We start from the raw sequence: 258,906 nt of genomic DNA on the forward strand, positions 1-258,906 counted from the left end.
CACGCAGGAGTGCTGCACTTGAAGGCGCGACGTACGGCCACAGGAAAGACTTGGAGAGTGAAGCAGTTCTGCATGTTTTCGCAAGGACAGAAATATTTCGTAGTGCCGACTTGTGCACTTGTGAGATTTCTATGGCTTATGCAGTGAAGACGTATAACGCGTTTAGAATTGAATATCTCGTGAACTATGTTTTTGTTCTTAACTAATTACGTTAAGTAGGAATCTATTGTTTACCTGTTATTCAACTTATATTTTATTTAATTGCTGGACTATAGATGTCTTACAGTAATAAAGGGCATTCTTAAAGGTACTTCAGGTACTTCTGCTGTCGTACCCATCATATAGTCATTAAAATAGTACCTGCAGAACCTACTTAATTGCGATCTTTCTTTTATAAGTTTCTACATAACATTCAAAATTCGCAATTGCCGAGTAATAGGAACCTTCGACCATTCGATTCATGTGTATATTCATATTGTATACTGTAGACATAGCAGTATTTGGCTTGTAATGCGGCAACTACGTATCCCAGACACTACGCAACGCAACCAGCCAAAACGTTTAATATTTCATCTTTGAGTCTGAGGGTACGTAGTTGAGGGCAACCACACTATTTCATTTCTATTTGAAAGCCCGCAAGCCTCTCGACCTATGTTCCCCATTCTTTTAACTTCCTGCGTGCAGTCATTATGCTGGCTGGACTGCTGTAACACTCTGGAATTCACGAGCGCTTCCTTCTGATGATTTCATGTGATTTTTCAGCTACCCTCCGCAATGCTCAACGGTCACTGTCCTTGAGTACGTGAGGTCTGGGAGATCTCGCTTTAGCTGCGTTTGTTCCTTCGCGTTTCCACTTCACATCCAATTAAAAGTCCACGTTCGAAGTCTCTGAGCTCTGCTGACCGCCCCATTCTGCTGTTGCTGCTTCTCTACTGACAACACAGTGCTCCCTGCCTGCTTTTATACTGGCTGGCCCGCCGTTCGTGGTATCCAGTGGCTGATTCCCCGTTACATAGGTTTGCCCAAATACTTTTGATCACCTAGTGTATTACAATCAGTTAGATCAGTATGACGTAACTAGTATACCAGAAACTCACACAGTGCATTCCTAGGAGTTTTCGGTTCGGAAGACCTTCAAGAATCATAGCGTATCGCTATGCTAACGTAGCGCACGCACTCAGAAAACAAGCCGTTCATAATACATTTGCATTACTTATTCCGTTCAGTATTGCAGCAATATCTGTTAAATGTTTCAGATGGTTCAAATGGCTCTGACTACTATGGGCCTTAACGTGTGAGATCATCAGTCGCCAAGAACTTAGAACTACTTAAACCTAACTAACCTAAGGACATCACACACATCCATGTCCGAGGCAGGATTCGAACTGGCGACCGTATCGGTCGCGCGGTTCCAGACTGAAGCGCCCAGAACCGCTCGGCCACATCGGCCGGGCATTATCTGTTAAATATCTATTATGTTGTCATCTGTGTCATTGTATGTGTACCGACTCATGTAAACACTCTACATGGAGTGGAGGTACATGGGTGAGAATTTTAGCATACGTTGTATTTTCTGGTTTCTTAGATTTACTCATTCTCCCAAATTGATTTCACCCTATTTTAGTAAACTCGTCAACAATCTTTCTGTTACATATACAAAGAGACACAGGTACAATCACGCTGGCATGCACACGAACAGAATGTATTTCTCTGCCCTGTACTGTCTCTTTGTGTCATCTGTTCCGTTATTAAATTCGTTGTGAGCTGGTGACTTTCATTTCTCAGTTGGAAATCTTTCTCCAGTTCATATTTTACCTGAAAGTTTTGTAATATTATTGTAATCAGAAATTACAACGAAATATGGTACAATATCGCATTTCTGTGACGTAGTATGACAAGTTAAAACTTCCAAAAACTCATTATTTCAACGTATGTGCACTGTAATAAAGTTATTCTGTTACTTTTTTTTTGAATGAATAAAATTTGTATTTTCATTTTCAGGTTTTATTATTTGAAGTTACTCTTCACAGTATGGCTATAAAACCAAACAACAAACGATCAGTAATGCGTTTCCATATGCATAAATGTACTGCAACCATTTTAAGAAGAGTAGTCTCAATTTAGAATTGACAATGTGAATGAACACTGATTTGAATTTAATATCACGTAAATTTAGTGGTTAAGAGTTCCTTCGTAGTTATCTTATTTTACTGTTCAGCCACGGTCACCTTCAACATACCATCTACAGATAAAAATAGATTTGAAATCAAAGATCTCCCGTAACATCTTTTTACAATTTAACCTCGTACTTCTACATTTCAATATTTCTTTACATATGGCAGCACTATCTGATGGAGAAATTTGGGAGTTTGACACAGGCACTTTAGTACAGATAGTTAGTGCTGCAGATTTACATTTGAATTCGGGCCAAAATATCAGTTCGCTGGAAAGAAAGTCAAATTTCTGGACCAGATACGTTCAATCACACATCTTCGTTCTCTTAATGTCTTCGTCCTGGTATATCGAATCTTGTAAATCAGTAGTTTTATAACCATATACATTCATTGGCATTACATATAACAAAATTGCCGTAGAACAGTAATGTCTATACAGTAAGAGTAATGATGAGTAGAGAATTATACAGTACTTTAATACTTATTTTTCATTCTATAATAGGTACAAAGGCTTGTGCATCTGTAAATATGTGTGTCGTTTACTTCTACTACCAGCGTAGGACACTGCCGAGTAACTGGTGTTGCAGCTATCCGGAGGCGTAGTTTTATATCCATATACATTCATTGGCATTACATACGAGGTTTGTCCGGAAAATACGTATCAAAGTTGAATAATGTCTTAATGTTACAAGTTGCAGTCACCGCCAGGTGGGACTGCTGCTGTAATCAATCCCATCAACGCTCAGTTCGAGTCAGAGCACTCTGCTTGAAGGTGGGAGTGTGCGGCAGCTTGTTGACAGTTACCCTCTTTCACCTGCCGTCGGCATGCAACTCTCTCTGATTGAGGAACAGCGAGTCAACATCAAGTTTCTTGCAAAGCTAGGCAAGAATGGACGTGAGATTTTTGAGTGTTTGAAACAGGTTTACGGAGACAATTCTCTGAAGGAACCAACCGTGAACAAGTGGTTAAAAACGTTCCGGGATGGCCGAGAAGAAGTGAACGATGACCCTCGCTTAGGACACCCGTCGACATCGAGTTCCGATGCAAATGTTGAACGAATTCTGGCTTGTGTTCTTAAAGACCGTAGATTGACAGTCAGAATGATTGCTGACGAGCTGTCAATCACCAAAACAATCGTTCACGAAATCCTGACACAAAAACTTGAAATGAAGAAAATGTGTGCAAAAATCGTACCGAAGCTCTTGACGCCAGAACAGAAAGCAAAGAGGGTTCAGTGCCGTGAGGATTGGTTGGAAGCAGAGGAACGAGGGGACTTTCTCAACGGAGTCATCACTGGAGACAAGTCCTGGTTTTACGAATTCGATGTGGAGCTCAAATCTCAAAGCAAGGAATGGAAACTAGCAGGAGAACCGAGAACAAAAAAGTCGCGAAAATCAAGGTCCAATGTGAAGACTATGTTGATTGTTGTCTTTGATTCTAGGGGCATTGTTCACAAGGAATTTGTCCCTCCCGGCCAGAGAATGAACGGAAATTTTTACGTTGAAGTTCTGACACGTCTCAGAGCTCGTGTGGCCCGAGTTGGACCGGAGTTGGCAAAAGGGGGCAGGTGGATCCTTCATCACGACAATGCGCTCGCTCACACGTCGCTCGTTGTGCGCGAGTTTTTGGCCCGAAGCTCAATCACCGTGACCGACCACCTGCCTTATTCACCCGATTTAGCCCCGTGTAACTTCTTCATGTTCCAGAAATGCAAAATGGTGCTTCGGAGGCGGCGCTTGGGAGTTGTGGAATCCATCAAGGCGGAAACGACACGGCAACTGAACATCACAACTGAAGACTTTCAGCAATATTATCAACAGTGGAAACGACGTTGTCAGAAGTGTATCGCGTCTCAGGGCGAGTACTTTGAAGGAGACCATATTGTAATACCTGAATAATTGTAAAATAAAGTTATTATTCAACTTTTATACGTATTTTCCGGACAAACCTCGTATAACGAAATTTCCGTGGAACAGTAATGTCGATACAGTAAGAGTAATGATGAACAGAGAATTATACAGTACTTTAATACTTATTTTTCATTCTATAATAGGTACAAATGCTTGTGCATCTGCAAATATGTGTGGAGGGTTACTTCCACTACCAGCGTAGGACACTGCCGAGAAACTGGTGTTGCTGTTATCCGGAGGCGTTGACGCACCAGTAGACGAGGCAGAACAGGGAGAAGGCCAGAGGGAAGAGCACGCGCGATGCGGCGTCGGCTCGCTGCGAGCCCGTGGGGAAGCTGGCCATCCAGGCGCGCCACCACTGACGCGGCGAACACTTTCCGCCCTGGGCCGCCGCCTCCTTCTCAGCCGTGGGGCTGTTGGACTGCTCCTCCAACAGCTTCTGCAACAAGCGCCGCAGCCCATCACTTCCAACCACAGCAGTCGCTCGTGTCATTCAGTACCATATTCAGCTGCCCCTGTGAGTTTTACGCAACACGCAACGACTTCAAAAGCCATGCGGGAGACTTTCATATTCTCTCGCGCAAACTGTTAGTGCCACAGAAAAAATAAACAGGACATTTTAACCTTGGCCTCCAGCGAACACATATCCCACTACAAAATAAAATAAAGTTTAATTTCCTACAAAAAGGTCCTGTTCATTTTTCCTGTAGGACGAATTGTTTCCGCATAACGAGCGAGAGTATATGAAGCTTACACACTTGGTTTTTGGAAGTGTTGCAGGTTGCATAAAACCAATTGGTAGGGACAGCGGAATCACACTGTATAACATAAAAAATGAAATTATAAACCGAGATCTCGTCTAGGGGTTTAGCTGTATAGAGTAAAGTTGAAATTAGAGTTGACTGTAGTCAGCTGATATGAACTTAGTATTTCGAATTATGCTTGATACATTATGATACATCCTCTGGGCATCATGTGTGCTAGTGGTAGTGACTATGCAGTTAGACATGTATGAACACAATATTATTACCTAGTATTTGCTTAAAATAAATTAAACTTATTGAAAAACTGTTGTTCCAGAGAATCCGCAATGCTCACAAGAATGTCTGAAATTATATAATCTATCTTGAACCATGCTGTAACGTTGTTAATTCACCTGTATGACTGCAGCAAAGTCTCAGGTTTGAACAGGATTGGTTAGTTAGTTTCAAAATCTCTTGCATTGTTTATGTCGCTGCAGCTGCTACAAATAAATTGTAAGAACCGACGAAATTTTTGTGAGAATATCACTCATATAGAGCCAAAACCTAGTAGTGACAGAGATATGAAGGCTGGTGTTTTTCGATTACTTATATTGGATGTGGCTTATGCCGTCAAAATGTAAACAAATTGAAACCTTTTCACTCGATAAACCAGAGAGTACTTTGATGTAGTACTCCAAACCACCAAAACTGGAAACATGTGTAGTATTTGTGAGTTCAGATTGACATCAGGCCGTAAAAGAGAATAGCGCTGCCCAGGATCAGACGGTGACTTTGGATTTGGCCCTAGTATTGTTGTCTCGCTAGTGTTACTACGCACCGTGCCGGCAGTACAAATTAGCGTACATGAGTTGCTGCTCCATTAGACAGACAGCCGACTACAACCCGTCTCCAAATATTAACCTTAAAGATGGAAGACGGCGATAAATTTAGAAACTTAACATGGTGTATTGCAGCAAATTTAAAAATTAAAGATGGCCTATGACCAGAAATTTAAAAAGTATGCAGGATGGTGGTGGACAGGAGATTTAATAATCCAAGGCAGTATAAACGTTAAAAAATATGTAACACGGCGGGAAATATTTTTGAGCCAACCACAGTGCAAAGCGATAGTATTCGGTTACCTATCAAAATAATTGTCGTAATCACACACCAGTTTCCTGCAGTGCTAAAACTATATAACCACACACACACACACACACACACACACACACACACACACACACACACACACATACACATGATACTTTACAAAATTCTCAAAGCTATTAGAACAGTGAGAACTTTTTCTGTACTTTGTAGTTAGAACTATTCATCCAAAATATTACGTAAAGGGTTAAAACTGGGGTGTTTTAAAGTGCGGTGTACAGTGCTCAAAGGTATCGAAAGGATCTGAATATATTTAGCACCACATTCGAAAGTATTTATCAGAAAGTTAGGTAAAGTATGTACCTTGCAGTATTTCGAAGTACTTTACAAAGTGCTCAGAAGTGTCTCAGTGCCCTGAATTTTTTGTTTCATATTCGAATGTATTAACATAAAGCAGCACTTGCATACATACGTAGTTCGATTTCCCGTTCAAGGCACAACAATTATTTCGCACATCAAAATTGTTCAGTGATGCTTATCAAGTGGCACAAAGTGTGTAGGCTGGCATCACTAGGCCAAACTGACTCACTGAGCGTTTTGCCTATTCCGACAAGTCTTTTCTTGCTGACAGTGCAATACATTGGACTCTCAGCTCGGTGTAACTTCACACTACGCCGCATTGCGAAACACACATGAGCACTACTGCTGATCTAACTTCTCTGCTGATGAAACGTAGCTTCTGCTGTTTAACCGTAGAAGGAGAAGACCTGTCGGAACACGCAAAACGCTCAGTGAGCGAGTTAGGTCACTTGTGACACTTAATAAGCATCATTGAACAATTTAGATGTGGGAAATAATTAATTGAGGTTATGTTGTGCCTTAAACGGGAAATCTGACTAAGGGCGTGTTCAAGTGCTACTTTACGTTAATACTTTCGAATATGACACAAGAAATTAAGGGCTTTCAGCTACTTCTGAGCACTTTGTAAAGTACTTCGAAATACTGCAAGTTACACATTCTACCTAACTTTTCGCTAAATACTTTCGAGTATGGTGCAAAAAAATATTCTTAGTGTTTGGATATTTTCATCACTGTGTAAAATATTTTGAAATACCACAAATGTAATTAAATTACATACTGCTCTAGAAACATAAATGTAAAAAAATTAAATGTTTGCTTATTTGGTATACCATTAACAAGAGCGTTTTTAAATTTCTTAAACTTCGGTATACTTTTACCTGTGTTTCTACAGCTCACCTTAACGTCAAAAATGATTCTGAGCTTGATTTCATATATCTAATGTTTGCAAGGTAAGTACGAGAGACATTTTTCGAAAATGATTACAGTCACTGTAATAAAGTCACGATTGAACATTGTTGCATCAAAAACTAATGCAATAATACAGGACCGAAAACTCCATTATCCGAGACTTTAGTAGTCAACATTGCTTGTTCTTTTCAGTAGTAAGCTAAATGAGCGGAATATGTGTAAAATTACGAGTATTGCTGAATAGTGAGAGACGAGTTTTGACGTGAGAATAACATTGTTTACTTTGTTAACACTAGTCAACAAGTGCAATTCAAGCTGTAAGTTGGATCAGTAATAGTGCTTATATGTGTTTTGCAATGCTGCATGGTCGTCATATTACACCGAGCTGAGAGTCAAATGCATTCTATGTCGGCAAGACTAGACTGTCGGGACAAGCAAAATGTTCAGTGTTGCCAACGCCTGCCTTCTTGCCTTGTGAAGCTTGGCAGGCTTCATAGAACAATTTAGGCGTGGAAAACACTTGATTTGACGCCTTATGACAGAAATCGAGTTATGAACGTACACTAGTGCTACTTTACGTAACTTTAGGTAAATACTTTTGAATAGACACAAAAAATTCAGAGTATTCGGATACTTTCAAGCACTCTGTAAATTACTTTGGCAAAGTACAATATACACACTTCAGCAATTTCTTTACATTTACTGCCATCTACCATCTTGCATTTTTATATTTCCTATCCTTCACCATCTTAATATATTTTTTTAATTTCCCCACATTCACCTTCTAATTTTTTAATTTCCCACCATTTTTCATTTCTGAACTTCCCATCATCCTCCATCTTGATGACGTCATTGAAAACGAGTACCTACATACACTTTCCTTTGGCATATTTTATTTTGCTCGTTACTTCTCCCTTCATAGATCGCGACTGAGATGCAATGCAATTTATGAAAGAGAAACTTTTTTATTTTGCAATTCAGGGTCAAAGAAAAATTCTGCATTGCCCATAGACAAAAGCATGTGCATTTATGAAAATGCTTACAGTCAATGAATCAATGAAATGCAGTTGTTGTGCTTTTTCGCAGTTTGTAATAAAAAAAGATGCGTATGACAGGGCAGAAAGACGATAGGAACAGCATCCCAAGAGCTGTTCTTTCCACGTTTTGCAAATCTGTGTTCTCTGAACGTTTGTGGAAGGCTTTCATCTTCTTTCAGTCGCTGCATTGTGTAGAATTTATCGTATGCACTTTGTTAAGCACACCGTTATGACTACTGTTTTAGACCCTGATAAAATCATCAACTAAAATTGTTAGCACTTTCAGAGAAGAGATTAGGATATATTCCGTAAACAGCGTTTTGGAATTCCTACTTGTCATCTCTACGTTCACAGATCTGCAATTTTGACTATGCAAGCGATATATACCTAGTTGGTCCTCGGTATTAGGTTTTGATGTTACTGGTTGAAAGTGTGAGGGGAGTGTATTTCTTTTTCTGAATGCTTCGAGTGAATCTCTTTTTTTCAATATGTTTACTGTTCTATGAGTTTATATGTGTGTGAATATTATCGTGCTGAATTTACTTTAACTACCGTTGTTGTCAATGTTTCTTATCCTCTGTGCTTAAGGTATGCAGTAGTGTCTGTATTATTTATATTTGGTCGTGGTAATATTACCTTTAAGTTTTTTGCTGTAATTGCGTCTTGATTCCATTAATAAGTCTCTGTACTACTTGGGTCTTATATAAATTGTTTTAACTGTAAGTTATACTGTTTCTGTCTCTTTTTCACAGTTTTATCTATTAAGCGGAAATTTATTGGCTCTATTCAAGCGCTTGAACTGCATGTCACATCGGAAGGTTCCCCACATTTTATCAACCGTGTGTACTTCCTTATATGACCCCCTGCAGCCAATGAGATTTAGTCTGCCTTCGGGCGCCTTGCTGAGGATAGCGCTGGATTGCAACAGCAGCGACGTGGTGGTACTTCAGTGGGGACGCGGTTTAATTCATGGTCATCCGCAGTGAAACCTTGTAAGACTTGGCAATATGGACGGTATATTGCCCTTTTCTGCCACCATATACAAGCAAAACTTATCTCCTCCATGCTTTCCTATCGCTTTCGCTTTATGTCTTTGTGCAGAGCCACCTTCAGACCTGACGCGCCCAAAAGTCAATGCTCTTGTAGGTGGTTAGAAGTGTGCTAATATGATTTAACTGAACCTGTTTCACTGTAAATATCGAATTTGTGATTAGCGTTATCTCAGTACTGTTTGAGCCTTTGTCGACGTAATAATTGTTTCATTGGTTCACAGCCGTCGTGTCGGATAATGTTGAATAAGCTCCCCGTTATCTTCAGATGCTTACTGAGGTGTCGCTGCAGTGGCCAGTATATACCCTGAACTCGGTGAAAAAGAGCAGGCGCCAAGGGGTTGGGCTGTAACGTCATCGGAGACGAATCATCGAGCACGGCGACATCCAGTGCCCCAGCCGGAAGAAACAGGCCATGGTCTTCGCATGCGCGACGTGGGAAATACGCTGCCGCTGAAGCGTTTTTTCCTCAAAGTCTTCCGTGAAAAGGTTAGCTACTATGGGAGAGAAAGGGCAGACTCTTGGCGTCCAATTTAAATGTGCGGACTCCGATTCTCCGTCTGTGTTGACTCGAATTTTTTCATCTGCGTTCGATGATGCCTTAATATCGCCAGTGCTGGTTTCAGTGCCTTGCTGAGTTGAAATCCTGTATCTCTATAAACCAGGACATTACTTATACGTATTACGAATGCTTCTTCCAGTACCTGGAAGTGTACGAAAGGATATTTGTGTGTCGGTAATTCGTGCTGTGTTCCGTCTCAAGACAGTGTTCAAGAACAGCAGACTTTTCTGGCTGACCCAATCTGGTGTGACGTCTCTGTTCAGCTCACCTATCCTTAACAGTGCGACCCGTCCGGCCAGTATACGATTTCCCAAACTGGCACGGGGTTTTATATATCCCTGGTCTCCTTAGACCTAGGTTGTCTTTAACGGAACCCAGCATAGCTTGCAATCGCGCTGGAGGCCGGAAGACGCATTTTATTTGATGTTTCTTGAACAGGCTACCAATCTTAAAGGACACGCCACCAACAGAGGATATAAAAACCATCCTCGTCGAGTTCTGCGTTTCTTCTAGCTGTTCTTTAGATTTAGTGCATGTAGGTTGAAAAGCAATACGGATCTGTTTATCAGGGTAACCGTTTTGTACAAAAACAGACCAAATATGGCTACGCTCTGCTGATAAGCTCGCTGCATCTGAGATAACTCTAGCCCTATGAACGAGAGTCCGTCATACGCCACTGCGTTGAGATGGGTGATGGCAGCTCGTAGCTCGTAGATATAGGTCAGTGTGGTTTACGAAACACACTGTGATCCAAGGAATCGTCTTCTTTTCCGCGGACTAAGACACATAAGAACTGGAGGTTTCCCTTTATTTCTACTTCCATTTATTTCTACTTCCATATTGAAGCAAATGCTCGGATGGAAGGAGTTAAGGTGTTCCAGAAATGCAGGAAACGTTGTTGCTCTGTGTGGCCAAACTACAAAGGTGAAGTCAACGTATCTCGAGAAACATTTAGGTTTCTACGCCGCTGAGGTGTTTTTTCCTTTAAGTCTTCCGTAAAAAGGTTAGCTACTATGGGAGACAAAGGGCTACTCATAGCAATCCATAGTAAGCATCTGAAGATGACAAGCAGCTGTCTCCGCTAGAGAAACAAACTGTTGCGCGCTCTCGCATTTTTGCTCACATGTCTAGACCGGCAAACTATACAGACATTTCTCATTATATAGCCTCTGCGTCGACCAAGAGGATGAAACAACAAGCCACCATGGCATAGGTGAGGGAAAACATCCGTTATACTATGCGAGTATTAGACAGTGTCTCCAGGAGCTTGCTTTCATTGCATCTGGATATCTCTTCGCGTCTGTCAGCGGGTTCCTGGGAACGGGTAGACAGTGCTACGTGTTCACTTTCACGATGCCCGTGAGCAAATGTAGTAAGAATTTTTTTGTTTTGTCCACGAATATTTTCAGTGTGTGTGAGCGTGTGTGTGAGAGCGGGCACGTGTGTGTGTGTGTATGTGTGTGTGTGTGTGTGTGTGTGTGTGTGTGTTTGTGTGTGTGTGTGTGTGTGTGTGTGTGTGTGTGTATGTGTTTGTGTGTGCACGCGTGGTGTGTTATCTTTTTCTCTGCTACTTAATGGCTCAAATGGCTCTGAGCACTATGGGACTCAACTTCTAAGGTCATCAGTCCCCTAGAACTTAGAACTACTTAAACCTAACTAACCTAAGGACACCACACACAGCCATGCCCGAGGCAGGATTCGAACCTGCGCCCGTAGCGGTCGCGCGGTTCCAGACTGTAGCGCCTTTAACCGCTTGGCCACCACGGCCGGCTGCTACTTAATGTATCAGGCAAATAATATCGACCACATATCTGTATCTAAGAATATACTGAGGTGATAAGTCATTGGAATACTTGGTAATATCGAGGCGGACCTCCTATTGCTCGGTGTAGTGCAATAGCTCGGCGTGTCATGCACTGAACAAGCCGCTGAAAGTCCCCTGCAGAACTATTGAGAAATGTTGCCTCTGTCGCCGTTCATAAATTGCGAAAGTGTTGCTGCTTCAGGACGTTTTGCACGAACTGATGTTTCGATTATGTCATATAAATATATGATGGAATTCATGTCCGGAGATATGGGTGGCCAAATCATTTGCTCAAATTGTCCAGAATGTTCTTCAAAACAATCGCGAACAGCTGTGTTTGGGAACGCGAAGTCAATGAGTGGCTGCAGATGGTCTCCAAGATGTCGGACATAAGCATTTCTAGTGAACGAACGCTACCATCAGCTCTTACCAACTGAAATCTGGACTCGTCTGACCAGGCCACATCCAACCAATATGGTCGCGAGGCACTGCAGACTATGACGTGGTGTTAGCAGAGGCACTCGGGTCGGTCGTCTGCTGCCATAGGCTATTAACGCCAAATTTTGTCACACTGTCCTAACGGATCCGTTCATCGTACGTTCGACATTGATTCCTGCACTTATTCTAGGCAATGTTGCTTGCCTGTTAGCACTGGCACTGAGGTAATGTCAGAAATTTGGTATTTCCGGCACACTCTTCACGCTGTTTATCTCGTAATACTGAATTCCCTAACGATTTCCGAAATGGAATGTCCCATGCGTCTAGCTCCAACTACCATTCCACGTTCAGAGTCTGTTCATTCCCATCGTGTGGCTATAATCACGTCGGAAACAATTTCACACGAATTGCCTGAGAACAAATGACAGGTCCGCCAATGCACTGCCTTTTATACCTAGTGCACGCGACACTACCGCCATCTGTATACGTGCACGACAATATCACTTGTCTTCTGCGACCTCGGTGTAATTTTGGAGCGTTTCTTTGTCAGAAGCTGTCAGGCAGCGCGCTTACCATGGCGAAGGCCGCGCTGCCGTCCTCGACGAGAGCCTCGCTGATCTCCTCCAGCTGTGCGGAGTGCTCCGGGCCGACGAGGCGGCTGTGCCGCTCGGCGGCGCCTCGGCGCGCCTCGCTGCGGGCCAGGTAGTTGACGAGCGCGAGCTGCAGCAGTGCGCCGAACACGAACGCGACGCACATCCCGAGCCACACCTCGACGGCCATGACGTAGTTGACGACGGGCAGCGACGCTCTGACGCCCGAGGTCTGGATGGTGATGGTGAGCACCGTGGTGACCACCAGGCACGTCCGTGCCGTGATGGCCCTCTGATCCAGCCAGAAAGATAGCCACGACACTATCACCAGCATGAAAGTCGGAATGTAGATGTGCACCATGTAGTAGCGGAACTCGCGTTTAAACACCAGTTCCACTTTAAGGCAGCTGTACTCGCCTGCAACATGGAGAGAGACGATCAGTTCATCCACATTTCCACCCACGTTCTGTAAATTACTGCAAAGTGTACACTGCCGGCCCAAAAAGGTCCGAGACTGATTTTATACATGCCGTATATGCAGCTTCAACGCTGAGTGACAGCTTCAACTAAAATCTGCAAACAACTGATTCCACCAGTCAGTGAAGTAATGTGTCAGCATGCTAGTGTCACAACTTGGAGTGGAGCAACATCTCTAAATGAAGAGTTCAATTAATTCTGCATAATACACTGAAGCGCCATAGAAACTGGCATTGGAATGCGTATTCAAATACAGAGATACGTAAACAGGCACAATACAGCGCTGCGATAGGAAACGCGTTTATAAAACAACAAGTGCCTGACGCAGTTGTTATATCGGTTACTGCTGCTACAGTGGCAGATTATCAACATTTAAATGAGTCTGAAAGTTTTCTTTTAGTCGGCGCACGAGCGATGGGAAACAGCACCTCCGACGTAGCGATGAAGTGGGGACTTTCCCGTACGACCAATTCACGAGCGTGCCGTGAATATCAGGAATCTGGTAAAATATCAAATGTCCGACGTCGCTGGGGCCGGAAAAAGATCCTGCAAGAACGGGACCAACGACGACTGAAGAGAATCGTTCAACGTGACATAAGTGCAACCCTTCCTGCAGATTTCAGTGCTGGGCCATGAACAAGAGTCAGCGTATGAACCATTCAACGAAACGTCGTCGAAATGGGCTTACGGAGCCGAAGGTCCACTAGTGTATCCTTGATGACTACACGATACAAAGCTTTACGTCTCGCGTGGGACCGTCAACACGGTCACTGGACAGTTGATGAGTGGAAACATATTTGCTGCTCGGACGGGGCTTGTCTCATATTGTATCGAGTGGATGGACGTGTACGGGCATGAAGACAACCTCATGAATCCATGGACTTTGCATGTCAGCAGAGCTGGTGCAGGCTCTGTGTGGTGTTGGACATGTACAGGTGGAGTGATATGGGACCTCTGATACGTCTAGGTACGACTTTGACGAGTGATACGTACATAAGCATCCTGTCTGATCAGTTGCATCCATTCACGTCCATTGGGGTTTTCGACGGACCTGCGCAATTCCAGCAGCACAATGCGACCCCCCACACGTCCAGTATTGCTACAGAATGGCTCTAGGAACACTCTTCTGGGTTTAAACACTTCCGCTGGCCACCAAACTTCCCAGACATGAACATTATTGAGCATATCTGGGATGCGCTGCAACGTGCTGTTCAGAAGAGGTCTCCAACCCCACGTACTCTTACGGATTTATGGACAGCCTTGCAGGATTCATGGTGTCTGTTCCATCCAGCACTACTTCAGACATTAATCGAGTCCATCCCACGTCGTGTTCCGGCACTTCTTCGTGATCGCGGGGGCCCTATCGATATTAGACAGATGTACTAGTTACTTTGGCTCTTCAATGTATTTTGAAGATGGAAAAAGTATTTGCAAAGAAAATTTGGCACAGCTTCACTCCCGAAAAAAAACGACGCATGGACGCCTTCTGCGACTTGTTCGAAATCCAAAACGAGGACAATTCTGAGTGACGAGACTTGGTGTTGTCGATACTAACGTACCGAAAAACGACAAACTGCAGAAATTGACATGAAGGGTAAACACTTTCGTGATCGAACCGACATTCGAGGCAATGAGTAGTATGAAAAAAAAAATTGGCCAGGTGCGAGTAGGACTCGTGCACAGGGACTTCTATATAAATTTGAAAATTTGTGGTAAGGTATTGTGGAACCAAACTGCTGAGGTCATCAGCCCCTAAGCTTACACACTACATAATCTAACTGGAAATAACTTACGCTAAGGACAGCACACACTTCCACGCCCAAGGGTGGACTCAAACCTCCGACGGGGGGAGCCGTGCAAACCGTGGCAAGGCCCCTCGACCGCTCGGCTACCCCGTGCAGCGGGAGTTCTATATCAACCTAATTATGTATACATGCAGTTCATGCATTCTGATATCGACGATCTCGACTGTTTTTTCCTGTTATCGACATTTATACCGGCAAGATATCGGTCCCAAGAATTCCCAGACTTACGAGAACGTTTTAATTTCAATAAAACAAATGCCAAAAGAAATGTTTTTTTTGTAAGATATAATTACAGATTAACAATTTTCTGATTTTTCCTTATCTGTACAGTGAAACATTTCTTATGCCGAGTTTCAGTATTTATACGTCAAAAGCAAGTACCTTATATGTTTTGACAATTGAGTTTGCGAGTATCAAATTATGTGACATAATGGCCATATCTCTAGGCTGCATTGACTTACAAGGTTCACATTTTTCGTCACCAAGTGACAGCAGCCCTTAAAATGTTACATGGATGTGTGTGATGTTCTTAGGTTAGTTAGGTTTAAGTAGTTCTAAGTTCTCTGGGACTGATGACCTCAGAAGTTAAGTCCCATAGTGCTCAGAGCCATTTCAACCTTATTATGTTACGTAAATTTAAATCTGATATGTCAAAACTTTCCTGAGAAAAAGGGTTTTGAACAGTCGAACGGATGGACAATGAAGCGATCCGATAAGGTTTCCGTTTTTACCTGTTGAGATATGGAACCCCCCCAAAAAACAACATCTTCTGGAGAAGATTCCCAGATCAAAAGAACATTCTTTGACAATGTTCTCAGCATATTCTCTATTTCTAACTACCTCCCATTTTTCTTGAGAAGGTTCTCGGTATGTGTTGTCTGCCATGTACGGCACAGAACACACGCGTAATCTTACATTTCATCCCGCTCGCTAAATATACAAATTATTCAGTGTACAAATATATAACTGGCATCAATGTGTTCTGTAAGAGTTGTTTTATGTTTATATTTTAGTTTTATGTGCTTCAACAAATTATTACGACTTATTAATTAGACAATTTAGAAAATGCATTTTCTGAAGATGCTACAGAATTTTAAATATACGGGAATCTTTTCTGCTATTGAAGACAGGTGAACACAGTATGCGAATGAAACCGTAAGCATATATCACATTTCCTTCTACTCCAAACCGGAACTCGATCAGAGTTTTCTAACACGAGATAATTTTGGTTAAAGCTTACACGTAGTGGTCCGCACACATGTCAAGTACTGAAGCAGTCGTCCGTGCGGTTTCAATACGAGAAACATATCGCTAGGTTTGCAATCAACTAGTTCCTCATTTTTCTGATCCACATACTTATTCTGAACTTAACAAAATATAAGACTGAAGCTTTGGGAAAAAATGATGCTGAAAAGCTGAAAACGTTATTGACACAGTTGTCTGGTACATACCAGTCTTCTCCCACACCAATCAGAAAACCTGGGTCTGCTGAATAGCACGAAAATGTTTTCATTTCAGCTTCTTTGAAAGATCACCCGCGATTCTTTAATGATTTTCGGGAAGAAAGTTCACTAGCCAAATAGTATTTCTGTTGCTAAACCTGTATAAACTTCTACAGTAACTATTTTCTGTATTTCTTTGAGCTGTGTATATATGATTTTATTTCTTCGAGCAACATAAATTCTGCCAGTTTCACGAGCAAAAGCTCGATAAAACTGAACCACAACGGAACTTACTCAGCTAGAAGTGTACTACAGAGCTCATTTCAAAAAACGAAGAATGCTCTCCGTTTGTAAGAAACTTCTCTGCTTCTACTGATATGATATCGGAGAATGTTTTCCGCGATGAGCAACTTCCCTCACTCTTTTACTCAAGCTAACAAGATTCTGAAGTGAGTATATTCTCCGTCTCGCTTTACTCATGCGAACCTCAGCATGTTCTCCGAAATTCCGAAAACAAAGTACATTCTCCGTTTTATTCATACGACCCCATGTGACACTCAAGCTAAATAATTTCCCAACGGAGGAGTTTCCTGTCACTTTCACAATTTCACGTAGTTATATGAACATTCTGTCCGGTGTACTCAAGTGGGAGGGGGGAACTTACATAGAACACCCGAACCATTAAAACCACCATGCTAATCTTTCTCTATTGTTTTATGAATTCAATCTCGAAACTTTTTCGACTCACGGGGTATGGCAGAGCAACTTCCCATTGTGCCACTTATTAAGAGTCCTTCTCGTTCGAAGCGAGGAAGGAATAGCCGATTAAATGCCTCTGCGCCCGCTGTGAGTAGCCTGGTCTTCACGGTCCATATGGGAGAGGTACGTAGGAGGCTGCAGTACATTCTGTGATACCTCCTGTAATATTAGCAGTTGGAACTTTTATAAGTAGGCTGCGTTTACGTTTGTCTTTAAGCATCTGCCGCTTGATATTTATTCAGAGTTTTCTTGGCGCTTTCTAGTGATTCAAACATACTTGTGACCACTCATGTTGCCCTGCTTTGTTTTCGCTCAATATCCTTTGTTAATCCCATTTGGTATGAGTTGCGCTTTTCTCCTTGCTCAGTGCATTTTCTCAGCCTCTTTCCTATGTACCAAAGTTTGCCACCTCCTTTACCTAGCCGATTATTGTTTCCTTTATACCTGTAAATTGTTACAGCCAGGAACGTGGATAAGCTGACTCACTTATCTTGTTATTTATTGGTATTGTAGTAGAACGATAATACTTTTCTTCGTTTTTCGAAGGACGCAATTTCACATTTCTAAATTTGTAACGCAAGTTACTAATCTTTGCCTACATTTTGAATATCTGAGCACCGTGTTTCGCATAGTAATTGATTACAGACAACGCCATCATCTGAGAAATTTACGAGTTAACTATTAATATTCTCTGTTGTTTCATTAAGGTGGCAAATGAACAACAAGGGTCACAACGAACTTCCTTGGGCTACGTCTGAAGTCGCTCCTACTTCAACAATGGACCATGGCCAACGAGACTGTTTAAGATCCATGGGAAGAAATGCTTTCTTTAGAGATGAATGTGGCTGATTCGAAGTTAGGAGACCCTCTTCGCTTTTCAGTCGTATTCTCTATGTCTTCATGCTTCGCCTTCTCAATGAATATATTATATTTAGTGCAGCATCCCAAGGTAACCTAAAGGCTTCCAAACAGATAAGGCGTCATCAGAGCAAAAATTTTTATTTACTCGGATTCCCTAAGCACCTTATAATACCCAAATAGCATTACTGCAGATGTATCCACCTGGAAAATGATTCAGTCATTATAAGATACATTTTATCTTCTTGAAGAGCATGGGAAATATGTACCACTTTGTTGGGTACGACGACATATGGTAGTTTGGGGAAACGAGAAATCAGACCAAGCAAACTTGGCGTCTTGCAAGCAGCGTTGCTGACTCGATGTTCCATTTTTTAATGTCACAATCTCTTCACGCCATTGTACCTTCTATTATTAACAAGCGAGGACTTCAGCGCACACCGTCATGCATGGTGATGTGAAATGGACGATGCACATAGAACCCAAATATTAGGAGCCACAGCTGGCAATCTAAAACTACTGAGTAATTATTCAGCGACAACAACTACTTCGTCACTAAGAAGATCAATTATCAATGTTACACTTTTCCCCACTTTTCTTCTGCCTGACAACAACTGAGACTTTATAACTTATATGGTAGGCTCATGTCGCTTTCAAAATCAGTCTGAATATTTACTGGGCAAATACAGAAACAAACAAAAATAGAATTAAAAGAAATGCATTGTGGTGAGTACAGTTCAACCATGAAATACGTATTACGTAGCTTAGAGGGACTGTGGAATGCTCAACAGCTATAGCTCGACGTCTCCTGTATTAATGTGGTATAGGAATCATCAGAAGTTAGATAATTACTAGAAATACGGAAGTATTAACGCCGAAGTGAAGAAGATTTTGGAAAAAGGAAATAGGACGTCATGGACGGCACACTGCACCACGCTTAGAAATAGATGCGGCACGAACATATCGACGAAATTGAAAGTTTCCCTGTAAATAACTGAGTTCAACTACAAAAGCTGTTAATTTGGCATATTTTGGTAAAAACTTTGTAGATAAAATTGCGCCATCAGCTATGCCAGATAAAGCATAGTTACTATCAGACAATAATACGTAAAGAACCATTTTCAATTCTTTCTACGGAAAAGGAAATACAGAAAGCAATTCATTCATTGAACTCCAGTACGACTCCTGTCTTTGACAATATACGCTACCCAATGTTCAGCTATTTACCTTAGAAAGCCGTCATTTTCTTATTGCAAATAGTGAATAAAGTATCGTCCAGGAAAACCAGATAAAAAGTTGAACCACACATGTTATTATTCCTGTACTGAAGCCCAACAAATCCTTCAACTGTTGAATCTTATTGACCAACAGCACTATCATCCTATATAGTGAAAACGCTGAATATAATGATAAAGAAAAAGCTTTAACGGTGATTGGAGTCAAGAAAACATCTGCCAAGGTCTCAAATTAACTTCAGGAGAGAAAAGCAAAAATAGATAATTTATTACCATACTTAAAGGTTGTGAACGAAAAGAAACATTAATTGATGAGTTTTGGATATACGTGAGGTATATGACAAAGAGCAAATAAATATTTCTCAGAATTAGGAAAGGCTTAGCAAACAATAGAGTTCATACAGGGGATCTGAAATTTCACAACAGAAAGAAAACAGCTACTTAGCTCGATAGAGAAAATCATTGGTCTGAGGTTAGCAAATATTCTCCTATCAAGCTCGTACAGAAGATGTTGAATACGAATATATCGGTTAAAAGAAGACACCTCCGTTTATATTTCAGAATCAGACACTATTCTCAAATGAGTTCTTTTCGCAGAACAAAGGCAACCGTACAGGTCGACTTCCCACAAAATAAATAAAATCCCAACAATGGTTTAACTAATAATGTTTTATTGTTTACCATAGGTTTCGGAATAAAGTAATTCTATCTTCTGGTATATACTGTTACGATGGAAACAGTATGTTACAATTATGGATATGCAGTAATTCAAAGCTGAGTTCTACCCCATGAACCATGGATCTTTCCGTTGGTATGGTGTCTTGCGCGCCTCAGCGATACGGATAGCCGATACGGATAGCGATACGGATAGCCGGTGCAACCGCAGCGGGAGGGTATCTGTTGAGAGACCAGACAAGTGTGTGGCTCCTGAAGAGGGCAGCAGCCTCTTCAGTAGTTGCAGGGGCAATAGTCTAGATTGTTGACTGATATGACATTTTAGCATCAACCAAAACGGCCTCGTTGTGTTGGAACTGCGAACGCCTGAAAGCAAGGGAAAAGCACAGCCGTAATTTTTCCCGATGGCGTGCAGCTCTACTATATGGGTAGTAGTAGGCGAGTTTTGTTAACTGGGCAGCAAAATAACTGATTATGACTGAAGTAGAGAGGATATTAAATGAAGACTCAGAATGGCAATAGAGGTGTTTCTGAAGAAGAGAAAATTGTTAATATCGAATATAAATTCAAGTGTAAGAAAGTCTCTTCTGAAAGTATTGAAAGTATTTGTATAAACTGTAGCCGTGTATGGAAGTGAAACGTGAACGATAACCATTTCAGACAAGAAGAGATTGGAAGCCACTGAAATGTGTTGCTACAGAAGAACGCTGATGAGTAAGTGGGTAGATCACGTAACTAATGAGGAGGTACTAAACAGAACTGGGGAGAAAAGAAACTTGTGGCACAACCTAACTAGAAGGAGGGATCAGTTGGTAGGACACATTTTGAGCCATTAAGGATCATCAGTTACTATTGAATGGAAGTGTGGAAGGTAGAATTTGTAGAGAGAGATCAAGAGATGAATGTTGTTTTGAAATGATAATTAAATCAAGACCCAACGCTGTCGACAGGCGTTGATACACATTAAGGAGGACAGTTGAAAATGTGTGCCCCTATCGGAACTCGAACCCGGGATCCCCTGCTTATATGGCAGACGCTCTAACCATCCGAGGCCACAGAGGATAGTGCGGCTACAGGGACTCATCCCTTGCACGCTCCCCGTGAGACCCACATTCCCAACTTAATGTCCACACACTACATTCGTAGTGCCCCTGCCCATTACACTCGTTACTCGTGGCAGACAATCTGACCGAGACCCATAAGAGTTCGGGCAATACGTGTGCATCCGCGCAGAAGAAGATCAATGGCCGGTTAGCCTTAACTGTATGAAGATGGTATGTTGTTTTTGTGATTCGATGCAGCTATCCATGCTACTCTACCCCATGCAAGTCTCTTCACCGCCGAATAACTACAGCAACCTACATCCTTCTGGATCTGCTTTCTGCATGCATTCATATCTTGCTCTTCCTCTACGATTTTTACGCCCCACGATTTCCTCCAGTACTAAATTGGTGGTCCCTTGATGCCTCAGAATGTGTCCTACCGACCGATTCCTTCTTCTATTCAGATTGTGCCACAAATTTCTCATCTCCCCACCTTCACTCAGTACCTACTCATTGTTTACGTGATCTACCCACCTAATCCTCAGTATTCTTCTGTAGAGCCACAATTCAAAAGCTTCTATTTTCTTCTTGTCTAAATTGTTTGTCGCCCTCGTTTTACTTCCATACACTCCATACGAATACTTTCCAAAAGGGATCCTGACACTTAAATCTATACCCGATGTTACAAATTTTTCTTCGTCAGAAACACTCTTCTTACCATTGACAGTCTACATTTCACATCTTCCCTACTTTTACCAACGTGCATCCCAAGTATTAAAACTCATCTACTATTTCAAGTGTCGCGTTTCCTAATCTAATTCTCTCAGCATTATCTTATTTAATTCGACTATATTCCATTATCCTCGATTTGCATTTGTTGATGTTCATCTTATATCCTCCTTTCAAGACACTGTCCATTCCGTTAAGCTGCTGTTACAAGCCTTTTGCTGTATCTGACAGAATTACAATGTCGTCGGAAAACCTCCAAGTTTTTATTTCTTCTCCATGGATTTTAATTCCCACTCCAAATTTTTCTTTTGTTTCCTTTACTGCTTGCTCAATATACAGATTCAACAACACCCGGGATAGGCCACAACCCTGCCTCACTCTCTTCTCAACCACTGCTTCCCTTTCATGCCCCTCGGATTTTATAACTGTCGTCTGTTTTTTTTTCATCAGTCTACTGACTGGTTTGATGCGGCCCGCCACGAATTCCTTTCCTGTGCTAACCTCTTCATCTCAGAGTAGCACTTGCAACCTACGTCCTCAATTATTTGCTTGACTTATTCCAATCTCTGTCTTCCTCTACAGTTTTTGCCCTCTACCGCTCCCTCTAGTACCATGGAAGTCATTCCCTCATGTCTTAGCAGATGTCCTATCATCCTGTCCCTTCTCCTTATCAGTGTTTTCCACATATTCCTTTCCTCTCCGATTCTGTGTAGAGCCTCCTCATTCCTTACCTTATCAGTCCACCTAATTTTCAACATTCGTCTATAGCACCACATTTCAAATGCTTCGATTCTCTTCTGTTCCGGTTTTCCCACAGTCCATGTTTCACTACCATACAATGCTGTACTCCTGACGTACATCCTCAGAAATTTCTTCCTCAAATTAAGGCCGGTATTTGATATTAGTAGACTTCTCTTGGCCAGAAATGCCTTTTTTGCTATAGCGAGTCTGCTTTTGATGTCCTCTTTGCTCCGTCCGTCATTGGTTATTTTACTGCCTAGGTAGCAGAATTGCTTAACTTCATTGACTTCGTGACCATCAATCCTGATGTTAAGTTTCTCGCTGTTCTCATTTCTACTACTTCTCGTTACCTTCGTCTTTCTCCGATTTCCTCTCAAACCATACTGTGTACTCATTAGACTGTTCATTCCGTTCAGAAGATCATTTAATTCTTCTTCACTTTCACTCAGGATAGCAATGTCATCAGCGAATCGTATCATTGATATCCTTTCACCTTGTATTTTAATTCCACTCTTGTACCTTTCTTTTATTTCCATCATTGCTTCCTCGATGTACAGATTTAAGAGTAGGGGCGAAAGGCTACAGCCTTGTCTTACACCCTTCTTAATACGAGCACTTCGTTCTTGATCGTCCACTCTTATTATTCCCTCTTGGTTGTTGTACATATTGTATATGACCCGTCTCTCCCTATAGCTTACCCCTACTTTTTTCAGAATCTCGAACAGCTTTCACCATTTTATATTGTCGAACGCTTTTTCCAGGTCGACAAATCCTATGAAAGTGTCTTGATTTTTCTTTAGCCTTGCTTCCATTATTAGCCGTAACGTCAGAATTGCCTCTCTCGTCCCTTTACTTTTCCTAAAGCCAAACTGATCGTCACCTAGCGCATTCGCAATTTTCTTTTCCATTCTTCTGTATATTATTCTTGTAAGCAGCTTCGATGCATGAGCTGTTAAGCTGATTGTGCGATAATTCTCGCACTTGTCAGCTCTTGCCGTCTTCGGAATTGTGTGGATGATGCTTTTCCGAAAGTCAGATGGTATATCGCCAGACTCATATATTCTACACACCAACATGAATAGTCGTTTTGTTGCCACTTCCCCCAACGATTTTAGAAATTCTGATGGAATGTTATCTATCCCTTCTGCCTTATTTGACCGTAAGTCCTCCAAAGCTCTTTTAAATTCCGATTCTAATACTGGATCCCCTATCTCTTCTAAATCGACTCCTGTTTCTTCTTCTATCACATCAGACAAATCTTCACCCTCATAGAGGCTTTCAATGTATTCTTTCCACCTACCTGCTCTCTCCTCTGCATTTAACAGTGGAATTCCCGTTGCACTCTTAAGGTTACCACCGTTGCTTTTAATGTCACCAAAGGTTGTTTTGACTTTCTTGTATGCTGAGTCTGTCCCTCCGACAATCATATCTTTTTCGATGTCTTCACATTTCTTCCCCTACAATTGCATTCCAGTCGCCCATAACTATTAGATTTTCGTCCCCCTTTACATACTGCATTACCCTTTCAATATCCTCATACACTTTCTCTATCTGTTCATCTTCAGCTTGCGACGTCGGCATGTATACCTGAACTATTGTTGTCGGTGTTGGACTGCTGTCGATTCTGATTAGAACAACCCGGTCACTGAACTGTTCACAGTAACACACCCTCTGCCCTACCTTCCTATTCATAACGAATCCTACACCTGTTATACCATTTTCTGCTGCTGTTGATATTACCCGATACTCATCTGACCAGAAATCCTTGTCTTCCTTCCACTTCACTTCACTGACCCCTACCTCGTATATCTAGATTGAGCCTTTGCATTTCCATTTCAGATTTTCTAGTTTCCCTACCACGTTCAAGCTTCTGACATTCCACGCCCCGACTCGTAGAACGTTATCCTTTCGTTGATTATTCAATCTTTTTTTCATGGTAACCTCCCACTTGGCAGTCCCCTCCCGGAGATCCGAATGGGGGACTATTCCGGAATCTTTTGCCAATATCATGACACTTCTTCAATTACGTGCCACATGTCCTGTGGATACACGTTACGTGTCTTTAATGCAGTGGTTTCCATTGCCTTCTGCATCCTCATGTCGTTGATCATTGCTGATTCTTCCGCCTTTAGGGGCAATTTCCCACCCCTAGGACAAGAGAGTGCCCTGAACCTCTATCCGCTCCTCCGCCCTCTTTGACAAGGCCATTGGCAGACTGACGCTGACTTCTTATGCCGGAAGTCTTCGGCCGCCAATGCTGATTATTTATCAAAATTTAGGCAGTGGCGGGGATCGAACCCGGGACCGAAGACGTTTTGATTATGAATCAAAGACGCTATCCCTAGACCACGGGTTCCTGTACAAATTGTAAATAGCCTTTCGTTCCCTGTATTTTACCCCTGCCACCTTTAGAATTTGAAAGAGAGAATTCCAGTCAACACTACCAAAAACTTTCTCTAAGTCTACAAATGCTGTAAACGAAGATTTGCCTTTCCTTAACCTATCTTCTATGAGAAGTCGTAGGGTCAGTATTGCCTCCTGTGTTTCTACATTTCCCCTGAATCCAAACTGATCTTCCTCCAGGTCGGCGTCTATCAGTTCTTCCATACTTCTGTAAAGGATTCGTGTTATTATATTGCAACCGTGACTTATCAAGCTGATAGTTCAGAAATTTTCACGCTTGTCACCACCTGCTTTCTTTGGAATTGGAATCATTATATTCTTCTTGAAGTCTGAGGATATTTAGCCTGTCTCATACATCTTGCTCACCAGATGTCTGACTCTCCCAAGACTATTAGCAGCTCTAACGAAATGTTGTCTACTCCCGGGGCCTTGTTTCGACGCAAGTCTTTCCGTACTTTGCCAAATTCTTCACGCAGTATCGTATCTCCCTTCTCATCTTCATGTACTTCCGCTTCCAGTTCCATAATATTGCCCTCAAGTACATCTCCCTGTGTAGATCCTCTATACAAACCTTCCAACTTTCTGCTTTCCCTTCTTTGCATAGGACTGATATTCCATCTGAGCTCTTGTTATTCATACAGGTGGTTCTCTCTTCTCCAAAGATCTCTTTAATTTTTCTGCAGGCAGCCTCTATCTTACCCTTACTGATATATGCTTCTACATCCGTACATTTCTCCTCTAGCCATTCCTGCAAATCCATTTTTCACTTCCTGTCGATCTCATTTTTTAGACGTTTATATTCCCTTTCGTCTGCTTCATTTAGTGAATTTTTATATTTTCACCTTTTCTACTTGTTACCCAAGGATTTCTACTAGCCCTACTTGATCCTCTGCTGCCTCCACTACTTCATTTGTTAAAGCTACCCATTTTTCCTCTACTGTATTCCTTTCGCCTGTTCCTGTAAATAGTTTCCTAAAGCTCCGTCTAAAACTCTATACAACACCTAGTTCTTTCAGTTTATCCAGGTCCCATCTCCTTAAATTCCCACCTTTTTACATTTATTCACTTTTAATCTGCATAACCAATAAATTGTGGTCAGAGTCCACATCTTCCCCTGGAAATATCTTACAATTTACAACCTGGTTTCGATATCTCTGTCTTACCATTATAATTCAATGTGAAACCTTCCGGCGTCTCCAGGTCTCTTCCACGTATACCACCTTCTTTCACGATTCTTAAACTAAATGTTAGCTGTGATTAAATTATGCTCTGTGCAAAATAGTACCAGGCAAGTTCGTCTTTCATTCGTTTCCCCAGTCTGTATTCACCTACTAATTTTCCTTCTCTTTCTTTTCCTATTGTCGAATTCCAGTCCCCCATGATTATTAAATTTTCGTCTCCCTTAACTATCTATATAATTTCTTTAACTCATCATACATTTCCTCAATCTGCTCCTCATTTGCGGAGCTAGTTCGCATGTGAATTGGACTTCTGTGGGGGCTTCATGTCTATCTTGGCTATAATAATACGTTCACTATGCTGTTCATAGAAGCTTATCCGTCTTCCTATTTTTTTATTGATTATTAAACCTACTATTGCATTACCCCTATTTGATATTGTAACTCTGTATTCAACTGACAAGAAGTCCTTTTCCTCCTGCCATCGAATTTCACTAATTCCCACTATATCTACCTTTAACCTATCCATTTCCCTTTTAAAATTTTCCAACGTACCTGCCCGATTAAGTGATTTGACATTCCACACTCCGATCCATAGAACGCCAGTTTTGTTTCTCCTGACAACGACGTCCTCCTGAGTGATGAATACAATGAGCATATTCAGAAGGATGTGGGTTGCAGTAATTATTCGAAGACGAAGAAGCTTGCACAAGATAGAGTAGCATGGATAGCTGCATCAAACCAGTCTTCGGACTGAAGACCATATAAACAACAACAAACTGATGACCGTCCATTACTCACATAAAGCGAAAAAGTAATTAGGTTATCTTCAACCCCAAGCTGTCTGTTAAATAATGTTCCGTAGCTCAGTTTGTAAATAGCAAAATAAGATGTTATCCAAATAAGAAAATCCGTTACAAAACCATTATCCAATTACACTGAAGAGCCAAAGAAACTGGTGCACCTCCGTAATATCGTGTAGGGACCCCGCGTGCAAGCAGGAGTGCCGCAACACGACGTGGCATCGACTCGACTAATGTCTGATGTAGTGCTGGATGGAACTGACACCATGAATCTTGCAAGGCTGTCCATAAATCCTTAACAGTGCTAGGGGGTGGAGTTCTCTTTTGAACAGCACGTTGCAAGGCATCCTAGATACGCTCAATAATATTCAAGTCTGGCTTGTTCGGTGGTCAGTGGAAGTGTTTAAACTCAAAAGAGTGTTCCTGGAGCTATACTCTGTAGCAATTCTGGATTTTTGGGGGGTCGCATTGTCCTGTTTGAATTGTCCAAGTCCTTTGGAAAGGAAAATGGACATGAATGGACGCAAGTGATCAGACAGGATGCTTACATACGTGTCACCTGTCAGAGTCGTATCCAGACGTATCATGGATCCAGTGTCACTCCAACTGCACACGCCCCACATCATTACAGAACCTCCACCAACTTGAAGAGTCCCCTGCTGACATGCAGGGTCCATAGATTCATGAGGTTGTCTCCATACACGTACACGTCCATCCGCTCGACACAATTTGAAACGAGACTTGTCCGACCAGGCCACATGTTTCCAGCCATCAACAGTCCAATGTCGGTGTTGACGGGCCCAGGCGAGGCGTAAAGCTTTGTGTCGTGCAGTCATCAGGGGTACACGAGTAGGCCTTCGGCTCCGAAATCCCCTATCAATGATGTTTCGTTGAATTGTTCTCACGCTGACAGTTGTTGAGGGTTCCCAGCATTGAAATCTGCTGCAATTTGCGGAAGCGTTCATCTTCTGTCACGCTGAACGATTCTGTTCAGTCGTCGATGGTCCCGTTCTTGCAGGATCTCTTTCTGGCTGCAGTGATGTCGAAGATACGATGTTTTACAGGATTCCTGATATTCACGGTACACTCGTCAAATGATCGTACGGGAAAATCTCCACTTCATCGCTACCTCGGAGATATTGTGTCCCATCACTCGTGCGCCGACTATAACACCACGTTCAAACTCAAATAAATCTTGATATCCTGCCATTGTAGCAGCAGTAACAGATCTGACAACTGCGCCAGACACTTGTTGTCTTATAAATGCGTTGCAGACCGCAGCGCCGTATTATGCCTGTTTACATATCTCTTTATTTATATACATATGCCAATAGCAGTTTTTCTGCCGCTTCAGTCTATATCTAGATGTTCAGGTTCACTTCCTCCCTAGTGTATAGAGTATCCATACTGTTTGATTTGGTTTTCCGTCTCGCGGATTTAAACCTTTCACCAACCATAGCTACATGCAACAACGTCATTTGCGTTATGTGTGGCGTCTCTCCCCTTAGCTCTCTACTTTTTTCCTGTTGGTACGACCTGAAGAGCAAGACGATGGTTGCTGTCAGGATCCTATGTGTCTTTCGCTTATTGTTTGGTCCTTTTCCTCTTTTCAATATTTCTTAGGTGTTTCGTGATTCTGCAGACATTGATTTTCTAATGGATTGTTTCATTTTCGGAGTAAGCAAAATTATATGGGATACACTCAAAAATAAAATTATCCTACACAGAATTTCATAGCATCATAAAACGTCACACTAATTTCTTTTGGCCTTAAGACTGGAATTAAAAGGCAGTCACTACGTAGCGGATATGAGATACCATCGAAACCTTGGTTCCAAAAAACCAACAACAGCAGAAGAAGCATCTCCAGTTTAATAAGGATGAGGCTAAACTACTGGAATTTTCCAAGCCATTTTACCCCCTTCTTCCGCCTGAAACACATTTTTAATATGAGTGTGGAAAGAAGCAACTGTCAGTGTCAAACACTTTGCTATTTACTTGCCGTCTACAAAGAATTCCGCAGGTAAACACAATGAAGAATCTGATAACGGAAGATGTACCTTTCCTTGTATCCATCAGCACTTTCTTTCGATTAGGAGTTGTTGCCATCTTTGATCTAGTGAAAAAATATCTGAACAAAACGAATTTATACATACAGTGCACGTTCAAAATAATAACACTAACGATATACATAGATAGAAAATATTGTAACATCAGTTAATGAAAGGTTATGATTGCAGTGTTTACAGTGTAATGTGATACTTTAGCAACAATTATTCTGTTGCTATAGAGAAATTTGTTTTTAAATGCACTTTGCCATTACGTAACCTGTGTCTTAATTAATATAGTTAATCTCAACGTGTGTTTTGTGTAATGTGTACACACAAGATGGTTGTCAAGAGGTCGAAACTAATAAAGAACCAAACAAATCAATATCAAAATTAAATTCCACCGTTGTCCGTCAATGGGGTCTTGAATAGGATCACATTTCACTCTAAATCAGGCGGTAGTGAACATGTCCCATCCATTTCAACTAACTCCAACGATAGTGGCAGGGGAGGTGGAGGGAATAACGTATTGCAAGAGAAATACAAAATATATGAATACATAATCGAGAGGATAGTGGACTACTGTTGATGGAGGGCCTAGCTACACTGAGGTGACAAAATTCATGGGATACCTCCCAGCATCGTGTCGGACCTTCTTTTGCCTGGAGTAGTGCAGCAACTCGACGTGCAAAGGGCTCAGCAAGTCGTTAGAAGACCCCTGCAGAAATATTGAGCCATGCTCCCTGTATAGCGTTGTTCGTGGTGAGAGGCAATGCCTGAAATTCTGTATCTTCAGCACACTCTTCACACTATGGATCTCGGATTATTGAATTCCTTATCGACTTCCGAAATGGAATGCCCTTCCGTCTAGTTCTAGCTACCCTTCCGTGTTCAGAGTCTGACGTCGGAAATCTTTTCACAAGGATCACCTGAGTGCAGTGACAGCTCCGCCAGTCCACTGCCCTTTTATAACCTGTGTACGTGATACTACTGTCATCTGTATATATGCATATCGCTGTCCTATGTCTTTGGCACCTCGGTGTATCAGTTTATATGCTCGACCAGATTTAATTAGAATTCATAAGCGTTTATGGGAACTAGAGACCTCAAATATAACAGAAAAATGGAGGAAACAAAAAATGGAAATATTTACTTTATTCGTAACTAATGAGCATTGTCTTAAGGAATGGAAATTGGAAATTTCTGGTAATTCTTATGGGACCAAACTGCTGAGGCGTTCAGTCCCTAGGCTTACACACTACTTAATCTAACTTACACTGACTTACGCTAAGGACAACACACACACTCATGCCACAAGGAGGGCTCCAACCTCCGACGGGGGCAGCCGCGCGAACCGTGACAAGGCGCCCGAGACCACGCGGCTCTAAAGGAATAAAAACTCCACTCTTTCCTACAACTGTCTGTATTTCTCTTGTTCGAACTGTATATACAAAGGGAGACTAAACATCTGGAAGGATAACTTATAATAGAAGTTGGCAAACAAGGAATCCAGAGAAAAAGAACTGTCAGACGAGGGGATCAAGTAAAGCGGATGAGAATGATGTGAATAAGAACTCTGTTTATAAAAGACAGAACAGTGCAATTAGCTTAAAATAGTGAGAACAAATTTCTTTGTGAGATCCATAAACGGAAAATGTGACTTATGATAAGATTTCGAGAAGCATTAATGCTAAATATTTCTCTGAAGTCGGTCCATATTTTTCAGTACTTAGAAGGCAAAGAATACGGTGATACCTGTGTTTGTCCGGGCGTGGCAGTAATCAGTAACGAACTTCTCTAGCGTGAAGCGTGGAAGGCGCAGATTCTTGACCACCTGCACCGGGTCGCCGTCTTTCCACATGAACACCAGGTCATCAGTCGTCCAACCATCTGCAAACCGCACAATCTACAGCAGCTCTCTCCTAATGTATGCTCAAAATTTTCAGCATTATAATAACCAAACAGAAAAATATATCACTAAGTAGCATAAGCAACTTTGTTTTTCTTTTATAACAAGTAAATGTATAACTATATTACGAATGTCCTTCTCGGTGCATTACGTATTGTTAAGGTTGAAGCCATTTGTTGACACTGCGTATTACAATTTTTGAGCCTCCAAAACCACTCTCATCAGCGTGAGGTTGTAAAATACTTCATTAAAACATTTTTCTTTACAAACAAACTTGGGATATTGGACTCGCTATTTTCATAACCATCTCTATACGGGCTAACTTATGGATAATGTGCCAGAACTGGTTACTGCAACAGCTGTTTTTCTTTGGCATTTATTTTAACATCAGGTCTTGCAGCTACAGATGATGACTGTTCAAGTGTTAATGCCCAGATAATACTGTGGAAATCCGTCAGAGCACAGTTGTACTAGGTTGTTGGTAAGAATAGTATAGTACGGTAAGAATAGTATAGTACCGTCAACTGTGGAGACTACAATGCGTCCATCAACACCGAATGAATATGGAGAGGGTACCCACCTACTAATCTTGCCCCATCGTGTAGTGTCACAATAGCTCAATAGCAATGAAACCGAGGCCTAGTCACTCGATCAAGGAAGCTCTTTATCACTATACTACTTGACAAAAAAAGTGAATCGCTCAGATGGGGAGGTGGAAAGGAAATGAAACTTCATGGGTTGAATGTGTATGTGATGTTATTTCAGTGATTACAAAATCAAATCAAGTTTACAAAGAACTTGGCAGTATGGGCCCACTTATCATTATGACGTTGCACCTCTTATGGCCTGGATATGTGCACTGATTCTGTTGGGAAGGGTGTGACAGTGGCTTTTTATTCTCTCCTGAGGCCAGCTGGCGCACGACTAGAGACACACGCCACTTGTGGACGAGTGCTGTTCCGTTGAAAGACGGTACGACGATACTGTCGCATGAGCGCTAACACATGAAGACACAGGCTGCCCTTGGCATACCGTTGTGTCGTCATAGTTCCTCAATGACCACCGGCCGTGACCTGGGGTCATACTCGATGCTGTTGAGCATTGTAATAATGGGACGTCACCCTAGGTCGTCGCCATACTAGCCGACGATAGTCATCCGGAGTAGTGCAGAACCGCGATTCATCGCTGAACACAGTGCGACGCCATTAATTAACAATCCATGCACCCCGCCTCAAGGCACTATACACCGCCAAATGCGGTGATGTTTGTTGTGTTGCTAATGGTATCCTAAGCACTAATGGTGCGATATGACACAGAAGTTGCGGAGAGTCCATTACTTGTTCTCGACTACAAGCGAAGGTGTGAACTGGGTTGCAATGTGCTTGGTGCACATTAAGACGATCCTCCCTTCTGGTGGTCAGACTTAGCCGACCGGAACATTCACGACGAGTCAGGCTGCTCTCACGTTTCCACGCACTCCCACTTGTCACATACCCCACAAATCTGGATATTACACGTTCCCACAAGCAGGTGCCTGTCGAACTCTGTCAGGTGCTGATAACTGTGTTTCACAAGATTACGTGGCATCTCCGTGTCTTTCACATGGAAACTCAATATCTGACACTGCCCATAACCCTTATATATCATACCAGGTCTTGTAACAACACGTACCAAGACATAACTAACGCACTCTTTTGGCTGTTCTGCCTTCAGGGAGTATTTCAACTCTTTGCACTTAGGGCCTACATAAATACCAATGGTTGGTTGGTTGGTTGGTTTGGGGAAGGAGACCAGACAGCGTGGTCATCGGTCTCATCGGATTAGGGAAGGAAGTCGGCCGTGCCCTTTCAGAGGAACCATCCCGGCATTTGCCTGGAGTGATTTAGGGAAATCACGGAAAAGCTAAATCAGGATGGCCGGACGCGGGATTGAACCGTCGTCCTCCCGAATGCGAGTCCAGTGTCTAACCACTGGGCCACCCCGCTCGGTAAATACCAATGGTACCCACATGAAAGAAATCATGATGCTATCCGACCGTACCTTCCACATGTGTTTCACTTTTTTTTGTCAGGCAGTGTAAATGTGTTATCTCGCAAAATGCGAGTCATTTGCTGAAAAGCACTGTAATAATAGTTGCAAGGACTCCTCAAGCAGGAAATACATCGGAGGTCATTCATTTTTCTGAGAGATATGGTTCACCTACTACTGTGTAATTAAATAAAAGAGCTCCACTATATATATTCTCAGGGACTTGAAATTGCTTCGTTTGATAGCATTAATGAGGAAATAAGCAATTATCACATCCCTCTCCTGGAGATTAATGTATGCTTTAGAAACCAGTATCGTTCCTGCTCCTTTAAGAAATACCTCAATCTACTTCATGGGGTTGAATGAGTCCAGTTAATATCATTACTTAGAATACAAATTGAACGTTCCATAGACCAATTAGGCATGCTAACTCCACAACTACATCACTGCACTTCACTGTTTTGCAAATTGTTCGCTCTTTTCACTTTTTCCGCCATTTGGGAAATCCTGCTGAACACTCGAAGTGCATTAATAAAATCTTCTCTGGTTCAAATGGTTCTGAACACTATGGGACGTAACATCTGAGGTCATCAGTCCCTTAGAACTTAGAACTACTTAAACCTATCTAACCTAAGGACATTGTACACATCCATACCCGACGCAGGATTCGAACCTGCGACCGTAGCGGTCGCACAGTTCCAGACTGAAGCGCCTAGAACAGCTCGGTCACAGCGGCCCGCAATATTCTCTGGTTTCCGAGTAACTGGATAGACCACCATGAGCTTTCGCTCGTATACTCCTTGCGCATTACCAAGTGGTAACAAGACGTCACTGGTGCTCAATTATTTGCCAAATAACGCAATAGTTACATCCCGCAGCCACCGCGCCCACTTGTAATTCGGCTGATCCTGTACGTCGTTATTGCGGTCGCCTCAAATGTAAATTACTTCTTCTATTATGCTACCTCAGAAACAGTTCGTTCCTGTAATGGCAGATGTATCGTCAAATGTAATTCGGCGTCCATTTAATTATATTTGTTCTCCTACGGGTGATTTTTCGGAATACCGTACACGTAAATTCCTTTAGTTTTCTGTCCGGCGTTCCTCCACAATTCGCACTATTTGCCCGATGTAACTGTAGCGACACTTGCATTATACTTTGTTTACGTCGAGTATTTTGATTTGTTTAACGTGCTTCATAGGCATCACGAGTTGCCCTATTTTTGCTGGTGGCCTGATGCCAATAAACACCTGACAGCAGCTTAGGTCAACTGAGCAAATATTTCCTGGAAATCAAAGCAGTTGGTGCAACTCAAAGCTAAAGGAGATTTTATTAATTCGTATCATTGCGAAATCATTTATTCGTTTACTCTGAGTAACATGAAAGAGCCAGCCGCTTGGATAAAGTCCCGTTCAATTCTTTTTAAAATAATGGCAAATCTTCATTTTGCAGTTATTCTCGAATGTTTGTTATTCACTGGTAGAATAGTTTCGTTCTTCTATACTACAAGCTACCAAAATCTTTCACACAGAACACCAACGGTCACGTTGTAAGCTACATATCGTGTATATCGAGAGTCGCTTTAGCACCGTTAGTGTTGCATTTGTTACGTCACATAAGCTGCAGTGGTTGGCGCGTAAAGGGAGAGTTGGGACTCAGTGTGAAAGATTAACAGTAGCTTAATCATTCGTCGGAACCATAGAGTGAGATGCGCCTCCAGTATGTTGATTCAAGTATTAGACAGTAGTCAGTAATGATACGCGTACACGTGTGTGCCGCGATATAGTGCCAACGGTACGTTTAATGCAAAAGTTAAGCTGAATTGTGCGTGATATAAGCTCACATTTGTGCCACGCCGCATGGACTGATCTAGTAAGATCGTAATTATGCTCACCAATTGACGATCAGTAGTCTTGAGTGGTCCGACTGTGAAAAAGACTACGAATCACAAGCGTGAGTACAGTGCAGTTCTGGAAAAGAATCGATTCAGTATTTAGTGATATTTCATCACAACTGCGTACCTTAGTTGGTATTATAGTGCCCACCCATTCCCCCAGCGTTGAACTGTGTATCGCATGAGATTTTTTCGTAAGTAATATTAGTATCAAGAACGTCCAGAATAGCTTCATCGTAATTATTGGTCTATATTTCACGACAGATCTGTTTCGGCTTTTATCATCATATCAGCAACATGAGCATGCAATGTTGGTGCGATTATTTTCATACCATACATAATACGTCTTGCACATGTGGTTGATTATGTATTGGTATCGACGTGTAGGTGAACTTGACGTTTATATTACGTCGATAGTAAACTGTCACGTAACTGTCAGCGTTCACTTGTCCCTAAAATTACCTAATTGTAATATTTGTTATATATTTCATATGTTTATCCACTAATTTGACAGTTCTGTTCTCTGATGTTGTATGTTTACAAAGTATAAGAAAATAGACAGTGATGATGTATTTCCCACTGTCTGAGTTTCGACGTAGGCTATCTTTTATCCCATTCTGTGTTCCAGTATTTCAACACCGCTTTTCAGGTAGAATTTGTGTTTAAAACCTGCATGTTCGTATAATTTTTCTTGTGGGTAGTTTCTCATGTGTATATCAATTTTGAGTTCCTCAAAAACGATCATACTGGATCTTTTGGGTATGCTATGCACTATTACAAATTTGTATACGCGTGAGAAGCTATCCACAAGAAGTATTAAACGAACGTACAGATTTTAAACACAAATTCTACGCAAGATATTTTATTGAAATAAGGGAACACGAAAAGAGATAAAAATTTAAAAACAAATAACACATAATAACTGAAGATAGCCTACGTCGAAATCCAGCCAGAGGAATGTAGCATCATACCTCTCTATCTGCTTCTCCTTTCTAAACATAGAACGTCATAGTAAGAGAACTGTAAAATTACTGTCAAAACATATTTAACGTAAAACAAATATTACAGTTACGTAATTTTACGAACAACTGAGCTCCTACTGTAACGTGACACGATAGTGCACTGCCTACGTCATTAAGAAAAAGGATACAATGTTCCTTCGGACATGCATGTAAGTCCTAAGGAACATTGCACTGTTCTTCTTAACGACGTAAGCCCTGTACTATCGTATGTATCTGCCGATACCAGGCAGCGACATTCAATTAAAATGGCCTCCCCTGTACGGGAACTGTAGATTGTGACACAGGACCGACGACATTTGAAAGTTTGGGTCCGGACGTGAGTCCTGTACGGATAACCACAGCGGTTAAGGTGACCGCTCGAGTAAGGCGGAAATCCGCGTTCGAGTCCCGACTCGGCACAATTTTTCGCTGCTGTCATTCCCTTATGCAGCTGATAGCTGTTCGTATTCGCAACTGCGAATAGATTTTACGTACACTGAAAAGCCAGAGAAACTGGTACACCTGCCTAATATCGTGTAGGGCCCCGGGAGCACGCAGAACTGCCGCTACACGACGTGGCATCGACTCGACTAATGTCTGAAGTAGTGCTGGATGGAACTGACACCATGAATCCTGCAAGGCTGTCCATAAATCCGTAAGAGTACTAAGAGTACTAGGGGTGGAGTTCTCTTTTGCAGGAGTGCTGCAACACGACGTGGCATGGACTCGACTAATGTCTGAACTAGTGCTGGGGGGAATTGACACCATGAAGCCTGAAGGGCTGTCCATAAATCCGCAAGAGTACGAGGGGGTGGAGATCTCTTCTGAACAGCACGCTGCAACGCCTTCCAGATATGCTCAATAATGCCGGCCGGAGTGGCCGTGTGGTTCTAGGCGCTGCAATCAGGAACCGAGCAACCGCTACGGTCGCAGGTTCCAGTTCTGCCTCGGGCATGGATGTGTGTGATGTCCTTAGGTTAGTTATGTTTAATTAGTTCTAAGTTCTAGGCGACTGATGACCTCAGAAGTTAAGTCGCATAGTGCTCAGAGCCATTTGAACCATTTTGCTCAATAATGTTCATGCCTGGCGAGTTTTGGTGGCCAGCGGAAGTGTTTAAACTCGAGAGTGTTCCTGGAGCCACTCTGTAGCAATTCTGGATGTGTGGGGGGTCGCATTGTCCTACTGGAATTATCCAAGTCCTTCGGAATGCACAATGGACATAAATGGGTGCAGGTGATCGGACAAGATATTTACGTACGTGTCACCTGTCACAGTCGTATCTAGATTTATCCGGGGTCCCATATCATTCCAACGCCTCACGCCATTACAGGGCCTCCACCAACTTGAACGGTCCTCTGTTGACATGAAAGGTTCATGGACTCAAGAGATTGTCTCCATACCCGTATAAGTCAATCCGCTCGATACAATCTGAAACGAGACTTGTCCGACCAGGCAACATGTTTCCAGTCATCAACAGTCCAAAGTCGGTGTCGACGGGCCCAGGCGCGGCGTAAAGCTTTCTGTCGCGCAAAAAATGGTTCCAATGGCTCTGAGCACTATGGGACTTAACTTCTGAGGTCATCCGTCCCGTAGAACTTAGAACTACTTAAACCTAACTAACCTAAGGACATCACACACATCCATGCCCGAGGCAAGATTCGAACCTGCGACCGTAGCGGCCGCGCGGTTCCAGACTGTAGCGCCTAGAGCCACTCGGCCACCCCGGCCGGCTGTGTCGTGCAGTCATCAAGGTTCCACGAATTGGCCTTCAGCTCCGAAAGCCCATATCAATGATGTTTTGGTGAGTAGTTCGCACGCTGACACTTGCTGACGGCACAGCATTGAAATCTGCATTAATTTGCGGAAGGGTTGCACTTAAGTCACGTTGAACGATGTTCTTCAGTCGTCGTTGGTCCCGTTCTTGCAGGATCTTTTTCCAGCCGCAGCGCTGTCGGAGATTTGATGTTTTACCGGATTTGTGATATTCATGCTAAACTCGTGAAACTGTCGTACTGAAAAATCCCTACTTCCTCGCTTTCTCGGAGATGCTGTGTCCCATCGCTCGTGCGCAGACTAAAACACCACGATCAAACTCACTTAAATCTTGATATCCTGCCATTGTAGCAGCAGTAAGTGCTCTAACAACTGCGCCAGACACATGTCTTATATAGTCGTTTCCGAAGTCAGCGCCGTATTCTGGCTATTTACATATCTGTGTATTTGAATACCAATTCCTAAATCAGTTTCTTTGGCCCTTCAGTGTATATGTTACGTGACAATTTAATATCTATGTTATACTGTCATCAAGTTTGCCTAGACGTAGGTACCAGTATGTAATCTATCCAGTATGGCAGGTATGTTACTTATGTGAATGATCTCATCATCACTGTATTCGCAGGTTACTCGAAAAACGCAATGAGAGCCGAAATAGATCTATCGCGAAATGAAGATGATAATTACGTTCCATCTGTTCTGGATCTTCTTTATAATAATATCATTATCTAAGATATACTACGCAGCAGGCTCAAATGAAAAAATACACTCCTGGAAATTGAAATAAGAACACCGTGAATTCATTGTCCCAGGAAGGGGAAACTTTATTGACACATTCCTGGGGTCAGATACATCACATGATCACACTGACAGAACCACAGGCACATAGACACAGGCAACAGAGCATGCACAATGTCGGCACTAGTACAGTGTATATCCACCTTTCGCAGCAATGCAGGCTGCTATTCTCCCATGGAGACGATCGTAGAGATGCTGGATGTAGTCCTGTGGAACGGCTTTCCATGCCATTTCCACCTGGCGCCTCAGTTGGACCAGCGTTCGTGCTGGACGTGCAGACCGCATGAGACGACGCTTCATCCAGTCCCAAACATGCTCAATGAGGGACAGATCCGGAGATCTTGCTGGCCAGGGTAGTTGATTTACACCTTCTAGAGCACGTTGGGTGGCACGGGATACATGCGGACGTGCATTGTCCTGTTGGAACAGCAAGTTCCCTTGCCGGTCTAGGAATGGTAGAACGATGGGTTCGATGACGGTTTGGATGTACCGTGCACTATTCAGTGTCCCCTCGACGATCACCAGTGGTGTACGGCCAGTGTAGGAGATCGCTCCCCACACCATGATGCCGGGTGTTGGCCCTGTGTGCCTCGGTCGTATGCAGTCCTGATTGTGGCGCTCACCTGCACGGCGCCAAACACGCATACGACCATCATTGGCACCAAGGCAGAAGCGACTCTCATCGCTGAAGACGACACGTCTCCATTCGTCCCTCCATTCACTCCTGTCGCGACACCACTGGAGGCGGGCAGCACGATGTTGGGGCGTGAGCGGAAGACGGCCTAACGGTGTGCGGGACCGTAGCCCAGCTTCATGGAGACGGTTGCGAATGGTCCTCGCCGATACCCCAGGAGCAACAGTGTCCCTAATTTGCTGGGAAGTGGCGGTGCGGTCCCCTACGGCACTGCGTAGGATCCTACGGTCTTGGCGTGCATCCGTGCGTCGCTGCGGTCCGGTCCCAGGTCGACGGGCACGTGCACCTTCCGCCGACCACTGGCGACAACATCGATGTACTGTGGAGACCTCACGCCCCACGTGTTGAGCAATTCGGCGGTACGTCCACCCGGCCTCCCGCATGCCTACTATACGCCCTCGCTCAAAGTTCGTCAACTGCACATACGGTTCACGTCCACGCTGTCGCGGCATGCTACCAGTGTTAAAGACTGCGATGGAGCTCCGTATGCCACGGCAAACTGGCTGACACTGATGGCGGCGGTGCACAAATGCTGCGCAGCTAGCGCCATTCGACGGCCAACACCGCGGGTCCTGGTGTGTCCGCTGTGCCGTGCGTGTGATCATTGCTTGTACAGCCCTCTCGCAGTGTCCGGAGCAAGTATGGTGGGTCTGACACACCGGTGTCAATGTGTTCTTTTTTCCATTTCCAGGAGTGTATTTTGAGTACAACTGCAGTAACAATGACACGCCGGAAGGCGCAGCCATTGTAGGAGCTGTTGATAGGTGGGATAGCCGAGGTTAGTTTTCAGTCATTTTGGTGCAAGCAGAACCATTATTTATTGATTATACAGGGTGAACATTAATAAATCCGACAAACTGTGGGGACGGGTTCCTGGCTGGAAATGGAGGAAAAAACTTCCTATGAACGTGTGTACGGGAATGTATCGCTGCCACGGTAGATGGCGCTGACGAATGACAGTTCCTCTGATCATGTACCATTTGTTCCTTGTGTGTTGCAGGCTGTGTGATTGACGCAGCGCAGTGTAAGCAGCAGAATTGCCCGGTATTCATGTCGGGAACAAGCCGAGATGGTGTTTGTGTACGGCCAAGTAGATGGGAACGGCCGAGAGGCAGCACGGCTATACCAAAACAAGTACCCTCACCGACACCAACCACGTCACCTACATTTCAAGACCTTTTTGGGTGTTTGTGTGACCACGTAATTGTACTTTGGGTTGCAACATGTTGGTGGGCTACTTGCCTGGAGCTTGTACTAGGGTTCGTCTCAGTATTCCATAGAACCTGGTTCTCAAAATCTAGTGTACGGACGGTCCGCCACCTCCATGCACGTTCGTCTATCTAAAGGACCCATGATCACACAAACGCCCAAAAAGAGCTTGAAATGTGTGGTGTGGTTTGTGTCTGTGAAAGTAGTTGTTTTGGCGTAGCCGTGCTGTCTCTCGACTGTTTCCATCTGTTTCGCCGTACACAAACACGATCTCGACTTGTTTCCGACGTGGATACTGGACCTTTCTACTGCTTACAGCACGCTGCGTCAATCACACAGCCTGCAATACACAAGGAACAGCCGGCACGTGGTCAGAGGAGCTGTCATTCTTCAGCGCCATCTGCCGTGCCAACGATGCATTTTCGGACACATGTTCATGGGGCCTTTTTTTCCTCAGTTTCCAGTCAGGAATCCGTCCCTTGCAGTTTGTCGGTTTTATTAATGTTCGCCCTGTATATCCTGTCAGCTGCAGCGAACAAATTAGTAACAAATGTATCACAGTGGCGACAAATATTAGATGAGGATACCAAGTGCTACCGTATTAACAGCAGTGCTGTGTACTGAATGTAGACTCGATACTCACAGCTGGCCATCCTGATGGAGCACACCTGTCGATCGTGTGGGTACAGCCTCAGGTCCATGGGACACGAGAGTGTCATTGAGATTCTGCAACAAACAAGGAAATTATGTTATAATCGTAGATCATTTACAAAAAAATGCATTGTGTAACTGTGACTGTAAGATAAGAACCCAGTGAATGAATTTATGAAACTGTAAGTTATCATTCCAGTAGTCCAAAAACAAGTGCGCGCGTAAAATTGTTTGTGCAAGCGTGGAAGTCTCTTCTTTCTTTTATATTTCATTAGCGTTCCTTTGTTAACCACAACCTCGTTTACTTTTTGGAGATCCTAGAAACCGGTCACTCAGTGCAGCATAGTATGTATAAAAACCGCTGATAGCCTCGCCATTGAGCACCTATAAACCACACACTCACCTTCATATAAATACGAGCATTTTCCTGAGTGGTTTCTTCAACGCTATAGGGAATTATGAATATTATGCCACTGTTATCCCACATTTCACACCTGATTTTAAGTTCACCAAGACATATTCAGCTAGCAACTGATTGTCGGCGATGTTGATAAAATGGGTACAACAGTCAGCGTAGGTTCAAAAAGGATATTAGGGTATAGCCGTGCGGTTCGTATCACATACCCAATAAAATGCGTCTTTCAGTCAAACGCTAACCTAAATGTAACAAATTAAGTACTCGCTTTATATATACATATTGGTTACCATTGGTCTAGGGGCAGTTCCGTCATATGCGCCGAGCTTTTATCTTCATGTAAATTTATATGTACACGATGTATGAAGTAATTTGTTTATTTTGCTGTATAATCAATTGCGTATATTATGTAAATATCGCTGAGTAATCGCTGAGGGAATGTTAGGGAAACGTTAGGTTTTTGTCAGCGAAGAAGTGTCGTTGGAGTAGCGGTATCTCTGGACGCGGGAGGATGTTACGTCAGAGCGCGCGCTACACAGAGAGAGAACTCTGGTGTGACACTTGGTGAAGTGCGGACGCATGGATGGCGTGCACTGTACTGGAGGAGTGATTGTTTAGCTGCACGTGGCAAGTGATGAGCGTGGGCGGTGGAAATATTGGCTGGAGCAACATCAAGAACCCGCCACGCCAATATCATTGCCAATAACTCCCGTGCTCGCTAATTATCATGGAAAGGAGCCAGCAGCAGTATCGTCGTCAGCTACTGCGTCACGGCGAGAATGGACTGAAGTAAAATTGCTGCACCACAGCTTATTGTCAACTAGTTCTGTAACGGCGTTACTCAGCTTTGTGGTGTGAATAATTACCATTGTTTAATCAAAACTGTTTACCCGTGATACTCCTAAAATCATTCACCAAGTAGGTTCCTGTTCAAATGGCTCTGAGCACTATGGGACTTAACATCTGAGGTCTTCAGTCCCCTAGAACTTAGAACTACTTAAACTTAACTAATCTAAGGACATCACACACATCCATGCCCGAGGCAGGATTCGAACCTGCGACCGTAGCGGTCACGCGGTTCCAAACTGAAGCGCCTAGAACCGCACGGCCACTCCGGCCGGCTTAGGTTCCTGTCCTGTCCTATTGTGACAATAATCCGAGTACCGTTTATGAAAAATGAAAATAGCAGAGCCAGTTAATTTTGCTTATGAACTAAATGATTCAGTTAGATTAAAGATTTGAACTTAAAGCATTCAGTAATTTCAGTCTCACTAACTTTAAATTTGAACTTTAACCTGAGGCGATCTAATTGTTGCAAATAGTAAATCAACTAATAAAATTAAAATAATTCCTGGCACTATAAACAAAAGCACTAACTAGAATTAATGAGTGAGTGCAAATATCAGTGATTATTGTAATTTGTTGTTAGTAAAGTTCTGGTTCACATTTTGACTTGCAGTCGCGCTAAAGTATAATGATTACCTTTTGATACAGTAATGATCAATTTCTACTTCCCTGTTCAGAAGTCAATAGAGTTTCTTTTAATTATTTTTTGCCATTTTCCAAAATTCATATGAAAATAGTGGACGTTATTGTGAGGTAGCGCCATTGTCCATTTTCACTTACAACAGTAAGTAACCATCAATCTAAGTGTTATCTTGTATGTTTTCAAAATTTCTGCTCTATTAGTTAATGATATTTCGACTGCAAATTATTTTCTTTCTCGCTTTATTACGTAAATGTTTCAGTTGTTTTTGCTAACGTGCGTGCAGCCCTCTGTTGCCGCGCGTGTTCGAGTAATTCTTGACATTGACTGTTCGGCTCATTAATTCGCCTACCGAACAGAAATTCTGGCCAGTTGGGCTGGCGACCGTATTTCTTTTAGCTACAATTATTTCAGTAACTCTTCTTATTCTGTTCCGATCCACGTGGTACCCCTTGTCGTTGGCACAGTACGTGAATGATAGCACAAACCTTTCGAACAACCATACTAAATTTTACAGTAATTAAGTAGGCGGAATAAGTTGCCCTAGAAGGCATCTTGTTGTTAACCTCCCCCTCATTTATCGACTTTATATTGAATCTTCGGAACGATAACCTTTTCAAAATTTTATTCCAATTGTTTACACGGTCATATATTTCTAACATTGTCGATAGAAGGGAAGGAGGACGTTACAACCTGCAGCCCGGATCTTTAGAAATACGTGAGTGGTTAGCAGGTACTTTTCGTGTTTCAACACTGGGTTTAATGTGTTCTTCGTGAAATTCTTGAATCCCTTTCAAAAAGTTGCGGCATGGTAATCAGGTTCCTTTCCGGTATAGAGATAACTCGATCAGAATGCGCGAATGCCGGCACTGAATATAACAATGTTCCAATACGGAGGCAGAGGATCTTTATCTTAAGGAAGTTTTGCCCACTATTGAGCGTGAGAAGCATTTACCGTGAACGTTACCCAAGTCAGTTCAAGATATAATGATATAATGATACTGCGGCCTACGTTTGGTGGAAATGCAAATGAAAAAGAATATTCCGCCTCGTTTACAATTTTGTGGGTCTCGCATTCATGTTACCCACAGCGGACAGGTGGGGACCTGTTTCCTGTGCAGAGTGGAGAGTTTTGTTCTACGGTCTTCCTTGGAACAGCGCCATAAGTTAACGGTTGTTGACCTTGTCTCCCCCCCCCCCCCCCCTCCTCCCTCTGGTAACGAAATTGGGGCTGTATCTTCCCACGTTTTTGGCGATCATCTGACAATTGACACTATCACTGAGGGTGATTTTCCGCCGCTGCAAAGCATCACCTCGTTTCCACTATTGCTTGGACGGCGGCGCGCGCGGTTCATAAGCGACGCCTCACTGAAGATGATGAAGAATTAGTTGTGCCTTTCCCTCTCCCACCTTCCTCCCGTGCCGTGTTTGTCTGTCACTCTTACCAGCAGTGTGGTACCACGTAGGCCTGATGAGATGGGGACCGAGGAGGCAGCGTCTGGTATTCCTGCTGCTGCAGGGGCACCTCGTATGGAGCCGTCCCTGAACGAGCGTGTGTCGCACTCGTGTCGTTCGCAGCTTCCGTCACAATTCCAGTCGCTAACAAAGCAATTCCCTCCTGTTCCTCTGTCTGTTCTCGGCGATGGGGATCGCGATTTGCCGCTTATTGTTACCTCAGAGCCGTCTCCCGCTGTTTCTTGGATTCACTCTAACTGCTCTCCTTTAGGGAGTCGGTGTCCCTTGCAGAAACACCCTTTTGTTGGACAAGCTTGTGACCCTGGGAAGTCACAGATTAATGTGAAAGTATACAAGCCCCGCCCACGATGCTTACTGCAAAGGCTATCATGCCTCGCAGCCAGGTTAAACACCGTGTACAGCCGCAACGCCCAGCAACGCGCAAAACAACCAAGGGTAAGATTCAGCTGGGCCGGAACTAGCCTCCCGCTCTCGGATTCCTTATAGGAAAAAATTGTTCAAATGGCTCTGAGCACTATGGGACTTAACATCTACGGTCATCAGTCCCCTAGAACTTAGAACTACTTAAACCTAACTAACCTAAGGACACTCACACAACACCCAGTCATCACGTTCCTTGTAGGACTTCGCGGTGGACTGTAATGGGCGTTTGATAGAATAGTGATGCTGCTCTGTTGTTCTTTCTGTGTTTCTTTTTTTGATTAATGGCTCCAGCATATATATTTGTCACACTAAATGTTAACCGAGTGGTATCAGAGCAGCGTCTAGCTTCGCTGCATCAGTTTATCTATGACTCCTGTGCGGATGTAGTGTTCCTGCAAGAATTCTTATTAATCAGTTTCCGTCTCCCTGGACTTTGAACTATTCTTAATGTAGCGCCAGAATTTTCGATGGGAACTCCCTTGCTCTTTCGAGAACGCATTCCCTTTGCTGAGGTAGAGGTTCTCGATTCTGGTAGAGTTGTTCTATATGCACCGTCTGTTTCTCGTCATACAGTGGAACCTTCGCGTTTTTATAGAAGATATTGTTTATCTTCTACGTAGGAGTCCTTGGGGTCTATTGTTGGTTGGTTATTTTAACTGTATGCTGCATGCTTTTGACCAGTCTCCCCGTTTTTATTATTGGCGAGATTTAAACTAGCTGATTAGCTCGATGCACTTGAAAGTTGTTTACGAGTAAATATTCAACGTTGTTTGAATTCTACTGCGACTTACACTAGGAAAATTAACCGATTTTACTTATCGGATTGGATGCGGGATTCGTATTCTTGCAGTCGACGTTGTCCCTGCTAGCTATTCTGATCACTGTGCGACGGTCGCCAATCATTCCGTTCCCCGTGGGTGTTAAATGTCGCTCACTTGGCAGGTCCTTCTCTCGATGATGTAATCCACAGTGTGTGGGAGCATAGTCTTCGATCCGCTATGAAGTACTCTACCACTCTGGAATAGTGGATTGCCCTAGCTAAACCTAACCTTCGTCAAACTTCGTTCACCTATTGTGCTTGTAGGGCGACGGATTTCCGGATAACTCATAAATTTTATTCTGCAGATCACAGATGTACGATGTGTTGAAGCAAAGTTGTTGCAGTTGAAGAAGCGACAGATGGAAGGGTTGTGGGTGCGATCGAAACCATGATCACTAGTGGCGACGGAATGGACTTCCTTATACTATCTGTTTCGACATAAAGCTCGGCATCGCCGCTGTTGCATAACTACTTTTACAGGAGCTGACGGCCGTCAGCTGACTGCGCAAGCGAACATACTTCACGCCTTACATGAGTACTATGAGGATCTCTACGACGTGGACACACCTAGCTACTTTCTCTTCGATCCGGCAATTGATTCTCCAGGCAGGTCACTCACCCGTGAACCGAACACCGAATTCTTGGATGCCCTTGCCCCTCTTGGGCGCTACGTGTACGTGCATGTTGGACGAGGTACTAAATGGGGTGGTTTTCCCCTCTCCATTCAAGATGGTGAAAATTGTGTTGATACCTAAATATCCTGGTCGTTATACTGTTGATAATTTTCGTCCTCTTACGTCACTGAATTTGCATTATAAGACAGTGGTGAAGGTGGTAAATTGCAGGATGTCTGCCTTGCTGGCGACTGTCGTCGTTGAGTATCTAACAAGGGAACCTCCCCATCGCACCCCCCTCAGATTTAGTTGTAAGTTGGCACAGTGGATAGGCCTTGAAAAACTGAACACAGATCAATCGAGAAAACAGGAAGAAGTTGTGTGGAACTATGAAAAAAATAATCAAAATATACAAACTGAGTAGTCCATGCGCAAGATGGGCAAAATCAAGGATAGTGTGAGTATACGAGCGCCGTGGTCCCGTGGTTAGCGTAAGCAGATGCGGAGCGAGGGGTCCTTGGTTCAAGTATTCCGTCGAGTAAAAATTTTATTTTCGCAAAGTTATGATCTATCCGTTCGTTCATTGACGTCTCTGTTCACTGTAATAAGTTTAGTGTTTGTGGTTTGCGACCGCGCCGCAAAACCGTGCGATTAGTAGACGAAAGGACGTGCCTCTCCAATGGGAATCGAAAACATTTGATCGCAATGTCATAGGTCAACCGATTCCTCCACAGGAAAACACGTCTGATATATATTCTATACGACACTGGTGACGGCATGTGCGTCACATGACAGGAATATGTTGTCGACCCACCTAACTTGTACACTTGGCGAATGGGTAAAAAGATTCTTCTACCTTGCCAGATTTAGGTTTTCTTGTGGATGTGATAATCACTCCCAAAAAAGTGATGAAAACATAAGACTTTGTCACATAAACTGAAAATAAAAAATTAAAATTTTCACTCCAGGGAAGACTTGAACCAAGGACCGTTCATTCCGCAGCTGCGCACGCTAACCCTGAGACCACGGCGCTCTTCATTCTCTTTCTTTTATGTTGCATATCTTATGCATGGACTATTCAGTTTGTATATTTTGCTTATTTTTTTCATAGTTCCGTACAACTTCTTCCTGTTTTCTAGATTGATCTGTGTTCAGTTTTTCAAGGCCTATTCACTGTGACAACTTATAACTAAATCTGAGGGGGGTGCGATGGGGAGGTTCCCTTGTAAGTTGTCTCCCTGGTCACTCTATTCTTACCCCTGTGGCCAAATTCCGTGACGTGGGTTCTGTTGCTGCCGCTACTTTTGTCCATTGAGCCATTGCCGTTTTGGATTTTAATAACGCTTTCGATCGTATAAATCTTGAATTTCTGCTTCGGAATTTGGAGATGACCAGTTTTACTGTTGAAGTTTGTAAAGAGTTTCGAACACATTCGCGGGCATAGCAGCTTTGGTAGTTAATGTGCAACTGACGCCCCCGCTTACCATCCGTCGGCGAGTGCCGCAGGGTAACCCGCTCTCGATATCTTTGTCTTATCTCTGGAGCCGCTGCTTCGGAAGGTTGCGTTCCCGCTTCAGGGTTGGACGCTTTCTGGAAGCCCCCTCTCAGTTAGCGCGTGCGCTGATGATGTTTTACTCCGGCCACCTATGGAGATACCTCTGCTAAAGGCGATTAACGGCGATTATTGCCGTGTCATACAAGCGCGACTTAACGAGGGTAAAGGTAAATGCCCTAATTTATGGGGTTTCGATGGAACAGTAATCACGTGGACTATTGCCGTGGATCGTCGTACGTCACTGGAAGTTGTTCTTGATCATTGTCCCAGTGCCTACTTTCTATTGGAAACCGGTTATTGATAAGATCGAGGGAGAAATACTGGAACATGAACGACGCTCTCTTACCATTCTTCAGACGGTAGGAATTTTGGGTACGTATGTGTTGTGCAAGACCCGTTACATCGCACAACGTTTCCCGCTTCGATCTATGATGCCTACGAAACGCAAGCAGTTCTCCTGTCGCTTTTTATAGAAGTGTCATATTTTCAGGTTGCAATACGAGATTGTGACGTATCCAAGTTCCCTCGTCGGATTGGGTCTTTCTGACGTTAAGAGGAAAGCACCTGTCTTAAATGTTTGGAGCACCATTTTAACGACCACTCGGGACTTACATACCTTTACGTCACAGCTGTTCGCTTTAGTGCTTCCAATGAGTCTTGATACCTCTGCTGACTCTGATCGTCTGAATGTTAAGCTGAGACACATTCGAGGGTTCTGCCTCACCGTGAGCTATTTGTGGGCTAACGTACAGCAGCGGCCAGTGCTCACGAGCAAACTTTTGTTGCCACGCTGGGAAGGTACTCCTTACCCAAATCCCGTTCAACGTTATCACCACGAATGTCCTGGAAATTTGTGTGGGCCACATCAGCCTCCCGGTTATATCGAAGGAAGCGGTCTCCTCTTGCTACAGAATGACCAAGAACTTGATTCCCGCCAAGAGCCTCCATATCTAACAGTGACACAGACAAATGTAGGAGGTGTGCGTCTCTAGATACGCTACCGTGGTCACCTATCAAACTGTGCCTGGCTAATGAAAAAATTGGTTTTCCTCACTCAGTCTATTGAAGCTGTAGTGGGAGGAAAAACTGTCGACCAAGACAGTGCGCAAACGTTATGGGCAACAATTAAAAGGAGGTGGGCAAGGGAACACCTGGAGTGAACATGGATCAGTGTGTCAGGTGAAGCAGGATTTACACGTTGTCTGACGATCGCCGTAGAGTTCTTGTAGTGTGGAGAGGTTAGGCACAAATGCACGGCTGAGGCAGACAGTCTTTCAGGTTAAGCAGTGACGTTTGAACTGTATTTGCTTACATGAACTTGATTGCGCTTGTATGGGACCAGTTGAAACCTGTAGAGCCTCGTCACAGTACTCCTCCTCACACACTGGTTCACCTCAGGAAGACCAACGTCGAAGAGTGAGACAGGACTGAGCAGCAGCGTCAGGACCATTTTGTGGATAGCATGTCAACGAGAATCTGACCATGCTACCATCCACGGGATGCCACTATGCAGCACTGAATGTTAGCCAGCGACAGATTTTGATTTCAGTGACGTTTTGGTCTGAACCTGCTTAAGGATATAGGGAACCAATTGAAACCTGCAGTGTCTCGTCACAGTAATCTTCGTCACACAATGCTTCACCTCAAAAAAAAAAAACAAGTCGAAGAGTGAGGAAGCCTTGAGCAGCAACGTCCGAACCCCTTTGTGGATAGTATGACAAGGAGGATCCGACAATGCTACCATCCACAGGATGCAACTATGCACCACTGAATGTTACGCAGTGACTGTGGTGTCACAGCCAGACACCACACGTGCTAGGTGGTAGCTTAAATCGGCCGCGGTCCTGTAGTACATGTCGGACCCGCGTGTCGCCACTGTGTGATCGCAAACCTAGCGCCACCACAAGGCAGGTCTCGAGAGACTGACTCGAACTCAGCCCAGTTGTACGGACGACAGAGCTAGCGACTAGACGTACGAAGCCTTTCTCTCTCATTAGCCGAGAGACAGAATAGCCTTCAGCTAAGTTAATGGCTACGAACTAGCAAGGCGCCATTAGCCTTACAGTGATTGTAATTAAAGTCTCCTTTGTGCGATGTACCACAATGATTGATTAAAGATAAGTATTATACCAGCTACGTACTTTTCTTCATAGCATTAATTACGTATCCTGTTCCAGTACTTCACGCCCGTCTGCGTTAGTCTAGCGTGCCTTTTAAGCCACCTCTATCTACAAGGTGTTGGCCCAGCTGCCGACACATCAGTGACAGATTTTCATTTCACAGGTGTGGACTTATGAACAGATTACCTTTGTTTTTGTTACTGTTTGTTTTTTGTTACTGTTTGGTTTTTGTTACTGTTTGGTTTTTGTTTCACAGAAATCCTTTATCTTATATATTTTTGTTACTTAAGTCTTACCTTTCATTCCATGATCTTACTGAATTTAATCTCGCGAACGATCGTAAATATGGACGCGGTACAAAACGTTCCTTGAGCAGTACGGTCGTAATTAAAACGGCTGTCTAGTATTGGTTACCACAGTGGAGTTACATGAAGCTAAGAGAAGAAAACCAGCGGGACTGCATTTCCATTAGGTCAGGTGATCGAAGCAAAAATATACGCATCGTCGAATCCAGTACCGGGAAGAATTAGGCCTAGGGTTTAACATCCCGTCGATGCCAAAGTTTTTAGAGCGGGTGCAAGCCCAGATATGACAAAGACGAAGGAGGGAATCATGCATATCCTTTCCAAAAGGAACCTCCCAATAGTCACCTGAAGCGTTTGAAGAAACAGGAAAATTATAAATCCCATGTCAACCTAAAACAGAAGAGCGGAAAGTAATTAAGCATTCATGTTCCTGTTGTTGTCAGACTGTCGCATAAATGTGACATCCTTGAAGTTCAGCTGTGGACATAAAATCACGCGGAGGCACACAGATGACCTAGGGAAGAAGGATCAGAGCTTAAAGTCCCACCGGTGACGTTGGAGCACTGCGTCGAATGCCAGAAGTCCATTGTCTTATTGTTTCTCTGTTGACCTTTCAGTTGCCGTACGTTAGAAAGTGTAGGGCATACTGCGTATCCCTCTTACGATCTACTCATGCTCCAGCGACTGTAAGAGCTTTATCAATAAATACTGTGCGCGGAAACCATAATGGATGGGCTAGGTATGCCAGCCGCCAACCATGTATACATTGCTGACCGATCGTCACAGAACGGTCAGCTACCGATCAAGAGACGCTGGTCTACTCAAAGATGAGTTCCAACTCATCTTACAGGCTGGAAAAAGGTATGTCTTAATTTGTGCCACTGACACACGTGAACCAGCTGTAAGAGGGATGCACGCAGGTGAAATTTTGTCTGTGGGTGTCGTATGGTCGTTTTTAGGCAGACAAAAAGACCTAGTTGGGTTTCCGTGTGAAATGGTGACTTTACATGTGAGCAGAGATGAAATTGTTGACGCTTCTGTTGCTAGTGATGTATGTGATGATTTGATACAGCCACACGGCAGCCGTCAAATATGCGTGGCCGGCAACGTGGACGCATATATTCAATAGCAGTGGTGGCCACAACGTGAAATATGTCTCTTGCCTCAGTCTGATGCCGCACTTCTCGACAAGGTAATACTATGCACGTGCAACCTTCTTGAGGTCTTGATAACGCTGTTCACGGCACTTAGCAGTCAGTCTCTCTCGTATCGCATAACGCGATAGTTATTCGCTCCACAGTAACATCGTTCAAGTAAAAATCGTTATGTTTGTGCCATAAAATTACGACGTTGTCTAGGAAGTGTAATCGTGAAGACGACAGCGCAGTCTTCAAATACGAGTTGTTCCAGAAAGTCGTTTTTAGAGAGAGAGAGAGAGAGAGAGAGAGAGAGAGAGAGAGAGAAACTGTAAACCAATGTTTCCTTTGTGTACATTGGCACTGTCACAGTTTAGGGAAAGTTACCTGAAACATCAGCATGACGCTAACCATTGTGGTTTCAGTAAAGACTTCCCTACTGGTTCCCGGTGGAAGAAAACTGAACTGATATCTTTCTCTCTTTTTGTTATACAGGGTGTTACAAAAAGGTTCGGCCAAACTTTCAGGAAACATTCCTCACACACAAAGAAAGAAAATATGTTATGTGGACATGTGTCCGGAAACGCTTACTTTCCATTTTAGAGCTCATTTCATTACTCCTCCTCAAATCACATTAATCATGGAATGGAAACACACAGCAACAGAACGTACCAGCGTTTAAATTCAAACACTTTGTTACAGGAAATGTTCAAAATGTCCTCCGTTAGAGAGGATACATGCATCCACCCTCCGTCGCATGGAATCCCTGATGCGCTGATGCAGCCCTGGAGAATGGCGTATTGTATCACAGCAGTCCACAATACGAGCACGAAGAGTCTCTACATTTGGTACCGGGGTTTCGTAGACAAGAGCTTTCAAATGCCCCCATAAATGAAAGTCAAGAGGGTTGAGGTCAGGAGAGCGTGGAGGCCATGGAATTGGTCCGCCTCTACCAATCCATCAGTCACCGAATCTGTTGTTGAGAGGCGTACGAACACTTCGACTGAAATGTGCAGGAGCTCCATCGTGCATGAACCACATGTTGTGTCGTAAAGGCACATGCTCTAGCAGCACAGGTAGAGTATCCCGTATGAAATCATGGCGGTGAATCGAGGAAGTACAGTACATACTGACGAAACTAAAATGAGCTCTAACATGGAAATTAAGCGTTTCCGGACACACGTCCACAAAACATCTTTTCTTTATTTGTGTGAGAGGAATGTTTCCTGAAAGTCTGGGCGTACCTTTTTGTAACACCCTGTATAATGTGATGTACAGTAAATTTAAAAATAAATTTTTTTCATTATTCCTCATTAATTTTAACTATTAATCTTCAAGCAATGCAGCTCCCTTTGAATCAGTTCCATATGTTTGCGGCTCCCAAGGTTAAGGTTTGTGCCACCACTGTATTCAAAAATGGTTCAAATGGCTCTGAGCACTATGGGACTCAACATCTTAGGTCATAAGTCCCCTAGAACTTAGAACTACTTAAACCTAACTAACCAAAGGACATCACACACACCCATGCCCGAGACAGGATTCGAACCTGCGACCGTAGCAGTCCCGCGGTTCCGGACTGCAGCGCCAGAACCGCTAGACCACCGCGGCCGGCCACCACTGTATTGTTGTAAATAACGCAGGCCATTGGGTGTCCAGCTCTGTCCCTCGACACAAATCCCATGTAGCAGCTCGTCATACGTGTTGATTCATCCATCTGTGGTCCACAGACCTTGCCGTTCACAGAGCAGCATGGAAGCTGATAGACAATAGTGTTAATACCATTACAAATTTCGTTAAGCAATGTGTCGCTGTGCGCGAGTCACAGCCCATATGGAAGTTAAAAGTGCTGTGCCAACCCTGACACTCCGATGGAGGGTAGTTCAAACAAGCAGTAAGTTCGAAAGTAAATTCTTTGTCAATAGCTACGTAGCACTCCACACTTCGATTGAACATTATTACATACGAGACAATCGTTTGCTTTACAGATGTTTCCATGACTGAAAATAAGTTATTATGAGTAACTACGATATGTAGTTGATTTTAGCTGTTTGTCATATTTAAATCACTACCATCACTATCCTTTTAACCCTTCATTTGGCAGTGTTGCTCTCAAGCAACATCAAATTTACGTTGGCCTTGTGGGACAACAAACACTTCCCAGTGATTTTTACTGGCATAGATGCCTCCAGGCAACGTTCCTTTACACACTGCGAATGCCAGTTGTTGTAATAGTTCAAGGTTTTCCACACGAGATGGCATTTTGTGCAGTGGTGTTACAGAGATCTCCTCATGTGAGCAACAGGGGTGTCTTATTTTGGTTCTGAAAGAGTGGATTTCAATAAATTGGAGGTAATCTTAGCAGATTTTCTTCAAGAAATACCCAGAAGTGAGTTTACAGCAGAAATATTTCAATCTACTATTGTTTTGAATTACGTAAATAGTATAAAAGTTTTATGTTGCCTGTGCAACATTGTCCATAGTTGGGACATGTGCCATTAGTATATTACATATGCTTACGGCAGATATTCAAAACAATAAAATCGTGACACTTGCAAGCTCATTTTGTGGTGTCCAACCACTCTCAACAGTAAAATGATGGGACAGCAATGAAAAAAAGAAGAATTGGTGTGTCCTGTCCCAGTATTGTACGTCAGTACAACAAGCATATGGGAGGAGTTGATCTTGCTGGTATGCTGATAGAGCTCTACAGAGTACCAATGAAAACTAGGTGTTGGTACATGAGATTGTTTGGATTTATGCTAGATCTGAGTGTTGTAAATGCCTGGCTGGTATTTCGAAAAGAGAATCTCTGGACAACAAGACCTCACTGAAGTCATTCAGGGCAGATATTGCCAATGGTTTGATGTTTTCAGGGAAAAGGAAAGTAGAAAGGCCTCAATATACATAACACTACACCACAAAAGAAGAGGAGGAAGCCAACAGCTCCGACTGTTACACAAGATGTCCGATTTGATAATATGGAGCATTGGCCTGTATACGGTCCCAAAGGTCGTTGTCGTTATTGTCCATCTGGATTTTCTACAGTCATGTGTTCAAAATGCAATCTAGTATTGTGTTTCGTTCCAAAGAGGAACTGTTTCCAAAAATTCCATTGCAAGAAGAACTAGAAGGGAAAATGAAACAGTTCAATTACACAGCACAAAAGTGTTTATAAATTAAATTATTCACGTACAGGAAACCTTTTGCTTGAGGTTATTGGCAAACACTTTTTTCTATAATATGTATAAATGTGGTCTACTGCTGGCAATGTTGCTTGTAAGCAACATTTCATAATTTTCATAATTCTTGTCAAAAATTTCTAAAACTGACTGAATTGTATTTCTTTAAGCATAATAAATAAATATAAGCACTGAAAAATTTTTTGTTTTTATTTTCACCATTTGCCAAATAAAGGGTTAAGGTCTCTTCTCCAGCATACCCTATAGACATAAAGTAAAGAATTCAGCTGAATATAAATAATGCTTACGACATATTCACCTTAAACGTTCCCATTAAATGTATTTAAATACATATTATGAAGATATGTGAGTCTATACTACCATTATAGATTTCTGTTACCAATCAAGTGTTTTTATTTCCTTACCTGGTACTGTAGAGAACGGACCCAAGAGGAAATATTCGTACATAGACATTAGGCATTACTACATCGTGAAAGTGTGCTTTCTTCTCGTTGCTAAAAAATAAATCTGGCATCCATATTCTGCTGGGATCTGTCAGTGTTAGATATTTGATTTGACCTGCAACAGGAAATAATGATTCAACTATTAGTCAAAATATGTATCAGTGACAATTTTCGTTAACTAAATACAGATAACTACAACCTCTTGCAAAGTATTTTTGAATAACAGACTAAAGCTTTCGAATGACAGCCCATGCAGTGTAATTTATCTGAAACAGAGCCATATGTCAAGATGTTGATCGACTTTCCTAGTCATAGAACGCAACGGTAAATGCCGCGTCAGAGAAGCAAAACATATAAGTAAGAGAGGATCAAAATTTCTAATGCTAGGTGGCTACAAATGTGCAATATTAGAAGTGTGATGTAGTGAGGAAATTGGGTGACCAGATGGTAGAGATGAAAAAATTTAAACTATGCTAACGAAAAGAAGATTAGGGTTGTTAGAGACGGACAGGTTCATGTTTTTTCAAACACCATTAAGTGGTGTATGCATTTACTGCCTATCTCATGATTTTCGTTCTTTACGTCTACTCGTGATACACATACAAGTGCTGTACGAATAATGCATCATTTTCTGTTTTTTAACTCTCAACGACCGGATAAAATACTATATCCCACACCAACTTTAGTTTATGACCACACTCAGCGCTCTGACTTCCTTGGAATGAATGGTAATAAATCCTAACAATTAGTCAATGAGATTTTACAATAGTAAGCCTGGAAGTTCGGAGGGGTTCCACAGCTAAATGCCACTATCGTAATTTCCCTCTCGGAATACCCTGTTTCCTTCCTGATGCCCAGCAGGTCACATTTGCTACACTATCCACGCTTTTCTCACCCAAATCTGTTTATATTTACTACCTTCCACCTCATCTACTAACCTTCCCCTATTGTTGCTCTGACCAGTCAAATTACCCGCATTTGATTCCTTCTGTACTGCTGCCATACATATTTATCAGATATCATTACTCATTTTCGACGAGAATTGTAATTATCATTCTGTACTACTCATGTGCTATGCAGAGTGTCTGATTAGGTGTAAGAGAAGGCTTTAAGGTCCTAGCGTTTCCTAGCGAAATAAATGCATAAATAAATTTCGTACAAGTTTTCTTTCCTCCGCTTACAAGAGCTCCTTACCACGTGGTATGTGAGAGCTGTGTCTTAAGTCTGTCTGATGACTACGGGTACAGCGTGTTGTCATGTCAATGGCTTATGACGAGAGAAGTGAAAGGATGAAACCCGGTACCCGCACGAGCCTAATCTGTAGACTAGCTCCAAAGGACGTGCCAGTTTTAAAGACCCAATCTGACGGATGGATCACCATGAGATTAGGGAGGTTTGAAATTTAATACAGGACACGGAAAGAAATTATGGGAGTACGGAACATTTTGATGCTACTTTTACTCCCTTCACCGTTCAAACATCGATGGTGCAAATTTCTTTTACCACTGGGATTCGAACCGGCCACCTCAGAGTCGAGCGCCCCATACAGCGAAATCGGCTACGGATGGGAACAATGTCAGAGACGTTGGACGAGGATAATTGGCCTCAACGTGCTACAGGCTACAATGGCTCGATTGCGAAGACTTTAAACAACCTTCAGTTGAGTATCTGAGGGGTTTGCTGCTAAGCATCTTGTGACAGTGGGAATTGTATTATTTTCTGGCTACACTGATCGTACCGTTTAGATTCTAATTTAGCCGTCGCCGAAATTTTGTTCCATCAATGGAACTGTCTGAACATCAATCAGTAGGGCGAGGCTGAGAAAGCCGTAATGAGAGGGGACGGAATAGGCGAGCGAGGTAGGCGTGTTTTAGCACCACATCGTCAAGTTGCATATGAACGTTTCAGCTTAAGTGGCAGCATGCTAGGGTATAGTTTTCGGGTTGCAAACGGACTGCGTGATTTACAAGGTATTGCGTAGGGGATAGGTGCGAGCATAATGCACATGTATTTGTGAGTCCATGCAGTGCTGCAGTCGCGCGGCAACTGCATAAAAGTGTCACTCAAAACAGAAATCAGTTCCTTGAATGTCTTTACATTGTCGTATGTGGTCGATGTCGGTGGGATTCCCTCCTCATCAGCGCCGCCCGTCTTTGAGCGGCCGTGGTCAAATTACTGTCCCATTTCACTACATTTGGACGCGACACTGACTTTGGTCCACATACCGCTATAATTTCGCTGAGGATAAATGTGCACTTCAGACGTTTTCCCACAAAACTCGTACTGTCCCGCGTATTTCAAGTTGGAGTATTTTTCCAGTGGTCGCGCCATTTCACTCCCACACCGCGATGCGCCTGTTCTCTGTTCCAGAGCAGAATTGTGTTTGCAGGAAACCTGGAACACGTATTCTCTTCTAACAACGCACTACTCTTGTTGCGCAATGGTCTTAGCGAGGGACTACACGCGAAACTTAACTTTTTGAAATCCTCTAGTGTTTTCTTGCGTTCTGGTGAAGCTTGAGTTGAATAATGAAGCCCCTCACACATTGGAGTTTACTTACCACCCTTCAGGATGCAAACTGAGTTTTTCTTGGATTGACTGAGACATTTTATATTGGACACGAAACTCACGAATAGTGGCCCGGTGTCGTTGATACTGCAAGGGTACTAAACCCATACCAAAATCACTGAATTTATTCTAAAGGCCAGGGTTAACCACGTAGATGCGGTGTGCCTATTACCTCGCAGTAAACTCCAGCCCTGAGGCGTCTCATTTATGCCACTCCCCCAACAGGACGATCTATATGCAAGCTATTGATTGATTCTTAAGCAACAATGCCGGGCGAGTGGCGACATACTTACAGGTGAATCCTCTTTTTGAAGAAGGTTCTTTGAAGGCAGCTATTCCACACAGTGCTATGAATGGGCTGAGGAAATATGGCACTGAACGATTCAATGAAAACATCAAATGCTACACTTCTTACGACATTCAATAACGAGGATGCTATTGCTTTAACTGAAACTTACGTTAGCAACGTGGGCCATCAGGCAGCTATATGAACCCTGCACCATTACCACGATATTCGAGAGACAGAAACAAAAGACTATCAGAATGCTGTCAAACGGAAAAGATGTGAGAAGAAAAAGAATATCAGGGAATACTGTTAAGAAGTCCACATCAGCAACTTTCAACAAAACTTGGTTGAAGTCTCAGGTGATGACGATATGTAATGCCTATATTGATTTGGAAGATTCGCAACGTCGGGTTACAAAGAACGTTGTGTCAAGTGTCGAGGATGCGTATTGCGGGCCCATATATAGTGAGAGGGTTCTGGTGAGGAAGAAAATGCCTAGTTGTACGTAAACTGCCTAAAATTTTCTGAATCTACCTTTTGTTGGAAGGAATAAAGACTTTTTTCATGAAAAATAACTATATTATCTAATAACTTTTTAACCTCAGCGCGTAATTTGTACGAGAATTTTTTTTCCTCTCTAAACACACTTTATCGAGGTTAAACCTGGTTTTCTCAACTTATTTAGCCGTTTTTAGCTGTGTGACCAATACCCTTACGCAGGTAGGCAGCACTTGCTTTCTTTTCGGATTATTGATTGTTTAGGTACTTTCCTTTTGTCCAACGATTGTGAAAAGTTCAGGCAAGTAGGAGGATAGTCTGACTATAAACACTGCATTTTTGGAGTTTCCATCTTGTTGTTGTTGTAGTCTTCAGTCCTGAGACTGGTTTGATGCAGCTCTCCATGCTACTCTATCCTGTGCAAGCTTCTTCATCTCCCAGTACCTACTGCAACCTAGATCCTTATGAATCTGCTTAGTGTATTCATCTCTTGGTCTCCCTCTACGATTGTTATCCTCCACGCTGCCCTCCAATGCTAAATTTGTGATCCCTTGATGCCTCAGAACATGTCCTACCAACCGGTCCCTTCTTCTTGTCAAATTGTCCCACAAACTCCTCTTCTCCCCAATTCTATTCAATACCTCCTCATTAGTTATGTGATCTACCCATCTAATCTTCAGCATTCTTCTGTAGCACCACTTTTCGAAAGCTTCTATTCTCTTCTTGTCCAAACTATTTATCGTCCATGTTTCACTTCCATACATGGCTACACTCCATAGAAATACTTTCAGAAACGACTTCCTGACATTTAAATCTATACTCGATGTTAACAAATTTCTCTTCTTCCGAAACGCTTTCCTTGCCATTGCCAGTCTACATTTTATATCCTCTCTACTTCGACCATCATCAGTTATTTTGCTCCACAAATAGCAAAACTCCTTTACTACTTTAAGTGTCTCATTTCCTAATCTAATTCCCTCAGCATCACCCGACTTAATTCGACTACATTTCATTATCCTCGTTTTGCTTTTGTTGATGTTCATCTTAAATCCTCCTTACAAGACACTGTCCATTCCGTTCAGCTGCTCTTTCAAGTCCTTTGCTGTCTCTGACAGAATTACAATGTCATCGGCGAACCTCAAGGTTTTTGAGTGATGCAGGGACTGTATGTTTCCCTGTCGGTTGTAAACCGGTCCTGCCGTAGTAAAACACTGCAGAAGTAGAATTTGTGAAGTACGGCGCTATAATCGTACTTTGGACACCTGTGACACTTGTATTTGTATAGATAAAATACTTACTTCCAAACACAGTTCCATAAATGTCCTTAAAATCAAGTTTTATGGATATTTACGGGTCTGTATCTGGAAGTAAATAATTTAATTTGGGAAATATGACAACCACAGGAGTTTCCAAAACAACTGCAATGTCGTGCTTTACAAAAGACGTGAACAGTCAGGCTTTCAGAGACATCATAGTACTTAAGACATGGAGAAAAAGATAACTATTATTATGAGTGAAGCTAAAATGAAATAAAATATGTATACAGGGTGTTTTCTGTTGATGACTGAGGATAGTGTACTGCACATTTCACCAGCATTTACCTCATTTACAGTCTAATAATTAGAGCCATTACAGGACTTATGTTTTTAGATTGTTTAGTACCTCCAAGAGAATGTGGTAAGAGCAAGCTATGGGGCAGGTATTGAAGTGTGGATGCCTGGATGCCAAACGGTTAGTCCATATTGACAGGCTTGGTCCAATTAATGGTTCAGTTACGACAGTGCAGAAAACATCAGGTTGTAAAGTTAGTGACATGTTGACATGTTTGAGGGAAGACTATCCGATGCAGAGAAAAAAAAAAGCACACTGATGTACGTGCCTATTACAGTACTATATACATACATCCGCTACACCTTGTATATTTAGAACTAGATTTGATAAGCCATATTTAATGTGCATTATTCGAAAAACAAGATGCAATAGTTCTAGTAGCAACTATATCTCTTCTTCTGAGTCACCTAGTTTCCTACATACTTGGCAGGGACATCTCTACCGTGAATGTTTGAATTATGTAGTTACTGATCCATTCTCTTCATTGCAAACAGTGATCTTTAGATGCATATTAAGTTCAGGGGCTACGTTTCCGGCAGTCGCCTTCCTATTACAGATATCAAATATCTTCCTGACACTATCAATACTTTTATTTTTCTTTCACTACAGTGATTGCCAGACAAAGTGTCCCCAACAATTCAGTATGCTGTCATGACACAAGCAGCAAGTGCTTTGTCATTCGACCAAGAAGCGAAATGCATTGAAATAAATTACTGAATTTTGTAAATAATTGGAGGTAACTTGTAGTCCACGTACTAATGCATTGTTTACATAGTGAGTAGAATAGCGTAAAATGTATGAGATTATAGTTAGTAACTTTCAGCTTACAAAATAATAAGAAGAGGAGACTCTTAACACTTCTAGAAAACGTATAGTACAACTGCAAAACAAAATAAAACGTCAGTGCGTTATCTCTAACTCAGAGAAGAAAACCCAGTAAATGTTATCATTATACTAGCGCGCTTATATTATACGTTTAAACCCCTGAGACATTAAAACACCGATAGTAATGAAATATAATGATAACAATAAGAGATGCAAACCTCCAAAATCGTCAAACTTGAGCCTGTCGTCAAACCACTGCTCTCTGAACGTCAACTGCGCGTCATATTCCTGAAACAGTAACAAATATAACAATATGGATGCTCTTCAGTGAAGTTACCTTTGCAAGGTTCATCGGTACGTTATATTCTCGCAACATAAGAAAGTAATCATATGAACACGCATCCTATAAAGCTATGCAGCGCCAGGCTTTTGATCAAGCATGCAGATAAATTTATGTAAACTATCTGAAAAGTTTTTAAGAAAATAAATACTGCATACATTGTGCGGTGTCTGGCGTTCACATAAACCATTAACGTTTAAGGATGGCATTGGATAATGATTTCGAAAACACCTCATCGGACGTAGCGTAGATGGTTACCAACAAATAGGCGGAGGAATACTAGTTGTACAATTGACACCGAACAGGACAGTGATAATCCTAGTGTACATGGTGACATCAACCTATGATGAAGAAGAAGTGAAGAGAGAGCACATTGAGAGAGAAGGTGCTGTAAACATAGACAAAAGACAAGACAACCTTGTCATTATGGGACAATGGAATGCATCAGTGGGAGAAAGAAGAGATGGCACTATAGGGGGACCTTCTGGAGTTGGAGAAAGAAGTGAGATGGGAGATAGATTAGTATAATTCCGTACAAAACATCAACTAGTAATATATAACTTGTGGTTTCAACACCATCCACGGAATAGCTATACATATAAAGCCCCTGGAGACAGAATGAGATATCAAATTGACTTCATTCTAGTTAGACAAATGTTCTGGAATCAAATAAGAGAAGGTCCAAGCATTGATTGGAACTTGTGAGAAACGGGATGTGAATAGACTACAGGATGTCATGGTTAGGTCGACAAACGAGGAATAAACAAACATGGCTACAGTTATGAACAACACCGGAAGTGTTGAAGGAAGGAGTCCTTGACAAACAAACAATATACTACGACCAGCAAACGAAGTAGTTGGGAAACGGAAGGCAAAGCATGAAAAAAGAATAAACTACAGACAGAATAATAGCACAAATAAATTTAAAATGTAACCTGAAACAAGACAATACTGAGGAAGAACAATGGCAATATAGAGCACTGAAGAATGAAATCACCAGTGAGTCAAAACAGGTTAAACAATAATTCTTGGAAGACCAATTAAAGAGGTGAATGAACTGATCAAGGTAGGAGAGCTGGAATATGCCTGTAAATCAATTAAACTGGTCTTTGGAAACAGACAAATAAACTGCAGTGGAATCCAAAATGAAGATGGAGTAGTATCATATGAGCAGAAAGACGTAGTAGAAAGGCGGAAACAATAACTTGAAAAACTATATGCAGGAAATAATGAAGACCTGGAACGCTGAGGGAATCCATCAGGAAGAAGAGGGAGACTTGCGCGATGAGTTTAGGCTTCAGACAGGCAAATGAACCCTGATAAAGCCACTGGAGTTGATGATATACCATCAGAACTTATCAAGTCTGCTGGAGAACAGCTACATGGAGAACTGTTCCATCTCATACAAGTTATGTATGAAACTCGGAAGCTCCCAACAGACTTTAAAAAATGTATCACAGTGCCAATACCAAAGAAAGCAGCATCTGCAAACAGATCAGTTGACTTCGTAGGAGCTGAGGATAGCTCCGCCTACCATCCTCCAAGGAAGCCATGGGTCTGAAGATGGTTATATAAATACAACCGAAACCGGTCACCTATGTTATTGAGACATAAGTGTTGTGATCAAGACTGAACTTTAGTTAAAATGTAATAATATATTGATCACTGTATTCCAAAAATGTTTACCAAAAGTTTACTTGACTGTTACATGTTAAATTTTTATACTATGTTCTAGTGAACGTTCTGACGGGCATAGGCTCTGTGTTTTAATGTATATAAAAGATAAACATAACAATGAAACGTTGGTAGCAAACAGAAAAGTTTTATTTAGGTTTTGTCGTCTGATTATGCAATAACAATAAACAGGGCTCAAGATCAGAGAGAGAGTGGGAAGAGGAGATGAAGAGAGGAGTGAGAAGAAATGAGGATAGAAAGCGAAAAGGAGGACATGGACAGAGACAGGGGGCAGGAGGAGATGGAGAACGAGAGGGAGGAGAAGATGGACATAGAAACGTGGAGGAAGTGGTGAACAGAGAGAGGAGTAGAGAGGAGGGCAGGAGGTGATGGAGAGAGGAGGGAAGAGAAGATAGACAGAGAGAGGAGGAATTAGGATGGAATGGATAAAGAGAGGGGGGAAGTAGAAGGACGAGGCAAGGGGGGGGGGGAGATAAGGAGATTAGAGCATACTTCCAATCTCGGTACATTTTAGAAACATGTGATTTCTCTTTTCTTTCTGTTTCATTTTACCAGATTGAGCCACAGCAATGTGTGACCATTAACAGCTTGTATATTATTATGGTATTGACTGGACGTGTGAGGCATTAGGCGTTATTCATTTTCTGTTAGCTGTTAGATGTTAGCTGTTAGCTGTTTGCTGTTAGCTGTTTGCCGTTAGGTGTTGGCTGTTTGCCGTTAGGTGCTAGTCATTTGGCGTTAGATGTTAGGCTTTAGCCATTAAGCTGTAGCTGTTAGCCGTTAGTTTTACCCATTGCCTATCATTGCTGTGTGATACTGAATTGCAGTTTCCTGTAAATAAAGGACCATCTGACAGCCAGTAGAAAAATAATGCTTCTGTACCCAAGAATCTAAATGCCTGCAAATTATTAAGAAGTTTAGAAGTAATTAGATATATGTTTAGGTTTTCCGTGTATAGATGAGGAAACATTTAATATGATGGTCCATTGCACTTGCAGAGTGTGCTAAATCTTACATGTAATACAATTTTATTTTGCTCGGATTTTAGTATACATCTGCCTGTTACGATAGGTGTGCAAGCTGTGATATATTAATAAGTTATAGAGACAATTCAGAAGCAGAAATATTTACTTTGAAGGTCCATAGAGGTTGCAAGTGTTGTACACCTTAGGAACGTTTTTCCAACACGACTGCTGCTTAACCTAAAAGTTCTTATCAGTGGTGACAATATGCAAGGCTGTATAATTTTCAGTGCGCTTGCAAAGTGTTCGAAATTTTACATATAATACAATAAATCATAAACATTTTACTTATTGTCGAGACATTGACTCTGTCATCGTCTTTGGAGATATCGCCTCTCTGTGTTACTGTCTGTGGTCGTCTTGTGATTTTAAAGAGTAGATGTTTCGTGAACAGTCATGTTTTGAGCCAAATAACGCGTAGTTGGGAAATTGAGGCTCATTGAAGGGGGAATATGAATATGTAGGGATGCAGTAATACTAAATTCATTGTCGCAATTTGCTTATCTTGCTTCTTTTTTTTCCCCTCGTAATTCGGCGTAGTAAAGCTATTTTTTTCTCCACTGTCCGTTTATAACATTATTTGTTTATGATTCACTTAAATTTTTATAATTTATTACTTTAAAGTTTTCGAATATTGGTACTATATTTTCTGTGTGTGTAAAGTAAAGTGTAGTATATTGGAGGTTGAAGTTCTTTACATTGTATGTGAGTAATGTATGTAAAATACTATGTAAATTGTTTATTACGTTAAATAATTTTCTGATGACATTTTGTATTTAAAATATTTGTGTGTATAAACTGTTCATGTTGATGTAAATTTTACAATTGTAAGAAATGGTCACGCTTAAGAACAATGTAAGAAATAGGTGTCACGTAAAAGGCAAAGTGCTTGTATTTGAAACAGAAATGGCTCTGGGGAGTGGAGAAGGTGCCAAGAGCGAATTGGCGCGCTACCTAGAGCCGAGCAGAAAATTATCTAAATAAATAGAAATATAGAATGAAGTACTCTTGTTTCGTAATTACTTCTAATAAGGAAAAGGGAAGTATTTCATACTGTAGAAGTTATCAATCTGACTGCAAGAATTTTGAACAGTATGAACTGCCTGAATAATTAACTTGGACATGAAAACTAGAGTAATTGGTTTAGCAAAATGTGATCACAAAAGCTATCTCTGATAACATAAGTTGGCCCTGATTAAAAATAAAAAAATCATAATACACTCCTGGAAATGGAAAAAAGAACACATTGACACCGGTGTGTCGGACTCACCATACTTGCTCCGGACACTGCGAGAGGGCTGTACAAGCAATGATCACACGCACGGCACAGCGGACACACCAGGAACCGCGGTGTTGGCCGTCGAATGGCGCTAGCTGCGCAGCATTTGTGCACCGCCGCCGTCAGTGTCAGCCAGTTTTCCGTGGCATACGGAGCTCCATCGCAGTCATTAACACTGGTAGCATGCCGCGACAGCGTGGACGTGAACCGTATGTGCAGTTGACGGACTTTGAGCGAGGGCGTATAGTGGGCATGCGGGAGGCCGGGTGGACGTACCGCCGAATTGCTCAACACGTGGGGCGTGAGGTCTCCACAGTACATCGATGTTGTCGCCAGTGGTCGGCGGAAGGTGCACGTGCCCGTCGACCTGGGACCGGACCGCAGCGACGCACGGATGCACGCCAAGACCGTAGGATCCTACGCAGTGCCGTAGGGGACCGCACCGCCACTTCCCAGCAAATTAGGGACACTGTTGCTCCTGGGGTATCGGCGAGGACCATTCGCAACCGTCTCCATGAAGCTGGGCTACGGTCCCGCACACCGTTAGGCCGTCTTCCGCTCACGCCCCAACATCGTGCAGCCCGCCTCCAGTGGTGTCGCGACAGGCGTGAATGGAGGGACGAATGGAGACGTGTCGTCTTCAGCGATGAGAGTCGCTTCTGCCTTGGTGCCAATGATGGTCGTATGCGTGTTTGGCGCCGTGCAGGTGAGCGCCACAATCAGGACTGCATACGACCGAGGCACACAGGGCCAACACCCGGCATCATGGTGTGGGGAGCGATCTCCTACACTGGCCGTACACCACTGGTGATCGTCGAGGGGACACTGAATAGTGCACGGTACATCCAAACCGTCATCGAACCCATCGTTCTACCATTCCTAGACCGGCAAGGGAACTTGCTGTTCCAACAGGACAATGCACGTCCGCATGTATCCCGTGCCACCCAACGTGCTCTAGAAGGTGTAAGTCAACTACCCTGGCCAGCAAGATCTCCGGATCTGTCCCCCATTGAGCATGTTTGGGACTGGATGAAGCGTCGTCTCACGCGGTCTGCACGTCCAGCACGAACGCTGGTCCAACTGAGGCGCCAGGTGGAAATGGCATGGCAAGCCGTTCCACAGGACTACATCCAGCATCTCTACGATCGTCTCCATGGGAGAATAGCAGCCTGCATTGCTGCGAAAGGTGGTTATACAGTGTACTAGTGCCGACATTGTGCATGCTCTGTTGCCTGTGTCTATGTGCCTGTGGTTCTGTCAGTGTGATCATGTGATGTATCTGACCCCAGGAATGTGTCAATAAAGTTTCCCCTTCCTGGGACAATGAATTCACGGTGTTCTTATTTCAATTTCCAGGAGTGTACTTTCTCGTTATCTCCTTTCTGCACAAATCTAGTTAACGCATTGCAATACTGCTCTGTCTTGAGCGCTGCTATGGAAAAGCTGCAAATTACTGTATCTACACAGAGACACTCGACAGGTGCAATGAGTTCTTTGTTAATTGCAATTGAACTGTTTATCGAACATACTTGGTTGGATGATCCATTAAAAAGAATTGTAGGAGAAAGGTTGGTAAGAAGATGAAATATGCGCATAAATGACATATTTTTGTATATTGAGAAAAAAGTGCTCAAAGCAGATTTTATATTTAATGAACTTCTCAACATCCAAACAATACACTTTCCTATCTCTCAAATCTAACAACTTTCAGTATATTAACCAAGTTAGTTAATGGCGCAGCAATAGTGAAAAAAACATTGTATTTACTTGACATTCCATTACATTTCATCCTTCACAAATCAGTTTCATAATCATATTGATTGAACAAAGTGATAAACTGAGACATCAAATTTGAATCATAATATTGCCATAGCTTCCTCACTAACACTACTTAACATTAGCAGCCTAACTCTAGCACAGCTGAACTTCGACTCTCCCTCTATCAAAGCCAAATATTGTCTGTCTCATTGCGCACTCGCGCAGCTCGAAGTTGTTCACGTAACTTCTGTGATACACCGTACAACATCGCTGCTCGTGCACAGTCGATGCAGATATCAAAAGTTCAGAAAAAAATTATACATGACATCTATCAAAGTGCGGGAAGCAAGTCACACAATCTGTATGCCGCAGTGACTGAGGCAACACCCTAGTGGAGCAGGAGAAGCTTTGCCTGCAAATTTGCACAAAATTGCCTCAGATGTACACTGCAAACGGCTTACGGTGTAGCTGCGAGTCGTTGGGTTACTGTATGTAAAATTTAATGACACCAAGAAGAGAAATCGAGCCCATACAGTAAGATTCTTGCAGGCTGTACACTGAGTAGTGTAGCCGTCATAATTGTTCGCCACACCCAAGCCTACAGTCAACAGATAAGGTTTTTTGTATTTTTACTTTTGTACAGCGTGAACCATTAATTTAAACTGTGTTTTAATTATCATTCTTGAACTTTAAAGAAACTGATTCATCCTGTCATTTCATCCTAATCATACACCTATATAGGGCTCCTTCCTGGTGTTTGATTAATCCGAGTATCCCGTTTTACAGACTTATGAAGTGCCAAGTTAATATGAAGAGGCGCCATTTAAACTGTTTTTGTGTAAATATTAAAACAAATTCTTAACTGTTGCAAAGTGTTACAGTAAAAATTCGCTTGCGTATAAGAGTGAAGCAAAGTTACTAGAATCTTTTAAGTGACTATACGTAATTAGTTCAAAGATTAATAGTTTCTGAAAGTAAATTCCAGTAAGAAAGAGGTTTTCTTGAAGTGAAATGTTCAGTATAAAAAGTGTGTGCTTTAGTATCTCAGTATTTTAGTGTTTCAGTTTGTTGATTATGGAAAGTCCTTTTCTAAAGGTCCCCCCTGGCCAATTTTTTTAGCTCCCTTGAAGTTATCTACTGGGCTTTTCCCCTTTTAAAAACTTAACGTATAAGGGTACAGTCCAACATTGTTTAAGTGGAGTAATATTTATTTGGAGAACAAAATTAAACAGTAGCAAGAAAGTAGACAAAATTCATACTTCTGCTTTTCCAGTACTTCACTGTTTCATTGCATGGATAGGCTGGCCACCATTAGTACATGTTTTAAACCACTAAATGAACTTGGAACTGGGCTGTCCTAGCTTCAGTATAATATTATTTATATTGCGTTTCTATCTAATCGCTGGGTAAGATCTTAAGAAAAGAAGTGAATAGTCTGATTTACTTATCCATTAGACACATCACACAATCAAATTCTGTAAAAAGGGTAACTCCAATCTTTTCCTATAAACAGGGCTATCCTCCCGTAGTGTACTGTATTCGGAAACTGAACTAAATTTTAGTGAAAGGGTTGTACGTGGCAACATGGAGACAGGGTTTCTGTTATTTAGGTAAAAGCATACTAAATTACAATAGTAGTGGTAGGGTTATAAGTTACAGTTCGCGGTGCAAAATCGGGCCCCCCTCGCCCTGTTTCCCAGCAACACACATCCGCTTTTCATCGTATAGATCAGCCGTTCGTTATTTCTATCGTTCGTTATTATCATGGCACACATGCAACCCTGCGCAATTGACTTAGAGATTAGTGCAGGTACTGAACTTTCCAGATGCCGTTGTGGCAAACGTGTACCGAGAGTTCCTCGATTCGGGGAAAAGCACCATCGCGAGAGTGGCCACACCATTGGAGGGGAAATTACTAAACTTTGTAAGTGAAATCAGCGGTGCCTCATTCCCTACGCCTTAGAATACACCAGTACAAAACCAGAAAAACTATTAAACGTAAAAACTATAAAAAAATTAAATGCACCACTACGTCACTTCCTAAGATGCATTTCAATTATTAATCTATTCCACGTTTATACGGTGTGCAGTTTGTTGATACATTTTGCCCGCACTTCGTGGCACGGTCCTGCTGGCTGCGAGGTGTTCGCTGGCCAGATACTCGGAAGTGGCCAGGCAGTCCGAGCGGTACAGTGTGCATTCCTCCCTCATCAGCATGGGAAACACCCGCTTGCCCCAAAAACTGTCTCAAATAAATTGTCATAGATGTTAAAATATACTTGAGTTGCAAATTCGTTCAGCTCACTCAGGTGTTTGTTCGGATCCTTTCTTTCGTAAGAGAAATTTCGAGTTCGCCTACAATATATAGCAATCTCCTTTTTCCAGTTTGGCATTAAATTTTAAATTATTATTTATCAGTCCAAAAAGTTTAGATACTAATTAAAAGAAAATAGAGAAACATTAAGATACTGGCTATAATGCTTCAGATTTTCTGTAGATTGTCTCCCATGACTCGAGTACAGCGCACCGAACGTCCATACAACCATGTGGAATTGCCAGAAATGTCCTTCTTTGAGATATTGTTAAACTCGCATGTTACATTGGTTTAAATGTCGATTATGTCGTCAAAGCTTTGATTCTTCGTCTGAATTTCTGTACTTTGTCGCTTTGTGATAGCTTTGTATTGACAACCCCATGTCTCATAAGCATTCATGATTTTCCTTTTTTCCAGAAAATAATTGTCCGCATTTTACATTTCAATCAAGTTGCAGCACGCATCCAAGTCGTTATTTTGTTCGGGAGTCAGGGTGTGCAGGACAAACTTTGCAAACGTTTTTCCCGTTTTGGAAATGTTCTAGAGAAACTCTTGAACACCTCATCTAGGGATTTGCTAAAAGAGGTACTCCACCTTGCGCAAAACACTATTGTTTTATTTTCTTCTAGTATCCAGACATATTTCGCTGAAGTTTCAGCGTCATTAGTGGGTTTTTATTTTTTTCTATTAAACAGGGAAAATTGCTTTTTACTACTTTTACAAATATAAATTCAAGTTTTTAAGGAAGTACTTAAAAGCTTGAAAATCACATAAGGTTTTGTATATATACTTTGCTATCACATGCTTTGGTTTTTCTGATTTTGTGTCCTTCACATTACAGTTGTTTTTCGTTCACAGTGCAATCTGCAGCCATATTGATGTTAACGTAGAAAAGTTATTAACCTCGAAATTTCACGATTGGAAATGTTGTGGTTAGGCCTAACATTAATTAATTCTGTTTGGAAGATTGTGTGATTGTGTATGTGTATATGTATGTATGTTTTTGTCTGTGTTTGCAATATCTTTCACTTATTTTTTCCTGCTTTCTCCATTATCTTCAAAGTGGAACATTGCACTATTAACTTTCATTGCCACCTTTCATAAACTACTGAAACAAGATGGTGAACAGCTGAATGTGTTCTGGATGGGAATTTTGTATCTTTATGAGGTGTATCTGCCACTGTTGTGTTTTATTGATTGGCGACTCCATAGAGTGCTGAGTGCACAACGACCATATACGTGAAATTAGAAGGAAGGTCAGCGTTGGCCGTAATTTTGATGGCTTATTGACAGCAAAATCGATTTTCAATCACATACATAATGATCATCTTCAGTGCTAGAGTGTATATTGTGATCGTTTCATAGCTTTGGTTACTGATAATAACTTGACATCAGTGCCTATGAGTTTTAATTTGTACACTACAGCACTGAAGATGATCATTATGGATGTGATTGAAAATCGATTTTGCTGTCAATAAGCCATCAAAATTAAATTACGGCCAACGCTGACCTTCCTTCTAATTTCACAGATGTGTTTGTTTGTTTGTGTGTGTGTGTGTGTGAGAGAGAGAGAGAGAGAGAGAGAGAGAGAGAGAGAGAGATAGATGGAGGGCTTTTTGGGTTATTATCTAATAACTTTTTTAAAATTTTTATTGCTGTGTAGGCGCCTTTGTAGGTATGTAAAGGTATGCTGTTTTCGTTTAATTATTTATTATTGTGTGTATGTGTGTGTTTATGGGTTGGTGTTGTCTGATAGTTCTTCACAAGAGGGAACGGAGTTCTGTTGCAGAGAGTGGCGTATTCATTTATACTACTTCTCCTTCGACTATGGTTTTTTGTATTTGGTAGTTTCTTTAAATCGTTAGTATTGTGCTGGGATGTTGTTGCACTTGAGAATTTTCGAGCCGGTATTGATGTCTGTTGGGATGCGTTACATGATCATAAGATGTTCAGTCAACATGAATACAGCCCAACAGTTATCACCACCGGCTTGAAAATTCTCAACTGCAGCAACAGCCCACCACAATAATTGATAAATGAAGAAAACTGCCAAATACAGAAGGCCATACCCGAAGGAAAACAAGTAATAAATGAATGTACACAGCTCTCTGCAACGAAAATATGTTCTCTGTCCTCAAAGAACTAGGAGATAAACACACATACACACACTAAATAATGGAATATAGCTTAACAAAATTCACAAATCTTCACCTACTTACACACACACACACACACACACACACACACACACACACACACACGCAATGTCAAAGACATACCTCACATATATTTAAAACTCCCACCGACAACACATTCAACTATTAAAAAAAATGGCTCTGAGCACAATGGAAACTTAACATCTGAAGTCATCAGTCCCCTAGAACTTAGGAATACTTAAACCTAAACAACCTAAGGACATCACACACATCCATGCCCCAGACAGGATTCGAACCTGCAACAGTAGCGATCGCGCGGTTCCAGACTGAAGCGCCTAGAACCGCTCGGCCACTGCGGCCGGCCTTCAACCATTCAACTGTCCGTCATCTTGTTTCCGTAATTTCTAATCAGTGATAGCGAAAGTTACATAGCGCCGTTTTTCACAGTAAAAATAATGGGAAATCAGCAATAGTAAGGGGAACATATTACAAATACAGACACAAACACACACACAATCTTCTACGTAGAATTAATTAATACTGGGCTCAACCAAAACATTTCCATTTGTAAAATTTGAAGGTAAATAACTTTTTTACAATAAATTCTATGTCATTATAAATGACAGACTGCGAAAGGAAACCAGCTGTAATGCAAAGCATAAAAAAAATCAGGAAAACCCAACATGTGTTAACAAAAGTTGTATACACAAAACTTTTTCTGTTTCTCAGATTTCTGAACCCTTTCTGAAACCCTCTCTCTCTCTCTCTCTCTCTCTCTCTCTCTCTCTCTCTATATATATATATATATATATATATATATATATATATATATATATATATATATATATATATTGTGTGTTTGTGCATATGGTAAAGGGCATTTTTCCTTTTCAATAGAAAGAAAATGTAAGCCCACTGATGACTTTTAAACTCAGTGAAACTTTGAAACATGTCTGGGCAATAGAAGGAAAGGAAACATTGGCGTTTTGCTAAAGGCGAACACCTCCAGAAACAAATTAATTTGTAAGCAAACTCGGAAAGAAGAGCTTCAACCTGGAGATGACTTAGGAACTGCTGCTCCACTGTAATTTGAAGTACAATAACGTTGACATAATGTCGCCCATCCACTACTAAATACTGCGTGTTCACAACTGACTGGTCGAATGTACATCTGTGGTTTACAGATGTTACTTCAAACTGGCACCATAGTTAACGCACTGGCGATGCATATACTCCAGGAGATAAACTGACGGAAATTTTTAGACGGATGGTGCATGTCTTTTCTCTTGGAATATCTAAGTCCAATGTCTCTTTACTACTGATATACGAGTGTTCCTTAATTCTTATGTCAGTAAGGCCAATATAACTTTTTTCACTACCTCAACTTAATATTCTACAGACCCACATATTTTCCAAACTTATAATTCTATGCAAAAACAGACATAATGTCTGATAGGATTGCAAAATATTTATTCATATGACCGGTTTCGGATAATCTAGAACCATCTACAGATCTGATATTTCGGTTACAGGAGTAACCCGTCCAAATACAGCAACTTCCACATCCTGCGTCACATGTTCTAGATGAACCGAAACCGGTCATATGCATAAACTTTTTGCAAACAAGATGGATTATAAGTAACATTGTTATAATTCTTAATTGTGACACATTTGAGTATACGTTATCAGGTGTTCTTAATCCAGTAATTCTGGAATTTGTGCTGAGTCCTATTTACGTACTCCACAGGCGAGGTATTTGACCTTATCAAATGAAGGCTGCAAATATGACTTTTCATATTTTTATTTATTTATTTCCTTTTTTTTATTACTTTCAAGATCTCTCGCTCACACTCGTTTTCAGCAACCTCTTTTTTCTCTTCCAGTTGGCATAACGGAAAGCTTATAAATCTGTGGATAACGCGCATATAATCACATCAGTACAGATTGAATTACTACGTATTTGAAAAACATGTCAATCAGTTTATTACAAATTCTCAAATAAATAATTATTTCTATCTCAAATTATGTAATGTATTTAGTCTTCCAGTGCCGGCTGCTAAATTTCTTAGCTAAATTCTCCAATAGCAATTTGTTCTCATTGTACTGAATAATTCAGTAAGAAACGTGTCTTCTGTAATAAATGATGTCTTCCTTAACTGCATAACAAAAATAATGCCTGCTGTAATTCCTGATAAAAAATTATCCATAAGCCACTAACATACAAACTTCATTTCCGTGAGCTATAAAATGTTAAGGTTGTCAGGCAGAGTGTCAGAGGTCATGCGGACAGTGAGCGATGAAAAAGTGAGAGGATCTACAGGGTGTTACAAAAAGGTACGGCCAAACTTTCAGGAAACATTCCTCACACACAAATAAATAAAAGATGTTATGTGGACACGTGTCCGGCAACGCTTACTTTCCATGTTAGAGCTCATTTTATTACTTCTCTTCAAATCACATTAATCATGGAATGGAACACACAGCAACAGAACGTACCAGCGTGACTTCAAACACTTTGTTACAGGAAATGTTCAAAATGTCCTCCGTTAGCGAGGATACATGCATCCACCCTCCGTCGCATGGAATCCCTGATGCGCTGATGCAGCCCTGGAGAATGGCGTATTGTATCACAGCCGTCCCCAATACGAGCACGAAGAGTCTCTACTTTTGGTACCGGTGTTGCGTAGACAAGACCTTTCAAATGTCCCCATAGATGAAAGTCAAGAGGGTTGGGGTCAGGAGAGCGTGGAGGCCATGGAATTGGTCCGCCTCTACCAATCCATCGGTCACCGAATCTGTTGTTGAGAAGTGTACGAACACTTCGACTGAAATGTGCAGGAGCTCCATCGTGCATGAACCACATGTTGTGTCGTACTTGTAAATCAGTTGTTCTAGCAGTACAGGTAGAGTATCCCGTATGAAATCATGATAACGTGCTCCATTGAGCGTAGGTGGAAGAACATGGCGCCCAGTCAAGACATCACATGCCTGCCCAAACGTCCACAGAAAATCTGTGTTGATGATGTGATTGCACAATTGCGTGCGGATTCTCGTAAGCTCACACATGTTGATTGTGAAAATTTACAATTTGATCACGTTGGAATGAAGTCTCATCCGTAAAGAGAACATTTGCACTGAAACGAGGATTGACACATTGTTGGATGAACCATTCGCAGAAGTGTACCCGTGGAGGCCAATCAGCTGCTGATAGTGCCTGCACACGCTGTACATGGTACGGAAACAATTGGTTCTCCCGTAGCACTCTCCATACAGTGACGTGGTCAACGTTACCTTCTACAGCAGCAACTTCTCTGACGCTGACATTAGGGTTTTCGTCAACTGCACGAAGAATTGCCTCGTCCATTGCAGGTGCCCTCGTCGTTCTAGGTCTTCCCCAGTCGCGAGTCATAGGCTGGAATGTTCCGTACTCCCTAAGACGCCGATCAGTTGCTTCGAACGTCTTCCTGTCGGGTCACCTTCGTTCTGGAAATCTGTCTCGATACAAACGTACCGCGCTACGGCTATTGCCCCGTGCTAATCCATACATCAAATGGGCATCTGCCAACTCCGCATTTGTAAACATTGCACTGACTGCAAAACCACGTTCGTGATGAACACTAACCTGTTGATGCTACTTACTGATGTGCTTGATGCTAGTACTGTAGAGCAGTCAGTCGCATGTCAACACAAGCACCGAAGTCAACATTACCTTCCTTCAGTTGGGCCAACTGGCGGTGAATCGAGGAAGTACAGTACATACTGACGAAACTAAAATGAGCTCTAACATGGAAATTACGCGTTTCAGGACACATGTCCACATAACATCTTTTCTTTATTTGTGTGTGAGGAATGTTTCCTGAAAGTTTGGCCGTACTTTTTTGTAACACCCTGTATAAATGTCTCAGAAGAAGGAATCTGCTTTTTCCTTCACACAAATCATTCTAACTTAGCCTTATCGAAGTCTTCATCTTGCTGTCAACACAGGGCTTAGACGACGAGTCGGATTCCTGCAGTCATTCCAGTGTCTATGTTCCATTCCATGACAGATGGACATGCTTGTACTCCGATATTTTAATCTCTAAGCATTCGACTGTGTATCCCTTGTCTGACTTCAGTCTCCAAGCACAAAAGTGACACCGCATCTGAGAGCTAGTCGCCGTAGACAAAAGACGTCAAGTGCTAGGATAATAATACCAGGTCGGCCGGTGGTGAGCTCTTACCAGGAGGCACTGGAAAAGCTTTTGGGTTGTGTGGTTGTGATCCGTAAAACTTTTCCGTTCCTAGCGTTCCGTACAGTGCTGCGGTGCTCATCTTCAGAAATGCTCCTCGGTCCACTAAGTTTTGCCTATTCGGCAAGAGCCGGCCGAAGTGGCCGTGCGGTTAAAGGCGCTGCAGTCTGGAACCGCAAGACCGCTACGGTCGCAGGTTCGAATCCTGCCTCGGGCATGGATGTTTGTGATGTCCTTAGGTTAGTTAGGTTTAACTAGTTCTAAGTTCTAGGGGACTAATGACCTCAGCAGTTGAGTCCCATAGTGCTCAGAGCCATTTGAACCATTTTGAACCATATTCGGCAAGACTCAGCGGAATGAGCAGCACCTCTCAAGATGTCCAGCGCAGCTCTAGACGAAATGTTAGGAATGGAAAAGTTTTATGGACCACGACCATATACCCTAGCAGATTTTATAGCATCTAAGACATCTGCTCATGAAAGCCTGCGTTTTATGGTCTGCGTGAAAGGTTTGGGCCAACTGTGAAGCAGCACAAGAAGGATGGAGTTGAGCTGGCCCAGATCACCACCTTAGAGCTGCAGGGCATTGGAGACGAAGACTGCCTACTGTCAATAGGCAGTCACACGTCACAAGACGAAATCGACAGTTTGCGTCAACATTATATCAGCCGCCCACGATTTCACATAACACTGATTCGTCAAGTCAAATTGGCACTGAGACTACATATATATTAGTTTTCTACGAATGATAACAGTAAACTGCACACTTCATCTGAGCAAGCCTCAACAAGGCCAACTGTACCGACCGGTCGTCGTGCCATCCTCGGCCGATAGGCGTTACTGGATGCGTATATGGAAGGACAAATGATCAGCAAACAGTTTCCCGGGCGTTGTCAGTCTTCGTGACTGGAGCCGCTACTTCTCAAGCAAATAGCTGCTTAGTTGGCCTCACAAGGGCGGAGTGCACCCAGCCGGCCAACAGCGCTAGGCAGACCCAGACGGTGACCCATCCGAGTGCTAGCCTATCCCGACAGCTCGTAACTTCGGTTATCTGACGGGAATCGGTGTTACCACCGCGCCAAGGCCTTTGGCGAATGACAACAATACAGGGTGTTACAAAAAGCTACAGCCAAACTTTCAGGAAACATTCCTCACACACAAATAAGGAAAAGATGTTATGTAGACATGTGTCCGGAAACGCTTAATTTCCATGTTAGAGCTCATTTTAGTTTCGTCAGTATGTACTGTACTTCCTCGATTCACCGCCAGTTGGCCCAATTGAAGGACGGTAATGTTGACGTCGGTGCTTGTGTTGACATGCGACTCATTGCTCTACAGTACTAGCATCAAGCGCATCAGTACGTAGCATCAACAGGTTAGTGTTCATCACGAACGTGGTTTTGCAGTCAGTGCAATGTTTACAAATGCGGAGTTGGCAGATGCCCATTTGATGTATGGATTAGCACGGGGCAATAGCCGTGGCGCGGTACGTTTGTGTCGAGACAGATTTGCAGAACGTAGGTGTCCCGACAGGAAGACGTTCGAAGCAATTGATCGGCGTCTTAGGGAGCACGGAATATTCCAGCCTATGACTCGCGACTGGGGAAGACCTAGAACGACGAGGACACCTGCAATGGACGAGGCAATTCTTCGTGCAGTTGACGAAAACCCTAATGTCAGCGTCAGAGAAGTTGCTGCTGTAGAAGGTAACGTTGACCACGTCACTGTATGGAGAGTGCTACGGGAGAACCAGTTGTTTCCGTACCATGTACAGCGTGTGCAGGCACTATCAGCAGCTGATTGGCCTCCACGGGTACACTTCTGCGAATGGTTCATCCAACAATGTGTCAATCCTCATTTCAGTGCAAATGTTCTCTTTACGGTTGCGGCTTCATTCCAACGTGATCAAATTGTAAATTTTCACAATCAACATGTGTGGGCTGACGAGAATCCGCACGCAATTGTGCAATCACGTCATCAACACAGATTTTCTGTGAACGTTTGGGCAGGCATTGTTGGTGATGTCTTGACTGGGCGCCATGTTCTTCCACCTACGCTCAATGGAGCACGTTATCATGATTTCATACGGGATACTCTACCTGTACTGCTAGAACAACTGATTTACAAGTACGACACATCATTTGGTTCATGCACGATGGAGCTCCTGCACATTTCAGTCGAAGTGTTCGTACGCTTCTCAACAACAGATTCGGTGACCGATGGATTGGTAGAGGCGGACCAATTCCATGGCCTCCACGCTCTCCTGACCTCAACCCTCTTGACGTTCATCTATGGGGACATTTGAAAGCTCTTGTCTACGCAACCCCGGTACCAAATGCAGAGACTCTTCGTGCTCGTATTGTGGACGGCTGTTATGCAATACGCCATTCTCCAGGACTGCATCTGCGCATCAGGGATTCCATGCGACGGAGGGTGGATGCATGTATCCTCGCTAACGGAGGACATTTTGAACATTTCCTGTAACAAAGTGTTTGAAGTCACGCTGGTACGTTCTGTTGTTGTGTGTTTCCGTTCCATGATTAATGTGATTTGAAGAGAAGTAATAAAATGAGCTCTAAAATGGAAAGTAAGCGTTTCCGGACACATGTCCACATAACATATTTTCTTTCTTTGTGTGTGGGGAATGTTTCCTGAAAGTTTGGCCGTACCTTTTTGTAACACCCTGTAAACATTCAAGCGCATTTCACTACTTCTTTGGCGTCCAACGTGGATCGACCTTACTAGAAAAATTCAATATCTGAATAAATTTACTACAAGGCAGAAGCTACAACATGCAGCGTCCCACATGAAGGGGCACTAACTAGCTTATAGCATGTAGTGGGCAGAACTAGAGGCAGCAGGCAGAGTACGTTAGTTGTGACGGACTTACCATATGCTGATCATCTATTCTGCTGATGGAGCGTACAAAGATGTTAACTCTTACCACAGTGGGACTCTCTGCAAACGAGAAAACAAAGCAAACAAATAATTATTCAACAAACAGAAAAAGTGTCTGCCTCAGCTTTTATCTTGCATTTCTTAAATATTGCTGCAACCAGCAGAATACACCTTTAGCTATGGCGACATGTGTTTTTACGCTAAGGGAAAACAACACTTCAGCAGGAATAGATAACACAAATTAACTGTAAGAAACTGTAGTTTCAGGTGATACGACAGAGGGCCTAAGAAAGCAAGATAGTAAGTATAGAAAAGAGGTGTGACAAAGAACACTGTGCTGACGTTCTGGAACACTGTAAGCTAAGAAACTGCCTCTCATAGCCAAATGAACAATAGTTGACTGTTTTGCACGTTGTGGGTATAATTTCAGATATGTATACCGCACTATTTTCTCATACGAGGTGTGACAATAAATAAGGGACCATGGGCCAAAGATGAACGACTAATAGCTATGAAGTGTGAAGCCTTCTCAGTCGAATGCTGCACCTCTGGTGTCAGTAGACAAATCTGTGAGGCCGTGGCCTTCATTCATGTAATCATTGTCATTTTATTTTGATGGAATGGTAAGTGTGATAACAGAGGAAACAACTGTCGTGAAGTTTCACATAAAACTTGGAAAAAACTTCTACTAACACCCAAATTTTACTAAAAGAAGTGTATGACGCAAACTTCATTATACATGCGAGGTTTTGAGCAGTTCAGGCGTTTCCAAGGTGTATGATTTTACGGTTTGGTCATCCAAAGCTTAGATACGTAATCGAAACATTTAATGTTTTAAAAGTATTAAAATCTCCTTAATAACTTCTGGTAGCAGCATTAGCCGTTAATAGTTTCTTTACTACACGATCACACACGACCGGTTGCGCAATGATTTAATCGCAGTCTATGGTGGATAACTAACTACTAACTCCGTCCGAACACGGCGAGGAAGGCCCAACGGTACCGACTGACCGTTCGTCTCTCCCTCAACCGGTATGCATCGATGGATGCATAAATGGCGGGACACGTGGCCAGCACACCACTCTCCCGGCTATTGTCAGGTTTCGCTACTGGAGCCGCCATTTTTCAGTGTAGTTCCTCAATGCGTCTCACAAAGACTGGACGCACCCCGCTGGTCAACAGCGCTCGTCAGACCAGGGCAGTGAACCACATAAGTGCAAACTAAGCCCGACAGCGCTCAACTTCGGTGATCTTACGAGAACCGGTGACACCTCTGCAGCAATGCTGTTGGCCTAATGTGTATAAATCTGTGAAAAATATAATGGGAATTTAAAAATATAAAATGGTAAAAAAGAGGAAATTCACCCAGAGAAATAGGGAACAAATACCCACACAACTAATCTAAGATTGGGTCACTAAAGATACACAGTCTATTGAATTGCATTAGAACTGTCGAAAGCACTTAAATCCGATGATTATAAAATGAAACAGCCAAAATTTCACTGGGTAGCAGGCGCAGGCAGTGAACATGAGTACTGGGAGCCGGAAGTGTGGACCTGAAAAGTTCATATAAAACCCTGGAAAAAAACTACACAGAATGAATCTGCGTTTGGATAGAAAAATTTGAAGACTGACCAGTGATGAAAAATCAACTGATGACCGCAAAGGCCACATGGTGTAAACGGGCTATTCCTGAAGTAGGAAGGTCAGGTCACCAAACAGTCAGTTTCACATATTGTTATTCAAACTTTCGGCGCGTAAATGGGTCAAGGATAAGCAGCCATGTATGGAAGTATGCAGCTAGAGGGTGCAAATACGGAGACAGAAGAAACACGATTACGTACCAACCGAAAGTTGGGAACCGTTACAAAATAAAGAGGAGAAAGAAAGTAATATAAAAAAATACGAAGAAGGGAATTACAGAAAGCGCGGTATGAGATGCTATGATAAAAGTAGAAGTGCTGTACAAAAAAAGGCCTGTCATAAAACATGAGTAATAGAAAAACTTTACAGAGTGGTTTATAAAAATGGTTCAAACTGCAACTAAACCCATTAGGGGAACAAATAAAATGGAAAATAGTATCCGTTCCACAGCTACCTTTACGCTGCTTAGAAATCAATGATATTTGGTGAATGTAAGAAGAAGATGAATACGCTTGATCAAATAATGAAGATGCAGCAGGGTTGGGCTATGTTACACGTCGAAAGTCATGCTAATAAATGCGTGTGCAGTAACTGTAGATCGTGCAATAAAAGACCAGTCTGTCTTCCGACGCGCAAGAGGCGAGATGTTCACCAACTCCAGTGCAAGCTTCCATGTGTACAATTGAGGAAATATTGGTGATACATGCAAGTACACCGCTGAGGACTGTATCCATAGCCTCCTACACAATGAGGTAGAGAAAAGGTAATGCATGAGCATGTGGTGGACTTTTTGGGTCATCAGTCTTCTGATTGGTTTAATGCGGCCCGCCACGAATTCCTCTCCTGTGCCAACATCAGCTGAGAGTAGCTCTTGCCACCTACGACCTCAATTATTTGCTGCATGTATTCCACGCTCTGTCTTCCTCTACAATTTTTGCGCTCTACAGCTCCCTCTAGTACCATGGAAGTCATTCCCTGATGTCTTAATATATGTCCTGTCATCCTGTCCCTTTTCCTTATCAGTGTTTTCCACATATTCCTCCCCTCTCTGATTCTGCACCGAACCTCCTGAACCCTTGCCTTATCAGTCTATCTAATTTTGAACATTAGTCTGTAGCACATCACAAAATCTTCGATTCTCTTCTGTTCTGGTTTTCCCACAGCCCATGTTTCACTACCATACAATGCTGTACTCCGTACGACCCTCTCAGAAATTTCTTCCTCAAATTAAGATTTGTATTTGATGCTACTAGACTACTCTACAGCAGGAATACCCTTTTTGCCATTGCTAGTCTGCATTTGATGTCCTCCTTGCTCCGTCCATCAAAGGCTATTTTACTGCTCAGATAACAGAACTCCTTAACTTCATCTACTTCGTGACCATCAGTCTTGACGTTAAGTTTTTTGTTGCTCTCATTTCTGCTACTTCTCATTACGTTCGTCTTTCTTCGATTTACTCTCAATTCATATTCTGTAGTCATTAGATTGTTCATTCCATTTAGCAGATCATGTAATTCTTCTTCACTTTCACCAGGATAGTAATGTCATCAGCGAATTGTATCATTGATATCTTTTCACCTTGAATTTTAATTCCACTCCTGAACCTTTTTTTTTTACTTCGGTCGTTGCTTCTTCGATGCACACACTGAACAGTAGGGGCGAAAGACTATATTCATGTCTTACGCCTCTTTTATCCGAGCACTCCGTTCTTGGTTGTAGACTCTTATTATTCCCTCTTGGCTCTTGTACATATTGTTTATTTCTCGTCTCTCCCTATAGCTTACCCTAATTTTTATCAGAATTTCGAACATCCTGCACCATTTTACATTGTCGAACGCTCTTTCCAGGTCGACAAATCCTATGAACGTGTCTTGATTTTTCTTTAGTCTTGTTTCCATTATCAACTGCAATGTCAAATTGGCTAAAGCTGAACTGATCGTCATGTAGCACATCCTTAATTTTCTTTTCCATTCTTCTGTATATTATTATTGTCAGCAACTACGATGCATGAGCTGTTACGCTGATTTTGCGACAATTCCCGCACTTGTCAGCTCTTGCAGTCTTCAAAATTGTGTGGATAATATTTTTCCGAAAGTCAGATGGTATGTCGGCAGACACATACATTCTACATAGCAACCTGAATAGTCGTTTTGTTGCCACTTTCCCCAATGGTTTTAGAAATTCTGATGGAATGTTATCTATCCCTTCTGCCTTATTTGATATGAAGTCCTCCAAAGCTCTTCTAAATTCTGATTCTAATAATGAATCCCCCATCTCTTCTAAACCGACTCCTGTTTCTTCTTCTATTACATCAGACAAATCTTCCCCCTCATAGAGGCTTTCAGTGTATTCTTCCCACCTATCCTCTCTCTCCTCTGCATTTAACAGTGGAATTCCCGTTGCACTCTTAATGTTACCACCCTTCCTTTCATTGTCGCCGAAGGTTGTTTTGACTTTCCTGTATGCTGAGTCTGTTCTTCCGACAACAATTTCTTTTTCGATTTCTTCACTTTTTCATGCAGCCATTTCCTCTTAGCATCCCTGTCCTTCCTATTGATATCATTTCTCAGCGACTCGTGTTTCTATGTTCCTTAGTTTCCCTAACAGTTTTGTACTTCCTTCCTCCATCGATCAACTGAAGTAATTCTTCTGTTACCCATGGTTTCTTCGCCGTTACCTTCTTTATACATATGTTTTTTTCCCAACTCCTGTGATGGTCCTTTTTAGAGATGTCCATTCCTCTTCAACTGTGCTGCCTACTGAGCTATTCCTTATTAATGTATCTACAGCCTTAGAGAACTTCAACTGTATCTCTTCATTCCTTAATACTTCGGTATCCCACTTCTTTGCGTATTGATTCTTCCTCACTAATGTCTTAACTATAGCCTGCTCTTCATCACTACTGTATTGCTATCTGAGTCTATATCTGCTCCTGGGTACGCCTTACAATCCAGTATCTGATTTCGAAATTTCTGCCTGACCATAATGTAATGTAACTGAAATCTGAAATCTTCCTGTATCACCCGGCCTCTTCCAGGTATACCTCCTCCTCTTGTGATTCTTGAAAAGAGTTATCGCTACTGCTAGTTGAAATTTATTACAGGACTAACTCATTCCTTGTCCCAAGCCCATATTCTCCTGTAACCCTTTCTTCTAAACCTTCCCCAACAACTGCAATCCAGTCCCCCTTTACGTACTGTATTAACCTTTGTATATCCTCATATACTTTCTCTATCTCTTCATCTTCAGCTTGCCACGTCGGCATATGTACCTGAACTATCGTTGTCGGTATTGGTTTGCTGTCGATTCTGATAAGACCAACCCTATCTTCCTATTCATAACGAAACCTACTCCCGTTTTAAGATTTCTCGTCAGATGAGTATAGAGTCATATTAATCGTTGTCGTCTTTCCATTTCACTTTACTGACCCCTACTATATCTAGATTGAGCCTTTGCATTTCCCGTTCCAGATTTCTAGTTTCCCTACCATGCTCTGACATTCCATGCTTCGACTCGTAGAAAGCTGATTATTCAATCTTTTTCTTATCGTCACTTCCCTCTTGGGCAGTCCCCTCCCAGAGATCCGAATGGGGGACTATTCCGGAATCTTTTTGTGGTGTCACCGCCAGACACCACACTTGCTAGGTGGTAGCCTTTAAATCGGCCGCGGTCCGGTAGTATACGTCGGACCCGCGTGTCGCCACTGTCAGTGATAGCAGACCGAGCGCCACCACACGGCAGGTCTAGAGAGACTTCCTAGCACTCGCCACAGTTGTACAGCCGACGTTCATAGCAATGGTTCACTGACAAATTACGCTCTCAATTGCCGAGACGATAGTTAGCATAGCCTTCAGCTACGTCATTTGCTACGACCTAGCAAGGCGCCGTATTGAATTGATATTTATCTTGTGAAGCATGTACAGTCAAGAGAGATGTTCACCAATTGTGGATTAAAGTTAAGTATTCTACCAGTTACCTCCTGTTTTGCTAGTCTTATTTCTCTGACCTGTTCCAGACCTCACACCAGTCTGCGTGTAATTAAACGCGTGCATTTCGGCCTCCTCTAGCAACACGGTGTTGGCTCTTCTGCCAACACAGCACTTTTGCCAATGGAGAAATCATCATTACACTATTTCAATTTAGGCCACACGTCCTGTGGATATACGTTCTGTGTCTTTAATGCAGTGGTTTTCGTAGCCTTCTGCTTCATTATGCCGTTGATCATTGCTGATTCTTCCGCCTGTATGGGCATTTTCCCACCCCCAGGACAAGAGAATGCCCTGAACCTACGTCCATCCTCCGCCCTCTTTGACAAAGCCGTTGGCAGAATAAGGGTGACTTCTTATGCCCAAAGTCTTCGGCCGCCAATGCTAATTTTTTAATCAAAATTTTAGCAGTGGCGGGATTCAAATCTGGGATCAAGGATGTTTTGAATATTTTACCACATATAATGTCAGTGCAGCGGGATGCATTTCAGTATTCACGCATAAGGATGCTTGTGCTGGAAATGACTACCTTTTACGAATTTGTCTAATATCTTACATCTACTTCAGTCTACTCCGCAATGAATCATAGCTGTTCACCCTGAAGTTTGGAGAGCAACTGGCCTAGTTCGTAACATCCCCACCAGAGTGGGCTGACGTCCCTCCCCCCCCCCCCCCCTCCTGCCCTCCCGTGATGTAATCCAAAATTGCGGTATAGAAAAAAGGGCGGAAACCAATATAACCTTGAATCTGGTCACACGATAGGCTTCAGCCAATAGGATGACAGTATCTGGTGATGTCATCGGAGGTGATATAGGGCAGGCTCAGCAGCTCTGCGGCCTCAGTCTCATTCAGTCAGCCTGCAGCAGCAGCAAAAGAAGAAGAACCGTGGAGTGTCAGCAGCAGTCGAGATCGAGCACAGACGTGCAGAATAGGAAGAAATCGAAAAGCAAGAATTGCATATCATATCTTTTTCTGTAGTTAGCATTATTATTACTATTGACTGTTTTCATGTGTTGATCTGTATGTAACGCTTCCCCTCCTCTTTGTTCAGCAGTAGCCTTCGACATGTCGAGGCCTGCAGGGTTGAAAACCAATATGTCGACCTCTGCCAAATCCAGACCTGCAACAACCTTCCGCCATCTTTCTCAGACCTGCACTGAGCTCTGGACCTCTAGCCGTCCGGTGTGGCTGTGCGGTTCTAGGCGCTTCAGTCTGAAACCTCGTGACCGCTAAGGTCGCAGGTTCGAATCCTGACTCGGGAATGGATGTGTGTGATGTCCTTAGGCTAGTTACGTTTAGGTAGTTCTAAGTTCTAGGGGACTGATGACCACAGATGTTAAGTCCCATAGTGCTCAGAGCCATTTGAACCATTTTTTTCTGGACCTGTGGCAGCAACAACCTCCAGCATGTCTGAGCCTGTAGCGACCACATGGGATCCTGTAGCACACATAGCCCACTGCAGTCAGGCAGCAGTAGCCGGCCGAGGCACAAGCAGCAAAGGAAGGTAACCAATATTGTGACTTTTCCTAACCAGGAGCTAGTTTTATAATATCATCTGTGTGCTTTAATACACTACTGGCCATTAAAATTGCTACACCACGAAGATGACGTGCTACAGACGCGAAATTTAACCGACAGGAGGAAGATTCTGTGATATGCAAATGATTAGCTTTTAAGAGCATTCACACAAGGTTGGCGCCGGTGGCCACACCTACAACGTGCTGACATGACGAAAGTTTCCAACCGATTTCTCATACACAAACAGCAGTTGACTGGCGTTGCCTGGTGAAACGTTGTTGTGATGCCTCGTGTAAGGAGGAGAAATGCGTACCATCACGTTTCCGACTTTGATAAAGGTCGGATAGTAGCCTATTGCGATTGTGGTCTATCGTATCGCGACATTGCTGCTCGCGTTGGTCGGGATCCAATGACTGTTAGCAGAATATGGAATCGGTGGGTTCAGGAGGTAATACGGAACGCCGTGCTGGATCCCAACGGCCTCGTATCACTAGCAGTCGAGGTGACAGGCATTTTATCCGCATGGCTGTAACGGATCGTGCAGCCACGTCTCGATCCCTGAGTCAACAGATGGGGACGTTTGCAAGACAACAACCATCTGCACGAACAGTTCGACGACGTTTGCAGCAGCATGGACTATCAGCTCGGAGACCATGGCTGCGGTTACCCTTGACGCTGCATCACAGACAGGAGCGCCTGCGATGGTGTACTCAACGACGAACCTGGGTGCACGAATGGCAAAACGTCATTTTTTCGGATGAATCTCGGTTCTGTTTACAGCATCATGATGGTCGCATCCGTGTTTGGCGACATTGCGGTGAACGCGCATTAGAAGCGTGTATTCGGCACCGCCATACTGGCGTATCACCCGGCATGATGGTATGGGGTGCCATTGGTTACACGTCTCGGTCACCTCTTGTTGGCAATGACGGCACTTTGAACAGTGGACGTTACATTTCAGATGTGTCACGACCCGTGGCTCTACCCTTCATTCGAGCTCTGCGAAACCCTACATTTCAGCAGGATAATGCACGACCGTATGTTGCAGGTCCTGTACGGGCCTTTCTGTATACAGAAAATGTTCGACTGCTCCCCTGGCCAGCACATTCTCGAGATTTCCCATCAATTCGAAACGTCTGGTCAATGGTGGCCGAGCAACTGGCTCGACACAATACGCCAGTCACTCTCTTGATGAACCGTGGTATCGTGTTGAAGCTGCATGGGCAGCTGTACCTGTACGTGCCATCCAAGCTCTATTTGACTCAATGGACAGGCATATCAAGGCCGTTATTACGGCCAGAGGTGGCTGTTCCGGGTACTGATTTCTCAGGATCTATGCACCCAAATTGCGTGAAAGTGTAATCAGATGTCAGTTCTAGTAAAAAATATTTACCCAATGAATACCAGTTTATCATCTGCATTTCTTCTTGGTGTAGCAATTTTAATGGCCAGTTGTGTAGTTTAGTTTCTTGAGTTTCTGCGTGTTACTTTAATATCTAATAACCACAGTTCTCGCTTTTTCGTTTGCGCATGAAAGTAAACCGATTTTGTGACACATTAGAAGTTCGTAATCGGAGGCAAATTATTTAGTTTCACCTGAGTGCACCGGTAGTTAGGTTTTTGAATCTCTGCGTTTTAATCTTAGACACTGTTCCTGCGTTTTCGTCAGGGTCTACAGTAGAGTTGCGCAGCAAGTGCCGATAGTCGGCTTATCTGCATAATTTAGTTTTCCACGGTCTTTAGTGTGGACAGGGACTGCGATTATTGTGTGCGGATGCGAGCCGAGTTGGTGACTTTTCGCTCTCAACTTCACACTGTGATGGCTTCGGTTACACAGCTTGAGGCTGCAGTGGACGGGCCGGTGGTGGGGATCCAACAGACGTCCAGGAAGTCTGAATCCTCCGATCGCTTCTCACCAGTGGCCAGTACCCGTTACTGCTCGCACTGAGGTTGAGCCCTCACCTGTGGTCGAGTGGGAGGTCGCCATGGAGCGTAGCAGGCGGCAAAAGACTTCCCAGGAGGCCGCAAGTAAGGCCTCCCGGTTTGTTTGACAAACAGGTTCCAGGTGATGTCTGTGGCTGACTGTCGCTGAGCGAGATGCTGTCACCAGTCCTGTTTCAGAAGAAACCTCTCAACCTGCAAGATCCAGACAATCACAGAAGATGGGATTATTGATAGTTGGGAGCTCCAACGTTAGGTGATCTATGGGGCCCTCTAGGGACATGGTTGCCAAGAAGGGAAAGGAAACCAATGTACACTGTGTATGCATACCGGGTGGAGTCATTCCAGATGAGGAACGGGTGCTCCCAGATGCCATGAAGAGCACAGAGTGCAGCCAAATGCAGGTGGTTGCTCACGTCGGTACGAATGATGTGTGTCACTTTGGATCAGAAGAGATGCTCTCTGGTTTCGAGCAGCTAACAGAAGTGGTAAAGTCTGCCAGTCTTGCTTCCAAGATGAAAGCAGAGCTGACCATCTGCAGCATAGTCGACAGGACCGATTGCGGACCTCTGGCACAGAGATGAGTGGGTGGTCTGAACCACGACCGTGTAGGCTGCAGATTCCTTGACTTGCGCCAAAGGGTGGTTGGGTTTAGGGTTCCGTTGAATAGGTCAGGTGTTTACTTTAAGCAGTATTCTAAAAAAGGACAGACAGGAGTAGTGTAGGCAGTCTCCTTAGTAGATCTGTTACATTTTCTAAGTGCACTGCCAATAAAAAGCAGTCTGTGGTTAGCTCTCTCCACAACATTTTCTATCTGTTCCTTCCAATTTAAGTTGTTCGCAATTGTAATTCCTAGGTATTTAGTTGAATTTATGGCCTTTAGATTTGACTGATTTATCGTGTAACCGAAGTTTAAAGAATTCCTTTCAGCACTCACGTGGATGACCTCACAGCTTTCGTTATTCAGGGTCAACTGCCTATTTTCACACTTTTCAGGTATCTTTTCTAAATCGTTTTGCAATTTTTTTTTGATCTTCTGATGACTTTATTAGTCGATAAACGACAGCAAAGGGCCTATAACAATACATTGGGGAACGCCAGAAATCGCTTCTGTTTTACTCTATGACTTTCGGTCAATTATTAGGAACTTCTGTGACAGGAAATCACAAATTCAATCACATAACTGATACGATATTCCATAGGCACGCAGTGTCACTACAATCCGCTTGTGTGGTATAGCGTATCTTTGTGCGTGTGCGCAGAGCCAGAAAGAAACAAGTTAAATGTGGATGAGGTACCCATCGATTTGAAGGAGGTATGCGCGAAATTTATTGCATATCAAAAAGCTTTATTTGGGAAACATTGTTTACGTGCAAAGAAGATAGAAAAGAGCCTGAAGATTTTTTTTAAATACTGCATCCGATGTACGATATTTAAATAAATAATGTGTACATATAATCTCAAGCTGCGTTTGTGTTTTATTTATTACCTCTCTCATTATAGTCCAAGTATTGCACTTACTAATATCGTTATTTTCAGTGCTGCGCCCATAATCATGCAGTAGCCGACAATTGCTCCCTAACATCTCCTCACCAGTCAGTGACAAAATGAATGACGAAGTTACTCTTCATGGTTAAAATATATAGCTGAATTCTCTGTGTAGATAATATAGATCAGTTGATTAAGTGATGGAGCTGTAGTAGCTACACATACAATTACCATCCTTACAAATGTGTCTTTGTATATATGCCCACTACTTCTCGATATGTGACATAGTCGGTATCATGGCAGGGTGAGTGAAACATCCACGTCACAAGGACTTTGTTGTTGGTGACTGGTCCTGTGAAAATTCAAAACAACACCTGAGGAAGAAGAAGAAGAAGAAGAAGAATGGAATACTCCTTCCTGATAACATACGAACAGTTACTGTAGGTCCATCCGATTATGGCAAGACTAATGTCCTTATGATGCTGTTAACACACGTAGATCGAATCCGATTTGAATATGTTTGCGTATTTTCAAAAACACTGTTTCAGGCCAAGTATCAGCTATTACAGGAGATACTGCGTAGTGTAAAAGGCGTTACACACACGACATTCAATGAAAGTGGTGTTATCCTGCCACCTGAAAAGTAAAGGCAAACACTGTGTTCATATTTGACGATGTTGCTGTGGAGAACAAAGTCCAAATTCTAAAATACTTCTGTTTATGTCGTCATATGGGTGCCGATGTATTTTATCTAAGCCAAACGTACTCCAAAATATGTAAACCTGATTATAGTCTTCAAACGAGATAATCTGCATTTAAAACACTTTTACCAAGCACATGTAGGAACTGACAAGTTCTTCAATGATTTTGTAAAGATATGTGCGGATTGCTGGAATCATTCGCAGTATGGCTTTCTCGTTATTGATAAAACAAGAAACGTGAACGATGGTACGTAAAGGCGAAACTTCCAAGAATTTCTGTATATATAGCTCGGTAAGAGACTTGAGTATATCAGTATAGGCCGCACAATGGGCATATTAGCGTACATGTCTAGCTCTCAACCCGAGAGAATGGGTGTACATAGACAGAACATTCGCTTGTACATGGATGCGAAAATTCAGGCTACTGTGTATAAAGTTGGAGGTATACGCAGGGTTTTAGAGAAATATTAGCAAACTCTTCTGAGAATGATCAGCTCATTAAATGAGTTAGTTAATGAAATCGATAAGAAAGTAACCGACTTAACTGGAAAGGTTGAGGCTATTGAGGGGAAAATAGATGTAGAGGCCGTTGTTGTTGAGACGGAGGAGCAGGCACATAATAAGAGGAAGAAGAGCGGATATATAAAGCCTCACGTTGCAGAGACGTTGATTAGTATACACCGAGGTGTCAACGAAGCGAAAGTCATTCAGACGCAGAAAGCCGCTTGGAGAGAAATTACGGTTACTAAGGTTAGGTCGTATGGATCGACAGCAAACACTAAGAGAGACTTTTACGCAACGATGGTGTTGCCATTGCCAAATTCACCCGTCACTTCCTGGCCAGATAGATAGGACATTTGGTGTTAGCAGGAGAAGATCGTTCATGCTAGGTACATAGCCTGTAAAGGAAACTGATGACACAATATAGGTTGTTGATAGACGGTTTGAAAGAACACCTGGCTTAATGAATCTTACTTCCCTAAGACCCACGAAAAACCCCATAAATTATTCAGTTAATGATAGGGAAATGTACCGTGAAATACCGCATTTGATTGATGTACTAAGGTCGCAGAAAAGCAGAGCAACAAGAAGTATAAAATTATTATAAAACCAATACTTGATGATGAATATAGCAACAACAATAGCAGCAGCAGCAGTGATGATATTGATATTGAGCATAAAGCAGTGAACAATCGAATCCTGCAGTATATATATCATGGCGACCCCAACGCGCATCAGCTGCTGCAGGTAATACGGCTCATTCGAATGAGATTGTTTCAATAACCTGGGAGCTTAGAGAGTGAAGCATCATCGAATAAGTATGGAGACAGTAATGATTAGAGATTTGGATGACTTATGGTAGGATGATCTTGTAGATATGAGGGAATATTCACATGAGAATAATGGTTTCTGATATTTTTTAATGATTATTGATACATACTCCAAATTTGCCTGGGCATTACCTGTTAAAACGAAAACGGGGAGAAGTGTTGCGAATGTGTTTGGGCGTTTGCTGCAGACAGGAATGACTTTCAAACCGATCACGGTGGAGAGTTTCAAGACTGTGATGCAGCGGTATGGAAAACATCACTACTCTACGTTCACCCACCTGAAGGCGAGTACCGTGGAACTTCTGAACGGAACAATAAAAGGTCAAATGTGGATGTGTTTTAATCTTCGTAGATCATGAAAATGGACAGATATCCTCCCAGAAATAATTGCTCTGTATAACCGAACCAAACATAGCACAATAAAAATGAGACCAATCGATGTTCGTGATAATCTACTCATGGATGCAGCGCACTATCGTATCATGTTTCTCTTGACGTTTACAAAGGACAGAAGAAGAAGAAGAAGAAGAAGAAGACTGTATAAGGAAGAGCTTTAAACATTCCTTCATCAGTTGAGGTTCAGGTGCAATTTCGTACACTTTGATTTAAGAAAAAAAAAGGTCATCTGTATTACGTGCAAACTACTTCCTCCCAATTGATTTGAGCATTGGTGAATAGAGTATCGCATTGATTGGACTGGAGACGGACAACAGCATTTAAACATCACCGAGGCTAATAACGAACTGCATCTGGATATTACTGGTGAAAAAGACATTGTGGAAATAGAATCTGGTGCAAACGACATCGACAATTTAAACGAAGTTTTAAAACATTCTGGAAAAGGCACTGAGCTACGTGCAAACATCAATACACTTAAATCTGAAACTAGGACTGTGAATGCAACGATTGACGTTAACCAGAAAGGTTCAATTGGGGCCTACTGGGTTTTACAAAAAGACAAGTTTTGAAGAAATATCCTAGTAAATTTTACAAGTCAGAACAGACTGTGGACATACACTCTGTCAGCACAATCCGAGTCCAGTGTAACATTGCAACTAACTCCTATCTCAACGACAGTCTCATTAATACTATTTACGGATTCTTCTCCTCAGTTGCAACAGGATATAAGATTTCTGAGACTCCCACCAATGCAATATACCTTCCAATGACAATTCAGACATTGGATTATTTGGAGTTGCGTGTTGTGGACCAGAATAATCAACTGTTTGACTTTCGTGGTGAGGAAATCATTGCACGATTACATGTAAGGCGGGATGGGCGTACGGTATAAAACCAGTGCACGCAGTGCAGAGCACGCCACTATGCTGCCGAACTACAAAGTGATAACACCTGAGAAACCTTGAGTCAAATGGCTTGAAACCTCGCAATGACATCCTCACTCAGTATAACCAGTCCAGTACAGTATGATGAGAAAATTATACTTCAGGAATACTTCTCTCATAAACCTTATGCTTCAACCACATTTAACAAGAATGATGAAATTAGGATTGTCATCCAGCACCAAGACGCACTGCCGCTTGCATGCAAGAGTTTCATATATTTGGAATCGCCACTCAACAAATCCGACTGAAGTGGTACAATTGGAATCCAAGCTTACACGTAACGCTTTAACATTCCTATTTCAAGAGATACGCTATGAAATCAGTTGGCTTGAGATCGACCGTACACGCTATGTCGGCATGACATCAACCCTTAAAACATACGTCTCTGCATCACCCACGGATCTGAATGGTTTAGAAAATGCGGGATGGTTCAGAGATGATGCAGTGGATAGAACAGTTGCAGAGTAAAAACGATTTAGTGCAGACATACCTCGAGAAATGCTTATGGGCTACTTTGAGGGCGTGAAGCAGATTCTTATGAATGCTAAAAAGGAACTCATTCTGGTACGGAGTGTGACGTATAATAACTCATGCATTCAAGGAGCTCTAGAGGAGAATATGCTCACAATCAACAAGATAATACACTCCTGGAAATTGAAATAAGAACACCGTGAATTCATTGTCCCAGGAAGGGGAAACTTTATTGACACATTCCTGGGGTCAGATACATCACATGATCACACTGACAGAACCACAGGCACGTAGACACAGGCAACAGAGCATGCACAATGTCGGCACTAGTACAGTGTATATCCACCTTTCGCAGCAATGCAGGCTGCTATTCTCCCATGGAGACGATCGTAGAGATGCTGGATGTAGTCCTGTGGAACGGCTTGCCATGCCATTTCCACCTGGCGCCTCAGTTGGACCAGCGTTCGTGCTGGACGTGCAGACCGCGTGAGACGACGCTTCATCCAGTCCCAAACATCCTCAATGGGGGACAGATCCGGAGATCTTGCTGGCCAGAGCACGTTGGGTGGCACGGGATACATGCGGACGTGCATTGTCCTGTTGGAACAGCAAGTTCCCTTGCCGGTCTAGGAATAGTAGAACGATGGGTTCGATGACGGTTTGGATGTACCGTGCACTATTCAGTGTCCCCTCGACGATCACCAGTGGTGTACGGCCAGTGTAGGAGATCGCTCCCCACACCATGATGCCGGGTGTTGGCCCTGTGTGCCTCGGTCGTATGCAGTCCTGATTGTGGCGCTCACCTGCACGGCGCCAAACACGCATACGACCATCATTGGCACCAAGGCAGAAGCGACTCTCATCGCTGAAGACGACACGTCTCCATTCGTCCCTCCATTCACGCCTGTCGCGACACCACTGGAGGCGGGCTGCACGATGTTGGGGCGTGAGCGGAAGACGGCCTAACGGTGTGCGGGACCGTAGCCCAGCTTCATGGAGACGGTTGCGAATGGTCCTCGCCGATACCCCAGGAGCAACAGTGTCCCTAATTTGCTGGGAAGTGGCGGTGCTGTCCCCTACGGCACTGCGTAGGATCCTACGGTCTTGGCGTGCATCCGTGCGTCGCTGCGGTCCGGTCCCAGGTCGACGGGCACGTGCACCTTCCGCCGACCACTGGCGACAACATCGATGTACTGTGGAGACCTCACGCCCCGCGTGTTGAGCAATTCGGCGGTACGTCCACCCGGCCTCCCGCATGCCCACTATACGCCCTCGCTCGAAGTCCGTCAACTGCACATACGGTTCACGTCCACGCTGTCGCGGCATGCTACCAGTGTTAAAGACTGCGATGGAGCTCCGTATGCCACGGCAAACTGGCTGACACTGACGGCGGCGGTGCACAAATGCTGCGCAGCTAGCGCCATTCGACGGCCAACACCGCGGTTCCTGGTGTGTCCGCTGTGCCGCGCGTGTGATCATTGCTTGTACAGCCCTCTCGCAGTGTCCGGAGCAAGTATGGTGGGTCGGACACACCGGTGTCAATGTGTTCTTTTTTCCATTTCCAGGAGTGTAATTATGGAAAATGCCTCACATCAGGCACAAGGAGGGGGCGGGGGGGGGGGGGGGGGGCAGAGTTTGAAGTTTTTAAAAGTTCTGAAATGCGGTACATATCTGTCATTAACTTTCCACTCTTGGGAGGTTTTCGAGTACTGTGTGCAACCGACTGAAAGCAGACAAACGTGTATTATTAAAACCTCTTCGCAGCTAGAGATACCTAGATTCATCATACTTGCGTTTCAGTCTGGTAGAAGAGTGACTATAGCAAATGATTCGACTGTATTCGTCAACTGAAAGTTAACTGATGCAAGAGTCTACCTGAATTCAGAAATCTACCCATATAACAATTTACACCTGCAGTGGGATGAAAATGTATAGAGTCTAGTATATGATATGTATGCGAGGTTTCGTACTTCTTACGATGAAAGTGCTGAAGAAGGAGGAGGGTGTCTACTCAGACCGTGGAAATTCAAGGAACTGTCACCGATCATCGTAACAGACTGCACGAGGCAGATCAACATAATTAAGATTGGAGCTATACATGTACTAATGAACTTCGAATCTTCAGCAAATTTCCGTGAATACATTGCAGCAATGCTCTAGTTCTGCATGACCGTGTGATTAACTGCTACCCACTCACCAGTATTGTGTAACGAGCTGTATAAATGAACAGGTGCTGCGCCTTACCCAGAGCATTCTAAAATGGCGCCTCAAGGTGTGAACATCATTGCAGACGATAAGGGTTTTTATGATGATGAGCGTAGACAGTTCATGTTTAAAGATGTTGCATTCATAGTGTACACAGAAATGCCGGAATCTCAGCAAACATTGCTTCACCGAGGTCTTTCAAGGATGTGAAGAGCCCTAAAACGCTGAAGAGTGCAAAGTGGTTACCACATTTCTGCCACGGAATTCACTGGAATGTTCCTGGTAAGCCATACAAAGATTATTTGACCACATGGATACCATCATCTATGCGAAGGGGAGGGAGAAGGTCTCAAGGATGCGTCAAATCTTCAAGTTTGCTGCTATTCAAGACCTGGAATTCTACCAGTGTCCTGCCCTCCATCGACTCAAGAAGATGATGTGTGAAAATAAATTGCTGTGTCTGCTTATGAAAATGTAAAGCCGGGCGAAGTGGCCGTGCGGTTAAAGGCGCTGCAGTCTGGAACCGCAAGACCGCTACGGTCGCAGGTTCGAATCCTGCCTCGGGCATGGATGTTTGTGATGTCCTTAGGTTAGTTAGGTTTAACTAGTTCTAAGTTCTAGGGGACTAATGACCTCAGAAGTTGAGTCCCATAGTGCTCAGGGCCATTTGAACCATTTTTTTGAAAATGTAAAATTACTTTAAAATTATATGAGAAATAAATGAATTGTTATCTCATAATACGTGTATGACTTCTCTTCAGCCTGTTCCCTCTTTGACAGTACACAGTTTCGTGCAGATATTATGTCTGTGATATAAGTTTAGGCATGTTAACTGTATGCCCTTGGAAATGGACGTGGTCACATGCCTCCCACTCCCATTACCCAATATGTGCTGCACAATAGATGTAATTCCATACAACAGTTCTATAGTATTTTGTTATTCTCTGTATTAAACTTCATCTCCTTAACAGCAGTCATCTTAGAAAAATTAATGTCACACAGCCTTTATATATACGGCACATAAACAGTGCAATAGCGGATAGATTTTTTGTAAATAACAACAACAAAAAGGTATGGTAACGATTTTTTTCGTTTTTTCAGTTCACACAGATACAATATATTTCTTGAGATTATAATCCAGTTCTTGAGATAACAGTTCAGGTACAATATAGTTCTTGAGGTACAATCTGACTCTGCTGTTCCAATGCAGAGATACCTTTCACTTGATTCTACAACAGTAACACTGGTTGAGAATTGTTTTTACAATATTTTTCCAGTAGCACTGGACGAGAATGTTTGCAATTTTTCCAGATATATAAATCTATGCCAAAAACTAATGCGGAGGTACTTCTTTCTTTAATACAACAACTAAATTAAACAGTCCTTGTAGCATACCTTTTACAATAATACTGATAAATTGTGTACACTTAGAAACCAATTTGCACAGCCCTAATACCAAAGGTTTCTGCAATAAGAATTGTGATGTACTGTGAGCTATATGGAAATATACACTTAAAAACTAATCAGCTTTGGATGACTAGCTGCAGGTGAAAACTTAAAAATTATTCTATTTACAAGACACACATGGTTCGTAGATATACATATCTACAGACTGCACATCCATTGCATATGAGTAAATAAATATACAAATATTTCTTTCTGTTTGATTTTCAATAAATATAAATATCTTTGTTTATTCTTTTCTTAAATTCTTTTACTTTTTTCACACACACACGCACAAACACACACACACACACACACACACACACACACACACATATATATATATATATATATATATATATATATATATATATATAGGGTGTTTCAAAAATGACCGGTATATTTGAAACGAACGGCAATAAAAACTAAACGAGCAGCGATAGAATTACACCGTTTGTTGCAATATGCTTGGGACAACAGTACATTTTCAGGCGGACAAACTTTCGAAATTACAATAGTTACCATTTTCAACAACAGATGGCGCTGCAAGTGATGTGAAAGATATAGAAGACAACGCAGTCTGTGGGTGCGCCATTCTGTACGTCGTCTTTCTGCTGTAAGCGTGTGCTGTTCACAACGTGCAAGTGTGCTGTAGACAACATGGTTTATTCCTTAGAACAGAGGATTTTTCTGGTGTTGGAATTCCACCGCCTAGAACACAGTGTTGTTGCAACAAGACGAAGTTTTCAACGGAGGTTTAATGTAACCAAAGGACCGAAAAGCGATACAATAAAGGATCTGTTTGAAAAATTTCAACGGACTGGGAACGTGACGGATGAACGTGCTGTAAAGGTAGGGCGACCGCGTACGGCAACCACAGAGGGCAACGCGCAGCTAGTGCAGCAGGTGATCCAACAGCGGCCTCGGGTTTCCGTTCGCCGTGTTGCAGCTGCGGTCCAAATGACGCCAACGTCCACGTATCGTCTCATGCGCCAGAGTTTACACCTCTATCCATACAAAATTCAAACGCGGCAACCCCTCAGCGCCGCTACCATTGCTGCACGAGAGACATTCGCTAACGATATAGTGCACAGGATTGATGACGGCGATGTGCATGTGGGCAGCATTTGGTTTACTGACGAAGCTTATTTTTACCTGGACGGCTTCGTCAATAAACAGAACTGGCGCATATGGGGAACCGAAAAGCCCCATGTTGCAGTCCCATCGTCCCTGCATCCTCAAAAAGTACTGGTCTGGGCCGCCATTTCTTCCAAAGGAATCATTGGCCCATTTTTCAGATCCGAAACGATTACTGCATCACGCTATCTGGACATTCTTCGTGAATTTGTGGCGGTACAAACTGCCTTAGACGACACTGCGAACACCTCGTGGTTTATGCAAGATGGTGCCCGGCCACATCGCACGGCCGACGTCTTTAATTTCCTGAATGAATATTTCGATGATCGTGTGATTGCTTTGGGCTATCCGAAACATACAGGAGGCGGCGTGGATTGGCCTCCCTATTCGCCAGACATGAACCCCTGTGACTTCTTTCTGTGGGGACACTTGAAAGACCAGGTGTACCGCCAGAATCCAGAAACAACTGAACAGCTGAAGCAGTACATCTCATCTGCATGTGAAGCCATTCCGCCAGACACGTTGTCAAAGGTTTCGGGTAATTTCATTCAGAGACTACGCCATATTATTGCTACGCATGGTGGATAAGTGGAAAATATCGTACTATAGAGTTTCCCAGACCGCAGCGCCATCTGTTGTTGAAAATTGTAACTACTGTAATTTCGAAAGTTTGTCCGCCTGAAAATGTACTGTTGTCCCAAGCATATTGCAACAAACGGTGTATTTCTATCGCTGCTCGTTTAGTTTTTATTGCCGTTTCAAATATACCGGTCATATATATATATATATATATATATATATATATATATATATATATATATATATATATATATATATAATTTTTTATCTTTTCTTTCCACACATGGCGTTTGTGTGTGTGTGTGTGTGTGTGTGTGTGTGTGTGTGTGTGTGTGCATGTGTATATACATGTGTACACAGTACACATAAATAAACAAAGAAATAAATATGTATGTGACAAACATACACACAAACACACACACACAGAGACACATAAACATACACACACACCCTCTCTCTCTCTCTCTCTATCTCTTTCCCTCTCACTCAGAGCCCACACCCTTCCCCTTCTATCGCTGGAAGTGAGAAGTGTGAGTATGGGAGAGTTTCAGTACCATCATCACAAATGACCCTTTTATCATCATGAGGCGACAGACCGATTTTAGACTGCAGCACAGTGTACACGTCACGTCCTCTCGATCGAATGCTAGTCTGCTGTACCACGTGCAGCAGCTGCGGTACAGCACCATGAACACAGCTCTACAGGCTCCGCAAATAGTTTTCTATAGAGTCCCGATGCTATATGACGTACACCCTCAACCCGCCTCTGGGTGGCACCTTACAATGTGCGATAAGCAAGCCGGCCGAAGTGGCCGTGCGGTTAAAGGCGCTGCAGTCTGGAACCGCAAGACCGCTACGGTCGCAGGTTCGAATCCTGCCTCAGGCATGGATGTTTGTGATGTCCTTAGGTTAGTTAGGTTTAACTAGTTCTAAGTTCTAGGGGACTAATGACCTTAGCAGTTGAGTCCCATAGTGCTCAGAGCCATTTGAACCATTTGCGATAAGCATATATTTTTGATCGCAAACCTACAAACTTCACAATCGCCAAACCATTCGCCTCATCCTTCATAAGTCCGATAACCTTCTTGTTCTGTGGAACAATACCGTAAGGATTATCAGGCGTGTATGATAATGTTTCGAATTCATTATCATGGTACCTCATTACTTTATATGGATCGCAGTTCTTCACCCAATAGAGGATGATATCTGTATCAATATAAAGTAATTTAGGATGTGCGAAATGAGGTTTCACAAAGTCATAATGAAAGCGGTACATGTGGAGTTTGGGTAGGTCTATTATGCACGTCCCCACATAAATAGGTTTCGTTAAGTCTACTACCGTCCTCCCCAACCCCACAGCGGCAAAGATGTTATTGAATATCGCGACCCGCTTAAAATTTGATCTGGCGATGCATTTTCTTACGCCATAACATCCATCCCATTTGGTTCTAATCATAATTTTACGTCGTTCCCACAAATTCTCTATTGTTTTACGGAAAACTGAATTATTTATTAATTTATAAAAATCTTTCTCAAAGTCACACATGGCGGAAGCTCCCTGTCTCGTATTCAAATCAATATACTCCTTCAGCCAGGGGGACTGCTTGAAGGAGATAGCCCAGGTCATCCAAAACCAGCTCCATCCCCAAGCTGAGACATTGCTGGAGACTACGTTAATGAATAACGTATCTCCGTTTATTTGATAGCATTGTCACCAGTTTTGGGGTGGAGCCTTCTCGCAGAACTAGTTGCTCTGGACACAGGGGCAAATCGGGGTGCGCATCGTGCAAACTAATAGGGTATGTGAGTTCTGCGCCCACTACATATCCTACGTCAGAATTAGCTGCCATACCCCCATGATTTTTCCACCTAATCCCTTGCATTCATCTTCGGGCACTCATCGAACCTCACCCATGGCGTGCTCGTATAAGTTATTTACATTCAAGTACATTAAGTGACTCGAATCAAGTGATGTGTCAAACCTCTCACCCATACGTGGGTTATTTACCTTCGCATACCCGAGGACACATTGGAAAAGTCCCCCATGGACCCATCGCTCAAAGAAAAAAGCATTTCAGCATCGGTCAATAATTCGATGCTGCTTTTCATTTTCTTGAGATTTGCGTCCCAAGACAACCCTTGTGCCATGTAAAAAAAGGCGGGATCCAGAGAATATGTGGTCATGCATAGACTCCGCGATTTCTCGAAAGCGCCCGCAAGCAAGTGCACGTCTGTGACTACGCAGAGCCCTGTGTACTCTCCTAAAGTGGAGATGTTGAATTCGCACCACACATTCGCGGCTTGCTCATACTCTGCATCCTTTATAGCATCACCCGTGAGCTTGTTGGAGAATGTAGCTATGTCGGGTAGCCTGGTTTCATTGAGCTTTCCTTACTATCCACATACTTGTATGGGTAAACCGCTTTCCTAATCACAAGCTGAAACTTTTCCTCATCGGAAATGTAGCTTGAAAGATATGCATATTCCCCCGAGATAGATTTTCACGAGTTTCTGGAGTGGCGCCTGCATAAAACGTAACTTGTCAAGGAAGCGGAGCGTAATTCTTGGCGTCATTCGTTTGGAGAATGAAATGTATTTCTCGACACTCTCAGGTGTCTCACATTATTATTTCTACATGCTGAAATCAGCCAAGTGCTCAACTACAAAGTGAGCGTCATACCCACTTAAATTATGGAAGAAAACGGGTGTGTACCTCGGTAATCGGTACTTCAAATTCCAAGTATTGTGAGCAGTTCCATGGAATTTCCCTCTACGATGACAGTGGTCCCTACGAGGAGTTTCAGCTTTTCTCACAAATATGACCGCGTTATTGTGCAAATCTTAATTCTCCTTAGATTTCGTCATGGGAACATTGTCACTGCAAAGCTTACCAGCCTCCCATGAGAGTTTATCGAGCTCAGTGACCAGACAAACCTCAGGATTATCCCCGACATAAGATTTGTAGCGGTTAAGAATCGAATCGTAGATACAATTTAGTACACTGTCACATATGGTACTTTTTTTTCAGTAAAGGCGGTATGTGAGGTTGTGGGATCACGTTCACAGCGGGTTACAGGAGCGAGGAGGCATTCAAAGTCGGTATACACTACAAATGGGCATCGCATTCTTGAGCTTTATGAATTTGTCTTCCTCTGTAGGCATAAGTACACATACTGCGTCCTTGGAAGTATACTCTACTAGATGCTCTGCTAGTAACTTGTCTGGGGAAAAATAATTCAGGCTCCTTAAGCAAATACGATTTTTACACTAGCAGTTATTAAGTTGAGAGAATAGGAGTCGGGACATGTCTTTGATACAAATATAAGGATAATTATCACCTTCAGAGAACAGTGGCATGTTTAAGTGCATCTCATGCTCACCTGAAAATATTGAGAAATGGAGGCGGCCAATGACTGTATGAATGTCCTTCTCATCTGACATGCTTTTCTTCTCCACGCCATAAACGTGAGCCAATATTCTTATATTCTGTGCCTCATTTAGGTATGTCCTGGATCTTGATGAGGAACTCGATAGTATGAAATTTGTAACATCCATGAATATTATCACCTACATGACATGTAATGGGATGCTCTGGATGATCTCTGTAATTGTAATTTCTCTCGCACGCCAGGATTACATTAATGCATGCCTGCTTATTAGCTATATCGGTAGGGAGCCTGATATAGCTAGATCCTCCATTTACTGGATCATAGACATGTGTTTAAATGTCCAGGTGTAGAATTTGGCTGAGGCTTTAGCTGACCCTCTCCCTTCCATCTGGGCAAACTGGACCAGTATAACAGCACTCAAGGTGGATTCACGAAACGACTCGGCGATTGACGTGCTCCGTGTTAACACGCCATTTTCTCCAAAAGATAATGAAGACTTGTCTCTTCAGTGCCACAGACAACTTCGGAGGGGGGGTGGGGGGAGGGGGTGCGGTAGTTCGACGCAGACCAGCGCACTGCATTCATTTATTGGCGGAATGCCGCAGATCAGTGACTACTTTGAGTAGCTCCAACTCCACCATAGTAAAGCACTCCCTTAGAAACCCGACTGCGTCGCGGTACCGTCCTGCTGGGTTCTCGATCCTCGTTCCTCAAAGGCGTCTGCAATCACCGAGTATTCAAACTGCGGTGTTGTCTCTCTAACCTGATGTCCTTCTCTAAAAGGACAAGAAAGAGAAATGCCGCTAGCCACAGAGTCATATCCAGAACTAATAATAATACTACCACTAATAAAGGATGACGAGGTCCATTCTGCCGGATTCGGCAAGGTGCACAGGATTACGCGTCGGGACACACATACTTTGCCCGCGAGGCGAACACTTAGGGCTGGAGTAGGAAGAGTTGGCGGCAGTGAGAGCCAGTGGGAACACAATGATTGCGGCGACGGTGTCCGGTGATGCTGCTGCTGCATGGTGGAGCCTTCACCACCACGATCCCGGGGGGAGGGAGATCGTTGCTGTACTTCTTCTTTTTCTTCCGACTGAACGGCCAATGGCCGCCTGAGGGTATGCGATGGTGCAGTGACAGGCGCTGCAGCGGCCACAGCTTTAGCTCTAGTGCAGCAGGAGCGATGCTTTGCACGGTGGCGCATACCGCGCGGGCGCGAGTCCCATTCCTGCCCCCTCAACCACCGCTCTAGGCACTCGTGTCACAGCTAGCTGTTGTGGCGTTGGTGGGGACTGTGGTACCTCTGTAGCATACGAATAACGAAAGAAATTGAGAACAATGCTCAAGATTTTTTAAAAAATAGATCCTGTACCAAATGACATTATTTCAGAATAATAATAATTATATGCTGTAAAGACAACAGTTACATTGTAATCACGTTAATTAAACTAATAACCTTCAAAGTTATAATTAAAAGAATAATCTTTTAGGCCTGGGTCCAAGGATTGACCAGTTTAGCCTGGTTTTCCAGTAGCACTCCCATCCAACCCAGTATTTTCTCATCCTCCACCAAAAGGGCGAGATGACGCTGCCTTTCAGCTTCCTCAGCAGCCGCCATCTCATGCACCCACTGTGGTATCTCACCCTCGCCTTGGGGCCAATTACGTTGGTCACTGACGCTACCTACAACAATAAATTATTGCGTGTAATCACTTCTTGCAAATTTTAGAGACATACATACATAAAATTGTACTGTAAGTCGTTTTCGTTAACTCACTGAAATATAAACAGAAAAGCGTATTCTCTAGTTCACTGGAATTATTTATATATGAAATACACTGAATATGAAAATTGTACTCTGACACTTACAGAACTGACTCGATTGCTCCTGGTCCTGGGCCTCGACACACACCCTTGAATCTTCTTCCCCATCCACACAAACACCTAGAAAAGCAAAGAATATGTCTCAGGCAACTGAATGCTTCATGTTACGAAAAATAAATGTATATACATTCCCCAACCCTCATCATTAGAATCATAGCACGTTACGCGAACAAAAAAATATATATATTCTCTAACAGCCACATGCTAAAGAAATGAAGAAAAATAAAATTAGAAATAAATGCACTCACGTCCTTCCTGCGCCGACTCGGTTATAGTTGCTGGAGGGTGTTGCCGCAGTACTCTCTCAGCCTCCAGCTGCCGATCTAGATCAGCCAAAATCTCAGGAACGACGCTACAACGACAAGACAAAAAGGACTATAATACCAGTTACGGAATAAAAATTCGTCACACGCCAAAATTACAGCAACGATCCCTTCAAAAGTTCGGTAGTATGGAGATATGCCTCTACCGACTACGACCTAAAAAGTGCTGTAAGGGATACTAAAATTACGGTCCATACACAGGTACTTTGAATGATTAGGACAATTAACTTATATGGTAGACTGTCCTGACGAAGGCGTTTGCTGCTGTTGCTACCACTGTCGCTGGAATTTGTATGCTTCTTTTTTTTTCGGAAAAAAATTGGCACATGAATACACAATCAACTACACAAGCGAACCGACGAAGGCAGAATGAGAGTGACTTCACCACGTACACCTACATCTACATGGATACTCTGCAAATCAAATTTAAGTGCCTGGCAAAGGGTTCATCGAACCACCTTCGCAATTCTCTATTATTCCAATCTCGTATGGCGCGCGAAAAAACAAACTACCATATATTTCCATGCAGCTCTGATTTCCTTTATTTTGTTGTGGTGATCGTTTCTCCCTATGTAGGACGGCGTCAACAAAATATTTACGCATTCGGAGGAGAAAGTCGGTTACTGATGTGGTGTCACCGCCAGACACCACACTTGCTAGGTGGTAGCCTTTAAATCGGCCGCGGTCAGCTAGTATACGTCGGACCCGCGTGTCGCCACTGTCAGTGATTGCAGACCGAGCGCCGCCACACGGCAGGTCCAGAGAGACTTCCTAGCACTCGCCCCAGTTGTACAGCCGACTTTGCTAGCGATGCTACACTGACAAATACGCTCTCATTTGCCGAGACGATAGTTAGCATAGCCTTCAGCTACGTCATTTGCTACGACCTAGCAAGACGCCATTACCGGTTTAAATTAAGATGGAAATGATGTACAGTCCAGAGAGATGTTCACCAATTGTGGATTAAAGTTAAGTATTCTACCAGTTACCTCCTGTTTTGCTAGTCTTATTTCTCTGACCTGTTCCAGACCTCACGCCAGTCTGCGTGTAATTAAACGCGTGCATTTCGGCCTCCTCTAGCAACACGGTGTTGGCTCTTCTGCCAACACAGCAACTGAAATTTTGTGAGAGGATTCCGCCGCAACGAGAAACGCGTTTGTTTTAATTATGTCCACCACAAATCCTGTATCATTTCAGTGACACGACGAGGGTTTATATAGCCTCCACCCCGTCTATCTGCCATTTTACCGAAGGATCCAATAGGAGCGCAGCATTCCACCACACATGCAGATGAATGCTGGACTGAGCACGCAGGAAAATTTGGTGCCAGTCTGCCGGCCACGGTTCTCGCTCACTCGTGGAAAGCCCGGCTTCCGGTCGTCACTTCACCCTGTGGCGAGCTGCGGCTGCCGACGGATGCGCCGCTGCTTTGCGGGCCCCGAGTTACGACCATGCCTCATGCAGCAGACTACTGTGTTAGTGTATTTAACAAGATTTTTTTCCGTGATCGTCTTCAGAGTTTCGACATGGTGTACTTTAGTTTCAATGTATAAACAATATTGCCGGTCGATGTATTTTCGAGTGTATTTGTCGTAACGTATTTACATTTCATGTGCACCTGGGAAGGCAGTGCAGTGTTTTGTGTGAGAGTGTGTTCAAAACAAATTTTTGAAGGCAACATTAGCACGTGTATTGAGGCGTTAAACACTTTACCTCATCTATGTATGCATGCAAATATTCCAGAGTAGTGGAAGAACACTGAGAGTTTCCGCAAGGGTGCTGCTTTTTTTTTTTTTGGAGTATGTATTCAACTGTGCGGCGGTATACACTGCAAAATTGAAGCAAACTACTGTGCAGCGATCGTTTTGAAAACGTATTTAGAGACATATTCAGTTGGATTGAGTAGTTCCTGAAGTAGCTCATACTCAAAGACAAGGGTGTTTCCCACAAAAGCGCGCGAAGTGTCTCAGGGATGGTTTTACAAATGTGTCGTGATGTCTTTTTAGAGTCTGTGTTCAAGTGCGGTGGTGGTATTCCAAGGAATAAAGAGTGTAATTACATCAAAAATTGTTTAAATACTCTTGCATCATTTGCAACGCTCTCTCGCTCGATGTGTGCAGAGGTGCATTTAGTTCCTGCGCCATCTTTGAGTTACATATGTGATAATATTCCGCACATTGCTTAAACACCAGATTTAATAACTCCCAAAGCAGTTCGTGGTCAACGATGAAGGGTATCTGTGCGCCAGGGATGGGAGGGAGCAAGACTGTGGGTATTTCCAACATGACAGGGAATACTTAGCGTGTGGCTGCCCTGTGGCTTGTGGCTACCGCGTGCCAGTACTGTGAGCCCGGCGCGCTACCTGCCCCAGAGTCCCCGTGGCCCCATAGGCCACGTGCCAGAGCGAGTGAACGTCTTGTCTCTCGCACTGTGGAAGACTGACTGGACTTTTATCAAATGGTCTACAGTTACAGCACACGCATTTATCAGCATGAGTTGCGATGTGTGACTTAGACCCATCGTGTTGCATCTTCATTATTTGATGAAACATATTTCTTACTCATATATTCACCAAATATCATTGCTTTCCAAACGTTGTGCAGGTGGCCATGGATAGAGTCTTCAGCTACATTATTACAGCTAATATACTCTATCAATTCCTCCTTCTCCAGCGCACGCATCTCATCCATTGAACACACAGTGCACACAGTAAACAATTACGTCCAAATTCCCCAGTCCAGCAGGTAGACAAACACTGAGCAAATTTCCCGCCGTTTTTCCCCAGACTGCCATCTTGGACTATGTCATTGGAGGTGAGAGGGGCAGGGTCGACAGTGCCCTCTAATGATAATGTTGTGAACTAGGTCAGCTGGACTCCAGACTTCATGATGAACACACTGGATGAAGCTACTGTCTATGAAAACTCAAATTGTTTAAATAAACAATGCATACAAAATAAATTCTTATATCTGTCCTATCCAGTAGCCCAGTACAGACTGAGTCCTTTTCCCACCGATTTCCAGATGGCGGAGGGGAGCAGAGGGAAGCAGAGGGGAGAGGAGGGGACAGGATGGGTTTGAGTTAGTTGAGGTAGCCCAGTTGACCTATTTTCCGGCCAAAATTTGAAATTCTCACCATAACGTCACTGCAATGTTGCCACATCTATGGCCGCCACCTTGTATCTGCCATCTTGAATAAATTTGGCAACAGTGCAGAGAGGGGTGGCGCCCCTGTTGCCCCCTACTGCCATTCACCTCGATGACCGCGTTTTTGGAGACGACCATCGACGCAGTTTAGTAAAAATGTGATTCACCCAAAGAGAAAGATGTTCGCATTGATCGACGGTCGAACCCCGTGGACTCGTGCCCACTGCAATCATGATTGACGATGTCGTAGCGTCAACATGTGAACACGTAGAGGTAGTCTGCTGTGGACTCCACGTTCAACAATGTGCGATGAACGGTGTGCTCTGAAACACTTCTGCGTGCACCAGCAGCATTGTGCTCTTCCGGCAGAGTTGCCACAATCCACCATCTGTCGAACCCCACAACCTATGAAGAATCGTGGACCTCCAACTATTTAGCACCTAGTGGTAATTTCACTGCCCTTCTACCTCTTTCCTTAGATGCTCATGACAGTAGCACATGAACGTGTAGTAAACGATGAGTAATACAATATTACAGAGTGACCCATAAAAGTCATTAAAACTGTAACAAAAGACATTAGAGGAACAATCAAATGGAGACAAGTAACCAATCGATGGTCATAAATTAATACCATACGTAGTTAGTGCAAACATATGCAGAGGTTTGCTGACAAAGGGATCATAAACTGAAGGACCAGTACACAAAAAAGAAAAACTATACCTAACGGAAGAGCTTACTGACGGAAACTGGAGGAGAGGGTAGGGCACAGGCAATCCAAATTTGTGAGGATATCACGATGTCAGGGTTCCAATTGGTCATTCAGGGTGTGACGGTGTCATTGTTTTAAGGAGCACAAAATATGGACCTCCTTCAGAACGATAACCGTTATGTTATATCATTAAATTAGTGGCCTGATCGGAAATAGTATGTCCAGTTTCGCATAGATGAGTGGTAAGCGCGGATATAGAACCCTTGGTGTTCAAATTTTCCTTAAACCGAATTCGGAAACTACGTACCATTTGCCCAACGTAGCGGGTTGAACAGTTGAATGGATCAGCACTACTATTTGTGAAAGTTACCCAGAACCGAAAGCCCAAGTGAATCCAAACTGGATACATTTGGTAGAACAATGTACAACAGTGAGTGATTGGTAGTGTATACACATTTTCACGCTTAGAATCCGCAGTTTCCACTCATGTAAGACTGAAAAACTATCTTTCATAGAGATTAAACAAAAGGAGGTCATCAAATGCAACTGAAGCCTGAAATCAAGCGTCAGTACGCCTTGAATATGTCAGTGGGAAGAATTTTAACAAATGATGGAGTTGGAACGGGACAGATTGATCGGTATGAAGGAGAGGGCTATTCAGAACGTAGCTGCACGACTCTTACAAGACATGCTGCTGCGGCAGTAATGCGCGTGTGGTACCATAGAATGGAAGAAATTCGAATGCTGTGGTAAGCTGGTACTGGACTATGCACTAGGATCCAGTCCGGAATAACCAACATATTGTCCGCGTGGCCATAACAAAACATAAAGTTTGGTCCACATTACATAAGATTTCAGTTCGTTATGTTAGCCGAAGTTCATTTTAGCACCTACACACAAATCGTCCAGATCACAGCGTGTTTATTGCTCCTCATGACGCATTTCAGCCCTAGTCATCATCATAACAAAATAACACCTGAAACACTGTAGCGCGTCATTTACTGCTTTGCGTAGAACAGTTGTTGAAGTGTTACACAGCATCTATGGTTCAGGTTTTATTTTTATCTTATGATGTCCACGCCCGAGTCGCGTCATAAGGAATAGACGGGCTAGAAAATCGTGTATACTGAATAAAACCCTCAGATACAGAAAAAGAACTTAGTTAGTGAGATAGAACTGAAATTTTTTTCAACGTGTGATTAAAGTGTTGTAAGAGTAAGTGCGAAGTCTTCTACGTTCAATGTCAATTTGAATATAATCGTTTTGGGTGATAGGCCACATTATTTTGAAATAAAAGTACTATTAAAAACAGAAGTTTCGTCCGTTTTTGCAACGGTCCTTTTCAGGCAATGAAGAGGATGACTGCAAGAAGTCGGTTTTAATACTGGTATCTGTTTAAAAATGACGTTTCCAAAAGGATTTTATCCATGTGATTAAATTGTTCAACTGCTACTGGCAGTAACTGCTCAGCCAAAGAGGAAAACAGGCACACAATACATTCTGAAATAAAAGAGGAATGAAGGCGTGTGTTTGTGAGAGAGATTCTTTTAAATGGTGCTCCGACGATAGCACAACTCCAGCATTATCTGAGTGGCAAAATGTAGGTTTTGAGCTTCGGTTGCAGTCTTTCTTTCGACCTATCATTGTAATATTTATTGATCAATCTGTCGCAGTTAATGATCAATAATTGCTAGGTCTTATTGTTGAAAGCCGACAGCTTTCCTCAGACTTTCGACTCTTCTGCTGTCAGGTATACTGCTGCAATGTGGCACCTAAGCTGTTGGTCCACGTGGTCCGGAGGCTGCACGTAATGCACGTTGACTTCTTCATGGGATTGTTAAAGGTGAGCAAATGTGTCCACCTCCGACTTTGGATGCTGGTCAAAACCTCGGCTTCTGAAGAAAATTGACCTAAGGACACAGTTACATAACTTTTATGGCCCACCGGAGTGTCATTTTGCAGGAAGGTAGGACGTATCCGGAACGATATGTTGTCAGCCTCTGGTGTCTTCCTGAAGGCCATCTTGACGTTGCAAGTGTATCTCTGAGTGCGAAAGCGTTCAAGTTCCTAGAAATACTTCCTTTAAAGGGAAATTGACACCTTGGTGATACCTAGTAACGCTTTAATTCGAAATCGAAGAGTAAAAGTCAGAGAAAATTTCCTATGTAGCTATCTATCACCATTATTTGCTTATCGTCACTCTCCCACCCTCGTATCATACATTAAATTACTATGGTAATTTTCCTACTTCTTAATTAGCGAAGTTTATAAACACATTTTTAGTATCAAATGCTTTGTTGTCTTCACTCTACGTAACTGTGAAGTTTTTTCGTCATCCGCTGTGCTGCTTCCTACATGAACACTAACGTGACCATACAACAGTTTGTTGTCTTATTTACGTTTATCATGCAGATGATAAATACCATACCCCTTTTCGGGCAGAATGTTTTTAAGCAAACATGTTTCACCTATTTAAATAAGGCATTATTGGTAGGATACAAAATAAAATAAAAGATGTTCATCAACACTCATTTTGTTTTGAGACGTATAACGCACAGCATTTCAATTGTATAATTTACAATTATACTAGTTGACAATTATTAAACTATATGAAATGACATGGTCATAACTTCTGAACGGTTTGCGTTAGGATTTTCAAACTTCACGATTGGCTGTGGGGCATGATGGGAATTAGTGTGGTTCAAATGGCTCTGAGCACTATGGGACTCAACTGCTGAGGTCATTAGTCCCCTAGAACTTAGAACTAGTTAAACCTAACTAACCTAAGGACATCACAAACATCCATGCCCGAGGCAGGATTCGAACCTGCGACCGTAGCGGTCTTGCGGTTCCAGACTGCAGCGCCTTTAACCGCACGGCGAATTAGTGTGCTGGTATAGTTTGGTTTAGCGACGAAGTCCACTTTCATTTGGATGGGTTTGTCAACAAGCAAAATTGGCGCATTTTGGGGACTGAGAATTCGCATTTCACGATCGAGAAGCCTCTTCACGCTCAGCGGGTGACTATGCGGTGTACAATGTCCGGTCACGGAATAATTTGTGCGATATTGCTTGGTGGCACGATGACGACCGAAGGGTACGTGAAAATTTTGAGATGGTTTCATCCCCATTATCCAAAGTGGCCCTGATTTCGGCAAGATGTTCTTGCAAGGCGAAGCTCGATACATCGAAGCAGGAGAATGTTTGATGTCCTGGAGGAGCACTTTGGGGACCGCATTCTGGCTCTGGTGTAACCATAGGCCACTGGCATGGGCGTCGATTAGCCGCCATATTTTTCGGATCTGAATACATGCTACTCCTTTTTTTTTGAGGCTATGTTAAAGACAAAGTGTACAGTAATATTTCCAAAACCAATTCTGAGCTGGAAGCAGCCATTCAGGAGGTCATCGACAGCATCTATGTCCCGACACTTCCGGGGGACATGCAGAATTTCGCTATTCGTTTGCGCCACATCATTGGCAATGATGGCAGGCATATCGAACGTCTATAATCTAGATCTGAATATCTGTGGTGACGTTTACATATCGAATGAAGTGTGTGCACGCCGTAGTCGGTAACTAATTTACGTTTCTTTCATGTTATTCAGTAACTGTCACCTTGTAGGATTGCGGTTTATCATTTGGTTTTTATGTTTACTGTGCTTTTGCGAGGACGTTGTTTCTCGTGTAGGCAGTAGACGAACACGTATAGGTCCCCAGACAAGTATATGTCATGCTTAGCATTCCAATTTGCATAGCATTTCTTACTTTGCATTGACACGAGCTTGCTGTAAATTTAAGCAAGGTGGACTGTGAAATCATGGGAGGGGTAACGGTGGTTTGGTATATATATATATATATATATATATATATATATATATATATATATATATATATATATATGTGTGTGTGTGTGTGTGTGTGTGTGTGTGTGTGTGTATGCGGGTGGGTTGTAGTATGCGTGGGTGGGTGTGACATTCCCTTAGTTTTTATGTATTGTCATTATTATTAGAATTATTAATGATTCTCTCATTGTGGATATCTGTTATTATCGTTTTAGTGTAAAAAAGGCAGTGATCTATTTCGTGGTTCTATGCCATAAGTGGTTGATCTTCAGCTGGAATTACTAAAGTTCTGCTACAGATATAACAAAACGGCGATCGGAAGCCAGTATAACTCTCTAATAGCGCGCCAGTGTCATGTCCCGCCTGAGACAATTCGTGTGAATGTACCACCTCCGCTGTATCCTTTCCTTTCCCCTATTTTACGACTTCAGATGAGTCGGCACACTCCTTTGCTGCTCAGCAAGAGAAAGAAAAGCTTCCTGATGACGGCCGCAGCTGTAGTGGGAGGAGGGACGAGTTAAACAGAAACACGCGTAGCCGCGGTGGCGCCACCTCCAGCGGCAGCGTGCGTAGTGCTAGCGGAGTGGCGGGCAGTGGCAGTGCCTGCCGTACCGCGGTGGCTGAAAAGAGCAGCAGGCAGCCGGCCCTTATAGCGCCACGGCCGCAGCCGTAATGCGCGCAGCGCAACGCTGATGGGCGCGCCGCTACTCGCGCGCCAGCTTTGTACGAGAGTCTGAAAGGAGGTGCCAGCCTCACTCCGAAAAGATGCTGGCAGGGCAGCCGAGGCGCGCGGCTGGTAAACCCCTCTCCCCAGACCCACCACCGCAACATTAACAAAGCAACTGCTGTGCTGCGTCTGCGCCTATTATTTTAAATAAACTCGCTGCCAACGGTGTACATCATATTGTAGGGCAATACGAATTCGTGATTCTATATGATATTGAGACTTCGAAGAACCAATACACATACTGTTTTTCAAGTCATTCAAAAATACAGAAATTAGTATCCCTATTCTACACTGAAGAAACTGGTATTAGCATGCGTATTCAAACACAGAGATATGTAAATAGGCAGAATGCGACGCTGCGGTCGGCAACGCCTATATAACGCAACAAGTGTCTGGCGCAGTTGTTAAATCGGTTATTGCAGCTACAATTGCAGGTTATCAAGATTTAAGTGAGTTTGAACGTGGTGTTATAGTCGGGGCACACGACTGCTGGGACACAGCACCTTCGAGGTAGCAATGAAGTAGGGATTTTCTCGTATGATCATTTCAAGAATGTATCGTGAATATCACGAATCCGGTAAAACATCAAATCTCCGACATCGCTGCGACCGCAAAAAAAAAGAAAAGAAAAGAAAAAAAATCCTGCAAGAACGGGACCAACAGCGACTGAAGAGAATTTTTCAACGTGACAGAAGTGCAACTCTTCCACAAATTGCTGCAGATTACAATGCTGGGCCATCAACAAGTGGCAGCGTGTGAACCATTCAACGAAACATCATCGATACTGGCTTTTGGAGCCGAAGGCCCACTCGTGTACCCTTGATGACTGCACGACAAAAAGCTTTATGCCTCGCCTGGGCCCGTCAAGACCGGCATTGAACTGTTGATGACTGTGAACATACTGCCTGGTCGGACAAGTCTTGTTTCAAATTTTATACAGCGAATGGACATGTACGGTTATAGATACAACCTCATGAATCCATGGACCCTGCATGTCAGCAGGTGGAGGCTCTGTAATGATGTGGGGTGTGTGCAGTTGGACTGATATGGCACCCCTGATTCCTTCTAGATACCACTCTGAAACGTGACACGTACGTAAGCGTCCTGTATGATAACCTGCATCCATTCACGTCCATTGTAAATTCCGACGGACTTGGACAATTGCAGCAGGACAATACAACATCCCAAAGGTCCAGAATTGCTAGAGAGTGGCTCCAGAAACATTCATCTGAGTTTAAATACTTCCGCTGTCCACCAAACTCCCCAGACATGAACATTATTGAGCATATCTGCAACGTGCTGTTCAGAAGAGAACTCCACCCCCTTGTACTCTTACTGATTTATGGACAGCCCTGTACAGGACTCATGGTGTCGACTCCCTCCAGCACTACTTGAGACATTATTCGATTCCGTGCCACGTCGTGTTGCGCCACTTCTTCGTGCTCGCGGGGGCCCTACACGATATTAGGCAGGTGTACCAGTTTCTTTGGCTCCTCAATGTATATATTTGTGATACCTAATGATTTATGGACTTAGTTTCTGAGGAGTATGGCGTTTATTAGCCCTCCCATGCGTTGCAGGTAATTCATTAAGAAGCTTGACATTTTGAGAACCGTTTCGCAGTACTAATACATAGTCGGTACCAACCTTTTCCGTTCTTTAAAAAAAGCAGTAGAAGAAGACTTGTAAAAGAATACATTTTATTTGAAAGCCACTTTATAAGTTGTTTCTTTGATAAAAATACTCTAAAGTGCTCTCATTTATTTATGTATGACGCGAAATAGTTGTGTTCACTTACCTAAGTTCCAGTAGATGGCGATTCGTTTTGTTCTGCAAGTGAACACAGCTATTTAAGTCAACACCACCATTTTGTGTCATACACAAATAAACTCAAGCATTTTAGCGAATTTTTATTTTCGAAACAACTTATAAAGTGGCACTAAATACTCAAGCAGACAACACGTTGTTGGTCAAAATATCTGTGTAACTGAAAATATTAGCCATTTGAATACGGGCATGGTAGCCCGAAACCGGCTACGCTACTAAAATAAAACATTTAGAAGGTATTTGTGGCGTCAGTCACCAACTGTCATTAAATGCCGCGGAGTTCGCAAGATCCAGCATGGACAAATAACATCCTACATATTTTATATTACATTCATTACGACAACCACGATTCACGTTACATGTAATATACGAAAGGACTTCAAAAAGTAAGTTAAATATTATTATGGCATGTCAAGTAACTTTTATCGACTGTTACACTACACTCCAAAGTGACACAGGTACATGATATTATGTTCAACGTAGTCACCGAGTCTCCGTAAGCAACGGTTGGAACGCTCTATCTGTCGCTAACTCCTGGACGACGGAAATCCGATCGCCGGTCACGTAGTCATTCGAGAACCGCTGTGTGATAAATCTTAACTCATGAAAAACTGATAAATTTTGAAGTAAGCAGCGCTACGCCATGGCCCTGTGAAATCAGTCTGAATGTGTCCATGAGAAATAAACTGAAAAATTCTTACCTCGTGATGGCGTCGCCGGATAACGTTGTCTATATATCTGCTCGTAAATGGCACAGCTTAGTGCAATGCTGGCCTATCTACTAATACTGGATAACATTTGTCTGAGATCTGAATTGCTAGAAAAACTGACTTTAATTGGTGACACAGCTGCACAGCTGGTCGTCTGATTACTAAAGAGCACATGACTATGATCTGACAAAAATTCTGGAATATTTTAATTTAGATAAATGACTGGATCGGGACTGGCAGTGACTTAAGGAGAAATTATACTTTTATAGTTGACTGGTAAAAACAATTATATTTTGAAAACTTTTTACTTTATTGATAAAGATCTACAGTCCATTACACGGGAAAATTGAATATATTCGAAATCTGGGTCAACTGGTGCTGACGAATCACAGAAGAAAAGATTGAAACAAATTCATATTAGCATCTCAGACAAGACAAGTGATTTAACTACGCGCATGCTAATAAAAATAATAAATTTTACCTTATAATAGATGGTTGACTTAATTACACTGTTGATTTTTCATTATATTAACACTCATTCATTTGTTCATCATCATCTCATCCCATGGTATCATTTAGCTCTGCGGCTGATGACAAATATTATTCAGTTCCATATAATAAAATCTTACAATTTGTTCTGCACTGTGACTTTAACAACTACTAACTATAAACTGCGCTGTACCAGTGACAGACTACAACTACACTGTAGCTGCAAGTGACTGCAACTGCGGCAGACTGCTCTGACCTGCGACTCTATTGCAGTTCTTTTTTAACAGGGGCAAAGATATTTTATGTCTCAGGCAGCGCCTGTGAATTGTCGTTCTAGCAAGTGAGCAATACATAGAGACAACATTTGCTCCAGTAGAGTGGTGAACCCTTTACAATGTCTTCACGAATTGTTTCCAAATCGTTGGATTGGACGCAGAGGACCTGTACTTTGGCCGGCCCGTTCCCTGGATTTGACGCCTGCAAACTTGTTTCTGTGGTGAAAGCTGAAAGACGCTGTCTACAAGGACATGCTAACTACATGTGTTGATATGCAACGACGTATTACTGCAGTCTGCCCGTACATCTCCGCTGAAATACTAGCACGTGTGCAGCAGTCGTTCTATACCAGACTGGAAGCGTGCATTGCCACTGCCGATGGTCATTTTGAACACAAACTGTGAGAGTTAATTGTCTCGTTACTGGTCAGAATGCAACTGTCCAAGTGTCGGTGTGGCAACTTTTCAAATGCGAGATCTCGTAAATTACTCACACTAGAATCCTGCAATAAACACCACTGACATTCTAATTTACCCTACTTTTAGTTAGTTAATGTCAATAGTGTGTGTTTGCACCAAGAATACACTTTCTAAGTATTATTACAATCTGTTTATTGACTAACACTACGAACCACTGACTACTAATCCGTTCTCTGAAAACCACACCGCAATTACACTTTCCATTTCCGTAATATTTGCTGTGCATGTTTTAGGTGATTCATCTTGAACACACAGTTCATCCATCCGGGGAATTGAGAATCTCGACAAGTTTTCCTGTTATCGATATCGATAGTGAAAAGATATCTGTCCAGGGAATTCCAAGACTTTCACTTTAAATTTTTTGCGTGATTTCGCATTTGCTATTGTAATTCCTGAGATGAAGGACCAGACAGGCGCTCGGATAACAAAATGCAGATAAATATATTTTGTTTGATATAGCCTAAATACTAATTTACGAATTTTGCATTTTTCACTTACTTATATTGTGAAACTTCGCTTATTGCCAAGTTTCATGATTCCAGGTCACCGGGAAGTATACTATAGATTTTGATGAGTGAGTTTGCGAGTATCATGATACGTGATATAATGGACCGTATATTTTGATTTCATTGACTTAGAAGCTTAAATTTTTGCACCTCCAAGTGACCACAGACCGTAGTATGTGATATAAATTTCAGGTGTCTACTTTCGAGATTGTTTTAATATTACGTTTTCAGTTTAAATTTTTTGTGTAATTTCGCATTTGCTATTGTAAGACCTGAGAAGAAGGTGTCTTAACTTACAGAAAGTCGCATAACATGTGATAAAAATATTTTTTCTCCTTATATAATCATAAATTAACAACTTTCGGACTTCTTTCTTTAGTTGCACAGTGGGACCTTGCTGCTTGCCGAATTTCATTATTCTACTTTCACGGGGAGTACGCTACAGGTTTTGATGAGTGAGTTTGCGTGTATCAAAATATGTGACCCAAATGGCTAAAACTGTTAATTACACTGAATTAGAAGCTTAAATATTTTACACTGCCAAGGGATCGTAGACCTTAGAATGTGAGATAAATTTCAGCTTCATACGTCTATCGGTGCCTGAGAAAAAAATGTTGTTGACAGTAGAATAGACATACGGACAACAAAGTGATCGTATAATGGTTATGTTTTCATCGATTATGGTACGGAACCCTAAAAATAGTCGTCCAGGTTTTTCATTCATGATATTAGATAATGACAGCTTGTGTTTCGATTACGATGCAATGACAGGAACTTAATCTCTGATGCGAGGTATTAGGCTGCGTGAGCACCGAGGAACGAATGAAGCAGATAGAGCGTATGGAAGCCAAGTAGCTTGGCTGACTGCAGCTATAATAACTAGGCGTATGAAGTACTGACAGGTTCGAATAGATGGATGTTGCAGATGTAGCGCGCACGAGCATTCATGGTTAGTCTAATGGTCTAGAGCTTTGCCTTACCGTATCGTGTTGGATTCCTTGCAATATTAGAGGTTTGGTAGTTGTTAGCCTCTTCCTTCCACTGGACACCACCTCCGTAAGAACTGTTCATACTAATGAATTACATAGCACTTCATATTAGTAGCATAATACTATAACATTTCACTATTTCCCGGCATTTCAGTACAACAGCAATTAAATAACTCACACATCTTTTACATCTCTCCACAATCCAGGTACGTAGCTCCGTGTAGTCCGTGACACAGTTATGATTTATGCAATGTAATGAACGAAAGCTTCCATTTATCTCTGTATATTACGGACAGCATTGTGCTTGAAAGTGTATATCTCGCAGATGTGCATTTTTAATCTAAATGTTTTACAGAAGTAGCAACGTACTCCGTGTTTATATAGTAGCCGCAGTTTTCCGTAGAAGCTGGTTGCACGCGTGCGATGGGACATCACGCGATGGATGAGAACTGCAGTCCATCGATTCGTGTTTTGGTAACAGTGCACGTTGCACTACGCATTACAGTATTGTGTGATGAAGCATCGAAGTTTCCTGATCTGCCACTCACTACTGTAAATGTCTTCTCCCCCACTCCTCGTCCCCTCTTCATCACCTGAGATACGAGACGGGTGTAATTACGTCATTTTTGGTACCAGGAAAGTATAAAAGGAAGGCGTACTCGCAGATTTCACTCACCCTGCCAGTACGTAATAAGTATACATATGTATAATTTTGAGGAAGTACAGCAGTGGAGCCGGCCGGAGTGGCCGAGCGGTTCTAGGCGCTTCAGTCCGGAACCGCGATGTTGCTACGGTCGCAGGTTCGAATCCTGCCTCAGGCATGGATGTGTGTGATGTCTTTAGGTTAGTTAGGTTTAAGTAGTTCTAAGTGTAGGCGACTGATGACATCAGATGTTAAGTCCCATAGTGCTTAGAGCCATTTTTGAACAGCAGTGGAAATAGAGATGTACTTTCACACACTTATTATGGGTTATGATGGCTGAGTGCTTCTTGTTCTTTTTTTAGAGTGTTCTTCAGTGTAATACGTCGTCAGAGGGAGAATTAATTACTTGCATTTCAGTCGTAGATAAAAGCTCTCTATTGAGTGATTGTATAAATGTTACTGCAGCCTAGTGCTGCAACGTGGTTCGCCATAAGCATCAGCTGCGGTATAACCATTGTCCAATCATATTAATATGACCACCGGTCAAAAGCCCGTACAGTTATCTTTCGTAGCGCGGGACGTGCAGGAAGATAGTTAATGAGGTTCTGGAAGGTATCGACAGGGATGCGGAGCCACGCCGACTCCAGTGCCGTGGCCAGCTGCGCAGTGTTTCTCGGTTCATGGCGCGAAGAGCCCGATCGAGGTCGTTCCACATATTCTTGACCTAGTTTAAATCCGGAGTGTCTGGTGGTCAGAGGAGTATGGTAAACCCATCCTGACGCTCTTCGAACCATGCATCTAGACCGAGACCTGTGTAAAACGTTCCATTGTCCTGCTGGTAACAGCCATCGTTCCGAGGAATAACAAACTGTATGTAGAGGTGGACATGGTCGCCAAGGATAGATGCATACTTTTGTTCATCCGAATGACGATATTACCCAGGGGATGCTGTCCATTCATCAGCACGGCGTTAGAAAGCATCGATCCTTCGAAACGCAACTCGCCCCTTTCTCACATGATATCTTGCGAACCATGGATGAAGGGTATCAGACGGATGCCATATTCCTTGACTCCCGGAAAGCGTTTGACTCGGTGCCCCACTGCAGACTCCTAACTAAGGTACGAGAATATGGGATTGGTTCCCGTATGTGAGTGGCTCGAAGACTTCGTAAGTAATAGTACCCAGTACGTTGTCCTCGATGGTGAGTGTTCATCGGAGGTGAGGGTATCATTTGGACTGCCCCAGGGAAGTGTGGTAGGTCCGCTGTTGTTTTCTATCTACATAAATGATCTTTCGGATATGGTGGATAGCAATGTGCGGCTGTTTGCTGGTGATGCTGTGGTGTACGGGAAGGTGTCGTCGTTGAGTGGCTGTAGGAGGATACAAGATGACTTGGACAGGATCTGTGATTGGTGTAAAGAATGGCAGCTAACTCTAATTACAGATAAATGTAAATTAATGTAGATGAATAGGAAAAAGAATCCCGTAATGTTTGAATACTCCATTAGTAGTGTAGCGCTTGACAGAGTCACGTCGATTAAATATTTGGGCGTAACACTGCAGAGCGATTTGAAGTGGGACAAGCATGTAATGGCAGTTGTGGGGACGGCGGATACTCGTCTTAGGTTCATTGGTAGAATTTTGGGAAGATGTGGTTCATCTGTAAAGGAGACCGCTTATAAAACACTAATACGACCTATTCTTGAGTACTGCTCGAGCGTTTGGGATCCCTAACAGGTCGGATTGAGGGAGGGCATAGAAGCAATTCAGAGGCGGGCTGCTAGATTTGTTACTGGTAGGCTTGATCATCACGCGAGTGTTGCGGAAATGCTTCAGGAACTCGGGTGGGAATCTCTAGAGGAAAGGAGGCGTTCTTTTCGTGAATCGCTACTGAGGAAATTTAGAGAACCAGTATTTGAGGCTGACTGTAGTACAACTTACATTTCGCGGAAAGACCACAAAGATAGGATAAGAGAGATTAGGGCTCGTACAGAGGCATATAGACAGTCATTTTTCCCTCGTTCTGTTTGGGAGTGGAACTGGGAGAGAAGATGCAAGTTGTGGTACGAGGTACCCTCTGCCACGCACCGTATGGTGGATTGCGGAGTATGTATGTAGATGTAGATTTATATGCCACTAAAACATTCCCCCCGAACTTAACGCGCACTCCTCCAGCCTGAACCCTTCGAACGATTGTTGCAGAGTGTTTGTTTTCAGACGTTTCACGCCCGATGGAGGGTAAAACGTGATTCATCTGAAAACGTCACCTGTCGCCGCTCAGTGGGCGTCCATTTGCGGTTTTGAGGCGCAAAGCCGGCCTTCGTCGCCAATGAACAGCAGTCAGAACGGGTGCATAAGCCAGGCGCGTGCTGCGGAGTCCCACAAGCAGCAACGTTCGCTCAACTCTCGTCGAGACACTATTGGTATCCCCTTGGTTCATCTGGGCGGTCAGCTTCTCCCATGCACACATTAGCAGCCTTCGTTCACACCTTTCATCCGAGGCCCATGGTACACCACAGTCTCCTCGACACTGACTTTGGATAGCGCCATTTTTCCATGCACTGCATACTTTAACCACGGCGGTACGAGAGCAGTTTACAATCTTAGCCGTTTCGGAAGAGCTTCTACCATTTTGCTCGAAATCCAATCGTCATGCCTTTTTTGACGCCAGACATATCGCTACACTTCTGCAACATGACAACGACTGCACTGTTTTCCGCGACACTCCGATAATGCACTGCTACTCCTGCCGCTGACGTCTGGGAGTGATTGTTGCACGTTGATGTTGCATATAGACGGTGGTCACATTCATGTGTATTTAGAGCAACGCGCGCGCGCTCAGGCCCATCGCTTAGCAAAGCGCGGCGCGCTGTTCACCTGTGCCGTTGTATCCCGGGGGCCGCAACCGCGCGTCGTAGCGGCTCGGGCTCAGGACGTGCTCCATCACCTGCCTCTCCGCCTCCCGGACGTTGGTCTTCTGATCCGTGCATCTAAAGCAGAAAACCGGTCACCAGATGCCACTCTTACACAAAACGCCATTGCACTGTAAAGCGTCGCCAGGTTCACTGAATTGTCAAAAGTATCCACATACTTGTTAGCAGACATTGATAGTGGATGTTTCACACCTTCGTCTTTACGATAGTTTGAACTCTGCTGGGGATACCTTCACTGAGGTGCGTGAATGTCTGTGGAGAAATGACAGCCGCAACTACTGAAGGTATTGATGAAGGAGACTGGGGTCTGGAATGAGGGCGACGGTCTAAGTCATCCCAAAGGTTTTTCACTGAATTCAGATCGAGATAATGGGCTGGCCAAACCGTTTCAGGAATGTTTTTGTCCACAAATCACTGAATCGTATATGCTTATTTCTGACAGTTTGTATTGTCATGCTGATACAAACAATGATCATATCCTAACTGGTCCTCTACTGTATGCAGTACACAACGCTGTAAAGTGTATTCATATCCTCCCACATTTACCGTTTTCTTAAGCGCAACGTTGGAATCACAACTCAACCACGAAAAACACCCTCCCAAACGAAATTCCACCTCCTCCATATTTCACTGTTGGCTCTTCAGGTTAATGTTCTCCAAGCATTCACCAAAGTCCTTCCATCGGATTGTCACTCATCACTCCAGTCATCGAGTGTCCTGTGGCGTCGCTCCTAACACCCATCAAGCGTCGCATAGCATCGACTACAGAGACGAGTGGCCTTTGAAGAGCAGCTCGACCATTATACCCTACTCTTTTCAACTCCTTACGCACTGCCTTTGTGCTAAATGGACTGCTGGTAGCACTTTGGAACTCACGAGTGCTTCCTTCCGCTGATTTCGTGCGATTTTCAAGAATCATCTTCTCCAATGCTCGTCGGTCCTTCTCGGTCAGTACATAAGGTTTCGTCTTTGTTTAGCTGTGGTTGTTCCACGTTGCCCCTTCACAATCACTTATGTCAGCTTTCGAGTTGCGCACCCTTAGAACGCTTGAAGTGTCTCTGATGCATTTCTTACTCAGGAATAAAGAGAAGGAGAAAGTGGAATTGGGTGAGCGCCAGTGACTATCAGAGACACAGTATATGACAATGACAATGAAGAAGAGAGAGATGGTGACAGGAAGAAGAGACTACAGGAGTGGGAAGGAATGAATAAGATAGTTGAAGTAAGAAAGAGGAAGAGGAGACAGTGAGAGAAAGTGGTAGTAGTAGTAGGACAAAACGAAGGAGACTATGGGTATGAGGTTCGAAACAGTAACAGAGAGGCACAAAGAAATAAAGGCAAGAAGTTGGGCTGAATGAGTACGTGGGAATGGGCAAGCGAGAGTGGATGAGCGACTTATGGACTAGTGATTGTGAGCGAGTTAAAGTTAGGAGAACTTGTGGCAACGAGAGGCGAGATGCTTGTTAAAAAGAGCGCGATTATGTTCACATGCCAAAATTTTTGAGTCAATTTTTAGGGGTGTTGGGGAACGTAGATCGAGCAAATTGGTAGCACACGTTTCAGTCAAACTCTTTGAAACAGGTGCAATTTGGACTATTTTGTACTCCAATAGAACCATTCTTCCGCTGGTACTTTTATAGTGGCGGGTGCGACTCTCACGATATCTAGTGGTCAATTCCGCATCACTAGGGGTATCCGGATGCTTTTGATCAGGTAGTGTGTATGTGAGCTCATCGTACAAAGTGTTAGTCACTTCCTTAAAAGAACACACTGTCCGCGTTGGAGAGCTGTAGATGAAGTAGAACTGGTATCAGGCGGTCATGTGACCTTCAACTCCACGCCTAAGGCATCTCAGTGAAGTGGTGTATATGTGCCAGGGGGTGGTTTGGATTCAACAGAGTAAGATGGGTTGATGTCGAGACCTGACAGAATAGTAGAAAAGAGGCGTCATGTTTGGTTGTGTCTACGTCCACACCGTGAATGAAGTTGCCCTGTTTCTTATTACGTGGAACGTTCAGTAAGTGAAGCGATACATTTTTTCTCTGTCAATTTCTGTTGAAAATATGCGGAATTTGCTGTGGGACACCATGGAATATTCCTGCTTCAACTCCCTGTAGTTTCATAGGTGGCGGCGCTGTAAGTAGCCTTCAAAATGGTATCTGTAACGGAGGTGTGACCCATGCAGAGGCCTGTCATTGAGTTTCTTTTGGCGGAAAACCAAAACGAACAGATACTCAGAGGCGCTTTCAGAATGTCTACAGAGACTTGACAGAGAACAAATGCACGGTGAACCGTTGGGCACGGCGTTTTTTCATCATCGCCACAAGGTCGCGCAAACCTGCCCGATTTCCAGCGTTCCCGCTCGCCGCACATGCTTGTGTATCCTGCAAGCTGTAACACGCGTACACTCTTCGAGGTGATAGACCGATCACACTCAAACACCTCGCTGCGCAGCTGGACGTTTCTGTTGGTAGTGCTGACACAGTCGTCAGTTGGGGTACCCAAAAGTATGTGCCTGCTGGTTTCCTCGCCGTCTACTATGCGGAATTGCTTGCGCGTTTCGAGGCTGATCATGACAATTTTTCGTCGAACATCGCCACAGGTGATGAAACATGGGCTCATCATCTCGAACCGGAAACAGAACGGTAATCAATGGAATACCACCATACAACATCTCCTATGAAGAAAAAGTTCAAAGTCGCGCCCTCAGCCGGTAAAGTCATGGTGGCGGTCGTCTGGGGCTCTGAAAAGGGTTATTCTGTTTCAAGTCCTCCTTCATAGTGCAACAATCAACTCTGAAGCGGATTGTACTACCCTCGGGAAAATGACGAAACCCCTTCGGCTTGTTCGTCGACAAAAAAATGGAAACGAGTTTCTCCTTCTCCATGACAACACTTCACACAAGTCCGCGCACCCGAGAGGAACTCATAAAACTTCATTGGACTGTTCTTCCTCATCCACCCTGCTGCCCGGTTCTCGCAACTTCCGACTTCCATCAGATTGGAACAACGAACGATGGACTCCGCGAGAAGCAGTGCGTGAATGATGTGGCCGTTATTGTTGCAACAAGACGTTGACTGGGCTTTCTAGCCAAAAGGTTGGGGAATTATATGGGGTATTGCAATCCTGAATAAAACAAACCTGCTTTCCGAAAAAAATGTTGCATTACTTACTTAAGGCCCCTCTTTAATCAACACGGACATTTTAATGTTCTTCAAGAAATGGTGTACCACTACTCTCTTAGCCACGTAATATGGGTAAGAACAGTGGTCGCTAACAGGTTCTAACCGGCAGTGACAGCAAACGAGCGTCACGTCTTGTCATCAGCAGTCCGTATCAAACTCGACAGGACTTGCATCTGTCCAGCTCAACCAAGATCCGATCCAACATGGCCAAAGAAACCGTCTGCAGGGGACATTTGGAGTCGGTATACCTCACGAAAAGCTTTTCCTCACAACGGCACGCGTGAAGTTGCGCTTCTTCAGTGCGTCAAACGACACAGAAACTGGACACTACCTGACTGGACGCGTGTGGTGTGATACGGCGAATCGTCATTCTGCCTGTTCTCAAGTGACGCAAGGAGCCGAGTGCTCCGACGGCTCCGTCAGGTGTTTAACCAGTAGTGTGTGGAGCGTATCTGGCTGGAAGAGGCTCTGTTGAAGTTTTGGGGGTGATATTCGTAGCATGACTTTCTCCCATTCATTCAGGTAACCGTGAAAAAGAAGGATGTTTATTTGAACATTCTCGATGGAGAAGCGTCGTCCTTTATTCTGTGTTTTTACGGAGAATGAGCTCTGGGCACTCTCGCTTCCAAGATGACGACAGCCTTGTTCTTAGTGCTTCGTGGATACGATCCTTGTTTCAGGAGTAATCAGGGAGCGCATCACATCTGAACTGCTAAGCTCAGTCAGCTCATCTTAATTCCATAAAAAACATCTCAGACTATTTCGACTAACGAGTCATACATGTCAATCAGCAGCTCTGTAGTTTAGTAGCTCTGCGGACCCAGTCATGAAAATGTGGCCTTAGTGGGATATAGACTTCGTGAAGAAACATATATTAGCATGATGTCTCCCGTGGAGGGTGTGACTAATTGTAACGGAAGTTCTTTCTGAACTTGTAGCCATGAAGAATATGGCTGCCATATTTCCAACGTCGTGGTTATTAATTTACTGTACCGCCGTTTTAACTTCACACGGTAGAAGTTGTGACTAGCAACTGAAGAAATGTTATAGGGTCAGGTGTCACTACAATGCCCAACGCATGAAATAAATTATTTTCTCCAACCTACTTGCGCCATTTCGTTAAATTTTCATAAAGATGAATGAAAGGGAACGTCTCGAAGTGTCACAGATCCACAGTAATTTAGCGTATAAAAACTTGAATATTGAATGCCACGGAATACAGCTATATGTGAAGGGACACCAGGTGACGGACAGACTCAGTTGGGAGATAGAGTACAGAGCTAACTGCAGTCTGCTAGATACCATCCAGTTTTGAAAAAAGAACTTGGAGGCAGCCATAAGTAAACGATCGGATTTGCCTGAATTGATTTTGTTCCTTCAGTTGTAGTCCAGAAACTGACTGAAGACCGCTGCAAAACAGTTCCCATTCAAAAAAATTACAAGTCTGTGAGTTCCTTGTAGACTTTTAAATGCACCATAAATAATTCAGTAGTTCATAAGTTAAAACATATCTGTCACAATGACACTAGTTATTTCAGCAACTTGAGCAGGGAGCGAAATTTAGCTTGCTTTCAATTGGCTGCCGCTGTCGTCCCCTCTCTGCCACGCCACTCTGTCCTAGTGATGTGCCATGCACTGCAAGACCAAAATGCAACAATGGGGCCAGCACCTCAATGAAGCAGTTCTTCTGTACAAGTGCTGTGAGGCAAAAGAGCGGCACCACCTGATGCAGTGTCGCCTTCTGAATGAACGTTGCACACTACCAGACGTTTTTAAAGTTAATTACAAGGTCACAGTGCACGTAATTTTCTGAAAAAGCTTGATTCAACTACGACGTCAAAAACTGGTAGTATATAAACATGGCTTTCTTTAAACATTCACAACATAATTTAAATAATAGATTTTATGCAGTAACCGAAACAATTTTTTGAATCACTCCCCACTGTACTTCCTCTTTTCGAAGAGCCACATTACATATGTGTTACCCAGTGCCGTACTAACGAAATACCAAGAATGGTCTGCATCGAAGCGAGAGGTAGCCACTCTTATTTCGCTGACCTACGCAGTTTCCTGCCTAGTGTTACACGACTGGCTCCTCAGAGAATCTGGAAGACATAAATTGTGTTCGGGTTTGTTAACACTGATGTTTAGGAGCCGACGAATGGTCACTTCCACCAGGCTTTTGTTACTTGAAACTGCCAGCTTCCTTCAGCAACCAGCACTGGTGTAGTAACGTTAGTACGGCGGCCAAGTAGTTGTACTAGTTTATCGAACTGTATTGTGAGGATGGTAGAAACCGTTACAGATGAAAGTTCACAACCTTAAACAGAATTGCGTGTTCATGGAATGAATGGACATCGCGGGAAAATTAATCGTTGGTGGGTGACCTCTGGGGCAAGCCTCTACTTCCCTAATAGTTCGTGGGTTGAAATACAACTCAGTAATTAAAATAATTCGACCGTAACCATTTCAGTAGACCTCCAAGGAATTCCAACGTCCACTCAAATATGTGAACCAATGTATCGAGCCAATATTAATGGAACATTTACCACCAGAGAAAGTTTATAACGATCCTTAAAGCTAGGAACATTCGTATGGTCTACGTCTGTTACTTTTTTATTAATTTTGTTCTCATTGCTAGTTTCATTCTGGAATTTAATAATTAGACAATTAATTACATGTCCTGTTTCTGTCTTATAAAATGTGACACCGTGTAAGATCCTGTGTGACTGACACAGGTACTACTAAATAGGGTAAATAAATATTATCTTGAAAGTTTTCCGAATATTGTATTATAATGTGTTTGAATAGATAACTTGTATAGTTAAATTTGTTCAAAGGCCGCGAAATAGTAGTTTACTCATCTCGTTGAGCAACGCAATTACTGATTCCAAATACCAAGCACAACATACTCGACATCAATGAAAACCAAAGATTTAATAAAAGAACGACAAGTGTTAGTTGTAAGAGCATTATCATGATGTACGTGAATACGGAACCTGGTATTGACAACAGCAACTACATTTAATTCACCAGTGCTATGTGAAATCAGTATTTCTGCTATTGATAGCATTGCTCCTGCATCGTTAACACATTGTACGGCTACAAACACCAGTACTTTGGTCACACTGCCATGACATGTAAGGTGCAGTTAGCATGCGGGGAATGGGGCAAGTCCTCATGTTATTAAGTTTTCAGGCAACTATGGAAACCGCTATCTCTTGACATCGGACAAAGTCGCTCACTGAGTAACAGACGGGAGGACGGCACTTCGAGTCTTCTTCCAGTGATCAACGTTTAGGTTTCTGGTAGTTATTGTAGGTCGCTTATAGGATAAATGCTGCGAAGGTTCTCTTCAAAGCGACGCGGCCGTTGTCCTCCCCAGCAAAAGTTAGTGATCCGTCTCTAATGAACTCCTAATCAATTTGAGGTTAAACCATAATCCTCCTCCCGTTTAAAGGTGCAGTGAGGTGTCAAACAGGTGTCAGGGGAAAACCGCAGGTTCCAATATCGATCAAGTGCAGAGAACCTGGGAACCTGTCGAGTAGCGAAGACGAAACGGCACCCAATTACCCATGAAAGCAAGAAGTGTTTGTGACATTACTTTCTCAACATCTCTGACCACTCCACTAAGTTAGCCACAATACAGAAAGCAATCAGGTAGATTCGTGTGCAACTTACCCAGTCAACGTTTCATGCAACATGTACGTTCCATATAAACTAGAGAAACACAGCCCGTACCATGTCAAAATATCCACCCAGAGTGTTGGCCAGCATCTTAACAGTTTTCGCTTTCAAAAGAAGAGCGTAAGTACTGCCCATTCTCTATATAAGAGCTGAAGCCACCTCTGTCTGCGCCACATTGCATAGCATTATTTAAGTGGGATCAAGGAAAAATAGTAACGTTAGCAGGAGAAGCAAATACTCATCTATTTGCACGTGCTCAAGTACCTACAAAAATATGAAAGAAAACAAAAAAAAACATCATAATTCGTTTCTTTGTAGAGGCCACTGAAAAATTTAGTTGACTAATAAGTGTTTCAATAAGTTTGTATTTGCAATCAGAGATAAATTGTTAAGGTTCTAGTAATAATAAATGAAAAACCGAAGCAAAATAAATATTGCTGAAGTAATAACTAATGCAGAATAAGAGCAAGAAATACGACTTTATACTTACATTATGAACAATTACTTATTAAAGAAATCACATTCAGTTGTTGTTGTTGTGGTCTTCAGTCCTGAGACTGGTTTGATGCAGCTCTCCATGCTACTCTATCCTGTGCAAGCTTCTTCATCTCCCAGTACCTACTGCAACCTACATCCTTCTGAATCTGCTTAGTGTATTGATCTCTTGGTCTCCCTCTACGATTTTTACCCTCCACGCTGCCCTCCAATGCTAAATTTGTGATCCCTTGATGCCGCAAAACATGTCCTACCAACCGATCCCTTCTTCTGGTCAAGTTGTGCCACAAACTTCTCTTCTCCCCAATCCCATTCAATACCTCCTCATTAGTTATGTGATCTACCCACCTTATCTTCAGCATTCTTCTGTAGCACCACATTTCGAAAGCTTCTATTCGATTCTTGTCCAAACTGGTTATCGTCCATGTTTCACTTCCATACATGGCTACACTCCATACAAATACTTTCAGAAACGACTTCCTGACACCTAAATCTATACTCGATGTTAACAAATTTCTCTTCTTGAGAAACGCTTTCCTTGCCATTGCCAGTCTACATTTTATATCCTCTCTACTTCGACCATCATCGGTTATTTTACTCCCTAAATAGCAAAACTCCTTTACTACCTTAAGTGTCTCATTTCCTAATCTAATTCCCTCAGCGTCACCCGACTTAATTTGACTACATTCCATTATCCTCGTTTTGCTTTTGTTGATGTTCATCCTATATCCTCCCTTCAAGACACTGTCCATTCCGTTCAACTGCTCTTCCAAGTCCTTTGCTGTCTCTGACAGAATTACAATGTCATCGGCGAACCTCAAAGTTTTTACTTCTTCTCAGTTATATAGCACTAAACAATAATGTGTTTGTTACGTTTAACATCTTAGTGCATCTAACCTAATTTACTAGGACTGTATGACTATTGCAGTGAAACCTTGATTGTGCAATTCTTCTACTTCGTTCTTATTTCTACACTTTTTACATAGCTTCTATCAGTTTATTAAAACATAATGAAAACAGTGACTTGAGAGTAAAAACGCAACAGTATCTTCTTTGATTGACGAACAATACCCAACAGTATAATAAAACGATGGCATGATGTATAATGTGTCAACAGCATGAAAACATCTTGGCACTTACATGGCTTGTGGCAGATTCACAGCTAACAGCACCAAAGCACAAAATCTCCACGACTTGCTGGGTGTTGCGCTCATCATGCTTTCTGTAAATGGAATCCATATTTCAAAAGCTTGAAACTTAACATAAGTTAAACTGACATTGCGAAATTTACATACTAAGTAACATAACAAGTGCAGCAATGGTCACGTTGTGCTGTAAGGTAAAATATATCTGATATGTATATTTTATTAACAGCAGTTACTAATATGTAGACACCCTGCACAGCTTGACACTAAGCAGACACAGGTGCTCAACCGAGCGAGGTGGCGCAGTGGTTAGCACATTGGAATGGCATTCGGGAGAAAGACGGTTCAAACTCGCGTCCGGCCGTCCTGAATTACGTTTTCCGTTATTTCCCTAAATTGCTTCAGGCAAATGCCGGGATGGTTCCTTTGAAAGGACACAGTCAACTTCCTTCCACATCCTCCTCTAATCCGATAGGACCGATGAACTCGCTGTTTGGTCCCCTCCGCCAAATTAACCAATCAACGGGTGCTCAGATTTCCCCGCACAAAGCAACGTGAAGACAGGTCAATGGAAAGACTGTGCTTATGCTTTGTAGCCTCCACAACCTAGTCTAGCAACTTCAAACTCTGTGTTTATGAATGGTTCACTCTCTTTCCTCTTCTTCTTCTTCTTCTTTCGTTTCACCCTCTTTGGGGTATGCTGGATCAATCATTTCTTTGTGCGTTGTTCTTTCCTTAGGGCCCGGTCTTTCTTCATTCTTTCTGATCTTCTTCTCCTCTCTTCTTCCGAGATGAAGGATTTGGACTTTTGTGTGGATTTGTCTTGGAACCTTATGTTTTCATCTTTAGTAATTAATTTAGCAGTTCGATCAATAAGTGAATTTTCTGAAATATTTAATTCCACTAGGTCTTTCTCAGTTTCTTTAAACCAGTTGGGCTTCGTTTTTCGGTTACGGAAGAAGTCAAAGATTTGTTTAGTTAACCTGTTGGAATTCATTCTGAGAAGATGACCATAAAAATTTATTCTCCTTTTTCGCATAGAATCTGAAAGTTTTTCAATTTTCTTGTAGAGAGTTTCATTTTTGATGTATATAATCTTAATGTCTTGAAATTTTGGCCCTATGATTTTTCTTAAAATTTTTCTTTCCTTTACCTCAAGTTTCTCCATTTGGCCTTTGAAATTCATGTTAAGTGTTTCTGCTGCATACAGTGCTTCTGGCTTAATCACTGTCTTGTAATGTGTAATTTTGGACCCCCATGAAAGGGATTTTTTGTTGTATGTATTTTTTGTTAGTTGGAAGGCCAATTCAAGTTTATTTTTTCTGGATTCCATTGCTTTTCTTTCCCCAGCATTCCAAGTAATCCATTCTCCGAGATATTTGAATTCTTTTACTATTTCAATCTTCTGTTTTTTGAACTTTGAGGTATTTACATGAGTGCTTGATGTTTGTCAATATCTTAGTTTTTTTCAGAGGAGATGTGAAGACCAATTTTAGCTGCTTGTTTCTTTAGTTCAAGGATTTGCTCCCGTGCTTCTTCCATTGTTTCAGCAAACAGGGCCATATCATCTGCAAAAGCAATGCAATTTACTTTAAGGTTCTTCTTTTTGCAACCCAGTCTTATACCACTCTTAATATTTGTGTTCCATTCTCTGACTACTTTCTCAAGCGCACAATTGAACAGCAACGGTGAGAGCCCATCGCCCTGTCGCACTCCCCTTTTTATTTCAAAGGATTCCGATAGTTCGCCCATGAATTTAACTTTCGAAAATGTATTTGTAAGGGTCGCTTTTACAATATTAGTTGTTTTCTTATCCAAACCCATTTCTTCCAGGACTGATAACAGAGATTCTCTATCAATCGAATCATATGCTTTTTTGACATCAATGAAGGAGATTACGTATGTCTTTGCCCTTGATTTTTGGTATGCCATAATGTTTTTGAGGTTTAGTATTTGTTCCGAACATGATCTACCCTTTCTAAAACCTCCCTGGTATTCCCCGATTTGCGGATCCAATTGCGGCTCATCCCTGTTCAGAAGGACTTTAGAAAGAATCTTGTACGTTATATCCAGCAGTGATATTCCTCTGTAATTGTTGGGGTCTGTCTTCAAACCTTTCTTGTGGATAGGGTGGATGAGAGCTGTTCTCCATTCTGCGGGGATCTCTTCTTCTTTCCAGATTTGATCGAAAACACACTTTAGGGATGTAACTGCATTTTTGTCAGCCTTTTTCCATAGTTCGGCCACTATTTGATTTTCTTCGGACGCCTTGTTGTTTTTAAGTTCTGAAATGACCTTCTGTAGTTCTTCAGTCGTCGGTGGTTCTGAATCCGACTTCTCACGGTTGTTTGGAATGGATTCAAATTTTTCAAGGATGGGTTCACAATTCAAGAGTTTCTCAAAGTAGCCTGCTAGTATTTTGCAGTTTTCCGAGTTGTTGTGAGCGATGGTCCCATTTACATCTCGAAATTGGAGGGTGGGTGCTTTGTATCTTGATAACCTTTGTTTGAAAGTTCTGTAAAAGCTCCTTGTGTTGTTTTTATCAAATTCTTCATCAATTTGGAGGAGAGTTTTGTTTTCATGTGTCTTCTTAATCCTTTTTATATTTTTATCTACCAGTTTTCTAACTGTAATGAAATTCAGTCTACTTTCTTCTGTTTTCTGTGATTGCCAATTTTGCCCTGCCTGTTTTCTTGTTTCAATGAGGGCATCACATTCCAGCGACCACCAGGCTGTTTTTTACTTTTTTTGTTAGGTGCTATCCGTCCAGCTGTAGTAATGAGGTTTTCCTTGATATCCCCCAGCTTTGTGTCTGAATGGTATCTGTTGCTTTTGTGAATTCATCTGATTTTAATATCTTTTCTGTGCTATACTTCCGGCCCTTAATTTGTTTCATGCTGCGTTTCCTGTTTGGGATGACTTTGAACTTAATTTTAGAAAGGTAATGGTCTGAATCCAAGTTTGCACCCCTGAGTACCCTAACGTTCATGATTTCTTTGCTAGAAATCTTTTTGATTGCCACATGATCAAGCTGAAATTCCCCAAGGCTAGGATTTGGGGATACCCATGTCTTTTGTCTTCGAGGTAGTTTCTTGAAAGCTGTGGATTTACGAATTAAATTGTGTGCTTGGCAAAGTTCTATTAGTCTCACACCATTTCTGTTTGTTCTCTTGTGTGCAGGATAGTTTCCAACTATTTTCTTATATCTTTTTTCTTTACCAATCTGTGCATTAAAATCTCCAAGAAGAATGATTATGTTTTTATCTGGAATTTTCTGAATAATATCATCTAGATGATTCCAAAAGGCCTCCACTTTTTCTTTGTTTTTCCTGTTATCCTCGTTTATAGGGGCATGTGCATTGATAATTGTGTAGATTTTGTTTGTGCTTGTGAATGTAAGACTTGAGATTCTTTCTGATTGGGAATCAAAGCCAACTATTGAGTTCAAGATTTGTTTGTTGATTATAAAGGCTGTCCCAAGATGTGGTACATTTTTCATTACTCTCGGTCCCACTTTCCCTTTGCATATCCTAAAACCTTCGGAATCGAAGGTATCTGTATCCATGTATCGTGTTTCTTGAATGGCTGTTATGAGTATGTTGTGGTTCTTTAGCGTATCTGTTAGATGTTTTAGTTTTCCGGTTTCCAACAATGAGTTTGCATTGAAAGTTGCTAGGTACGTTGATTTCCTATATTGAAATTTGGATGAGATTCCAAGGCACTCCGACTTGTCTTTGTGCAATGTTGCAGACTCCCCAGAATCCGAATGTCTGCTGACGTACTGGCGTACGGTGGATCGTCCACCTGGGGTAAAATAGTTTACATCACACACTTCCATGATTGATGAAAGTTATTTTGGGTGTGGCCCAAAGGCCACAAAATGTACAACCAAGATTGTGAGTCCTGGAGGTAGTTCTTCCACTCTCTCCGCCGTTGGGAATCTGAACTTCCTCTTCCGCCTTTGAGACCGTTGGCCAGGTTTCACCTAGTAACCCTAGGCAGGGGCCCTTACAGGGTGCTACCATCCGGAGCCAGGTGGACCCAGGTTTTTTTTAACGAGGTGTTACTCCTCCCCCTCCTCCTTCCTCATCACTTGCGAAATGAGGCCCCGGACTTGGGACCGGCAGTGGTGGAGTTTTTCTCTTTCCTCTGTTATATCGTTCAGTAATTAATTCGTTTACAACTGGTTGCTTCAGGCATAAAAGGAAACTGACCCGGAGTTTGTTAAATTAAAAATGTAGAAATCTGGCCAAAAATCTAAACCAAGAAAATCGGCTATCTGGGCCAAGAGTCGTTAATCGACAACTGACTCCTTTAGGTACGAAGTCGAGTTCCATATGCGACGTTACGCTGTCAGTGTGAATGTGTAGATGTGAACTGTAACCATCCTTATTCCTATTAAAGGTAGAAACTATCCTTAGATTACTTGTTTTTCATTCGATGTATTTTCAAGTGTACAGATATGTATTTAACATCTTATAGCTCTGCAGTTTTACTGGTTGTGATCAAACGTAAGGGTTAAGATATGCGTATGTCATTTAAGACGCAAATGTTTGATATGAAGTTTCCACTGTTTAGAAGTGCTCCATGTTTTATTTGTTGGTATTAAGGGCCACAACCCTCTCTTCCGGTTACTTTTTAAGATCTGTCAGTGAGGTTTTTTATTTTAGTTAATCATCTTTGTCACGGAGGGTGTGGACAAATTACTTTCGTTCTAAAGCTCTGCTAAAACAGTATTCGGGGCTTCTACAACATGCGCCGAAATTCACTGTCCACTTCAAGAAGGAAGACAACGAAAATATTTGCTGCATATAAGCCCAAATAGAAGTGCCACCATATAAAATGTCTGAGGTGCAAATTGCTAAATATGAAAACACTGAAGTAAACGAAATAAGTGCCAAGCGAAGAATAAAATTCTCTAAGTTGTGGCAAAAGACATACCTTTATATAGCCCTCATCGAGATTCGTACACACCCTGTTATAACTCAACAAAGCAAATTCCGATGTCAGCCGTGGTAGGGACTAAGACGATCTCATGTTTAAGAACAACACAGTTCTAGATTGAACGAATAGCATGCATAGATATCTTGCAGTGTGAACAGAAACATCTAAGCAGAAAATGGCTGCGTAGACGTATCCGACGGCTTGCTAATATACTCGTTAAATGTATAACTGATGTGGAGAAAAGGGCAACATTACAGATGGTGAATACCACGAAGCGTGGTTAAAAAGCGTTATCCGGGTAAGATGAAGTGCACAGAGCGAAACCTGACACACAATGCCAAGGGGAGAGTGTTTCAAGTACACGCATCAAAGAAGATGAAGGAGGAAAAAAGTTCTCAATGTCAGTATTCCATTTATGGTAAACTCAAATTTGGTATTAGGGGAAAGTTCTGCAAGACCATAAAGAATATGAGAATACACTAATGCTGCAAAAAGTTCATGATTTTTGTCGCATAGAACTGAGTTTCGAGCTTAGCAAAGAAGATTCAGAAAAGTTACTCTAAGAATGATACTCAGTTTAAGTCTGCCTTACTAAACGAGTTATCATATGTTAGCGACAAAACTAATTCGAGGAGCGCATTCCATGTTCATGAAAAAATTAAGTTTTGACGTTCAAAGTAGTAGTAATTTTTATTTGAACCATAAGTGGGATGACATACATTCCTCGATGGATTGATCCCGGCGAAATGACAGTATAGGAGGAGTATCGTGGAGCAAGACTGCCGCCCATCCTTTGATTTTTAATATACGTCTAGAGCCTGACAGCCCCTCACTTCTACTAGTGTAGACTGCAGCCGGCTCTGTATCTGTCTTTCTATCATGAACACAATGGAGCTGCCACCTGATCGGACGTTTACTGGGCCTTCTGAGACAATATTACTGGACAAAAGCTAATCATACACCAGACCGTAGCGGGAAGTACCTTGGTCTATTTATAACATCACATTTATAAATTAGTAGATTATTGGACTTAAGTATGAGAAAGAAAAGTATCTCCAATTCGTGGCATCGGAATTACGCTACTGTTCAGACCAAAGGTGGAATACGAATGTAATGTGTTATACGCTCCATGCGCTAGATCTTATTCCTTGATGGGAGAGAGGGTATCTGTTACTGTAAAAAGATAGCTTCTGTAAGGATAATTCTTGGAAAGGAAAGACATGATCAAGCTGAGCCTATTGTGCCGTTAGTTGAAAATATAAGTAGAATTATTCAGAAGAACTATAGATTGTTTGTATGAAGTGTTATAATAATATTGTACATCGGAATGTTGTGAAGACACTAATAAAAGCCGCATGCAGGAGACTGTTGGTGAGGGGACAAGGATTATTTCACTCTTTATGTTATCAACCTTTGGTAAGCCATCGCAGTACATCACTACGGAGGGTGAGGAGCCTGGGCGCCGCAGTCGACTCTACAGCACACGGCCTACGCACGATTGTGAGATTCCGCAAGGAGCTGCAAGTTCCTGTACCTGACCCACATTGCACATAGCAGAGGCCAACGACCGATTTACTAGCTGTCACTTTTCAGACGAACGTGGCCTAATGTATTAAACTACTGGCCATTAAAATTGCTACACCAAGAAGAAATGCAGATGATAAACGGGTATTCATTGGACAAATATATTATACTACAACTGGGATGTGATTACATTATCACGCAATTTAGGTGCATAGATCCTAAGAAATCAGTACCCAGAACAACCACCTCTGGCACTAAAAACGGCTTTGATACGCCTGGGCATTGAGTCAGAGCTCGGCTGGCGTGTACTGGTACAGCTGCCCATGCAGCTTCAACACGATACCACAGTTCATCAAGAGTAGTGACTGGCGTACTGTGACGAGCCAGTTGCTCGGCCACCATTGACCAGACGTTTTCAATTGGTGACAGATCTGGAGAATGTGCTGGCCAGGGTAGCAGTCGAACTTTTTCTGTACCCAAAAAAGCCCGCACAGGACCTGCAACATGCGTTCGTGCATTGTCCTCCTGTTTGTATATGAGAAATCGGTTGGAAACTTTCCTCATGTCAGCACGTTGTAGGTGTCGCCAGCGGCGCCAACGTTCTGTGAATGCTCTGAGTAGCTAATCATTTGCATATCACAGCATCTTCTTCCTGTCGGTTATATTTTGCGTCTGTAGCACGTCATCTTCGTGGTGTAGCAATTTTAATGTCCAGTAGTGTAGATACTGACTTAATACATTATTGTAGGTTTTTCTGAGGATAGGTGTCAGTAAAATCGAGGAGATAGTACAACGTGAATAGGTAGAGCGCGTTTCAATTCAAAATAATGTGTGTTGGTACGTGACAGTGCGATCATAGAAAGTGACTGCAGAAAATGCTCTCGCGGGCAGCCACGACGGTGGGCGGGAGAAAGAAGAGACAGTGCTGAAGCAAAAGCTTGCAGACTGTGAGAGCAAAATGTTAAAAATTAATTAAGTCGATAGTGTGCTGGTTAGGAGGAGGGACACGATGCTGAGACGATTGGGATTCACGTAATTACTCCAAAGAAGAAGAAGAAGAAGGTGAATTTAAATAATAAATATCCTACTGGAGATGTGGGTAGATGTCTCATCACGCAGCAGCTTTAATGACGTTAGGGACAACACAAAAAGTAGCAACGTTACGGAAACATGACAAGTTTTATCGCACAGAACTGGACTTCTCCGCGATACATTGTTCTGTCTATGGCATTTTGTTTTAAAAGATGTCATAATAAGCAAGTCACCATGAGCGGACGGGGCAATATAGTTTCAGAAAAAGCTTACCACATCAGATTCTTACAAAAAATGAAACATCTGAATTAAAGCTGACAGTCGTTTATTCAGACGAAACGTGGATTTGTATATGTCACAATGAAAATCTATGCCGTGAAAGTTATAGTGAGTTAGCAGTATTGTCACACAAAGGCGCAAGTCAATGTTTAATTGTTGCGCTATGCACGTATTTGCATATAAGCGTGTAGGGTTCAGCGCTCCACTTGAAAGATTGCTAGAATTTGAGGCAAAACAAGCGCCGTAACAATGTAAGTCGTACAGAGGCAAGCTAGTGTGTCGGAGCTTACCACAGTTCACTACTACCAGCGCGATGTCATCATAACGCGCCTGTGCTTAGCATACAAAGGATAGCACCATACTTCGGGAGTGAAATTAAAAATTAAAATAACTCTTCCGAACTTCGTCAGTGTATGCTTACATACATTAATGTTAACAAAAAGTCTCGGAATGATCAAATGAATGTGACAGCAAAATAAGAGAAAAATATGTGGCGCTGTATAATAAAATTTTAAAGGTAAAAATTAGTCAGAATATGTCATAATTAAACGTTCTAAGTTTCAACTTGAACAGAGCAATATTTTGGTCAAAATCTGCGTTTTTACGAAAAATTGAAGCCACTAAATATTAGACTCACAAAGCTGAAAATTCGTATACAGCCTCAGTTTCATGTAAAACCATTAAATATGTGACACCAATAGCTACCTCTGTTACTTTTCATTTAGAACGAAAACGTTCTTATTGATGGTAGATTAAGTATCATTTGCATTTTTAATAGAAAGTTCTAATTACAGGACTTGATTACATTCATGAAATAATACAGCTGTATCAAGCTTTAAAACTAAATTGTAATTAATAATGGGTACAAGGAACCTTAAAGAGGCAGTTCAGAGGTCATGTTCTACTGTTCGTTGCGTTCTAAATATTCTAGCCGGAAAAGTTTAAATGCAGTCGAGTTAAAACTTTTTCAGGAACTAAAGCAAACTTAACTCTATCTTTATACAAATGAAGAAGGTTGTAAATTGTTAAACGATAGAGTTATTAATTAACATGTTTCCGAGAAAGGGACTATTTAGATACTGCTACCTGTGCATAGGGCGGTTGATAGCAGATGTTCTATTTGGCGGTTCGCTGTGCTGCTATATAAATACAGCCAGAGAGGCAGTGAAAAGAGACACTTCGCACCGAGATATCAGTCTGTCCACATAAGTCCAAAGTCTGCGTGCGTTGCGCTTCGGATGAACATCAGGGCTGAGCAGACTTGAATGCGTTTTCGGTAAAAGTTGGAAGTGAACTCGTGAGGACTGTACACCATCCAGAATCGCTTAGATTTCGCGGAAGTATTTGTGTTCCGACCATTATGTTGAAAAAACCGTGTGGCAAATGGCGAGGTTACTTTCCACTTTTATGGCGAGCGATTAACTTTCGGGATTAGAAGTCAGGGCGACAGAACATTTTACTTGGAACATGCCACAGAGGCCGCATCTGCACTGTTAATAGTGTTGTTTCCGAAAGAGACAGTGGTTAGAATACGAAGAGTTATATTTTGTATGCGTGAACTTTCGCAAAAATATCAATCAGTTAAAAATCAAAACTTTTACCTGTGGGCATAGGTCCTGATACCGCTGAGTAAATGGCAGGTAGGAACAATTTATTTCAGTGAGAACAAAGAGTAATGTGGGCTTGCAGACTGGAAGTTATCAGTATGTTCTCCATCGCTTTCTCGTTGACCGCAAAATTTGTAAACGGCGGAGGTACATGTAAAGCACGCACAGATAATTTAGGTGTCTTTTCATAATGACATAATGAAGTAACAAGTATCTGACTTTTACCCGGCGCCCCACAAGTTTAAGTCGTTATCGCCCCTTCCCCTCCATTTTCCTTGGTCGTAAACACGACGGCGTTGCCACCTTGCCGAGGTCTCCCTTTCGCTTTGACATACTGCTTCTTCGCACGTGTCAATGTTTTCAAACAATGCCACATCCATCGCCGCTGTAAGAGTGCAGGCGCATAGCTCGTCAACGCTAGGACGGAAATTATGTGAACACCATTTAGCTGAACATGTTTTTTTTTTACACAGATCTTTGAGCAAAATGATGATTTCATTGGTCTTTTTAGCTGTCATATACAGCTGTTGTGTCTTTCTGAGTACCTGCATTACGTCACCAACGACGGGGAATTAGAGAAGTCGATTAGTGATAAATGTTAGACTGACTGATAAATATAAGGAAGCTACAAATTTGGATGCATGTGTTAACGAAACGCGAAAGTTGACAGGCAGGCAGGCGGGTGAATGGCGGTATTCGGCACCTACCTGCTGTGTGCGGACAGGCGAGACGCCAGCGCCCAGCTCGCGTCTGCGTGTGTCTGCGGTGGATCCGCAGCGGGCACAGCCTCTAGCGGCCTCATAGCCGCCGGATGTGCCCCATCAGGGTCGGCTCGCGATTGGACGCGACCCACGCCCGGCTGCGCTCCTTTCACTTGTAGCTCCACCACTCACCCGCAATTTGCGACACCTATTAAGCACTTCAGCCCGATCTCGCAGTGACAACGGGTGTATATGTTTACACTGCGACTGTTTGTGTTCCTGCGTAGTTCGTCTCTCTCTCTCTCTCTTTCTCTCTCTCTCTCTCTCTCTCTCTCTCTCCCCCCCCCCCCCCCATCTCACTCATCGCTCCAATAAGTATCATGGTACACATGCATGGTACCTCCGTTTGGCAAAGCGTCGTTACTGTTATTTGTATACTTATTGTCTTCTACTGGCCTGGTTGAATATTCACTATATGAAAAAAGAAAGGGAGGGAGATTAATGTTTGATAACTTAATGTCCTTCCAACAAGGAAATCCTTGGAGACTAATCACTAACTCGGATTTCATAAAGGTAAGGTATCTTGGATTTTAACCTTAAGTCGTCTGCCACTGTGTGCTAAAAGCGCATGCACTATTTTCGTTACACTTGTAACATTCAATCAGCCTTGACGTAACCACTTCTTCCGTCCTATTCACATCCCACTTGGCATCCTGTACTGACAGCAAAGATATGGAGATCTTCCTCTGTCGGATGGTTGGGTTGTTGGAAGCAGTCTTAGCCTGTATAATTAATACCTCCACCACTTTTCTGGACATACTCAAGCAAAACACATTAAACTTCTTAATTCCGCTTCTTCCGAATATTAGTCTCTGTTGCATTGTGTGTGTGTGTTTTACTGTTACTTGGCTGAGAAGCCAACACCGCATTTCGTCATGGGACTTTGCCGACAAAACCTGCATTCTATTAGATTTTGGCTGTTCCTCTGTGTGTGTGTGTGTGTGTGTGTGTGTGTGTATGTATATATATGTGTGTGTGAGCGTGTGTGTGCGAGTGTGTGTGTGTGTGTGTGTGTGTGTGTGTGTGTGTGTGTGTGTGTGTGGGTGGGTGGGTGGGTGGGTGGGTGGGTGTGTGTGTGTGGGTGGGTGGGTCGTAACTATCTCACCTCTATGGTTACTAAAGTAGTTACAACACACACACACACACACACACACACACACACACACACACACACACACAAATACACTGAAGAGCGAAAGAAACTGTTACACATGGCTAATATCGTGTAGGACTCCCGTGAGCACGCAGAAGTGCCGCAACACGATGTGGCATGGATTCGAATAATGTCTGAAGTACTGCTGGAGGCAACTACCAGCATGAATCCTTCAGGGCAGTCCATAAATCCGTAAGAGTAGGAGGGGGGGGGGGGGGGCGCTGGAGATCTCTTCTGAAAAGCACGTTGCAAGGCGTCCCAAATAAGCTCAATAATGTTCATGTCTGGGGAGTGTGGTGGCCATCGGAAGCGTTTAAATTCAGAAGAGTTCCTGGAGCCACTCTGTAGCAATTCTGGACGTGTGGGCTGTCACATTGTCCTGCTGGAATTGCCCAAGTCCATCAGAATGCACAATGGGAGTGAATGGATGCAGGTGATCAGACAGGATGCTTACGTACGTGTCACCTGTCAGAGTCGCATCTAGACGCATTACGGGTTCCATATCACTCCAGCTGCACACGCCACATTGCAGAGCCTCCACCAGCTTAAAGAATCCCCTGCTGACATGCAGGGTCCATGAATTCACGAGGATGTCTCCATACTCGTACACGTCCATCCGCTCGATACAATTTGAAATGAGACTCGTCCGACCAGGAAACATGTTTTCAGTCATCAACAGCCCAATGTCGGTGTTGACGGGCAGAGACAAGGCGTAAAGCTTTGTGTCGTACAGTCATCAACGGTACACGAGTTCTATACTGTCCTGCCTCCTAATTTGTACGACTGGTATACCATTAATATTTCTTGTACTATCCGACATTTAGAGAGGTCAGCGTGAACTAGATGCTTCTTGGCGCCATTCTGTCAGCTATTAGTTGTGTCTTTAGGAACAAATCGTCCGAAGGGGGCATTGATTTTGTTGTAGTTTTCATGTAATGTTTTTGTGCGCGTAGCGAAGAGAATTATTGTTAAAAAGTGCCAACATATTGTTTTACTCAGTGATAAAAATAAACGAAATAACCTTAGTTTTCAAAGAGTCAAGACTCTTTATTCATTGTGGTCCGTTTGTAGGAAACTGACAAAATAAGAAATGGCGACCTTGCCTATAATTTGCTGCTGCAAGTATCCGATGTTCTACCAGTACAATGTCCGCCTGCTTAGCTGAGTGGTAACGTGCTTGCCTCCCATGCAGCGGGCCCGGGTTCGATTCCCGATCGCGTTGTAGAATTTCTCCGCTCGTGAACCGGTTGTTGTGTTGTCATCCTCATCACCGGCACGCAAGTCGCCCAATGCGGCGTCGACTGAAATAAGACTTGCACTCGGCGGCTGAACTTCCCCGGATGGGACCTCCCGACCAACAATGCCACACGATCATTTCATTTTCATTTACCGGTACAATTTAAGAAACTTGCTCTTAGAGTTAGCTTTAAAAAATGTGTTTAGCATTATTAGCGCAACATAATGTTTACAAATGATATGCAGACTTTTCCTTGCGGTTTTTATGCTAAGTTATTAAATAAATTTTTTGCATTATAGTGTGACAACTGAAAGCCGTTTAGAAAGTGGAGCTCAGATGAGTTGCATTTAGCTGTAACAGTATATCTAAATGTGGATCATGGATTAAATGAATGCGCATGCATATACAATGTGCCTAATCTAGCAATTAGGAAGCATGCTGAAAATAAAATAAAAAATGCGAACGAAGATATAAAAATGTTTAAATTAGAGTTATATTAATACAGTAAGCTGCTCACGGGCGTTGATATATATCAACGGGACAGGTGAAAATGTACGCCCCCACCGGGACTCGAACCCGGGATCTCCTGCTTACATGGCAAACGATCTATCCATCCGAGCCACCGAGGACACGGAGGTTTATACGACTGCACAGACTATCTCGCGCACGCCTCCAGCGAGAGTCACATTCTCACCTTGTATATCCACACACTACGTGCGTAATGTCCCACCCTAACACACTCATTACTCGTGGAAGACATTCTTACCAGGTCCCGTAAGAGTTCGGGGAATATGTGTGCATCCGCACAGATGAAGAAGGTCGTGGCCGGCATTTCCAGAACTATATATTTATATGGATATGGTGTCTGTTCTTTCGGACCATATCCATACAAATAAAAATGTTTGGTTCCAGTAAAGTGTTTCCAACGAAATTGACAACTATGTGACGCAACATATTTTTTTCTCGGCCGATTTCGGTCTTAAATGTGCAGAAATTATTGTGGGACATCGTGAAATATTTCTGCATCAGCTTCTATAATTTCATGAAGTTCTGATACGTGGAAGAGCTATACGGTGCCTTAAAATGGTGTCTGTAACGGAGGTGCGTTCCAAGCTGGGTTTCTTTCTGCAGAAAATCATAACATCACAGAAATTCGTGGGCGCTTGAAGAATGTTCAAATGGCTCTGAGCACTATGGGACTTAACATCTATGGTCATCAGTCCCCTAGAACTTAGAACTACTTAAACCTAACTAACCTAAGGACATCACACAACACCCAGTCATCACGAGGCAGAGAAAATCGCTGACCCCGCCGGGAATCGAACCCGGGAACCCGGGCGCGGGAAGCGAGAACGCTACCGCACGACCACGAGCTGCGGACTTGAAGAATGTCTACAGTGAACTGGCAGTGAACGAAAGCACGCTGGGTCGTTGGGTGAGGCGTCTGTCATCTTCCCAACAAGGTCGCTCTGTCCGATCTCCCGTGGGCAGGCCGGCCGCACACAGCTCTGATGCCTGCAATGTTGGAACGTGCGGACACTCTCAATGCAAACGAACTTCTCCTTCTCCATGACAACGCAAGGCCTCACGAAAGTCTGCGCACCAGAGAAGAGCTCACGATACTTCATTGGTCTGTTCTTCATTATCCACTCTACAGGCCGACTCTCAGACCTTCCGGCTTCCATATGTTTGGTCAAATGAAGGACGCACTCGGTGTGGAGCATTACTTGGGTGATGGCTAGAGTATTGATGCAGCAAGACGTTAGCTCCGACATCGACCAGTAGACTGATACCATGCGGGCATCCAGGCCGTTGCAGTAAGGTGATGTAAGGCCGTCGTACTGGACGGAGATTATGTTGAAAAATAGGGATTTGTAGCCAAAAGAGTGGAGAATAATGTGTTGTCTTGAAATCCTGAATAAAACCAACCTGCTTTCTCGAGAAAATGTATTTCATTACTTGTTGAGCGTCCCTCGCTAATTCGTTAGCATATTCTTACATCTGACGACATTATGTTCTCTTGAAACATGTCAGAAGCAAGAAAACTTGTTTTCGGCATTCGACAGAACGAAACGGATTGCGCCGTAGTTTCAGTACAGCAGAAGCTACGGCAGGAAAAAGGGGGAGAGCGGGGGGTAAAGGAGTCCACCCAAGAAACGTTGTCGAATGGAAGAGAAAGGATGAAAATCCAAGCGAAACGTCAAGCCTACCAAAGTATCCTGGGAGCTGACGATGAGCCCATGCAACAAATGTCAAAGGTAGCGAAGGAGAAAAAAATGGTTCAAATGGCTCTGAGCACTATGGGACTCAACATCTTTGGTCATAAGTCCCCTAGAACTTAGAACTACTAAAACCTAACTAACCTAAGGACATCACAAACACCCATGCCCGAGGCAGGATTCGAACCTGCGACCGTAGCAGTCCCGCGGTTCCGCACTGCAGCGCCAGAACCGCAAGACCACCGCGGCCGGCTGCGAAGGAGAAGAAATCTAGAACTATAGCTCCACTTCCGAAAATGAAGTGTTTTGGAGACTTTATAGGGGAGGCCTCATTCGTAAAAGAGAGAAATGGTATGACGAGTTGTAAGAGGAAGATCGAATGGAATACATGATCAGATGCATGAAATGCAGATTGTGGATTCATCCAGAGGATGGAAGGCTGGGGAAAGGAGTGAAAAAGTTCCACTGCAGTTCCCGCAAATAGTGATGCAAAAACTACAAAATGAAATATTTCCTCAGAGTTAGATTATTACGTACCTTTAAGCTCAGGGAAATTGTTTACGAACGTGGTACATCTCATGCACCCAGTGGTGCAAATTAGGACACCAGAGTCCTAATTTGTACTACTTGCAGACGTTTAGGAAGTTAAGTGCTGTGTGTCTATTGTCCTTAGAATCTCCATTATTTAAAACAACATTCTGCAGTTAACTACAGCATTGTTTAAATAATGTTCGAACTTAATGTTTAGGCTTTAATAAATAAAGATTCGAAAGTGATACAGTTTGGGCATCTCTCCCCTATACTGCCAGAATAGGGGGCCTAAGATGCTGCATGAGATTCTATCTGTATCTCAGGCGGGACCAGCCTGGAGTCGATCCACGGCGCGCTCGCCCCGTAGTAGCAGTAGCGGACGCGCCTGAACGTGACACACACTGGTGGGAGCCAGCCACAGAGCATACACTAAAGCCGTCGGCACACGGACCGTGCTGTCGAACGTTAACGTTGAGCGTGCCAAGTTCAACGTGCTGCTGAACGATTAGGAACGATGCAACTTGTGCATACGGTAGGTGGGTCCCAACGTGGTATACGCGATCGCAACGCACTCCAGCGGCAGTTTGAGGGATGTTTCTAGTTCGTAAATCACACTGTTTACTCAACGGGCGCGCGTAAAATTCCCACGTTAGTTCTATTAAAACGCACATTTCCTCTATCGTCCACGAAAAGGAAAGTGCCATGTCCAATCAATAAGGACACAGGCTTATAAAAGTTCCATTACAAACAGTGCGGTACAAATTTAGAATACTTCTCCGAATAAGATAAACATTATTTCATCATTCCCACATTTTAGTAAAACCCCAAGGTCAGTCTTACTTGATCACTGTTCCTACCCAGCAGCAGAATCTCTGCAACGTGTGAATTACGAAGCGTAAAAGAAAAAGGAGCAAAATATCTTTATACAAGTAGCTCAAGTTGTCCTGTAGATTAAGCCAATCCAACAAAGTCACCCCTCATAAAAAGGTGAACTTATATTTACATAACATCAAATATTGTAGCATATTCTTATATTAAACTAATAATAAAGTATCAGAACCTAATAAAAACGCGAATGTTGGGAAACAAAATTTGGATCTGTTCAGACGCGAACCACCGCCCCAACAGAAGTTCATTACTGGATACAGACGCTACTGATTACGCTAAACATACAACACAATCCACCTTTTTCATCATATTGGATTAGCCCTTCCCAGAAACGTTAATAGTACATAATTATGTTAGTAATTGAAATTTAAGTATAACAAATTGTACGAAGAACAATGCGTTTTGGATGGATCTTCAGTGTGTCGCTGCCTTCAAATAGCCTACTCTCATAATACGCTCGTTACAATAATTCTTTTGCCACGACTATGATGTTTCTCATTATTTTATTGGAACGAATCACACAGTTAACAACGGGGTTCCCAGTGATTCTCACTTCGCTGGTGCTCAGAAACGGTATATACATGTATAGACTCGAAATGAATGCCAATATGGCGCCTCACAACCCTGTGCTGAAGGGAGACGGCGTGCGTGTGACGTAGGTGGCGTTGTGCCATCTCATTGGTCAACGCTCAGACGCACGCTCAGAATATTTGACATGCTAGATACTGCTCTGCACGTTCGGAAAGACTCCCGAGCGTGCTATTCCACGCTATGACGTCAGAAACTGGGCACGCTCAACGCTCAACGTTCGGATGCACGGTCCGTGTGAGACGGGCTTAACAAAGCACCGAGTGGAGCTGGCAGCCAGCTCAGATCAGCGCAGCCGTTGGGCATACCGGGGAGACTGGGCGCCGGCGGTGGCTCGGCGAAGGCTGCAGTGTGAATGCGAGGAGGCACAGAGCCCCGAACTTCGGACCTCGGAGTATGAGTGGTGGCTAATGATGACGACGGTTGTCCAGCAGATGCAGCAGCTCGGCGCCCGTCTGATTCCTGCCGTCGGCTCGAATATCCTTGGTGGCTCGATCGGCACGTCTGACAACGATGGCACGCGCTGCCGATTGACTGGGTGCTGTTTCGAAAAGTCATTCCCAAAGTCTTGTCACACATTGACGCAACGTGTGGTGCGTTTTCCATGTCGGCTGTATCGTCAGGCACGCGTCTCTAAGACATTAACTGGACCACCGTGTCCCGAAATTTCTTCGCATCACAGTATATCGTCCGCACTGCAACACACCTCCCCTCACCAACAAAACCTACCTAAAATATACACTGAGATATATGAAGGTATGACAAGTCTGTTGTTTTTGTAATTATAATAACTGCCTGAATCCGAACTCTGTACATGAACTGTGAACAGACTCTAGGATAGACTATATATGTTGCATTTCTCCACTTTCACGAAACACTTTGAATGTTGTCCCATTGAGGCTTCAGACAAAGCTGACTGTTCACATAATTCACTTGTTCATTCTGTGGCACAGACCACTAACTCGTACAGATAGGGTTTTGTGATTCCTGGACGTCTTATAGAATAATATAATCTCAACGTCACAGCACTAGCACTTGATCTACCTCAGATTACAGAATCTATACACATTTACTTTAAATCTATACATACCTTCAACGATTCATCACTCATCATCAATATATTCGTCACATTTCCCTCGTTATATACAGTCCTATTAATCTATTACGGGATATCAAGGATCAGGTGCAACGCTTTTGGACCATCTTGCCCAGAAGAGAATACAATGGCTTTGTGACACCCTTCGCGACAAAATCAGTACGTGTATCCTGACCAGAGAGGCTGTAACGTCATGATAAGAAGAGGGCTTGTGCTGTTAAATTATTTGTAAATTGGACCGGCCGCGGTGCCAGAGCGGTTCTACGCGCTTCAGTCCGGAACCGCGCCACTACTACGGTCGCAGGTTCGAATCCTGCCTCAGACATGGATATTTGTGTGATGTCCTAAGGGTAGTTAGGTTTAAGTAGTTCTAAGTTCTAGGGGACTGATGACCTCAGATGTTAAGCCCCATAGCGCTCAGAGCCATTTGAGCCACTTTGAACCATTTGTAAATTTGACCCCAATTTGTAATCATTGAAATAATATAACAAACACTCTAAACCAGTTTAATTTCGTCCTCCTTTTCTGCGTGTTTCCCTCTTTTGTCAGGCAATGTATTATCATGTCTATGAGAGTTTTTGCTGACGAGTTAATTATATTCTAAATTGGTTTGGCATAGTATGTAGCTATTGTGATTTGGTTGTCTGTATGCGACATTGCTTCTTCCATGTCTTCTATTAAGTTATTCCTGAAATGTTCGTGCCAGTCTTCTGAGCTACTCGTCCGCAGCTCGTGGTCGTGCGGTAGCGTTCTCGCTTCCCACGCCCGGGTTCCCGGGTTCGATTCCCGGCGGGGTCAGGGATTTTCTCTGTCTCGTGATGACTGGGTGTTGTGTGCTGTCCTTAGGTTAGTTAGGTTTAAGTAGTTCTAAGTTCTAGGGGACTGATGACCATAGATGGTAAGTCCCATAGTGCTCAGAGCCAGTTTCTTCTCAGCTACTCGCACCAAGTGATTGTTACCTTGTCGGCTACCAGACTGCTGTTTGATAGTTACTTTTAATTAAAAGTCCACACATTTCTCAACTAATTACCCGATCTATCTTTTAACTATTGGCCACAAATATTTGATTTTCACCCAATTATTAATTTCAGATATTATAGAGGGAAATTTTATTTTAGAACCAATTTCTTTTTATATGGCACAATATGTCTTGTAATGTGAAGTAAGTACCTCTTCTGTATTTGCCCAAATCATTTCGTACAACTTCGTTTTCCTTGCACATGGTTCACTGTCTATAAGCCCAGGACGCTTTTTCCTGCTGTGGGCGTCCAACGGCAGTTGTCCGGCGTGCATGACAATCTCGTAACGTATGGTGAGCTTCTGCACCCTATATCGAGGAGACAGTTCCGGAAGCTGTAACTACTCATCTATTGCTGATGTCCAGAATTTAACTGGCGAGCCGGCCTGAGTGACCGAGCGGTTCTAGGCGCTTCAGTCTGGAACCGCGCGACCGCTACGGTCGCAGGTTCGAATCCTGCCTCGGGCATGGATGTGTGTGATGTCCTTAGGTTAGTTAGGTTTAAGTAGTTCTGAGTTCTAGGGGACTGATGACTTCAGAAGTTAAGTCCCATAGTGCTCAGAGCCATTTGAACCATTTTTAACTGGCGAATGATTTGCTGTCCATCTGTTCGTGATATTTTACAGCAACAGCTGTCGTGTAATCAGCATGTTATTGTTCCATGGCTATGGACTCTATTAGAATTTTTGCGCAAATCAAAGTTAACATGGTCCTTAGTGACCTTGAAGTTGGAGTCAGACAACCACGATCCGATCTACTTTAAGTGCTTTGATATTACGCGTCTACAGTAGATTACTATTCCGATAGTCAGAACAAGGTTTGGAGACATCCCAATCGAGCGGCACACTGAACTGTTCGCTACGACAGATGTGTCCTCTCTCTAACACAACAGTCATTATCAGCTGCTGATTGAACATAATCCACAGATTTCTTGACAATTACGAGCTCATGAATAAGCCGCCATACCACCATGATTAATACTCTGATACTATGCTGGCGATTAAAATTGCAACACGATGAAGGAATAAAAAATAAGGCCGTTAAACGGGCAAGAGCTGTGCTACATGCTTCGATATTCAGTTACCTAACATTTCAGCACAACTGCACAAATTACGTGGGTTTAGTGTCATATCTGTTGTCTATATAATGAAAGATTGGGTAGCAGTTTTCACTTCCTAAAAACGCATTTGAATGTTGGTTGTTTGTGAGAAGATGACGTTATGCCCCAAGATGGGGAAACGCCTAGAAGCTCGGATTGTGGTCTGTCGAGAATGTGAGTTATTGTGTCGTGATATCGCTACTCTCGTTGTCGAGATCCCACGACTGTATGCGAATGTCCAATCGATGAGTGCAGTAGGGCCTCACTCAACTGCATTCAGGATCTGAGTAAGCCCTTGCGGCTAGCACCCGACAGGAGCGACATTTTGATAGCTTGACCATGCGGAACCGTACGGCCACATGACATACCTTGAGTCAGGATACGTTTTTTTTCCAAGACAGATATCTGCGCGGGCAGTGGGACGAAGTCTGGTGCGCCAACCTTTGTCAGTCTGATAACCATCGTTGCAGGTGCCCTTGATACGACAGAGGAGAGAGGCATACGAAAAGTATTGTGTTAGTCGGCAACACCAGACACAGGAATGGGAATTGTGATGTGAGTGTAGGGCGGGCAACGTTTAAAGGTCAGATTTTACTGTTTTTTTTTTCGTATAACTCGAAATCTGCGGCTTTTAGCGAAACTGTTACTCACCATTAATTGAAACTTAAGTTTCCTACAAAACAGTCTTATTCAGTTCTTTTTCTCTAGGACGAATATTTTCCACGTTGCAGAGGATGCAAAGACCGAATATTATTAAACATAGTCTTTTAATGGTATAAAATTATTGTTTACTGTTAAATCAAATGACTAGTTCACGGTGGGTACCAACACGGTCCCGGTTCAGGACAGAAACTGCCCTAAAACTCCAGCGTCGCGCGAGTCTGACAGCATACCATATCAGTGGGCCGCGTTCAGCATTCAGCATGACATCACTACATCCCACATCGTTATCCACCTGATGGCCCACCGTGGCCAGTGATCTGGGAGGGGCTATTACTCCAAAAAACCGCATGTGAATCATACACATTGCGGTTCTGGACCTCCAAACAGGGCTACTGACGAGGCGTGTGTGTGAACCTCGTCAGAGGGCTGCAAACCGCCCCACCAGGGTGTCATCCAATTCCACTCCGAGCTGATGCAGCGTCCTCAGAAGCCTTGCATCCACTGGCGGATTCAAGGGATTTCTCTCTACTCAGTGCACACCACAAGTGCCAGCAGTTCCCAAACGGAAGAGACTTGTGCAGCTTATCAGTACCACAATTAGGGTGAGAGAAGTGCAGTAACTTTCTGTTCACTTATTAATTCACCAACCGACAAAAAAAAATAAAAAAATAAAAAAAACAGCTTTACACTGAGGTGACAAAATTCATGAGATAGCGATATGAACATATACAAATGGTGGTAGTATTGCGTACATAAAGTATACAAGAGCACTAGCTGAACTGTGATTTGTACTCCGGCGATTCATGTGAAAAGGTTTCCGGAGTGTTTGTGACGCATGATGGGAATTAATAGACTCTGAATGCGGAATGGTAGGTGGAGCTAGAAGCAAGGGATGTTCTATTTCGGAAATAATGATTTCAAAATTCAGTGATCAGCAGTGTCCACAGTGTGCTGAGAATTCCTAATTTCAGCCATTGCCTCTCACACTGGTTAACGCAGTGGCCGACAGCCTTCACTTAACGATCGAGAACAGCGGTGTTTGAGTAGAGTTGACAGTGCAAACAGACAAGCAACACAGGGTGAAATAACGGCATAAATCAATGTGGAACATACGGCGGACGTGTATGTTACGACAGTGGCGAAATTTGGCAGCGGACGACCGACGCGAGTGCCTTTGCCAGCAGCGTGACATCGCCCGCAGCACCGCTCTTGGGTTCGTGAACATATCAGTTGAACTCTAGACTACTTGTAAACTGTGGCCTCGTCAGATGAGTCTCGATTTCAGTTGGTAATACTGGTGCACATCCCACGCAGCCACCGACAAGATGGAGGAAACAAACAAATGTAAAGAAAACCTGAAGCCAAAACTTCAAATAAAAAGTTCATCTTCTGCAGGAAGAAAGCATAAGGAATTTACATCAACAAAACTCACACAGGAATTGCAAATGATTGAAATTAACGGAACTATTGAAGATTAATGGGAAAGACTAAAAATATCAATGTTGAAAATAGCTAATGAGATACTAGGGAAAAGTAAAGTATCAAACTGGAAAAGGGGTCTGAAAATATCGAATACAAAATAGCTAACAGTATTAAAGAAAAACAAAAGTCTTATAGCGCCTGTTTAGAAACACGAAAAAATGAAGCCTGAGGAATATATAAACACCAAAGAAGTAAAACAAAATTTCTAAAAAGATACGATGGTGAATCCTGCGAAAGATTAATTGCTAGTGTTGTATATGATTTTCTCGGAAGACAGAATATAGCATTTAGACTTATGAAGGAAGAGAATAAAACGTAGAAAGATGCTGCAAACATTAATATAATAGTACAAAATCAGTGGATACAGCATTACAGAAATTTATGGTAGGATGAAGACACTGAAGAAGGTTATACTATAAAATTGATAATAACTCTGTAGTTCAAACAGACATAAAGGAATTAAAAGCAGCCTTAAATGTAAAATAAAATAGAAAATCTACTGGCTTAGATGACATTAACGCTGAATAAATCAAATATGGAGGAAACATTCTAGAATTTTCCTTCCTCTGTTTTTCAAATAAATGTCGGAAGAACTGTTCTGTACCTGAACAATGGAACACAAATAAACTTATCTGTGTATTTAAAAAGGAAAGACGCATGAAATTATAGAGGAACAAGTTTACTAAATGCAGAATATAAAATTTATGGGACAATTCTTAATCGAAAGCTACAACGCATCTCAGTCAGATTTCAGAAAGGGAAGTTCGTGTAATGATACTATATTCATAAAAAGATAAATTATTGGTAGATGTAGTGAGTTTGTGTTAGAAATGCATTTAGCATTTATTGATTCAGAGAAAGCCTTTGACATGTAAATGCCCCATTTTGGAAGAACAAAAGGTTTTCATAAATAGCTAATTAATACCACATATAGTCTATACGTAAACACAGAAACAGTTATATGTTCATTTTCGAAAAAGTCAGGTAAAATTTCTATAAATCAAGATGCTTGACAACAATGCAGTTTGTCACCTACTTTCTTTAACTTATGTATATTGACGACTAAGTTATGAAGTGGAACGATGAAATACACTTATGAATCAAAATATGATCTGGCGTAGCATAAAATACTCTGTTATGTGCTGACGACCAGATAATTATACAGGAAACACAAGATAATTTACGATGAGCCGTATGTAGGTTGAGCCAAAACTCAGTGTATTACAACATATCTATACCTGCAGATAGATAATTATAATGGCTTTCAAAGTCAGATCGAAAATAATAATAAACGGAGAAAATTTAGAACAATTACCTCACTTCGGTTATCTAGCATGTGATATTAGTTTTAACAATGACAAAGACATTGAGAAAAAGCTTAATAATTATCAAGATATCTGCGGAACAGTTGGAAGAACTTTCGGAGGAAAAACCAGAAAAGAAACACAAATGAAATTCTATATAGTGTGGCTGTATCTACTCTTGTACATGGTTCCAAATCACAGCAACAAAGAAGAGAAATCACGTTTACAAGCAGCAGAAATGAAATTCATGAGATATGTAAGAGGCTGTATCAAAATGGATAAAACAAGGAATGAAACAATAATATAGAAGAGAGCAGAGTAGAATGGAAGGATCATGTTCATAGAATGACCGACAACAGATTTCCGAAAAAGGTAATGAATTATCGGACGATTGGAAAGAGAGAACTAGGCATACCTCGTAAGAAATGGATGGGTGGGTGACAGATACCGGAACAGGTGCTTACAACATCTAATCCTTGCAAGGAGATGATGATGGTGACGATGACGATGATTATGATGAACGGAACACCTAAGAAGGAGGGAAATGCATGGCCACAATGCGGCGACTTGCCGTCACTCGCACTTCTACCCTCCACACTTCCCCTCTCCTTCCACACTATTATACCCTCAGAACACAATGTATCCCTTAACGCTGTTCTATTTGGTTTAGACTTAGTTAACATATTTAATACAATTAATATCTGTTTTAAACCACTTCATTTGACAATAAACATTAATTTTATTCCATTAAACCACTATTTTAAGTAATGTATGACTTTTCCGTCTTCTACACTGCAGAACTATTAACCCTACAGAAGATTAATACGACGTTTTCAGCAGAAAATTTAATGTAGTTTCATTTTTTTGCTGAGAAAGAGTCTCGCTGAGAGCCGTAGTTTTCGAGTTATTCAATAAAAACATTAAAAAGGACTTTTAAGCAACCTCCACCACTCAGCCATTACACTCACATCCCAGGGGCGTGAATTCTTAATATGATGTTTATGGCACTCTCTCTTACCACGGTACAAAAATTTTCGACTACATAAATTTTTCCACTAATTTTCCTTCGTTGACTGGTCTACGACAGCTGTTGTGATGGTATGGGGTGCTATTGTGTACAAAACACGAACACCGCTGATATGTATAGCCCAGAGATGCTCAGCCTTTTCACGCTTGAGATCTACTACATGCAGTTTAGATCATTTAGATGTCAGTTATTTAAAAATTCATAAGTCTTTTAAGTATGAAAATGTAACGTAGCCAAAGTGACGAACTTTAACTACACAAAATACATAAAAGGTAATTTTCTCTCCATCAACAGCAGTAGGCCTGCTACTCTATTTGCAAGACATTACACTTGCGCAAAAAATTAAAATTTGCGTAGTCATAAATGTTGAAAAGGTTTAGTGAGATATTTGGCTTTGAATATATTCATTGACAAATTTCATATAATCTGGTGAATAACTTGCCAGGACCAACCTTACACAGTCTGAAAGGTGGGGATGAGTCAATTTATTTCTACACTTAGATCTCACTATATTCAATCGTTCAAAGCTCTGCTTCACGTAGATAAGTCTGACCCACTTTCACAATGTTAAGGTAGGTTTTTATACTCACTAATTTCCAAAAATAAACTTCATTGTATCGTGACTAAGGTAATGTCATTTTGAAATCGAATTGTCTCCCCTTCAAGTTCAGTCTCACAACAAAAGAAAAGAGTACTCATTTTACTTGGAATATCTTCCTCATCCACTTTTTGGAAAGGCTGAGCTGCGAAAGCTAAACCAGGTTCCCTTACTCTGAAACCCGAAAATCGGTTCTGTTCTTCCCACTCGCCATAGAAGTGGTGGCCGCGCGGGATTAGCCGACCGGTCTGGGACGCTGCAGTCATGGACTGTGCGGCTGCTCCCGGCGGAGGTTCGCGTCCTCCCTCGGGAATGGGTGTGTGTGTTTACCCTTAGGATAATTTAGGTTAAGTAGTGTGTAAGCTTAGGGACTGATGACCTTAGCAGTTAAGTCCCATAAGATTTCACACACATTTCAACATTTTTGAACATAGAAGTGGTATGTTTGCCTGTACTTAACTGCACTCATTTTCCACAAACACGTAACTTCACCATGTAGGAGGAAACACTGTTGCTTGGCGCCAGCTTTCAAGGTGAAGGTGGTGAAATGCAAATGGAGACGAAAGAGGCGGATACACTGTTGTCAGAGTCACCTCCTACAAATACCGTGCGAAACGCTCATCGTCAACAAACTGGTATTTTACGAAAAACGGCTCATTGAAACAGATTTCGGACAAACGTTTTGATAGATCGGCTCATAATGCCATGACGATCGACGGATTGAACACTCCTTGTATATCCGCTACTTTGGATAGTAGTATTTACAGTTGTGACGTGTCAGCGCACTATTTTCTAGGTTTCCGTGCCACTATCTTTCTACGAGGTAAAGCAAATCATCATTTCACCTGGTCTGTCCTGATCCACCTCGATGCAGAGATTTCTCCGACTGTCCTGTCCAGCACGTTCTCCAGATTTCTCACCCACTGCAAGCATCTGGACTTGGGTTTCCGAGAGACTGGTACAGCACCTCTAGCCAGACGCTACGATTGATAAACTCTGGCGCAGAGGTGGAGCGGTATGGAATGAAATGTCTTTACCCGTCATCAAAGCTCAGTTCGACCCAATTCGCAGCCAAATTAGAGCCATAGTACTAACTTCGCATATCGTATCCGCCTAAACCACCGAAAAATGTAATAGCGTATTCTGCCTACTATATTGTACACGGAAATAGTAAAACTTTGTTATTTTCTATCCTTCCTGATGTTGGAGTTTTCGTAACCACTAGATACCACTGCTCACACTATAAAGCTTGGCCGCATGCGTATACCTTCACTATTGAAAGAGAAATTCCTCCCGAACATGCAGCATACTGTATTTTGCTCCCACAGAGAAGAATAGTAGCTGGCCATGGACACTGCTCTGCAAAACTTAAGGACGAGACAGATAAAGTAATATGTTAACACCTTAGTGGAAATGAGTGAAAGTGCGGGAGCATAGTGGTAGAGGTCTTCCATCGTGCACAGAAAGCTGGACCTACATGCCTTGACGCCAGCGCGACTATAGCGCCAAATGATAATGGCGCCGCAACATGGGGCAGTTGAAGAAACGGAAATAGATAGTGTGTGGCAATCAGCGAGCAGATACGATGTACTGTCATGGTCTTCTTCATTGCATCATAGGCTTGATACAGCATCTGGATGACTTCACACGCCAATGAATCGTCGGGAAACTGGAAGCAGGACAAAGTGTGACGAGTGTAACACAGCAGTTTAATATACCACACAGCATTGCCCCATCTGCGTGGGGAGCATTGCGGACCAAAGACAGTGCTGCCCGAAGAAGAGGAAGTGGTGGCCAACTAAACAGTAGCTCGCTGCATTGTGCTGCAGTCAAGGAGGGACCTACGTTAAACTACATGTGCAATTGTAACCAAATCTGCACATGGTGACTGCATTCAGGTGGTCTCTTTGCTTGACGACCAGTGCGTGGCATACCGTTGACACCTGCGAGTCGATGGCAAAGTTAGCGTTGGTGCCGAGAAAGTAGGGAATGAACCGACGAGAAGGAGGTCGCGTGCTCTTGTCGCATGAGGGCGAATTCAGCCTGAGTAGCGATTCTGCACTACTCATAATGTACCCAGGAATATTGCCGAACAAGATCGTTTTGGCGCTCCAAGTGTTGTGATTTGGGTAGAAGTAGATGTGGAGAGGCATAATGTTGTATGGGCGTATAGACGTCCAAATCTGTTAAAACGGTCCACTCACCGGTAAACTTTTCAGGGGTGTACCGGGTCCTGACTTCATTTTTATGGATGAACAAGAGAGTATTAGGAAAATGGACCTCCCTGACCGATCCCATAACTTAAATGCCATCGAGTACGTGTGGGATGCGTTGAGAAGACGTACTGCAGCACATCCACATGCACCGACGACCATCCAAACATCCAGCAGTTGTCAGACGCGCTAGTTGAGGAATTAAACGCCCTACCACAACAACTCCTTGCCACCTTGTGGCCCGTATGAGAGCATGTTGCGCAGCGTACATTACTGTCCGTGGTGGTCTCACACGCACTATTAAGAACCATGTCCCAAGTTTTGTATTGTCCGGGAGACCATCATAAATCGCGATGACCATAGTGTAATTGAAACTTCCTGTAAGATTAAAACTGTGTGCCGGACCGAGACTCGAACACAGGACCTTTGCATTTCACGGGCAAGTTCTCTACCAACTGAGCTACCCATGCACGACTCACACCCCGTCCTCCCAACTTCCTCCAGTACCTCGTCTCCTACCTGCCTGCGAAACTTGCAGAACTAGCACTCCTGGAAGAAAGAATACTGCGGAGACATGGCTTTGCCACAGCCTGGGGGATGTTTCTAGAATGAGATTTTCACTCTGCAGTGGAGTGTTCACTGATATGCAATTTCCTGGCAGATTAAAACTGTGTGCCAGACTGAGACTCGAATTATGGAGCTTTGCCTTTCGTGGGCAAGTGCTTCTGTGAAGTTTGGAAGGTAGGAGACGAGGTACTGGCAGAAGTAAAGCTGTGAGGACCGTCCTGAGTCGTACTTGGGTAGCTCAGTCGGCAGAGCACTTGCCCACGAAAGGCAAAGGTCCCATTTCGATTCTCGGTCCGGCACACAGTTTTAATCTGGCAGGAAGTTTCGTATCAGCCCAGAATCTCATTCTGGATATAGTGTAATTATTGTCTTTATATAAAAGTGTCATTTCTCTTCGCTTCTGATATGACTGGTATTTGGTTGGGTATGAAAGATTTCACGCACAGGTATACCAATCACAATAAGTTTATCAAAATGACGTAAAAGTACACTTCTCTGTTCTGTAGCATTAATATGGATTGATCCCCAAAAGTAATCTTCCTGAAGTCTCTCTTGATGGGACATTTCTAATTGTGATAACCAACGCACAAACAGTTTCTCTTTTGTCGAACCACCAGTTCACGGAAAAGTAACAGAACGTCTAAGCCCGAAGGATCACTCTAGAATGACAATCTCAGAATCCAAACGCCCTAGTTGACTATGATACCGTGTCTGGGATGCCCAAACGTGGACGCCAATCCTACCTGGCGATGACGAGAAGTCTGGCGGTGCGAAGTTACTATGTAGGATGCAGCTCCAGTTCGGCCTGCTGACTGCAACTCGGTCCGGGGTCACCGTTGGAGCTATAGGACACTTCAGCGAGCGGCTCTGATTGAGGAACCGCGGCAGCGGTCTGCGTAATTGTCAAGCCGACATCCTCTGATGACGTCTCATATTGCGTGACAAATGACTTTTTCATGAGTGCTTATCATCTTCAATCAGACGTGGGAGGACAGTGACTCTGTAGCCCTGTCTGGAGCAGGCTGTACCGATGTCCCTGTGTTCGAGTAGGACGTCACAAAAAGAACGATTTTCCTGTAGTGTTGAATGGCTTTTTCTTTGATAATCTGTTTTAGTGTAGCCATCTGGTTCGCGGATTGCGTATTGTGTATTCTTTCCCACGGTGGTGCTCTTGTAGACTTTCTATACAAATTTATCTATAAGTCACAATACTGAATATTCTTTTTTCAAAAACGTGATGCGCGTGTGCTTTAGATACTCTATCAACTGCTGAGCAATACTTACTGTTGGTTGGCCCTGTGTTGCACATTTAAACAGCGTCGAGAAAGAAAACATTAATGTTAGTGAAATACTGATTCTGAATTAATGAAAACTCATCTATTGAAATGCCAAAAGTAACTAAATGTGAGCCGGCCGGAGTGGCCGTGCGGTTCTAGGCGCTACAGTCTGGAGCCGAGCGACCGCTACGGTCGCAGGTTCGAATCCTGCCTCGGGCATGGGTGTGTGTGATGTCCTTAGGTTAGTTAGGTTTAATTAGATTTAAGTTCTAGGCGACTGATGAGCTCAGAAGTTAAGTCGCATAGTGCTCAGAGCCAACTAAATGTGTACTCAGTGAAAACTATTTAACTGAAACTCAATACGGAGGTACATTATGAAAGCTGCGTGACATAAAGTATGACTTGAAATGTACACAAAAATAAAATACTGCTATACTCAAGAGAAAACCTACTGCTCGAGATTATCTACACTGTTCATTGTCAACTTTGTACATTATTCTGCTCACTTAGCACCACACCAGGTAATTGTGACTACCAACTGTTTCCCCATAAAAACGCAAAGTCAGATCTACACTGAAATAAAAATAACTTACCTCATGCTCAACATGTTGTTTTGCGCCTGATATATTGAAAGCAAATAGAAACTAGCAGATGCAACTGCAAAAGAAAAAAATAAACTACCCACTTTTTTTCCTTGTCAGAAACAATCTGTGGCTTAGTGTGGCATAAATTGAAATTCTCACACGAGAAAATGAACAAGACTTTGCTAGGAACGATAGAGAAGGGTTTTACTTTAAAGAAAGTCGTTCTAGGAAAATTGAACTCTGACTATTGTCAGAAAAAAAACTGTATAACAAAAGAAGAACGTAACAATCACAAAATTATCTCAATACAAAAATTACAGACATTCCAGCCAGTTGGGTTGTTTGTGACATAATGAAACGAAAGAGATCAAATGAACACTAATCATGAATGTTATTAGTAATCTGAGTAACAAAGATTTACTCCACTTAAGTTCTGCAAGCAAACATTTCATCCTTGGGCATGCATTGGATACCTTCAAGAAATCTTCATCGTCGATACAATAAATACCATATGTTTAAAAACAAGTTTTTATCTCCATAATAAAGTATTCCAGATAACTTCTCTAGGATTCACAAGTATAACATCTCCTTCTCTAAAAAGTCAGCTGCTCGCTACTATGACTCAAAAAAGAACGCCCCAGCGCTCCGCAACTGTCTAGCGAGTAAGCGCACCACAGGTAAACCTAAACACGGGGTCAAAGATCTTATTCACTACTCGTGCAGCGCGTTCATTCACCTTTGTCCCAGTATAGAAAAGGTAAATTATTTACAATGGCAGGAAACACATGAAAACCTTACACCTTTAGGACCAACGCAAGAACGTCGTTTTGGATGACTTGTAGAGAGTGAAGTCGAGACTTTGAGGCTATTCGCCACACTGAACTGCCGTATAACGTGGCCGGGAGCAGCATGGCTTTATACACTCTCAATTTGGTCTTCATAAAGAGTTGGTCGCAAATGAAAAGTGGCGTCATTTGAAGCCTTTTGTTCTTCTTTTCCCGGATATGGACATTGAAGTAGATACAGGTGTCCAACGTTATTCCGAAGTATCGTACATGGGGCGCCCATAGTACCCGATGTTCATGAATGTGTATGAGGTGTAGAAGAGGTCTTTTCTTACACAAGTATACTGTCGTGGTCTAGCGGGCGTTCAGTGTCACTTTATTACTGCGGAACCAGGTAACCCTCGTTAAGCTTTCTCTTGAGGCGTTTGACACTGTTAAGGTGAATCCGTGCTCTGGTAAAGAGCGTAGTGTCATCCGCACATTGCAGCAGGTCGACATTTTCTACAGGACCACTTTATTGATGTAGATGTTGAAAAGCACCGTCTACAGAACCGAGGCTGGAAGAAGGGGGTCGGAGCGATATCCTTCTATGGGTACCGTGAACCGCCGATCTTATAGATAACTGTCCACGAAGCGTGTGTAACAGTCCGGAACTGATGTTTGGGACACCATCTTCTGCACGAACCTTTCCTGCCACAAATTATCATACGCCTCCACCCAATATAGGAAGCCTAAGACCGTGGACGTTGAGGTGTTGAAGTTGCTGGTAATGTACTCCACTACACGAATAACTTGTATTTTTACGGGGCCTAATAGTTCTGTGCGTCCGCCCCCCATGGACCATGGGCCTTGCCGTTGGCGGGGGAGGCTTACGTGCCTCAGCGATACAGATGGCCGTACCGTAGGTTGAGAGGCCAGACAAACATGTCGTTCCTCAAGAGGGCAGTAGTTTTTTCAGTAGCTGCAGGGGCAACAGTCTGGATGACTGACTGATCTGGCCTTGTATCATCAGTCAAAAAGGCCTTGCTGTGCTGGTACTGCGAACGACTGAAAGCGAGGGGAAACTACTGCCGTAATTTTTCCCGAGGGCGTGAAGCTCTACTGTATGGTTCAATGATGATGGCGCCCTCTTGGGTAAAATATTGCGGAGGTAAAATTGTCAACCATTCGGAGCTCCGGGCGGGGACTACTCAGGAGGATGTCGTTATCAGGAGAAACAAAACTGGCGTCCACATCCCTTAATAGGCAGGTAGGTTAGAAAACTTAAAAAGGGAAACGGACAGGTTAAAGTTATATATAGCGGGAATCAGTGAAGTTCGGTGGTAGGAGTAACAGGACTTCAGGCCATGTGAATATAGGGTTGTAAATACAAAATGAAATAGGGGTAACAACGCAGGTGTAAGTTTGATAAGAAATAAGAAAAGCGGATAAGCTACTATGAACAGTATGGTGAACGCATTATTTTCGCCAAAGTAGACTTGAAATCCACACCCGCCACAGTAGTACAAGTTTATATGGTACCTAGCTCCGGAGATGACGAAGAGGTTGAAGAATTGCACGACGAGATAAAAGAAATTGTTCAGATTGTTACGGGAGACGAAAATTTAATAGTGATTGGTGAGTAGAATTCGATAGCAAGAAAATGAAGAGAAGGAAAAATTGTAGGTGGATATGGACTAGGGGAATGGAATGAAAGAGGAAGCCGTCTGATAAACTTTTCCACAGAACATAGTTTAATCATCGCAAACACTCGGTTTGAGACATTCTTATGTTGTATACGTGGAAGAGACACCAAAAGGTTTAAGACTGATTATATAATAGTAAGATAGAGATTTAGGAACCATTTTTTAAATTGTAAGACGTTTCCAGGGGTAGATGTGGACTCTAACCAAAATTTATTGTTTATAAACTGTAGATTGAAACTGAAAAAATTGCAAGGAGATGGGACCTGGATAATTTGAAAGAACTACAGGTTGTTAAGAGTTTCAGAAGGAGCATTAGGAAACGACTGACAAGAGCAGACGAAAGGAATACGGTAGAAGAAGAATGTGTAGCTTTGAGCGAAGGCAGCAGAAGATCAAATATCTAAAAAAACAATAGTAGAAACCCTTGTCTAACACAACAGATATTGAATTTAATTGATGAAAGGAGAAAATATAAAAAATACAATAAATGAAGCAGGAGAAAGGGATACAAACATCTAAAACATGGGCTTGACAGGAAGTGCAAATTGGCTGAGCAGGAATGGCCAGAGGACAAATGTAAGGGTTTAGAAGCATATATCCTTATGGGAAAGACAGATACAGCCTACAGGAAAGTAAAGAACAGGAAAGTTCAAGAGATCTTTGGGGAAAAGAGAACCACCTGTATGAATATCAAGAACACAGATGCAAAACCAGTCCTAAGCAAAGACGGGAAAGCTGAAAGGTGGAAGGAGAGCATAGAGAGTCTATTCAAGGGAGATGTACCTGAGGGCATTATTACAGAGGACATAGATGAAAATGAGATGGGAGATATGAAACTGCGAGAAGAATTTATAGAGCACTGAAAGACTCAGGGTGAAAAAAGGCCCCGGGAGTAGCCGACATTTCGTTAAAACTACTGATAGGCTTGGAAGATCCAGCCATGACAAAACTCTTCCATATCGTCAGCAAGATGTATGAAACATGTGAAACACCCTCAGGCTTAAAAAAATACAATTGTTTCAATTTCAAGGAAAACAGGTGATGAGAATTGTGAATATTACCGAGCAAATAGCTTAATAAGTCATGGTTTCCAAAATACTAACACGTCTTCATCACAGAAGAATGGAAAAACTTGTAGAAGCCGGTCTCGGGGAAGATTAGTTTGGATTCCGGAACAACGTAGGAATATACGAGGCAGGGGGTTAAGGGTAGGCAAACCTACGTTTATAGCGTTTGTAGATTCAGAGAAATCTTTTGACAATGTTGACTGGAATGCTCTCCTTGAAATTCTGAGGGCAATAGGGGTAAAATAAAGGAAGCGAAAGGCTATTTCCAACTTACACACAAAACAGATGGCAGTTAAAAGACTCGAGGGACAGAAAGAGAATCAGTGGTTGAGAAGGGGTTGTGGCAGGGTTGTAGCCTATCCCCTATGTTATTCAATCTGTACATTGAGCAAGGGGTAAAGGAAACAACAGAAACATTTGTGATAGGAATTGAAGTCCAAGGAAAAGAAATAAAAACTTCTAGGTCTGCCGATGACATGGTAATTCTGTCAGAGATAGCAAAGGATTTGGATGTGCAGTTGAACGGAATGCACATGGTCTTGAAAGGAGGATATAAGATGAACATCAACAAAAGAAAATCAAGGATAATGGAATGGAGTCGAATTGAATCAGGTGAGGCTGAGGGAATTAGATTAGGAAACGCGACACTTAAAGTAGTAGATGAGTTTTGCTATTTGGGCAGCAAGATAATTGATTATGGCCAAAGTAGAGAGGAGATAAGATGCAAACTCGGAATGGGAAGAAAAGCATTTCTGAAGAAGAGAAATCTGTTAATATCAAGTACAGATTTAGGTGTCAGGCAGTCTTTTCTGAAAATATCTGTATAGAGTGTAACCATGTACGGTAGTGAAACATGGACGATAAGCAGTTTAGACAAGAAGAGAAGAGAAGCTTCTGACATGTGGTGCTACAGAATAATGCTGAAGATCGGGTACGTAGATCACGTAACTTATGAGGAAGTACTGAATAGAATTGGGGAGCAAAGAAATTTGTGGCACAACCTGACTAGAAGAAGAGATCGGTTGGTAGAAGATATTCTGAAACGTCAAGAGGTCACCAGTTTAGTACTGGAGGAAATTGTGGGGGTAAAAACCGTGCAGTGAGTCCAAGAGTTTTAAACAGTAAGCAGATTCAAAAGGATATAGGTTGCAGTAGTTATTCGGAGATAAAGAGGCTTGCACGGGATAGAGTAGCCTGGAGAGTTGCATCAAACCAGTCATCGGACTGAAGACCACAACAACAATAGCAACAGTTCTGTCAGCTGCAAGTGTCTGCTGGATGCGGTGGAGCAGTACTCGTTCGAGGGTTTTACCCATCGTAGTGAGTAGGCTGATAGGCCTTCGGTGTGTGGCATGCCGGAGGTCCTTACCAGACTTGGATAGATGGACAATCCTGGGCGTCTTCCATAGCTGTGGAAAGCAAATGAGTTGTAAACACTTGCTAATTATCTTGGTCAAAAGAACCGGAGGTATTCGCGGAAACAGTATTAAGTGTTACGCAGTCTATACCTGGAGCGGAGGTGCCCTTCCTCCTCTGAATGGTCTTGATTCCGCGGAAGTCGTGAGGAGTGGTAAGCTGTTTATCCGTTGTCGCTGGAACTCGTCAGTGAAGTGCAGTGTTCATTGTTCCTCGCCTCGTTCGTAGTCTGGGAGGGTATTTTGCGCCTTCTAGTCTCAGCGAAGGCCTCCGCCACTTGGAGGGGCTCTTAGAGGACTCCAACTAGCTGTTACTCTTATTTTTACTGGAGACGGAACTCCTCTATCTTATCTTCGCATCTCCAGTGTTTCCATTCCGCGAATCGGGATCTGAGTTGTCACTGGAGTTTGTGCATTTCCTCCTGTCTAGTGGGTTCCGATACGTCTGCCACCTTCTCCAGTACCTGTTCCTCTAATGACGTAACTTCTATAGCAACGGCGGTAATTTTTCCAGTGGAGATGTAGCAAACTTCGGTAGCCGTTGTGGCGCGACAAATCGCTGTCCGAACCTTCGTGTTGACCTGGTGATCGCTGTGACTATTTCCTCTTTCGGTCTGAGGATTAGCGTAGGACGAATAGTGTTCGTCAGGATTCGCCTATACTGCCCCCAGTCCATTGTCTTCTTGGTCCGAACTATTGTGAGTAATGTTGTTCTGTACAGTATGGGCAGAAATGGACAGTGGTCAAAGGTGAGATCGTTGATTGTCGAAAGTTCAGTTCCACCAGCACAGTTTTGGTGGATGTCAAGGATATCCGGACGGTGTCTACAGTCGAATGGCAAGTACATGGGGTCCACACTTCTTAAACTTCCACGTCGAGATCTTGTGCTGTTGCCAGGAGTTCGCGTCCGCTTCTGTTGGACCTGCGAAATAGCCAATTATGATGTTTGGCGTTTCATTCCCCACCAACTAAAGTCGAATCTGTAGGCGAGGTGAGTGCTTCAACTTCTTGCCGGAGTACGTCATTGGTGGGGGTGAGGTATGCCGCCACGAAGGTGATATCGCCCATGTATGTTCGAAATTTTTACTGCAGCGGCCTCTATATGAGCTAGTTGAGGCCGGCCTTCTTAGCGGTGGGTGAGTGAGTGGCGTAAGAATGCTTCTGCACTGCTCCACCCCCCTTTTCTCCCTCCCCCCCCCCCCCAAGTTATGCTTGCCATTCCAGTAGGATACTTTATCACGCAGTCGGAAAGGTTCATTTCCATGGAGGTTTATTTCGCTCACCAGTAGAACATCCACATTGTGCAATGACATGAACTGCTCCACTTCGACCTTCATCGGTTTTGTTCCGTTGGTAATCCAAATTTCTATCTTGATGTTCTCTTGGCGAAGGGCTATCAATAGAGTACTGCCACGATTGGTTCCACCAGTACCATTGTTTTGCTCAAGGCGTCGTGTGTTTGTTTTACTTTGATGGCTGTATGTTTGATATTTGAAATGATGTCCGGTTTGAAGAACGTCGTTAGGAGTGACATTAACTGTTTCATTGCGTCGCCCCAAAAATGCTAAAATTAGATGATTAAACATAAAAAGCGAACTGAATAAGTAAACCATACGATCTGTAAATTATAATAACAAACAAAGTTGTAAGAGAAAAAAACCTTTTTGTTACAGTGACCACTGATGATGATTTACAGTACAGCGAAACGCACCTGGTCTTAATAAGCCTTAAATACAGTTGCTAAAGACGGTAGTTAATCTATACAGCTTACATCATAGAGAAGCTACGTTGGCACAGTCTCAGGGAATGCTTTAATGTCGACTTCCAAGTCGCGGTATTCTTGAGGCTGCTACCTGAGGTATTTCATATCGTGGCGTTCCAGGTAGTATATTTTATACTGTCGGCTGGGCTGATTGCTCGTAGAATGCCAGAGATGTTGCTCGTTAAGTTTAACTCATTGAGTTTAACATAGTTTGTGGGATGGTAGACCAACAACGAGGGTCCTTGCTCGTTCTTGATGATATCGGCTTTTCATGTGCAGATGCGGTAGACTGACAAGGGGAGGCCACGACGTTTGGAACGCGGATTTACTGCAAACTTCGTACACTCGTAGTACTCCATGAGGACAACAAAATGTGTAAGCAGTAGCGCGTACTTCTCAAGCGTTACCGAGAAAATCGCAAGATAATTTCGGGCGTCAAATATATATATCTGTGCGTGGCCATTTTAGCCATGAAGCGGCTGCAGCCGAGTGGTGCCGGCACGATAACTCAGCGTGTTCGGTCAGAGCGATAGCTACTCTTTATAATAAAAATACTGAGCGAACGGATCATCAAACAAACTGAACTTGTGTCATCGGTCGTCCAGCCTGAACAAATTCAGCGAACAACGTAGAAAATTAAAAAAAAGTGGTTAGCGTTCAAGCCACTGGATCGCTGGATCGAGTTCCGTTCGTCAGTTTTTTTTTATTTTCGACAGTCATTTTCTTTACTATTTATATTACAATTGATATAATGGGGAAACTACGTGTAATCGGATGAACTGTTATTAAATTTACAATGTTATTTGGCAGTATACTAATTTTTACTATCACAAATAATGTAATATTCATAACTATCGACTAGTAAACGACCAAACGCATAAAGTGATACTGAAAATGTATGCTTGTCTGTGTCTTCAAAACTGTTCGTATTTAATCTTAAGAGAACGATAAGTAGTTTCTCGGAAGACGCTATTAAAATACACTCGATACTGCATAACCAATTATTAGCTCCTATTTTTAAGGAAATACTGCGTTATGCATGGTTTGCTTCCAAACTATCGTCTGAAAGAGAGGTTTTTGTTAATGTTAACGAGTTTTGTTTTTCCACGGAAAACGTGAAAAGACCTTGCGTATGCGGAAACATAGCATTTATTCAATGCAGCTGGTGCCGTTTTACTTTATGTTTTCCATCTTTTTACGAAAAATACCATCCTGCAACTTGTACTCGTAATGTAGAAAGCGACGATTAATTGTACATCTTTCGAAAGGCGTCTGTGCCGGTCGAAACTTGGAGGTAACAAGTCGTTTCGGGCTCGTTCCAGGTATAAGGGATTTCTCAAATCACGGACAAGCTTACATTTTCAGTATCACTTTATGCATTTGGTCGTTTACTAGTCGATAGTTATGAATATTACATTATTTGTGATAATAAAAATTAGTAGACTGCCAAATAACATTGTACATTTAATAACAGTTCATCCGATTACACGTGCTTTCCCCATTATATCAATTGTAATATAAATAGTAAAGAAAATGACTGTGTCGAAAATAAAAAAAAAAAAAATAACTGACGAACGGAACTCGATCCAGCGATCCAGCGGCTTGAACGCCAACCACTTTTTTTTTTTTAATTGTTCTACATTGTTCGCTGAATTTGTTCAGGCTGGACGACCGATGACACACGTTCAGTTTGTTCGATGATCCGTTCGCTCAATATTTTTATTATAAAGAGTAGCTATCGCTCTGACCGAACACGCTGAGCTACCGTGCCGGCACCACTCGGCTGCAGCCGCTTCATGGCTAAAATGGTCACGCAAATATATATATATATATATATATATATATATATATATATATATATTTGACGACCGAAATTATCTTGCGATTTTCTCTGTAACGCTTGAGAAGTACGCGCTACTGCTTACACATTTTGTTGTCCTCATGGAGTACTACGAGTGTACGAAGTTTACAGTAAATTCGCGTTCCAAACGTCGTGGCCTCCCCTTGTGAGTGTCCATCTGCTGCTGTCGGTAAAGTTCGACGAAAAACTTCCTTATCAGAACGTTGTACGTGCCTTGACCTGTGTAGACGTTCTTGCTGGATTGTTCCTGTACCACGGAAGGGACGTCAGTCTTGACTTGTCTTCTTTTAGTTGATTTGCTGCCGACTTCTTGGGAGTCACTGTCATGTGCAGGCTCCTGGACGGTCCTGTCCGCTGTCAATGGCGCCTGTGAAATGTCTTGGTCGAGTTCGCCTTCTGAATAGTCGTCTGAATCTTCAGATGCAGAAAGGGGTGCATCAGATTTAGTCTCATCTTCCTAGTCTCTCCTGATTCATCCTGTTCATTTGCCAGCGGTGCGGCGCAGCGATGCCTCTTGATTGTGGATATGTTGTGCTTTCTCCCTCATCAACACCCTGATGTCATTCGTTGTCGTCGACGTCGTGTCCGTGGGCTCCGAGGTGGTTGGTGGGTGGGTGTGGGCGGCCTCTGTACTCGCGATTTCTTGCCTCAGTCCTTCCATCTGGTCTTTGCTTACACGACGCGGGCTTGTCCTGCCGCTGTGGGAACCGTGGCCGTCAGAAAAAAAAAAACATACTACGAAATCTAAGTTCAGGCTACTTCTCAGCTGTGACCTGCTCCTATTACTTCCTCTCCCTATCAGACAAGGCATATCTCTCTCTCTCTTTTTTTTTCTGCGTATAATTCTCGTTTCGGTCGCGACGATGTTGTTTATGATGATTCGAGAGCGTCACGTTGCGCTCCGAGAGTTCTTAGTGCTGTCCTGGCTGTAGATTGTTACAGTTCCCAGCAAGCATCGTTTCTAGGGAAAATTGCCCTGTACTGATAGTCCAATGTTTACCGAGTGAGTATTGACTGCTATTCAGTGTGAAATCGATTATTCAATATTTCTCTTGTCCGAATGTGTTTGCTTGGAGCCAGGAATGAGGTTTGATAGGGATGTCAGCTTCCTGTGGCCTTACCGCCTGTCAAACGGAGCCACGGACCGTCTGCAGCGGTCGTCAACGACAGATCAAAGAGTTTTGGAAAGTTCTCTCTACTCGTAAAACTTCGGTGCTTGCTCTTTAAATCTGTCAAGCACGAGTTTCTCATCAGCTGCGTCGTTTAGATAGCTAGGACGTTCTTCGGGACACGATATACCCGTCGAAGATCTTTGCTCTGAAGACGCTGGAGTTGTATGATATGAGCCTTCGCAGCTGTTCCAAGACGGGGCAGGAGTAGTCCATTATCGGCCAGATGTGTGACCTAAAATCTGAACACCACATATGGTGGAGGAAGCTAAACGCTCATTGATGAGCGAATAAAGAGCGCCTAGTGTGTTGGTTGTCTTCTCGTGGACTTCATCGACATGGTGTTTCCATAGGAGCTTACCGTCGAAAGTCACACCAATATGCTTAACAGATGGCGTCCATGGAATCGGCAAGTTGAAGAGTGTAATGTGGGGTATGTTCGACAGGCGGCTCCTAGTCAGTAGCAGAGTTTGACCTTTTGCGTCATTAAGACCCGTGCGCCAGTCTGTTGCCCATAGTTCGATGACAGTGCAGGCAGTTTGTAGTCTTCACTCGACAGATACTGCCCACCGACTCTGGCAGATGACTGCGGTGTCGTCGGCGTAGACATATCTGGCATATCTGGTGAACGTGTCACAGTTTTTTGGTTGTGCCCTGAGGTAAATATTGTCGCGGAGCACGGATACAGCGCGACAACTTAGCGAACGAGTCACCTCGCCGAGCTAGAATAGTGTCCGTGATTGCAGCACCGCGGTCGTGGCAGCGCGATCTGTTGATGAGTAGCCGGCCGCTGTGGCCGAGCAGTTCTAGGGGCTTCAGTCCGGAACCGAGCTGCTGCTACGGTCGCAGGTTGGAATCCTGCCGTGGGCATGGATGTGTGTGATGTCCTTAAGTTAGTTAGGTTTAAGTAGTTCTAAGTCTAGGGGACTGATGACCTCAGATGTCCCATAGTGCTTAGAGGCATTTTAACCTTTTTGTTGTTGTTGTTGTTGTTGATGAGTAAGGCACCTCTAGTGGCGGCTGCCGGAGATTCCATGGACAACTAAATGGTCTGCGTTTGTAGTATGGTACGTTTACTAACATGACAGGTGAGCGCGAGTCTGTGACTGGCATGCAGTCGCTAGTGCTGGTTGCTGTAGATAACAACTGACACTTTCCCACCCACTGGCCGATCGTGTATGTGTAGTTGGCGGGTAACCGAGACAGAGAAGTCTCATTGCGTATTCCTTTCAGTTACCGTCTGTTCTATGCTGTAGACTCTGTTTCTATGTGTAGTCCAAGTTTCATAGAGCTATGTTACTTGGCAGTGACACACCGTGCGAAAGGTACTTTCTTCCTTAAGTTTTTCACACCAGTGTAAATCCCCAACGGTAGTACAATAAACTTCTGTTTCACCTTCTTACCTTCACGTAGGGTGACATTTTACTATGAACTGTAGAAACGTTGTAGGCTTTCTTTCATTACACTGCACAACTGCAGACATAAATTATTTTCTTTAATGTTATTAGTGTTATTTCGTTGTGACGAATGTTTGAGAAAACCTGGGAATGCCATAGATCCAGAACAGTTTCAGTGACCAGCAGGTTACTTGTGTGTAACTGTACAGTCAGATAAGTTGTTACTCGACATAAGTAGCTTATTACCAGGGCGTGCTGAAAAGTAACGCCTCCGATTTTTTTGTGAAAGCTATTAAAGCTTTTTAAATAAAACAGACGCTACTGACATTCTACATCCTTATTCTTCATGTCTACGAATATACTTCTCAACTTATTCACCCTGGTGGTGAACATATTTCTCTCAATGAGAGACCAGTTTGTTGAAAGCATGACTGTAGAATATTCGACTTTGTCGGCGGAGCCACGACCTCACCTCTGCTTGCACCGCCTCATCACTATCAAATTGAAGTCCTCGAAGGTGCTCTCTAAGCTTCGTAAACAGATGAAAATCGGATGGGGCCAAGTCAGGACTGTGTGAATGATGATCAATGGCAGTGAACCCATGGCGTCGGATTCTCGCAGACGTTGCAGCACTCGTGTCTGGTATCCCATTGTCATGTTGAGAGCGATGGTGCTCCACGAGTGGACGAATTCTTCGAATTCGAAACCCTATTACAGCACGCAGTTTGTCACGTACCTACATAGTTACATTGCGCATCGCCATGTTACGCCCTACAATTCGGAGCCGTCTAGTGGAAAAAGGCTGCAAATATGTAGATATGAAGAATAAAGGTGTAAAATGTTAATAAACGTTTCTTTTGTTTAAAAAGCTTTAAGAATTTTCACATAAAAATTACTTTTCACTATTCCCTCATGTATCAATAGATGCTGTCCATAATAGATGCCAAATAGTGCTCTCGGTACGGAAAATAAGGAAGACAGAGGCCACACGCTGTGTCCCCACAGTTACAAATTAATTACGCTGCGTTGTGCTCACCAATAAACAGCCGGCTTAAAAATATTACCTTTTTCACATTATTGTTGAATATGCATACATATCTACGTATAGAGGACTTTGTAGTTTTTACTGAGATCATGCAACAATTGCTAATAAAGATCTGATATTCGAAAGTAATATATTCCTTATAGTATTACGACAATGTTCATTTCTAAATGCTCATGAATGGTTGACCACCCACCGTGAACATGGGCAATTCCCAATGCCAGGGGTCACCGTCATTTCAGATGCAGGTAGTGTTTCAGGAAGTTTTTCTTTCACGGGCAACTTCTTGTGTCTTATCTACTTCGTTGTAAGTGACTGATCCTCGTTACACGATTTAAAACCACTTCCGAATGAGCGAGGTGACACAGTTGGTATGGCAATAGACTCATATTAGAGAAGAACTTGATACAAAAGCCCTCCAGACGTCCAGAATTAGGTCTCCTGCTATTACTGTCACTGTGCCTGTTTTTTGAAGTTATGAAAAATTTCGATTATAAGACGTCCACTTGTTTTAGAATAAACGTATACTTCGTAGTAGGGTACAGATTTTCTAAATATTTGTGACTGCATTTACTTAACTGAGTTAATAACTTAATAGAACAGGGAGAAACGTTACTTTGTCACACCTGTCAATGAAAATCCTACTTAATTTCATAATGGTTTACAGCTTACCGAAGGAAAGAGGATATGGAGCAAATGATGGTTCATCAATTCTATACGTTGACTTTATCATACGCTGAGTAATCATGCAGAGAGATGCACACATAAGATCGATTTTTGTGTAAAAGAATGGCAGTAATGAAGCTTTATCAAGGAACTGTATTGCTTCTGAATAACGTTATTCATGGAAGTATATGTAACAATTCCGGAGGTAAAATAGTCCCCCATTCGGATCTCCGAGCGGGGACTACTCAAGAGGGCGTCCTTATCAGGAGTAAGAAAACTGGCGTTCTACGGATCGGAGCGATGAATGTCAGATCCCTTAATCGGGCAGGTAGGTTAGAAAAATTAAAAAGGGAAATATATAGGTTAAAGTTAGATATAGTGGGAATTAGTGTAGTTCGGTGGCAGGAGGAACAAGACTTTTGGTCAGGTGAATACAGGGTTATAAATACAAAATCAAATAGGGATAATGCAGGAGTAGCTTTAATAATGAATAGGAAAATAGGAGTGCGGGTAAGCTACTACAAACAGCATAGTGAACGCATTATTGTGGCCAAAGAGACACGAAGTCCACGCCTACTACAGTAATACAAGTGTATATGCCAACTAGCTCTGCAGATGATGAAGAAATTGATGAAATGTATGATGAGATAAAAGAAATTATTCAGGTAGTGAAGGGAGGTGAAAATTTAATATCCATGGGTGACTGGAATTCGACAGTAGGAAAAGGAAGAGAAGGAAACGTAGTAGGTGGATATGGATTGGGGCTAAGAAATGAAAGTGGAAGCCGCCTGGTAGAATTTTGCACAGAGCATAACTTAATCATAGCTAACACTTGGTTCAAGAATCCTGAAAGAAGGTTGTATAAATGGAAGAACTCTGGAGATACTAGAAGGTTTCAGATAGATTATATAATAGTAAGACAGAGATTTAGGAACCAGGTTTTAAATTGTAAGACATTTCCAGTGGCAGATGTGGACTCTGACCACAATCTATTGGTTATGAACTGTAGATTAAAACTAAAGAAAGATCAAAAAGGCGGGAATTTAAGGAGATGGGACCTGGATAAACTGAATAAACCAGAGGTTATACAGAGTTTCAGGGAGAGCCTAAGGGAACAATTGGCAGGAATGGGTGAAAGAAATACTGTAGAAGAAGAATGGGTAGATTTGAGGGATGAAGTAGTGAAGGCAGCAGAGGATCAAGTAGGTAAAAAGACGAGTGCTACTAGAAATCCTTGGGTAACAGAAGGTATATTGAATTTAACTGATGAAAGGAGAAAATACAAAAATACAGTAAATGAAGCAGGCAAAAAGGAATACAAACGTCTCAAAAATGAGATCGACAGGAAGTGCAAAATGGCTAAGCAGGAATGGCTAGAGGACAAATGTAAGGATGTAGAGGCTTATCTCACGCGGGGTAAGATAGATACCGCCTACAGGAAAATTAAAGAGCTCTTTGGAGAAAAGAGAACCACTTGCATGAATCACAACGCAGTTCTAAGCAAAGAAGGGAAAGCAGAAAGGTGGAAGGAGTATACGAGGTGCGGCTAGAAAAAAACCGGGCTGATGCTGTAAAAAACATTTATTTACAATTATTTACAATTTCATGTTATCTCCTTCAATGTACTCTCCTCCTCGGTCTCTACACCGCTCCATACGAATTTTCCACTGTTAATAGCAATGCTGCAGATCATTTTCGGTAAGTCCATACATTATTTCCGTCGCTTTTCCTTTTACTGCTTCAACAGTCTCAAATCTAGTTCCTTTCAAAGCTGACTTGACTTTAGGGAAAAGAAAAAAGTCACACGGGGCCAAATCAGGTGAGTAGGGTGGATGATCTAAGATGGGAATGTTGTGTTTTGCCAAAAACGTCTTCACTGACAACGCACTGTGAGCTGGGGCATTGTCTTGGTGAAGGATCCATGACTTTTTTCACCACAAATCGTTCCGTTTTCTCCGTACTCGCTCACGTAGGGTAGCCAGGACGCTAATGTAGTAATGCTGATTCACTGTTTGTCCCTCTGGTACCCAATCAATGTGCACAATCCCTTTGATGTCAGTTTTTGCTGACAATGGTCTGCCAGTGCGAGTGTCATCACTGGTGTCTTCGCGGCCATCTTTAAATCGTTTAAACCACTCAAACACTTGTGTTCGCGATAAACAATCATCGCCGTACACTTGTTGTAACATTACAAACGTTTCACTTGCAGATTTTCCTAGTTTGAAACAAAATTTGATGTTAACACGCTGTTCTTTCTGTACACTCAACATTTTCCGACGCACAGACAAAACGTCAACTACTTAAAACAGACGCCAAGGGCAGACTGAGTGCAAGAGGCAGATGAAACTCGAGCAGTAGGCGGAGCGAGAGTCACGTGACAGGCCACGCGACTTTCAGCCTTATTGCATTCGTTTTATTGTTTCACCAGTACTAGTCCGGTTTTTTTCTAGCCACACCTCGTATATAGGGGCGGTGTTCTTGAGGACAATATTATGGAAATGGAAGAGGATGTAGATGAAGATGAAATTGGAGGTATGATACTGAGTAAAGAGTTTGACAGAGCACTGAAAGACCTGAGTCGAAACAAGGCCCCAGGAGTAGACAACTTTCCATTGGAACTACCGACAGCCTTGGGAGAGCCAGTCCTGACAAATCTCTACCATCTGGTGAGCAAGATGTATGAGACAGGCGAAATTCCCTCAGACTTCAAGAAGAATATAATAATTACAATCCCAAAGAAAGCAGGTGTTGGCAGATGTGAATTCCCTCAGACTTCAAGAAGAATATAATAATTCCAATCCCAAAGAAAGCAGGTGTTGACAGATGTGAAAATTATCGAACTATCAGTTTAATAAGTCACAGATTCAAAATACTAACGCGAATTCTTTACAGACGAATGGAAAAACCGGTAGAAGCCGACCTCGTGGAAGATCAGTTTGGATTCCGTAGAAATGTTGGAACACGTGAGGCAATACTGACCCTACGACTTATCGTAGAAGAAAGATTAAGGAAAGGCAAATCTACGTTTATAGCATTTGTAAACTTAGAGAAAGCTTTTGACAATGTTGACTGGAATACTCTCTTTCAAATTCTGAAGGTGGCAGGTGTAAAATACAGGGAGCGAAAGGCTATTTACAATTTGTGCAGAAACCAGATGGCAGTTATAGTAGTCGAGGGACATGAAAGGGAAGCACTGGTTGGGAAGGGAGTGAGACGGGGTTGTAGCCTCTCCCCGATGCTATTCAATCTGTATATTGAGCAAGCAGTAAAGGAAACAAAAGAAAAGTTCGGAGTAGGTATTAAAATCCAGGGAGAAAAAATAAAAACGTTGAGGTTCGCCTATGACATTGTAATTCTGTCAGAGACATCAAAGGACTTGGAAGATCAGTTGAACGGAATGGACAATGTCTTGAAAGGAGGGTATAAGATGAACATCAACAAAAGCAAAACGAGGATAATGGAATGTAGTCGAATTAAGTCGGGTGATGCTGAGGGAATTAGTTTAGGAAATGAGACAGTTAATGTAGTAAAGGAGTTTTGGTATTTGGGGAGCAAAATATCTGATGATGGTCGAAGTAGAGAGGATATAAAAGGTAGACTGACAATGGCAAGGAAAGCGTTTCTGAAGAAGAGAAATTTGTTAACATCGAGTATTGATTTAAGTGTCAGGAAGTCGTTTCTGAAAGTATTTGTATGGAGTGTAGCCATGTATGGAAGTGAAACATGGACGATAAATAGTTTATACAAGAAGAGAATAGAAGCTTTCGAAATGTGGTGCTACAGAAGAATGCTGAAGATTAGATGGGTAGATCACATAACTAATGAGGAGGTATTGAACAGAATTGGGGAGAAGAGGAGTTTGTGGCACAACTGGACTAGAAGAAGGGATCGGTTGGTAGGACATGTTCTGAGGCATCAAGGTATCACCAATTTAGTACTGGAGGGCAGCGTGGAGGGTAAAAATCGTAGAGGGAGACCAAGAGATGAATACACTAAGCAGATTCAAAAGGATGTAGGCTGCAGTAGGTACTGGGAGATGAAGAAGCTTGCACAGGATAGAGTAGCATGGAGAGCTGCATCAAACCAGTCTGAGGACTGAAGACCACAACAACAAAAACATATGTTGAAGCCCACAGAAAATAACATTGAGAAACTAAACATTAAGTGTAGATCAGGAAAAGTATTCCTTCATTCGCCATTTAAATGGTAAGATGAAGACGATGGTAGTAGGATACAAACGGAAAATAGGGCATTAGCAGGAAAAAAACGCAAAATTATTGGATGAGGAAATAGCTGGTCTGGTGTAGTCTTGTTTTATGAGAATTAATTTGAAAGGTGTATTGAAATTTTTAAATCATTTATTATTTATATGGAACTATTTTCAGTAGCGTATTTAAATTATATATGATCTAAGAATTCGTATTGCTTGAGTTTTGTGACGTTAATAACAGAAGTTAAATACAGTGTGTACCTTAAGTCCGCAAAGACTTTCAATTATTTGTTCCACAAGAACCAAACATTGTACAGGTATCATACATATGTCATTTTGAAGAGAAACACTGAATTCTTTTTTTCATGTATACCGCCACAGCGTAGTTTGGTAACTTTCCTATAGTCAACGCTAGTCGCAAACATGGTGAGTTCAGGTGCGGAGCAAGCTTTCTGTGTGCTGGAGCTCCACAAAAACAAGTGTGCTACAGCTGTTCAACGGATGTTTAGAACCAAGTACGGTAAGCAGCCACCAACAAGGACGGCCATTTACCACTGGCACGAAAAATTCGTTACGGCTGGTTGCTTGTGCCAGGCAAAGAGAAGCGGACGTCCCAATGTGAGTGCATTGAATGTGGAGAGCGTACGAGAGGTATTCATAAGGAGTCCAAAGAAATTGGTGCGTCGTGCATCCCGTGAACTCGAAATGGCTCCAATGACAGTGTGGAAAGTCCTTCGACAGAAGCTGTCTACGAAACCATTCAAATTGGAGCTGGTGGGTACCTAAACACGGAACTGCCTCATTGATGGATCGGCCGTGCTACACAAGGGGACAGCTGGTTCATGAAATGGCCTCACCAGATCTCACGCCGAGTGACTTTTTTCTGTGCCGGGTCACTTATGGTTCGCATTTCGAAAGTTTGTTAAAAAAAATTTCAGAGTTTCTCTTCAAAATGCAATACGTATGGCATCTGTACAATGTTTAGTTCTTGTGCAATAAATAATTGGAAGTGTTCCCGGACTTTATGTACACCCCTTATAAGCACTGCGCGCAGAGCTACGTGAGTAGTCATACCTTGAGAGAGATACCTTATAAAAAGATCGAAAATTCTGCATGAAACTTTTGTTTGTTTTTATATATTAAAAAATATTCTGTCAGATCAGGGACAGGTGAGACTTTATCTAGTTTTTTTTTTTAATATGTTCTCCAGCAAATGACTTTTGTCTCAAGGGACACATATATTATTTTTTATTTTTATTTTTAGTGTTTCGAATTTCCGGCACTGTCCTGGGTGTCGTGAGTCATTGACTGTTTGGGTAATGTTCCCACTTATCAAAATTACCTTGGGCTCTGCACATGTAATTTTTATTGTAAAAGCTCTTTAATTTAAATTCCACACCAAACCAATTATCAATTGCGTCTTTTAGTTTTCTTCAGCCAAGCTTCGTTGATTGGTATTTAAAAATTTTTGTTCACTTTCTACATACATTACATTTTACATGTACTGCACCGTCTACACAAGTAGTATTTTAAAAGCTGTTGATACTTCTCCTTCAAATTGCATTATCCTATCTATTTATATGATTGTACAGATACACTATAAGTGTAAAAGTGTATTTCCTTTATTGTAACTTTACCTTTTAGTGGTTTGCCAGATATTTCATAACCATTAACAAATAAATTGCACTTACTGAAGGCAGAAGCACATCTACCTTGAAATCGAGATGATTACTGATTTGCTTGAGGGTGATATATTTCAAAAAATATACAGGACATATCTGAAATGAACGTAGAAAACGAGAGGGCTGGTAAAGTGGATCATAAGAAGCATATTTCACGCAGCAACCCATGTTGGCATCTCTTAGCGTACAGCGCTAGGCTTCGTTGAACAGGATCGCGCTCCGCCAAGAGGGTAGGCACAAAACTTGTCAGCCGAGCTGTCATGGTAGCATGTCTTCAGGGCAACAATTTCAATGTATTTGTAACACCAAGACGATAGAGACGACGGGTTCAAGTTTTACGCCTTTATTTGTAAACGCTGTAGTCGACATAGTTGCGGATATTTCAGGCAGGACAATACTACGGGTTTTTCGCCTCTTACTGGGACGTGAAAGCGTTGGTTTTGGCTGTTCAAGTACATGTTTGATAGGAGCTGCCTAGAAGTCTGCACATGTGCACACTGCGGATTCTGGTTCGCACTGCATCACTTTCTCATTTAACGGGGACACTCTTGTCTTTGTTACTGTGTAGAGAGGACAGGAAATGGAGCGCTATTCTTGGGAGGAAAAGGCAGACATGCTATGTGCTTATGGGGCGGCGGATGGAAATGCTCACGCTGCCCAAAGTTTGCTCGTTTGGGGGTTTCCGAATCCTCGAGTCCCAGACCCTTTATTGCCTTCTACAGGTCCCTACGAGAGACAGGTTCACTTGAGGTACGTTTTCCACTGGCACGTTCTCGAAATGGCACATGTACATTTAAGGCTTACTTCGTAACCCAGTGTAATTATTTTGTGCTACAGGTGCGAAGGGGTCTGACGGATGCGGTGGTCAACGCACAGCAGGGATTGAAGCGGAGGCGTTAACACTGTTGCAAAACTCACCCTCAATAAGCTCGCGGGTGTAAGCCTTTCCACAATTTGGTGTCTGGCATGAAGATGATTTGCACTTCTACTGCCTTCAGAAGGTTCACGCCCTTAACACAGACGATTTTCCACGTCAAATTGAAATCTGGTAGTGGTTTCTGCAAAGGTGTGTCATTCGACCATATTTTCCGAACCGTGTACTTTTTACGGATCAGGCATCTTTTACGAGGCAGGGCACATTCAACAGCCACAATACACGTGTGTGGACACGAGAAAATCTGCAGGCCGCTTTTGTTTGTGGTCACCAAGTTCGCTTAGCTATCAACATTCGGGCCGGCTTGTTAGGCAAACAGATACGCAGATACGCAAACAGATACTTAAACTTTTTACGAGAAACTCGGCCAGAGTTGTTGGAATGTATTCCACTTCACGTGCGACAGCGAATGCACCTGCACACATGGCACATGCAGGGAGAATGTATTTGGATAAAACCTCCAGTGACAACTGGATAGGTCACGGTGGGCCCTCGGAATGACCTAGAAGTTCCCCCACTTGACGCCCATTAGCTTTTTCTTCTGGGGTCATCGGAAATATGTTGTCTATCAAACACCCATTGAGATAGACGAAGAGTTGATAGCGCGCATTATGGCAGACTCCGATGCAATTTACACTTTGCAAGGAGCGTCCGTGACAGTGCGACAATCATTCCAGAGTTGTTGGACGGCGCGCATTCAAACAGGAGAGCTTAATTTTGACCAGTTTTTGTAACTACGTTCAAGCACCAAAGAAATTGGTATAGGAATGCGTATTCAGATACAGAGATATGAAACAGGCAGAATAAGGCGCTGCGGTCGGCAACGCCTATATAAGACAAGTGTCAGGCACTGTTGTTAGATAGGTCACTGCTGCTACAATGGCAGGTTATCGAAATTTAAGTGAGTTTGGAATTGCTGTTACAGTCCGCGCAAGAGCGATGGAACACAGCATATACAAGGCAGTGATGAAGTGGGGATTTTCCCGTACAACCATTTCACAAGTGTACCGTGAATATCAGGAATTCACTAAAACATCAAATCTCTGACATCGCTGTGGCCGGTAAGAGATTCTGCAAGAACGGAACCATCGACGACTGAAGAGAATCGTTCAACGTCACAGAAATGCAACCCTTCCGCAAATTGCTGCAGATTTTGATAAAGGGCCATCAACAAGTGTCAGCGTGCGATCATTCAACGAAACATCATCGATATGGGCTTTCGGAGCCGAAAGCCCCCTCGTGTACCCTTGATGACTGCACGGTACAAAGCTTTACTCCTCGCCTAGGCCCGTCAACACCGCTGTTGGACGTTTGATGATTGGAAACATGTTGCCTGGTCGGATGAGATTCGTTTCAAATTTATCGACTGGATGGACGTGTACGGGTATGGGTACAACCTCATGAATCCATGAATCCATGCAACCTGCATGCCAGCAGGGGACTGTTAAAACTGATGGAGGCTGTGTAACGGTATGGGGAGTCTGCAATTGGAGTGATATGGGACCCCTGATACGTCTAGATACGACTCTGACAGCTGATACGTACGTAAACATCCTGTCTGATCACCGGCAACCATTCATGTCCACTGTGCATGCCGACGGACTTGGAAAATTCCAGCAGGACAATACGACACCCTACTCCTCCAGAATTGCTACAGAGTGGCTCCAGCAACACTCTTCTGAGTTGTAACACTTCCTTTGGCCAACAAACTCAACAGACATGAACATTGTTGAGTATATCTGGGATGCCTTGCAATGTCCTGTTCAAAAGAGATCACCATCCGTCGTATTCTTAAGGATTTGTGGACAGCCCTGCAGGGTTCATGGTATCAGTTCCCTCCAGCACTACTTCAGACATTAGTCGAGTCCATGCTACGTCGTGCTGCGGCACTTCTGCGTGTTCGCGGGGGCCCTACACGATATTAGGCAGCTGTACCAGTTTCTTTGGCTCTTCAGTATAGTGTCGCATTCCACTAGGACCATTTTAAGGTGATTCAGCGCACACTGTCATTTTGATTCTGCGGACATTGCCATTTTTAACAATTTCAAAACGATTGATTACCACAGTTTGATTTCGGCTAAGTAAGTAATTTACAATTATGTGTTCTTATGTACGTCAGTGACTATTCTGTACAAATGTATGCTGCACATAGTCATAAGTAGGTTTCGAATCCCACTTTGTAATAATTATCTTTGCGAATAATTCATACAAAACTATTCGTTTATGCACGTAGAACATTTGCATCTTATTCTTGGAAATGATCGGTATCAGAAGTGTAGAATGTCGATTCTGGTCGCCAAAAGGTAATGCTACAGGACACCAATGAGATGCTGTCAGGTGACATCCAGAGCACCTTGCCCTCATTACAGATCCTACAAACGCTGCAGATAGAAGTCGCTCATCGAAACAAACAAGCACTCATGTGGTTGTTACACACTTATATAATGAAGCAGGTGACATCATATTATTTATTACAATTTATTTTACTCTCTTTTGATGTTTTTGTGTTTGATCTTGTTTTTCACATCGAAATTCTTATTACTATAGCGCCTCTGTGAGTCAGAGTTACATTATATGCGATGTACACCAGAATACGTTGCACTTCACGTTATTACAATATCTGCACTTTTTTTAAAAAAATGTAGATTTTTTCGTGTTTGCAAGCTATACAAATTTAAGACGTTGGAGGAATCAGTAACACCTTCGTTATGATCTTGTGAATAAGTGTGGCACTGGAATCTTTTCTTTTCATATTATTTCATTTTCAACTACCCAAAATTAATTCTTTATTGACAAAACCAACCCATGAACATGAATATAGACATATATATCACTTTTAAGAAGTTTATAATAATCATTGGAATTTATATTGGGAATATAATCATGTATCATCCTTCATTCGAAAGACAAAGGAAATTCAGTGTAATATTTATGGTAACTATACCTAGCGAGAAATGTATCACTGTCAGAAGATTTACACTGATCATTGGAATATACATTGGCAATAAAATCATTTACCATCACCCTTCAATTCAAAACAGAAAAGGAATTTACTATTCATGTTGAGGTCCCACAATAGTATCTCTCCAACAAAATTACCTCATCATCATGTTCATAACTTTCAGTTTTTAGAGTTTGTCTGTCGCTGATTATTTTTATGATGTGTTCACACTTGATCCGTCTGCGATCTTTAATTTTATGTCTTTGGTTATAGATAATTGGCTCTTTAGTGGTCTCTCTATTTCGGATTGTATCTAATCTGCTTCCCTTTCATGCCCCTCGACTCTTATAACTGCAGTCTGATTTCTGTACGAGCTGTAAATATCCTGTCGCTTTCTGTACTTTATCCCTGACACCCTTAGTATTTCAAAGAATATTCTTCTCAACAGTTTCAAAAGCTTTCTCTATGGCTACAAATGCAATAAACGTAGATTGACCTTTCCTTAACTTAATTTCTAAGATAACGCTTAGGCTCACAACTGCCTCCTACGTTTCCACATTTCTCCGGAACCCAAGCTGATCTGATGTCGGTTTCTACCAGTTTTTGCACTCTTCTGTAGATAATTCGTGTCATTATGTTGCAACTATCACGTATTAAACTGACAGTTCAATAGTATTCCTCCCTATCAGCATCTGCTTTGCTTGGTAGTGGATTTATTACATTCTTCTTGAAGTCTGAGAGGATTTCGCCTGTCCCATACATCCTGCATGCCAGGTGGGATTGTTCTGTATCCCACAAGGATTTCAATAGTTCTGAGGGAATGTCGCCTAATCCAGAGGCCTTTCGAATTAGGTCTTTTACTGCCCTCTCAAATTCTTTTCACATATCTTCCGTTGATCTTTATTATTTCTTCTTCCCTGTCGTTGTGAGAGTTAAAGAGTGTGGAAAGGAAGCACCAGTTCAGAAGAGAGTGAGAGTCGGCTGTAGTCGTCCCCAAAGTTACTTCAGTCTGTAGTATTAGCAAGCAGTAAAGGAAAACAAAGAAAAATTTGGTGTTAAGTTCAGAGTAAAGAAATAGGAACTTCGAGTTTTTTCGGTGACGCTGTAATATTATCACAGACACAAAATGTCTTGGGAGAGCAGTTGAACGAAACGGGCATCGTCTCGGAGGAAGGATATAAAATGAACACCAACAAGCTAATCAAGGCCAGGAGAATATTGTCAAACTAAATCGGACGATGCTAAGGGAATTAGACTTGGAAATAAGACACTAAAATTAGTGAATGAGTTTTGCTATTCCAACAGCTAACTAACTGATGATGACCGATCTAGAGAGGATGTGAAATGCAGACTGGCTATAGCAGGGACATCATTTCTGGAAAAGAAGAATTTTCTTTATATCTAATGTAAATTTAAACGCTAGGAAGTCTTTTCTAAAGGTATTGGTATGAATTCCAGCCTTTCACGGCAAATAAACGTGGACGATAAATAGTTCAGACAAGAAGAGACTACATGGTTTTCAGATGTGGTGTTGCAAAAGAGTGCTGGAGATTAGATGGGTAGATTTTATACCTAATGATGAGGTACTGAACAGAACTAGGGTGAAAAAAAATTGTGGCACAACCTGACTAAAAGATGGGGTCGGTTGATAGGATACATTCGGAGACATCAAGGAATCATCATTTTCCTATTGGAAAGAAGTACAGGGACTAAAATTTGTAGAAGAATACAAAAAGATGAATACAGTAAGGACGTTCAAAAGGATGTAGGTTGTACTGATTATATGGAGATGGAGTTTCTTGGTTGGGCTTGAGTAGGATGGAGGAGTGCATCAAACCTGTCTTCAGAGTAAAGATCACATCAACTATTATCGTATGCCTATTTTTAACCTAGGTTATCTCAGTCATGATTTATAACGGGGAATTAGTCCTTGATTGGTAACACTTAATTCAGTTTCATTGAAACAACATGAAAAAGTCATTGTTTAAAATTATACTTTCGTACATTTCTTTCTGTAATTACCTTTTACTGCACTAGATGTAGTCCTGAACAATGGCATAAGTTTAACATAAGACAAGCTGGTAAGTAAACTGTTACAACTACAAAATTCTTCAGTCATATAATTAATAAATAATTTCAGTTCCTTCTTCTGGTTTCCATTCAAATAAAAATCCATTGTTTGAACTTAAAAATTTTCAGGTCACAGTATTCATACATTTTATTACATTTCATTACATTGTATTTCATTACATTAACTGCAACACAGGCTTACGTGACGCTTTTTTAAGTAGTCGTTTGAAATTTGGAAGCAGTTTATATCTAATCATCCTAACTAATTAAGATGCCTGCCTCTGGAGCTGAGTGGTCTGGCTATGACGTGGAGGTCCCTGGTTTAAGCTCCAGTGCTGCTAGGTATTTTCCCTTGGTTGGAGCTGGAACCGGGTGCACTCGGCCCCGTGATGCCATTTGTGGAGCTACTTGCGTGATAAGGAGCAGCACCGAGCTAACGACCGCAGGGAGAGCGGCGTGCTAAGCGCCTCTCTCCCCTCCACACAGCATCCAGATGACGCCATTGGCTGAGAATGACGAAGCTGTCTTTCGGTCCCTACCGGTCCTTCTGAGGTCAGAATGGTGGAGCAAGCCAATCGATTGAGATTGTTTTACGATTTATGAATGATATCAGCTGTGCGTACATTGATTAAAGTGGGTTAATTGCCATTGTTTGTTTGACTTTCTAGTTTATGATAATACGAGGGCTATTCCGAAAGTAAGGTCCGATAGGTCGCGAAATGGAAACCACGGTAAAAATCAAAAATGTTTTATTTGCAACAGTTAGATACACCTTGCAGCTACTTATCTCCATAGTCGCCGACCCGACTTAGACGTGTATCGTAGCGTTGTACCAACTTTCCCATACCCTCGCTATAGAAGGCAGCCGCCAGTGCTCTCCGCCAATTCTCTACGCTGGCCTACGGCTCGTTGTCTTGTGCCGAAATGTTGTCTTCATAACCAGCGGTTCATGTGACCTGAGCTGAAACTCAGAGGGAGACAATTACGGGCTGTATTGTGGGTAATCTCACATTTCCATTTGAAAACGATGCAGGAGCATCTTCATTGCCCCTGCAGAATGCGGCTGAGAATTGTCTTGAAGACGAAACAGCACGACAGTTATGTAATGTTAGCTGCATAGCTTCAGGGGAAATTTCTCACCAGGCCCCCGTACTTGGCGGCAGACACTATTTTCTAGACATCTTTACGCACTCACTGCGAGCTCAGAAATGAGAAGAGCGACGTGATGCTAACTGGGGTTATACTAGAGACACTACCCAACACATCTGTGTAAAGCTTTATCGGATTTTCATAGTCGTTTCCATTTCGTGAGCGATCGGACCTTACTTTCGGAATAGCCCTCGTACATTCATTCATATCTAGAAAGATTGCTGTATTATTCGGAAAATTTCTGAAATTTTGTTAGACCTAATGCATAGCTGTCTTCCACCTAACAGTTCTCAGTTTTCCTGTGTACATTCTCAAACTCTTCGTCCCAGTCAACAGATTTAAATAAGTTTCCTGTGTAATAGTGAAAACAGTATCTATTTTTTTATTTTCCGCGTCAACTCTTCTACTGTGTAGACCTAACAAGCTCTGGGTCGTCGTTCTTCGGTAAATGCCAAAATTTCATGACGTACTTCATTCTTTACATGACCTGGCAGGTTAGCCGAGAGCGTTAATGCGCTGCTTCCTGGACTCGGATTGGCGCGCCGGCCCCGGATTGAATCCGCCCTGCGGAAGGACATCTGGCCACCCCTCAAAATGAACCAAGCCATATCGCACTTGACCCTGCGCACGATGTGGGAGAAAGGTAGTAGCAAAAGCATACTTCAACATTTACATTCAGTAGAAATTTTTACTGTCTGTGTTTTCTTTTACGAATAAATGTATTGATTTTGTATGTGTCATATGTTTAAAGTGATGATAGGTAAAACGTTCCTTGATTTCTTGGCAAATGTAGCAATTTAAATTTTAGACAATTTGAATCTTTTGACAACTCGTTATCCATGCAGTTTTCAAAAACTCTTCTCTTTTTTAAGTGTTTCAATATGTATCTACGTGCTGGTATTCGAAAATCGCATTAATGCGTCTGTGTCTGCAGTTGACTGTTAGAATATTTGTTATGGAAGGAATATTCTGACTGTTAAAGCGTTGCAGGAAGAGACTCAGAAGTGCTTCTGAGCAGCTCCTTCCCATCGACGCGTTCTTCAAGTGTCATGGTTGCTGTGGCATCCGCCGCAAGACGCTGCAGATAGCGGACCATTCGTCGGACGCGAAAAGTAAGTGCAGAGTTCCGTTGGTGACTTTCGTGAAGAGCGGACAGTTACGAGGCACTGAGTGTCTCTCTTCTCTCTTCTAATACCTCCCATAAACATACATATCATCGAATCCTCCCATAGACGTACATATCATCGAAGACACGACATTACGCTGCACAAACATTTAACAGAGTCATTCCCACTTCAGGCACCATCCACATGGCGTAGAAAAACAATGGTAAACGTCATTCACTCGGTCAGACAGGAATACCTCAAAATGTCACTGTGTTCTGTCTTTAATTATACAGAATCACGGGAAAGAGACACGTTTCGAAGACCTGCATGCTGCAACTCGTTTCCCAGCGGAAGCTGCCCTGTCTTTTCCTTTGTTGTAAGTAAAATGCCTTCCGTAAGATTTATTATTCTAGATCCTCCCCATACTTGAGTAATGTCAGGCATATAGAAGATGCTTCATTACTTGTTTTGCGTTAGTCTCCTGGGTTCTTTTAGCGAATGAAATTTGTCATACTCATATGTTTAACAAGTTTCTTGAAGTTTTAGGACTAAATCTTTAGCCTTTCTTCCTTTTTTATTTTTATTTAAAGCTTCGTCATATTTCACCCAGTCTGTTTTGTCCATTAACCCTCACTATTTCAACTATTATATACCTCATTTAATGTTTAAGCATCAGGAACCGCGCGACCGCTACGGCCGCAGGTTCGAATCCTGCCTCGGGCATGGATGTGTGTGATGTCCTTAGGTTAGTTACGTTTAAGTAGTTCTAAGTTCTAGGGGACTGATGACCTCAGATGTTAAGTCCCATAGTGCTGAGAGCCATTTGAACAATTTTCCACGTTGAGCCCGTGTTATTATTTTCATTAAGGTGAAATATTTGCAATTCTTGGATGTGAGGTCCGCCAGTTATGCAAAACACCGTTTTTCCCAGTACCACTTCAGAATAAATCTATGTTCTGAGAAGCTCCTTGACCTCACGAAGTTCTTTGAAATTCAGCGCTCAAAGAAGACAAAATTATTTTGCTTTCTCTTCGAGAAGTAACAGTTCTTCAAACCCAAAGCCGACCAAACAGCATCATCTCGCCATATTCAGAATATTTAAAGACGTACGTCATGTACGTTTTCATCAACGACAGTGAACGCCTAATGAAGGGAACAGTCACAAGATTTCTTCGTAGTGATCTGTGATCTGCTCGACAAACACGAGCGAATTGTGGTTGCTCTTTTCCAGCGTCAAATAGGCGAGACTACCATACGTATCGAGAAAATACCCGTAGCAGTACAAATGATTTTACTTGAAATTTCTACATTTCATCTATACAGATAGTTTTCTTCCTTAGACATCCTCCATATAAACAGGAAATTTTACAGACGCTGACAGATGAGGACGTAAGTTCTGCAGTGGCGGTTTCAAAACTTGTGAAATTGTAGGAGCAGCCTGAAGTGAATAAATAACCAGTCTGTGAAGGAACTATGCCAAAATATGTCATTCGTGGGCAGATCACTACCTCAGCAAGCCACAATTTCTGTGTCAATGCAATAACATACCTACGATACGATCTATGTCTAAAAGTGATAAACAGATGTCTGGAAAGGAAAAAAATGTGGAACCTGACCATAAAATATTTTATATTTTTCGAACATAACAACTTCCTTGCCGAAACCATTCTTGCTAGTTACAACAAATTCGTAGGGCTCAATCTTTTTCAAAACAATTTTCCTCTTATGTGTGTGTGTGTCTGTGTGTGTGTGTGTGTGTGTGTGTGTGTGTGTGTGTGTCGCGAATATTTTTCAGCAAAATTTCGTCGTCTTATGTAAGTGCGCATGGAGTTTCTTTCGAGGATTTCTTTTCTAATTTATCAGCAGCTCGTGGTCTTATGGTTAGCGTTACTGATTCTTGATCATGGGTCGAAGGTTCGATTCCCGACCGCGTCGGGGATTTTCTCAGCCGTGGACTGTGTGTCTGTTTTTTCCTCATCATCACTGACGTGTCGTCTTATGTAAGTGCGCATGGAGTTTCTTTCGAGGATTTCTTTTCTAATTTATCAGCAGCTCGTGGTCTTATGGTTAGCGTTGTTGATTCTTGATCATGGGCCGAAGGTTCGATTCCCGACCGCGTCGGGGATTTTCTCAGCCGTGGACTGTGTGTCTGTGTTTTCCTCATCATCACAGACGTGTAGTCGCCAAAGTGACAAGAAATAAAAAAGCTTAGGGCAATATGATCATTTCATTTGTTTCAATTTTAGTAACGGCACCATAGTGTAAGAAGTCCAACTAAAATCTCTGTTGACAACGACTAGCTGTTCCTCACATCATTAAACAACATTCGCGAAACTGACAGTCGCTTTTAGTGCTCGTGCAGCCCAAGTTGCCTTCTGAAAACAGTTCCAGTATTATTTATACCCCGAAGAGCCAAAGAAACTGGCACACCTGCCTAATATCGTGTAGGGGCCCCGCGAGCAAGCAGAAGTGCCGCAACACGACGTGGTATGGACTTGACTAATGTCTGAAGTAGCGCTGGAGGGAACTGGCATCATGAATCGTGCAGGGCTGTCCATAAATCCGTAAGAGTACGAGGGGTCGAGATCTCTTCTGAACAGCATACTGCAAGACATCCCAGGTAAGCTCAATATGTTCACTTGTAACGTCTGACAGAAAAAGTGTTGCAAAAGTGAAGGAAATTTGTAATTAAGAAGCACATGGAAATGAGAATTCAGGTAAAGATGTAAATGCCATGCTTCACTTCCAAGGAATGACTAATGTGGACAGTATCACATCTCTCATTTCTGATCAATAGTAAAATTTCTTCTATTTCACTTCAACAGAATTGACCATGGCAAAGACGTCTTTTCTTTCAGCACTTAATTTGTTGTTAAGTGGAAGGTGAAGAGTATTTTACAGAATGGGAAGATATTTTCAGAATTACAGGAAATTTTATTTTATATCACTACGCAACACAATACGTAGTCAAATTCTAGTGATTTCAACTTACATCGCGTTGTAGTGGTTCTTTCTGAGTAACAGCGTTACATTCCTCTTTCCTTAAATTCTTAGATCAGTATTCTTCGTTATGTTTGTAATATTGCTTTCCTTTCTATCACAAACCGCTGGACACAAAAAATTCATGTTGAAAGTAACTGAACTGAAGGAAAACGTGATATGGCTTGCTACTTGTAGGAAAACGAGCGAATGACAGGTTATAATACGTTCACCACATCAGTCAGGCACTCTCGGTACATTCGTTGTTCCTCATGTCACGTGCATTGGACTTACACTCTGCTAAACCTAGGGAAGATATTTTGAAGCACAAGGAGGCTTCTCCGGTTCCTTCAGCCTGTCTCAAGTTATAAATCATGGCACATTCGGCGGTTTACAGAAAAAAAACGAATATATGCAACTTTGACATTTACACTGTTTCTCATTTGCGGTCTTCATATTACAGGCAAAGAAATGAACAAACAAAATTTCTAAAAATATGAACCCAAACGAGTTGTTCATGACGTAGCTTTTGTCAAACAGTTCAAACAAGCGTTTCTGAAACACTATACAGAACAGAAAGTGATTACTTAAATAAAGGTTTCGTATACCAATCTTTAAATGTGTCTAAGAAGTGTAAAATAATTTCTCCTAGCCCCAGACAGATTGCTAGCCCCATATAGATGGTCCAGAAAACTTGTGAATGTGAATTTTTAAAAGCTATAAAAATACTTGTAACATTTAAAACGAAAAAGTGTGGCGCATGCAGTACATAATTCCTGCATAAACAGTTGACCTTCTTACTATTTATTGCATACACCTGCGTTTATCATTATAAATCTTACAATTATTTTCATAGCCATTAAAAATTTGGAATCATAATTTTTCAGGTTTATCTATTTGGGACTAAGAACCTGTATAGGAGTAGGAGCCATTATTTTATACTTCTTAGTCCGATTTAAAAATGTCGTATGTTAAAAATCTATTTTTATCGAAATAATTATTTTCAGCTTTTTAGGCTTATGTGTGTGAAATTTTTTTAATGGATTTTAAAAATTTGATGAGATTATAAGAGAGACAAGTGTCAAATTTCAGGTTTGGCTCAGTGTCTTTTCATCTGATAATATCTGAAACAAAACAGTGTTATACCTGCTTACTAATAATATATCAATCTGTTTAACTGTCATTATCACAAAAATAAAATGAAAAGCAAGCAAAGTTAATTATATACGATTTTTGTAACATTTTTATTTCATGCTAGCCTTATAGCCACTGTTTCGCCCTTATATAAATATATCACATATCTGGCATGGATCTCCTCCTCACGCTTGTCCCTGTCCATCTCCTCCTCCCCCCCCTCTCTGATCATCTGTTCCTCACGCCTCTCTCTGTCCATTTCTTCCTCCCCCTCTCTCTCTGGCTATCTAATCTGCCCCCTCTCTCTGCCTATCTCCTCCTTCACCCTCACTCTGTCTATTCCCTTGTCCCCCTACCTCTATCTGTCTCATCCTCCCACCTCTAACTATCCCTTTGCTCCCCCTCTCTCCGCTCCGCTGTGCCAGCCTGCATGTATATCTCCTGAAATGCATTCTAATACTACACACACAACACATCTGTTGTGCAGTGTAGCCTAAATATCAGACATTATCAATGTTGTGTCATTTATTCCTGTGCTACGTTTAAAATTTCAAGTCTCTAGTTCATCAGAAACTTAGTTAAAAATAAATACAAATGTACATCGGCCACATGAAAGGCGAAGCACATATCTGGGTACTAGGGCATCAGTGTATTTGAAACGTAATGCACATACAAAAAATTTGCAATTGTATTCTCAAAGAATTTGGTCTTCAGAAAAACAATGGGACATAAAATGAAAAAAATACACACACAATCAATGCAAAACGTCCTGGCATTATGTGAGAGTATATGCTGAAATATAGGAATGACAATTTCTATCTCAAGGATCCAGTTTAAGATGAACTCATGAAAAGAAAACATCTGTCACTAACACTGCATTCGAATATGGAGCTGGTGAGTTTAATGACCGATCGAACTGAAGTCCTTGCACCAGACTGAGAAGAACACGATAAAAATAATGACTAATGTCAAAATCAAAATACTGCCCAATAGCGAAGAGAATTTCAGAATTACAGACGACCAAATAGAATCGATCAATGATAGATTGACATGCAAAGAAGGGCCTAATGTAGAGCAATGGATACATTTAATCCAAATCGCTAACCAAATCGCCACCCCAAGCAGGAGACAGAGCACAGAAGTGATCGTGATCCATGACACCGCGCGCCAGTAAACTACATAAAGTTTTGGAAATGACCCACTCCAAAACTAATGTTATGGGAAACAGAACAGAAGTCCTGACAAAAGTTATTAAATGCAAAGGTATCGCAGATGTTAAAGAGACCAATACAGAAAGAGAGCAGAAGCTAATAAAGACAGCTTAGACAAATTTATCAAATTACAGATTAAATTTCGTTGAAGTATGATTTCTCCTTGTGAAATTCAACCCGATCCAATGAAAATGAAAGCAGTAATAAATATTCCCATTTCAAAGTGCCATTAACAAGTAAATCTTTGATAGTTTCTATCTCTGGTTCATTCCAAATCACTATCTATCTTCACCTGCTCTTGTGGAACTTATAAAATTGTTGCAGAAATGGGATGGGGGACATCAAGAAACATGGAATTAATAAAAAAAATGAAAATCTCTCCTTTGGTAGTAAGTTGCAGAACGTGAACGTTCATGCGAAAATTTCTATTCAGTATCAGATGAGAGCAACAGATGGATGAAATTCTTTAATTGATCCAAGCAAAATATGAAGATTTTGACAAGACAGAATCATTCAATATTATTCAAAGATTGATGATGTGTTTTACAGAAGAACTAAATTAAATTCAGATAATTGGAGGCTATGTGTCCTCAGGTATATCGTAGACAAATTTATTGAACAGTGCATGATACCTATGCTTGGTTTGGACCATACAATTGCGTACTGAGCTTACAAGAAATTATAATTTTCGTAAACGTGGTCTGGAAATTAGGGTAACATTAAATTCTTCCAGTCTCTGTCAGAAAACTCAAGTTTCTACTGTCCAACGTAAATGCACAGCATCATTCCACAAGATCCTGGATAAATTTTAGCAATTGATTACTAAATCCACTGAAATAAATAGTGTAATAAAGAACTTCAATTGCTTTTATCATGGATCACTTAAAATTCGAAAGATGGTTCATCTGAATTCTGTTACGTTGAGGTGGAAAAGTCTGGAAAATACTACCATCTCCAGCGCGCAGAAAAAATTCTACCATCATCAAGAAATACTGGTAGAGCACGTGAATTAGTGAATAACAATTTTTGTTCAATAAATACGTAAATTACTGTGAGTTTAGGCTAACAGACAGTTGTTGGAAGCTACTGTGAGCCTCTGTTAGGAGACAGAAGTAAGTAGCTGCTGTGAAAAAATGTTTAAGTGGCTGTAGTGCTTAGCTGCAGTGACATAGTGCTAAAGATTATTACATATTGCAGTGTTACGCTGACACTTTCAGACTGAATACTTCGTGAATATCCAGAAGATCATGGTAGTGTGTGTGGCAAGTACTTTATGAATATTCAGCAGAAGATTATGGTAGTGTGTGTGGCAAGGGGTTCTTGTTCATTTCCAGATAGGCAGCCAGGATGTGAGGTGAAGCGGCCACGGCACGGTGACTATTATTTACAACGCTGTAAGAATGTTTTTGTGTTTGCGTGTTGGCGAGACCCCAAGTGAACTGTATTAGTTCATGGCAAGGAACCACAGTAGCTCACACTATCGACTGTTGTCGTTTGCCACAGAAATCAACAAACTGGAGGCACTCACAGTACAGCCGATTGACCCTATAGTATTTCCACACATTGCAAACCGCCACGCCCTCCACACACAACACTCTCCTAAGGCCCCATTGGCATTGATATCACAGCCTAGTGTTTCAAGCAGTTGTGTAACTGCTTGTGGGGTACGCCTCAAAATGTAAACACTGTGGTAAAAGCAGAGTAACTCTTGATGTTTTTACAACGCTTTCCTTAGTACTCAGTGGCGTCGAGGGCACAATCTAGTGTTGTGTAATCTAGTGTTGGGTAATTGCATGTGGATGGCTCTGAGCACTATGGGACTCAACTGCTGTGGTCATTAGTCCCCTAGAACTTAGAAGTAGTTAAACCTAACTAACCTAAGGACATCACACACATCCATGCCCGAGGCAGGATTCGAACCTGCGACCGTTGCAGTCGCACGGTTCCGGACTGCGCGCCTAGAACCGCGAGACCACCGCGGCCGGCAATTGCATGTGGAGAACAGCTCAACAAACAGGATGGGGAATTAAGAACCAAAGCAGCTAATGATACGTTTAAGGTAACACATGTGGTGCAGAGACCACCATTGTTCTTCATGTATTCAAATTAATTTTTTAGCCACGTACATGTCACTGGACCGATTCCAGGTATATAAATACGAATGTCATCGTATAAGTAGAAAATTAACTTGCACCGTTAGTTTTTTTTAAATACTGACATATATATGCTTGCCAGTCAAATTTGTATAAGAGTCATAACATTAATACAGTGGGATTGGTGTATAATTAGACCTACCTGTCTCTCGTATCTGCATTTCCAACACATGTATTGCTTTTACTTAATTAAGAACTTTATGTGAATTTTCCAAGCAATCTGACGTTTAGCTATGTTATGCCGATGCTTAGAGATAACACTAGTTCATTGTGCTCGTCAGTTTTACTGTATCTAAACATTAACATACTTTCAGTCGTCTGTATAATTCTTAACATGAGTATTCCTGATTTATGTGTACCTAATCTGATTTGTGTACATATTTTTCATAAATTTGTTTTTCTTTCTATCCCATGTATTGTCATGTCTTATGTTTTGCCTACTTTACATTTTTAAATAGCCACTGAAACATAGATGCATAGATGCAGTAGTGCTCTGCTTATGTAGTACTTCACTACACCAGGCTGCTCTGTTTTGCTATTTTTAATTCTAAAAAGTAATAGATGTTTCTTATGCATTTTATAGCGGAATGTGTGCCAATGTTTAATGACTCAGCATTGTATTTTTGTATAGTTAGTGTATGACTAGTCAATCACAGGCATACAGTTATAGCATTTGATATACGAATAGTTAAGTTTGTCACTCACTCACAGATGTTGCTCGCTAGCTGACGTTACAGTTAATAATTAGGTACTAATCTATGATTAATTAATAGTCAGTGACTAACGTAATTACTGTGATTCATTTTTAAATTGTATTTTTTAAAATTTTAATCTCTATTTTATTTCTCAATTTAATTTTTATGAGAAGTTTCAATTTTGGTGAGGATATAAGGGTAGAGTACCATTATAAATAACAGCTATCGTTTAATATTTCTATAGTCTAGTCTGTGACAGCAGGTATTACTGTACAGGATATTAATGCAACTTATTCTACACTTAAACAGCGTAAGCATGTTAAAGAAATTTATTGCTGAAGACCAACGACGCCTTTCAGAATTCAGAGCAAAAAAGCCAAATGCACCGCTTCTATGTTAGCCACAAACTGGTTAGGATGTATAAATGGCTTACCTCTACTTCTGTAATTGTGCTACAAAGTAATAGGATATATTTTTACACATGTCATGTCCATAGTGAATATTCACTCTCCATTAATAAGTACTATGCCAGTTTGTCCTTCATCAACTTGACTTGATCATTGCCCGATCCCAAAGTAGATCACGAAACAATGTAAAGAGGAAATCACACACAGGAGATGTACATGTTGGAGGAAGCGGTACGCTTATACGTGGTTTTATGATAAAAATATATTTTGATTTGGAGATATCTTTCCCGAAACAAATTGAAAGTAGGTTTTCTGAAAGTCTCGCTTGATTAGAGGACAAATGTCGTAACTGGTAATCCCCTCCCTACACTCTTCTTTCTCCAACCTCAGCTACATGAGATTTTGTGAAAGGGAGCGAAGCTCTACAACAGGCTGATCTACCCTTTAAAGTGAATGAAACGTATTCTTTTTTAAAGTCACGAGATGACTATTTCGCAGACATACGCCAGTTTCAGCGGGACGATCTATCGATTTAACTTCTTGACACAAGTGAACAACCACAGTCATGGATAGCACAACTTTGAACGGAATTTCCCAACAGAAATTTAAAAAAAGATTAAATCCTCCGGTCCCAGCTGTGAGTTCTGGGAGTGTTCTCTAGGCTGCAAGTAAAATGCTAGAATTGGAAATCTCCTCCCGAATTTTCCCATTTGCGAGACCTGTTGTTCCAATTCCAGATCCTGGCGAATGCTCGAGGGAACTAAATATGAAGGAAAACGGCGATTCGTACACGGTGACGATTATATACCTGATTTTAAGCTGCATGTTATCTTATAAAGGATTGCTTGTGCCATTTACGCATATACTTGTATTTTCATACCTCATCGTCCCGCTACAAAAACTGCCATATTCCACAGTTACTACGTATGCAGGTGAGTGTGAGCAAACTGTTTATAAGTAACTACATTGCTTTTCTCTACGTGACTGTCTGATTATAAGGAGAAGTAGCTACCAGAAAACGATTTCCGCGATTTCATGTGATTATTGAGTTTGTCACTAATGTTTGACTCTTCAGTAACTTTTGAATCATGTTAACCATAGATTAGGTGAAGAAAAACAAAAGCAGTGAAATTTCAGTCACAAATGAAACTTTTATGCTGAAAACAATAGAAGTTACTTGATGTAGGCAAACAGGGTAAATAACAATAAGAAAAAAAATATTTTTCAAAATGTGCATTTATTATTACAACAGTCATGACAACATTCAATAAACAACCTTACAACTTTAATTCATCATTTAATGACTTACTGCGATATTCTCTGTTCACTCAGACTCTTTTAAAGTTTTTTGACGTTTCATAATGAAGTTAACAAAATAGCACAACATTAGATTACAAGATGTCGGTACTCCTCTATTCTACGCTACGTCTCCTAACGCGAAATCACTATCAAAGCTTGCGCCTTCCTCTTCTTCACAAACTCACTCTCATTTTTCAAAAATAATTGCGCTTTCACAGTTTTTATATACGTATATAATATATTTCATATATTTATTCGTGCTAAGTGCTAAACATTACACACATTTCTAGAATATACAAATAATAGTAACCGTCAAACAATAACAAGGTATTACCGCTCAGACGGGTAGCGACCCTCTCGGCTGCTGTGAGCTACGGCTACCAGCAAAGCCACGTGTGTGCGCCCGATCCCGGCGCCCGACACGGCCGGAGCCCTGACCGGCTCCAACTCGTGTGGCTGTCGCCTGCGGACTGAAGTCTATGTCTAGCTCTACGTCCCGCCTGGCGCACACGCGCTTTGCACCTACGGTTATTACGAGTATGTTTTGCAGCGGGTAATACATTTCCATATTTCAATAAACGCTTCTCGCTACGGATAAAGCAGTATAGGTAGTATAGAAACGAACGAGAATGTAATGCCCAGAAGGAAACTTCCAATTCAACCTGGTTGCTTGCAACCCACGACCAAACATCACGTGTCACTTTCAGACCGTGTATGAAATGAACCCTTCTGCCTCTCTATTTTGGGCTCTCATTCTGGTAAAACTGTTGTCCAAGTCAGCTTGTGCCTTTCGAGTAACGAGTGACGTCTGCAGATTAAAGTAGAGACATAGCTAATTTAAACTCTAGTTTCCCGAAAATTATGAAATTTCAATGGCCAAACCAAAACCGTCACTTTCATGTCAGTAATTTATGCACTAATTAAAGCACCACATATTACACAGTGAATTAGAAACTGATCAGCAACACTTTTACAACCAGGCAAATAATTAATGCTGTTTGGAAGACGTTTACATAGTGAACCTTAGATTTAATAGCGTCAATTTGTCATTACTTTGTTGTGCGGAAGCGTGAAATAAACTCACAAGTGTGAAATCATTTTCTTCGTCTTCCCAGTTAAAATCCAAGAACCTGGATCTAATATGCGTTTAGCGTCCATCAGACAGAGACACGTCGCTATAAAACAAAATAGTCTGAAAGTAAAACAAACCGTAAGGTGTCTCACCTGTCGGATGCTTACAGGAGGGCAGAAGGATTCACATTTTGGCCACAGGTTTTCGTAACAAGAAGAAGTGATACTTTATGCAAAAACAATCGACAGTTCATAGCTCCAAGTAACGCTATTCAGTATACCAAAAAAAAGTACCGCCTTAAGTGGAACGAGCTTCTGTAAAATTTTGATTTTGTCACCCTGCCACCCTGGATGCATCTAACATTATCTGCTTCGAATATAAACTGATTCTCGCAAAAGTATACAAGTGCTGCACGCGGCCATTCCATAGGACAGATCAGCCCTGAATCTGATTGCTTTACGAGCCATTATATGTAGCACTGCCAAGTACTTAGTCAAGTGTGTCACTAGGAATGTCTTAACATGCCTCTGTCCATCGAAGACATTGAGAATTCGTCGTCAGAGATAGGAGCATATTGTCTCTCACTTCCAGGTTTCTTCAGATGCTGAGACAGATTCATACTGAGGAAGGCTAGCAGCGTCGTTCTCAAAGAGCGCACTGAATGTGGGAAAATGGCACAGATCTTCCTTCGAATTCGGCTGAGAGTCTGTAACGTACGGCAGGAAACTATTCTACACCTAGATATACCTACCGTAGCCCTGTAAGGGAAGACGATTGTCAATCTCACTCGCAGAAGTAGTCAGTACGTACACCGACGGCATCCGTCTTTCGAAGAATACAAAAGTAACAACATACACATGTATTTCCACCCATTGAAAAGTTGTCTCTGAAGATGGGCGAATAGTCATTTTGTCTGTATTATCGTACAGCCAACAATTACCATTAAACTGAGTACTGAGTAATGGTAGTCTCTAGAGGTGTTGCACTGATACGCCAGTCTGACACAGGAATGCTAGTACGCCACTCTGGCTCGGGGAGAGAAATACATCATTGTAACACAGGCAGGCTACGTACGAGGATTGGGAAAACGACAAGATCCCTACAGAGAAAATGAGCGTCAATGCGGGAGAAGACATACAAGGAGTTCAGTCCTTTCCCAATGTGTCGGTGATTGTGTTCTGACAGCTATAGTGTGCAGTCTAGAAAGTGTTCGTGCAAGGAGCTGATTGTTTAATTACGAAACTGTAAAAATCTACACATTTACAAATTTTTTTTTCTGCGGTACAGGTGACACAAAAGTACATTTCATGATAATAGTAGATCAGCTTAACGGCGACAATTTTCTTACGTGTGAAGTATTGGTGGGAGAAGGGGACGTATTCGTGTTTTGTACGGGGGCGTGGGGAGGGAGGTAATCGTGCTGTAAGGAAGGTTGTAAGGCGGAGGCAGTCCGCCGCGGATGACCCTGCTTAGTCCAAATGTGTGTCGGTGTGCAGTCTGCTGGTGTCTGTGTGTGCTTGTGAGCTTGTGTGTCGTGTGTGTGTGTGTGTGTGTGTGTGTGTGTGTGTGTGTGTGTGTGTGTGTGTGTGCTGGCGACGACGGCCCACATAGCTGGCTGCTGCTGCGATGGCGGCTGGCGGCTCACTCGCGGTCGTCCTCGCGGAACAGGTAGGTGGACCAGTAGACGAGGTTGAAGAGCGCGAAGACGAGCGGGAAGGTGATGCGCGAGATGACGTCGATGCGCTTGGAGCGCGTGGGGAACTTGGAGAGCCAGGTGCGGCAGCAGTTTTCGCGCTTGGGCTGCATGTGGATCTCGCACTGGCGCACCTTGTCCAGGCCCGCGAGGCCGGGCGCTGCGGCCGCCGGACCGCCCGGGTGTCCCACCAACGGCTTCTGCAACAGGCGCACCTGCTCACCGCCGCGCACTCCACACCACACAGCACAGCTAAGACAGCCCCTGCATCCACATCATACTATACATTTATTTATTTATTTTGCTTACGGCAAGGGTGTCAAACACGCAGCCAGCTGCTCCAGTAGTATCGCACTTGCTTGTCGCGTTATGCTCGGGGGCCACAAAACCCAACTAGCAGTGAATACCGGGTGATCAAAAAGTCAGTATGAATTTAAAAACTTTATAAACCACGGAATAATGTAGATAGAGAGGTAAAAATTAACACACATGCTTGGAATGACATGGGGTTTTATTAGAACCACCCCATATTGCTAGACGCGTGAAAGATCTCTTGCGCGCGTCGTTTGGTGATGATCGTGTGCTCAGCCACCACTTTCGTCATGCTTGGCCTCCCAGGTCCCCAGACCTCAGTCCGTGCGATTATTGGCTTTGGGGTTACCTGAAGTCGCAAGTGTATCGTGATCGACCGACATCTCTAGGGATGCTGAAAGACAACATCCGACTCCAGTGCCTCACCATAACTCCGGACATGCTTTACAGTGCTGTTCACAACATTATTCCTCGACTACAGCTATTGTTGAGGAATGATGGTGGACATATTGACACTTCCTGTAAAGTACATCACCTTTGCTTTGTCTTACTTTGTTATGCTAATTATTGCTATTCTGATCAGATGAAGCGCCATCTGTCGGTCATTTTTTGAACTTTTGTCTTTTTTTGGTTCTAATAAGACCCCATGTCATTCCAAGCACGTGTGTCAATTTGTACCTCTCTACCTACATTATTCCGTGATTTATTCAGTTTTCAAATTTATACTGACTTTTTGATCATCCGGTACTTTGATGGGCGACTACCACATGGCAGACCCAAAGAGTGCAGAAGGAGTTTCCACTCACGTGTTCTGCAGATTCTTTCCTATAGAATACCCTGCTGTTGGGGCCACGGAGCAACAGCATTCTGACAAAGACTTTGGTCGAGATTCGTCTATTGTTTGTGCTTGAATCCCAAGCAGTGCACTCTTCGGCTTCTCGAAGCAAATGCTGTTGCATCGTGAGCCCAAGAGCAGGGCATTCTGAAAGGGAATTTGACACCCTTCACGTGTGGCATACTACGAGGTGCATTCAAGTTCTAAGGCCTCCGATTTTTTTTTCTCTGGGCTGGAAAGAGATAGAAACATGTGCATTGTTTTACAATGAGGCCGCGTTCATTGACAATACGTCCCTGAGATGGCAGCACCGTACGGCAGATGGAATTTTACCGCCAGTGGCGAGAATGAGAACTGTTTTAAATACTTAAAATGGCGACGTTTTCCTTACTTGAACAGAGTGCAAACATTCGTTTTCTGAATTTGCGTGGTGTGAAACCAATTGAAATTCATCGACAGTTGAAGGAGACATGTGGTGATGGAGTTATGGATGTGTCGAAAGTGCGTTAGTGTGTGCGACAGTTTAATGAAGGCAGAACATCGTGTGACAACAAACCGAAACAACCTCGGGCTAGCACAAGCCGCTCTGACGACATGATCGAGAAAGTGGAGAGAATTGTTTTGGGGGATCGCCGAATGACTGTTGAACAGATCGCCTCCGGAGTTGGCATTTCTGTGGGTTCTGTGCACACAATCCTGCATGACGACCTGAAAATGCGAAAAGTGTCATCCAGGTGGGTGCTACGAATGCTGATGGACGACCACACGGCTGCCCGTGTGGCATGTTGCCAAGCAATGTTGACGCGCAACGACAGCACGAATGGGACTTTCTTTTCGTCGGTTGTGACAATGGATGAGACGTGGATGCCATTTTTCAATCCAGAAACAAAGCGCCAGTCAGCTCAATGGAAGCACACAGATTCACCGCCACCAAAAAAATTTCGGGTAACCGCTAGTGCTGAAAAAATGATGGTGCCCATGTTGTGGGACAGCGAGGGCGTAATCCTTACCCATTGCGTTCCAAAGGGCACTACGGTAACAGGTGCATCCTACGAAAATGTTTTGAAGAACAAATTCCTTCCTGCACTGTAACAAAAACGTCCGGGAAGGGCTGCGCGTGTGCTGTTTCACCAAGACAACGCACCCGCACATCGAGCTAACGTTACGCAACAGTTTCTTCGTGATAACAACTTTGAAGTGATTCCTCATGCTCCCTACTCACCTGACCTGGCTCCTAGTGACTTTTGGCTTTTTCCAACAATGAAAGACACCCTCCGTGGCCGCACATTCACCAGCCGTGCTGCTATTGCCTCAGCGATTTTCCAGTGGTCAAAACAGACTCCTAAAGAAGCCTTTGCCGCTGCCATGGAATCATGGCGTCAGCGTTGTGAAAAATGTGTACGTCTGCAGGGAGATTACGTCGAGAAGTAACGCCAGTTTCATCGATTTCGGGTGAGTAGTTAATTAGAAAAAAAATTGGAGGCCTTAGAACTTGAATGCACCTCGTACATCACCTGAATTAATTAAATATCACTAGCCTATATTAAAAATATTAAGTACGTGTTCAAAATATATAGGACATATAAAAAGAAATAAAAGAAAAGATATAAAAATACATTAAAATATAAAAATCCACAAAATATACAGAAACACAGTGACAGGTGAATGAACATATCCATACTCAACAAAAATGTAGATGTACTCATATGTGTGTATATATGTGTTCCCAATCACCTCCTGAACCACTGGATCGATTTCAACCAAACTTGATACACGTATTACTTACTGCCAGGAGAGAAACACTATAAAACTAAGAACCACCTACCTCTCAAAGGTGTGTGGACAGCGGTGAAAAAGAAGCATAGCTCACCACGCACAAGTAGACTAAATTCATCGAATGTTTGAGAATGAGAACACTTTAGTGACTTACAACAAGCTTCACACATAATTTCAAAAATTTAGTAGACTTTTTCTCGCTCACATCCCCCACAAACTAATTAAAGGAAAATAGTTCATCGCTTACTACCTTTGCGCTGCTCATAATGTACACCTGTCCCATAAGGCAGGACCTTTTAATACATTATTTCTTTACTAGTAACTCCAATCGCAACGCATTGTACAGACATCATTCCATTATACCACTAAATGTACCTCCAAAACAACGAAATGTGTGGCGAAATTCGCTAGAGATGTAGGTGAAAAATATGCACAGATATGTGTAAAATACGTAAAATATATGTGACATGTGCACATACAGGCAAAGTCTTGGGTATAAAACTCTTTCTAAACCTGTGGAGCTAAATTTGGTACACATTTTACTTACTATGTGGAAAAAATAATGTGAGAGTAAGAACCTGCTAATTCGTTTTTTCTTTGGGGAGGGAGGGGACTGCTTAGCGTCAAAATAGAAGATAGGAGGCACAAATCTGGGAGAGGAAGAAATGGACAGAAGGAGAGGGAGAGTATGATGTACAGAGAAAGGCGGAAGACCAGATGTACAGAGAAAGGAAATTGGAGATGGAAAGAGAGAATGGGAGGTGGAGGTGGCCAGAGAAACAAAAGAGGAGGAGTTCGCCAGAGGAGGAGATGGACAGAGAGAGAAGGGAGTAGGAGAGGGACAGAGAATGGGGTGAGGAAGAGACGGACAGAGACGGTGGAGGATGTGGTCTTAGATGGGTTGAGACGGAGGTAGAGGGGTCAGGAGAAGATGGACTTACTGGGCGGAGTTGGAAATGGACAGAGAGGGAAGGAGGAAATGGATAGTGGGGGAGGAGCAGATGTACAGATAGAAGAGGAAGAAGGTGATGGGCAGAGAAGGAGATAAGGAGACATAATGAGATGGGGATGGAGGAGATGAACTAACAGAACTGGAATAAACACATATCCCCAGCTGCGCCAGAGACTCAGCTGGTTACTGATACATTCAACCGCCTTTTCTGCAGCGTGTAGTAATTCAAAGCGGCCACCAGCGAAGGTTTTCAGATGGTTCAAACGGCTCTGAGCACTATGCGACTTAACATCTGAGGTCATCAGTCCCCCTAGAACTTAGAACTACTTAAACCTAACTAACCTAAGGACATCACACACATCCGTACCCGAGGCAGGATTCGAACCTGCGACCGGAGCAATCGCGTGGTTCCAGACTGAAGCGCCTAGAACCGATCGGCCACTGAGGCCGGCGCGAAGGTTGTCAATGGGCAGCTTTTAACTATATGTTTAATAGTTTGCGTAGCAGCTCCGTAGGTTTCTCCCAGTTCATATAACGAATCAGCACATTTACCACAGTTTGTTAGAATTCTATTTAGAGTATAACAGATTTTGAGAAGCTTATCGAATCCTGGTAGCATGGTAGTGATGGAGGGCAGTCGCCGTAGCTGTACTTCTATCTTAACTTGTTTAATGGTCGACGGCAGGCCCATGGGAACACCCTTTTTGCTCGTGTTCTTTTTCCATAATGCGTTATATTTCCTCTTCCTTTGTTTTCTAGATTTTTATAATACTGCTAATTGATGCATTACTTTGGACATATTGTAACGCAGTAACAAATGGCCACACATTCGTGAGCTTCAGTTATTGGCTACATACGCTAACATCATCTCTGATTATTTTTAACTTTAATACATACACTGCACAACAGAATTAAAGAATCACTTTTTCGAAACACCGTAACTGTTTGCTATTGCAACGTATAAGTTTGAAATTTGGCTCAAAGTGACTACAAGCTTTCTCTGTAATGGGGAGCTAGCGAGGCGACAGGTGACGTCACCCGCGGGCTCGACCACGCCTCAAACAGCAAGGTGCCGACACAAGCGGAATGAGGCCACACTTCATAAGTTCATTTGACGTGTATGGTGGGTTGATGATGTCACATTGCCACCAAATTTCACCACAATTCTGGCCAACGCCACTGTGTAGGTGTTACAGGATGCGAATGTCGTCACTCCCCGTCTTGCCCATATTTCACGCCTTGTTTGGACGACTCTCCGATGGAAGTCTCAACGGCGACCTCAGTGTTGGAATCACACGGTTTTCTAATGACTGCCCGAGAAAAAGATTTCAGACACCCTGACACTCAGAATCGACGCGCAAAGGCCTTCGAGCGTCGCCCAGGAGGCACCAATGGAGCCACCCCTTTCCTTGGGCCATTGATTCCCGCACATTTCGCAGTCGAAAACGACAGTTTTCATTGCGAGCAGCAGCTGGACGTCGTCCTTAACAACTTTTCATAGACGTTTAAACCCCTCTCTAAGGACATTGTTTTGCTGCATCTTATTGCTCATGATGGGAACCCTTTGGAGTGTAGCGCAGCTACAATTTTTGTTCTGGTCTACAGTTCGGAAGAGACCGTTCAGAACCTATTCAACGAAACTTAAACGCCGGCCGGAGTGGCCGAGCAGCTCTAGGTACTACACTCTGGAACTGCGCGACCGCTTCGAATCCTGCCTCGGGCAAGGATTTGTGTGATGTCCTTAGGTTAGTTTGGTTTAAGTAGTTCTAAGTTCTAGGGGACTGATGACCTCAGAAGTTAAATCCCATAGTGCTCAGAGCCATTTGAGCCAAACTTAAACATGTTCTTCAGTAGCAAAAGGTGCTCATACATTTCCAGTCCCCATGTTTCACGCCCTTCTGCAGCGTGATCATGAAGCGTGAATACAATGGCAAACTATGCCTCTAAGCCCTCACCCTCCCGCTCCCACTCAGCCCCCCCCCCCGCCCCGCCCACTACCAGTTCGGTAATACCTTCGGTGGCTCCCACCTGCATTTACTGAGAACTTTAAAAATATTTCTTTAAATGGAAAACCTGTGAAGTAGTCCTAGACGCCTTCGGCCAACCACTTGACACCCCTCCAATGCCAGTCATCCGCCTGCCTAGGATTACTTCGCAGGTTTTCTCTTTAAAGGTACTTTTTTAAAACTCTCACTAAATGTGTCCGGGTGTCACCGAGGGTATTGCGGAACTGAGTGGTTTGGAGGCACCATTTTCCGTTATATTCATGCAGTTGTCAACATCGCAATCCTCCTGGATCACGCCGCAGGAGGGCGCGTAAAGGGAAGGCTGAAAAAGCATCATCATCTTTTGGTACTTTAGATCACTTTCAAGTTTCGTCAAATGTTTCTGAGAGGTCACTAGTAGTTCCAACCTTACACGAGAGCAAAAATTGTCGTCGTGTTACACTAGAAAGGCGTCCTATCACGTGCAACAGGGATGCAGCCCCACAGCATCCTCAGAGAGGGGTTTAAATGTACAGGGTTGTTAGCAGCGTCAAAGGTACTTAAAAGGATCCTCCAGTAGCTCATCGCACTGAGAACTGTCGTTTTCAACTGTGAAATGTGCGGGAATCGACGCACCACGGAAAGGTGTGGTTTTATTGACACCCTTTATGCAACCCTCTCAGGCCCTTTCGTGTCAATTCTCAGCGGCGGTGTGTCTGAAATATTTTTCTCGGTCACCACAAGAAAACCGCGTGATTTCAACGCTGAGTGTCGCCTTTCACACTTCCGTCACAGAGCCGTGCCAAGAAGAGGTGAAATATGGTTCAAATGGCTCTGAGCACTATGGGACTTAACTTCTGAGGTCATCAGTCCCCTAGAACTTACAACTACTTAAACCTAACTAACCTAAGGAGATCACACACATCCAGGCCCGAAGCAGGATTCGAACCTCCGATCGTAGCGGTCACGTGGTTCTAGACTGAAGCGCCTAGAACCGCTCGGTCACCCCGGCCGGCCGGTGAAGTATGGGTAAGACAGGGTGTGACGACGTTCCCACCAGATGACACCTCCATGGTGGTGTTGGGCAGAATTGTGGTGAAACTTGGTCACGGGGCTTCGAAAATGTGATGATATAATTCTGTTGCGCAGTGTATATTTAATCAGTTATTGGTATTGTTTGGCACACCCAGTACTCCTCCCTCCACCCCACCCCCACGCCCCCCCAAAAAAATCGCTCTCAATGTCACACAAACTTCCTGCCTCACATGTTAAACTGCATGTATGTATTTCATTTGATCTAATGAAGTAAGTTCGCCACAGTAAGAGTCCAAGAGGAGCTAGGCAGGCGCACAGAGAATTTCTCACAGATCCAACATGAAAGTCGTCACAGTTTCAGGGCATAGCTTACATTCATCAAGCTATTGATTCAGTGCAAGGCATGTATAATTTCTTAGATCATTTTTTTTCCATGTTACAGTTTAAGAAATTCTTCCAATCCATATGTGGCATACAGCAAACCAGTCCTTAACAGTATTGGTTAAAAAGAGTCTTGGTTGCAATTTTTAGTTTTTTTATTCTTTAATTTTCAACGACGCGTTTCGTCTTATTTAGGCATCTTTAGGTTATCTTAATTTGGTATTTCTTAGAAGAATACTTTAGCCAGTGTAGCCAAAGGGCATCGTCAAATATATCAGGCCAACATCGCCTTCGTTAAACTCAGTTTTTACTGATTCTTCAGTTTTTACTGATTTCTAGGATTCTTCTAAGAAATACCAAATTAAGATAACCTGAAGATGCCTAAATAAGGCGAAACGCGTTGTTGAAAAATTAAAAAAACTGCAACCAAGACTGCCTTTAACCAATACAATTTAAGATGTCCAGTGTGTAACATTCATATATTTGATTTATTTCATATTATAGTTCAGAGTTCCAGGAATAAACTCATTGCATTTTCGTAATTGTTATTACAATTCAGACGCGAAGCAGACTAACAAGCAATAGATTACTTTCATTATTAAAGTTCAGAATTTTCCAGTATAAGTCTTAACGTAAACAAGCGCATATATGAATTTCACAGTTGTTAATTAAATTAGTTGAAGATAATGACCTCAGATGAACTGTCAGAGCTCGAAAAATATCTAATTGCTATCCGTGGTTGGTTACGTTTGACGCGAATTCGTAATAAAAGGTCATTTATTAAACGAATTAGGCCGTCTTGTTATACCCCAAATATAATAAATAATAAGCAGCATGCAAGTAAGAGAGAAATCTACAATTTACAGAAACATTCAAAGAAGTTTCGGAGAAAAGAAAGGAAATATAAATCGCAAGAAAAATTTACAAAGGAATCGAAAAATTCTGGGGGGTGGTAAAACAGATGGAGGACAAGAAAGAGGCTGCTCAGAACGGAAACGCTGTCGAGATATTATTACAACCATTTTATTTAAGTGCATTTCTGCAGATCGACGCTCAATTCGTATGTTACTTGATCTGCATCAGCTAAGTAGGTGTCTAAGAGCACTGAATGCCTCACAGCTATCATGGATATTAGTAAAAGGAAGGAAGGAAGATTAAACTTAAACATCTCGTCGGTAACGAGGTCATTAGAGATGTAGTAGAAGCCCGGATTAGGGAAGGATGGGCACGCAAATCGGCCGTGTCGTTTTGAAAGGAACCATTCCGGTATTTGCTCTAAACAATTTGTGGAAATCACGGAAAACCTAATTCTGAACTCTGGTTTCCCAACAGCGAGTCCACTGTGGTAGCTACTGTGCCACCCCGCTCGGTGATAGTAGTAGACCGGTCTGAGTGTCGATTATTAGTGTCAGTGCCAAGGGGGCCATACTCGGAAACTCCAAAAACTGTAAACAGTTAGCAGACTTTTTTGCTGAAAAAATTAGCATTAATGCCCCAATTGCGAATTTAGCGCCATGGACACCGTAGGACTCCACGAGTAACAGCTGTCCGTGGTTAAAATCGTTTACGACACTGTGTGAGTGTGGAACGACGTGCTGCACTACTTAAGTGTACGACAGCTCACCAACGATATAAACACGAGAAAAGCAAACTCGTCGTCTAATACATCCGATATGCGACATCCGCTATTTACATGGCATTGAAGCAGACAGACACCTCGAAGCCGAAGAGGCTGCTTCAGTAGAAAAGACTTGAATTCGCTCAACACCATTTAAACTGAACTGATGGGTGGAGGGAGGCCATCTCCGGTAGGTGACGTTGCCCACTTCACATGATGGATGGCTGTCAGCTTGTGTCAATAATGAGGTAACCATGTGCCATGCGAGATTAGTGCATAGTATGCCATTACTTTTAGCAGAGCATAGGGAGGTGCAGACAGCTTTAGTAACATTCTCCAGGACTGTTAACCCATGTGAAAGGAAGTTGAGCTATGAGCTACGGCTTGTGTGATCGGAGGTTCAATAAAATCTGTAGCAAATACCTAAGTATTCCTGTTTCTTGTGAAAAATGTTTCTTTACTTCCATGCCCAGAAGCTTTATGTATATTGAGTTGTGAATCATTAGTTCATTTAGAGCATTGTATTTGCTACGTGGGTCTCCAAAAAGGGTTCAAATGGCTCTGAGCACTATGGGACTTAACATCTATGGTTATCAGTCCCCTAGAACTTAGAACTACTTAAACCTAACTAACCTAAGGACAGCACACAACACCCAGTCATCACGAGGCAGAGAAAATCCCTGACCACGCCGGGAATCGAACCCGGGAACCCGGGCGTGGGAAGCGAGAACGCTACCGCACGACCACGAGCTAGAGATGGGCAAAACTGTTCTTTTCAGAGATCGGATCCGAACTGTTCACTCCCTGAAATGAACTAGGTCTTTTTCATGACTCACCACTCATTCACAATAGAAAATAAATGGAAGGCACATTGCCCTTTAAACTTGGTTTATTCCAGTTATACACGTGTATTTTGATCTTATTTGATCCTATTTTGAAGTAACACAGATAATGAGTAAGAATTTTGTATTGTTGATTGAAATTTCCACGATATGACAAAGTTTTTGATTATCGATTTATTTTGCACTATCGTGGTTTTTTGGGTGATCGGAAAATTTTGTAACTTGAGATTTACATTAACAATGTATTTGGCTATAATGTATTAAAATTTCATTAACCTCGTACAAATACATCCCAAGCCATATATTTTTAAAGTGAACATTTCCTTCCTAAGATGCCCAAAATCGCAAAATCCGTACTACAATTAGAAAAAAAATATAAATTTGACTGTAAGACCAAAGTGCTGCATATAGCCTTATGCAGAATAAAACAAGGAAAATATTGGTGTATCACATTTTGCGATACGTTTATTGGTTCGCTCCTAATTAAAGTGTAAATTCGAGTGTCCATAATAAAAAAATCCTATAGTAAGAGGAGTCGTCAGGAACCTCATCTGATCAGTTTAAGCAAATAAAAGTAAAATAAAAACAAATGATGTATACATAACATAATTATGTAATATACACATCGGTATTAGTACGAAGAACAATATCCAGTATAGACGAACTCCGATGCAGAGGCGCTGAGTCAAGCTGCTCGAGCCGCGAGCTGTATTGCTGCGTGAGCTAAGACCGCAGAGACCAGAGTGACACCTGAGTCGCTTTGCTCAATGCTCTGGCTAGAGTCGAGAACGGTGGGGTGAGCGTTGAGCGGGCGAGTTCCGAGGGTGGGGGGAGCGGTAAGCGGCCACCAGTCACCCGCTCCGAGACAAATCGTCCGCTCTCTTGCGAGCAGGTTGTTGCAAGTAGTTCTTATGTTCTCCGCTAGGAGGCTCTCTGTCCTGTTGCTCGCAACAACTGCCCAGAGGGCAGGACGTGCGACTGAAACGATCGCCGACGGAGTGCGATGCTAAGGTGCGCCAGACACTGCACGCGGCAGAGGAAGCACAGAGACGGCACGGGATATGTGAAACACAAAATCCAATGGGGCACTGCACAATGCAGGCAGCCAAGGCAGAAGCAGGGCAGAGGCCGGCGCTGGCTGTGTTGTGTGGCGCGCAGTGTGCTCTGACCAGCAGAGGCCCCGTTGATATGCTCCGTCTCTCTCTCTCTCTCTCTCTCTCTCTCTCTCTGCTGTGGGAAACGTTTGGAGCTACTGTTCTTTTTTTCTGAATCACTGATTGTTCACTCCTTTGAAAGATTCAACTCTATAAAACAGTTCAGGAGCGGATCCCCCATCTCTACCACGAGCTGCGGACACGTGGGTCTCCAAATACAAACAGAAACAGTTGTGAGAAGTATCTCAGACAGCTTGAATCCAGATTCATCAGGACCTAATTATGCCGTTTAAAATTCGTGTACTGCAAACAGCTGTTATTCTTTACAATAACATAACATAATAGTAATGAGACTCGACTGTGAGTAATATCCACAACGGAAAATAGAGCTTCCGACACGTCAGCAGAACTCAAAGAGATACATTCGCAGTCATCAGTAACCTCAGGTGATAAAGCTGCTTTCCAATAATTATTAATGTTTTATTTGTAGTAATTATCAATAAGAATTCGCGATTTGTGAAGTACTGAGTACGGTGTTTTGTGCAAGCAATAAAAATAATTATCTACTACACGTTTTGCTTGATTAGTGTGCACATCAAACAGGGTAGCTCACAATATTAACTCACGTATAGTAGCTGAATCACATGTAGCAGTTCACAATTCCTGCTATAGATTGGAACATGCCATATGGAAAGTTGTAAGTTAATTAATGAGAACATTTAGCATTAGTATCTACTCGCAGGACGACTTCTGTAAAGTTAATAACATCAAACAGCGGTATCTGTTTTGCGAGCCAATGGGTTTGTAGATACGTTGTGCATGAGCGTATCCCTCATTTTATAGAAACTCCTTCTGTTAGGAGCTAGACAGTCACTACTAATTTAATAAATGAGATGATTTTCATTGCAGTGAGATAGGATACCACTCAGTAAATTACTGATATTTAATGAAACTACGCACTGATTTTATCTTACCTGTTTTATACCAGGTATTAAGGGGCATACGCGCAGATGCCTCTAGTGTTGACTGACGACTGTGTGTTAAAACAACATTACATCAGTATTTACTTCATCTGCAAACTAATAATTATAGCTATTACGAGTAGTACGTTCTTAAATTATAACGATCACCAAGTAAGATTAACAATAAAGTTGCATCACAGTTGGTGACCAGAGATTAGACGAAGTTAAAGAGTTTTGCTGCTTTGAAAGCAAAATATTGTATGGTTGATGACACATGAAGAACATAAAAAGCAGATTAGCGCAGGCAAAGAGGACATTCATGTGCAAAAGAATCATCAAACATAGACCTTAATCTGAGGAAGAAATGTCTAAGAATTCACGTTTGGAGAACATCATTGTATGCTAGTGGATCATAGACTATGAGGAAATCGGAAAATAAGCAATTGAGGCATTTGAAATGTGGTGCTATAGGTGGACTGATAAGATAATCGGAGAATTAAGCAACATATGGAAAACAATAAAAATAAGAAGAAAAATGTGATAGGACACGTGTTAATATCTGAGGGAATGATCTCCTTGGTAGCGGAGTGAGCTCTAGAGGGTGAAAAGTGTTGAGGAAAATAGAGATTGGGATAAACGTACATACAACAAATAACTGAAGACGTACGATGTAAGAGCTATTCTGAGATGAAGAGACTGGCACAAGACGAATACGTGGGCGCCCGCATCAACTCAGTGTGAAGATTAATGACATAAAGAGAGACAGAGAGAGAAAGAGAGAGGGGGGATCGAATAAAAATTTATTTTAGATGTAGTGCAGTTGAAATATTTAATTTGCTAAATAGCGCTGGCGCTGGTCTGGGGACGGTGGGTTACAAAGCATCTTCCATGAATTTCATGATGTTGGACGTATTGAGTTGTTGTCTAAACATTCATTTGCACATACGTTGTTAAACATGTAGTGGGTTGGCCACTTAGAAGGTTAAGAGGCACAATGACACCTCAAGGTCAATATTTATTTCTAGGGACTGAGACGTTTAGTATAAATATATAAAAATTGATTGACTTTATTATACACTTTCGCCGTATCGCTGACGAGCAACGTTATACAATATTCACCTAAAAATGACAACACAGCCAAACTGTAAAGCTGAGGTGACTGGTATTTTGAACCAGTTAGGTACAGCCAGCGCGGCTTAACGTTCAGACAAGCTGAATAGCTGATGTTGACTGTTTATGTAATGTGCAGTCTGTTTCCTGTCAGACCTCCTCAAGCTCTTCCGTGTGTTTTTTGAGAGCGCTTCTCTGTAGCGAGCGTCGAGAAGAATAAATACTTGGGATACACGCAGAATGTAAGAGTTGTTGACATTTATAAACAGTACTGTACACTCAAAATCTGGTTAGGTCTTCTGTATTATCGTCGATGGCTTAATATTCAGCTTAGGCTATTTTTTACGTTGTCATGTGGGCAAGCGTAGGGAATGAGATCGGCCGTGGCCATATTTTTAAGGAAGATCCATCATATGCCTCAAGTGACTTAGATATACCATGGAAACTCAAATCAAGATGGTAACATCAAATAAACAAAGGGGCACATGGTCGAAGATAGTGCAGTAATAAGATTCCATAGCTGACCATAAAATGCACACCCTGACTACAAAAGTGAAGCACGAATAAGACATGGTCGGATGTCAACGTAACTTCGTACACGTCCACACCATCGGCGGACACGTAAATGATTAGACTTCCAATTCTCGAAGGGATCCTGAGTGCATTCGTGGTGTTCGTATTCAGTGTCGCCATCAAGCGTGGTAGGGCATATAAAAACTTTTGAGTGATCGCTATGAAAGACACGTGGACGTTTGTACGCATATGAGACTGAGTTTCAAGAGAGCCTCATTGTGGATCTGCATTTGTCTGACTGGTGGAATAGAACAATATCCAGATTTGTAGGGCATTCTAATGTGACGGTGTTGGTCTGCACGGGTACCTGAGGACAAGCACACTAGTCGTCAAGATTCCGGTCAACCACGTCTGATAACAACAAGGGTGGATCGCTATATAGTGCTCCAAGCTTAATGTAACTATTTCACATCTGTGCCTACCATCGCAGAACAAATTCTGGACTTCCTGCGACATTGTGTAACGTCCTGAGCCATTGGTCGGAGACAAGCAGCAGTCGGATTAGGTAGTTGCTGTCCCATGCATAGGCCGCTGTTAACACGGCAACACAGACAGCTGCTTCTGGAGCGCTGTCGTGACGGGGAAGCATGGACAGCTGATGAACTGACAAGGGAAGGCCACAATGTTTGGAACGCGGATTTACGGCATACTTCGTACACTCGTAGTACTCCATGAGGACAACAAAATGTGTAAGCACTAGCCCGTACTTCTCAAGCGCTACCGAGAAAATCGCAAGATAATTTCAGTCGTCAAATATATATCTGTGCGTGGCCATTTTAACCATGAAGCGGCGGCAGTCAAGTGGTGGCGGCACGGTAGCTCAGCGTGTTCGGTTAGAGCGTTAGCTTTCCTTTCTAATAAAAGAACTGAGCGAACGGACCATCGAACAATCTGAACGGGTATCATCGGACGTCAAAGTGCGTCAATGCGGACAAGAGGTGAGCGAGACGTGTAACCAATGGCACCCTATACCATCCGCCGGGTGATACGCCAATATGGCGATGACGAATACACGCTTCCAACGTGCGTTCACCGCGATGTCGCCAAACATGGATGTGACCGTCATGATGCTGTAAACAGAACCTGGATTCATCCGAAAAAATGACGTTATGCCATTCGTGCACCCAGGTTCGTCGTTGAGTACACTATCGCAGGCGCTCCTGTCTGTTCGAATGGTTCAAATGACTCTGAGCACTATGGGACTTAACATCTCTGGTCATCAGTCCCCTAGAACTACTTAAACCTAAGTAACTTAAGGACATCACACACATCCATGCCCGAGGCAGGATTCGAACCTGCGATCGTAGCAGTTGCGCGGTTCCAGACTGAAGCGCCTAGAACCGCTCGGCCACCAGCGGCCGGCGCTCCTGTGCGTGGTGCAGCGTCAAGGGTAACCGCAGCCATGGTCTCCGAGTTGATAGTCAATGCTGCTGCAAACGTCGTCGAACTGTTCGTGCATATGGTTGTTGTCTTGCAAACGTCCCCATCTGTTGACTCAGTGATCGAGACGTGGCTGCACGATCCGTTACAGCCATGCGGATAAGATGCCTGTCATCTCGACTGCTAGTGATACGAGGCCGTTGGGACCCAGCACGGCGTTTCGTATTACCCTCCTTAACCCACCGATTCCATATTCTGCTAACAGTCATTGGATCTCGACCAACGTGAGCAGCAATGTCGCGATACGATAAACCGCAATAGCGATAGGCTGCAATCTGACCTTTATCAAAGTCGGAAACGTGATAGTACGCATTTCTCCTCCTTACACGAGTCATCACAACAACGTTTCACCAGGCAACGCCGGTCGACTGCTGTTTGTGTATGAGAAATCGGTTGGAAACTTTCCTCATGTCAGCACGTTGTAGGTGTCGCCAAGCCTGTGTGAATGCTCTGAAAAGCTAATCATTTGCATATCAGAGCACCTTCTTCCTGTCGGTAGCACGTCACCGTCGTGGTGTAGCAATTTTAATGGCCAGTAACGTAATAAAAGCCATAAAAAGCGTTGCATGTTGAATGCCGCATTTTATTATATAGTTATCAGAGTAGTGGAAACCCTCATGGTCATAACAGGGAAATACTGATGTTCTTTGCTCTGTAACTGTCGTTAGCTATCGCACGGATGACGGCTCGTCAGCAGTACTGGAGTGCCACAAAAGGTCGCCGCTACTACACAAATTTTGGTAACTGCTCCTCAGCTGAAGGGGCATGTCCAATGCTAATCGACTTCATGCTGCATAATCGCATCCCGTCCGAGCTATCAGTGATGTGAGTAAGTGCGAAATATAAAATGAGGTAACTCAAGCCGACAGAGATTTTATTCTGTCGAAAAGGAGAAGGCTTTGGGAGGCTTTTACAAATCAAACGAGAAGAGTTGATCAACAGGAGAGATAAGACAAGCAGTCACTTTAAAATTCTTATCGCTGTAGTAGCGAGAATGAGACTTGCTGCCACCAAGACAAGTGACCCAGACGCAGGAAACGGTAGATGTGAGGCCTGACTCTGAGAACGAGGCTAAGCTCAAAAGTGAAGTCACGATTAATTGAATCGATAAACCATGATGGATGCTAAGATACAGTGCAGTACTCACATATTAATGCAGGTACCATCATACGGTGGCGATAATCATTATAGTTGACGAAGTAATGATTGGAAGATAGTTTAGTGGGGGGAAATTGAGTCTATCGCCCTGCCAGAATGGTCCACCTTTCTCAGGAGACAGAGAACGACGTTTTAGAGACGACCGCTTGGAGGAAGAAGAAGAACCTGTTACAGATTTAGGACTAAAGTGTGAAATACAGTGTCTGACTTAGTCACTTTGGCAGTAAAAGCTAATGGGTTCCCGCATTGATCTGTGGCGTAATTGAGTTACTTACGATGTATTATTAGGGGATTTAACTTAGTCGTTTTGACAGTAAAAGCTAATGGATTCGCATATTGATCTGTGACTTAATTGAGTTACTTACGCTGTAATGTTAGGGGAAAGTGCCACCCCCCCCCCCACCCTCCATCACCCCCTAAAGCGGAACGCTGGTGTCCTGACTTTTCATAACCGAACTCTAGTGCGACCATCAGCAAATAGTAGTTCAGGCTCCACCCCACCGTAGTGAAGCGCCTAAGTCGCCCACTTCACTTCTTGCTTATCAGTACGATATTAGCCGGCCGCGGTGGTCTCGCGGTTCTAGGCGCGCAGTCCGGAACCGTGCGACTGCTACGGTCGCAGGTTCGAATCCTGCCTCGGGCATGGATGTGTGTGATGTCCTTAGGTTAGTTAGGTTTAAGTAGTTCTAAGTTCTAGGGGACTGATGACCAAAGCAGTTGAGTCCCATAGTGCTCAGAGCCATTTTTTTGAACCAGTACGATATTACATGTTTTGCTAACAGAAAAAAATTTACAGTGTGCTACAATTTTCGTTATTTCTCCTAGATACTTATTATGAGTAGGCCTTTCAACATCTATCCGTAAGTAAGGTTAATGTTTATGATTAAACCGTTTCATTTGCATGTTTGATTAAGAACTGATTGGGTTAACAAAATGTAGGTTGCAGTAGCGTAAACGGACTGTCTTGTGTTGCTTAAACTGGACCTCTTATTTTTTTCAAGTTATAGTCTGCATGTATTAGTCCACAGTCTTTCTCTCTTAGAATTCTCTTCTAGATTCCCAGAGGATAATAGGATCCGTGTACAGTCATTAAAGCTATTGATGCAGTTCGGAAAAAGAAGATGGGTTGTAATAAGGCTAGTAAACAGTTTAATGTTTCAAAAACGACATTTATGAGATTGACCAACAAAGTGTGCGTTACTGCTGAGGTAGCAGCAGAACAAAAAGAGGCAGAACCACAGTTCTGGAGAAAGAACTTGAACAAGAAAGGTTTCACTATTGTCTTGCTACTGAAGCTTCTTTCTTTTGCCTTACTCATAATGATTTTCTAAGAACGGCCGTACAGTTGGCAGAGAGAAATAATACTGAAGAGAGGAGAAGAAGAAATTGCTGGGAAACAGCGGATCAGTCTTTTTCTTAAACGCCACAAAATCAGATTGTCATAAAGAAAGCCTACAGGAACATCCGACAGACAGGGCTGATGGGCTTGGCAAAGAAAACGCAAAGAAATTCAAAAACCCTTTTGATGACGAAGTTCTCGATCACATCCTACTTTGGACAAATGCTAAAATACATTGCGTCAGGCAGAAGCACTCTGACAAAAGCAAAGCTCAACTTCAGAACCTGGATTTGGACGAACTTTTGACTTTTTTAGGACTTCTGATATATTCTTCTATCTTTAAATCCAAATGTAAAATACATATTTGTAACTGATGGCTCAGGTTGGGAAATTTTCAAATGTGTCACGTCTAGGAACCGTTTCCTAATGTTGTTGCACTGCTTACAGTTTGAAGATTTTCGAACAAGAAAAGAGAACCTCAAAATTGACAAAATGGTAGCAGCCGCTTTTCTCTTTAGAAAAATTGTAGGAAATTCCCAAAAATATAACAATTTAAGCACATGTGCTACTGTAAATGAGCAACTAGTTTCCTTCCATGGTAAATCCTTATTTGTGGTCTACATGGCATAGAAGCCTGGAAAATGTGGTTTAAAAATTATGTCTTGTCTGATACAAGGACCAGTTACTTTTATAATGGGTGTATGTACACTGGAAAAGGATCTGATGGCGATACTATGCCGGACAATAATAAGAAACTCCAGTCGCTGTTGCGATTGTGTAAACGAATCTACATCTACATCTTCGTCTACATGGATACTCTACAAATCACATTTATGTGCCTGGCAGAGGGCTTTTTCGAATGACCTTCACAATTCTCTATTAGTCCAATCTCGTATATCGCGCGGAAAGAATGAACACCTATATCTTTCCGTATGAGCTCTTATTTCCCTTATTTTATTGTGGTGATCGTTCTTCCCTATGTAAGTCGGTGTGAACAAAATATTTTTGCATTCGGAGAAGAAAGTTGGTGATTGGAATTTCGGGAGAAGATTCCATCACAACGAAAACGGCTTTCTTTTAATGATTTCAAGCCCAAATCCTGTCTCATTTCTGTGACACTCTCTCCCACATTTCGCGACAATACAAAACGTGCTGCCCTTCTTTGGACTTGTTCAATGTACTCCGTCAGTCCTATCTGGTAACAATCCCACACCGCGCAGCAGTAGTCTAAAAGAGGACGGACAAGCATAGTGTAGGCAGTCTCCTTAGTAGGTCTGTTACATTTTCTAAGTATCCTGCCAATAATAAGCAGTCTCTGGTTAGCCTTCCCCACAACATTTTCTGTGTGTTCCAATTTAAGTTGTTCGTAATTGTAATACCTAGGTATTTAGTTGAATTTATAGCTTTTAGATTAGACTGATTTATCGTGTCACCGAAGTTTAACGAGTTCCTTTTAGCACTCATGTGGATGACCTCACACTTTTCGTTATTTAGGGTCAACTGCCACTTTTCGCACCATTCAGCTATTTTTTTCTAAATCGTTTTGCAGTTTGTTTTGATCTTCTGACGACATTATTAGTCGATAACGACAGCGTCATCTGCAAACAACCGAAGACGGCTGCTCAGATTGCCTCCCAAATCGTTTATATAGACAAGGAACAGGAAAGGGGCTATAACACTACCTTGGGGAACGCCAGAAATCACTTCTGTTTTACTCGATGACTTTCCGTCAATTACTACGAACTGTGACATCTCAGACAGGAAATCACAAATCCAGTCACATAACTGAGACGATATTCCATAAGGACGCAATTTCACCACGAGCCGCTTGTGTGGTACAGTGTCAAAAGTCTTCCGGAAATCCAGAAATACGGAATCGATCTGAAATCCCTTGTCAATAGCACTCAACATTTCATGTGAATAAAGAGCTAGTTGTGCTTCACAGGACCGATGTTTTCTAAACCCATGCTGACTGTGTGTCAATAGATCGTTTTCTTTGAGGTAATTCATAATGTTTGAACACAATATATGTTCTAAAATCCTGCTGCATATCGACTTTAACGATATGGGCCTGTAATTTAGTGGATTACTCCGACTACCTTTCTTGAATATTGGTGTGACCTGTGCAACTTTCCAGTCATTGGGTACGGATCTTTCGTCGAGCGAACGCTTTTATATGGTTGTTAAGTATGGAGCTAATGCATCAGCATACTCCAAAAGGACTGGTATACAGTCTGGACCAGAAGATTTGCTTTTATTAAGTGATTTAAGTTGCTTCACTACTCCGAGGATATTTACTTCTACGTTACTAATGTTGGCAGCTGTTCTCGATTAGAATTCTGAATATTTACTTAGTCTTCTTTTGTGAACGCATTTCGGACGGCTGTGTTTAGTATCTCTGCTTTGGCAGCACTGTCTGCGATAGTGTCTCCATTGCTATCGCGCAGAGATGGCATTGACTGTTTCTCGCCGCTAACATACTTCACATACGACCAGAATTTCTTTGGATTTTCTGCCAGGTTTGGAGACAAAGTTTCGTTGCGGAAACTGTTATAAGCATCTCGCATTGAAGGCCGCGCTAAATTTCTAACTTCTGTAAAAGATCGCCAATCTTGGGGATTTTGCGTCTCTTTAAATTTGGCATGTTTTTTCCGTTGTTTCTGCAACAGTGTTCTATCCCGTTTTGTGTGCCAAGGAGGATCAGCTCCATCGTTTGTTAATTTATTTGGTATAAATCTCTCAATTGCTGCCAATACTATTTCTTTGAATTTAGGCCACAACTGGTCTACACTTACATTATTAATTTGGAATGAATGGAGGTTGTCTCTCAGGAAGGCGTCAAGTGAATTTTAATCTGCTTTTTTTGAATAGGTATATTTTTCGCTTATTTTTGGAGGATTTGGGGATTACTATATTCAGTCTCGCTACGACAACCCTGTGTTCATTAATCCCTGAATCGGTTTTGATGCTCGTTGTTAACTCAGGATTACTTGTTGCTAAGAGGTCTAGTGTGTTTTCACAACCATTTACTATTCGCGTGGGCTCATGAACTAACTGCTCGAGCGGCCGCGGTGACCGCGCGGTTCTGGCGCTGCAGTCCGGACCCGCGGGACTGCTACGGTCGCAGGTTCGAATCCTGCCTCGGGCATGGGTGTGTGTGATGTCCTTAGGTTAGTTAGGTTTAAGTAGTTCTAAGTTCTAGGGGACTTATGACCTAAGATGTTGAGTCCCATAGTGCTCAGAGCCATTTGAACCATTTAACTGCTCGAAATAATTTTCAGAGAATGCGTTTAGCGCAATTTGGGATGATATTTTATGTTTTTTTATGCGTACCTCCGGAATTAAACATTTATTTTCGCCAACATATCGAGGGTAAATTAAATCTCTGGCAGCAATCGCAACATTACTGCTGACAATTGGTTCAGCTCAACACAGGCTGTAGAAGAGTTAAGGAAAAGAGGATTGACTCTTGTTAGAACTGTAAAGAAGGACAAGAGAGAGATTCCGCAAGCCTTCCAACCAAATAAGAATAGACTAGTTGGTTCGTGTTTGTACGGTTTTACGCAAGGCATCACCACCCTGTTGTCACATGTGCCAAATACAAACAAAGCGGTTCTTCTCGTCTCTTCCATGCATCATAGCCCCGCTGAGGATACGACTTATCAGAATCCAGGAATAATATCATACTGCAATGCCACTAAAGGAGATGTCGCTGAGCTGGACAAAAAGTGCTTCATATATTCCTGCAGTCGAAGAACTCGATGTTGGCCGATGTGTTTATTCTACCGTTTACTGGACATCAGCACAGTAAATGCGTACGTTCTTCAGAAGAGTGGCTCAGATGAAGCTCCTGTTGACAGATGTATCTTCCTGAAAGAGCTGGCCCGTAGTCTTGTGCTGAAACATATGCAAAAGCGAACTCAGAGCCCACGACTTCCGCAGGAGTTACGACCAATGACCCGCCGGATTTTAGGCCCCGATGCTCCAACAAAAGAAGCAGAGGAAGCAGAATTACGTCCTAGGAATAGGAAAACGTGCAGAATACGCCCAGCCAGCAAGAAAAGAAAGACTTCACATGTTTGCTACATCTGCAAGAGACCAATATGCATGGAGTGCTGTTCCCAGGTCTGCAAGCACAGTGTGAAAAATTGTGCTTTGGTGGGCGCTGATTTTTCATGAGGTATATTTCAGATTAAAAACATTACATTTTTTTGTTCCATTCGTTCTTCAAGAAGAAATACAAAATCTATCGAAGCATTAATTTCGTTATTAGCTTATGAAAAACATATAAATGTATTAGTTTACGAGATGTGCAGTAAACATATCTGAATGCAAGTTTATCAATAATTATTTAATGTTAATGTTTTGTGTTTTCATGTTTATTTACATTGTATTAAAGACTCTGCCATATGCAAAACAGAGAATTTCAAAGGGATTCAAATTGTTAACATTACCCCCACCTGTAATTAAGAGGTCAGATTGACCACACCACAGTGTTAGTGTCTCATGTTTGCCACTACGTTAGTTTAAGGTTAACTAGCAGCGCTCTTGCTCTTGTAATCCAATCTCTGGTTCGCACTTCTGTTTCACGTTCTACTCTTCTATACCTCATTTGTACTTGAATTAGATAATGTTTCCGTGTATTGCTATTATCTGTAAAGTATGTTGTGAAAATAAGAACTGTATTACGATAGTTTACTCCAGGCAGTCAACTAAGGCAAGAAGAATAGATTCAGGAGCCTGTCACTTAAGACTCCCAGTTTTAGATGCGTCAAAACTTCCCACGTTCTACCATTAAAAAAGAAAATTTCCTTGTCATGGTATACGGGACCATCTTGTCGTATATTCTCATCGCTTTTGTTAATTCCCAAGCTCAAATTACGACCCAAATTAGGCTGGACATTTATGTGGCTATATGAAGCCACTTACAAGAGTGTAGCTCCCGAAACAAGGGATAAAAATACGTCCGTCCTGTTCACATAGGTCAGATGAAATAACAATGATTTCTAGCACTTCCACTAACCTTGTAACGATATCCCGCGAATTTAGTGTTTTTCTCCGACATGTCGTAGATGCTTAGATAGGTCAACTCTCTAATGACGCTAATGTATGGCACCTGTTGTCAGCTTGAGTAGCTTGCACGAATAATTATAAGATAATAACAAAATTATTCGTTCTGCATTTTTAATGGCATTGTATCCATTACACATTCAGTTATTTTTTAGTAGATCCGTTCACATCTACATGATTGCTCTGCTATTCACAATAAAGTGCCTGGCAGAGGGTTCAATGAATCGCCTTCAAGCTGTCTACCGTTCCACTTTCGAACGGTGCGCGAGAAAAGTGAGCACTAAAATTTTTCTGTGCGACCCCTAATTTCTCTTATTTTATCGTGATGATCAGTTCTCCCTATGTAGGTGGGTGCCAACAGAATGTTTTCGCAGTCGGAGGAGAAAACTGAATGATTGCCACTCCAATTAACGTATCATGTCTGTGGCACTATCTCCCCTTTTTCGCGATAATACAAAACGAGCCGCCCTTCTTCGTACTTTTTCGATGTCAGCCGTCAGTCGCACCTGATGTGGATCCCACACCGCACAGCAGTACTCCAGAACAGGGCGGACAAGCGTGGTGTAAGCAGTCTCTTTAGTAGACCTGTTGCACCCTCTAAGTGTTCTGCCAATGAATCGCAGTCTTTGGTTTTTCTCTACCACAACATTATCTATGTGATCGTTCCAGTTTAGGTTATTTGTAATTGTAATCCTTAAGTATTTAGTTGAATTTACAGCTTTCAGATTTGTGTGACTTATCGCGTAATCGAAATTTAGTGGATTCTCTTAGTACTCATGTGAATAACTTCACACTTTTCTTTATTCTGGGTAAAATGCCACTTTTCGCACCATACAGATATCTTATCTAAATCATTTTTCATTTCGTTTTGGTCATCTGATGACTTTACAACACGGTAAATGACAGCATCATTTGCAAACAGTCTAAGACGGCTACTAAGATTGTCTCCTATACCTAAGATTGTCTCCTATACCGTTAATATAGATCAGGAACAATAGAGGGCCTATAACAGTTCCTTGGGGAACGTTGGATATTACTTCTGTTTTACTCGATGAATTTCCGTCTGTTACTATGAACTGTGACCTTTCTGACAGGAAATCACGAATCCAGTCGCACAACTGAGGCGATATTCCATAGGCACGCAGTTTGGTTAGAAGACGCTTGTGAGGAACGGTGTCGAAAGCCTTCCGGAAATCTAAAAATATGGAATCAATTTGACATCCCCTATCGATAGCACTCATTATATCATGAGTATAAAGAGATAGTTGTGTTTCGCAAAAACGATATTTTCTGAATCCGTTTTATTCGAGGTACTTCATAATGATCGAATACAGTATATGTTCCAAAACCCTAATGCAAATCGACGTTAGTGATATGGGCCTGTAATTCAACGGATTACTCCTATTTCCCTTTTTGGGTATTGGTGTGACTTGAGCAATTTTCCAGTCTTTAGGTACGGATCTTTCTGCGATAGTGCAGTTGTACATAATAGCTAAATATGGATCTATTGTATCAGCATACTCTGCGAGGAACCTGACTGATACACAATCTGGACTAGAATCCCTGCCTTTATTAAGTTATTTAAGCTGCTTTGCGACACCGAGGATATCTACTTCTATGTTTCTCATCTTCGCAGTTGATCTTGATTGGAATTCAGGAATATTTACTTCGTCATCTTTGGTGAAAGAGTTTAGAAAACCGTGTTTAACAACTCTGCTTTAGTAGCACTTTCATCAGTGACTTCACCATTGTTTTTGCGCAGTGAATGTATTGATTGCGTCTTGCCACTGGTGTACTTTATGTATGACCAGAATCTGTGGGGTTTCTGCCAGATTTCGAGACAGAGTTTCATTATGGAAATCATTAAAAGCAGCTCGCATTGGAGTACGCGCTATATTTCAAACTTCTGTTGAACTTTGATAGCCTTGAGGATTTTGCATTCTTTCAAATTTGGCATGCTTTTTTCGCTGCTTCAGTAATAGCGATCTGACGCGTTTTGTGTACCATGGGGGTTGAGTGCCATTACTTATTAATTTATGCGGTGTGTGTCTCTCAATTGCTGTCGATGTGGACACATGAAGTGGAGGGCTTCTGAAAATTATTGCGGATAGGATCATCATCTGTGTACATGTGCTGGTGTTGCTACTATGAAATGGCTAACGGCGTATGTTTTACTAGCGGTCGGAAGCAGAGGCTGGCCATTGGAAGGGCAGCTAGATTACCTAACCCGAATGAACCAGTGGCGATGGGGTGGTCTGGGCTACACGTTCCCAGCTTCCAGCAGTGCAGATCAGTTACATCGATCTCCTCAGAAAACAAAGCACTACATCGTAAATAATGCTGACGAGGAGATAACGAAAAGGTCCATAACCCGATTTCCCCGAAAATTTGCTCAATGCTGGGGGAGACAAACACGTGTCTCGGCTTATTCGTAGAAATCGGCCTTTTCTGAGAAAACGACAGCCAAAGTTTTCGACGTAATTTAGATTACTTCTAGCGTTCGGTAATGTCAGCCGAAACTTCATTATTTTTTTATTATTTTTTTTATTTTTCATATATCTAGCCATGTCTATAGAAGAATACTACACGATTTCTTACCAAGTTAATGGGTACAAGGACGGTACGTTAATGTAACCTTGCAAATGGGTTTGACAATAAGTGCCACAAATTTATTATACAATATATGTGTGAACGTTATTTTCAAGGGTTACAATCTTTTAAAATTCTCAAATTCGTATACTTTATTCTTACACCAATTCTTTAACAATTATTGTATTTTATTCTTCAGGAAGATATGGTGCACTCCCTCGAATTACACAGACTGTAGAAACATTGGAAAAATAGAGGTTTCGAACACCATGAGCATCATGCTAACGCAGGTTTACACAGTGATAGTCAATCGTATGAATATCACTCGGACAAGAAACGTAGTTAACGTTGCTAAAGATTTCATGCGTTGGCCATAATTCTGCGACAAACCATGCATAACAGATCACTTTACCGATAACTGCCGCTTGCAATTGATTATTCAAGATACGCTACAAGAATCTCACCCGAAACATCCTTGTATTGTTTTTCTAAATCAATCCACCAGACATATAGTTAGTATGAAATTACAATGAAAGCCAGACAATTAGCTGCTTACAGAGGTGGATAAATATAACGGGGGCAGTTGAAAATGTGTGTCACCACCGGGACTCGAACTCGGGATTTCCTCCTTACATGGCAGGCGCTCTATCCGACTGTGCCATCGAGGACACAGAATATCGAGCGACTGCAGGGACGTATCTCTGGCACGCTCCCCTTGAGACCCACACTTCCAACTTCCTGTCCACACACTACATTTGTAGTACCCCTGCCCACTATACTCATTACTCGCGGCAGTCAATCTACCGATTCACGTAACAGTTTGAGCAATGTGAGTGCATGCACATCGAACATCATTAACCGGTAAGCCTTATCTATATGAAGCTGCAATATCACCAATGGTATCTGTTCTTTCGGACATGTCCGAAAGGACGGATACCATCTTCATACAGATAAGGCTTACCGGCCAATGATCTTCTTCAGTCCGGATGCACCCACATTGCTCAAACTCTTACGGGAAACGGTAGATTGACTGCCGCGAGTAATCATTATTGTGGGCAGGGGCGCTGCAAATGAAGTGTGTGGACAGTAAGTTGGAAATGTGGGTCTTACGGGGAGCGTGCCAGAGATACGTCCCTGCAGTCGCAAGATACTGAGTGTCCTCGATGGCTCAGTCGGATAGAGCGTCTACCATATAAGCGGGAGATCCAGGATTCGAATCCCAGTCGGGGCACACTTTCTCAGTTGTCTCCGTTGATATTTATCAACGCCTGTAAGCGGCTAATGGTCTGAATTTTATTGTAATTTCATTCTTTGAGAGCTACAAGGTCACCATCTTCATATACATAATTAGTAGGCGAATAAGGACAACATTATTTCAATATATACTGGAAAATATTCGTGTAGTAAACTTCCACGAATATGGGCAGATAGATGACAAGCCAAAATAAAAACAATAATCGTGTTTCGAACACGGAGCGCAGAAGTCTGAAGCCATTGCGCCACCGTTTCGATTGATCTATGTATTCGCTTAAAAGAACATAAAGTACCACGAAAATTTTGAATGCCGTTTCTTCAGAAACCATCGAGTATCTACGGATAAGCCGAGACACGTGTTCGCTTTTTTCGATCCCTGTTCCACTGATCTAAGTTTCTGGGAAATCGGGTTATGCCACTTGCCGTGTTCTCCTCGTAGGAGTAAGAACTATCTGAGACTGTAATTCCTGCCATTTACTCAAATAGTTTCAGTTCAACTGCTCTCAGTTCAAGCAGTACACGAACCGCTCTGCCATGTTCTGGTTCATTCCTACTTCTTGTACAGATAAATTGTCCGGTGAATGCGAGCAAGATCGACATAATTGTTGTTCGGACTGAAAGCTGAATTTTTAGTGTAATTTATGTCCACAGATCTTACTCTTAATTTTAATTGTTGAATTAATAATTAGACAACAAATAGCCTCTATTATGTGAAATATTATCCGTTCGGTATGACCGGGATTTTTACGTAACCATACAAGGTTTAATCGGGAGACTGGTTTACAAAAGGAATATTGGAACAATCCCTCCTAAATCATCAGCAGCCTCCTGGGCTATCACAAGCCCGGCCTGTATTAACGGTTATGTCTGAGAAACCGTAACATAAATATACACTGAATAATGGTTGATGTTCTCTTGATTCTTTGTAGGAAGTGTGTGTAATACTTCACTGCCAAGCACTGTGGATGAGAGGGATGTTTAGACTGCAACTAGTGCCTGAGACTTTCCAAAAGCCAGACTGGAACGGCTGAACTGGACTGTTTGCGTGGGATGGGTTAATCTGTGTCATGTCTGGTCGACAGTAAGAGATATTCCGCTAAGTCACAAGCATCTGGAGACAGCTGTACGAAGCATTACAAACAAGGCAGTTTGTTGTGTGGCTGCCTTCTCGACAACTCATAATTGCAGACAAACACTTGAGGCAATTTACTGTGGAGATCGCAGATAGCGCTGGGACTTGCCACAATGGGAAACATGTGAGGGTGGGACTGGAGCTCCCGGATTACACGCCAGCTGTCACAAGTCCGGAAGCTTTTCACCAGCGCGAAGACTCGAATACTTGATTACAAAGTTCGGGCAGTCGCTGGGGTGGGACTGAAAGTAGAGCTCGCCAATGGCAAAGCCGATACGACGGAAAATTCAGCGGCCTACAGAACAGATCTAGGAGGATGACTAACAAAACTGTAAAGGAGGAGCACCCGAGAGATCATTGATGCAGGGCGGGGGACTCATTCCGGCAGGCAGTTAGAGAGCAATTGGACATTCTGGTAGTGGGGATGCAACGAGGCAGGTGGACAGTGAAGAGACAGTGGTGATTAAGCAGTCAGTGAGTTAGCAATGCAGCGTCAGAGGAATCAGAAGAAAGAGTGGGTTTGTCTTTTGGAGATATTCCAACGCACTTTCATCTCAGTCTTGAGACTTTGAATCGCATCGCTCTTTTATTCCATTGTTTATCGACACTTTGTGAAACACTCATTTTCTGCTTCATGCTGAATATATTGACATGGCGGTCCTGTATTTGGATCTTTAATGTGCCCGTCTGCATTTTTCTGCGTCTGACCTCAATTTGCAAATATTATAATAACACCATTTCTGCGACATAATTTCATTGGTCAACAGCTGTTGGGAGCGCAAACACAGGATCACCATTTCGACAGCCGTGCACTATCTGAAGGATGAAGCCAGCCCGCAAGGAAGCTAAGAAAAGCTTTAAGCCGCAGTACACGGAAAATGAAACCTTCTGGCCGTCAACCTGCCACTACACAATAACGAGGTACATATTTCACTAAGTGTGCCGACATCGCATCTTTCGCATATGCTTTCATAAAAAATTGACTCCCTTAAGCGGTGAGATGAGAGACAAATCGCCCCCTTCTCCTCTACTTGCTCAATTGTTGGATCGTATCTATGCACTGAAATTGACATTATAATAAACGTAAATGTTTCCAATTTTTAATCCTTAAATTAATTTGTTTCATTTGCATATTAAATTTCATGATCTTCAGTTTATTGCATTTTGGCACCCGCGTGGGGTGACCTTATATTTGCATTTCATCAATTTAATATTTGAATTTACATTTTAGCGCCTAGTATGTAGTGACATTCCTTGTCACTACTTGCATTTGGGCCGGCCGCGTTGGTCTAGCGGTTCTATCGCTGCAGACCGGAACCGCGGGACTGCTACGGTCGCAGGTTCGAATCCTGCCTCGGGCATGGGTGTGTGTGATGTCCTTAGGTTAGTTAGGTTTAAGTAGTTCTAAGTTCTAGGGGACTTATGACCTAAGATGTTAAGTCCCATAGTGCTCAGAGCCATTTGAACCATTTGAACTTGCATTTGGTTTGAATCAACTGCTCTTTGGGGCCCAGCGTAGGGTCTCTCATTTCTCATTTTAATTTTAATACAGCAGCATGGATGCAAGCAACAGAAATAAAAATCATCTCGATTTCAGTAGTGCACATTTACCGTCTGTCATTTCTCCTCAGAGTAAATCCATTTGTATTTGAAAGCCAGTGTGATTTTCTAATACGAAGTGTTGTCATCATGTTACAATTGATGGGAATCACTGACTCTTTATGATGAAACTTCCTGGCAGATTAAAGCTATTTACCGGACGGTGACTCGAACCTAGGACCTTTGCTTTCCCAGTTTTAATCTGTCAGGAAGTTTCATATCAGAGCACACTCTGCTGCACAATGAAAATTTCATTTTGGTGATCTCTATGATGGTTAACTAAACTTATGTAGGATGATAAGAAAAATCACACTATGTGATCAAAAGTATCCGGACATCTCCAAAAAGATTCGTTTTACGTATTAGGTGCATTTTGCTGCCACCTACTGCCAGCTACTCCATATCAGCGACCTCAGTAGTCATTAGACATCGTGAGAGAGCAGAATGGGGCGCTCCGCAGAACTCACGGTATTCGAACGTGGACAGCTGATTGGGTGTCACTTGTGTCATACGTCTGTACGCGAGATTTCCACACTCCTAAACATCCCTAGGTCCACTGTTTCCGATGTGATAGTGAAGTGGAAACGTGAAGGGACACGTACAGAACAAAAGCGTACAGGCCGACCTCGTCTGTTGTCTGACAGAGACCGCCGACAGTTGAAGGGGGTCGTAATGTGTAATAGGCAGACATGTATCCAGACTATCACACAGGAATTTGAAACTGCATCAGGATCCACAGCAAGTACTATGACAGTTAGGCGGGAGGTGAGAAAACTTGGATTTCATGGTCGAGCGGCAGCTTAAAAGCCACGCATCACGCCGGTAAATACCAAACGACGCCTCCCTTCGTGTAAGGAGCGTAAATATTGGACGATTGAACAGCGGGAGAACGTTGTGTGAAGTAACGAATCATGGTACACAATGTGGCGATCTGATGGCAGGGTGTGAGTATGGCTAATGCCCAGTGAACGTCATCTGCCAGCGTGTGTAGTGCCAACAGTAAAATTCGGAGGCGGTAGTGTTATGGTGTGGTCGTGTTTTTCATGAAGGGCGCTTGCACCCCTTATTGTTTTGCATGGCACTATCACAGCACAGGCCTACACTGATGTTTTAAGCACCTTCTTGCTTCCCACTGTTGAAGAGCAATTCGGGGATGGCGGTTGCATCTTTCAACACCATCGAGCACGGCCTGTCGCGGAGTGGTTACACGACAGTAACATCCCTGTAAAGGACTGGCCTGAACAGAGTCCTGACCTGAATCGTGTAGAGGCCGGCCGGAGTGGCCGAGCGGTTCTAGGCGCTTCAGCTGGAACCGCGCGACCGCTACGGTCGCAGGTTGGAATCCTGCCTCGGGCATGGATGTGTGTGATGTCCTTAGGTTTAAGTAGTTCTTAAGTTCTAGGGGACTTATGACCTCAGAAGTTAAGTCCCATGGTGCTCAGAGCCATTTGAATTTGAATCGTATAGAACAACTTTGGGATGTTTTGGAACGCCAACTTCGTGCCTCACCGACCAACATCGATACCTCTCCTCAGTGCAGCACTCCATGAAGAATGGGCTGCCATTCCCAAAGAAATCTTCCAGCACTTGATTGAAAGTATGCCTGCGGAAACCGAGCGAGGTGGCGCAGTGGTAACACACTGGACTCGCATTCGGAAGGACGACGGTTCAATCCCGCGTCCGGCCATCCTGATTTAGGTTTTCCGTGATTTCCCTAAATCGCTCCAGGCAAATGCTGGGATGGTTCCTTTCAAAGGGCACGGCCGACTTCCTTCCCTCATCCGATGAGACCGATGACCTCGCTGTCTGGTCTCTTCCCCCAAAACAACCCCCCCCCCCCTATGCCTGCGGTAAGGGAAGCTGTCATCAAGGCTAAGAGTGGGCCAACATCATATTGAATTCCAGAATTACCGATGAATGGCGCCACGAACTTGTAAGTCATTTTCAGCCAGGTGTCCGGATACATTTTTTCACTTAGTGTAGGACCCATGTTAGCAAAAGTTACCTCCTTATACTGATGAATAAAGACTCTGCGCAAAATATTTAAAACTTTTTATTTTTATACCAAACCCATACTATGTTCTACTAAATGATATACTTTGCCCTAAGCTACTGATGAATGCAGAATCACATTGTTATTGAATTTATAATTACGCACTAGAATTCCACACAAATGCGCGAGTCGAAGGAGATCCTGCAGGGTATATGCATTGACTGACAATGTTGCTCGAGAACAGTATTTCAAATGGATATTATAGTCTGTGCATGATGGAAAGGTTGAGCCTAAAACGCTCTTTCCGATGATGTATGCTGCATTTTTGAGAGTCGATGAATTAACAGAACAGTCGACGCTGAAGTTCTAAAAATTCTCTATGGTTATGCAAAGAACACCTAGCTACAATACTGGAACACATCCTGACAATGCCTCCGTGACAATAATTGGAGAAGTTTCTGATGATAGAATAGCTGACTGGCTTCCTACAGTCTTTCATCGTTAAGTTCAAAACTAAAGTACGCAGAGGGCCATTCAGCACATTCTACTATTGGCCGTCGCAGTGCGCCAGACCCCATGTTGTGATGTCCTTGAAAATAGTTCTTACTTATGCATGAGTTATGTCATCGTTATTCTTGCGTGAATGACACAAACGGGCGCGCTGAAGCACTAAAAGGCTTGACTGTTTTTGCCAATCACTATGTCAATTATTTAACTCGTATAATTCTTGTTTTAAAAAACAACTGACAGTCATTTTTTATTTTCTGCCAGTTGTATTTGTGAAGTTGTTTCGTGTTCTGCGGTGAAACACAGGTGCGAAAATCCGTTAAAAATTAACTACTTATTAAATAAGTGATAAATATTTTCCATATACTCGCTACCGGTTCGGCAGATTTCGTAAATAATACCTGCGCTTACCGAAGTTTCTATATCGAGTGTATTACGTGCGTGGGGAAAAACGTAGGACACAGGAAAACTGCCTAGTCTTGGAATCTCAACAATATGGTTTTACATTACACATTCCTCAAGGAGATGAAGTATTCAACATTTGCTACAGGTTTTCCTGCTGCTCGCTCTCTCTCGTATCTTCAATTTCTGCTTTATCCCTTGTGTACCGTACTACGAAGTTTTACAGTTTATCATTTCATTGCTCTTCCTGATCGTCCCAGATCTGAAGTTCTGTTGATTGCCCGCTGTTGATTTTTTTTAACGAAACATAATGACATAGAATTTGAAGTTTGGTTTTATTACTTCTACGATACGTTAGAGCTGAAAGTATATCCTAATCCTAGCGTCGTGCGGATCGAAACGGCGGTGTGCGCAGTGCAGATATAGGTTAAATGCACCACGAAGGCATGTGCGAGAAGCGAGCCTGCAACACAGACGTACAGTAACAGTTGTGCGCGACTGTACTGAACACGTTGTCATATTCGTTCCGCAGCCAAGTGACTAACGAGTTGACATCAATCGCTGGAAAATACGTAGCGCAGTATTTACTTCCGTTGTAAACTTGTGAACAGAATGATGTTCCCGTTGATCTAAATCCATGCGATTTTTATCTTTTGGAATTTTAAAAGCTCGAAGAAATATGTCATTTCTGTATCCAGTATGACTGTTGGAAAAAGGAAGAGTAAGCACTTCTGTGCACAAACTAACTGTAGTTCTATCTTTGGAGTAACAAGGATATTATCTTTGACAAAGTGTGCCTGACTTAATAATGCATAGATATAGTACTCCGTCTAGGTGGAATCCGACTCGGGCTTACTGCACAAGGTAAGCAATGGTAGAATATTAAATTCAGATAACCAGTAGCCCATATATATTTAGCAAGTAATCCTCGTTATACGTTGCCAGGGAGGCAATGTATTGCTACACGCGTAGACTGAACAGTGAAAGTTTCTGGCGAGTGTTGTCGAAATCGTGATTATTTTCAAAGGATGAAAAATCATAACTGTTGTAGAATATCTGGAATAGTAGCAATGTCTGTAATAGTTTTAATCTGGCAATACATGACGTGTAAACCACAACCAATTTTTTTTCAAACAAGAATAATATGGCGGATTTATGTTCGACAAATGTAAGACAGTGGAACTGCAACAGCAAAAACACGTCAGTATCTTTTGCATAGGGTAGGACTACGCAACCAGGTATCGAGTAGTGAAACTGTTAAGTATTAATCGCTTTCCACTAAATGATATAAACTGCAGAGTGAGACTTGCATCAAATCTTCAGCATACGTCTGAAATCGATTAAAAGACATGATCATTACAGACGAGAACTATATCTACAAGTACAAGTCAGGAAACTTGTGATAACGCAAGATTAAAATCATATATTAAGAAATATGTACGAAATACAGATTAGCAGTTGGCAACGAGACATGTTGACTGATTACGTAAGATGGCCGAACCCTTAACAGAACTGTGTACGATAAACGTCGCCATAACGTTACCTGTAGGAATATACAAGGCGAAATAATAAAATATAAATATGTACGACATGAGATAGAGCGATACGTGCAAATAAAATTTAAGTTGTGCTGTTTAGTTCCCACCTAACCACCACACAGGAAACTGCGACATGTTTTGAAAGAAGCGCTAAACTTGTGGCTCTGTTCTTTTAAAAGCCATTGCTGGAGGAAAGGAACAAACCTAATCACCATTTCAGAAATCGCTCAAATTCTGAAAAAAGTTCGTCACACAGCATGTAATAAATGTGAAATAAAGTTAACAATTTATTTTAAAAAAGTTAGTTCATTAGCTCACATATTTTCCGACACAGCCGCTACATCTGCATCATTTCGAAACTAGTTCCTAGATTATCCGGAAGAGGCGCTTCCACAGCTTTGTTTATTGTTGTCAACCTTCCGTCCGGACTAATACTGACGTTATCAATTGAGATCGTTGTTAAATGCGTGTCATAAACGACGAAACAGTAGCGATTATGAATAGGGGACAAGTTTGTTTTCCTTTGTTAGACATTACGAATAAAAAAAATGTGGTTTAAAGAACTAAATAAGACTGGCATGCATTTCTTTCTACAAGTGGCCATTGGCACTGCTGAACAAAGACAGACGAATTTCAACGTGGCTGATACAATTTCCAGATGAAGTTCGGTATCAGTCTGTTGTATTACCAATGTTCACATTGGCTAAAATGATTCTTTTAACATGCTATGTATAACAGTTCGGTAATGATTGTAGAGCTCGCTACAATTGCGAGGAATCGCTAATCTTACCCAGATCCGCTTAAATCATCTTGCACGCATATTATCTTGTACTAAAGAACAAAGGAACCAAATCAAATGAGATTTCTCTTTGAAATTACTGTATCCATTAATTAATGGACTTCCCGCCTAGTTTTAGGTTCCATTTAAAATTCAGACACCTATTACAGCTTGACAGTAAAATTACTACATCTTTTCCAATTTTGTGAACACTTTTATGGTAAGAATTAACGAATATGCCAGCTACATGTGCAATAAATATGCATATATGCTGCGAACACCACTATATTTCGACTGTGTTCTGCAGAAAATACAAAATACAGCATCTGCCGCTTGCAACAAAATAACTCATTATGTCAGAAATATGCACACTTTTACGAAAGAAAGCGGAATAATACATGTTTCTCGAGGGAACATACTTCATATACCTGTATTCTGGTTAACTTATATTTCAAAGGCTGTGCATATGTAATCAGTGATATAGTGGTTAATCATGTCGTTCAAACCTCACTTTTGACATTGACTTTTAGCATGAGCTTCAGCAGTTATTTTACATTTAGAAATGTACTAGTACGCCAGATAGCCAGAAGAGAGTCATTCATTTCAGAATTTTTGTGAGAACATGATAAAAATATCTAAAATTTTGTATTTCTGAGAGCCATACACATATTATCTACAGTACATAAATTCATTAACCGCATGACGTCAGATGATATCATTTTAGAAACTTTAGCTTAACAATTGAATTAACAAATTTAGTAAATTAACTGCACATTTCATGATTTAAATAGTGATGGTGTTCACCTTCTGTAAGCATGGGGTAAACACTACGTAGGCAACAAAGAATCGAGACTACTTGCATTACTAAAGAGCTATGTGTGGCACAATAGCGCACGACAGTTCTCTGGCCTTCCTTTTTTTACACTGTGACTAGTTTCACCAAAATAGATCAACTTAATTCGCAGTGGACGAGCAATTTACGGCGAATGTCTTCTTGCGATTCGCCGAAAGGAAGAAAAACATCTAAATTTCTGCACAGCCTCTCGGAAAAGTATATGCAAAAATTTACTAAACAGTGGCAGGAACGAATAGAGACGTGCCTGAAGGCGATTCCCACTAACGGAACATTTTGATAAAAGCAGCAGTATCAGTCTCGTTTCTTTCGTATCAATTCTTTTAACTGAAATTTTCCAGTGCAGCACCGTTTCCTCACCCGCAGCAGACTGCTCTTCCGATGCCACCGAGTTGTTCGGTTTTGAGTAAAACTTGCCACAGCGAGAGGACACAGTTCAACGTCGAGAAACAGTAGTGGGCTGTGCGCTGTTGTAAATAGTTCCTGAATAGTGTAAACAGTCTCACTTCTTTTGTGTCGAGTTACTATTTTCTCGTATTAATAATTTAAGCTCGTGGATAAACGGTGGTGAAAGCATATGTCCCTGTCGTATAGCTACGAGTTCAAATATTTGGACGCCTGTGTCTCTAATCCACGTTCCTTGCCGCAAAATAATTGAAATCGAGTTCAGTGACTGTCACTTCATTGTTGGCTTAATCTTCGTCGTGGGCAAGGATATTTCTTAGAAAATAGTACTTATTTTTCCGTGATTATCGTTACCAATATCAGCTACTGTTTCTGTCACAAAATCATTCTTTGCGCTGTAAGTCTGTCTGATTTTCAGCAATGTGAGGTACTTGCCTGGGGGGGGGGGGGGCACGATTCTAACAGTTTCATTATTTATATCGCTGATTCAGTGAGTGCCACGCCTGAAGAATCACATGTTACAGGAAATACGCAAAATGTATTGTATATCAAAAGAGTGTTAAGACTCCCTTCAATTTAAAAAAAAAAAGATTACTTTGGTAACCCAGAGGCAAACATATTTCTTTAGGGTATGCAAAGTACATCATTATATATTATTAATATAATTATGAGCGTCCAATTTTTGGAAACAATTATGCTAATGGGCATATGTATATGATTACATACAGTGTAACTAATGAGATAGAAAATAAAACTAGAAATATTCACGGTACATTATTCATATACAGATAATGGTGGGCTGATTCTGAAAATAAAAAATCTGAAATTGGAGAAGAAGGAAACAGAATGGAGAAATTCATGTTGAATATCAACAACTATTTCTAACAAGGAACACAAATTAAAGAATCGATGTCCCAGCTTCACACTTGTGTTAACTTTAATGTGTTATATATTTCACCTTAAGCATGTGAGTCAGAAACGTTCCGTTATTGTTTGAAATTATGTTTTAATTAAGTTTCTTGAAATTCGCTAAGCGCGTTAATTATCAAAAACTGGATGATTTGGTAATTTGCGCTCCTTTTTAAGCAAAAGCTAGTTTTTCACGCATCCAATGTTTACGACGTCATATCTCCTAAACCATGTGCCATACAGATATATAATTTTGCAGCTAAATTCAGTAGTATACGTCAACATTGTCTCAAAAATGTATTGCGAATAGAGTTAGTAGTAAAGAAGCAATAAACTAAATCGTCATGTCTGATGCGCCAGTTTTATTGCATGAACAGCGAAAATATAGTCAGCGATAAATTTGGTTCCTTTCATCATTTTGTGGGGGATGTCAGCAAAAGAATGTTTCGTAAGGGTTTGAAATTTTTACAATTCTCTAAATTCTCTTCTTCTCTTATACTGGCAGAATATAATGTGGTTATTTACGCTGTGAGTTAAGCTGTCTCAATACATACGCTCAGTTTCTAGCTCTAATACTTCTCTTCTTGTATTAAACCTTTAAGACAAGATTATATCTCTTAATGTATAGATTCTGACAGCATTTTAAACTTTTAAATTCCGCGAAATATTGAAAAAATAGAAGAATAGAATGCCTACAGCCATTAACTATGAAAATATCCTTCAAAATTAAGCACTCATTTCAGTAGTGCTCCATGAAATACAATTAACAGGAGAGTAGGAATATTTGTTGCCAGTGCAAGAAAACACGCTCTCCGTTGTTCATTTAACAAAAAAGTCTTCCAACAGTACTGCTCGCGGTAAAGCTTTACGTAAAATGTTACCAGCTTTAAGCACAAGGAAACATGTTCATAACATGGTGATAATACATTTCAGTAGATGTGCGTAAGTCGGTATTCAGTATTGAAAGTTTGTATCGACGTTCAGGAAAAGCTTTAGATAGACATAAATACGTAGACAGCACAGTATCATTCGCTGGAATGTGATATATTTGCATCGATGGTATCCACAGTGTCGAGAGCGCTCTCAACAATGAGAGTACAGGTGTGTACAATAGCAAGTTCCGTGCCGTGACTGTGTTCGCTGTGTAAGGAGAGATGTACATCAATACGAGGGCGTTTTGAAAAGTAATTTTTATGTCAAAATTCTATATCTATATTCTTCATGTCTACATATTTATTACGCAACATAATCACTCTGGCGGCGAACATTCATGTCTACATATTTATTATGCAACATAGTCACTCTAGCGGCGAACACATTTCTTCCAGTGAGACATCAATTTGTTGATACCGTCACTGTAGAATCTTTGACTTTGTTGGCAGAACCACAAACTCAACTCTGCTTGCACCGCTGCATCACTATCAAAGTGTTATCTCCCATGGAGCTGGAAATGGATGAAAACCAGACGGGGTCAGGTCGGGACTGTATTGAAAATAATCGATGACAGTGAACCGAAGGCGAATGTCAAGGTGCTTGTGTGTTGTCCAACACTGCCATGCTGGTTGAACTCTTCGAATGCGAAATTTGATTACAGCACGCCGTTTCTCATGCACCGTAGTTACGTTACAAACCGCTATGTTACACGATACAATTCGGAGCCCTCTAGCGGCAGAAGGTTTCAAATATCGAAATATGAAGAAAAGACACAGACTGTTAATAACAATGGTTTCACTTAAAAAGCTTCAAGTGTTTTCACATGAAATATTCGTAGGCATTACATTCAAGGGCGTACCCAGGATCTGAACTGGGGGGGGGGGGGGGGGTCACATTAGGCTCAGGAAACAAGGACTCGAGACAACATACAGCACTTCTTATTAAATAAAACAGTAAACCAGTGAAAAACTGCTTTTAATAAACATTTTAAATACAATACCCCTCGCTGGGTACGCCCATGATTACGTTTCAGCAAGCCCTTGTAAAAACAATCTCCGTGTATACGAACGTTACCCGCCGGACATAAAAATAATATGTACACGTCTTGTACAAGATTATTATTGGAAAAGTGGTTATCGGTTATAAACTAAAATGAAGACTGGCATTCCAAAAGCTTGTTTTGTGAAATTGGATGTTGTTGACATTAAGATACACTTATTTGATGGGGAAGACTATAGGCACTGGAAACGGCGAACGAAAATGAAATTGCAAATGGTGAAACGCTATACAGTGACTTCAAGAGCAAAAACGAGCGCGGACTAGGCAGATACTTGGGAAGAAGAGAACCTGACCGCAATGAACTACATATATGGGGTAATTTCGAACAAGCAATTGGGATCAGTGAGTCATAAGGAAACTGCGTTTGAGATAATGCAAAAGTTTGACGAATTATCCTCTGTGTAATCGACAATACTGGTAACTGTATTGAGAAACACTTAAGACAAACCGAGATTCCAGGATTATACTGACACGGCAACATTATTCATTACTTTTGTATAAAAGTGATCGAATTAAAATTAGTATGTGCGAAAGTAAGGGAATAGGAAAAACTAAACTACATCTTGAGATTCTTACCGGAACCTTTGAGCCGGCCGAAGTGGCCGAGCGGTTCTAGGCGCTACAGTCTGCAACCACGCGACCGCTACGGTCGCAGGTTCGAATCCTGCCTCAGGCATTGATGTGTGTGATGTCCTTAGGTTAGGTTTAAGTAGTTCTAAGTTCTAGGGGACTGATTACCTCAGAAGTTAAGTCCCATAGTGCTCAGAGCTATTTGAACCATTTTGGAACCTTTGAGCTATATTGGGGACTTGACTGTAGTTTTGAAAGATCAGACAGTCAAATAAATTAAAAATAAAATTCAGATGATAAGTGTAGAAGGCGAGGATGGATGTGAATGTGCAAAATCCAATTCACACTCTGAAAACAAAGATAGTGCAAGTTACCAAGAGCAGTTATGTTACAGATGCAGCAAACTAGGACAGTTCAAGAGGGACTGTTACGAGTCAGCAACAAGCAGAGATTCATGGACACGTTGAGGGCATCTTCGAGTAGCATCAAAGATGATAAGGTTATCGACAGAATGGAAACGGCATGAGAAGATTTGCAATGGAGGTACAGCCCACAATGAGATGTAGTAACAGTGGGTCAGATAACAACATACACATTGGTAGGTTTTGGATAGTGACTGCGCAGATCATGTTGTTCATAATGAAAATTATTTTTCTGAATGTATAAATTTAAGAGCCTGTGAAAGTAAAAATTGCCAACAAAATCAAGTACTGGAAGTTAAGCTGCCATAATGTAGTCAAAAGGGTTTCATTATAGAATAAATGGCTGTATAGACTATAGTTATAAATGGAAACGTTTCCTCAGAGATTTATGTACAGCAACCTCCAGGATATGACGATGAAACCAGCAGAGTATTTAGGGCATTTTCTGGTTTGAAAGAAAGTCATAGAGCATGGTATGATTGTTTGGATGAGTTTTTAAAAGTCTAGGTTTTGAAAGTAGTAAAGATGATTTTTGGCTTTATGTTCTGATAACTGCAAATTATGTGACCTACATAACTGTCTTTGTTGATGATTTGCTAATTTGTGGTAGAAGTAAAGGTAAAACCATTCCTGCATGGGTATACAGTTTCTGTGTCGAGTTAGTGCTTGTGGCAGGTACCATATAGAAAATGCAGGCTCTGGCATTTGCTCTTTTCCCATTAGTATAACTTTGTTTTTACTGCACGTTATTTACCTCCTTAGGACGAAGCTCAATATATAAAAATGCGTTGTAATCGCCATTTGAACTATGCCTCTAACGTTGATATTTCTTTTGTTACTGTTGGGGAAAGAATTACTGAATATTAAAAGTAACTGTAGAGAATCGTTGTATGTAACGCCTTTCGTGTCATTCTGTAAGAACTATGTGTACTCACAAGTAATATCCTCGTTTAATGTTATTTATTTTTCTTATTCTTTCATAAGAAGTCTGGCTGGCTATCGACGATGAGTAAGCGATAGCAGGTCAAATAATATCTGTAGCAGTTGCCAGTATTCTTGAAAATTTTCTAAAAGGTAATACACAATTAGCTTCTTCACCATCTGTCAACAAACAGCATATTGCTAAAGTCACAGTTCAGATTTATAATGGTTCCAATATTGCGAACACTATCTACACATACAGCAAGAATGTACTTCATTCATTATACTGAAAACTACAATCTACTGATATATTTTGTGGTATGTCAAACGCATTTGAGTGTATAAGTCACAGTACTCTTTTAAGGAAATTAGAATATTGCGTTGTAACAGAAAGTGCCGCAAAATGGTTGAAATACTAATTTTCGGCAGGAAACAAAGGGCGTCAATAGGAAATAAACGTTTATCAAGCTACCAGGCATCATCCAGCTGGGAACTAATTACATGTACTCGTAGTGTCTCACAAGGTTCATATCTTAGGATTCTTACTTTTTCTTGTCTATATCAGTGACGCCATAACAGATGACAAGTTTCTTTTGTTTGAATATGATACAAACAGTCCAAAAAATAGAAAACCAAGTGTAGGCCCAGAAAGATTGGTTAGTAAAATTTTCTTAGTCATTAATAAATGGTTCATAGACAATTATTCATCGTCAAACTTTGAATAAAAACTATACGCAGTTTAAAACTTGTCTGACGTTTTCCACTATTATACGCCTAAACTATGACGACAAGAAGAAGTTGATTGTGTTTAATTCTTGGGATTACAGCTTGATAATAAATTCAACAGATAGAAGAAGTTGATTGTTTTTAATTCTTGGGATTACAGCTTGATAATAAATTCAACAGATAGAAGAAGTTGAGTGTGTTTAATTCTTGGGATTACAGCTTGATAATAAATTCAACTCGAAGGAGCATACCACAGTGCCTAAACGAATCTCTATTTGCAATGCGAACGTTGTCAGAGGTTGTTGATATAAAAATTAAAAAAAACTAGCATACTATGTTTATTTCCAGTCGATAATGTTATAGGGCATTGTTTTTTGTGGTTACTCATCAAACCAAGCGCAAGTTCTCTGAGCCTAAAAACGTATAATAAAAATTATATATGGCGTGAACTCAAGAACGTCCTGCAGAGCACTGTTTAAACAACTGTGGATGCTAACTACTGCTTCCAAATAATATTGTTTCTTAATGAAATACGTGTTTAAAATATATATGTCTTTTTGAAACCAATAGGTCTGTTCATGGAATCCATATTAGAAATAAGAATAATCTTCATAAAGGTTTAAAATCACTTACGTTAATCCAGAAAGATATTTACTATTCAGGGCCACAAATTTTCAATAACTTGCCAGCAGCCGTAGAATATTTAACTAGTAATACACTTCATTTGAAAAGGAGCCTAAAGGATTTACTGGTGGTCAGCTCCTTCAATTCCATTGATGAATTTCTTAGTAGAACCGACTGACGTCTATATGTTACTATGTAACTAATAATTTCAAATAAGATGAGTATTACGTACAGCCTATCTGCACGTGCCGATAGTCCGTTTATCTGCATAGTTTAATTTTCCATTGTCTTTAGTATGCACAGGAACTGCGATTGTTGCGTGCGGATTCGAGTTGAGTTGGTGACACTTCGCTCTCAACTTCAGGCTGTGATGGCTTCAGTTACACAGCTTGCGTTGCAGTGATTGGGCACCACTGTTGTGGGCCGGCCGTGGGGATCCAACGGACGTCCTGCACGTCCGAGTCCTCCGATCGGTCCTCACCGGTGGCCAGCCCAGTTACTGCACAAACTGAGGTTAACCACTCACCTGTGGTCGAGAGGGAGGTCACCCCGAGGCGTAGCAGGCGGCGAAAGACTTCCCAAGCGACCGCTTGTAAGGCCTTACCGGATTGTCTGACAAGCAGGTTCCAGGTGCTGTCTGTGGCTGACATTGTCTCTGAGCCTGATGCTGCTGCCTGTCCTGTTTTAGAGGAAACCTCTCAGCCTGCAAGATCCGGACAATCACAAAGGGTGGGGTTATTGGTAGTTGGGAGCTCCAACGTTAGGCGCGTTTTAGGGCCCCTTAGGGACATGGCTGCTAAGAAGGGAAAGAAAACCAATGTGCACTCCGTGTGCATACCAGGTGGAGTCATTCCAGATGTGCAACTGGTCCTCCTGGATGCCATGAAGAGCACAGGGTGCAGACAACTACAGGTGGTTGCCCATGGCGGTACCAATGATGTGTGACGCTTTTCGAGCGGCTAACAGAAGTGGTAAAGGCTGCCAGTCTTGCTTGCAAGATGAAAGCAGAGCTGACCATTTGCAGTATAGTTGACAGGACCGATTACAGACATTTGGTACAGGGCCGAGTGCAGTGTCTGAATCAGAGGCTCTGACGGTTATGCGACTGTATAGGCTGCAGATTCCTCGACTTGGTGGTTAGGTTTCGGGTTCCGCTGAATAGGTCAGGTGCCCACTAAACGCAGGAGGAGGCTACACGGGCGGCAGGGGCTATGTGGCGTGGAGTGGGTGGTTTTTTAGGTTAGAGGGTCTCAGGAAAACACAAGAAGGGCTTCAATCACAAAGGGTGCCGGCCAAACACAGGAAGAACCTACATACAGGAACCATAGGTATACTTTTTTACTTTTTACTTTACACGTGGCTACGGCCTTATCGACCATACACCTGCTCTACGAGCCTCTTCCAATTATTTCTATCCAGGGAAATTGTTGTCCAATCAGAGTTGATGCCCATCCTAGCTGCATCTTCCCGGATATTCTCCATCCACCTAATTCGAGGTCTTCCTCTTCTTCTCTTTCCTTCTAATTTCTTAGTGGATGCTATTTTGGGTAGTCTGTTCTCCGGCATTCTTGCTACATGAACAGTCCAGTTCAGTCTTCTCTTCTTTAACATTTCCACAATGGTACTATGTTTGTACAGCTCCCGTAGTTCTTCATTTTTCCTTATCCTCCACTCCATGACATTTTCATCGAAGATTGGTCCAAATATTTTTCTTAGTATTTTTCTTTCAAATATCAACAGTTTTTCTTCATCTTTTTTCCTGAATGTAATAGCTTCACATCCATATAATGCTACTGGTACAATAGTTGACTGATAAAAACGGATTTTGAATTCAGTACTAAGTGATCTCATCCTTAAAATTTTGATACAGCTGTAAAAAGTTCGATTAGCTGCTGCTAGACGGGCGTCTATTTCTATTTCTGCTCTATTGTCTCTGCTAAAAAGACTCCCTAAGTACTTGAACCCCCCCCCCCCCCCCCCCATGAACCATGGACCTTGCCGTTGGTGGGGAGGCTTGCGTGCCTCAGCGATACAGATGGCCGTACCGTAGGTGCAACCACAACGGAGGGGTATCTGTTGAGAGGCCAGACAAACATGTGGTTCCTGAAGAGGGGCAGCAGCCTTTTCAGTAGTTGCAGGGGCAACAGTCTGGATGATTGACTGATCTGGCCTTGTAACATTAACCAAAACGGCCTTGCTGTTGTGGTACTGCGAACGGCTGAAAGCAAGGGGAAACTACAGCCGTAATTTTTCCCGAGGACATGCAGCTCTACTGTATGATTAAATGATGATGGCGTCCTCTTGGGTAAAATATTCCGGAGGTAAAATAGTCCCCCATTCGGATCTCCGGGCGGGGACTACTCAAGAGGATGTCGTTATCAGGAGAAAGAAAACTGGCGTTCTACGGATCGGAGCGTGGAATGTCAGATCACTTAATCGGGCAGGTAGGTTAGAAAATTTGAAAAGGGAAATGGATAGGTTAAAGTTAGATATAGTGGGAATTAGTGAAGTTCGGTGGCAGGAGGAACAAGACTTTTGGTCAGGTGATTACAGGGTTATAAATACAAAATCAAATAGGGGTAATGCAGGAGTAGGTTTAATAATGAATAAAAAAATAGGAGTGCGGGTTAGCTACTACAAACAGCATAGTGAACGCATTATTGTGGCCAAGATAGACACAAAGCCCATGCCTACTACAGTAGTACAAGTTTATATGCCAACTAGCTCTGCAGATGATGAAGAAATAGATGAAATCTATGACGAGATAAAAGAAATTATTCAGGTAGTGAAGGGAGACGAAAATTTAATAGTCATGGGTGACTGGAATTCGTCAGTAGGAAAAGGGAGAGAAGGAAACATAGTAGGTGAATATGGATTGGGGGGAAGGAATGAAAGAGGAAGCCGCCTTGTAGAATTTTGCACAGAGCATAACTTAATCATAGCTAACACTTGGTTCAAGAATCATGAAAGGAGGCTGTATACATGGAAGAAGCCAGGAGATACTGACAGGTTTCAGATAGATTATATAATGGTAAGACAGAGATTTAGGAACCAGGTTTTAAATTGTAAGACATTTCCTGGTGCAGATGTGGATTCTGACCACAATCTATTGGTTATGAACTGCAGATTGAAACTGAAGAAACTGCAAAAAGGTGGGAATTTAAGGAGATGGGACCTGGATAAACTGAAAGAACCAGAGGTTGCAGAGAGTTTCAGGGAGAGCATAAGGGAACAATTGACAGGAATGGGGGAAAGAAATACAGTAGAAGAAGAATGGGTAGCTCTGAGGGATGAAGTGGTGAAGGCAGCAGACGATCAAGTAGGTAAAAAGACGAGGGCTAATAGAAATCCTTGGGTAACAGAAGAAATATTGAATTTAATTGATGAAAGGAGAAAATATAAAAATGCAGTAAATGAAGCAGGCAAAAAGGAATACAAACGTCTCAAAAATGAAATCGACAGGAAGTGCAAAATGGCTAAGCAGGGATGGCTAGAGGACAAATGTAAGGATGTAGAGGCTTGTCTCACTAGGGGTAAGATAGATACTGCCTACAGGAAAATTAAAGAGACCTTTGGAGAGAAGAAAACCACTTGCATGAATATCAAGAGCTCAGATGGAAACCCAGTTCTAAGCAAAGAAGGGAAGGCAGAAAGGTGTAAGGAGTATGTAGAGGGTTTATACAAGGGAGATGTACTTGAGGACAATATTATGGAAATGGAAGAGGATGTAGATGAAGACGAAATGGGAGATAAGATACTGCGTGAAGAGTTTGACAGAGCACTGAAAGACCTGAGTCGAAACAAGGCCCCGGGAGTAGACAACATTCCACTAGAACTACTGATGGCCTCGGGAGAGCCAGTCATGACAAAACTCTACCATCTGGTGAGCACGATGTATGAGACAGGCGAAATACCCTCAGACTTCAAGAAGAATATAATAATTCCAATCCCAAAGAAAGCAGGTGTTGACAGATGCGAAAATTACCGAACTATCAGTTTAATAAGTCACAGCTGCAAAATACTAACGCGAATTCTTTAGAGACGAATGGAAAAACTGGTAGAAGCCGACCTCGGGGAAGATCAGTTTGGATTCCGTAGAAATGTTGGAACACGTGAGGCAATACTGACCTTACGACTTATCTTGGAAGAAAGATTAAGAAAAGGCAAACCTACGTTTCTAGCATTTGTAGACTTAGAGAAAGCTTTTGACAATGTTGACTGGAATACTCTCTTTCAAATTCTGAAGGTGGCAGGGGTAAAATACAGGGAGCGAAAGGCTATTTACAATTTGTACAGAAACCAGATGGCAGTTATAAGAGTCGAGGGGCATGAAAGGGAAGCAGTGGTTGGGAAAGGAGTGAGACAGGGTTGTAGCCTCTCCCCGATGTTATTCAATCTGTATATTGAGCAAGCAGTAAAGGAAACAAAAGAAAAATTCGGAGTAGGTATTAAAATTCATGGAGAAGAAGTAAAAACTTTGAGGTTCGCCGATGACACTGTAATTCTGTCAGAGACAGCAAAGGACTTGGAAGAGCAGGTGAACGGAATGGACAGTGTCTTGAAAGGAGGATATAAGATGAACATCAACAAAAGCAAAACGAGGATAATGGAATGTAGTCAAATTAAGTCGGGTGATGCTGAGGGAATTAGATTAGGAAATGAGACACTTAAAGTAGTAAAGGAGTTTTGCTATTTAGGGAGTAAAATAACCGATGATTGTCGAAGTAGAGAGGATATAAAATGTAGACTGGCAATGGCAAGGAAAGCGTTTCTCAAGAAGAGAAATTTGTTAACATCGAGTATAGATTTAGGTGTCAGGAAGTCGTTTCTGAAAGTATTTGTATGGAGTGTAGCCATGTATGGAAGTGAGACATGGACGATAACTACACTCCTGGAAATGGAAAAAAGAACACATTGACACCGGTGTGTCAGACCCACCATACTTGCTCCGGACACTGCGAGAGGGCTGTACAAGCAATGATCACACGCACGGCACAGCGGACACACCAGGAACCGCGGTGTTGGCCGTCGAATGGCGCTAGCTGCGCAGCATTTGTGCACCGCCGCCGTCAGTGTCAGCCGGTTTGCCGTGGCATACGGAGCTCCATCGCAGTCTTTAACACTGGTAGCATGCCGCGACAGCGTTGACGTGAACCGTATGTGCAGTTGACGGACTTTGAGCGAGGGCGTATAGTGGGCATGCGGGAGGCCGGGTGGACGTACCGCCGAATTGCTCAACACGTGGGGCGTGAGGTCTCCACAGTACATCGATGTTGTCGCCAGTGGTCGGCGGAAGGTGCACGTGCCCGTCGACCTGGGACCGGACCGCAGCGACGCACGGATGCACGCCAAGACCGTAGGATCATACGCAGTGCCGTAGGGGACCGCACCGCCACTTCCCAGCAAATTAGGGACACTGTTGCTCCTGGGGTATCGGCGAGGACCATTCGCAACTGTCTCCATGAAGCTGGGCTACGGTCCCGCACACCGTTAGGCCGTCTTCCGCTCACGCCCCAACATCGTGCAGCCCGCCTCCAGTGGTGTCGCGACAGGTGTGAATGGAGGGACGAATGGAGACGTGTCGTCTTCAGCGATGAGAGTCGCTTCTGCCTTGGTGCCAATTATGGTCGTATGCGTGTTTGGCGACGTGCAGGTGAGCGCCACAATCAGGACTGCATACGACCGAGGCACACAGGGCCAACACCCGGCATCATGGTGTGGGGAGCGATCTCCTACACTGGCCGTACACCACTGGTGATCGTCTTGGGGACACTGAATAGTGCACGGTACATCCAAACCGTCATCGAACCCATCGTTCTACCATTCCTAGACCGGCAAGGGAACTTGCTGTTCCAACAGGACAATGCACGTCCGCATGTATCCCGTGCCACCCAACGTGCTCTAGAAGGTGTAAGTCAACTACCCTGGCCAGCAAGATCTCCGGATCTGTCCCCCATTGAGCATGTTTGGGACTGGATGAAGCGTCGTCTCACGCGGTCTGCACGTCCAGCACGAACGCTGGTCCAACTGAGGCGCCAGGTGGAAATGGCATGGGAAGCCGTTCCACAGGACTACATCCAGCATCTCTACGATAATCTCCATGGGAGAATAGCAGCCTGCATTGCTGCGAAAGGTGGATATACACTGTACTAGTGCCAACATTGTGCATGCTCTGTTGCCTGTGTCTATGTGCCTGTGGTTCTGTCAGTGTGATCATGTGATGTATCTGACCCCAGGAATGTGTCAATAAAGTTTCCCCTTCCTGGGACAATGAATTCACGGTGTTCTTATTTCAATTTCCAGGAGTGTAGTTTGGACAAGAAGAGAATAGAAGCTTTCGAAATGTGGTGCTACAGAAGAATGCTGAAGATAAGGTGGGTAGATCACGTAACTAATGAGGAGGTATTGAATAGGATTGGGGAGAAGAGAAGTTTGTGGCACAACTTGACTAGAAGAAGGGATCGGTTGGTAGGACATGTTTTGAGGCATCAAGGGATCACAAATTTAGCATTGGAGGGCAGCGTGGAGGGTAAAAATCGTAGAGGGAGACCAAGAGATCAATACACTAAGCAGATTCAGAAGGATGTAGGTTGCAGTAGGTACTGGGAGATGAAGAAGCTTGCACAGGATAGAGTAGCATGGAGAGCTGCATCAAACCAGTCTCAGGACTGAAGACCACAACAACAACAACAAGTACTTGAAGTGGTCAACTGCCTTGAAAGTGAGACCATTTACGGTCAGTGGTGTATTCTTTTGGAGTTTTTTACTTATGACTAGATATTCTGTCTTTTCTTCATTCACATGAAGTCCAGCTTTCTCAGCTATTTTGTAATAATTTTGCATCATCCTGATTAATTCAGCTTTTGAAGTGCTTATTAAGGCTACATCATCTGCATAAGCAAGTCTAGTAATGTTCTGTCCCTGCAGTTGGATCCCTTGTGGATTAGTTTTGGTGAATTCTCTATCAATCTTCTCTAAGATAATATTAAATAGAATAGGTGAGATGGCATCCCCTTGTCTCAGTCCAGTGTACACCTCAAAATTTTCAGTCTCTCCTGCAGGTGTCTTAACTTTGCATATGGTTTCTTCCAAACACATTTTAACTAATTTGATTAATTTTAATGGTATTTCAAATTCTTTCATGGTGTTTAAGAGTGTCTGTCGGTGTATGCTATCATAGGCCTTCTTGAAGTCTATAAATAGAATATGGATATCTACATTAAATTCCCATGCCTTCTCATTTATTTGTCTCAATGTGAATAAGTGATCCAAAGTGGATCTGTTAGTGCGGAAACCACATTGGTAGTCCCCAATCAGTTCTTCGGTTATGGGAATCAGTCTGTGTAGTATACACATCGACAAAATTTTATACGTGACATCGAGTAGGGCAATTCCTCTGTAGTTATCACAGACAAGGGGATCATTCTTCTTAAAGATGGGGCATATAATTCCAGTTTTCCAATCGGCCGGTATGTTTTCTGTCTCCCAAATTGTTTCAATTAAGGAATGTAGTTCTATTTCCAATTGTGGTCCTCCATTTTTTAAAAGCTCAGCATATACCTGGTCTTCCCCACAGGCCTTGTTGTTCCTTAATTTCTTTATTGTTTGTCTTATTTCATTTACTGATGGTGTGTTGACTTGTATATCAACTGTATCTGGTTCTTCAAATGTAAAGTAATATTGTGGATCATTGCAGTTGAGCAGCTGTGTAAAGTATGTCTTCCATGTTTCTTGTATGTCATTCTTGTTTGTAAGTATTTTCCCATTATGGTCCTTTATTAACTGTTCCCTTTTAGTGAATTTTCCCAATGACTTTTTTATATTCTGGTACATCTGGCTTGCTCTGTGATGCTTGAAATTATCCTCCGCTTCTCTTACCATGTTTTTGTAGTGTTTTCTCTTCTCTTGTCTTAGAGTTCGTTGTGTTTCCTTGCGGATTTTATAGTATCTCTCCTTTAGTGTAATATTGTCCATGTGTTGTAACCATGCCTTCCTCGCATTTTGCCTCTCCAGTACTCTTTCTTGGCACTTTATATTAAACCAGATTTTGTTAGTTCGTTTTCTTTTAGCTATAGTTTTGGAAGCTACATCTTGAATACTGTTTCTGAGGTGTCTCCATCTACTTTCCACGTCTTGCTGGTCACTATTTGTCAGTCTAGATTCCGATAGGTTAATTTCTATTTCTTTCCTAAAGTAAACCATAGGTATAATAGTTGTAAATTATCGTAGCTGTGTTGGGAAAGTACCAGAGCTCAAAGCGCTAATAGAAAGCACTGAAAGCTGGCTAAAGCCGGATATAAGCTCAGACGAAATTTTCACGAAGAACCTAACGGTGTTCCGAAAGTAAAGGCTAAACACGGTTGACGATGGCGTGTTTGTGCTGTTAGAAGTAGTTTATTTTGTCGCGAAATTGAAGTAGATACTTCCTGTAAGTTAATATGGGTAGAGATCATTGTTGGCAATCGGATAAAGTAATAATTGGATCCTTGTACCGACCTCCCAATTCAGATGATACAAGTGCTGAAAGGTTCAAAGAAAACTTGAATTTGATTTCAAACACGTACCCGACTCATACAATTATAGTTGGTGGTCACTTCAATTTATCCTCGATATGTTGGTGAATGTTCAAATGTTCAAATGGCTCTAAGCATTATGGGGCTTAACATCTTAGGTCATCAATCCCCTAGACTCAGAACTACTTAAACCTAACTAACCTAAAGACATCACACACATCCATGCCCGAGGCAGGATTCGAAACCGCGACCGTAGCAGCAGCGCGGTTCCAGACTGAAGCGCCTAGAACCGCTCGGCCACAGCGGCCGGCTTTGATGGCGAAAAAACCTGTTTCATTCCGGAGGTACGCATAAAACATCATCCGAAATTGTGCTAAACGCATTCTCTGAAAATTATTTTGAGCAGTTAGTTTATGAGCGCGAATAGTAAACGGTTGTAAAAACACACTTGATCTCTTAGTAACAAATAATCCTGAGTTAATAACGAGCATCAGAACTCATACAGGGATTAGTGTACACAGGGTTGTGGTAGCGAGACTGAATATTGTAACCCCCAAATCCTCCAAAAATAAACGAAAAATATACCTATTCAAAAAAGCAGATAAAAATTTACTTGACGCCTTCCTGAGAGACAATCTCCACTCCTTCCAAAGTAGTAATATAAGTGTAGACGAAATGTGGCTTGAATTCAAAGAAATAGTATCGGCAGCAATTGACAGAATCACGAACGACGGAGCTGATCCTCCTTGGTGTACAAAACGGGTCAGAACGCTTTTGCAGAAACAATGAAACAAACATGCCAAATTGAAACAGATGCAAAATACCCAAGATTGGCGATCTTTTACAGAAGTTAGAAATTTAGCGCGGACTTCAATGCGAGATGCTTATAAGTTTCTACAATGAAACTTTGTCTCGAAACCTGGCATAAAATCCAAAGAGATTCTAGTCGTATGTGAAGTATGTTAGTGGCAAGAAACAATCAGTGCCTTCTCTGCGCGATAGCGATGTAGATACTATCGACGACAGTGCTGCCGAAGCAGAGTTACTAAACACAGCCTTCAGAAATGCCTTCACAAAAGAAGTCGAAGTAAATATTCCAGAATTCGAATCAAGAACAGCTGCCAACATGAGTAACGTAGAAGAACATATCCTCGGAGCAGTGAAGCAACTTAAATCAGTTAAAAAAAGCAAGTCTTCTGGTCCAGACTGTATACCAGTTAGGTTCCTTTCGGAGTATACTGATGCATTAGCTCCATACTTGACAATCATATACAACCGTTCCCTCGACGAAAGATCCGTACCCAATGACAAGAAAGTTGCACAGGTCACGCCAATATTCAAGAAAGGTAGTCGGAGTAATCCACTTAATTATAGGCCCATATCGTTAACGTCGATATGCAACAGGATTTTGGAACATATATTATGTTCGAACATTATTAATTACCTCGAAGAAAACGATCTATTGACACACAGTCAACATGGTTTTAGAAAACATTGTTCTTGTGAAACACAACTATCTCTTTATTAGCATGAAGTGTTGAGTCCTATTGGTAAGGGATTTCAGATCGATTCCGTATTCCTGGATTTCCGGAAGGCTTTTGAGACTGTACCATACAAGCGGCTTGTAGTGAAATTGCGTGCTTATGGAGTATCGTCTCAGATATGTGACTGGATTTGTGATTTCCTGTCAGAGAGGTCACAGCTCGTAGTAACTGATGGAAAGTCATTTCTGGTGTTCCCCAGGGTGTGTTATAGGCCCTTTGCTGTTTTTTATCTATATAAACGATTTGGGGGACAATCTGAGCAACCGCCTTAGATTGTTTGCAGATGACGCTTTCGTTTATCGACTAATAAAATCATCAGAAGATCAAAACAAATTGCAAAACGATTTAGAAAATATATCTGAATGGTGCAAAAATTGGCAGTTGACCATAAATAACGAAAAGTGTGAGACATTCCACATGAGTGCTAAAAGGAATTCGTTAAACCTCGGTTACACGACAATTCAGTCAAATCTAAAGGCCGTAAAGCCCCTGGTAGCTGAGTGGTCAGCTGGACGTAATGTCATACCTAACGGCCCGGGTTAGATTCCCGGCTGGGTCGGAGAATTTCTCCGCTCAGGGACTGGTTGTTGTGTTGTCGTTATCATCATCATTTCATCCCCATCCACAAGCAAGTCGCCGAAGTGGCGTCAACTCGAAAGACTTGCACCAGGCGACCGGTCTACCAGACGGGAGGCCCTAGCCATACGGAATTTCCATTTTACAATTACGAACAACGTAAATTGGAAGAAACACAAAGAAAATGTAGTGGGGAAGGCTAAAAAAAGACTGCGCTTTATTGGCAGTACACTTAGAAAATGAAACAGATGTACTAAGGAGACTGCCTACGCTACGCTTGTCCATCCCCTTTTAGAATACTGCTGCACTCTGTAGGATCCTTACCAGATAGGACTGACTGAGTACATCGAAAAACTTCAGAGAAGGGCAGCACTTTTTGTAATATCGCTAAATATGGGAAAGAGTGTCACTGAAATAATATAGTATTTGGGCTGGAAATCATTAAAAGAAAGGCGTTTTTCGTTGCGAGGGAATCTTCTCACGAAATTCCAATCACCAACTTTCTCCTCCGAATGCGAAAATATTTTGTTGACACCGACCTACATAGGGAGGAACGATCACCACGATAAAATAAGGGAAATCATAGCTAGTGCGGAAAGATATAGGTGTTCCTTCTTTCCGCACGCTATACGAGATTGGAATAACAGAGAATTGTGAAGGTGGTTCTACGAACCCTCTGCTGGAACTTAAATGTGATTTGCAAAGTCTCCATGTAGATGTAGATGTGTAAGTTCAGTGCTGTTATACGATCATTGTGACTAAGTGTTGTAAAGTAATTTTTTTCTATTTGGTAAAGCATGGCTACAGTAGCCTAAGAATTACCATGTGCGCCTTAGCATAGTGAAAAATTTACATCTTTTGCGACAAGTTTGGTATTACCTTCTACATGAAAATGCCTTTAAGATTCCACGTCCATGAAGATCGTTTCCCATGGGATCTGAGGAAGTTACATTAGCATATCTATTTTTCTTCCTAAATATTTATTGTATATTCTTGTTTTATGACAAGTTCTACCTCTTGGAGGATCTTCTCGTTATAGATCTATTGGAATGAAATGTTCATCTAATCTAATATACTGACCTACAACAGTGGGTATACAGCAGCACTTTAAGAGCTGCTTTGTGAACCGTGGTGCTGTGTAGTCGTAGAGAAATGTTATTATTCTGTTTTGATTAATATTTAAATAGAATAGAATCGGATCGCAAAATGAAGTCACGCATCCGCTTCGGGAACAGATACTAGATCTAGAGTTTTAGCTCGGGAAGTTTTAGTGATACGTCGTGGCGCACAGAATCTTGATAATAGTTGGACGATGAACTAATAAAATACAGCTTGTAATCCTAAATATCAATGTTCTCATATTGGAACATCCACTATCCAATTCATTATGAAGCAGTTCGTGGCAGCAATACTTTAGCCTCACTGTACAGTTAATTGTCTCCGCGTAGCTACAGTCTTGAAGAGAACACTAGTCGCCATGGTGTAAGCCTGTCTGCTTTCACTGCACTGTCCTAGGTAGACGATGTTTTACAATACATCTCTTCAGTATACGGTTTACGTACAGTATATATGCAAACAAATCATTTGCAAAACTTATTTCCGTGACCGGTATCAAAACACTTAAAAAAAAAAGTCAAGCAAAAGGTTATCGAAGCATTGGTTGAAGTTGTACACATCACTGTTGTAGAAAAAAAGAGGTCATCTCTTTTCACGGTAAAAATACTTAACGCACTGTTTATGGTATCTGCCGTTTGATTTTTATCAGTTTGTGCTGTTCACATGACAATTGTCTTCAAGTATGCGCTATAAAGGCGAGCAAGACATACGTCCAGTATATGGATTTTGAGCAGCAACTGACAATTTTCCAATGACTACACAAAAAAATTGTGCAGCGCTGCATGGTTTGGATTTTTGTGCCCTAGAAATGTAAATGTAAAATAAAACTAAATAATCCTAGCCGTTTTTGATACCAGAAATTTTAGTTATACGGCTGGAAGTTATTAAGCAGTCATCCAATAGGTAGTTTTTAGCATTGCTCCTAGACTCAACATTCATTGCTTGATAATTACCAGCTGAGATCGAGGAATCGATCCACGTCACTACGTTACTGCATTCTGCGTACATAATGTAATCGATACAGGACTATAACAAGTATGTTTCTTGTCCGTACACTCAACAGTATTAGCGGTCTTCATACATAAGGAGAAAATAGCGATGGTCAGGCTCCTGACTGGCATGCATTCCTCTCAACGCACGATACTTCTCGCAGCGTAGTTTTCAGACTTTTTTTATTCCGTCTCCAATCGCTGTGCGGAAGATTTTCTGTGTTTTCTGGAGGGAGTCAGCATATCCTCCAGATGCTCATGCGGTTTTCTAATACCCCATGTACTCAACGAAAATATCACGATTTGGCAATCTGAATATCTTTCACCTACGCAACTTTATTGTTATGTTCTTTACGTGGAGCGACTGTTACATATTCCTAAACCGCTATTCCGCAACCTGTTGCCAGTTGCAGGGTGCCTTACTAACGGCTTCCAAAGGCAACAAGAATTCGACTTTCAGTATTTCGCGTAGTTATTGACCGAATTTACAATACTGTCACAATCCATTCATTAGGAAATATAATCTTAGGTTAAAACTTGAATACAATAAGATAAATATTACAGGTAGTAACAGCGTGTTTGTTATGAGACAGCGTAACTGATGGGGCGCAATTACTCGTATTTTATTCATCCAGTATTTGAGAATCACATCAATTAGCGACTTCCAGCAAACATTACACATGATTTAAAACCTTTACTACACTTTTTTCTCGCTAACACTCGCCACAAAGTGATGAAAGGAAAGAAGCGTATCGCTTACTACATTTTCGCTGTTGGTGCTCTCAGACTTCAGTATCAGTCCTGGCTTTTAATTTAGTACTTCTTTACTACCGATTTTATTTGCAACACATTTTGCAGACGGTATCCACGTACACGACTGAATGAACCTGCAAAATTAGAGCACTGCACGATTCATAGTTCAGGAAACATGACGTCAAAAACTTTGTGATGCATGAAAACCTAGTTTTTGCTTTAAATGGAGCACAAATTATCTAGAAAATATTCCTCCATTGTTTCATAAAGAAAGCACTTATTATTTTCCAATAAACTTCAAGGATAATTTGAAACCTTCACTAAATGTTTTCTCGCATACATTCTTAAAGTCAAATATTAGACACATTAATTCACTTGTAAAGTAATCAGAGGGCTGAAGCTGTTCTATACATGGGAGTTCATTCTTTAAAGAATTGGGGGTTTGCTGGCAGTGACTAAATTAGGGTGTCTATGTCTTCAACAAGCTTCACGAACATATGCCTGACCTCAAATTACATGCCAGCAATCCTATCAGTATTCTGCTTGGTAAATCGTTAGAGATTACACACATACAGAATGTAGTCGAGAAAGCAACGCGTTTATGTACTCTAGTAGATCTATTTAGGTCTCTGTAATGAAAAGAGACAGAGCGAGGTGGCCCGATGTTTAAGGTGACTTCGCTCGTGTTCGAGAGGAGCAGAGTCCAAATCATCGTCTAACCATCTTCATTTACATTTCTGTGGTATACCTAAATCTTTTGAAGTGAATTCAAATATGATTTAATTGAAAAGGACACAGCCGATTTCATTCCTCGTCCTTGTGCTCTGCCTATGATCACCTCATCGTCCATAGGGTGTTATATCCTAAACTTACTTTCTTTATAAGACGCTCAAGATGGATGCCTAAATTATACTTCCCTTTGTCTCGCTAAATCAGAGTAGGTTAAATGGTGTGCGTTGTTGTAGAACAACGTCACACGCAAATATCTGCTTTCAATTCGTTTTATATGCTGCTAATCATAATCTTCTCTCTTGATATGTGAACAGAGATCATCTTTTATTCTGCTTACACTCCATTTGTTAAATGAAACCTGAAACCTTTAAGTTTTGCCAGCGATCCTCCTATGAGACCATGGTCTAGCGACCTAATACTGCTCCAAATTATTCCACACAAATCGTATTAAATATCGTATAATAAGCCCATCGATCTCCTCCTGGCAGTAAATGCAGGTTTTGTAAACTGACACCACCCGTTCTCTTTCATGACGCTGCTTAGTTGCCTTCACGAGACCGAACAAACCCTGTTTCACTCTTCTCCATCATAGACAAATCAAGTAATTCTGAAAATCACACCTGCCACATCTGTGTAGCAGTCCTATAAGCTCATTTCTATTTTCGGTAAATTTGCACCATAATCTGTGATAGGAATGACTGATATTGACAGTTCGTGGGATCAAGGAACAATGTTGCCCCTGTATGACTTATTTAATCTAGAGGCCAAAATAAAAAAAATAAAAAATCAGCACCCTGGCTATATCTGCACACGTCAATTTATTTACAGTTGCTCATTCTAATATAAAAAGTCGAAAATATTGCAACAGGCTATTTAATGTCTACTATGCGGAAATATCTTTTTGTTAATACTTTTTGTTAATACTCCGTAATGTAAATGGTAACAGTCTTTGTTATATTGCTGAAAACTAGCATTTTCTGATTTCATTGTTAAATATTTACTAAATTAATCCTACTTTGTCGAAACTTAGACATTATAAGAACAATGGGCTTAGTACAGTTTTATGGTTTATGATGTAAAACTGCAACCAGTCCCCTGTAAGTTCGAAGACTTCCAATATAATCATTAACCTTTTTCGAATTTATTACAAATCCTCATCCAGATAGCTCATACAGATTTCCTTGCTTGTTGCTGGGGGCTCGTCTTGTAGTTGTTCTAGGTCTTGTGCACTGAAATAAACAAAAATTATTTCGTTCAACATTCGGTCAACTTACGAGAAAAGCTTTCAGATCCCTTTTGTTGTCCTTCACGGAAACGGACATGATATGATTTTTCGTTAGTAAAACATGAAATGTGGCGAAAACTTATGCGACGTGTATTTGTTTGAACTGCATTCATCGTGTATTTGTGTTATACACTTTACTGTAAACACATTTTTTACATGCTCTATATGAGTGATGTCAAATTTAGTGGAAACTATATAGACACAGATCGTTCTGTGTTTTATTGCACCACACACGCTCCACTTTTACAAAACTTGGCCCAGTATTACATCAGTGACTAAAACAGTAGTTTTATAAACATGAGAGTAGCAAAGATACAAAGTTGTTGCAGCCTCTATATGGAGTATGTGAGCACAGTAAAAATATGATTTGCTTGACCAATAAAATTAATTTAAATGTCGAAGAGAGAAGTAAATTTTGTACAATAAATTCTAATATGGCGCTCTGTTGAATGGCTAAGATTACACAGACAAATCTTATACACATAAAGAATGAAAGTTTTAATATGCGTGTAGCACCTAATCATTTTTATGTGTTTTACATTTTTTTTCTTTTTTGTTACAGTAATAAACTAGAGTGTAAACATCGAATCTAAAATTGCGTTCTATGTTATAAATAATATTATGAAACAGTGGAAAGTCCAGTGTGAAATAACAGTTGTATGGAAATTATATATTGCTACTCACCACATAGAGGAGGCGTTGAGTCGCAGATATTCACAACGAAAAAGACTGCTAACCTAAACAAGTTTTTGTACGTAGTCCCTCTTCTCAAGAAGAAAACACACTCAGGTTCACACAAGCACAACTCTCACCCACTAGGCCGCTGTCTATGGGCACCTATGGAAGCATAAGCTTCTCAGTGCCTTCCTGAATTTGCATTAGAGCTGCACCTATAACCACTAGCGTCGGTGTGAAGTTCTGTCCCGGCATTCTCGTCATGCAGGTAGGACTAAAGGTGAAGGTAGTGCCCTCTTAAGAACGAGGAATGTCTTTCTTGTACCTCGTTCCTGGAAAATTTGACACCACCCTGCAGTAGTTCTTGCAAGAGACGTGTGTTGGTACAGACGTCCTTTATGAATAACCGGTAGTGCGAGCATCTTACGAGAGTACTTCGCATATCACGATCGTACCAAGGAGTTGGACAATCTGTGACTGCTATTTTATTTCTCTAAGCTCCACGACACTATTGCTTTTGATACTAATGTGTAGCTGGCCCATGTTTTTTAAATATCGAGGGCACGACTTGCTGTAAAATGTAGGATGGTATGTATCATAGCAGTTTCCAGTGAATTTAACATCACTCACATATGGCACGTACAAAACTACGTGTACTTTAAAATTTATAATGCAAATTTCATCACACGAGAATATACTTCACGTATGTTTTCACCACATTTCATGTTTCATTAGTTTTAAATTCATGTCATGTAAGTTTCTGTGAAGAACCAAAAAAAGAAGAAATACATCTCTCGTAAGTTTACTGATTTTTGAACTAAATACTTTTTGCTTATTCAAACGCGCAATACCGATATCATCTATAAAACGAAGCCCCACCAGCACAGCAAGGAAATCTGTATGAACCACCTAGAAATGGAATTGTAATAAATCCCAAATCGGTAATTGTTTGATTTAAATAAAGTTTTTTTGAACTATAGTTCAGGCTGGGTGCTGTTTTAAATTATAAACCTTACAATAATTTACAACTTATTCTGCTAACATATAATACATTAATCTTCCAGCATATTAACAGTTGTAATGTGACAAAATTACTGACAATCTGATGATTTGTCAATGGCAACTCCTCCCATTAAATTTCATTTGTCTCTCATCACTATCAGTAACTGATTGCTAATAATTTTCTTCTGTACAGCCATCACCGCTTCCTCTCAGATATATAATTAACGTTTTCGTGCAGTCTTCAATAGCACCTTAGCACTTGGCAGTGCTGTTAGCTGTCTTCCGTCACATCATTTTAGGCGCTTCTTGCTGAGTTTCCACAAAGCGCTTCTCAGCTTAGGAGATAGTCAACGGTTTGTTGTTTGGAGCAGTGCGTTGTTTGATATGGACCCATGTACCTTCAATAGCACTGAAAATACAATGATCTGGAAGTAGGAAGTCGGTTTCTTGCCTGTATCTTGTACAATTTCATCTACGATGTACCTTAGGTGGGTAGTCACTGCTTCATATGTGCTACAGTTCGAGAATTCTTCGAATCGTTACTACTTATGATCCATACCCGGTCTTTTCACCCACTGAGTAACTTCACATTTCCTTATTGCCAAACTTTGTGTTTGGTCATGAATAGCAGAGTAAAACAGGGCACTGTCCATAACTATGACAGGTGGCCGTGTTAGATTCCATTGTTTCCCAGCCTCTAGGTATTGCATGACCGGCAAAGACCCAAAACCTTAGACACACGGTATTACAAAGTTAATACAAGCACCATATCTACTGGAATCTGTATAGCCTTTCCCCAAGACATAACTTGATAATTCTCATCTGTGTCTTTCAGCACGCACGAAATGAAAATTTACAGCTTTTAAGAGAATCCTCTTTCTGAGCCTACATGAATAATTTGCAAAGTGTCGAATGTTCACTTCTCTTAAAAGATATCCAGCGAAGTATCCCTGGTTTGAAAACTAAATATCTCGAAAACTAAGATCGGCAGACCAGAGCAGCAAACGATATATTTATTGTGAGAGTTGTAAGAATTTTATGCAGATGTTATTCAGATATATAGTGCTAAAAGCTGCTAACAGATGGCGCTGTAATCGTAATACATAGTGCCTGCTAACATACGGTTCTGTAATCGCAATACGTAGTGCCTATAAACAGGGTGCCGCAGTTCAGAGGGACCATTTGCTGCTTTCCGAGCTGTG

At 42.3% G+C, this 258,906-nt stretch overlaps 2 protein-coding genes across 10 annotated transcripts in view; both read right to left on the reverse strand.

Annotated features, from left to right (window-relative positions):
• Nucleotides 1-4,183: 4,183 nt before the first annotated feature.
• Nucleotides 4,184-139,728, reverse strand: LOC126252055 (glutamate-gated chloride channel-like). Of its 2 annotated transcripts, none has more exons than XM_049952875.1 (10): nucleotides 139,582-139,728; nucleotides 129,484-129,565; nucleotides 120,921-121,033; nucleotides 78,302-78,369; nucleotides 60,838-60,907; nucleotides 54,793-54,946; nucleotides 40,831-40,913; nucleotides 30,636-30,770; nucleotides 12,668-13,101; nucleotides 4,184-4,521 (listed from the first exon to the last, which is right to left on the reverse strand). In XM_049952875.1, exons 2-10 carry the CDS (start codon nucleotides 129,558-129,560, stop codon nucleotides 4,315-4,317), a joined length of 1,341 nt encoding a protein of 446 aa, XP_049808832.1. In that variant the 5' UTR covers nucleotides 129,561-129,565; nucleotides 139,582-139,728; the 3' UTR covers nucleotides 4,184-4,314. The 2 variants fall into 2 exon arrangements, with proteins under 2 accessions (XP_049808832.1, XP_049808821.1); XM_049952864.1 differs by having other exon boundaries at nucleotides 4,184-4,524.
• Nucleotides 139,729-195,917: 56,189 nt separating this feature from the next.
• The window catches only part of LOC126252056 (glutamate-gated chloride channel), a 712,398-nt gene continuing 649,409 nt past the window's right edge, over nucleotides 195,918-258,906 (reverse strand). For 6 of the 8 annotated variants that reach the window (XM_049952916.1, XM_049952908.1, XM_049952891.1 and 3 more), the window contains one exon: nucleotides 195,918-198,963. In XM_049952916.1, the coding sequence (XP_049808873.1) occupies nucleotides 198,712-198,963 (252 nt within the window). In that variant the 3' untranslated portion in view covers nucleotides 195,918-198,711. Of the gene's footprint in view, nucleotides 198,964-255,723; nucleotides 255,972-258,906 lie in introns of those variants that run through there. The other 2 variants (XM_049952925.1, XM_049952940.1) reach the window with 2 other exon arrangements.

This window comes from Schistocerca nitens, chromosome 1 (genome assembly GCF_023898315.1).
Source record: "Schistocerca nitens isolate TAMUIC-IGC-003100 chromosome 1, iqSchNite1.1, whole genome shotgun sequence".
Classification (NCBI taxonomy): domain Eukaryota; kingdom Metazoa; phylum Arthropoda; class Insecta; order Orthoptera; family Acrididae; genus Schistocerca; species Schistocerca nitens.

Bases quoted from the DNA above. Each gene is read 5' to 3' on its own strand.
- LOC126252055 (XM_049952864.1), bottom strand. From the start codon at position 129,560: ATGATGAGCGCAACACCCAGCAAGTCGTGGAGATTTTGTGCTTTGGTG. The intron at 13,102-30,635 runs GTATCACCGTAT...TCCATGTTGCAG, and splicing joins CCACGCCCGGACAAACACAG to GCGAGTACAGCTGCCTTAAA. The intron at 4,525-12,667 runs GTAAGCGCGCTG...CGCTTGTTGCAG, and splicing joins GCAGCGCGGCCTTCGCCATG to AAGCTGTTGGAGGAGCAGTC.